Raw genomic sequence first — 284,444 nt, forward strand, 5'->3', positions numbered from 1 at the left:
AAAAGTGGTCTGAGTCACCCCTGCCTCCCCAGGCCCAGGCTGAGTGCAGGAATGAACGAATGACCTTTCTGACCGAGAGGGACCATTTCTTTCCTGAGCTAGACTTTATCTTTTGCTCCCTGCATCCCCCAGAGCTTCGTATCTTTCTCAGTCCTTCAGCACGGGGGTGATGATGGGGCTCCCTTTCTGCACCCCCCAGAGGTGGTGACGGTGTCCGAGGCGGGGAGCAGGTCTGACTTGCCTCTTCATCCCCAGAGCTGGGGACACAGCACTGGGGAACAGTGCCCAAGAGCCCTAAGGAAGGGCTTATTGAAAGACAGAATGATCAAGAGAGCAAAGAACTTGCTTCTAACCAAATTGCCTCAGGAATGTTCCTTCCTTGGAGGAGAAAGGGTTAACCTGTATGTGTGAGCCTACCCCTCCCCAGCCCAGCCCCCTCCCAGCAACCTAATCAAATTAGAAAGAGATCCAGGTCAGCAGGGCAAGCGAGGCTGAGCCTAGAGGGTAGGGCTGGGGCACGGTGGGAGCCCTGGCAGGGCAGAGGGGGTGGGTCAAATGACCGCTGTCTCCTAGGACCCTCTAGGTGACACGGAGGGGGGTGAGCACCTCCAGCTCCCCTACCTGCTCAGCAGCTCTCAGCTCACCTTGAGATGCTAGGTTCCTCAGAGGTCTGTATGTCCTTGGCCTGCCCTGGAGGTCAGCATGGTGGAGAGCAAATGATATACAGGAAGCTTTGGTTCCTTTGCTGACGTTGCTGCTCCCCCACCACCACATGCCCCCACTCCATGAAATGGGGCAGTAATAATGATGTATCCTCCATGGCGTAATTGAGATATGGAGCCCAAGGATCAATGGCATGAGCAATGTGGATTTTTATGGGCGACTGTTGGGTGACATCTTGCCCATATGGCTTCCATAAAGCCAAAAAGCGGTGTTGTGTGTGAAGCGGAAAATGGACCACATCGCGTTCTCCTGCCCTCACCACCTGGCTTTCTTCCTCTTCCCGCAGTTGATGGAAGCAGCCTGGTGCAGCACGGAGAGGGCCCTACCCATTAACAGGGGTGGTGTGAGACTCCCTTCCTGAGCACATACTCCACGCCAAGCCCTGGGCCAGTAGACACAAGCACATGCATTACTTCATTAATTTTCACAGCCAATATTCAGAGGACAGATTAACCCCATGGAAAAGATGGGAAAATTGAGACCAGAGAGACTCAAAGAGGTAAAGCCATGTGCCCCTAGTTGGTCTCGAATTTCAAGGCTGAGCCAGACTTGCAACCCAGGATTTTCTGACCCCACACTCCTGTGTTGCCTCTCCCAAACCACAGACATCCACTCTGGCTCTGTCTCAGCCACGCACTTGTTCTCTTTCATTGGACAAGTGCTTCCTGCTGTGCCTGTTGAAGTCCCACCCACCCCTCAAGGTGCTGCTTCGTTACAGTCTGCTCAGACACACGCCCACCTCTCCACGGCCCCTCCCACTGTGACTGCTATTTCTGTTTCAGTTGGAATCAAGATGGTAGCATGGACTGCAGACTGCCCTTTCTTGGAAAGGGTTGCTTGAGTGTGGGCCTCTCCTTCTAGACTGAGATCTGTGGGGAAACAGAGCCTAGAGTTTACTCATCTCCACACTCCTCTACACCACCCAGCCACACAGCCTCGTTCAGAGCCCTGTGCAAAAGAGGTATCCACTAAAATGTCCCTTCTCCAGGTCTGTCTCCTCACTAGATGGTGGGTGAGTTGGACTAAATCAATGGTCCAAAAAAGCCAGGATATAAGTCCACACAACCCGCCTGCTCCCATTGCCTTTCTAAGCTTGTCCCCTATGTCCCAGCAGCACTGGGCTCCTTGTTCTTCCTTCAAGACGTCAGTTGGCCCTGCCTCAGGGCCTTTGCATCTGCTGTTTTCTCTATCCAGGGAGATCTTTCCTCAGATGTCCCCATGGCTCTCTCCTTCACTACTTCAGGTCTTCTCTTTCTGGATCACACTATTTAAAATTAAGCCAACCCCCTGCCCTCAGCATTCTCTGTCTCCCTCTTCTGCTTTATTTTTTCCCATTGCATTTATCAGCATCTTACATTTTTGTAAAATGCTACTTCAGAATTACCTGGGGAGCTGGTTTAAAAATGTCAATTCCTGGCCCCCACCAGGGCGGCTAAATCAGGATCTCAGGGGTGGGGACCTGCTGTATGTATTTTATAAAAGCCATCCAGGTGTTTCTGATGCACCGACAGGGTTGGGAACTGCTCTTAAAAACCACTGAAACAAACTAAGCCCTCCCACCTCTACCCCCCACCCCCAGTTGGGACATCTTTTGAGTCAATGAAGCCCCAGCTTCAACTCTGGCCTCCATCCTCCTCCCACCAGGCATCCTCCCTCCACTACGCAGGAGTCTGCTGCTCTCTGACCACAGCATCCCTTTTGGATTTCTGTTCAGCTTCTGCTCATGCTCTCTCCTCTGCTCTAACTCTCCTCTCCAGTATCAACCTGTTCTCTGAGGCACTGCTGATGCTATCTTCTCTGGGACGCCTGTCTGCCCTCTTCACACCACACCCCCACCTCCCCACCAAGTCAGAGTCCTTAAGTTCTCCCTCTGTATTCAGAAGATCTTGCACACATCGTTGGTAAAGGATGGATCCACTATCTTGGCATCAATTTTTCAGATGTGTGTCCTTCTCCATAGACCACACCTCTGAAGAAGGCAAGGATGGAGTCAGATTTGTCAGTATTCCCAGGCCTTAGCATGGTACTGGGCATGTGGTTGAGTGTGTGTGAGTGAATGTACCAGTGACTGCGTGGGTGGTTGAGCGTGTGCATGCTTGGCAAAGTCAGACGTTATAAGGTTGTTATAATTTGTCCTCAGACTGACCCAACATTTTCCAGCTTCATCTCAGCCCAGCTGACCATTGTTTCCAGCTCCAGTCTGCTCCTGGGACAGACTCTGACGTGCAACCTCCCCCCACCGTCATGAGTGACACAGCTTAGCTGGAAGCACCGCCCTCCTGAGGGCCCGCTCTCTTTCAAGGGGAATCGAAGCCTTTTGCTACAAAGGTTCCAGACATCAAAGCAGCCCTCGGGGAGATCTTTTGTTCACAGGGAGGACATTCTCTTACCTCCCCCAGGTCAGGTGACAGACACGCAGCCCCCTGCACCACCGGGATAGAATGAGATTTATCCTGATGGTGCTCCAAGCAGAAAGGAAAAACAACATCACACACAGGGGCCAAAGCAACAGGACAGCTCTATAGTCCAGCATGAACTGTCAGAGATCATTGGGTGCATCCTCTTAACTCTTCAGATGGACGGAGACAGTCCAGAGAGATCCAGACACTTCCTAAGGTCCCTGAGCTCTTGCAGGACTCAACCCCCTTCAATGGGAGGTTCTTACCTACCCTGCCATCCTTCCCCACCTCCTACCCCTTGCCTGCCAGAGAACGGCTGGACCTCCTCTTAACGAGAGCCAGGATTTCTGTCTGGGCCCAATTAGCGCCAAGCTCTCTCGGGCCGCCAAGTGCCCCGCCGGCCAGCAGCTGAGGCCTGACTGGCAGGACATATTTGGATGATGAAGCCATGCTGCGTGCTAAACTCGGTGCAGGAAAGAGCAGCTCCACTTGGATGCCCACCAAAGGCTGCCAGGCCTGGCTTCTGCACACGAGTTGGGCAACAAGGCCGTCTGACAGGGGAGGAGGGCTGTGCTTCCCTGGCAAGGGGTGAGGCTGGCCTGGAAGAGCAGCACTCCGGGGCAGGGTGCCCTCCCTGGGGCTTGGAGGGCCCCAGCGAGTATAGGCAGTGAGAGAACCCAGAACAGGGAGCCGGGCGATCTGGACTCAGACCCAGCTCCTCCACCATCTCCTTTTTGGGTTCCCCAGGCACAGTGTCCTCCTCTCTATGCCTCAACTTCTCCCCTGTAAGGTGGGAAGGAGTTCCTTGCCGGCCTCAGGAAACACGAGGAACATAGGAGCTATCAGGAGAAGTGCACACTCTCTTTAAGTCTCAGTTTCATCGTCCATAGAATGGGACAAGGTGGAACCTCCCTCACAGAGCCAGCGTGAGGGTTCACACGCAGTGCCTGGCACGGAGCGAGAGCTAACTCAGCTGTTCCCTGCCCCTCAGATGACTCTATTCCATTGGGCAGTCCTTCCACCTCTTCGTTTCTTCATTTTCTCACATGCCTTCTTCGCGTGAGTTGGTGTGAAAATCAAATTTGGAAACTGAGGTTCAGAAAGTAGCTTGTGTAAGTTGGTGCAACTAAGAATTGGTAGACTTGGGTTTTGAACTGAGGTCTGTCTGACCCTGAAGTCCATATTCCGTCTACAGTCAACATCCACGCACCACCCACTGGCTTTCAGAGCCTTCTTTGAGCAGTGGGTGTGCAGCTCAGAGCCAGCCTGGAGAGGTCAGACGCACCAACAGACACAGCCCGTGGCTGCCACCCCAGATCAGCCCTGTCGTGTTGATGGTAGAACTTCTGAAAAGCTCGACTTTCCAGGAGAAGAGACTAAAATAGAAAGCAAGGACTGTGGCCTGAGCACCCAATGTGCAGGTCATAAAGAGATGGCCCCAGGCTCCAGGCTCTGTCCTGGCCTGCCCAGGTGCGTGCTCAGCCACCCCAGGCCACTCATCCTCCTTCTTAGGCTGTCCTGAGTCCTCGGCGCGGTACATGTTGGAGGCTCAGAGTGGGGAAAAGGATACATGGATTTTAGTCTCAATTCTGTTACTGACTTTCTACAAGACTTTAGACAAGTGCTTTTGAATTTTGGGGCCTGAGCATTCCTTCTGGAAAACGGAAGTGCCTTGCAAACTGACTGATTGGAGGGAGTACTCTTCCTACAAAAGGATTTTTTGCTCCCGTATACTTTCAGCAGTGGGATGCCCGACTCCTCTTGGCTTTGTGCTTTATTCAGTTTCTTCAACATCTTTTTTTGTTTTTTTAAAAAAGCAAACAATCCCCCCTTCATTTATTCACGTCTCTGGGACACCCAGCTGGAGGTTAAAGAATGCATGGAAGATGGCTGTGGAGCCCAGATAAGTCTGCAGCTCTTCATCTCCACTCAGAAGAGGACAGACCAAGGCCCTCGCCAAGCCCTGTGAACATGCAACTCCCGGAGAAATAAGCACGCTTCAGAGTGAGATGGGAGCCAATGGAAGTCAACAAGCTCAGAGGGACTTGAGAGATTTTTGGATCTTTAGACAGAGTATTAATTCACTTGGCGGAAGTTATGGGTTGCTAGATCCCAATCCGGTCTAGATAAATAAAAAGCTGCCCTTCAAATGCCTTCAGTTTCTGTCCCAAACCTGCCACCATCCCCTGTTCTCTTCTTTCCTTCTGAGGAGCTAGGACCCAGATCTCCTGATTTATTCTGATTCTACCATACACTACCCCCACCCCAGTACTGAGCATGCAGAAGGTGCTCAATAGAAGCTCCATCTATGAGCCTCAGCTCTAGCTGATTGGGGCCCCAAACGGACTCTGCAAAGATGTGACCACCTGGAGCCAGTCTTGTTCTGAGTGGGTGGCAGGTGTCTGCTTCGGCTAAACTCACGTACATTGCAGCCCTTGGATTCCAGGAAGGACAGTCAGCTCAGATGTGATTCATGCCCGCACAGAGCCTCTGGGTGTGACCTTAGATAAGTGAGTATGTGGTGGAATGTAAGCACATTCAGAACAGGGACATCCAGAGACACCCTGATTCAATCAACTTATAAACGAATACTTCTGTTTACTAATCAGCAGATGGTGTCCTTCTGATCTCCCCACTGCTGGGCGTGGGGAACCCAGAGGAGCTGAGACAGAAGGAAGAGATATGTGAGAATGGAATGAACACTAGTTTACAGAAAAGTTAGTCACTGGATGGGGAGAAAAAGGTCAAAGACAGAAAACAGATTTAACCCTTGGTATTATCATAAAGAATGCTAACACCAAGATTTCCTAATTCTATAGAAGTGTATTACTTTCATAGCATCAAATTTCACGTTCAACATAGCCTCAGCAAATAAGCCTTATTATGCCCACTTTATAGATGGGGAAACTAAGGTCACAAACAATAAGGAGGCTTGCTCCAATATCTTGTTAACAAAATCATTAAAAGTCAGTGCTATACTACTGAAATCATAGAAGGTCATCAATTTGACCAGTTTCATTCTAGAGTGTGGCTGATGTAAAAAGGATTCTAAAAGATTGATCGTGAATCATTAATTAAAGTTCCTTTCCAGTAAAGTACCTTCATAGGAGGTTGGAAATCTTTGCCTCATAAAACTAAACCTCTGGAAGATCTTTTCCTCTATAATTTTACTTCAAATGGCTCAGTCCTTGGGATCTATTCTTTTTTATTTTTTTCACTGAGGAAGATTAGCCCTGAACTAACATCTGTGCCAATCTTCCTCTATTCTTTTGTATGTGGGACACCGCCACGGCACGGCTGGTGAGTGGAGTAGTTCCGCGCCTGGGATCCAAACCCAGGAACCCAGGTCACCTAAGTAGAGCATGTGGAACTTTGCTCAGACATGGGGCCGGCCCCCAGGTTCTGTTCTTCGTCCTCCTTTTTTCTTATGTTATACACTCTTTCTAAGTGGTCTCATTCACACTGTGACGTAAGGAGGACCTCTCACCTGCACATCTTTAGCAGGGATTCCTGTCATTCACACCCACATGTTCTAATGCGGGCATTTGGCCTGAGCATCCCAACAGCACTGAAAAGGAGACATGCGCTTTCTCTTTCCCAGGTGATTCTGTTCTTTCTTTCACACCCAATCATGCAAGAAAGAAGGAAAGATGGAGGGAGGGAGGGAGAAGGGGAGGGAGATAGATGGTGCGGGAAGAGTCCTGAAGGATTGTCTAGTCCAGCCCTTCATTCTAAATATGAACAAACTGGCAGGATGGAATCAGATCTGGAACTGGAAATCTCGGTTTCCTGACATCTGGCTGGGATCTTTGTGACGGCAGTGACACAGCACTGAGAAATGACACAGGGAAGGCAGAGGGCCAGGGTGGAAAGCTGGGCCCTTGCTTCAGCACTCTCTTCACAATGTGTGGTCATAGATTGCTCTGTTTACACGGGTGACGTGTGTCTTTGCAACGCCAGCTCCACGAGATCAGGGACCATGTCATGTTCTCTAACATACCCCTGGCACCCAACACAGGGCTTGCACAGAGAGGGCTTTACTAAATACTTGCACCATGCATAGTAGCCACAACATAGAAAGTATCTGCGAATTAATCTAACCAAGAATACAACAGACCTCTATGTAAAAAGAGTATGTACAACACTAATATAGGACATAGAAAATTATCTGAGTAAGTAGAGACACATTGCTGCTCATGGACAGGCTGACTTAATGCTAAAAGCATGTCTCTTCTCTTAAGTCAATATAAATATTTAATACAAGGCCAATCAAAATTCCAGTTGATTTTTTTGAGAACTCAATACACTTACACTAGAACACACACGGAAGAATACAAACGCACTCAACCTAAAAACTTTAAACACTAAAAAAGAAAAATGAAGAGAGAAGAATTCACCTTTCCAGATATTGACATGCCACAAAACCATGGTAATAAACACATTGCAGTTCTGACAGCAGAACAGATAGACCAACACACCATTGGTGTGGAGCAGAGAGCTCGGAGACGTGCACTCACACTTTTACTGTGTGGTGCTGCGTATTCTGTTTGCCCGTCCAGATCCCTTCTCCACTTTCTGTGCTCTACTCTTGCTCTGAGAGGCTAGCCTCTCTGCATTCATTAACATGTACTTGCCTGCCCTCATGATTCCCAGTTGAGTTTGGCCATTGAGAGGCACTGGAGGGAGGTTGGAGGGAAAAAGAGAGAGCGTCGTTACACCTTAGCTCTCTCCCCTGCCAGGCTGCAGGTAAGCCCAGGCCGCATTCCTCTTCCAGAGACTAGAACACCAGCAACAGTTTTCTCTGGGTTTTGAGAGTCACTCCTTTTCCTTGCCCCTTCATACCTGGAGGCAGCTGGGGACTGAGGATAAGAGCTTCCCCACTTAAGTGGCCCACCTACCCTTGCTGGTGTCCTTAACTTGCTAGTCCTCCATTAAGCTCTTCTCAGTTACTCCACTGGGGCTTGCATTTCCTGCTAGGACCCTTGCAGGGTAGATAGATAGATAGTTAAAGTAGATCAGTTCAATATAGACAGAGTAGTAAGTCAGTCCTGTCGAGAAAACTAGCCCCTTACACGTGGAAGGAAAACTAGATCCCTTATAAATATCACATACAGACGTTGTATTATGTGGGTTAAAAAGACAAATGTGAAAGATACAAATACAAAGTTAATAAAATAATAATAAAATTAATAGAAGAATGCAAAGCTATAAAGTTAATAGATTATGTAGAAGAATATCTTTTTGTTGGTGGTGGTGAGGAAAATTGGCCCTGAGCTAACATCTGTGCCAATGTTCCTCTATTTTGTATGTGGGATGCTGCCACAGCATGGCTTGATGAGTGATGTAGGCCCATGCCCAGGATCCAAAGCCGTGAACCCCAGGCCACTGAAGGAGGGTATGCAAACTTAACCGCCATGCCACCAAGTGAACCCGAGATTATGTAGAAGAATATCTTTATGACCTAGATTTCAGGAAGAATTTCTCACACAAAATGTTAAAAAATAAGGAAACAAGAAGTAAGGAAAAAATATGAATTTGATTCTGTTATTAAAAAAAGTTTCTATTAAGTGAAGTGCACTATGGAAAAAAAATAAATATAAAAGAGAGGATAGAAGATATTCACAAGGTCTAAAACTGACAGGAGATTAACATGTAGAAGATACAATGAATTCCTGCAAATCAACAAGCAAAAGAGAAAACTCAAGAGAAAGGTGAGCAAAGGATACAGACATACACATAGGCAATTTTCAGAAGAAGGAACCCAAAAAGGGCAAAAAGTAGATGGAGAGTTGCTCAACATCATTAGTAATCAGAGAGATTCAAGCTAAACCACAAGGATATATCGCTCTATGTAATTTACGCCAATAAAAATTAGAAAGCTGGATAACGGCAAGATTTGCAAAGATACAGGATTGCTTATATCCCTTGGGCTGGCAGGATTATGAAGTGGTGGAGCCATTCTGGAGAACATTCCCCATAATTTAGTCAAATTAAGTATTTGCATATTTTATATTTCAGCTATTGAGCTCCTGCGTATACATCCCCTAAAAGGCTAATCCAGGCTTCCAAGAGAATATGTACAAGCATGTGTACTGCAGCAATATTTGTGGGGCCAAGTAGCATCAGGCAACCTGGAAGATCATCAGCCAGAGAGGGGATGGCTAAGACGTATGGGAGACCCTCAGTGAGTATCATGCAACAGCCAGAAGAAGAAATATGAACTGATTATAGGAGCATCATCTTTGGTGCAAAAAATAAGAATAGAATCAGATAAACAACACAATTTCATTTATACAAATTAAAAATATGCATACAAAATAGCAATATATATTTGCAAGAATATATGCAAACAAAACATAAACAATAATGTTGCACTTGTTGCCTATGGGGTGGGAAGGAGAAGAGAAAGAGATATGAGAATAAAAGAGTAAAGATAGATAGATAGATGATAGATAGAGATAGGTAGACAGACTTCTACCACTAACCTGGGCATGAATACTGTAGAAATATAGCAACAATTTATTTACAAAGAGGAGAAGCAGGCAGAGGAACAGGAGAAGAGCTAATCAAGTAACAAATGAAATAAAATGGAACCATAAAAAACAGTAAATACAAAAGGAGATAGGAACAAATGGAAAAAATAGGAAACAGACAGCAAAATGGTAAATCTAAGCTCAAACAGATCCAAAAATCCCATAAAATTGTAAAAAAGTATCAAATTGGAACAAAAAAGCAAAACCAGCTACATAGTGTCTACAAGACATCCACTTTAAATATAAAGACACAAACAGGTTACATGTAGAGTATAGAAAAGATATACCGTGCTAACACTAACCTAAAGAAAGTGGGAGTGGGCTATCAGACAAAGGAGAGTTTAGAGCAAGAAGTGTTACTGTGGATAAAGAAGATAACTTCATAGTGATAAAAGGGTTGATTAATCAAGACGACATGCACCTAACAACAGAGTTTCTAAATTCATGAAGCAAAAGCTGACAGAAATGAAAGGAAAAATAGACTACTCCAAAATTATACTTGGAGACCACAGCACTTCTTTCACGATAACTGATAGAACAAGTAGACAAAAGTGAGTAAAGATAAAGAGGACTGGAAAAATATCATAATCTACTTGATACAATTGACGTAGGCCACTCCACTAAACAATAACAAGCATACTTTTCCAGGGTCCCCAGAACGTTTACTAAGATAAATTGTATTCTGTGCCACAAGACAAGTCTTAATAAATGTAAACAGATTGAAATCACACAAAGTATGGTCTCTGACCATAAGATAATTAAATTAGAAATCCATAACAGAAAGATATCTGGAAAAATCTCCAATAATTTGGAAATTAGACAACACACTTCTAAATAAACCATGGATCAAAGAAGAAATCACAAGGGAAGTTACAAATTTAATTGAATGAAAATGAAAACACAACGTGCCAAAATTTGTGAAAGCAAAAATATATTTAATTGTATGCTTATATTAGGAAAAAAAAGTTTTAAAATCAATGACCTGAGCTTACCTCTTAGTAAATGAGAACAAAAGGGGAAAACTAAAGCCAAAAGAAGCAGAAGAGAAAGGGAATCACAAAAATAAGAACAGAAAACAAGGAGATAGAAAGCAGAGCAACTATGGAGAACACCAATAAAACCTAAAGCTGGTTATTTGAGAAGATCAATAAAATTGATAAATGTCAAACTAGACTGATCAGGAAAAACAAGAAAGACTCAAATTACTAATAACAAGAATGAGAGAAGGGAAATCATTACAGATTCATATACTCATCTCGATAGATACAGAAAATGCAAGGTTGCAGGAACAAGAATAATATACAAAATTCAGGTGTGCTCTATGTTCTTGCAATGAACAGTCATAAACTGAAAATTTTTAAATGCTATGTATAAAAGCATCGAAAATTATGAAATACTTCAGGAAAAATTTTACAAAAGACCTGTAGGTATATACACTGCAAACCTCAAAATATTGCTGAGAGGAGTTATAAAAAATCTAAAGACAGATAAACCAAGCTTATGGATCATAACACAGTATAATTAAGACGTAAATTCTCCCCTGATTGACCTAGAGATTCATAGCAATCTCAATCAAAATCTCAGAAGGCTTTTTTGCAGAAATTGACACTGATTCTAAAATTTGTAGAAGTTGAAGGAGCTTCTGCCCCTTTAGAAGCTGACTGATTCCAAAGCCACTGTTTCTTTTTTTTTCGTGAGGAAGATTGGCCCTAGCTAACATATGTTGCCAATTTTCCTCTTTTTTTTTTTTTCCTCTCCAAAGCCCCAGTACATAGTTGTTTATCCTAGTCATGGGTCATTCTGGTTCTTCTACGGGATGAGCAGCACGTAGGTCTGTGCCCAGGATGGGACCCGATGAGCCCCTGGCCACCCAAGCAGAGTGCAGGAACTTAACCACTCCGCCATGGAGCCGGCCCCCCACTATTTCTATATATAGGCAGCAACAGTGCAGTGAAAGAACATTATCAAGTCAGAGAAAAGCTTAGCAGCTGTAAAATCCTGAACAAATTGCTTCATCTCTCTTAGCCTCCAGTCCCTAGGGCACATAGATGTTGGATGAATGAGTTAGTGAATCAGTGAATGAAAAAGCTGTAGAGAGGCCAGTTGGTGGAATAGTGGCTAAGTTCACGCACTCTGCTTCGGCAGTCCAGGGTTTGCAGGTTCAGATCCTGGGTGTGGACCTAGCACTGCTCATCAAGCCATGCTGTGGTGGCGTCCCACATAAAATAGAGGAAGATTGGCATGGATGTTAGCTCAGTGACAATCTTCCTCAAGCAAAAGAGGAAGATTGACACAGATGTTAACTTAGGGCCAATCTTCCTCACACACACAGAAAAGAAAAAGCTGTAGAATGTTGGTACCATTTCTGAACACAAGGAATTTTAAAAAGGATGATCTGAGGAGTGCAAAGAAGCAAAACTTTTAATGTAAGGAATGGAAGAAAGCACAATAAGACACGCGGTGACCCTGCCCCTGTGAATCTATGAATAGCTGTCATGAAGAAAACAGAGACTTGCTCCATGGGATCCAGGGATGGCAACCAGTGACCAGTGGGTATAAGGTACAGGTAGGCAGATGCAGGCTCAGTATATAGAATTTTCTAGATGTTAAGAGTTGCCTAAAAGTAGAGCTTTTAGCTGGCTACCTCAGAAGGTAGTGAGCTGCAGGTCACCAAATTTCGTAAGCAGCATCCCGATAAGATTGATGAAAAGAGGTCTCAAACATAAAACACGAGAAACAGGGAACCCAGCCCAAACTCTTAAGTGAGAAAAATGGAAGTTTGAATTTGGTAAGATGAGTCTGAGAGGAACGCAGGGCACTCAAATGGAGGAGAGACCAGGCTGGAGATTCCAGATTGGAAAATCATCAAGAAAAGGTCAATAGCTGAAGACAAAAAGCCAACAAATGCCCCATTACTGGATTTACTTAATGGCAAAGCAGCGGAAATATTTGAGGACGTGTGCCTTGGGTGGCCTCAGAGCCACTGCCAGCCTGGATGGTGCCTTGTAGAATCAAACAATAAACAAGCCAGAAAACACAGCTTGAAAAGGTGGCGTGCTGGCAGGATCCCGCTGCCCACTCACCTCCTCACAGAGCATCCTGTGTAAGGAGCAACCTACCCATTGCTCAACGCAGCGGCCCTAGGTGCCACCACGCCACAGACCCCCCCATGACTTCTTCCACCAGGCATCCACGTTCAGATGACTCATGCCCTTTCATAACGTTTTAGAAGAGCATGAAAGTATTTACGCTATGAAAGGAGATACTTTTGAGGCCTCATCTTATTAATAATATCACTAATGATGATCACAGAAGTAATAGTCATGGCCCTTTATGATACACAAAGTACCTTCACATCCATTGTCTCACTTTTATTCCCACGACAAGCCTGTGACCTATGCGTTCCTGTCATTATCACTTCTCAGAGAGGAAACCGAGGCCTGGGAACTAAGGCAGGAAGTTGTGAAGCATTCTCTTATACAGCATGTATTTACGGTTATAAACTCTTAATCACCACATCAATGTATAAAACTGTTGCACAGATCACACTGGCCTTGCAAGGGCCCATGTAAAAGGAAAAAGCTGAAGAGCACTCAGCATTCCCAGACTGAGTTGAACCACCAATGGCCCCATTTATCCCACCTCACTTCACTTAGCTCTGCTTGAGTCCGTATTGACAATCTCAGTCATTTCTTCATCTTACCTCAGCCTGAGCCTCTCACTCTATTGAATCCCAACATTTGGTCCATGTTGATGGCCCATTTTGATAGGTCCTGTTCTTGGCTCTCTCATATTAAGACACTCTCCACAAATGGCTCTACTCTTAACAACCCTTCTTCTGACAGGTCCTGGGAACTCCCCTTCTTGATCATGTCTTGAAGGCAGCCCTCATCTGTCGACGGATCCTAGTGCTGCTGAACCTCCGTTGGCCTCAGGTTTTCTTCTGAGCGTAGAGATAAGTTATATTGAGTCATCCATGGTCTTCCCAGGGGTCTCCCTTGTGAACAAAGGGAGACGGGTGGAAGAGATTAGATAGGGCAGAGCACAGTCTGGATCAGTGGTCCGGGATATAGGTTCAGTCTGGATCAGTGGTCAAGACTAGGGGTTGACCAGTGGCCCAGGTCAGGGCGCTGATGTTTCTCTCTGAGAAGGTAGAAATAATTATTTCAGAAGAGCTTTATCAATGGCCTACGTTGTTCACATACTTGCTGCCTTCCCTCCCGTAACAACAGATGAAATGTCCTAACGAGGCTTGGTCCCCTCCACTGTCTCTGGATCTCAAGCCTCTGCTTTCCCCAGGACTTCTCAAGGACTTCTCCAGCGAACCCCTCTCTCCCGGATGGTCAGTTCCTTCCTCTCTGCTGGATCCCTCACACCAGCATACAAACACGCTGTATGACCCATGGTTCAAAAAGTCTCTCCATTGACCCAATTTCTTTCACTTTGCCGATGAAACTTTGAGGAAGAGTTGCCCTAACTGGCTGTTTCTACTTCCTCTTCTCCCTCTCTATTCTCAACCCCTTGCATGGCCTTCCATCCCCAACAGCCCACTGGAACGGCTCCTGTCAAACTTCCTGTGGTCACATCTGATGGTCACTTCCCTGAATTATTTTATTGGATATCTTGACCCTTCTCTCCCCTGGTTTTTCTCCTACTTCTGTCACTTTTGATGGATGCTTCTCTCTCAGCTTGAAATGATGAGGTCCCCTGGGCTTATACCTAAGCCTTCCTCTATTCTCTCTCTCTTTCAGATAGGCCCTTGGCTTTGAATATCAACTCTGTGCAACGGAGCCTAAATGTATTCTTCCAGCCCTGACGGCTGCCCTGAGCCCCAGGCTCATTTGTAAGCTGTTCCCGTGGTGCCTCCACTTGCACCCTAGTGGGCAGTTCACGTAACATGACCTATCACTGGACTCTCGGCGCCTCCCTGCCACTCCCTCAAAACTGCTGCTTTCTCAACCTCCGCAGCCCTGTGAAGGGAGCCAGCTGCTCGAGATGGAAATCTCAGCATTATGCCTGACTTCTCTCTCACCCTCCCCTGACATCATATCTGCCACAAAATGCTCATTACAGGCTCTCACTCCGTATGAACCAAATCTGCTCACTTTCCTCCAGTTTCATCACAACCACCCTGGACAGAGCCACTGCCATCCTCACCCCGACTACAGCCCTACTGCCCGCACTGGGATCCTGGAATTCCTCACCTGCCACCTCACAGACCTCCACACTGAAGTCGGAGCCATCTTTTAAAAGTATCAATCAGATCTTGTTTCTCTTCTAAAACCCTCCTACAGCTGCTCATTAAAGCTGAAATTCCAACCCCTTGCTGTCTTTTTTTAAATTTTTTATTGAGTTAATGATAGGTTACAATCTTCTGAAATTTCAGTTGTACATTAATGTTTGTCATTTGTGTTGTAGGTGCACCACTTCACCCTTTGTGCCCACCCCCCACCCCACCTTTCCCCTGATAGCCACTAAACTGTTCTCTTAGTCCACATTTTTAAATCCCTCATATGAGTGGAGTCATACACAGATTATCCTTCTCTAGCTGGCTTATTTCACTTAACATAATTCCCTCAAGATCCATCCATGTTATTGCAAATGGAATGATTTTGTTCTGTTTTACAGCTGAGTAGTATTCCATTGTATATATGTACCACATCTTCTTTATCCATGCATCTGTTGATGGGCACTTAGGTTGCTTCCATGTCTTGGCTATTGTAAATAATGCTGCAATGAACATTGGGGTGCACAGGACTTTTGGGATTGCTGACTTCAAGCTCTTTGGATAGATACCCAGTAGTGGAATGGCTGGATGGTATGGTAGTTCTATTTTTAATTTTTTGAGGAATCTCCATACTGTTTTCCATAGTGGCTGCACTAGTTTGCATTCCCACCAGCAGTGTATGAGGGTTCCTTTTTCTCCACAACCTCTCCAACATTTGTTACTATTAGTTTTAGATACTTTTGTCATTCTAATGGGTGTAAGGTGATATCTTAGTCTAGTTTTGATTTGCATTTCCCTGATGATCAGCGATGATGAGCATCTTTTCATGTGCCTATTGGCCATCTGTATATCTTCTTTGGAGAAATGTCCGTTCATGTCCCCTGCCCATTTTTCGATCGGGTTGTATGATTTTTTGTTGTCCAACCCCTTGCTTTGACCTTCAAAATCTTACTTCACCTGCCCCTCACAGCTCTCTAATGGGATCTCATCGAATTTTCTCCCGTATGCCCCATGAGTCCATGCGGCTTTGATGGACTTCTCTCTGTTTTCTGAACACGCCAAGGTGCTCACACCAGCTCCCTCGGGGCTTTGCTTAGGCTGACCCCTCTGCTGGGACTGTTCAGTCCTTCTCCTGGCAACTCCTTCTCGTCTTTCACCAGACACTCTCTATCACTTCCATTACGTCCATCGGTATTGGTCACTTCTTTATTACTTCTCTTCATTAACTAGAAAGCAAGGTCTGTGTGAGCAAAGACTCTGTTACCTACCTTGTTCACCAATCCATCAGCACCAGGCATTGATCGGACTCTCAATACATCCGTGTTGCGTCAATGAGTGAATGACTCCTCCCACCATCTACAGAAGCCACTGTCACTGTCGCGTGCCAGGCACTGAAGCAGACACCTGCCGTGCACGAGCTCCATCTAGCATGGGGCACATGGTCTTGGTTCAAACCCTGGCTCCACCACTAACTGGCTGTGTGACTCTGGGCAAGTTTTGGGGCCTCGGTTTCCTCATGTATAAAATGAGGATAATAAATAGTACCTTTCTCATTGATTTACCACGAACAGGTAAGAGGTAACACATTTGAATAAAGTGATAGAACAGTACACAGTAAGTGCTCAATAAAAGTCAGTAATGATTATATCCTTGAAATGACAATTCTATAAGCCAGGATTTTTCAAGCTCAGTACAACTGGTATCGGGGTGGGACAATTCTGAATTGTGGGAACTGTCCTATGCCTTGTAGGATGTTTAAGAGCACCCACACCTTTACCCTCTACATGCCAGTAGAACCTTTCCAGATAACAAAAATGTCTTTAGATATTGCCAAATGTCCCGCTGGGGACATGAAGGGCAAAAGCATTTGCTACAAGGCATATACTTTTACTCCTATTGACAGACACGAAATTGAAAGCTCACGGAGTTTAAATAAGTTGCCCAAGATCTTAGGGCTACAAAGCCGGGGAGCAAGGATTCCAACTCCCGTCTCCCTGGCCCCACAGCACGTGCTCTTTCCTCCACGGCTCGCTGTGCAGAGGCCCGAGCCCCCCTTCCCTTGCCCTGGTTGGCTCGCTCACGCACAGATCCGTGCTAATTGCACAGCAGTGTAAAGCGTTATATGTGGTTTCTTATTTCATATCCAGGATCATGGTCCGCAGCCTTCATTACATAAAGCAGCTGTGTGTACACTCGGGGTCTAAGTGCTATTTAGTGGTCAGCTCGATGGGGATTTCGTTTCAAGCATCACATTTCTTCTTTCCCTTTCCATCCTTCTATCGAATCCCAGAGAGAGGAATAGAGCCTGGCACAGCCGGGGCTAAAGGGAAAGGTCGAAGTCTGCTACGTGGCAATCATGCCACTGTCCTAATCACATTGGGAGAGACAGCTCAGGACGTGCCATATGTGGTGCGAAGGTGCCTCCAGTGATTGCATGCATGTGTTTGTGTGTGTGTGCACGTGTGTGTTCACAAGCCACAGGCAGTCTGGCCTCGCTCCCTGCACCACCTTCACATTCTAGCTCTCCCCCGTCATGGTTTACAATCTCCCGCCCCCAACGCCAAACACACTTCCACGCCTTTGCACATGCTCACCCCCACTGTCTGAAATGACCTTCCTTTCCTCATCCTCCCTGTCCAAATCCTGCTTATCCTTAGAGATCAACTCAAACATCACCTCTTGGGCAAAGAACTTTGTTGATCTCCTCTCTCCCAAGTCTGACTTTCTTCTCTCCAAACGTTGCTCCTCCTTGTCCTCCCTCTATTTGTTTCTAAAGCACCCTATTTGTTTGCATCTCTTCTCCCTCACTGGTCTGCAAGCTCCCTGAGGACAAAACCCCGGGCTGGGGGCTGACCCAGAGGTGTAGTGGTTAAATTTGTGCATACTGCTTTGGCAGCCTAGTGTTCTTGGGTTTGGATCCCAGACATGGACCTATGCAACACTCATCAAGCCATGCTGCAGTGGTGTCCCACATACAAAAGAGAGGAAGACTGGCACAGATGTGAGTTCAGGGATAATCTTCCTAAGGCAAAAAGAAGAAGATTGGCGCAGATGTTAGCTCAGGGCCAATCGTCCTCACCAAAAAACAAAACAAAATAAAATCCTCGGCTGATTTCTTTGTGCCCTCCACTCCCTTGCTGGGCTGGACCACAGTAGAGTTTTTTGTTTTTAATGAATGCCAGCTTGTATGGCAATTCTAATCCTTTATTGTGCTTCAATGATCGTGTGTTTATTTCCCCATGCCGTGAGGGAATGCCCTTTTCTGAATCATCTCAGCGTCTGCCCTTTTTTCTGTTTTTTTCCATCACTCTAGACTGTCTTAAGCACTGCTGACCTCTGCGTGGTCCTAGAATCTTCTTCCCTCCTCTCCCAGCCCCCAAGGCAATCTGTCCTTCAATCGCCAAGGATTAGCTTCCAACAGGCTAACGCTGGGAAGGAGAGGACGGAGCCGTCGGGCACACTGGGATAGGAATTGGGGCTGGAAGTCGGGCCAGGCCAGGTCCACTTGAAAACACCAGTGTGGCAATCGCCCAGGCAATGGCTAGCCAAGAGGGCAGCCCTCAGGCCCAGAGCGAAGCTTCTCCTTTGGGGCGGCAGAGCAGGCGAGCCCCTCACCTCCCTCCCCCAGAGATGCCGTTTGGCAGGACCCGGGGCTCCCGGATCCGCTCAAGAGGCAAGCTTTGTTGGTTTAGTTACGCTACAAGGCCTCTGTCCTGCCCGGGCTGTTCCGGCCTACAGATTCCTGGTACCCATCTGATTGAACAACTTCATTAAAATCCAATAAAAGGAAAGCAGGCCGGATGCACCCCGGGAGGGGAGGCAGGCGCCTGAGTTGGCCGCTGCTGTCTGAGCCCTGTGCCCCTTCCCGTCCTGCCTGAAGGCCCCTGGGCGGGCGGTGGCCCCGGAACTGGGAACTCTAGTGTTGGATACAGAAGAGCTTTAAAGGTTGTCTGCTCCACCAGCTTGTCCTCACTGACGATAGGGACATGGATCTACCCAAAGCCACCCACTGAGACGTCGGCAGAAGCACAATGAATCTCTAGGACTTCAGAGCCGTCATCCAGGGCTTCCCTCACCACAAGGAGCATGGAAAAACTGTTCAAGAACACGAGGACCCTTGTTCTTGGAGAGGGCTCCCTCCTGAGGTCCCAACTTTGTTGGTTTTTTTTTGGTAATAGCTTTATGAAAATAGAATTTGCATCCCATACAATTCACCCATTTAAAGTGTACAATTTGATGGTTTTTAATATATTTACAGAGTTGTGCAACCATCACCACACTTTAGAATATTTTCATTACTCCCCAAAGAAACCCGGTGTCCTTCAGCTATGGTCCCCCAACCTCCCCATTCCTCCTAGCCGTAAAGAAACACTAATCTACTCTCTGCCTCTATATATTTGCTGATTCTGGACATTTCATATAAATGGAAGCATGTTATATGTGTCCTCTTGTGACTGACTTCTCTTATTTAGCATAATGTTTTCAAGATTGATCCATATGGTAGCATGTATAGGTACTCCATTCCTTTTTTATGGCTAAGTAATATTCCATCATAATATAAACCACATTTTATATATGCATCAGTTGATGAACATTTGGGTTGTTTTTTTTTCCTCTTAGCCACTTTGAATAATGCTGCTATCAATAAGATTTTGTGTGGACATTTGTTTTCAATTCTCTTGGGTGGAAAAACCTGTTTGTTCTTGCATCTCATTAACAATATCAGTAACAGTACCAGTGGAGATCCTAAAGCATTATTGCTCACATTGACTCAGAAAAATAGGGAGGACGGGAAGCTGGATGAAGAAAGAGAGGCACAGAGAGGTTATTTGAGCTTTGGTCACACAACCATAGGATAGGGCCATGGAGGAGAAAATCATAGTGGGTACTCATGACAATTAGCCAACAAAACTTTCACAATTTTAGGGAAAACAACCTGGAACATTTAAAAAATCACACACATATATTGACGTGTACCATCACTTTAATTATACGGATCAATTTTTAACTTGATCAGGTCCTTTCTTGTCTACTGTCTGCCTCGTCTCTTCCAATTCCCCTCCCTCTCGGGGGAATTAGTCCTCTTCTAACTTCCAGCTGTCTCGCCTCCTCCTTACCGAGTGGAGTGGTGGCTCTGTGGGGCGTTTTGGAGCCGTGGTAGTCAAATCTCTTTGAAGGACTTCTCTTTTGTCACAGCAGCAGCTCTCAGAGCTCTGTGTGTGGGAAACATGGAGCCCACTGTTCTCTCACACTGTCTGGGCACCCTGGCCCAGTCTGCATCTGTCACCAGATGTGTGCATGGCAAAGAGACTGAAGTTGCTCTGGATACCTAGTAGGTTGGACCATATGAAATTGCCAACATCTATTCGCTTTTGATTTACAAAAATGGCAACCTCCTGTGGTTCAGCTTGCCAGGTTCAACTTGCCTCCTTTCTGTGTTTCTCCTCAAAACCTGGATCTTGTGCCTGGAAGCCTTTCTGCCCCTCCTGCCCTGCTGGTCTTCCTCTCCAACCTTCTCTGGTGGCCACCCTCCAGCTGCCCAGTCTCGTTCCTGGAGGTAGGGAGGTGGGGGGGGGGTGGGAAGAGCACTGGGCTGGCAGTTACACTCCCCACTGGTCTCCCTTCCTCCAACCTGCCCCCTCCAATCCCTGCCTCCTAAAAGCACAAATCTGCTCCAGCCACGCTCGACTTCAAATTTGGCAACGACTCCCCATCACCTAGTACAGAAAAGTTCAAGCTCTCCAGCCTGGCCAGGAGACACACCCTCCGCTCCTACCATGGTGTTCCGTTCTGTTCGAGGCACGCCTAACCACTTGCAGGCCCCTGTGCTCTCCCACCTCTGCGCCTCGGCACATGCTCTTCCCCCGTCTGGAAGAATTGTGCACCTCTTCCACTCGGCAACCAGTGACTGACCCTTCAAGACCACTCCCAGGAGTCTTCCCTGAGCCTCCTGGTCGTTAGGAGCCTCTCCTCTCTGTTCCCGTGGCTTGGTGCTCCTGTCTCTCCCGGCACTCACCTGTGTTTGAGTCACCTCCTTGCATGTCTGTCCCTGTCTATCTTCCTCTCCAGGCTGTGGACTCCTGACAAGTCCACCCAATTCACAGTTCAGTCTCCGTGGTCAGGATAGGAAGAGTCAGTGAACTCCCCTTTAACTGAACTAAGCAGTGGTGCTTGCGACTCAGTTTCCCCATTTGCTGGAAACGATCCAGAAGTGTGGGCCTTGCCCCTCGGCCTTCTCTAAGTTTCGTTTGCCTCTCAGGAACATAAGGAGGCTGATTTCAAGGACTCTTTCAATTCTCATGGTCCAAGGGACGACTATAAATCCTCACCCTGCCAGGGCCCCTCCCAGGGGTCCTGTGTGGGTCCAAGGAGCTTGATGGGAGAGGACTGTTTAAATGGAAAGTTCCAAGGAATTTTGAAGAAGGTAATTTTGTTGTTTTGTTTTAATTCAACTAGTGTTGGCAGGACACCTACTAAGCACACGCCAGTATCAGAACAGTGCGTGATACAAAGTTGTAAATACCAGCTTCCCTGGATTCTTTTGGGTGCTGTCTTCCCAGCCAGTCTGGGAGTGCCTGCCCTCTCCTGACCCTCTCGCTGTTCACTCCCGCCAGGACCTGCACATCAGATGCATTGGGCGAGGTTGGTCCCTGTCCCCAAATTTGTCGCTGCCCTGCCAGTCCGCGTCCACCGCAGAGCGGACAGAGGTTGGCCGAGCGGGGCCTCGGCCTGGGCGCCCTCTGGCGGCCGCGCGCGGAAGCTCCGGGCCGGCGGGGAGCTGGTGAGGGGAAGGGGGAGGGCTGGTGGAGGAGGAGGCGCGGGCAGGGGAGGAGAGGAAAAAGTTGCGCTGGGAAGTTTGGAAAGTTGGGAAGTGGCTGCTGCGGGCTTCGCCTCCCTCCGCGCGTGTGTGAGGGAGCGAGCGAGCGATTGAGCGAGGAGCGAGCGCCTGCCATGCCCATCAGACCCCGCCTCGCCGCGCCCGGGCGCGGAGCTCGCCCCGACTCCCTGCGGCCCGGCCCGGCCCGGCGCGGCCCGGCGCGGCCCCGGCCTCCCGCCCCCCGCGCCGGGTCCTCCCCTCCCCCCGCCCCGGCGGCCCCAGCCCCCCGCCCGGCCCGGCTCCGCGCCGCTCTCCCGCCCTCCTCTCTCCCTCCCTCCCGGCCGCGGAGCAGCATGGCGGAGCCCGGGCAGCGGCCGCGCGGCCGCCCGCCGCCCCTCTGAGCCCGGCTCAGGGGCAGCCGGGCGCCCCAGACCCGACCCCCGCCCCTGCCGCGCCCGCCGCCGCACTTGTCCCACCGCGCGCCCCCTGGAGCGCCACGCACCCCTGGGACCCTTGCGCGCCCCAGGTCCCCAGCATAACCCCGAGATCCCCGTGCGACCGGGAATCCCGGTACTGCCCCGGGAACCCCGCGCGCCCCTGGACCGAGACGCAGCTCCGGGACCTCAGCGCGCCCCGGGACGCGCGCTCTCAGAACCCCGGGGCTCGGCCAAAGGAGCTGCGCGCCCTGGTGAGGGGGCCCCGCCCCAGAGGGACCCCCCTCTTCCAACAGACGGAGCCCCGCCCCAGAGGGACCCCCAGGTTTGGCAGGGACATCCAGCCACGCCCCAGAGGGCTCCCAGCATCCCGCGGCTGGAGCCCGGCGCTCCCGAGGAACCTCCGTGCTCAGCTGGGGGCTCCTCGCCCCGCTGAGGGGGCGCCGCCCAGGAGGGTCCCCCGCGCCCCGCGGGCCCCGGCAGGATGCACGCCGCCCTGGCGGGGCCGCTGCTCGCTGCCCTCCTCGCCACCGCCCGCGCCCGCCCGCAGCCCCCGGACGGAGGACAGTGCCGGCCGCCCGGATCGGTGAGCGAGCGCCTGCCCAGCCCCTCTCTCGGCCGCCCGGGCACTCCAGCCCCGCGGGGACCGTGGGTTTGGGGTCCTGCCTTCCGCGCCCACCTCTGCCCATCTGCGCCACCTCCGCCCGCCGGGCGCTCCACGGGCGCCTTCCCTGGCTTCTGCTGCTGGGCGCCGGCTCGCGCCGGGAGCAGGGTGGGCGACCCCCGCCGCTCCTGCCCCCACGCCGGCCGGCGCTCTCGGCTCTCCTCGGCTCGGCGTCCTGCGTGGACGTGTCCTCTCTGTGCCCTCTTTGGCTCACTTCGTTTTTACTTTCTTCCTGTCTTCACCTCTCTGTTTCCCTCTGCCCTCTCCTGACTGTTCCTGTCCTTCCTCGCCCTTCTCCTCTGCCTCCCTCAGACCCTTCCTCTGGTTCACCCTCTGCACGCTCGCAGGCGCCCCGCACTCCCCTGCCCTCCCCCTCGGACCTGAAGCAAACTTTCTCCCCGAGGTTCGTCCCCACTTCCCTCCTCTTCTTCAGCCCGGGCCCCAGCACCCGCTCTCCCAAGTGCCCCCATTTCGCCAAGAGGGGGCAGATTCCAGAGGACACGAAAGGAAGTGCCGGGGCTTGCTGGCCTCACAGTTCCTCGGGGGTTGAGTATTTACTGGTTCTCCTAATTTTTCTTCCGAACCAGGGAGTGCCTTGATTTCCCCCAGAATCCCTCCCTCCAAGTATAAATTAATGCTTGAGAATAACCCTGAATTGGAGGCCAGGGGAGTGGAAAACGTTTTTGGAGGGTCCTGCCTCACTGCCCAGTCAGCAGGGCAAGGTGCACTCGGGACTCCCAACTTGTGCGAGTCAGGGAGCTGGGGCCAGCCGGCACTCAGAACTAGTCTGTCCCCAGTATGCTGGGATCCACAATGTTTAGTTGTTAGTGAAGTAAGGTGCTGTTACCTCCACCCACCCCCACACTTACTTTTCATTCCTGCTAGAATCAAGCAGGAAAATTTTACAAGTTGACCCAAAGCTTGCAGGTGGTCACTGGGCAGTCCAGGGGTTTTTCTGGATGGAAGATGACTTTGCCTGAGAGAAATGATGGTCCCTTTCTCATAGCCCCTTAACTCCTGGCCCTAAACGGATCTGGAGAAGTGACCCCTGTCTCGGTGCCCCTCCTCTGCCCCTACACTGCCCCCCCATCAGAGCTTAGGTCATAGAAGATGAAGAGAATTGGGGTTGGAGAGCAAGCACACCTTTCTAGGGGGGAGCCAGGAAAGCACCCGGAGTATGTGCGTTCCTTGGGACTAATTCCGTGGAATCTTCCCCTCCCAAACCAGGGCCTTGAGACTCCCCTTAGGCTGCAGGTCCTAAAGCACTTTCTCATCTGCGGTTTCAGCCGGTGGAGCAGAGTAGCTGACACCCCAGACCTGCCCTCCAAAAAGAAAACTGTATCCCCCTGATGAATGGGAAGTAGCTGTTTCAATAGGCGTGCTATTTTTAATAGGCGTTCTGCTTTCGAACCGCTCTTGGCACGGATCTTCTCATGGTCGGGTTTAAAAGTTATATGACTTCCTCTCTTCTTGCCAGAGCAGGACTCTTGGTCCCCTTCTCCCCACCCTCCCCGTGAAACACCACGGGTGAAGGTTTGGCTTGGCCAGGCATGAATGTTCTCAGGTGGTGTGGCAGTCCCTGGCTTCCTTCGCTGCCTCCTTCCTCTGTGCCTGGCGCTACTCTTAGGGCTGATATACGTACATTGTGTCTTTTCAACCTCCCAACAACCCGTGAGGTAGTGGCTCTCACCCCCCATTGTACAGGTGGGGAAATTGAGTCTGTAGGAAGTGTAACAATGTGCTTAAGATCGTACAGTGAAGATAGGGCAAAGCCAGGATTTGAACGTGGGTCTTGCAGCTTTCAAAGCCCTTTCTCTTTCCCGTGGCCCCGCGCAGGTCTCTGTCTTCCATCCCCTCTTCCTCTGTGCCATCCCTGGTTTACTCTGCTGCCTTCAGCCTCACTGCCTTCCTTCTTGTCTTTTGCTGCAGCAGAGGGACCTGAACTCCTTCCTGTGGACTATTAGGCGCGACCCGCCAGCCTACCTGTTTGGCACCATCCACGTCCCCTACACCCGCGTCTGGGACTTCATCCCTGACAACTCCAAGGCGGCTTTCCAGGCCAGCGCCCGCGTCTACTTCGAGCTGGACCTGACGGACCCCTACACCATCTCGGCGCTGGCCAGCTGCCAGCTGCTGCCGCACGGGGAGAACCTGCAGGACGTGCTGCCCCGCGAGCTCTACTGGCGCCTGAAGCGCCACCTGGACTACGTGAAGCTGATGATGCCCTCATGGATGACGCCCGCGCAGCGGGGTAAGGGGCTGTACGCCGACTACCTATTCAACGCCATCGCGGGCAACTGGGAGCGCAAGAGGCCCGTGTGGGTGATGCTCATGGTGAACTCGCTCACGGAGACCGACGTGCGCTCCCGAGGCGTGCCCGTGCTGGACCTCTACCTGGCCCAGCAGGCCGAGAAGATGAGGAAGAGCACCGGGGCCGTGGAGCGGGTGGAGGAGCAGTGCCATCCACTCAACGGGCTCAACTTCTCCCAGGTAGGCTCAGCCGCTGTGCGCCTCTGTCCTCGTCCGATTGCCTTCCTCCTTCGGCAGCCAGAGCCCTGTCCTTCCCCGCAAGGAGAGGGTCTTTAGGGCTGGGCGGCAGTTCTGGCTGCTTTTGTGGTGGTCCGAGGGCTAACTGGTGTATGCTAGAATTGGAGGTAAGAGTTTGAGCGTTTGTTTCTATCCCCATGAGCTTACCTCTTGGGAATATACACTCCCACCTGCCGTGCTTGCCTGAGCAGAAAGAATTTCCCTGGGAGCATCAGAGTGATGGAAAACAAAAGAGGGAGTTGCGAGTTTGTGTCCCGCTTCCCGAGGCCCTGGGGTCTCAAGAGCTGGTCCCGAGGCCCTGGGGTCTCAAGAGCTGGAGGCGGTCCTCGGGCTGGTGTCTGTACGGAGGATGCACAATGGGGGATGTGGGATGTGCGTCCTGGGGCCCGCAGGCAGGGAGGTGTAGTGGGCCTGGCGTCTGGTAGCCCTGGGGTGCTGTTTGAGGTTAAGCACTGCCAAATTTCCCAGGCCCTTGCAAAGCTCCAGGCGACCCTCGGACTGCCTCTCTAGGCTGCGAGAAAGTCAGCAAGGATCGTTTGGGGTTAATAATTTCAGAGAAATGTGTTCACTTAAAGGTTGACAGTTCTGATTTCTGAACCTCAGGAGTGGGGGCAGGGAGATGGGAGGAGCTCCGGAGGTTTAAAGTCTGGCTGCCAGAGACCTGATCCAGCAAAATGTCATTAAAAGCCCTGTCTCCATGGGCAGAGGTCACTCACAACTCACTGGCCCCAAACCCAATTCCGAGGCCCTGGGAACAATGAGTTCACATCTGTGCCTTGAGAACGGGCTGTCAGTCCCGGGATGGGGGCTCCGCATCAGGGCTGGTGGCTCCTGCAAGGAGGCCCCGAGACGGGACTCGGCCCGATGCCCCGAGTGAGGCATGGTCCCCGAGATGTGCTCCTCCATTAAGGAAACGGCCCCATAAGTTGGCTGGGCTAGAAACTCTACCGCTGGGACCAGACCTGCTGGCTCTCCCAAGATGTTGCAAGCTCTTCACCAGGGAAACAGCGGCAGAAACTGATCCCCTTTCCGAGATCTCTGGCCTTTGTTTTTCCAGGGGAAATGCAATATTGTCCCTGGGGAGGTAAGAAGCCAGACTGATTTGCCGGCCAAATGAAAGGCGGGTTTGTCGGTTCTCCTGCTGGCTCTCCCATAATTGTGGAGTCCTTACCCAGAGGGCTCCGGTGGCAGGAATATTGGGGCAGTTAGTCACGCCCCGCAGGGTTCTGCCTATGCCTGACTCCTTCTCCACAGGGGAAAATCCTGTGCATTCTCTGGCCCAGCGCTGATTCCTCTGAACATACCGGCTTTCTCCCTCTGAAGTGACTTTTCCCTTGCCAGCCTCTGGAGCCGATAGCATCTGTGCTGGGTTCCCCAGCGCTCACCGCCCATCTCATTTTGCAGGCAGGTTTGTGGGAGGCCTCTCTGTTCAGGTCTGGCCTCGATGTCTTTTTTAGGCTGGGGAGGTAAGGGACCCATCGTCCCTCTCAACATCCTCTTTGTACCAACCACGGAGGAATCCGACAGAGCTAAGGGGAGCACACAGGCCCTCTGGGGAAAGAGCCCCTGGTTTTAATCTGTCTCTCTTAAAACAACAAAACTATCTTTCTTCGGGGTCTGGAAACACTGCTGTTCAACTAAATGACGGCTTTGGTAGGTTGAAAACATTTGCTGGAAAGTGTGTGAGGTTATGTTTGAGGAAAAGTTCCTGAGAGCCATTCATCGGCCCGCAAGGAGCCCGCTGACAGTCTCCAAAGCCCGTGTTTGAAGATCAAACAGACTCAAATCTCTGGGTTCAAAAACGCGCCCACCCCATCACCAGCCTGGGCCCGCTCTGAAAATTGTTCTTGGGTCCAGCTCCTCCAGAGGGCTGCAGGAAGCGCGTCCTGAACAAAGGAAAACAGGACTCCTCTTGGTTGCCTAATCTGCACAGCCTTCACCACCTGCCAGAGCGTCCGACCCCGCCAATTTGTCCTGTTATCATTTTGGAGTGAGGTGATGAAATCTCTCTTCCATCCCCGTGGGCAGCTGTGGGCGAACTGGAAAGAGAGGAGTTTTAGAGTCCGGGCAGATGGGGTTGTTAGGGATCCCCAACCCCAAAGTCAGAAATGCAGCAGCCTTCTCAGTAAAATTATATGCGCGCGTGCACGGTTTGATATGAACATCTGTGATGCATTATTGTACCGAAATATCTGTTAAGTGCATCAGATTTTTATTTTTTCTTTCCTCTCAGCATTACTGTTATTGCAAAATATTTGGGGGGGGGGCTGGCGTGCAACGAGAGAGGAAGGCGGGAAAAAGAAGTCTTAAATGAGAGTGCCTTTTTGTTAAGACCTGGCACTTTAGTTTTAATTTTAGTATTTCTCAGATTTTTACGTTTTCTTCTGAGCAGAAATACCATGTTTTTCCTTGCTAAGTGGAGAAAGAAAGCTTACGTTTGAGGACTCCACGGGCTGGAGGAACCACTGAAAAAGTTTCTTTCGCCTTTGCACACTTTGGAAGCTCAGGCTTCTTGGGCCTGGTCTCCGATTTCAATATAAGCTGAGAGTGTGAGACCCGACGTCACCGTGAGTTTGCTATGTGACCTTGGGCGAGTCAGTTTCCCTCTCTGGGCCTTGTTTTTCCCATCTGTGAAATGAGACACGGGATTAGGTCCTCCCTTGAGCCCCTTCCGGCGCTGATGTTCCCTGGGGCGGTTATAATCAATTCCACATGCTAGGCACCATGCAGGAGGCTTCAAGTGCTTTTCCATTCTGTTGGATTCTCACAACCTGATGGCTGTCTAAGGTGGGCACTCAGAAAGACTGGATGACTTGCCCGAGGTCACATGGCTAATAAGGAACAGAGCCAGTCAGCCTGACGCTCAATAAATGGTGCACCCTTCCTGCCCCGCCATGCTCACCCTCGAGATTTCCCCCGTCTAGGTAATTCATGTCTTCCTTCAGTCCTTTCTTCTGTTTCTTTCTCCCCTTTAGCACTTGAGGGCTTAGAAATATTATTTCTTGGAGAATTTATACTTAGAGAGAAATGATTTCCTTTGGCTGTGGCCTGGATTGGGCATGGTGAAGGCGGGTCCTCTGAAGAGCTCCCTGCTGTGTTCCAGACAGCTCAGCATGGTGGGCTGGGAGAGAGGAGACTTAGGGTTCCAGCTTGTTTCTAGGTCCCAGGTCTGGCTCTAAAGCCAATGACTTGTATCTGACTTTGGTGTTCCCATCTGTCAAGTGGGGCAGTAGTGACTAGCCGTTTGCGATGGGGCTGGTTATATGAGGACACGAGGAGACACCTGTGGGAGGTTTTTGAGAGGGTACCTAGATGGAGGTCCTGTGTCTGGAAGTCCGGGTGGCTCCAGGACAGGGAGAGAGGAAGGCCACATGGAATGTCTCATCTTGCCCTGCTGGCACCTTCTCCCAGCAGCCACACCCACTGCCCACCCTTTGTGAACAAGGTAAAGCTAGAGTCATAAGGGGTGGTGGCGGCCCCTGCCCTCAGGAGCCTGGGGATGTCTGAGCCTCGAGTCCAGATCTTGTGACATTCTTGGGACCTGCAGATTTCGATCAGCTCTGTCGGCCGCCTGCAGGGACTGGTACCAGCTGCCACTGACTTGTGGGGCTGATTAGGAGACCTTCTCCCTCTCGGGGCCCTGCCCTCCCCCCTCAGGCCAGTGGAGGCACCGGACCAGAGGCCCTCTAAGTATGTGGTTCTCCGAGGAAACGAGGACCCTGCCATTCTGCACTGCGCTGTCTTTTAACAAACATGCTGATGTTCCCCATCCACTGAGGAGCCTGCACACGCCGGCCTGGCCGCCAAGCCTGTCCAAAACGTTTGTAAAATTCTACAGCCCCCCCGCCAGGGAGTTGGAAACCACACAGTTGTCATTTCTGAGCTCTGTCTCTGTGCAGGGTGCTGCAGTAGACCCTGGAAGTACCTCATCTCTAGTCCTCACGGAGGGCCGACCAGGCGTAGCATCATGTCTCTTTAACAGACAACAAAGTGAGGCTTACAAAGGTTGAGTCGTTTGGCTGGGGTTACATAGCCAGGCCAGGCAGACTCAGGGTTCAAACTCGGATGTGTCTGATGCCACAGGCCATGCTTTTCAGGCTTCTGAGAGATGAGCTGGTTTTCGTTTTTATAGTGAGATGGCATTATCTGGTGACGTGTGTGTGTGGTGGAGTGGAAGGAGACCATCATGTCTTGCCAAAATAATTAAACACGTTAGAGAGAGGTAAATGAAAAGTGCTGAGACAGATTTTCTCCCTGGCTTATAAATTGGATCTGAAGGTGATTCGAAGATGGGAGTTCACGAGGGCATCCCCAGCTTCCCACGGACCATTGTGAAGACAGCACCCCCAACACCAGCTCGGAAGGCACGACTGAGTGGAGAAGGGTCTCTGTGGTTTGTAGTCAGAGCTCCTGTGTCTACCCCTGAGAACATATTATTAGGTGCTCAATAAGTGAATGAATGAATGGCCGGAAACCCTGATATGACCATCCCTGCTTCCCCTCCTCCTGCCATCCAGCCCTGTTGAATGAATGAATGAATGAATGAATGAAGAGAGAGGCCTAAGCCACAGTGAAGAGCCCCTTCCTGGAACTCTGATAGTTCCTCGCCTTCCGACACGGACGCAAAATGTGGAAATCACCAAGTGGCTAGTTCAAATACAAAGCAGACTCGAGCCCTGACCCCATTCCCACCTTGCCTATAACTCTGGGCTAGTCCTTTCCCTCTCTGGGCCTCGGTTGCCCCCGCTCTCCCCTGGGAGTGTGGGCTAGACGATTTTCAGGGCCAGTTCAGTTTTGACGTCTGAGGTGCCCATGCTTAGCCCCCGCATCTTGGAGGCACTGGGCCACCCCGAGATTTTGAGATTTTTTGAGCCTGAGTTCTCGGCATTGGGAGGGGCTGCAGGCTTGTCTCTGGCGGGCTGCTGCTCATACCTCCTTGTCTGGAAGCCTGCTGGTTCCGGTGGGTGATCCTGCTGCCTCACGCTGCCAGTCTGCCTAGCAGAGAGAGCCATAGCCTGTCGCGGCACGGTCCGCTGGCCACCTGCCCAGCCCTGAAGCCTCTCCTCCATCAGGACTCCCCTCTCTCACTGGCTTCCTCCCATTCAGCCAGAGCACCATGTGTCGGCACAGTGCTGGGAGCAGGGACCTGGGAACTGCCTGGTGTCATCCTGCAGAGGGTTCACTCCCCAGCCGGGGAGAGTGATGTTATTACTCCTTTTTGACAGCTGTGGAAGCCAAGGCATGGAGCATCTGGACGCTAGTCCCTCCTGTGTCCTGGTTCCCACACTTCACATGGAGACCCTGCTCTTGCTTCCTCTTCCATCATTCGTTCGCATCTTTCAGAACCCATCTCTCATTTCCCATCCTCCAGAATGGCCATTCCTGAGTCCTCCTGCCCTCCTGGAGCCTCCGTGGCAGCCACAGCAGCACTGACCAATGGTCCCTCAAGTCCACAGTACGAGTCCGTACTTATGGCACAGATCTGTGTGCCCTCCCCCCTTGCCCGCCAAGGCAGCTGGGCACCCCCAAGGACCTCAGACCACGGAATGAGAGCCCCTCCGTCAGCTCTGGATCAGGACACAGGCTGGCCTAGTCTGCACCGTGGAACTCCAGGTCCTGGACTGGGGGATCTTGTTCTGGCGCCACCTTCACCCCGTGCCTCTGCAGCCTGCCACACCCAGCCCTGTGGTTGGGAGCTGTTCAGCAAATGTCTGTCACGTGGTGTGGAAGTCCCTTGGGGGACCCCTTAGCAGTGACCCCTAGCCATGTGTAGTCTCAGATCCTTTCTGTGCCCAGAGAGCTGTTTGCGTAGAGCCTCTGCTGGCACAGCAGGCTCTGCCCACTGCCTCTGACCCCGTTCACTCAGCCTTTAGCATTTAATATATTATCCCAACATAGAGGGCAGGAGCAAACGCAGAAGCAGATGCACAGGATGGCTTAGGTGCCTCCATCAAAGGAGAGTGGGGCCATAAAGCCAGAGGTGACCAAGATGTCACGAAATATTCTCATCTCGGAGTCAGAAGCGCACAGCATGAAGTCTTCCAGATTTACGGAATCTCCGAATCCTCAGCCGGGACTCGGAGGCTCAGGAATCTAAGAATGGTGAAATCTTAGAACCTTAGGCTCGCAGGCATTTTTGGACTCGAAGAATCTTCACGTCGTGAAATCCTAGCCTCTTCACTTTGAAGCATTTTCAGCTCCTAGACACAGACTTCTACAATCTTAGAGTTGGAAGGGCTCGTTCTCAAGAATTCCAAGAAGCCCCATCCGCAAACACATTGATCTCCTTCCCGCAACACCCCCGCCAGCCAATCCCAGGCCAGAGAGACAGGCTGAGCGGCAAAGCGCTTTGTGACGGAGATAAAAATGGGAGCGTGCCTTTGTTAATAGTTCCCATTTGGACATCTCTCAAAGCCAGGCAGAGGTCGCCTGGTAATGCAGCTTTCCAAGGGAGGAAACTGAAGAATGCGACCAGCGCCGCCAACTGCCAGGCGGGCTGCTGACGTTCTCCCCTCAAGTTTGCTTCTAAATATTATCCACTTCACTCCCTTTTATCTCCCATCACTGGCTCTCTGTCCGCCCACTTAATCCGCAGGCAGCCGGTGGCCCAGCCTTCAGCTCTGCTCAGTGGCTGCCAAGCCGGCTCTCCGAGCAGCTCCTCCAGGATCCGCAGGCTTTTAAATCTGCGCAGTATATCCGCTGGAACACAAAGCTGTTGCCCCAAGCCTGGAAACGCTGTTGCTTGTGCCGGGCCCCCTCCCTCTGCAGGAATTTCCTTTTTCTCTTCTACTTCTGAATCCTATGAGATTTCCACGGCTCAACTCAAAGCTGCGCCTCCTCCAGGAAGTCTTCCCAGAATGCTCCTAAACCTAATCTGCTTGGGAAGACTTGGTCCATAGCTTTCTTTGATGACCCAGCCACATATATTCTTTCCCTCCATGGTGTTGTATGGCATTTTATGATATTCTTTCAGCACTTATATATTTTATTTTATATATAATTATTACTGAGGCAGTCTTTTCTTTCCTAACAGATCCAGATTCAAAACCTCGCTCAAAATAGGCTCACAACAAAAGGAGACTGAATGTGTCCCAGTTATGAAGTTGAGGCTTTGTGGTGTATTCTGTGGTTGAGGTGTTGGCAGCTTGGATGCTGAAAGGGGCTGTGTCTTTGCCTCTGTGTTCACAGAGAGCCCTCGGACTCCCCACCTGAGGCCCCAGATGAGTTCAGGACTGTTGCTGGCCCATTTGGTCAGGCCGTTGTAACATCCTCGTCCCTGTGGGATTCTTTCTCTCCATCCAGGAACACTTCCTTGTTTTCTCTTCCTCGTCTGTTACCTGCAAACAAAGCCCTCTGTTTTTCTCTTTACTGCCCAGAGCACACGTGAGCCTCTCTGGACTCACCCCATCCACCCCACCTTATTTTCATTTAAAAATGTTTAATTTTATCCGTTACTTGCTACTTTGGTTTTGGGCTCCAGCGATGCTGACCTGTTCTAGTTCTCTCTCCCACACACAATCCTTGGTCAGCCTCCATGCATTTCCTTATGCTGTTCCCTCCATCTGAGAGCCCTTCCCAGTTTTTATCGTCTGGCTAACTCTTACACCTCTGCAGTGGTTGGCGTTCCTGAGGGCAGTCATTCTAAAAGCCTGGACTTTTCAAGCAAACGATCCTTTATAGCCAGACTTTTATCCACGATCACCAGATTGTGGTCCTCTCTGGGCTGATGCCACTGTGTCATAACTCAGAAGTTTGAGTTTAGGTGCAGTGATGTCATTGGCTTTTAGCACTGTGGGGTTTTTTTTCCTTTTCTTAATTTCTTTGTTGAGGTATAATTTACATAACATTATATTAGTTTAAGATGTCCAACGTAATGATTCGATATTTGTATATATTGCAGAATAGCATGTGTTTTAAAAGGTTTGGTGGGCGTCTTAGTCTGCTCGACTGCCGTAACAACCGATCATAGACCCAGTGGCTTCAACAGCAGCAATTTCCCCCTGCTCTGGAGGCTGGAAGGCCGAGTCAGGGGGCCAGCACGGCTGGGTTCTGGTGAGAGCTCTCTTCCTGGCTTGCAGACAGCTGCCTTCTTGCTGTGACTTCTCACTGCAGGGGTAGGAAGGGCACAAGGGTAGGAAGGGCAGAAAGAGAGAGGGAGGAAGGGAGGGAGGGAAGGAGAGAGGAGTCGAGACTGAGAGGGCTAGCTCTCTGGTCTCTCTTCTTATAAGGTATGCCTCCCATCACAAGGACCCCACCTTCATGACATCTTCTAAACCCAGTTACCACACAGTCTCCATCTCCAAATACGGTCATATTGGGGGTTAGGGCTTCAACATCTAAATGGGGGGGGGGGCACACAAACATTCAGTCCATAACAGTGGGTGAGTTGTAACTGGGCACCCTGAATGCCCGACTACCCTTGAAAAGAGCCGGAAGGTCATCAGACTAGGCCCATGCACGTCAGAGCCCAGGGGCCATCTCTGAGGCACAGCCTGGGGCCTTAGGACCTGTGCAGCCCCTTCAGTGGCACCTGCTGCTGGAGCCTGTGTTCCTCCACAGTGAGGAGGCCAGGTGGTTTCCTTGTGGGAGCCTGCAGGCTTTCAGATCAGTGACCACCATGGCCCCCCCCCGCAGGGGGCACACATATTCCTCTGCTCTGAGGGTAAGACAGTCACCGGTCACCTTTTATTCTTGGAGTTCTCCCTTTTGTTCCCATTGGGTCAGGAAGGGCAGGGAAAAGCATTAAAATTGATTTCTCCTTTGCCCCTCCCTGTGAGCCTGTGTTCTCTGCATGAAGCTTCCCCCCACCTCCCTGATTCGGATCTGATTACACCTTCAGGACCAGGAGTGTCTTTATGTACACTGCATGGGGCAGACTCAGCTCAGGAGCTCCCCATGGAAAGCCTCGGGCATGGCCTCCTCCAGGGCCCAGAATCATCGCACTTACCGCAAGTGTAACCTGGGTTGGTTATATAACCTCTCTGTGCCTCAGCTTCTTCATCTGCCAGTCTCATGGGATCGCTGTGAGGGTTGGTTGAATGACAAGTGCTGTAGCACAGGGCCAGACACGACGAGCACTCAGGAAACACTAACTCAGGGTTATTACTGTATTTTTAGATTAGCATCATTATACAATTTTTCAAGAAATGCTTTTTACTTCCTACTGTGTGCCAGGCATTGGGATATGTGCTGGAGATAGAAAAGTGAGCACCAACGATGATGCTGTTTCTGGGGTGCTCCCTTTCAGGGTGGGGAGGGGACCGGGCACAGGTGTCTTACACTGCGGGCCGGGGGCGTGGGGGTGAGGCGGGTGGTGTGTTGTGGGCGCACAGAAGACGCACACTTGCCAGCCTGGGAAGAACTGGGGAGTGAAGCGGAGATCTGAAGGAGTAAGAGCGGCAAACGCTGCGGGTTCTAGGCCGGAGGGTGGGGGGGTTGGGGGGTGGGGGTAGGGTGGCTGGCGCTGCCCACCCCGGAGCCGAGAATTGGGCGGCGCGCCTGCGGCGGTGCGCGGGCTGTGGCGAGACCTGGTGAGCGAGGCCGCCTGTCTGGGCTGTGCCCTCCGGCCAGGCCGTCTCGGGGCCCGGGCGCCCCTCTGGCCCGCGTTCCGCGGCGCGGGGCGCGTTTCCTAGAGGAGCAGCGAGCTGACGGCTGCGCGGGGCCACAGCACCGGCCACCGCCCAGGGAGTTGGCGCCTGGCGGGCAGCCCTGCCCGGGGAAGCCCCAGCGAAGACCAATGGCAAGGCCTTTCTTCTTTCCTCTTTCTCTGTTTAAAGGACTCACCTGCTTCTTCCCCAGGTTATTTAAAGTTTCCTGGCCGGTTTTATCTCCCGGGGCCTTAGTGGGCCTTGGGTCCCATTTAAAAGACCTTTTTAGAAAGGAAGATGCGGGTGGCGGAGAAAGCCTTTTGGAAATCTTTCCGGCTCCTCTTTTAGCCTTAGTTCACACGGTTTCCCTCTCTCGAGCAGCTCAGCCTTGAGTTTGAGAAGAGACAAAAAGCTCAATGGGCAATGATAATTCCAGCCATTTGCATCGCGGTTTGCAATTTCCAGAGTCTTTCACATGCGCTCCCGCCCTTCCTCCCGTCCCCCGAGGACACCTGGAAGGGGGCTAGACCAGTTTCCTGCAAACCCCCTCCCCCAGCACCCTCCCAGTGTTAGGACTCGCAGTGGCCCCCTGGATTTCTCCAGCTGGGGAGCTGTAGCACCCACTGGATTCTGGGACATTTTTGAGCACCAGACCCTCTACTGGGGCTGAGATATAGCTTGAGGAGCTGTGGATTGGTCAAGGGATGGGTAAACTGAGGCACTTTGGGACCTCAGTAGTAATAATGCTTGGTCATTGTGCTTGACCTTGACTGGGATGTCTGGTTGACCCAGCACTGCCTAACCCCTATGGACAGGCCTGCTAGTGGTCTTGCAGGTGATTTTATAGTATTCCGCTTCCATCAGTATAGTTTCGTGGGGAGGATGGGAAGAAAGGAATGTGGGAATCTGGGTGGAGACCTTGCAGGTTGGACAGGACTGGGTGCGTGGAGATGGGAGTGGAAAAGGCCACGCCAAGAGGAGGAGACCGTTAAGAACTGGGTTAAGTAATAGTTAAGCAAAAGTACCAGGCCTAGTAAATGCAGAGGCTATGGAGAGAAAAGTGTTTCTACCCCTCCCTCCGTTGGCTTTATTCTTTCCTTTCCCTACCCGGCTCCCAAGAGAGCCATTGTCATTTAGTGCCTATGGTGTGCTAGGCCTCGGGTTTATCACAATAAATTCTTAAAACAATCCTGAAAGGTAAGTATGCTTTTCCCCATTTTGAGGTCATTGGGGCTAAGTACTGTGTGCAAAATGATGGAGCCAGGAGTTTTACTTAGATATTTTGATGCCCTAAGAGAGATTGGACGAGAGTTGAAATTCCAGCTCCACCGCTTTGGCTGGGTGACTGAGACTCTGCCTCCACGTCTGCTCAAATAGGGCTCACGATAGTGTTTACCCCTGGTGTGTTGTGAGGGGTACACGAGGTGATGCCTGTCAACCACACAGCACATGCCAGAGGCGATCACTGTTGACTGTGCTGGTTTAAGTTGTGGTCACTTCAGTTATTGTTATGGGCCCTTCACACTGTCTTGAGGTGAAGCCCCTCCCATAGAGAAGAGAGCTCCTTATCCTTCAGTCTCACATCCCAAGTGTCGTCCGGAGCAGGGACAGTGGTTGGTTGGCCAGATTGGAACCACGTGGCCTGACCACCCGGAGCGTGGTCATTTTTTCCGACCATCTGCGGTGTGTAATGTCTGACCATATTCCTTCTGGTTTGGCTTCCCTGTGATCTCCCACTGCCCCCTGGAGTGAGGACACATCAAAAGGAAGGCTTGGAAAGTGTGGGCTGGAGACCTCGGCTGGAGGCCCAGATCTGCCGTGGGTTAGATCCTCGGCCTGGCTCCCCTTCCTCTGCTGCGCAGGTGGGCTGCCTGTGAACAGCAGCCACTCGGAGTTATGGGGAGAATCAGGCGTAAAGCCTGGGGCGGGCGGGGTTCGCCTCGGGTGCGCTGTGCTGTGGGGAGCTTCGGGGAGCAGGTGTGTTTCCTCTCCCCGTTCTCCCAGGGAGAAACACCCTGCAAATACTTTGTGAGTTGAATTAGTTGTTATGAAACTGTGTCTCCATCCATTCTTTCCTTCGTTTGTTTAACAAGCACTCCTGGGAGCTACACTGTGCCAGGCTTAATTCCAGGTCATGAAAATGGGGCTGATGAGCAAGGGAGGGGTGGAAGGGACCCCAGAGAGAGGTGCTTCACAGCAGAGTGCCAGGAATGGGTCTGAGTCCTCTATATGATTGCCCCACTTAATCCTCACCACAACCTCTCAGGTACGCACTATTATTCAGCCCCATTTTACAGGTGAGGAGATTGAGGCACAGATAGGTTAATTCACTTACCAGAGGTCACACAGCCAGTGAGTGGAGGATCTAGAAATCATTCAGAAAGTCTGTCTGCAGGGCCTGTGCTTTCAACCTCTCTGCATCTAATGAAAAGGGACTGGCATCTGATGCAGGGGGCCAGCTCTTCTTCTGAGACTAGAAGTGCGAAAGATTGGGAAGGGCAAGGAGTTGATAGACTTCTGATGTTCCCTCCTGAGGAAGGCTGCACTCTGGGAAGGAGAGAGTGAGGTGGTCTGTTTGCCAGGACCTGCAGTGAGGAGGGCCTGAGCAGAGGCTGTGGCAAGGACTGAGAGCAGAAGCTGGCGTTGGCCGGTGAAGGGATGGCAGGGCAGGCAGAGGGCCCAGCAGAAGTGGAGGGTCTAAATTTGGAACTTCTCCAGTCTGCATGGCTGGGATCTTCTCGGCAGAGCTCTCCAGTGCAGGTCCGAGAGAGGCGCAGTGTGACAGAGGGCTGCCCCCAGCCCCTCAACCCTGAGGAGTCCCTGTTCACTTTGCCACGGTAGCTGGACATGATATCAGTTCCCACCTGTCTGTCACTGTTGAGCACTGACCCTGAGCCCCCACCCCTGGCCACTGGGCCTTTGCAGGGACTGGGGTCCTCTGGAGGCCTTCTGGATGCTCCCAAGATGGATGAGACGGCATCCTTACTGTCCAGGAGTTCTCTTTGCTGATGAAGATGCTCAATGTCTTTCTTTTTTTTTCTTTTGAGGAAGATTAGCCCTGAGCTAACTCCTGCCAATCCTCCTCTTTTTGCTGAGGAAGACTGGCCCTGAGCTAACATCCGTGCCCATCTTCCTCTACTTTGTATGTTGGGGAAGAAATCCCTTTTTTTTTAGGAAAAGATGGTCAATTTCTATACCATAGACTTCCCTTCCTTCTGAGGACCTAGCTCATACTCATAGTGTACTTGGCAGTATAATGCCACCTGAGCTTAGTACCGAAGGACAGATGGGTGTTCCCTGGGCTCAGGAGGAGCACCATGCGTGGGGGCACAGACCGATGGTGATCTTGACCCAGACTGAGAGAACCTCCTTCCTGACATGTGAAGAATGCTTGCAGGAGGCGTGGCAGACTGGGGAATTGGCCACAGAGGCTCACTGGCAACATGGTGTAGGCCTCAGAATCTGTGTTGAGAAGCTTGGGCTTCATCCTGGGCGCACTGGGGGGCTCCTGTCCCCCATTCCTGTGTTCTGAAATTTATTCCTTCCTCAAACTAGAGCGTCTCACCCAGGCTCCAGAATTTCCAGGCTTGAGGAAGGAGCTGCTGGATGAGCATCTTTTCCCTCATCGGATCCGGGATGCTCTGACTCCCGGGCCAGAGGAGAAGCACTCTCAGCTTCGGGAACTTGGTGGTGTTTTCTCTTAGAAACTGGATCGTAAAAGAGGTCTGGTAGCTGAATGAGATCAGCGTGATTAAATACATTATGGGGGCTTTTGTGAGGATGCCTGAGACCCTTATCACCATTTCTAAAATAGCTACTGTAGGATAGCATGTCCCTGCATCTCCTGTGACCCATTTGATGGCAGATTTGGGGGATTCCACCTGTTCAAAATAGGGATGGGGTGAGGCAGCCTGTTCCTGAATGCTCCCCAAGCAGAAGTGCAGGCTGGGAGGATCTGTGATCTGTAAATGGTCTGCAAATCGTGAGAGCACTGGATTGGGAGTCCAGTGGCATGCGCCCAGGCAGGCCCCTCCCCTCGCGGAGCTCCCTTAGCGGGGGCGAGTGCTTGGTAAACCATAAACCGCATCCCGCTGCTGCAAAGCCGCTCTCTAAGCTGCCTCTGACCTCACTGGGAAATGGCGTTTTTTATTTTATTGTCTTTTATGTGTTTACATGTCTGTCTCCTCCATAGATTAAGTTCTTTGAGGGCAGAAAACTCATCTAACGAATCTGGGTTGGCCCAGGGCCTGGCGCCAAAGACACACTGAGGGACGCTGCGGCTAGCTGTCAAATTACCGGCCGTATCTACACATCATTGCCTGAATATCGGGTGGAAAACAGAAAGTCCCCAGCCGCACCCCTGCCTCATTCCCAGATTTCCAGATGTTTGTTTCTAGGAGGTCAGACGTCCAGGCAGCCGCCTGCGTTTCCCACTGTGGCACCAGGTGTTTGGGCTTTGGTGGCTGTGACCACTTGACCACTGAGCGCCTTCTCGCCCTAGTGCTCCGGCCGTCTCCTTATAGGGCTGCGGTTTCCCGCTGATCCTTCGTTCCTCCGGGGCCCTGAGGGCTTGCACTGGGCCACCCTGTGGGTGGGAGTCGCTTCTCCTGGAATTGGAGGCATCTTTCCCGCCCTCCCCTCCACCCTGCTTCCTCAAGCGTCTGTGTTTTTTCCCCGGACACTGATCGGAGCTTCTGTTTGCTGGTCATTCCGTGATCCTCACACAATATAAATGAAAGCTGCTAAAACCAATAAATTCAAACCATGTGTGGGCACCGGGGAAGAGCAGGGACGTCAGAGGCTGCAGTGCGAGGTGGCGTCAGCTCTGACGGCACCCGAGCTGATTTGTATATGAGGGAAGTAAATATCCGAAGTGGTAAACAGCCTTGGGTCTCTCATCAGCACCGGGATTCAAAGGCATTTAATAGGAACACACACTCCCGGTCTCTTATAAACAAGGCGAGATTCTCTGTGTGTGCTGACCTAAGTTCTGCATTTTTATCTTTGGGAAAGCCAGCAGTCCTCGCCGGGAGACGGCAGGCGGTCTGGGCCATGGGGCTGGGTTGCATTCTTTCTGATTTTGGCTGTTGGCCTAGTGCTTCTGCTTTGCAAAGGGCTACCTTTTCATCTCCCCTTGGCCTGGGAACAAATGGGATGGGTGGCCATTCTCATCCCTGTCCCGATGAGGAACATGAAGCCCAGAGATGTAAATTGACTTGCCCAAGATCATGTACCAGATGCAGTCTTAGCCGGGACGTCTCCCTTGTCTTCTTTAGAACCCTCTCGCTCTCCATTCCTTTTTCTGTGAATTGTACTTCTGTTCTCCAACTCAGAATCCCAGAGACATCCTCATCAGCCCCTCTCTCCCTTTCCCTCCCTTCCCCTCCCTTCCACTGTCTCCTGGAGCCTGGCCTTCTGCTGGTCTCTGCTTCCTCTGCTTTTTTATTCAGGCCATCCTGTTCAGGGAAGAGCCCCAGGGAAGGAACGAGACAGTCCTGGGATTGGGGTTGTGGTTTCTCTCCCTGTCAACTGCGTGGCTTCCCACAGGTTCCTTCGTGATCCCTCAGCTCTCACGTCTGTAGAATGGGGACAAGAATACCTGCCTTCTTAGGATGGGTGTGCGGACGGGAGGGAGCCCACGTGTGGGAGAATGCCCAACCTGCTCCGTGACGGGGGGTTCGCTTCACACACTTTCCTTCAGTTCTGGTCTCTTCAGGTGGCCTTCTAATTGCACTTAAAAATGGATTAATCCTTAAAATTGCATAAAACTGAATATACCACACACACATACACAAATGGGTAGATGTAAAACTGGGAAAACCTGAGTCACATCAGGGGGTTCTGTCAATGTCACTTTCCTGCCTTTGCTGTTGTACTGTGGTTACGGGGGATGTCACCGCTGGGGGAAGCTGGGGGAAGGGTGTTTTTTCTTACAACTGCCTGTGAATCTATAATTAGCCCAAAATAAAAAGTTTAATTAAAAAAATGATTAACTCACCCAGCACCCCCATCCCCTTGCTCGTTTGGCTGTGCTCGCTGCACACCACGTACTGGTCTAGGTACTAGGCATGTATCAGAGCACAAAAGAAAATACTCCCACTCCACCTCCTTCCGGTCTTTGCTCGAAGGTGGTCTCCCCGCGTGACTGCCCTGTTTAAACTCACTACCCACTCCCTTCCTGTCCTTCCTCCAGAGCACCTGCCACCAATGGGCACCCATATATTTTACTTACTTATTTTGTCTGTTGCCCTTCACCCCCTCACCAGACTGTCAGCTCCTTGAGAGGAGAGATTTGGCTGTGTGTTATCTGTATCTTTAGCACCTAGACCATGCCTGGCACATAGTAGGCACTCAGCTAATTTTTATTGAATGACTGAGAGGTGACAGATGAGAAACAAGTCACGCTGTTACAAAAGATGTCACCACTGGGGGAAACTGGGTGAAGGGTATTATTTCTTACAACTGCCTGTGAATCTACAATTATCTCAAAATAAAAAGTTTAATTAAAAAAATGAGTTAACCTACCCAGCCCAGGGGGTGCTGGGCTGAAACGAAGCTGAGGAAGGTGTCGATGAGATGGTGGGGAAAATGTCGTTCTGATGGTGGGTTTTTCTGCAAACCTTGCAGGGCTCCCTGTCATGGGAGGGGTCAAGTCCTGGCTTCTTAGATTATAACCCACTCATTGATTCTCTTGTATTTGTTCCCTGGATGTTTCTCTGAGCCATTACTATGTGTGGGGACCCGACAGAGCGGGCTGAGATGAGGCAGAAAAGGATCTTGGCCCCAGGAGGCTTACAGGTGCGTAGGAGAGATGGAAGGGGAATGCAAACAGCACAGGAAAAGGAAGAATGAGCCGCTAGTGAGCCAGTCAGACTGCTGGAGTAGGGGCGCTGAGGAGGGCGGCTCGCTCTGGCCAAGGCCTTTGGGGAGGGCTCCATGGAGGAGCTGTCGATTCCTGACCTTAAAAGTCTGGGAGGATTTCAAAGCCTTTTCTGGTCTGGCCAGGCTCAGCCTACCAACCTCCTGTTCCATGGCTCCCTGCGAGTTCTGGACACCCTGGCCCTGCTCGTGCGGTGGCCTCTGCCGGGGGTGTCCTCTCTCCCTCCCTTTGTCTCTCCAAGTCTTCTTCCTCTTCCAGATCCAGCGTGGTCCTTCCTATGGGAAGGCTTCCTTGATTGTCCTAATTCCCACAGTCAGTCTTCTCTGAACATCTCTGCCATCTGTAGTCTGTGCGGCACCATTCGACCCCTTGGAAGAGAGTCTTGTGCTGGACCAGCTTCACTGTGGGTGGGACTTGACCCCCATCTTGGACAGGAGCTGGTGCTCAGCCCAGCTTTGGCTTGGGCGCACAGTAGGCCCCGAGCAGTGCTTGTGGCTGGATGGACTTGAGAGCAGTGGGAACACAGGATTCATCCTCAAAGAGGACAGAATTTGTTATTTTTGTCATTGACCCAATTCTGCTAACCTTGAACCACTGGACGTTCAGGTGAGGGAGGGCTGAAGTCTGCCTGTATAGTGTTTCGGAGTGTGTTGTTCACAAAGTAAGGCTGCAGACGGAGGGAGCCCCCAGTGCTTAACAGACTGCAGGAATTCGTGGGTGTTCTAGCATCGTGCTGGCGTCTGTGCTCGGGACATTCGTACAAAAAGACGTGCATGTGTCCTTGCGTTGTTTACAGCTGTACATTCATTCACCTACCAAATGTGTTTTTTAAAGAAATTTGTTGTTTCAGAACAATTTTTGGTTTACATAATTATTGAGAAGATGGGCCAGAGAATCCCCATACCCAGTTCCCTCTATTTCGGCATCTTATGTCACCATGGGACATTTGCCACAATGAAGGCACCGATGTTAAGCCGATACTATTAACTGAAGTCCCTACTGATTCAGCTTTCCTCATTTTCCCCTGGCATACTTCTTCTGTCCCAGGGCCCCATCCAAGACACCGTCTTACCTTTAGTTGTCATCTCTCCTTTGACTCCTCTCGGCTGTGACAGTTTTTCAGACTTTCCTTGGATTTGATCCCCTTGACATTGAGTACTGATCAGCTATTTATCCCTCCATTGGGATTTGTCTGAGGTTTTCCTTATGATGAGACTGGGGTTGTGTGTTTGGGGAGGAAGACCAGAGATAAAATGCCATTGTCATCATATCGAGGGCTGTGCTATCCTCCTGACTTGTCACTGTTGACATTGAGCTTGATCACCTGCCTGCGGCATTGTTTGTCAGGTTTCTCTACAATAAAGTTACTCTTTTTCCCCCATCTTTCCATACTGTACACTTTGGAAAGAAGTCACTATGAGCATCCCACGCCTAAGGAGTGGGGCTCCCCCTCAGAGTGCCCAGTGTGTGCTGGGCACTGTTACAGATGCTGAGAATACAGCAGTGAACGAGACATAAAAGATTCCTTTTCCTGCATGGAACTTTCATTTGAGTGAGGGCTGAACAATGAATAAATAAGTAAATAATTTTAGGTAATCAGGGATCTAAAGAAAAAAGGGCAATAGGCGAGAGAGGGACCAGGGTGCTGGGGGTAGGGTGGGAGAGGAGCAGCTGCTTCGTCTCCTTGGGTTTGCCGGAGAAGGTACCTTTCGAGCTGAATCCAGAGGAGTGAGGAGGAACCTACCATGAACACCTGGAGAAAGCATGTTCTGGGCAGAAGAACAGCAGATGCCAAGGCCCTGAGGCCCATTTAAGAAACAGGATGTTGTGACTAGAGCCCTGTGTGCACAGGGGACAGTGTCAGGAGACAGAGTAGAGAGGAGGTGGGGTGAGGTCTTGCTGCATCTACAGATCACAGGAAGGCATTTGGGTTTTAGTCCAACAGTGGAAACCATTGGTTTGAAGTGGGGGAGATCTGATTTGCTTTTTTATATAAAAGATGGCTTTGGCTGTGGTGCGCAGAGTGGGCTGTCTTGGGGGCAGGAGTGGAGGAAGCTGGAAGACCAGCTTGGATGCAGCTGGACTAGTCCCGGTGAGGGATGATGGTGGCTGCACCTGGGGGAGCAGGTGGAGGTGGGTTCGGCTCCTTTTTGGAGGTGGCGCTGACAGTGCATCTGATGAGTTGCTTGTGGAGAGATCAAGAGACCAGTGCATGCTTGCACATTTTGGTCCATGGAGGTGCCATAACTGAAATTAGGGCAGCCTGGGGAGGAGCAAGTTTAGAAAGTATGAGTATAAATACCAGGGGTTCATTCTAGGAGCTCCACCAGAATCCGTTTATCAGCACCATTGTGACCAGCACCTCTGGGCTGCATCACATACCTGGAAGGATAAATAGTGTTCTGTTTGTTGATTCAGATGCTGCCTGTCTCCTCGGTAGTCCACACTGTTGAAGTATGAGATGCAAACGCAGATGTCCATGGCAAGCAATCTGCATGTGAAGAGCACCTCGGTTACCCTGGGGCCTGGCCACCCACTGTTCCCTGCTGAACATGTGCCAGCCACTGAGCAGGAAACTTATGTGCCTCTCCCAGTGCCCAGCCCATAGGAATTTATTTGTCCTGTCCCACCTGCCACTAAGTAAGCATATATTGATTTGTGTTGAATTATGTCCACAGTAAAGTCAATCAACAAATATTTACCTAATGGCAGCTACTATGTAATGCTGTCTTAGTTGTGGGCCGTGGTCCCTGTCTAGGTGGGTGGATAAGGCCTAAGTGTAGTAAGGGGGCAGAGTGTGGGTACCATATCCAGCAAAAACGCACAGCCATACATGCACAGTTGGCCACAAGAGAGGAAGTGCACGTCCCTGGGCACACCTGGAGGCATCAGGGACGCCTCCCTGGAGGAGATGGAAAGAGAGCTGTAAATTTGAAGGGCTTTGAGGGGGCTGGGCCCTGTGGCCAGGGTTTTTATTAGGGAATTGGAGGGAGAAAGGCTTGGAGAGGTAAAATTATGGCCCATCTAGCAGCATGGGGTCAGAATAGGTGCTCAGAAACTCTCTGTTAGATGAGTGGGTGATTGGAAAGTGGGTTGGTACCACTGCCTGGAGGGCCTCGGATGCAAGGCTGAGTTGTCCAGCGTCTGCTGTGGGCCGTGGGCCGTGGGGAACCACTGCCGGATATAATCAATGTCTCAGAAGACTGGAAGGAACCGGAACCTCAAGAAAGGCTTTTGAATTTCTAGCCAGTATTTAATTTATTATAATAATAATGATACTGCTAATAATAACAATAATTTTTATAACTACTTAATTAGCATTGTTTTTGCCGGAGAGGCACAGAGAGTTGCATGCTCGGCCCCGTCTGTGTGTGATTAGGGGTTACTGACTGAGGCCAAGAGGGAGTTTTTATCTTGATGTTTCGCTGTGTTCTTTCCTCCTTGCTCTCTGCGATAGTCACTCTCTGCTGGCTCTTTAACCTGTCTGTGTTCCATGAGATACCACAAAGCACCGTCTTTGACAATGTACATGTGCCAAATCCTCATTAGAACATTTACTCACTTAGGGAGGTGGGGGTGGAGGGCCAGCGGGAATGGAAAGAAAAGGCCAGATTGCTTTGATTAACTGCATTTTTCTTTCTGGGTGAATGGGAAGGCTTCGGTGGGAATCTCAGTTATTGAGGCTTTTTCTAGGAAAGAGTAAGAAAAGCCGTTGCGGAGGTTCTGGAGTCTTGGTGAGCAGTAGGTGTTGAGCACCTCTTGTGGACATGGCGCTGGGCTGGATGCTGTCAGGGAACCCTGGAAGAAGGCACCTGTCTTCCCCTGGAGAAGGTAGTGTGTGTGAGGCAGGGAATTGGGGCCAGGCAGGTCTACCTGGCACCAGGTGGACCTCAGTAAATTCTCGTTGATTGGATAGGCCTTCAACCACATGGTAATTGGTTGTTTTAAGGATTCAGGTTGGTAAGAGGTCACTTCCCACAAGCTTCGCTCACCTGGGCATCATGGAAGGAATGGTGTTAGATATAGGCCTTTCTGCGCTCGTAGCTGTCCCCAGGTGTCCAGCTTCTCATGGTTTTCTCCTGAATTTTGAGGTTGTTTCTCTCCACTCTGTGCATAAGAGACCTGACACTCTTCAGAGGTTAAGAGCTTCATCAATGCCACCAGGAGAGCAGGGACAGCTTCACTGGGCTGGCTCGGGGCCTGGCAAGCAGTTCCTACACAGAGCAGATTCTCAGTGCACAGGTACTGGATGAATGAAATATTTTGGGAATAAACTGTGTTGGAGGTCTTCTTCAAGTAGGATGTATAACTATGATACAAACCCAGGCCTTCCATTTCCAACGCCTGATTTCTTTTACCATACTGTCCAATTTCATTAGGCAGAGATGGGGTGTTAGATTAGATCACTGTTCAAAAATATTCACTCCCTGCCCTGCCTTCCCTCAGCCTCCAGAGATGTGGGGTTTGGCCATGTGGCTTGCTTTGGCTTCATGTCGGGCAAAGTGTACTTCCTGGCTCCTTGACTTTGGGCTCTGTCATGTGACTTGCTTTGGCCAACGAGATGTTAGCAGACATGAAGGGAGCAGAACCTCAATGTGCTTGCTTAGTTGGGCTCACCCTGTTGTGCTTCTGTTCACCACCATGAGAAGAGATTGTCCCATGTAGTTGTCGCCGCTCCAGCCTGGGTCCCAGAATAAACGCAGCAGACCTAAGCCCAACCCACAATGAAGAGCGAGGCCCAGATGGACACACAGCTTGAACTCAGCCATCCCAGATCAGCCAACCCTTTGCTGACCCACAGGAAAAAGAAGTGATTATTGCTTTAAGCCACAAATCCTTGGGGTGGTCTGTAACACCCCAGTAGCTGGCTTGTACAGATAAGAAGGGCACCACAGGCAGGGGCTGGCCCATAACACGTGTACTGGAGGGAAAGAGGGAATGAGAGATGGCAGCTGAGCCTGGAGGTATAGGTTTCAGTGAATCTCAGAAGGTCTTGAATGTCAGTGTAAGGAATTCGATTATTTTCCAGTAGGCAGTGGGACCATTGAAGGTTGTTGAGCACAGAGGGATGAGATCCAAACCAGCTATAGACGAGTAAATTTGAAAATAAGTGCAGAACCATTAAAATGAGAGGAGAGGAGACTAAGGTCAGTGGACCTGAAAAGCTGCTGCTATTTGCTCTTGAGTGTATCCCAGAGCCTAGCACTGTGCCTCTTATGTAGTAGGTACTTATACGATGTTTGTTGAATGAATAAATGTATAACAAAATTGTCTAGGGCTGTGATAATGAGGACTCAGACAATAGAAGTCTCTGATAATTCAACTATTTCCCTATTCATTCATTCACCAATATTTGTTGAAGTCTCAAAATGTACAAGTACTTTACTCTGGATCAGGGCTGGGGAGAGCCTGAGGAGAGATCTGCGGGGTCCTTCACTGTACATTCTGGAAAGAGAGTCTGGCTGACAAGGACGAAGGGCTGGAATGTGAGAGTGAGAAAGGGTTTGGGATGTGGGAGTGGGCATGGGAAAGGGGAAGGCACGCGCCCCTCTCTCAGTCATGAGGACACAGTGGGATGAGCATCAGTTCCTCTGGCCTCACCTGGGACCTGGACAATGTCATGTGTCTTGCGCTAAAACCCACGGCTGTCTCTGCAGCGGCCACCAGGCTTGTGGATTCCACTTGTATTTGACTTTTCCTTTTAGACCAGGCTGTCCAATCTTTTTAGACTTTGTGTCCATATCTTCCTTTGTTCATCTGCTCTGGACCAGGCCCCAGGCTGGGCGATGGGGAGACAATGATGGCTGAGAGGCGGTCTCTTGCTTAGAGGAGCACATAGTTTAGTCATTCTTAAATCCCTACAGTGTGACTTTCGGTAAATCTTGGACCTCTCCCAGCCTATTTCCTCCTCTGTCAAATGGCCACGGAGAGGACTAGGTTCAGATCCTAAGTCTGTTCTTGCCGGTGTGTGACCTTGAGCAAGTCATCACTTGACTGAGTCTCGAAAGGTGGTCTAGTTCCTTTCCTGCAAGGTGTGAGGATCCTCTGGGATGGCATGTGGGAGAGGCTGAGCGTGGATGTCAGCTCTCTCGAAAGTGCCCAAGGCTGGTGGAGATGAAGATAAACCCTAAGTCCAGGCTCTGTCTGGTCAGGGCTGCATCCCGGGGTCCCTGCTTATGTGAGCAGACTCCCCCAGTGAGTATTTATTTGCACCTGACACAGGTCAGGAGACATCAACCCCACCCTCCTACCTTAGCACCACTCCAGGAAAGAAAAACAAAGAAGCAGACAACACCTCCAGGCTTCAATGGCAGCAGCCTGGGCTTAATAGTAAGCAGAGCCCATTTCCTATGTGAATAAGGAGCTAATGGTAGTGGCTGCCTGAAATCTTGGGTTGAGAATGATTCTGAGGCTCCTTTGGATGCATGGGACACAGGGCTCTGATGCATTGATGGTGGGCGCAGGAGAAACTGCAGGTGGCGTGTGTACCAAGTGCTTGCCAGAGCTGATCTCTTTCTTTAGCCTGCAGGATCAGCTGCCCATTCATTTATCATTCATTTGACAACTTATTACCAAGCACGTGCTCTGTGTCGGGGAGTGTCCTGGGTGCTGAGAGCACAACTCCAAAACAAAATCATGTTCAGGCGCCTTGTGCATCTGACATTCTAAGGGGGACAGACAGGCAGCAAATAATAAACATAATAAGTAAATACAATAGTAGGCTAGAAGGTGATGTGTGCTATGAAAATAGGGTTAAGACAGGGTAAGGAGGCTCTGAAGTACTCCCGCCTGACCCCCAGAGACCGTCTTGGCTGTTCAGAGCAGCATCTGACCCCCAGCTGTTGCTGCTGCTTCTGCCCCTGGGCTCACGCATGCTGAGTGGCTGAGGGGATTCCAAGGGCTGGTGTTGTCTTGGAGTGTGTGAGCACATGTGCACACCTGGGTGGGATCCTGTGTTCCTGAACCCAAGATGCATGACTTTGGATTGATCATTGTTTGGCATTAGCTGTCCTTCCTCCAGATGCCCAGACAACTAAGAGTCATCGTCCCTTCATGGCTGCTCAGGCCTAAGGTCCTGGCCTTCCTGCGGCTGGCTTGGGGGCTCGGGGCCTGGGTGGAGGGGGGAGTAAAGCCACAGCTGTTGTCATAGGAGTAGTTGACAGTTTCCGTTCTTGGGCTCCCTAGGAAAAGGAGTTACTGAGCAAATTAGAACTGAAAGTAAATATTTATGAGGGAATGTGCATCTGGGTCGTGAACACATGGTTATCACAAGACAGGGATGTTATTTATTTTGAATCAAATAGTAATATGCTAATTTTGACTGTTCTTATCTCTATGAAAGCAGGTAATGTAAGTATCTCTACTAGGCAGGACTTTCTTGTCTAGTTCCAGTTACCCTGGGAGTCAGTCAACCAGGGAGGTGCCTACCACATGCCTGTCGCTGCACCGTGCATTATAATCATCACTGTCATTTGTCCCTGGAACCCATATTGTACGCTGTGAGATAACACACAGCAACACTTCATTTAGGCAACATCAGTTTAGAGTGAGCTCTTCCACCAAAAATGAATTATCTAGATAATAACATCGTAACCCTTAGGCATCTTGATGTTAGCTGACCTGACATAACCACTTTGGGTGGGAAGCTTTTAAAAATCTGTTTGTCACACGCCACAGCAGACTCTTCAGTCAGAGACTCAGGGTCATCTGCGGTGACCCTGGACGTCCAGTGATGAGGTGTGTGACAGTGGACGACCCTCGGCTGCTGCCAGTCCTGGGAGTTCCTGGGAGTCTTGCTGACCATTTCTCCATCTCCCCCATCGGTCAGTCTGAACGTTTTGACTTTTTACTGGAGCCAGCATCCTTTGCAACTTATTGGCTGCTTTTAATCTTTGTGAACTAGGAAGCTAGAGAACCAGATTTATTAAAAGTGAGTCAGCTGCTAAACTAAATCATTTCAGATGAAGATGCTGAGGCATTCTAGGAGTCAAGTGCACGAATGCAGTGTGGTGTCAATTTTGTTGTTTGAACATGTCTTCTGGACACGGGAAATTATTAGATAGGGGCCTTCTAGAGACATGAAGCATCACTGCGTGTGTCTGTGTGTGTCTGTGTGTGTTGGTGTTTGTTCACATATACTTGTGAGCTATGGGGGGGGGGATGTTAATCCAGTTAATTCAGTTTCTGAAGGGCGCTCTCTCAGCACAGGGTTCCAGTATGTTCTTTACAGCCATGATTAGAGGATGAAAGCTTCCAGGAGTTCAATTTCAGCTCAGTAAAGGGAGAATTTGCTAATAGTCGAGAAGTCCAGTCACGGAATGGACGGCTACCTTGGTGGGCCGTGGGCTCCTGTCACAGGAGCTGTTCTAATGAAGGGCAGGTACCTACTCATCTGAGCACGTGGTTGAGGGAATTTAAACAACCGTCAAGTGACTGACGTGGGTTTTCAATTTAAAAAGTTTTCTCAACTTTATTAAAGTATAATTAGTGTATACTATTGATGTATAGTATACGTAAACTAAATTGATGTAAGCTAACTGAAGGCTTCACGTGATTGATTTTAAAATTTGTTTTTAAGATTGGGCAAAGCTCTGTTATCGAAATATAAATCTGTGTATCCACTGCAGCCTGCCATTCAAGTTAGCGACTGCTTTGGACTGTTTGTGTCTCCCCAGAATTCGTATGCTATGGCCCTCACCCGCACTGTGATGATATTGGAGATGAGGCCTTGGGAAGGCAATTAGGGTTAGACCAGGTCGTGAAGGTGAAACCCTCGTGATGGGATTAGCGCCCTTATAAGAAGAGACCTCAGAGAGCTCGCTCGCTCCCTGCCACGTGAGGACACAGCCAGAAGGTGGCCATCTGAAAGCCAGGAAGAGAGCGCTCGCCAGAACTCGCCTGTGCTGGCCACAGTGATCTTGGACTTGCAGCCTCCGACTCTGTGAGCAAAGGTATTTCTGTTAAGCCACCTAGGCTGTGGTATTTTGTTCTGGTAGCCGAAGCTAGCTAAGACAGCGGCCCTCTCCCAGGTGGGTCTGAATTACCGAGGTTTCTGTTGTGTTCATCGGGCAGTCCAGGAAGCACCTTGTTTGGTTGTTGTGTTGAAAGCTGAGTGTGGATGTGTCCCTTCCTGGCTCCTAAGGTGAGACCTTCCTCTTAAGCAACTAGAAATAGGTGACATTTCTTCTGGTGCCAAGTGACAGCTGGGCAAATCAAGAACCCTGCTGTAAGGCCATAAATACTGACAAGCACAGGACAGCTGCCTTCCAGAAGGCGTGTGGAAGGCTCTGGGCTGCATGTGTCTGTGCTGGGGAGCAGCCGCCTGGGTTCCCATGACCTGGCTGGTGCCTCCAGATGTCATGAGGTGCATCCCTGCCACCTCCCTGCTACTTATGGCAAAGTCACCACGTGGGACTCAAAACCTGGACCCTGTGCTGATATTCAGAACCATCTAAATAGGTCTCTTTGTAAACAGCGCCAAACAGCTGTTCAGGCAGCATGTATGGCTTCGCGTGGCCATGATGCTGGGTGTGGCTCGGGCTTTTTGTTCGTTTGGGTTCTTTCCCTGCTTTGTGAACAGTGAGGAGTGTCTGCCTGCAAACTCTTCTTCTCGGTGGGCCGGGGAGAGTAGAGAGAGGGGAATTCCTGCTTCCCTGCTCTGTTCCTCTCATGCAGGGGCTGCTGCGAGTTTCAAAAACCTTTTCTGGGTACCCCAGCTCTCTGTGACCTTGAATCTAGAGCGTTAGAAGTGGGTGGGGCTCCGGCTGACTCAGGCCAACCCCAGATTACTGGTCAAGAAGGAAGGTGGAAGCCCATTTCCTCATGTACATTTAGAGACCAGGTACCTTGTCAGAGACCCTGGTGAAACAGACTCCTCCAGAGGTCAGCTTCTTCCTGGGTGGGGGAGGGAGCAGGGCCAGGGTCAGCTGGGCAGCTGATCAGGACACAGGAGGGAGGGGGCAGTCAGGTGCCAGATGTTACTGCAGTGAGCCAGGGAGCATCCGGCTGGCCCCCTCTGCCGGGGTGTCCTCCTCAGGAGTTCACCAGAACCTCTGGCTCCAAAGGGGATTTTGTGTGAGGAGGGGGATGCTTCATTGCAAGTCTGGGTCTGTCACCTGGGCCTGGACCCTGCCAGGTGTGCCTGTCACTTTGTAATGTGGAGACGCAGCCCCGAGTTCCCAGGAAAGTCAGGCTTATGCCCTCGCTGGTACGCTCCACTCTCCCATCTGACGGGGGGGGTCCCCCCCTTTGCAGGGACTTAGGACTGAAACTGCAGTTCGACTCAAGCATCAAGAGCATGATGCTTGAGTCGAACCCACTTGATCAAGTCCTGGAGGAAGAATCAAAGGGGACCAAGGAAGCATCACATGCAGTTCCTTAAGTCCCCGAGAACATCTCTGAACCAGAGAGACCGATTCTTTGAAGACCAAGTCCGATGGCTCAGTGCCCTGAATGGAGGGGACAAGGCTCTAAAGAGATAGGCAGAGCCTGGGGTGGGGAGCAGCGTCCTCCCGGGGCAGGGCCTCCCAGGGCCAAGGCCTGTGCAGCCTGATGGGCACGTTGTCTTCCTTCCTTGTGATCCCGTCGCCTCACCTGTGTCATCAGAGAAGCCGGATGAAGTGCTGGTTCCAGCCTGCGCCCCAAGTTCCCTAGCCGTGGAGAAGGTAGTAGCTGAAACCCCAAGGCTGCTCAATATTAAATAAACAGCTAAAGGACTATTATATTTATTGGAGGCAAAACTGCAAAGATAACTCAAATGCCAAATTTTTACCCCCAAAATATATCAATACCCGTGGCTTAAATTCTCTTTCCTGATCAGAAGCCTGGCCTGGCATATTGACACAATCATTTGGGACAGGGATGCGTTTTATTTCGTAGGGGAAATATTTCAAAACATGATGCTCATCAGGCCAAGAGTGGGAAGGTCTTTCCTTGGTAAAGAGTTTGGAAACCATGTTACTAGCATTTCAGAATTCTTTTTTGTTTTGTTTTGGGTTTTTTATTTTGGTGGGGAAGGTTGGACCTGAGCTATCATCTGTTGCCAATCTTCCTCTTTTTGCTTGAGGAAGAGTGTCGCTGAGCTAACATCTGTGCCAGTCTTCCTCTATCTTGTATGTGAGATGCCTCCACAGTGTGGCTTGATGAGTGGTGTGTAGGTCCACACCCGGGATCTGAACACTCGAACCCAGGGCTGCCGAAGTGGAGTGTGAACTTAACCACTATGCCACCAGGCTGGCCCCATTTCAGCATTGTTTGTTTGTTTATGTTTTTTTAAAGATTGGCACCTGAGCTAACATCCGTTGCCAATCTTTTCTTTTCTTTTTTTTTTTTTACTTCTCCTTAAAGCCTCCAGTACCTAATTGTAGATTCTAGTTGTCTTTCTAGCTGTGGCATGTGGGATGCCGCCTCAGGATGGCCTAAGGAGTGGTGCCATGTCCACGCCCAGGATCCGAACCAGCGAAACCCTGGGCCGCCAAAGTGGAGCACGCGAACTTAACCACTCGGCCATGGGGCTGGCCCCCCATTTCAGCATTCTTAATGAAGACTATGGGCGATCTTTCCCAGCCCTTCCTATCCTCAAATTGCAGAGTGGCCCAGGTTCTGTGCCTGGAAAGTGCTGAGCCACCGGCAGGAAGTGGCAGTGTACCTTGGGACCCTGTGCTCACTCAGGTGAGTGATTCTGTGTGTAATGTAACCAGAACACTCCCTTTTCATCTCCGTTAATTTCCAAATTGGCTCGTTAAATCTATACATTCCAGAGGCTTGGTCCAACATTCCAGGGAACCTTTCCACGGACAATCAGAGCGGGAGTCCTTTTCAGCAGGGTTTGTTTAAGCAGAGGGAATGTGAAAAAAAAAAAAATCTCCAGAACAAATTATCTTCATCTCGCAGAGGGGAGCTGAGAGGGCAGCCCCACGGTTGCCACAGCCCGCGCCTCTCTCCACCTCTCCCTCGTCCACTTCCACTCCACACAGGGTCTCGGTGAGTCCTGCTTTGGGCCCAGCCCGGGTTCGCTTCCCCATGTGTCTGTTGAACTTCTGCATTGTTAACCAGCAGCCCTGCCAGGGAGAGAGTCCATGCAGTCGACGCCGGGTGTTCTTTTCTGTGTTGTGTGGTTGGGACACAACCATGTAAGTGTGTTTGAAACTCCGGAGCACAGTTGCCAGGGGAGGTGTCTGTCTTGCTGCCAGATGGGTACATAATGTACCACACATGTGAGCAGGGCGCTGGGGAATTTTAGCTGGAATTAACAACCGCACAAGAACTGGAAGCAAATAAATAAATAACCCGAGTGTTCAAAGGCCATTTATCAGCTCAGTTTATCTCCGCTGCTCGATGCCAACTTTTTTTCTCGACTTACCTTTTCCGTTCCTCTGACCTTCAGAATTCTTCCCACATTCGGGATTAATTGAAGTTGCTCTTTTGGCTCCGACTCTTCATGCCCTTGTTTAAAGGAACGGCCTGCTCTTTTTCTCTGAAAGGCTTTGGTGGGGAGATAACTTTTCTTGCCCCCAAGAAGCAGCTCCAGGTGCTGGAGAGTCAGGAGGGCTGGGTTCTGGTCCCCAGCCTTCTGGTCTTGTCACCTGGGGGTGGAGGCAGTACAGGACTTCCAGGGCTCCCCCGGATGTCGCCTGCTATCTGTCGCTGTCTTGAACTAGCACGTCTTGAGTGCTTGGAATGTGTGTTGCCAGGCCCTGTCTGTGGGGAGGGCCCTGCTCTCAGGAGCCTGTAGCCCCCGTCTGGGAGGAGGGCTGTCGCATGTGTGTGTTTCCATCGGTTTATGCTCACTGCTCCAGAGAGAACACAGCTGATACTTAGCAACAGCAAGCATGTCATCAGTATTTATTGAGTGACTGAATAAATTCTGGAATTATAGAAATTCAATTCCAATTCATAGGTAAGTCAGCAGCCGGGTGTACCTTGTTTCCCGGCTGGGCAGCAGGCCCCCTGCCTGGCGCCTCTGCGTGGTGTGGAAGAGTAGACGCCCTTCCTCTGAGTGCAGGCAGCCCCGTGCTGGATGCCGGGCGCGTGCAGGCCGGGAGCCCTGGGGCAGGGGTCAGACTGCACCAGTGCGTGTGGTGGCCCTACTGGGTGGTATGAGATACGGGGAGAAACAGAGGGGCAAAGAGCACACACTCTGAGGCTAGAAAGCCTTGAGGCACATGCTGATGTCACCGCTTAGTGCCGCTGCTTCGGTCTCCTGTCACATGGCGGTGTGATGGTACCTACTTCAGAGGGTCGTCATGAGGCCTGAATGACTTAATATCTGTCAAGTGCTTAGAACAGTGCCTGGCACCGAGGAAGTAATAATTATTAGCTCTTTTTCATGTTATTATGGGAAGAGGGGGCAAGTGTCAGGATCTGAGGGTCGAGGGAAAATAGAGTACAGCTCACTTTCTAGAAGGATGAAGTGAGGAGGAGTGGGAGCTGCAGTGGGAAATAGATTGTTCGGCAGGCTGTGGTCAGTCTAAGCTGGGTTTCTGAAGCTGTACCTCTCTGTTGCCCTGGTATGACCAGGCGAGTGGGTTTCCACAGTGGTGGAGGCAGGAAGTCATAGGCGAAATTGAGTAGCCAGCAGCTTCCGCCTGGTTCTGAGCAACAAAGACCTCCCCCCCACAAGACACACACACACACACACACACTCACTCACATACACACTCACACACTCTTACTGAATGGTGGGGAGTTTAGCAAATAGCATCCAGGAAACCGGCAAGATCAGGGAGAGCAGTCCAAAGTCAACTAGGTAGCCAGAGTTCAGGGATTTGTCTGAATGCCTAGGAAGGAAACTGAGGCAGAAGCCTAGCAGATACATGTTGCCCAGAGTTCCTTGCAGGCTTAACTGAAATCAGTCTATGGCAGCCAGACCACAAGCCCCTGCTGCTGGCATTGCTGGTCAGTGGACTCCCGTCCTGGTGGGTCTTAGCCTAAGGACCACAGGAGCAGAGGCAGCAGTGACCCCCATCCCAAATAGGAAGGAGGTGGAGAAGGGGGCCTGGAGACATCAGAGGCTGAGCCGGGGTGGGAGGGGCTTCCTGAAGGCCTTGAGTTGCGGTGGGGCCTGGGAGGATGGGCAGGACGTGGATGACCAGAGCATCCCAGGCAGAGGCAGGGAAGTGAGTGAACACTGAGTGGGCCTGTGCCTGGTGAGATCCAGGAGTTTGAGTAGAATCATGTGCCTGGAACAGAGGGATGACCCGTGCGTGGAGGGGAGAAGCCTGGGATTAGACTGAGGAGATGAGGCCAGGCCGAGGGAACCTTGGAAACAAAGCTGGTGATGAGCAGCCCTGGCTGCTGTTTGAGCCGACTGTTACAATGGATCAGAGGGTGACAGAGTCTCTACTGTTCTATCCGTCTATGCTGTAGACAGTTGGGTCGTAAAGGAGAGGCAGGACACAGGACAGGTGGTGGGGGAGCAGGAGACTGGGGGAGGAGATGACTAGAGGCGGTCGGAGCAGTTTCTCACTCCTTGTAATCAATAGTCTGGAAAGTGCAAAGGCCTCGGTGGAGGCCGTGGAACGGTGAGGAAAGGTGAGATGGGAGAAACATCGTGAAGGAAAAAGCCCTAGAGCCTAGTGGCTGATGAGATACAGAACACACGTGTATGGGGGTGGGGCCTGTGTCGGAGGGGAGGCCAGCTGTGGGGAGAAATGAATTCCATTTCCATCTAGTAGGACTCGAGGTGAACGTGAAGGGCCCCACTGGACAGGCTGTCAGGCAGCGGGGCCTCAGGGAGTGGGGTCTGGGCTGGAGATGAGGATTCAGGAGGCCTCGGGGCAGAGCGGAAGCCACGGGCGGTGAAGGGATGGAGCACAGAGAGAAAGAGAGGAGACCAACGACAGAAGTTGGGACAACAGCCATCCTCAGGGCCAAGAGGAGGGAGAGGAGATGTAGCGGCCCCAAACGGCGGGGTTAGACGTCAGAGGAGACGGCAGCTTGCCCTGTGCCCAGCCTCCGAGAGCTTCTGCGACTTTGCCCAGGCTGGCCCCTCTGCTGAAATCCACGTCTCCTAACACACGCATGCACGTGCATGCACACATGCACACACAAGCACCACGGCTCAACCTCATGACCTCTGCCAAATGTCAGCTCAAGTATTCTCTCCCCTGGAAAGCTCTTGGCAGCTCCCTATCCCAAGCACCATTTTCGTTATTCCCTCCCCTGCATTCCCACTGCCCCTCCCCCGCCTCCCCACAGCACTTAGCAGACGATATTGCAATTACCCTCAGTATGGAAGGGGCTCCCACCAGGCTGGGAGCTCTGCAGGTCTGCTCCCTTGGTGGGTAGTGCTCCGTGCAGGCAGGACCACTGAGCAGGTGCCAGCCGATGGAGGAGAGTTTCTATGAGAAGGGAGGTGGGGCCTTCGAGGCCTGACCAGGCACTCGGGTGTCCAGCGTGGCCTTTGTGACTGCGACCTCTGTGAGGTAGTAGGAAGAACATGCCCCAGGGTTCCACTGCCAGGAATCACTCACTCGTCTTCAAGTTTCCCGTCACCTACTGTCCACCTGTCCACTCTCCCGTGTTCCTTGTAACTTGGTATCTCTTGTTTCTGCAATCCTTTGAAGCTGGGAGCTGAACTTCTCCTGTAACTGGGCACACAGTAGGCCCTGGGAAATGCTTGTTTGAATGAATCGTAACCCTCTGCAGAATGAGGTCTGCCGAGAGAGGAGGAACTGGCCGCCGCGCCGAGGGAGAGGGGAGCTCAGATTGTCTGCTTCTCTGCAGTCAATTGAATGCCTAAGAGGGAGGCCGAGCCATTTCTTAGGAAGAGCAGTGGAGGAAGAGCCCTGGGTAGGGCGTTCTCCCCCCACCAGCCGCCACCCCTAGGCCACGTAAGGGAACAGGAAACATGTTTTCTAAGTGTCTTCTGAAGCCGAGTGTCGAGCTCGGCACTGTCACCAACAGCAGTGCATCTCATTCATCCTCAGAGCAACCTTGGGGTGCGAGCTCATGGTCTTCATGTTACTTAAGAATATGGGGCAGCAGGTCACAGACTGCTAGGTTCTGGGTGGCCTGATGGTGTCTTTCTTGTATGTCACTCAGACTGATTCTCTGCCCTGTGCAGAGCTGCGCTGGACGTGTGGCCATGCCACAGCCCTGGAGGCCTCTGGAAGTAGGAGAGGTTTTCTTTTGTGTGAGGAGAGGCAAGAGGGAGCTTGAGGAAGGTCCAGAGTGGGAGGGAGTGTGCTGGGTCCTGTCGAGCCCTCTGATTCTAAGAGCAAAGGACCCTGTGCCTGGAACATGCAGTATTTAGGGCCAAACTCTGCCTTGGATGCCTGGAAACGTTTGACATGATGTCATGAAATGCTTTGAAAGTGTCTCTCGAAAGCTCCGAGGGAGGACTGAGGATGTTGCACGTACGTATGTGTTCGGTTTTCGGCTGTCCTGATTTCTCTCAAAAAGCCGCTGGTTTTTCCTCGGAGTTGGCCCAGCCCCCTCTGTGCTTCGTCTGCACTGGGACGAGTCCTGCCTGCCCAGCTCCTCCTGTCCCATTTTTCTGGGCCATGTGGACAGTCCTCCCAGGCACTCTTCAGTCACGCGCTGTCAGGAGCTAGGAAATTTAAAACAAAGCAAGCATTTCCCGAACCTTGAGTGATAGCCAGCATTGCTGGGTCGCCTGTGGATTGAGCTGGAACCTGGGCCAGGGGGTGTGGGCCAGGCAGGGTCCCTCTTGTGCCACAGCAGAATGAGACTGTGAGAAGAGATTCAGGCCTCCCCGGGCAAGCTAACAGTAGCAAAGACCCAGAAGAGAATGGTGGCACCTGCCCTGGGGGAGGTCATGGTGCCCCCGGACAGGAGATAAGTGCGGTGGGAGAGCGGCTGTCTGGGAGCAGGGTGGTTCCCCTCCCTCACTGGGAGCTCAGCACGTACTGAGTGGAGACAGGCGCGGATTGCAGGAGCCCTGGCGCTGACTCTGCTCTCTGCACGGTGCATCCTGCCCTTGCGGGGCTCCCCGTGTGGTGGGAGAGACAGGCATGTGAGCCCAGGAGTGGGTGACGAGTGCTGAGATAGAGGGGTGTGTGCGAGGGCCTTGGGTATAGGGGAAGGAATCCTAGCAAAAGATGAGTTTGACTTCAGGAGGAAAGAAGAAAGTGCCTTAGATACAGGGAACACCAACCAGGGGGTGGGACCTGAGGGCTGAAGCAGCCTGGCATGCTCTCAGTGTGGGCTGAGTATAGGTTGGCTGCCCTCTGCACCCTACCTAGGGGCCGCAGGATGTCTCTGCCCAGAGTCTCAGTGGAGCCCGGGTGTCAGGATGTGCAGCAGAGGCTATAAGGAGGGCTAGGTGAGTGGGGGCAGGAGTGAGCTGGGAGGCTTCCCGGAGGAGGAGGTATACCCAAGGCCTCAGTGAAGGAAGGGGATTAGACAAGTAGGACGGAAAACAGCAGGAGCCGGATAACAAGCATAGCACCAAGGGTTGGATGGGAAGATGATGTGGTGGGGGCCTCAGACTGAGGGGTGCCTTGCAGTGGCACAGGCACAACATTCAGCACCTTCAGCTGAGGCTGCAGCTCACTCCTCTGAGGGGCCACACATGCCGGGGAGGAATCCTTGGGTCAAGAGAAGGCTCCTCCTTGGTCAGTCGCTGAGGATGCTGGGTATTTGAGTCAGGATGTCAGAAGATCAGGCTCCTATGGCAGCAGGCAGAGTCCTTTCCTGCTCCATGCCTCAGTTTGACCCCCTGGAAAACAAGGACGCTGGGGGGACCGTTGGTGTTCTATGATGACCTTGGCTTGTAGCCTAGAGCACGGTGCGTCACCTCTGGGACTCCACCACCTAGTTTACACAGAGGGAGAATGGAGCACCCTGCTCTGTCACCTCACTGAGCATTTGGGGGGACTGTGCAGATGGTGCCAGTGAAATCCCTCCGGAGCCAACCTCCAGACAAACCTGAGGGGTCAGGAGACACAGGGACCTTTTCTGACTTGGTGCCCATCGGGGACCACCAGCCTGCTTTCCTGCAGCCAGGCCCCGTCTCCTCCTCTGATGTCCTTCCCCACCCTCTCCACTACTTGTCCCCTCGGGTTTGAGGACAGCACAGCCCACCAGCTGCGCCCCACATCTGCAGGGACCTCCTCCGGCCGCAGGGCCTCTCCCACGCGCCTGGCAGCGGGACTGCGGGCAGGCCACCTGGCACGGGAGCCCGCCCGCCCTGGGAGGACGGTGTCCAGTCTGCTCTGAGCCCAGGATCCTGGCCCTGGTGCTCTCAGCTCCCCGAGCTTTATTTATTTATCATTTGTTTGGGGGTGAAATAGGAGAGAATCAAATCCAGTGGGCTGTTTTAGCAGCAGTTGGTGGAAAGAAAGGCATGTCTGTTTCTCCTGAAAGAATCCCCTACATTGTGGCCCTGGCCCCTTGGTTGGGTTTCGGCAGACAATGCCCTCCTTTCTCCCTGTGCCCGACAGCTCGCCCCCGCCTGCCCGCCCGCCTGTCTGCCCTCGGTCCAGTGGGCCTGCCGCTGCCCGCTTGTCTTGGCTGCCGGGAAGGAAGGGAGGGAGACGCCTCTGGCCTCGGCCGATCAGTCCAGCCCAGCCGGCCAGGCCCTGCAGGCCTTCTGGGGCCGCCACGCCCCGACCCCCCAGCTCTCTCTGTTTGGAGCCCTAGTCCGTGGAATGTGTTGGGGCCTGCCGTGTGCCAGGCCCTGTGGCCACAGAGGTGAAGCCCTCCTCCATCCTGGAGCGAGGCCCGAGTTCAGGTCTCAGGTGAGCCCCAGTGCTGCTCCCACCGCTGCCAGCTGTTTCCATTGCCATTTTGCAGATGAAGAAATGGAGGCCCTAAGGGGAGGGGCCACCTGCTAGGTTCACACAGCGAGGTGTTGGTGGCTGAGGTTTGGGGGCCCATCTTTCTGCCACTCTGATCTTTGTGATCAGTGGGCCAGCAGAGGGTGAGGGTGAGCAAGGCAGCCTCTACAGGCATTCTCAGTTCCCTGCCTGCTTCTCTGCAGCCTTCGTTCTCTCTCCCTTCATTACCTGGCCTTAGCCTCTCATCACATGCAGGACAGAATCAGAGTCTAGCCTGGCCCCTCCGTGATCTGCTCCCTGTCTGCCTCTCTGGCTTCACCAAGTACTTCTCCCTTTGCTTTCCCCTCTCTGGTCTCATTCCATTTTTGCCATTTCTTCAGCTCACCAAACTCCTCTCTGCCTCGGGGCCTTTGCACTTGCAGCTCATCTGCCTGGACCTCTCATCTCTGATGTTGGTGTGGCTGGTCCTTGACAGATCAGGGGGCCACTCGATTTAAATGGTCTCCCCGCACCCACACTCCTTAACTCCTTACCTTCCTCTGCTTTTCTTTATATCATTTGTCACTTCCTGAAATCACAGTATTTATGTGCTTGCTTGTTGTATTTCTGTCTCCCCCACTAGGATGAAAGCTCCATGTCAGCCCATTCTAGGAGCTTGGCAAATATATGTATTTTTTGAATGAATAAATGAAATCTGAAATGTTGTGTCTTGATTTTCAGGGACTTTCTCTCAGAATATTTTATGGTTCCTCTAGTAAGTCTCTGGGACCCTGGGGACACAGATCTGAAGAACCATGGCCCACCAAGGTGTGGTCATAAGGTGGACCGATGGGCAGGGGCCAGCAGAGTTGGGCAGAGAAGTTAGGTGACCAGGCTGCAGAGCCAAACAGACTGTGGGACCTTGGGCAATTTACATAGCTCTCTGTGCCTCAGTTTCCTCATCTGTAAAATGGGAATAATAGTAGTACTGCCGTCAAGGATTGTTCTGAGGAATAAGTGAGTTAATTTATAAAAAGTACTTAGACTAATGGCTGGCCCATAGGAAGCGTTATATTAGTATTATCTATGATTAGTGTTATTATTTATTAGCTGTTTTTACTATTATTTTTAGTAGTGGTACAGTTATTATTTGAACTCAACTCTGACATTTACAACCATGCATCCTTGTGTTACTCACATAACCTCTCTGCGCCCCAGCTTTCTCACTTGTAAAATGAGGTTCATCATCGTGTGCTCGTCTGACAGATTTGTCGCGAGGATGCAGTGAAACGATGCACGTCAAGTGCTTAGCAAAGTCATGGGAGCTGGAGACTTGTGGACGGAAGGAGGGCGACTCAGGGTGAGAGAGCGGGTCAGGAGGCTCGGCTGAGGCTGGGTGGGGCCCATGAGAGGAGAGGATTTCGAGGCAGAGCAATGGGGAGTGTAAGTCACCCAGAGGAAGGGAACTTGGAATTTCGAGGGAGGAATATAGAGATTAAGGTGCCAAAAAGGAGGGAAGGGAGAGAGGCCATCCTATTCTGTCACTTGGGAACGGTCTTGGAACCTTTTCGGGGGGTAAGATTTGGCATTCCTCTTCTCAGCAAACCGAGTGCCAAGAAAAGAATTTGGGTGAGGTCTTTGAGCTGGGCTTCCTCTCCATCGCCCTCCTGAAAATCCAAATATGGTCCTGTTTTTCAAATCCTAGGAGTAGGAGGAGGCAGGGAGGTCTGCACATTTGGCGTTTAAATCTGAAGGCTGTCCTCTGTGTCTTGCCCTTTGGTCAGGGGCCTCAGGAGGGCGACGTTGAGGGCCTGAGAGAGCTGCTCTTACCCCCAGGTTCTGCAGGGACCACAGGTCAGCTGGTGTGACAAATTTGGAAGTTTCACGTTGGACTTGACCCCTTTGACCTTTTACGATGCCATTTTGCTTATGGACCTTTAGCCGGTCTATCCGCTTCCCCTAGAGGATGTCCCGGGCAGGCCATCCCTCAGGGAATGCCCTTAGAATGACAGCCCCTTTGCCCCGGATGCCAGAGTCCTCGTCCCCACTGTCCCAGAGCGCATCCCCACTATTTCACAGTCTTTGGCCCCAGGATTGTAGAACCTCTGTCATCAAGATTGCAGAACTTTCAACTCAAATTCCAGAATTTTGGCCTCAAGTTTTAGAGCCTGGGTCACCAAAGTCGCAGAGGCTTTTCAGGTGCTTATCTGACTTCGCATGCATGCTATTGGGATGCTCTGCTCATGCCTGTCTGCCCCTGCAGAATCCTGGACCAGGAATCAGGTGTGGTCCTGGGGCTTCTGGTAGGTTGCGTTTAATCACCGGGAAGCCGTTCACGCGGCTTAGCCTTAGTGCCCTTGCCTGTAAAACATGGACCAAGAACGACCTCCGAGGGCGCTTGTGGGAATCGAGAAGATAACGTGTTGGAAAGGAAAGTGCGTTGCAGATGTGAGCTGTTCCTATTTTAGTGTCTGTCAGCCCTGCTCAGCGTCAGCATCGTCACACTGGAAAATCCAGCTACGTGCCCTGCTTGTCTTGGCTTTCATTTGCTCCGTGGGCCGTGTCCACCCTTTGCTGTTTACCCAGATTTTTAACTCAGTCCGCTCTCTGGCTCTTCCAGCCTCTCGTCTCGTTTCACTGTTTCTCTGCTTTCCTGTGCATTTTCCAGGGGTGTCTGGGTCACGGTGAATGCCTCCCCGGCTCCCGCCCCCTCTATTTATGCCTCTATTACAGCCTTCTACAAAGCTGCTTTGTGTACGAGTTATATATGTATGTGTTAATTATGGTATTATGTTAATCACCTCCTGCCCCCTGTCACTTGTGGTCTTTGGTGTTTCCCAGCATTGACTGGCCTTGGGCGAGCGCCCTGGCCTTTCTGAATCTTAACTTCCTCACTGTTAACATGGGGAAGTTGGCACCTACCTCGTAAAGTTGCGCTGAATAACAATGAGCAGAATACTAGCCTTAAAGCATTTAAAATAGCTAGCACTTAGTAAGTACTAACAAATATTAGGAGAGAGGACAAAATAAGGTTGGAAGAGCATAAGCTTTGGACCTGGCTTTAAACCGTACCTCTGCGCCATGAGAGCTGTACAACTTTAGGCAGGCCTCTGCGTGACTCGCCAAGGCCTCGATGTTCTCATCCTTCAGACTGGCTTACCAGGATTGCAGTAAGGTTTGGTACTAATTGTAGTAAAATACATGGAAAAGAGCAGGTGCTCAATAAATGGTTCCTCTTATTGTTGTTTCTCTTTACCTCCTTAGGGAAGAAACCTAGTCTTATTTTCCTTTTTTCGCATCCCCTTGGGCTGTTGTGTATAGCACAACGTAGTCTCTGAAGTCAATTGATTTAGCAAAATTGAATACTTAGATGGAAGAGACTACAAAGAGGAATGAAAGGGAAAATATAAAGCTTTGAGAGATTAGGGGAGGGAACACTTGCCAACCTACTTCCCAACTTTGTGAGGCCGGCATAACCCTGATAGCAACGCCAGACAAAGACATTACGAGAAAAGAAAACTACAGACCCACACTCCTCATGTCGCGAATGTGGATGGATGCAAAAATTCTAAACAAAATATTAGACAGTCAGATCCAGCACTATTTAAAAGGGTAATACGTCGTGACGAAATGGGGAATATCCTGGGAAGCCAAGGCTGGTTTAATGTTCAAAAATCAATCAATGTAATTTACCATATCAACGCTTTAAAGAAGAAAAACTCACATGATCGTAGTAGATGCAGAAAAAGCCTTTGACAAAATTCAACACTGTTCATGATAAAAACTCTCAGTAGACTAGGATCAGAAGGAAACTTACTTGATCTGAAAAAGGACTTCTACAGAAAACCTACAGCTAACATCAAACATAGTGGCAAAATTTGAATACTTTTCCCTAAAATTAGGCACAAGGCAAATCACATGTCTGATAAAGGACTTTTATCCAGAAAATATAAAGAACTCTCAAATCTCAACAATAAGTAAAAAAACACAATGAAAAAAAATGAGCAGAATATTTGAAGACTTCTCAAAAGGAGGTATATGGATTATGAATAAGCACATGGAAAAATGCTTACCGTCTTTAGTCTTTAGGAAAATGCAGATTAAAACTATAATGAGATGCTACTACATACTTATTCGAATGGCTACAGTTAAAACTGACAGAACCAAGTGTTGGCAAGATGATGGAGCAACTGCAGCTCTTGTGCCTTGCTGCTGGGAATGCAGAATGGAACCACCACTCTAAAACAGTTTTGCAGTTTCTTATAAAGTTAAATATACAATTACCACTCCTGGAAATTCCACTCTTAGATATTTACCCAAGTGAAATCAAAACCCATATCCACGCGGAAACTGCACACAAATGTTTATAGTGGCTTTATTTATAATCACCCCAAATTGGAAATAATCCAGTTGCCCCTAAACTGGGGAATTGATAAAGCAACTGCGATATGTCTATCCAGTAGAGTACTGCCCAGCAATGAAGAGGAACGCACTACTGATGCAGACAACAGCATGAGGAGTCTCAGACACATCATGCTGAGGGAGAGAAGCCAGACTGGAAAGGCCACCTTGTGTGTGGTTCATTTCTATGACATTCTGGAAAAGGCAAAACTAGAGAGACAGAAAACAGCAGGAGGGGAGGGGTGGGTTTACTACAGAGGGACGCAGGGTAATTCTTTGCGGTGTTGGAACTGTTTACATCTCAATATGAATGGTTATGTGACTATGGTTTTGTCAAAACTCACACTAAAAGGGTGCATTTTACTGTTTGGAAAGTATGTCTTAATAATGAACAATGAACAAAATGAATGAATAATGAACAAAATGAAAGCTCTGAGAGCAGGTGGTGACACTTTAAGGTCTCAGGAGCAGCAAATGCCATGCAGATCTCTTAGGTTTGGTACAGTCCTGGTAGTCAAGCACTGGACCTTTCCTGACTCCCTCTTTCTCTCACACGAGTTTTGGAGCGTCTGCTGCGTCCCTGTCCAGTCCAAGGCTGGCTCTGGAGGCTCCTCATCTTCCTGGAACGGGCCAGCAGCTTGCTCCTTTGCTCGCTCTGGCTTCCCACCTTCCGCCCACCACATAGGCTGCCCCAGGGATCTGAAACAGAAATGTCCTTCCAAAGGCTCCCCACTGCCTGTACTGTGAGGTCTGAATCCATCCCATAGCCCACAGGCCCTCCACAATCTGCTCCCCACCTTCCCCAGCCCTTCCGAAGCTCCAGGAACACTGAACCACTTTGTATCTGCTGCCCAAGTCAGGCTCCATCCCACCTCAGTGCCTTTGGGGGCTGTTCCCTATTCTGAGAATTCCAGCCCCCTTTTCTTATCTTCTCCACTTCCAAGACTCCCCTGAGATGATCGCTCCTGGGAAGTCCCCCCAGGGCATAGCTGCTTCCTTCCTCCTTGGTGTTCCTGAATCAGTCTACTTGTCACATTTCTGACTGTGGTGGCCATGGCCGTGCGCCACTCACATCTCCCTTCAAGGGCAAGCCCACTGCCCGGGAGTGCAGGGACCTGACGCCTCCAGGCCTCCAGCTGCAGTGCCTTCGCCAGCAGCCCCAGACCGCAGCTGAGCGCAGCGTTTCTGCTCAGACTCCTCTCTGCACAGTCTGTCTTGGGCCACCGAGATTTCCTCAGCTGCGCTTCCATCTGCAGCTCTTCTACCCCAACATTCCTTCCTCCTTCCACCCTCTCTCTTCTCCGTGCCACCAGCATCACAGTCTGAAAGCTTTCCCTTCTCTGCTGCCCCTCCCCTTGGCCCTTCCTGAGCATTAGCCCCAGGAAATCGCTTGCACATCTAACTCGGTCTTGGCTTCTGCTTCCAGAAGGGCTTCTCGTCAGTGATTTCTTTTTCTCCTGTTGATCTTTACTTCTTTCTCCACTGGCTCTTCATCCATGCATTCATTCATTCATTCATTCAACAGATGTTTCTTGAGACCCACCATCCACAGTTCAATGCCAAGGTTGCTCTCTTTCCACTGTACCCAGCTGTATCTAACTTTCTCCCCCCACTCACGGGAATTCCATGCCCCGTGGCCCCTCCGTCCCTGGGCTCATGCATTCCTTGGTCTTGCAATGCCATCTCTTATTCCCTAGGTTGCTTCTTCCTTTCAGGCCTTCTGCAAGTCTCAGGTGATGATCCCTGGCCCCGGTGACTGCTCACGACAGTGTGCAGCATATATTAGGGTGCAGGAGTTACTAGCTGAGTGTCCGAGTGACCCTCAAGTAACTGTTGTCAGGACTGATTAGAAGAGATGTGTGTAAAGCAAGAAGCATGCAGTCTGGCAGGCAGTAGGTGCATGGTAAATGCACATGGTTGATTCTCAGTAAATTCCATTTGATGGCATATCTCACAAACGGGAGCTGATGTTTCCTTCTATTGTATTCTGTGTTTCCTTTTTTTTCCTTGATGCATCTCGTGTACATTTGGGAAAGAGACAGATGGTGAAACCTTCTACGTTGTGTCATTTCTTTCCGGAGACACAGGACACAAATGTGCATGCCTCATGGAGTGGACACATCCCAGGCTGGATTCAGGAGACCCACGTGCCAATATGGGACATGTGATCCTGTCCTTCTCCAAGCCTCAGTTTCACCATCTGTAATAAAGAATCAGATTCTGACTTCCACAACTCTACAGGACTAAGATTCTGCGATACGGTCCAGAACCAATGGAAAAGAGCTCGGATTTGTTTTGGTTGAGATTATTTGTGCTTTTTCCTCTTCCTAGCTCTTTTCTCCATACAGGCTGAGAGTTCATCAGATTGACCTGTAATAACAGAAACTAGATGCTCAATAAACACTTTATAACAATATTAATTACCTTTTACAATTCACCTGTGGGGGAACATACGGATCTTTCACCTACATTTGAAATTTCTTGCCGAAAGTGGGGGAAGAAAACCAGCATTTACTAAACATTAGCTGTGTGCCAGTGTCCTGGTGTAGAGGTTTTGTGTGCCTGTCATTGAACCTTCAGAACTGCGTTCTGGGGCAGCCAATGTTACCCTCCTGTTTTGACTGGGAAACCAAGACTCAGAGAGAGGGCGAAACTTTCCTGAAGGCTCGGAACAACCAGATGGTTGGGTTTTGAATCTGCTGCTCCTTGGCTCCAAAGATGGTGCTCTTCTGTCAAGGTCAAGTGCTCTTGCCTTCAGGCTTTCAAAAAATAAAACAATAACCCAATAAAAACTCTAAACTGTTTAGAAATGACACATCGGTGAATGCTGGGGACGCAGAAAGTAAGCAGCACACACTCTCAAGTAGCCAGCTCTGCCCCTGCTAGCCTTCCGGTCCTGGGTGAGTGCCTTCACCTGCTGGCTTCTGTCTCTTCATTTGTGAAATGGCTATGATAATAGTAACTACCTCCTAGGTTGTCATGAGTATTAAGTGAGTTAATACGCATGGAGAGCTCAAAGTAGTGCCTGCCTGGCACCTAGTAAATACGCAGTAGGTGTTAGGAATGATTATCGTTAACATTGTTATTATTGTTGTCATAGTCATCATTATTTTGTTCCAAGCCTGAGGTCTGGCACATTTTTGCTGGCTCTTCTCTTCTGGAGGCCACTAGGTGGGTGGCGAGGGATGTCTTTCCGGGGAGTGTCATCGAAGCTGCCAGGCTGCCGTCCAGCCCCTTTGGCTCCCGAAGAGGAGCGACCCAGCACCCGAGCCTGCTTGGCCTGGGAGATGATGTTTCCTGGACTGACACTTGCTGGTTGCTGGAGCAGGACCCTAAAAATGTGTAAACACCCCAGCTGTGGAGACACTGCCTGCCCGCTCCTGCCCCTTCGCCCACCCCACCGGCTCCCAGCTCTGGCCCTGCTCTGTCTTAAGTGCTTAAGTGCTCTGGGCTGGTGAGCCCACGAACTGCTCTGCTTATTCTCCAGGAGAGCAGGGGCTTTTGCTCACCCATAGGTGCAGAATGTGACATCAGTGGTGTACCAGGAGCTCTTGACATCCCCAGTGAATCAGGGGGTCCGAGAACAAAAGGGACTAGAAGAAGTCATTCCAGACCAGTTCTCCAATGCCAGGTGGGAATAAACCTGACTGCATCACCCCTGCCCCCAGGAGAGTTCATTCATTCATTGGACAAACGTTTCCTGAGCTCCGTCCGGCGTTGCACCAGGTAAAACAAAGTTAATGAGTATTCGTTTGACAATAGTATACTACTGACTCACATTGATTGAACACTTAGAATATTCCAGGCATCGTTTGAAGAATCTCACAGCTGTGAATTCATTTCATCCTCATACTGAAACCTGGTGGGCAAGTTCCATGATGATTCCTATTTGGTTGATGAGGAAACTAAGGCACAGAGAGGTGAAGTAACCTGTCCAGGGTCACACAGATGGTGTGTGGCAGAGAAGAGACTCAAATCCAAGTAGCTGGGCTTCAGAGCTGCCAAGCTATCAGCTTCTCAAGAGGTGAAGGTGGGTCAGCATGGTTCCTCAGCACCTTCTCGTGCCACCTTTCAGCCTCACAAAAGCCCTGAGAGGTGGGCAAGGATTGTTAGCCTGGTTTAGAAGTGGGAGAACCAGAGCTGTGAAATGGCGTGGCCAGGTTCACACAGCTGGTCAGTGGCCAGATTAAATTGGAACTCAGGTTTCCTTAAGGTAGTTTAGTTTTTCCTGCACCGGGCTACACATCTGTGTCTCTCCCATGTGTTGGTGTGCACAGATGTCTGCATGCATGTACATGTGTGTTCATGCACATGTGTGCACAGGCACGCGTGCATGCAGCTGTGTGTGTATGTCAGGCTGGGCTTGGGGAGTTGGGGAGAGTAACAGGACACGATGCGGCTGATGGGAGCTCTGAGGATTCTAACCTGAAGACCTCAGCATGCAGCCTGGCCCTGCCGCTGAGGTCCTGGGCCTTTCTCTAGGTCCCTTCCCCTGCCGTCAGTCTCTGTGCAAGGATGAGGGATGGGCAGGGAGAGTCTTGGAGGTCCTGCCCTTCGCTGGTGCTCTCTGTTGCTGAGGGGCTGCAGGGAGCTGGGAGCGGTGGCCTGGAGAGGCTGTGCAGAGGAGGTGCGCCCAGAACAAGATGTTTGGGACCGAGACAGACAGCCGGGTGGGTAAGTGTGGGCGAGGAGTGTCACTCATACGCCCCGACTGCTCTTCTGGGCTCCTGTCCAGGAATAGCTGTGGTGAGAACTACATTTTTAAAGTGGGTCTTAATGTTTTTTACTGCTGGAAAATATGCCATTATGGGCATTTTCCCCTCCAAATTCCTGGACCGCCATGCCCCCCAAGCTCCCCTCCCACACTGCTGACTTTATTTGCTCTCTGACTGCAGCCCGTCTATTTTTATTCACGCATGCCACCTCTGTCCCTTGACTGCACACAGAAGAGCCGGCTCAGGTCCTGTTGCTGTCTGTGTCAGGGACATGTGACTGGGGAGGTGTGACTGGGTTCACAGCTGGGCGGGAAGCCAGCCTGGCAGATGAGGACAGGGCACAGGAACAGGGCGTAGGAGGCCTCCGGGGCTGGCACCGCTGGTCTTCAGTTCACTGGAGGGAACGTGTAGTGACTGTCACTTGGAAACAGCGGTGACACAGCGGTGAGCGTGTGGCCTCTGCATCAGATAGACACCAGCCCCAGCTCGGTCCTTCCCAAAGTGTGCCAACTTGGCAGGCACCTCTGTCTCTCTGTGCCTCTGTTTTTTTGTGAATGGGAAATGAGATTATAATAGCAAGTTAATAAATGAGATAATGATAGTACCATCCGTAGTAACCCCCAACAAATGCCATCATCCTTTTTGTCGTCTTTGACATACTCACAGTCTGATAGTGGAGACAGGTAAGTACCTGACTACCCAGAGACAAGGAGAAGGGGATCCTGCTGCATGAGGGTCCGCGGGGTGCTGGGTGCTGGCAAGCATCGTTCATTCCACCTGGGAGCCAGAGGAGTTTGTTCAAGGTTGCTCCCTGAAGAGTCAGAGGTGACAGGACAGAGAGCAGAGAGCTCGAGCAGAGTCATCCCGGGAACAGTGCGTAGTTCTTGGGGCCAGAGAGAAGTCTGCTGTGGTGGGATAAAGGGGGCGTCAGGGATGGTGTGGGACAAAGGGCTGGACAATTAGGTTGGGACCACATTGTGAGGGGCCTCTAATGACAGAGTTTTTCCTGGGCCATCGAAGCCCTGCAAGGCTTTTCACTTTGCTTGGATCTCAGAAGGACCACTCTGGAAGATGGACCAGAGAGGAGAGGCTGGAGGCAGGAAGGTGAGGGAAGAGGCTGTGGAATAGTCCAGAAGAGGGTTCCAGAAGGCCTGGGCTAGGCCCGGCCCTGATGCGTAGGAAGCTCTGAATAGGTGTTTGAATGAATGACTTGGAAAGGAGGAGACAGACTCGCTGTGTGGCCTTGGCTAAGTGACTTGTCCTCTTGGGACTTCAATTTTTCCGTTATAACAATGACACTGAAATAGTCTCATGATTAATATCGGACTTAGACTCCTGGCTCAGCTTCTCACTAGCTGGTGACTTTGGGCAAGTTGCTTGACTTCTCAAACCACACGATTTTTATCCACAAAAGGAGATAACAGTAGCACCTGTCTCAAAGGATGTTGAGAGGGTTAAAGAGAATCCAAACAGAACACAGAGCGCAGTGCCTGGCAGATAGCAACCTGCGTAACTGTTACCTCTCATCGTTATTGTTTATTGCCAACTTATATTATTATTACTGTCACTTAAAATCTGTCCTTACCATTCCAAGCTAACAAGATGTTGACTAGAACTTCCCTAAGTTAATCACAGTATCCGTGCCCGCGTCCTTGTCTGCTGTGCGTGAGCTGCTCATCGAGTGTCTTCTCTTCATTGTCATATTGGCTTTTATTGGACTTTGACTTGTAAAACTTTTACAACACCCTGCCTGTTCAGTCCCATCCTCCCATGCCAAGCCTTGTTCAAGTGGAACTGATTAATTAGCGGTAATGACAGGATCTTGGGGGCGTTAGGAATTCAAAGCTCTCAGTGTGATCTCAGGGGTCTTGGTTCTTGTTCTCTTCCTCAGTGCTGTTACCCCAGACGCCAAAGGCTGGAAAACTTTTTCCTGCCTCCAGATCTCTCCCTAAGCGGTTTCTTCCTCCTGACACCCTGTGTCTGTCTGCCCGTCTCTCTCTCTCTCTCACATGTGCACACACACACACATGCACAAAGCCACATGCTCTTCTCTGTCTGTGGGATTCTGAACCCGTGAAAGTCAACCTCTTATCCTATTTCTTCTAAGAAGCCCTCTCAGATCTCTCTTCCAGAAGGAGTGACTCTTGTCCCTGGCACTCTCACAGAGCACTGTTTATCTGTTGCAGATACTATGTAGGGTAGCCAGGGCCTTCTGTCCCTCTGCGTGTGTTGCCTCCACCCTACGCGTCTCAAGGACTCCGTGCTTCATGCTTGAGTTGACTTGAATCTAGCCCAACTCCATTGTTTTACAGAGAGGGGCACAGGACTCCACTGAAAGGAAGGTGGGAGACCCCTCTTCTCCCTTCCCTAATCCCAACCCCAACCCCAACCCAGAGGGGAGAACCCTTCTGGGATCCCTCCGGCTGTTAGTAAGCTAACGTCACCGAAAACACACTGTTTCTCAAGGCAGAAGAGAGAAGCGTCTTTTCCCTGTGCCTCCAGAAAGAAGACAGAGCATGTGTCTTCATGCACCCCCTACCCCTGCCTGCCATTATGTTTATGCAGGACTCGAGACAGAAAGGACCATAGATTTTGGATAAACCGATGGAAGGGGAAAAGGTTTGTGGAAGACCATATTTCAGAGAGAGATACCGTTGGGACCAGAATAGCCCAGAGGTTTTGTGACTGTTTCATCCTGAGTCCTCTCTTGCTTGTCCCCGCTGCCCTCTCCTCCACCTGCCCTGGCCTCTCCACACCTGTAGTCTGAACCCCACTCACGTGCGTAACACACCAAAGAGAGAAGGGTCCCGTGAGGGGACTGTACTTCCCTTTCTGTTTGGCATCCAGTCTCTTCCAAGCCTGAATTCCCTTTGGCCTCACCTAATTTCCCTCAAGCCTTGCTCTATGAGACTGTGCCCGAGGTTTGGTGGCTATGATATATAATTTTGGCCCCGTTTGTGGCTGGCAAAATGTATAATGAGTGGTAGGACTGGAGAACGATAATGTTGTTGGAGACCGCTGTGGGATTGGGGTGGGAGCGGGGGGTTTCCCGTTTCCTCTTGGAACAAGGAAGTCATGACAGATGTGTGCCAACAGTCCTTCGCAGAGTCTGGGGCGTTTGCTTCCTCTCCCTGGTGTCTGGGTTTGGGATGTTGCTCTCTGTCGTCGACTGCAGATGGTGAGAGCTAAGCTGAAGGACATTCGGCACCAGCAGGGCGGGAGGCAGAAAGGTTGACCTTAAGACAAAATGCCTTTGTGTAAATACTGGGTGGCTTAGTCTCCAGGACCCCTGACTGCTTGTCAGGACTCTCTGGGCTTCCACTTGTCACAGGAAGCTTGCTTTTAAAAATCCTGTCCTTGTTAGAAAACAAAAGTGCCAGGGCCTGCCTCTAACTCTCTGAATCACCCTGGACAAATCTCTTCTCTCTTCTGGGCCTCAGTTTCTTTGTCTGGAATAATGATGACCATGATGGTGGTGATGACAGTAGTGATGATGATGCTGATGCTGATCCTTGTTTATTGATCAGTATGTTCTAAATGGTTTCCACATAGAACATTTCAAGGTGATAGGTACTGTTATCAACCCTGTTCTACAGGTGAGGAAACCGAGGTATTGAGTAATTCACTTGGCATGGTCACACAGCTCAGAAGTGGGAGAAGCAGGAGACCTTTGCCAACAAGGTGAGCGCAGTGGATTTTTAAAGCTCCATTCCAAGCCTAAAATATAACGGCAATCTAATTTTTAAATTTTCTTACTTTTTTTTTGCGCCTTCTCCTTGGTCTGCGTGCTGTTCCTCTGAAACTGGAGACAGCCCTTCATACAAGTTCTACCCATTCTTGAAGACTCAGCTCTCCCACGATCCTCGCCCGACTTCTCCAGGGCTGGTAGAGCTCCTCAAGGGCATATGGGTCCCCGCATTGTCTGTCTGTCCTTCACCCTCACACCTGCGGGGTGCCCTGTTGCTTTCCCAGCCAGCACTGAGCACGTAGCTGGGAGGGGAAGATTTTGCCTATCGCTCTCTCTCCCTCTGCCCTGGTGTAGGGCTCGTCTTAGGGTAGACTGTCATTTGATCCACGGTCTTTGTGAGTCTGTAAATGACGAAGCGTCCAGTTCATGACCTCAGCCCTGGGTGAGCCAATCTCTCTCTGATCCTTGGTCTGCAAGAGCATCGCACCCTCTGCATCTGGCCGAGCCTGTTGCTCAGAAGGACCCTCTCCTCCCTGACCTCATTGAGAGAGAGGGAGAGAGACCTCATCATTCCTGAGCCGCTCCTGGGTGCCAGGCACCATCCTGGGTGCGTTCTCCTATGTTCTCCTGTTTAGCCCTCCTTCCAGCCCTGCACGGCAGCTTCCTCTGAGCCCGGTTTTTGCATTTGAGGCTCAGAGAAGGGAAGTCGTTTGTCTGAGATTGCATACTAACAAGCGGCACAAGTGGGATTTGGGCATGGGTCTGCCTGCCTTTGAGGCAATGTTCTCTCCTTCTGTGACTTTATTTCCCAAACCAACAATCACAAGACACAGTGGGAGCTTTAGGCTGCCTCTTCTGGGCATGAGAAATCGTTTGGGAGATGCAGTTTAGATACCTAAAGATTGGGATTTCTAGGCCATTTGAGTGACGTAAGTGGCCAGTGGGATGTGATATTTGAAATTAGGATAATCCAGAACACTCAGGTCTTTCCGTCCCTGTTGAGATGTAGGATGTCTCTGCAGGCATGTCTTGCTCACTAAGCATTTGCCTACTGCTTTTTCGAGTCTACTTAGGTATCCTGCCAGGAATAAGCAACCACCCTAATTTTATTACCTACTTGCTACAGCAGGGCTTTCTTTACGTGAAAGTCACTCAGCTGTCAATTCCTGAGCGCCCACCTTGTTTGAGCTCAGGCCTACCCCTGCCCCCTGAAGCTCTCTTCCAGCAAAGGGAGAGATGAAACAGCTCTTCGCAGTATCAGTATCGTGATGACAGGTGTGAAAGCCCATGCTGTGAGTTTAAAATTTTGAGTTGGAATCTTCTGAATTCAAGCCTGACTCCATTAGTTGACAGCTGTTAACCTTAGGCAAGTCGTTTAACCTCTCTGAGCTTTTGTTTCCTGGTCTGTAAAAATGTGAATAAAGATAGTGCCTCCCCAGGGGTGGGGTGAGGATTAGATGAGATAAGGTACATACTGCCCCCAGCACAGCCTCATAAATAGCAGGTGTAATTATTACTGTTGTGGGCTGTGCTAGAGGGGGCTCCTAGAGCAGAGAGTAACTAAGTGCCTGCTGCTGGGATGGGGTGTCCGAGGAGGGTGACACCAAAGCTGCCTCCTGAAGGATGAGCAGGAATTTACCAGATGGATGAGGTGGAGAAAGTGGCTCAGGTGCCGGGTGGGGAAGGGCGTTGGCAGGGTGGGGCCCCTGTCGCTGTGAGCTGTGTCATCGCTGCTTCTGACTCAGACTGCCTTCTATTTTGAGAGGAGGGGAGCAGGCTCATCCAAGCCACTTCAAAGCTTCTTCAGGAGGCTGGAGATGCCTTGTTGGGACTCTTATTGGACATCCAGGCCGCCAGATTCGTCCTCTTGCAACCCCACTCCAAGCCCTGTGCTGGCCCTGGACTCCCCCAACCCCACCCACCTTAGAAATGTGGCCGATGACGAAACGGAGACATGAGTCCTGTTTGTGGCTCCATCAACTTTGGAAACACATCATGGGAATTTTCTGAATCTGGGCCCCCGGCCAGAAGGCGTTTATAATCAGACATGGAGCAATCATTAGAGCAGAAACAATAAATTACAACAGCACCGAGAGAACTCCCCAAAGCTGCTCACGCGAGCGCGAATCCAGGGAGCAGAGCGTCCGCAGGCTCAAGGCCGGGCCTGCCCCTCTTCCAGGCAGCCAGGGGCCCACCTGTCCCGCCACACTCAGGCTGTGTTCCCAGCCATCTGCGAGAGGGCTGCGGCAGTGCTGCCTGGCCCGTGTCATTGCAGGGGCTGTGGGAGGGAGACATCAGATTGTGGAGGGGTCTTCCAGTAAGACGCCTTCGGGACCAGGCTCTGGAGAGGGGTGGGGTCAGCCTCGTGTGGTGGGAAGAATTGGAGATTTGGAAATCAGAGGACTCGCTGTTTGATCTTCAAGCTGAGGGACCACGGCAAGTCACTGCCTCTCTCTAAGACTCAATTTCTTGGTCTGTAAAGTGGGTGATAAAAGCATTTCCCACCTCACAGGACCAGTGTGAAGATTAACACGTTAGACAGAGTCAAAAGCCGGGCTCATGCAAAGTGCTTCATAACCTCGGCCCTCACCCTCCCCTTCCTTCCGCCCTCTCTCTGTGCTCTCCAATCGAGCAGTCTTTAGCCATCTGTGACTATTTACATTTAATTTAAATTCAAATTAAAAATTCACTTTCTCAGTTGTGCCAGCACACTTCAGGGGCTCCATAACTGCACACAGGTGTTGAAAGCGCTTGCTCTGTCCGACAGCATAGGACAGAACATTTGCATCATTGCAGAAAGTTCTGTGGGACAGCGCTGCCCCCTAACTCATCAGCTACCTAGGAAGAGTGTGGTCCAGCAGACACTCGCTGGGCCAGGCCCTGGGGTTACAAAGATGATTGACACTGTTCTGTCCATCAGGGAGCACACAGTCTGCCAACAGAGATGGGCGAATTGGTGAGAAATGCCAAGATGCTAGGCCCAAAGGAAGGGCCTAGAGGCAATCAGAGAAGGCTCCCTGGAGGGAGAGCGCCTATGCTGATATGTAGAGGATGTAAGGTAGAGAATGACCTTCTGGGCAGAGCGGCAGAGGGGACAGCATTTCCAAAGATACAAAGCTGAAAACCTGAGTGTGTGTCTGGGCACTTGAGACCTCCGGTAGCTCGTTACTGCCAAAGCGTGAAGTGCGAGGTGAGGGGTGACAGGAGACAGGGGCCACACCGGGGATGCCCAGGAGGTTGGAGATGGGGCTTGGCATTCCTGGTCTGCTAATCGCCCGGTCCCCCCACCTCCGTGATAGAGCTGAACCACAATGCTCAGACCCAGGGAGGTTTGTTGCACAACCCAGGCCCAAACTGCTCAAGCCACCAGCCTCTGAGCTAGTCACTTGACCGCTGATAGCTTGTGTCATCCTCCCAACAGCCCTGTAGACAGGGGTAACTAATCCCCTTGTGAAGATAAGGAACAATGACTTTCCCAGAGTCAGCTAGCCATCCAGTTGTGGGGCTGGGACTGGCCGCCTGCAGTCTCTCCTCTCTCAGCATCGGAAGCTCTGCCACGCTATGGCTGTCACAGTGGATAAATTACATCTGCTTGCTTATTTTGTTCCTGGTTCACAAATTCCTTCCCCTGCCAGGTGGTTTTTGCTCCTACGCTCATCTCTTCTCGTCGCTGCGTTGATCTCCCCTCTCCACTGACCGTTCAGCTTGCACACGTGCTGTAGCATCTCCCGTCTAGAGACCACTCCCTTGACTCAGCATCCCCCAGCCCCTGCCCCATTTCTCAGCTTCTCTTTGTAGCTAAGCTCCTCTAGTGACTTGTCTGTCCTCACTGTCCCCTTCCTTGCTGCCCATTCTCTTCCAACCCAGTTGTGTCACTAGTTCATCCTCACTACACCTCTGACACTGCTTTTGTTAAAGTCACGACATGACTTCCATTTTGCCAAATCCCGCTGTCCATCGTTTTAGTCCTCTCTTTGATGGACCTTCCTTGTCTAGGCTCCAGGTGGTCCCATCCAAGTCCACGGTCTTGAACACCGTGTTTGCCCTCCACTTACGTTGGCCATTTATATCATGGACACATGTAGAGCCGGGGCCAGGATTTGTAAGGACTCAGTAGGTTTGAGCTAGCCGGCACCGGGCTGGTTACTCTTGGATTTGTATCTCTAGCCCAGTATCTTCAGCTGTTTACTCGGCAGCTCCTCTTGAATGTCTGTCAGGCATCTTAGATTTAATATGTCAGTAAAAGGACTCTTGATGTTGAGTACCCGTCCTTTACCTCCCAATCTGCTCCTTCCTAAGGTCTCCTCTCAGTGAATGGATCAAGTCAGAAACCCAGGAGCCGTCTATGATTCCTTTCTTTTCCTCTCCACCGCAGACCCAGGCCGTCAGAAAGCCTGGCAGCTCATCCTCCCTCTGAATGGTTCTTCTTGCCCTGTCCTCTTCTTGCGGAGTCCTGGAGTGTTCGAGAGCAGGAAGGGCTTTAGAGAGCTTACAGCTCAGCCCCGCAAAGGTATGGCCAGGCCTTTCCCTTCCCCTGTCGGACAGCCGCTCCCCACCTTACGTTTCCTCCACTGGACAGGTGTGCTAAGATTTCCCTTGCGGTGTGGTCCTTGGGAGTACCTGAGTCAACAGATGCGGGATCTGGTCACAGTTCTGCTCACAGGCAGCTGTGGGAGCCTGGGTCAGTCCCTTTCCCTCTCTGGGCCTCACTTTTCCTGTTTGTAAGATGAGGGACTTCTAACCACTGCGGGCCCTGGAGATGCAGGCTGCTAGAGGGGAGATAGGGCTTGTGCGACTTGAGATATTTTTTCTCAGAATAAAGGACCCTGGAAGGGGGGACCAGGGGATGCAGGGACATGAGTGTCCAGCTGTATGCTGCCAACTTACTAGCAAAGACTCGTGTGTGTCTCCTGGCACACAGCTGTCCCCCAGAAGCCTCTGAGAGGCAGCGGGGGAGGAGGGCAGGACAAAGCAGGCTGGCTCACCACCCCGGAGACCAGGCTGCCTTCTCCCCCACCTCCCCAACTGCTGGGGGCCTGTTCTGTCTCGGGATGCAGAGCCGGGGAGTTGCTGGAGTCAGCCAGGAGCTGAGTGCTGATCCAGAGGGATCAAGGTCAGATACCCAGAGAAATCCACCCCCACCCCAGGAAGGGGCCGCGCACCGTGCTCCCACCGCCCTAATCTCTTGGGCTCAAACTTTGTCAGAGCCAACGCTTCCCTCATCAATCAGCTGGCCTCCTGGTCTTTCTCTTCTTTGGCGTCTTCCATGAGACACCAGAAGGTGTTCAGGACATTGAACCCTAACCCTCATCTGACCGTGGCTCAGGATCCACCTTCCGGGAGGGAGGAGAGCATGTGCAGCTCAGCCAGCCTCCACTCCCACCTGAGCACCTACCCGGCTGGGTGCTGGGGAGTCGGAGATGAGGGAAAGTCGGTTCCATGGAACATGGCGGTGTAAGAGAGTCGGTGAATACGTGGAGGGACGGAGGTGGGGGCGGTGGGGAGCAAGGTCTGCACAGTAACCAGCTGTTTTCCTGCTGGAGTCTGCGCTGGGATCCTGGGAGAGGCCTTTTGGCTCAGGGAAGCTGAAGGAGAACGAGAAGCAATTAGACAGGTGAAAAGCTCCAGGAAGAGTATACACATAGAGGGAACAGCATATGCAAAAGCCCAGAGGCAAAAGAGGGGTGCCAGGAAGGCTCCCTGGAAAAGAAGGTACCCACTTGGAGTCTGAAGGGAAGGCCTGGGGAGAGGGCATTCCAGCCAGAAAGTTTACAGTGGGCGAGGGCACAGGTGTGTGAAATGCCACACGTGTGTGTGTGGGGGGGGTCGGGGAGGGGAGAGCAAGGTGGGGGATGGAGCAGAAAGGGCAAGCAATTTAGGGTTGGCAAGCCAACAGTGAGGGAGCCTGGCAGGAAGGGGCAGAGCTGAGTGTGGGGCGGTGGGCCTCACGGAGGGCCTGCAATGCCTTGCTTGAGGAGTTTGGACTCAAACAACTGGAAGTTTGGTGCAAAAGTTTAAGCAACAGGGAGCGTCAGACAGATATGTGTTTCTGACGGGCCCCTTGGCCAGGGAGAGACTGGAGGTGGGGAGGCGGGGGAGGACACGTGGGTCTTGTGCAGGCCCCGTCTAGCCCCAGCTGCCAACAGTGCCCTGAGTGCCACCATTAGAGGTCATAACAAGGGCACCATCCCTTCAGCCAACATTTATGAGCACCTGTCTGTGGCAGACCCTGTGCTGGGTCCTGGGCATATGGAGGAGAAGGCCAGTCCCCAAGGGGCGCAGTCCAGCAAGACGCGGGCAGCTTTCTGGGGCAGAAGGCGAGCGTGGCGGATGCTGTGCCTCCAGCAGGATTTGAGAGGACAGGAGGTAGACCAAACTTTCATGTCCACCCAGCAAGCATCGGTGCAGTTCTGCTCTGTGCCAGGCGCTGTGAATAAATGCGGAGCACATCAGAAGTGGCCCTGGCTCTGGAGCTCACAGCTCAGGGGGCGCCGGCGGCTCCCAGGCAGGGACAGTGCTCTTCAGTAGAGGGTGCAACGATAGGTCATCATAGAGCAGGGCGCTCGGAAATTGCTGAGGACTTCAGGGAAACAGTGAGGACACCAGGGTGAGGCAAGGGAGGCACCTAGCACTCAACATAAGGAGATTCCTTCTCTCAGCGTTGTGCAAGTGCAGGGTCGGCGCCCAAGAGCCAGGGCCTTCATGAATTTTGTGCTCTAGGAGAGTCACTTGCCTCACCCTAGTCCTGGCCCTACTGGAAAAAAATTTTGTCTAAACTAACATATAGGCTGAGACATAACAGTTGAGTAGGAATTAGATGAAGAGGGGGTTTTGTGGGAAGAGCATTCCTGGGAATGGGAACAGCATGTGCAAAGGCCCTGAGGCAAGAGGTACCTGCACTCGGGGACCTACAAGTCTTCTGGTCTAGACAAAGAGGGTCAAAATGTGAGGCTGAGAGGTGGAAAGAGCCATGTAAGTTAGGTTAAAGCAGTTAGGGTTTTACTGGGGCGATCACTCCACAGCAAGGATCAGTCTGGACTTCCTCGAGCTGGGAGGATTGGGCTGGGCCCTGAAGGGGGGAGTAGAATCCAGCCACGTGGAAGTGGGGGAGGTGAGAGTGCCCAGGTGCAGAGTGGGGGCCTGGGGCATGGTTCTGTGACACATTCACCAGACTGACTGAGTGAGCACTGGGCACTGGGCACGCTGAATAGGTAACAGTTTGCAGACTGGCTTTTCGCTGGGGGATTTCCTTGGGAACTTTTCAGAATTTAAGGGCTAATGGGATCTAAACCTCAGGGGCCCTGCTGCCCACTGCCTGTCCTTCCCGCTCTCCTCAGGTCAGCACCTGTGTCTGTATCTCTGGAGTCAGAAAAGCCATCTTTCCCCGGACTCCCAGGCCCGGTTGTCGTGGGGCTGGGACCAAGAAGTCGTGGAGCGTAGGAAAGGCATGGGAGGCCAGGCGTGTGGGGGACGCTGCGCAGGGCGCCCCATATGTCCTCTAGGTTTAATCCTCACCATAATCATAAAAGGTAGCTGCTATTATGCCCGTTTTACAGATGGCAAAACAAGAGCTCAGAGAAATTAGCTCACTCTCTGCAGGTCACAGAGCGTGTTACGGCAGGGGCAGGACGTGGACCAGGGTTGCCCGGATTTCAGGCCCTGGAATCATTCCTTGGCCCCACACTGCTCCCAGGGCCCACACTGACCACTTAACTGTGGGCCTCCTGCGAGGGGCTTATCCCACTGAGCCTCAGTTTCTTCACTGGTAACGTGAAGCGGTTGGACTCGATGGACTAGGACTACGCAGCGCAAGCTTTACAGTTCCTGTGGATCACGGGGGATCTTGTTAAAATGCGGATTCTAATTCAGAAGGTCTGAGGTGGGGCCCGGGAGTCAGCCTTTCTGACGAGCTCCAAGGGGATGCTGAGGCTTCCCATCTGTGGACCACACTTGGAACAGCAAGGACTGGACCGTCTCCAAGGGCCCACCTGTCCACGAAGACTGACTCTTGCTGGGGACAGGAGTAGAGGTGCTTCCCAAACCAAGATCGTTCTTGTAATTCCTTTCCATTCCATTCAGCTTCTGTGCAGAGATCAGGGCAGGGAGAATGTCTCCCCTTTACAAAGGAAGAACCAGAGGCTCAGAGAGGGCACTGGGCTTGCCCACTCCTGCCGATGCCTGGCCAGTGTTCTTCCCTGTACTCCCCAGCTCTCTTTGGGGGATTTCTCCCTCTAGCAGCCTCTTCTTGGCACCCTGGGGGTCAGCATCTTCAATAGGCACTTCCCATCACAGGTGATCCCACATTTCTCCTGATGGAGAGGTCCCCCCTGACAAAGGAGCAACATCCTTTGTGGCTGCTGTGGCATCAGCCTGCTCCTGCCCTGCAGCCGGCTGGGCCTGAGAAGGGTGTGGGCTTTCTGGAGGGAGGGGCTCCAGAGGAAGCAGTGGCTCCTAGTGCTTGGCACTGCCCTGTTCCCACTCCCTGGGACGGCTTTGGGCTTGTTGACTTGGAAGGGAGAAGGCGGCGGAAGAGTGGATGTTTGCGAATGGATTTACAGGCCTCATATTTACCCGGATTGTCAGGGAAACGGGGCTGCAGGACTGAGTCACCCAGAGCGGGAAGGCTGCAGCTGGCACCTCTGGTGGTCTGAGCCCACCTAGCCCTCGGGGCCACTGTCCTCGTGCACCAGGCCTCCACTAAGGGCCGCCTTGGCCTCTGCCCATGCTGGTCCCCCTTCCAGGAGCTCCCTCTCATCTTGTGGTTCCCCATCATAGTCCTTCCAGGCCCTCCAAGGCCCTTCAGGGGGCTTTCCCACCCTCCTCCACCTCTGCTTTCTCTGGACTCGGCCTGCGTCATAGGATCCAGCACTCGTCCGCCGGTGAGCCGTGTGCACACGTGGGCTGCACGGACTTGTTTGTGGATGGCTCTTGGTTTCCATCTACTTCTTGAACCTGGGAACTGGTATTTTACTCCATCTGCATCTCTTAGCCGAATATGAAGCATCTAGAAAAGCCTGTTAGGATGGGCTCTCTGAAGCCAGGGGGCTGGAGGAGGGAGGGAGGGGGCTGAGAGGTTGGCGCCAGCCTGTGGTGCTGCACACCCCAGGGAAGTCACCTTGGCCCCTTCCTCTATAAAAATGTTTGGAAGCTGTGCCCCGCCCTCCACCCTCCCTCTCTCCCCAGTCTCTCTGTACGCATGGCCACTGGGTTGCAATGGCTGTGCCTCTCAACAGGAAGGTGACCTGCCATCCAGCTCTTAGCATCACCGGCGGCTTCTTAGCCCAGTGGCAGGGACTGAGGCGGTCGGGGTGGGGTGCCAGGGGCGGGGGCACAGAGGGGGCAGGCCAGCCTTGGGCTGCCAGGACCAACAGTCCCGCTAAGCGGGAGAGCCTGGCAGGTCAGGCGGGGTCCAGGCATGAGTGATCCTCATGGGAGCCAGAGATGGGAGCACTTGCCCCGGCTCCAGCAGCCCTGTGCGCCACAACTCAGCTGGGGCAGCATCGCAGAGGGAGAGCGAAAGTGCTCTGGGTGCCATGCTGCTGTGGTGTCAGATGCTGCTCCCCCAGTGCCACCCTGGGCCTGGGTGCCTTGTCCTCTGTAACACAGCGAGGAGCCACAGGGCAGGGACCGTCCTCCTCGTTAGTCCCCCTTCTGCGGCACCATGGCAGGCTCCGACTTCGGAGGCACTTGCTTCTCCTCTCCGTAGGAAAGGGCAACACTTGTATCGTGACTTGATCCACAAATTAGACAAAATAGGGCTTGTGAACAGCTTAGCATGTGCTTGGCACGTAGTAAATGCTCAAGCAAATATCCCCTCCATCTTGCACCCCAGAGAGGACTTCCCTCCGTACAGCAACCGAATGGCTCCGAGGCTTTCTGTGCCCTCTGAGACCTCCTCCGGACCACGCCAGGCATGCGACCCTGGCCCTGCGCTACCTGAGGACACGAGACAGTGTGGGGACCGCCTCTCTGGGCTGCTCAGAGGGGCTTACGTGGAAGAATTCACAAAAAACAGGACCTGGGAAGTCCTTAGCTCTCGGTGAGTGTATGGTACAGATGTGTGTCCCGCTCACTCAGAGATCCGTTCTTGAATCTCGTGAAGGGAAATACCAACCAGAATTATTCTCAAGAGAAAATATAAAAAGTCTTCTTTCACACCGCTGTTCTTTCTCATTCTTATTTCAATTTCATTCCCCGATGCTTTTTCAATTCTTCTCTGTTTAAAAAGGAAAAAAGGCTCTGTGAAGTGCTGACGGGTCTCCAAAGTCTGCTCAGTACCGTCTCCTGACACGCGTAGGAGAGCGTGGGAGCCGGCAGGGATTTTTAGAGGGAAAGTAACGAGAAGGAAGTGCAGGTAGGACCGATCAGAACTGGACTCATGAGAGGCTTCTGTCCTGTTTTATGATGTAGAGAAGCTAAATCTTCTGGACTGAGTTTCCAAAAGGTGTGGTCGGGGTGCTGGAAATATTAGGGAATGAGTCAGTTACTTGCTGGGCTCGGTGACTTGTCAGGAATCAGAGCTGACTGCAGCCACAGCCTGACACTTGACCCTGGCCTCAGATGGAGCCCAAGTCCTCCCCCTGGTCACTTCACCACTGCAGGTGCTCGGTCACTAAAGGGCCACGACTCACAGAGGGTGGGGATGGCTCCCTGCTCCTTTCCCACCGCCAGGCAGCGCGGCGCCGGTCCTCTGCCACGGCCCAGAAGAACCTTCTCTCACTGGAAGAAGCAACTGTGCGAGCAGAGCAGCGGGAGGAGGGTTGAATTTGCGTACTCTATACTTGGTTACTTCCCTTCCTCTTTCTGGCTAAGACCAGGCAAAATTACTGCTTTGAAGTGCTGCCCCATTTGTCCGATAGTCCATCTTGGGTTCCCATAGCACCCACCTCAGCCGGGGGCCACGTCGGGGAAGGTGGGGAGTAGACAGAGGATGGAAGGGCCGCGGGCGTCTGTCCTGGCGGATGGGACCATCTTTGTCGTTAGGTGGTACCTGATTGCTGATCTTCTTGTGCTCAGAGAGAGCTGGCTTGGCTTGAGCTCCTTCATGGGGTGTGTTCCAGCGTGGGAGTCCACGTTCTGAACGTTGCTGTCAGCTGGAATGAAGAGCTTCTCGGCACACAAATTACTGCTGTGTCGTCTTCTGCTTTGATCCTGGGCCACAGTCACTGTAGGGAGCGATTAAGCAGGACAGGTGTCACCGGGTCCTCTGTCACCTGTGGGAACCTAGATGGGGCTCTGGTGCAGGGGAGGCCACCCGCATATTCAGTGGTACAGTCGTAACTCACCTTGAGTCCTCAGACCCAAGTCTCTGCAGCTGCCCCTCTGAGTGGGAGTCTGAGGACTGAATAAAGTTCAGGAACATTCTAGATGTAATCCTAGGTGCCATTTGCATTAATCAGGGTTCTCCTGAGAAATAGAACCTTATTGATGTTTCTCTGGAAAAACAGAACCAATCGGTTCTTTTTCTCTGAAGAAACACATCCATCCATGCACGTCTATAGAGGGAAAGAAAGAAAGGAATTGGCTCATACGATTGTGGAGGTGCAAGTCCAAAATCTGCAGCATAGGCCAGCAGGCTGGAGACCCAGGGGAGAGGTAGAGCTTGAGTCTGAAGGCAGTTGGCTGGGAGAATTCCTTCTCCCTCCAGGGAGGTCAGTCTTTTTTTAAATTCAGGCCTCAACTGATTGGATGAGGTCCACCCACATTATGGAATGTAATCTGCTTTATTCAAAGTCTACTGATTTAAGTGTTAATCTCATCTAAAAAACACCTCCATAGAAACATCTAAAATAACGTTTGATGAAATATCCCAGCCAGAATTAACACATAAAATTAACCATCACACCACTTCACGTCTGAAGATCCAGTGATAATGAAAAAACCCTTTCTCAGCCATCCTTTCACTTGATCCTCTGACAGCCTTGTGCAGCAGTCAGGAATGGCCGGGATTGATTGATTCATCCTGTAAATACACTGCGTTGAACCCCGACTTTGCACCAGGCACTGGGTTAGGTCCAACAAGTCATCTTCAGTCCTTTCCCTCTTGGGAATCCAGTGGTGAAGACAGTCATTGAATGAATAATCACCCACACCTATCATTATTTAGTTTCCAGGGTGCTGAGTCTCATAGAGGAGATGTGGGACAGGGTGTGGGGGATGACTGGCCCAGGGCCTGGCCTAGGGTCAGAGCTGGAGGGGGCTCCTCTGAGAAAGTGATGTTCAAGCTGAGACCTGAAGGATGAGCAAGTGGGCGGGGGAAGGGGGTTGGGGACAGGCTTTCTGGCCAAGAAGCCACGTGTGCAAAGACTATGAAGTGGGAAGGGGTTTGGCACATTTGAGACTCCAAGAGAAACTGGCAGTGTCCGCAGGTTGTGCACTGTGCAAGGGAAGGCAGTCCTGTCTGAGGCTGGGGAGGAAGCGGAGGCTGGACCCGGAGCTTCCTAGGCCCATTCAGGATCTTTAACTGTAGTCTAAGGGCACTAGGGAGCCCCTGAAAGGTTTGAAGGAAGGGATTCACATGAGCAGATTTGTCCTTTTGAAAACATCACCATCAGTGGCCTACAGAGAATGGACTGGAGGGAGTCAGAGGAGATGTAGGGAGACCTTAGGAGATGATTATAGACTTCCAGGGGAGAGACCACAGTGACCTAAGCCAAGGAAGGGCCATGGGGATGGACGGAAGAGAATCAATTCGAGGAGAAGCTAGGAGAGAGAATCAACAGAACCTGGTGTTTGTTTGGACCTGGGAGGGGAAGAAAAGGAAGGAATCAGAGATGCACATTATTATCTCTCATATATACCTAGGGGCCTGAGGCTCAGAGAGCCGGTGGTTTGCCTGAGCAGACCCAGCCAATAGTGTGCAAAGCTGGTTGCAGCCCAGGCCTGCTGGACTCCACCTTACATGTTTCTGGCTGGTTCTCTTTAATTCAGCTCTGAGTTCTGTTGGGTGCTAACAAAGCCAAGTTTTAGGTGCCACCCTGAGTCTTTGTCCATATGCTGCAGCCCTGGCCCCAGCCAAGGACTGAGCCATTCCCACTTGACTCCAGAGGGCCCTGACCCTGGTCCCCTGCTGAGTCCCACCCTTGGCCTCTGCTGGGGTCCCACCCAAGGCCTCTTGATTCTGTCATCCTGCACGTCGATAGCAAGCAGCTGCTCTGTGCCCAGCACTAGGCTAGGCACACACCGGCTGCAACCTGGGCCCTGAGCCCAGTGCTCTGGCCAGCTCACGCTGTGGTTTACCCAGGGCACCAGAGGAGAGAGTGTAGATGGTAATCATCCCACTGGCTGAACAGAGACTAGGGGGCTGCAGAAGCATAGGCAGCGGAAAGCATGTGGCTTGCAGATGGACAGCCCTGAATCTGAACCCCAGGTCTGCTGCCTATTAGCTGTGTGGCGATGGGCAGCTTACCTGCCTCTCGGAACCTGCCTTACTTTCAACTAGGGATCACAGGACGCCATTTTCTAGGTGAGGTGTGGATTAGAGATATTGTTTGTATAGAATCTAGCTTATATTAGGTACCCAATAAATGTCAGCTCCTTTAACTTTCTGTACAGTCATTCATTGAGCAACTGCTATGTCTATGGATGTGGGGTCCTTTACTAGATACTGGGGTAAGAGGTGACAGTGAGAGCCTCCTGGCATTGTGTCAGAATTCCTAGTGTGCTCCCTGGCACATAGTAGGTGCTTTGCATAGAAAGGGTCACTGAGCCCCAAACTATCAAGTTCTCAGAAGCATCTTTGCAACATACAACAAAAATCCAGTCAGATCTAAAATGGAGCGGAGACCCCGCTGCACAAGTGTGTGGGGGAGAGAGAGCCCCCGCACCGAGAGGTCGGTCTGGGATGCCTGGAGGATCACTGGAGGGAGACAGTGACACTGTGTTCCCTCTCTCGTGATTGATGCTGTGCATGTCACAGTCCAGAGGCTCCTTGGAAGTCTGGGGAGTGCCGGGGAGTCAGGAAGAGCTCAGGAAGCTCTGCTCGCCCCCAGCCCCACTGCTTGTCTTCCAGACTGCCCACCCTGGTGGCCGAGGGAACTTGCATTTTTGCACCTTCAGCAACCATCACCTCCAGCCCGGAGATGCCTCCACTTCTGGAAATTCACAGGTCAGCCTGACCCAGCCATCTGTCCACGCTGATCTGTCGTAGCTGGGGGGTCTGAAGATGGGGAGAGACACCACCCAGGGAGGGGTTTCGCAAGCTCCAAGCATAGTTGAAACGCTGAGGTCCAGTTCGACACGTGCTGAGTGAGCATGTGGCTGGCTGAGTGTGGTGCAGTGTGCCGAGGATGCACACCTCGAAGGCCTGGCCAGATTCCTCTAATCAAATGAGTGGTCTCCATAGTCAGGCGCGTTGTGCTGTGGAAGGAGCACTGTACTTGGAGTCCCAGAGGGTGGATTGTGGTTCTGGATGCATAGTGACTCTGTTTGACTTTGGGAAAGCTCATTCCCCCTGCTGGGCCATCATAAAATAAAAGAGAGAGATAGGTGACGTCTAAGAGGAGAGGTGCCCCAGGTCCTCCGCAGTGTCATTCGTTTGTTCATTCATTCATTCATTCCAAAGTGCGTGATACACAGAGCCCTGCACTCGGCACTGCAGAACACAGGGTCCCTCTCCTCCAGGGAGTTACAGCCCAGGACAGGCGCCGCCCAGGACCTCGCACGGGGTGCAGTGTGGCTAAATTCTGTTTCTCTCTGAGCTTTGACACAGAAGTCATGGCTGCTTCCAGAAACCAGCCTGGAAGACCGAGGCTTCCCCTCCTCAGAGCCGTCCTGAGGATGCTTTTCAGCTTCCCAAGTGGCTTCTGAAGAGGCCGCAGCACCAGAGCAGGGCGGGCGGAGTGGCCTCTGAGGGGAATCAGCCGGCTTCCCGGGGGCGCCTTCAGCAGGCTGCTCTCTGTGTGGGCAGACGTGCTGCATCCCACGGTCGAGGATATGTATCATTCCGGGGACAGAGGAGGCTGGTGTCTTACACCCACAGCACTCGTGACCTCTGATTTTCTGGGGAGTGGGCAGGGGCAGGAGGTCCAGAGACCTAGGGTTGGCTTGCTGTGTGGCCTTGGGCACATCACTCCCCTCTCTGATTCTGCCTGCCTGTACAAGTGATAATGACAGCTGCCTCTCCCTGCCTCCTGCAGACGCTGAGCTCTGACTGTGTGCCAGGTCCTGGGCACGGCTCACCTCACTTCGTCCTCAGCAAGACCCTCTAGTACAGGTACCATGGTCATTCCCATTTTACTGTAAAAGCATCAAGTCTCCCACACAGCTAGAAAGCAGCAGACCAGGATCTGAAAGGCATTTGCGCTTTCTGTGAAAGGGCTGTTCAGCAGCCGAGGCCCATCTGTTTGTCCCAAGACCCCTTTCCATCCCTTCCTCTCCTGTTATCTGAGGATGGCTTCCTCTCCCAGACGTTGCTCATGCTCTTTGCCACATCCACCTTCCTACACCTTCTCAGTACCTCTTCACCTGTTTAAATTATCTCGGCCTTCCTGGCCCAGCAGCAGCACCCCCTCCTCCAGGAAGCCCTCCTTGATATCCTGTCTTCTGAGCTCCCACAGTTGCTGAGAGTCACTTGGACACAGTGACCCGTGCTGTGCACTCAGTGTGCCATGCTGGAAGGACTGATTGCAGGAACTGGTTGGAGAAGTGGCCCAGCACAGGAGTGACGTGTTGATGTGAGTTCGCTTCCCTTGGGTGGCGTCCTCCCCAGGACTCCTGTGCATTGTTCCACTTGAAGGCCCTTAGGCCCTGTCCAGTCCAGTCTCATCCTCTCATTTCACAGATGGGGAGACTGAGGCCCATGGAAGCACTGATTTCCCCGAGGTCACCTAGCAGGTAACGGTGGAGCCACCCACCCTATGGCCCAGCTGCTTTCCCTCTCCCACTTCCTTGGGAGTGATTTTAGGAAGCTCCCTGTGCCTCCTGCCCTCCCTGGATGGGACGGCAGCCTCAGGCAGCCCTCAGAAGGCCCAGCCGTCCGCTCCCGTGGGTTTCTGGAGCTCCCTGTGGCGGGGAAGTTTCCCACCTCCTTGGACAGCCCACCGTGGGAGGGCCGAGTGCACACGGTCACTCACTCGCCCAGCCAGCCAGCTGCTCACTCCTTCACTTGCTCTTTCGTTCTATCATTCATCTCTTTATTTACTTCATTTTTCACTTGTTCGTTTAATTGTTGATTCACCCACTTACTGGCCCACGTATTCGTTTTTGACCCATTCATATAACAAGCAAACACAGAGCACTAAGCCTGTGCCCACTGGGGAGACGATGGTCACAGAGACCACCCCACAAAGCGATTGCTTTAGACAGCGGGCAGCCCAAGGGAGGGACTGGCTCCGGGACGGTGGGCCCTGAGGAGACATCCCAGCCCAGGTGACAGCTAATCAGGCCTCCAAGGATGAGCAGGAGTTCTCCAGGTGAGAGGAGGAAGGACTGTCCCTTAGCTCCAGATGAGGCTCTCTGGGGCCCCTTGGCCTGAGCTACGCCAGCCTGGCTGCCCCGCTGACCCGCCAGCCTGGGTGAGGGGAGTAGGCAAGCTGCTGCCAGCTCCAGCCCTGGGTCTGCTCGCTTCTGGCCCTGACCCTGTGGCCATGGTCACAGTTCCCCCAGGCTGTGTGGGGGTGCTGGAGGCCGTGTGGGGGTGCTGGAGGCTGTGTGGGGGTGTAGGAGGCTGTGTGGGGTGCAGGAGGCTGTGGGGGTGCAGGAGGCGGTGTCGGGGTGCAGGAGGTGGTGTCGGGGTGCAGGAGGCTGTGTGGGGTGGAGGAGGCTGTGGGGGTGCAGGAGGTGGTGTGGGGGTACAAGAGGCCGTGTAGGGGGCAGGAGGCCATGTGGGGTGCAGGAGGCAGTGTAGGGGTGCAGGAGGCAGTGGGAGTGCAGGAGGCAGTGTCAGGGTGCAGGCGGCAGTATGGGGGTGCAGGAGGCGATGTGGGGTTCTGGAGGCGGTGTGGGAGTGCAGAAGGCAGTGGGAGTGCAGGAGGTGGTGGGGGTGCAGGAGGCGGTGTGGGGTGCAGGAGGCACTGTGGGGATGCAGGAGGTGGTGGGGGGTGCAGAAGGCGGTGTCAGAGTGCAGGAGGCGGTGAGTCTGGTTGGGTGCGAAGAGCTTGATCTTTCTCTCCAGCCCGTCTTGGCTCACGGCCAGTCTTCCAGATGATTATCTGGGGTGCATACTTCCACGTGGCCTCCTCCACCACTGCTTGTCTGCCTCTAAGGAAAGGAAGAAAGGGAGAGAGGGAGGGAAGATTAGTAAAGTCAACAAAAATGTCTTTATCCGATGGGATACCAGTTAAGGCCACTGTGTTTGGAATCAGACAGACCTGGACTGAAATTCTGCTCTGCCACTTAACTAGCTATGCGACCTTGAACGGACCTCTCTGAGCCCGTTTCCTCCTCTGTGAAACCTAATAGCATCTGACTGGCAGGACTGGTTGCATTATCTATGTGCCCTTTCGGACACACCGTAGGTTCTCAAAATACAGTGACTGATGTTTTGTTAGGCATCCACTTGCTACACCGTTGTCGAGCCTTCCTGTGCATTCGACGGCCTGAAGGGGCTGGGATCCAGACAGACACAGCACTCATGGCCCAGCATGGAGATAGCCAGGTGGCCCTGTGCCGCCCGGGCAGCATGCGTCTGAGGTCCACTCAGGACACTCCGAGAAGCCACGGAAGGCTCTAGAGAGAAGGTGACGTTCTCAGTGGCCCTTGAGAGCTGGGGAAGCAGGAGATGTTTTCCTGAGTCCAAGCAGCGCTTCTGGCTGCTGAGTTACTTTATTCTGACTCTCGGTTCTTCCAACAGCACAATGTGGGTAATAATAAATACATGAGAACAGGGCAGGGCAGGGCAGTGCCCGTTAATAGGCCCTGTAATGAGAAAGGGCTGCTCTGCACAAACCAAACCAAACCAAACCAGGCGTCCTGACTCTAAGCTCTTCCCCTGCAGCACACACACACATCCCAGCACGCGTGTCACAGATCCTAATGGGAATTCGGGAGGATTTGCCTGGGCAAAGGCCAGGAGGGAGGCAGTGACACTGGTTTCTAACCCACTTGAGTTTGGGAAGAATGTTCCATGAGTGGTGAGGGCAGCAGCTTCTCTCACCTGCTGCACCCCACCCGCCCCCAGACGTGAGGGGTGGTTTTCACTGTGGTAGGAAAGAGAGGCCAGAAGCTCAGAGGAACAGCCTGGACAGGTGCATCTAGCATCTCAGGCTTACCATCCAGTGGATTCTGGAATTCCTGCCCTATCTGGACACCCACCTGGGCCCTGCGGAGTCCAGTACCAGTACCCCTGCCTCCCGGAAGCCCTCCCTTTGCTTCCCCAGCCCCCTTGCGGAGCTCCTACCTGGGGCTCATACTGTGACCTGGGCCCCCAGGCTGTCTCACCCTGTGCCGTGCATGGTGTTAGACCTCTGCTCCTTTCCAGTCAATGGCTGTGCTTGGGGAGCCCTGGCACTGGGTCTCCTCTCCTGTGGCCCAGAGTGTGCTCATCACAGGATTGGACCCAGGGAACTCTCTCTTCTCACGTCTGTGGCCCCTGATCTTCCAGGAGAGTCTTTGGGGTTGGTTCTCTGGGTGCTGGACTCAGTCTGCGATGCATGAGCTGGTGGCTCGGGGTGCAGACCCTGGCTCTGCCCTGCAGGAGCCGCGGGGTGATCTTGGTCAAATGCCTTAGCCTCCTAGAGCCTGTCTCAGCATCTGTAGAATTGGGAAATAATACCCACTTGTAAAATGGCTTTAAGTGCGAGCGTTACGCCATGGGAAGAGCTTCCGCCAGCGCCTCAGATGGGGTCGGAGCTGTCAAAGTGTGACTCTTGTCACGGCTGCCTGGGGGCACGGAGGGAGTGGAAAGGGACACTGGAGAGAGGAAAAGGGGAATGGCTTTGACCAGGAGAAGAGAAGGGGACAGATGGGAGGGCATTAAAGGAGGGGGAAAGGCCTCAACCTGCCCCGCCTCCCTCCAGCCTGAGTCCTGCTATTGCCCCAACATGCTCTTTGCCAGCCGTGTGGAACTTCTTGCCGTTCGTGCCACCTTTTCCGCCACTTCCATTCCCTTGGCCATTGCTCCTCACCCTGTGTGAGACGTCATTTTCCCCCTTCCCCCTGTACTTTGGCCTTCCAGACTGTAAAATGCCCCCTCCTCCTGAAAGCCCTCCATGACTGGCCCTGTTCCTCGTAGTTCCGGCGCCCTCTGCTGCTGCCCTCTTTCACAGCACTCGTCCCACAGGGGGTCTGTTTGCTTCGCTGCTCCCCGCCCCAAGACAGACCAGGAGCCCCTTGGGGCTGGAGCATGTGGGATTCATCTTTGTGACTCAGGGCTCCGAACAGTAGTGGGCGCCTTGTAGATGCTCAGTGAATGTTCGAATGTTGACTGAATGAGTGAAGGGATGCACGACTGCAAGGGCTCGCGGTGAAGCAGGGGAGGCTTCTTGGGGGCGGTCCTCAGCCCCTCGGTGGGTGAGGGCTGGTGGGGCGGGAGGGCCCTGCTGCCCCAGGATGCCCTCCCACTCTCCGCTCCCCCCAGGGCCATCTGCGGCCTGCTCAGTGACCCCTGGTCCTTGCAGACCTGCAGAAATGGCTCCCCCCACCCTCACCCCCCAAAACAAACACAGCCACTGCCAGAGAGCCACAGGGGCTTGCAATGAAAAACAGGTGTCTCCTGGAGACCTGTCAGCCTGGGCTGCGCGGCAGCTTGGGGTCACCGCCTGGGGGGCGGGGGAGCACGGCAGGGCTGCCCCTCAATGTTCGGCTCCCAGGGCCCGGCACAGGGTGCAGCCGCCTCATGCCCCTGTCACAGGAGACTGCGGCTGATGGATTGCCACCTGCCCCCCCGTCCCCTTTCCCAGGCCAGAGGAGCCCAGAGCTCTGGTTCTAGCTGGGCCCTCTTTCCCGCCCCACCGTCTCAGACTTCAGCTGCACTCTGCGCAGTTGAAGGGCCCATGCCCTGAAAGGACACCCATTGTCCTAATCACCTATCTTTGAATCCCTGCTTAGCCCCTTCTGAGCTGTGTGAGCCCGGGCACCTTCTCTCTGCACTTGGAGTCTTACCTTACTCATCTGTGAAATGGATCCATGCAGATTCTGTCTGTGGGCGAGGGATGGGGCTGGGTGAGGTGGCTTGTACCTGCACACATGGAAAATGGCCAGTGGGGGCTGGGGTATAATATGCATTTATTAAGTGTAAGCCTCTGGCCCTTGAGAAGACCCCTGCCCCCACCCCTTTCCCAACTTCCTGAGGCCCAGTTCTAGGGAGTAGCTTCTAGTCTCCGGCACAGGTCACCCTGTCTCTTGCATCCCCAACTTCTGTGTGTGATGTTCCCTCTGCCTGGAACTCCTTTCCTCAGTTGTCCCCTTCAGTCACAAGACGAGCTCACAGAGCCCCTGCTGTGTGCCAGGCCCTGTTCTGAGTCTGTAGAATCCACGCGTGGACAAGCCCTGTCTCCCTTCCTTACGCTCTGGCTCAAGGCATTCATCTCCCTGTCCTGGGGCCAGCTGTTCACACATCCGTTCTCCCATGGCTGGGCTTCTGGAGGACAGGGACCACATCTACCCAGGTCTGTACCCACAGAACTGGGCACAGAGGGCCACGTCTGTCTGATTCGCCATGGACCGCCCCCCCGCCCCCAGCATCCAGCCGAGAGCCTGGTAGCTCAGGGCACAGCCCGTGACTGCTGGCTGCCTAAGTGAAGGGTCCTGGCAAGCTCGGCTCCGGAGGCCGCTGCTGGAGGGGTAGCTTCGTCTCCACGCTCCCCCCAAGGCCAGCTACTCATTCTGCTGACTTGGCCTCCTCAACAGGGCCAATGCCCGAGCTCTTTCTGTCTCGGAGGGGACCAGCTCCAGACACCCTGGAGGGTTTGGCAATGGAGGGGAGACGCCCATTGGGTGTCGGAGTGGGCTTCTCTGTTTGTATTGGACGCCGGCTCCTTGCATGCCAGCATTCACCCCTGACTTCAATTATCCAATTGTGCACTGCTGCTGAGGTCGCCCGTGGGCAAGCAAGCTGGCTCCGGGCCCCTTCCTTCGTCGATTCCAACAGTCCGTCACATTGTGCCCAGCTCCCTCTCCAGCCCCGAGGAGGCCTGCTACCCTCCCGCGGCAGGCTCCACAGACTGTCCAGGTCACCAGGACGGGAACCTGAGAGGCAGGGCTGACGGGGAGGAAATTCCCTAAGAAAAACATTGTGTTTGTGAGAGCTGCGGGGTCACATCCCTCCCTCTGCCCGAGGCTCTGGGGTCTGCCTCACGCTTGCATTCGTGGGGCTGCTTCTGGCCTTCGGAGGGCCGGGAGTCGTTTTGCCACAGCGACTGAGAAGGAAGGCGTATGCCATCTTTGTCTGGCCTTCGGGGACACCGCAGGGGGCGGGGCTCACAGCCTCACCTGCCAGGTGCCGGAAGTTCTTCAAAGGTGGATGATCTCCCCCATTTCCAGTTATCTGGGCCCTGCCGTAGGCTGTCTGGGAACAGTGGAAATCTACAAAGCATCTAGAAGCCTTGAAACAGTCACAAGTTCCGGCGCTTTCCCCGTGGCGGGAGGCCACGTGGGGCTGAGGCCGTGACACAGGATGTGGAGACAGGCAGGGCTGGGTTCCAGCCTGGCTCTTCCGTTCACTCAGTTGCTGAACTTGGGCAAATTGATTGACCTCAGTTTTCTCATCTATAAGATGGCAGCAGGAATATCCCTCATTAGAGTTGACGTGAGGATTAAAAAGAGACGTTTGGCTGTGTGCGCACATAGGAGTGTCTTTCCCCTCTTCTCCTTAAGTTCTTTTATTTACTTGCTCATCGCTCTTCTCCTGAGGTTTTCCATCAGAAAGGACATGTCTGCTTCTCTCTCGAAGCCGGGTGATAGGGCAGCGAGACAGGTGGGAAAGGAAGCAACAGGGAAGATGGAAGCCCTGCGCTGCCCCAGGTGCTCTAGATGGGTTCACAGTCATGGGTGCCGGCCACCCCACCTGGTCCCATCCTCGGTCTGTGCTGGGGCTCAGGGGACAAAAAAGCAGCCACCTAGAGTGTCATCTGTTAAAGTTAGGTGGGGAAGGGTGGACACCTGATGGAAGGAGGAAGGGCAGACTAGACACCAGGTAAGCCACCGGCTAGATCTGCTGAACCAAAGGGTTCTTATTGGTTGTCTCTCTACCATTAAAAAATGGTGTCGTTTCAGTCACTCCCAAGCATCCCTCTTCTGCCAAGATAACCACTGGAAACCATATTGGCTTATTCCAGTCAAATCCTGTTTCCAGCCCCCCGGGCAGTTGGAGAAGAGGCTGTCCCCTCCCCGGGGCTCAAGGATGCTGAGGAGAGGGCGGGTCTGTGTCCAGAGGAGGTGGTGGGAGTGAAGCAGGGAAGCGGCAAGGAGTGGAAAGAACCGGGCTCAGCGTGGGCTTAGACGCTTGAGGAGGACGAAGTCGTTCTCCCCAGATATCCGCGGGGCGGTCCTGGAGCAGAGGGAAAAGACCGGCTAACAGAAGACGGAACTGGGCCTGGTGGGGAAACAAAATGAATGAGGAAGAGCTGTCCAGCCACTCGGGGCTCAGTCAGCAACCTGCCCTGTGCGGGGTGTGCCAGTGGGCGGCCACCTGGCCTCTGCTGGGGGGGTGGGGGTTCTGGCACTGGGAGTGCTGACTGTCGGCCTGTGCTCTTCCCAGCTTTGCGGCCACAGAGATCATCTCCTCCCTCCGAACCCCGTCTTCTCCACTCCCCATGGGAGAGTGATGGTTCGGCAGTGTGAAATGTGTCCTTGCCAGCCCCCAGGACACAGCAGGCCTGGGAACAGGGAGTTCCCCTGTCGGACAGGGCCGGGCACACAGAGGGGCCAGCTAGCAGGGTCCCTGGCAGGAAGTGACCGGAACGAGACCCAGTGTCCATCTCCCCAGCCCTTGGGCTGCCCTGTCAGCCCTCCCAGCGTATGGTAAATACCCTCCCGATGGATTGGAACTCAGCTGTTCCAGGAAATGTTGTTACAAATTGTTTTTCCACCAGAGCACATACTGGATTTTCCATGCCACCTCCAGCACATTTTCAGGAAATCCCAGGTGGTGGTGATGGGGGCTGAGACCCTCCAGAAAGGCCGTGGCCCCAGCAAACCAGAAGACGGCTGGGTTTTATTTACTCATAAGTACATATACGTCTCAACCCTCGAATACTGGAAAGAAAAAAAAAAGCCCAGCAAACCAAAAAAACACACACATCGCTTTGCTTCGGAGGGTAATTACTCTGAATTCAGTTAAACCAACTTGCTCTAGCTAACTAGATTAGTTTACATCTTGTGGTAGAAAAAGAAATACAAATTACTTAGATTGCAATAAACCATGTTTTTCTAACTAAATAGATTAGTTTATATCTTGTGGCAAGAAACAAGCAGGAGATGGCTCAGAAATGCCTGTTGCTCGCTCCTGCCCACTGGCTCAGCCAGGAAAGCGTGTTTTCTGCGTGACCTCTAGCCCCCGAACCCCTGCCTCCCTCAGCCCCCTCCTCCAAGAGATGTAAAGAATTGAGACTAGGAAAAAGAAAAACAAAAAAAACAAAACCAGCTCCAGCCCAGCTCCTTTGATGAGGAGGCCAGAGTGCCCTGGGGTTGTGGGATCCACACAGATTCCAGGCACTTCCGTGAACATTTGCTTGCTGACTGCCTACTATGTGCAGGGCAGGGGGCTGGGTGCTGAGTAGGACAGGCCAGCTCCACAGGCGTGAGACCCAGCTGGTGGCATGGGGCCCCATGCTCTGCTGTCACCATTTGGAAATTCTTCATAATTTATCACTGGGGAGCTCTACACTTTCCTTTTGCACTGGGTCTTGCAAGTTACACAGCCGCTCCTGGAGGAGAGACAAGGGATCGAGGAGGCGAGGGCCAGTCCTCGGGAAGCTTGCGGCCTTGAGGGGGACACAGGGCTCTCACAAGAGCTCCTGAGCTCTTCCTGGGGCAGGGGCCATGTTGGACCCACGTCCAGGGTCTGAGCCATGTCCAGGCCCACGTGGGGGTGGTGTTCGGTGAATGGATATTTGCCGGTGGAGAACTGATGGTGCATTGTCCTGAGTGATTCCAGAAGCTTCAATGATTTGGGATTCTTTGGCTTTTTTTCCCCGCTAAGAATAAAAGACACTTGCTCCTTAATGGTTGTGCCTTTCTGTCCGAGGATGACCCGGGGAAGGAACGGTAACTGGTACCAGCAGCTTCTGAGGAGGCTTGTCTTTGTGGGTGTCTCCCCCAGGCCTGTCCAGAGGGTGTCTTCAAGGGCCACTCCAGAGGAGAAAATTCATTTTAACCATCAGAATGTGACCACGTAGCCGCCCGCTGAGGTGTCCCTTGACATGCATTGTCTGGTTGCGGCATCACAATGACCATATAGGGCTGCAGAAGGACTGTGGATTCTGCTCAGGGGCAGAGTGGCTCTCAGGAGCCGGCTCCACCCTCTGTGCCAGCGTCCCAGCTGGGCAGGCGCTCTGCTCTGGGAAGCGGCGCCGGGTCCAGCCTGCTGCTGCTGCTTCTTCGCCAGCATGAGGCACTGCCTTCCATCCAAGGTAGCTCAACGCTCCTGCCAGCCTTCCAGAACCTTCCAGGCAAGAGAAGGGCAGGGCCTGGAATTAGACCCGTCAGTGCTGTCACATCCCATCAGCTGTGACTTGGAACCTTGGCCACACCTCACTGCAAGGGAGTCTGGGAAATGGGGTCTTTTCTGGGTGGCTGTGAGCCCAGCTAAAAATGAGGAGTCTTATTACTATTGAAAAAAGGAGAGAATGGATATTGGGTGTGAAAGAGCCGTCTATGCCATATGAGACAGGTGTTCTTATTTCCATTTTGTGCATGAGGATGAGGATGCGGGCTCAGAGAGAAGAAGGATTGTCCCAGGGCACACAGCCCGCTCATCTGGGCCTTCTCTGTGTACCTTACTACTTTCCTGCCCAGGGGGTTTGGGCTTCAGGAAGAAGGCTCCTGGACCCCGGAGGGGAGGTGCGTCCACCCTGTGCGCTTCCACCACGAGGCTCTGTAACCGAGAGTTGCTAGCTCCTTGTACTGTCTGAGTGAGAGGAGGCTCTCTCCCTCCAATGGCCATCCTAGAACATTTCTGGGTGATTACCGCTATTTCGGTTCAGCAAATAATGACCCGACAGTCCAGGACAGACAGAGCTGTGGGAGCTCAAAGGGGAGGGGTCCCTGATCCAGGCTCGGGAGTCAGGAAAGGCCTTCTGAGGAGGCCACACCCTCGGGAAGTGAGTCTTGGACGATGAATTGGAGTTGTTCCTAGCCCTTTAAGCTCTTCAAATCTCAGTTTCCTCATCGTAAAATGGGGCCAGTAAGAACCACCTCATACAGTTAAAGTGAGAATTACACCGTGTATCAGTAAGTGTTTAATAGATGTCAATCATTGTTAAGAGCATCCCCAGCAGAAGGAATGGCAGGGGCAAAGACAAAGTGGTGACCAGCCCACAGGCTGCTCAGGAGGCTTGGTGGGAAGACGTGGAATGTGGGGCAGCAGGAGATGTGGCAGAGGGCTTCGGGAGGCCTCCCTCACTGCCGGCCCTGCTCTTCCGGCCTCAAGTTGTGCCCTGCAGCTCTGTCGAGTGTCTGCTCCTGTCTGGACGCTGCGGTTCAGATGGAGCTGAATGCGGATTGGCCTCCTTGTGGAGCAGGCGCAGAGAAGGGCAGCAAGGGGCAGATGTCCCAGGATGCTGGGACTGCCCTCCCCAAAACTGCGTTGGTACCGCGCGGGGCCTGCTGCTCCTGGACTGGAAACTGGGTGGCTGTGGGCAGCTGAGCTGGTCCTCGGCCAGCATGGTTGGAGCAAAGGCCAGAGAGGCTTACAGGAGAGAGAGCGGCAGACGGGACGGAGGAGGGAAGCAGGATGGAGGAGGCAGTGAGAGACTAGACATGGGAGAGAGGGAGAGGCCAGGGGCCGGAGAGGAGGAGACAGGACTGACTGAGCCCTCCTTAGCTTATCTACGGGTGCCCAACAACCCTGGGGGTGGGGCACAGGAGCCCCATTTACAGATGAGGAAACTGAGGCTCACAGGATTTTGTGACTTGCCTAAGTTCACCCAGTTAGTGATCTGATTCCAAAGTTTCCTCTTTCTCTTTTTCTCCTCTTAAAAAAAGTCATTCTAATATGTATTATTATCGAATATGTAATCTTTATAAAAGGCATAAACAAGAAACTTATAAAATTCCACCATCTGGTGGGGTAACCACTGTTAACATTTGATGAATATCCTTGCAGACATTTGTCCATGCAAATCTCTTTCTCTATGTGCACGTAGATGAATGCACATTTATAAAAATGGGATCATCCCTATACATACTCTCCTTTATTCAGTTCATCATGTATCACGAACATCTTTCCACTGCAATAAAAACTATCCGTGATATCATTTCTTGTGGTCACAGGGTACATTGAAATCAGTCCTGAGTTTCCATAGTCATGTAGGAGAGACACTTATCAAGGTGACTTTCTAATGAGAAAGGAAAAGTGATCCAGAAAATTCGAGGTGAGAGAAGAGGCAGAATCACTGAACAATCTTCCTCAGCCCGCACGCACCTGGGTACCTTTCACCTGGTGACTGAGCAGGCAGGCTCGGAGACGTCGTGTCTCCAGGGAATCCTGCAATTACGTCATTTTATTGCCGGCTGGACCCTTAAAGCACATTTCTTTCAATCAGTTATTACACAGAAAGGAAACAGTTCAAATAAAACATCGTGAGAGTTCCTACTAACTTGCTTTCTGGAACAAAGACTCTTTCCTCTGCTTTTCCCATGGCGTCCAGAGGCCTGGAATCCTCCTCCTTTAGCTGGATAAAGAGTGAGAACAAACATGGCTGCGTCAGGGCACCAGCTTCTTGCTCCCAGACGTGGTGTAATGGAAAAAGCACTAGGCCCGAGAGTCAGACAAACCAGGTTCAAACCCCGGCTTCCCTCTGTGTTTCTAGGATCACCTCCAGCCTTGATTCATGTCTGAGCCTCAGTTTCCTCGTCTGTTCCGTGGAAGGGATACAGAGAATGTGAAGATGGTTGGTGGGTATATGGCACAGAATAGAGTGATGCTCAACCAATAGTTTCTATTCTCAGAGAATTTTCTTTAAGAGAGGTGGGCCCACCTGTTTTTGGTGAAATATCCTCTTTGTTCAGTGGCCGAGGAGAGCTTAGAAATCAGAATCCAGTGATCATAGACTCCCTTGGAAAAGGCTGTGTTAGTGGCCCAGCCCAATGAGCAAATCCTCGCTCATGAATGAAAGGGTTTCCAATAAGCGTGAGAGTGTGTCTGCCAAGGCGGCCTGGGCCCTGCAGCGCCACTGCTGGAGGTCACGGCATCCCGGCCTGAACCGCCACACTTTTGATCCTGGAACGCGTGTGTTATTGGAGCCAGACTCCCCCCATCTCCAGCATCGGCCAGTGCTCACATGGCCGGCTGTCGTTTGCAAGCAGGGGACTTCCAAGTCTATTCCGGGGGACAGGCCCTACTTGTCTGTGGAAGGGGCCGGAAGTGGGCGGGCACTGTGTGTTCCTAGGGCACATGGTGCCTGTTGCCAGAGGAGAACCGAGAGCGTGAAAGATTGGCACTGGCAGGACCCCTGCTAAGCTCCTGGCTGCCCTCAAGAGCCAGGCCAAGGGACCTGTGTTTTCTTTGCCGCGTTATTAAGCTGTCCTTTGCTTTTTGGGTTCCTGGATCTGTCAGAATACAGGCCATCCTAGCCAAGATTCTGGGCCCCTGTTCCTTTGAACTGGAGGGGCAGCTGTGGAGAAATCCCGCTTTCCCTGCGGGGTGGTTGACAGCGGCTGACAGCCCCCAGCCAGGCTGCTACTGAGCGGGGTTGCCGCAAAGCAGGTCCAGACTGGGGGAATTGGTCCTGCCCCCATGCGGAGGCTCAACCGAGTCCTGCCACAGTCAGGCCCCCTCAGGGGAGGATACAGCTGAGAGCAGGGGCAGAAGGCCATGCTCAAGACCGCGACCAGCATGCCTGGGTTCTCAGAAGGGCGTTGGTGCACCATGGCAAAGGGCGTGGAACACGGCACTGGGTGCCTGGCCTGAATCCAGCTCCGCCATGTGCTTGCTGTTGACCTTTAGCGAGTTCCTTCACCTCCCTGAGCTAAGTCCCCTCATCTATAAAATGGGGTGCCTAATAGTGGCCACCTCATAGGGTGGTATTCAAGATGAAATGAGTCATGAGTTTCTTCAGGGCAAAGCACCGAGCCCGGTGCCAGGTGCATGGCAGGCACCACACGGATGTAGCTGTTAGTGTTCTTCTGTGCCATTCTGAACCATTGTTAACTCTGTTCTGGGCACAGGAAACTGAGGGATGGCAGGAGTGCTTTGAAGGCTCTGAGGCCAGGAGTGACTTGGAGTACCTGGGTCTGAGTGGCACGTATAGAGGCAGGGGGCTGGCGGGATTCCTGGTCGGATTTGACAGCCAGTCGGTGGTCCTGCCATAGAGTTAGAGCCTTTCCTTGACCCACTCTCTTCCCCTCTGAAATCGGTTCAGTGTTGGAGACGGGACATGACACTTCCCAAGTGCGTCTGAAGCTCCCTCACACACATGCTAGAGAGACTAGGGGCTGGGCGGGGGAGATGGAGAGAGGGGGAAAAGGAGAGAAGGAGCGGGAGAGAGGGGATGAAGAGACAGACGTGCAGAGAGAGAAGAAGAGAAAGATGAGGGTTTATTTGGAACAACAGAGCTGGAAACGTATGGGGCCACCCCTGGAGGACGTGAAGGCTGGGGGGCCATGTCGATGCAGGGTACGTGTTCATTTCTGCAGCCTGGGATGGGGAGGCGGTAGCACTTGCTCCCCAGAGAACTCCAACCAGAAACAGGCCCCAAGAGGGAAACTGAGTTGGGGGAATCTTCAGACGTCTTCCTGTTCAGATATCTAGCTGGCACCCCTCCCCATCCCCAGCTGCCAGTGCCTTGGCCAGGCCTGCTCCTCCTCCTCCAGGAAGTTGGTTCTGATTGCTCCCCACTCCCCCATAGTGTTCCACAAGACTTGGATCCTTGGAGAAAATGAGGAGTGGCGTTTAAACTTAATAACCATTTATGGAGGACCTACTGCCCTCCAAGTGTGAGTCAGCCACTTATACATGTGTTGCCTCTTAATTTGATCTTTTGAGCTCCCCTTGCCGATGAATCTGTTCTGGCACTCACGATTTCTCCCTAGGGCCACAGTTATATGCACCACCACCCCCGCCCCCCCGCCCCCATGAGCTCCTCCAGGGAAGGCTCAGCCTTTGGTCTACCTTTGTGTCCTCCAGGCCCCAGGCTCCAGCTTCAGCATGTTGACTGGTTTCTGTTGAATTAAATTATGTTGAATTAAATCTGATTAATCTGAAGGGGGTCTAAATGAATTTCCTTCATGTGATTTGCAGCATTGGGAGTCACAGTATCTTGGGAGAGAGGAGGGAGGAAATTACAGTTGGGAAGCAGAGTCTGCAAGGTATGGGGGCAATGCTTAACTCCAGTGGGAGAACGGCACTATTGGTCGGTGTCGGGCCTGGAGGCAGGGATGGTGGGGAGGTACTGGGGGCAATGTGGAGGAGGGGGCAGGGATGAGCATTGAGAGAGGTTCCTCCACTGGGCTGTGGGTGGACATGGCTTTCTGGGACCCTTCTCCCTATGTGCCAGGTTGTTCTGGAGGAGACAGAGGTGACGACACACCCTAGCACTTGGTTAGGGGACTTTTTGCACAGCAGCATTTTCCTGCCCCACTGCTGTCACTATAGTAACGGCATTGCCTGCAAGGCGAGGGGTTTGCTCCAGTAAGAGTTCGCCCTGGGTTGGGAAAGCACCCATCCTGTAGGTGTCTTCACCTACGGAATAAAGTCTCAGCTCCTCTGCCTGGTGTCCCCAATGTGGACCCTGCCGACCTCTCCACCCTCATTTCCTCCTGCCCCTTCCCTCCCCACCTGCTGCATCCATTCTTCACTGCTTCCCCCACATCCTTTGCTTTCCCCATTCCAGCCTTCGGTCACCCCATTCCCATCTCTTTTCATAGCCTGCCCCCTTACCACATCCTTCCTCCCATCCTTCAAGGTCAGGCTCAGATCCCTCCTCTTCCGGCTCAGATCCCTCCTCTTCCGGGAAGACTTCCCTCATTTCCCCACTGCAAACGTCCCTCTCCCTTCAGTGCCCCGTTACAGGTTCTTCCGCATGCCTCATGCTCTTTTATGCTCCAGTTAGGTTTGGGGGGAATGTATCCATCTTTCTCCTTCCCCAGAGTGAGCTCCTTGAGGGAGCTCTGAGGCGTGGGTTCATCCCCCCAGGCCTGGCCCAGAGGGTGTGCTCAGTGAGTGTGGGCAGGGGAGAGCCACCTGAGGAGGCGGGCAGACCCTGTGGCCTGGCCTGCTGGAGCCTCTGGCGCAGCAGGGGTTAAGGAGGGGTACGTGTGATCAATAAATATTTACTGGGTGTTAAGTTTTTAGCCTAATACAGGATTTAACAGCCATTCTCATTTATGGTAATGGGAGGCATGTGCAACCCTGTGGGATTTGGGGAGGGAAGTCCCTCCACTTGCCTTCAGACCAGTTTCAGAGCCCCACCCCCCACCAGACTCTAAGTGCCCTGGCCAGGAAGCCCAAGGAAACCCCACAAAGGAGGGAGCTTCAGCTTCTAATTATTTTCTTGAGTTCTCAGGTCCAGACTCCACTCTAGGCAGCTCCTGGTCCCACCCTCTCTCCCTCCCTCCTCACAGAATCCTCACCCATCACTGCCTGGCTCTGTGCTGGGCCCTAGGCACACGTCTGAGGCAGATACAGCTCCTTCCTCCAAGGAGACCCCTCCTGTCTCATTTCTGCCCCGAAAAATGCTTCCCAGCCCGTTTCTTGACCATCACTTCAGAGCTGGGGAGAAAGAGGCTTAGCTGGGTCTCTGGGGAGGAGCACAGCATAGGAATGTGCAGGAGCCCCCGGTGTTGGTGTATAGAAGCCCCCAGGCGATTTGATGCACGCCCTCAGAGGGCGCCATCCCACAGACATCCCCAGGCTCGAAGCTGGGATGGACAAATAAGTAGGCAGCGCCTCACACAGTGGTCACTGTGACCAGAGGAAGCCCAGGGGCAATGGGAATAGAAGGGGCATCTTGCTCAGTCTGGGGCGGCTTCTCCAAGAAGGTGATCTCCAGCTACACTGTGAAACCAGACAGAGAAGAGGGAAATGACACTTTAGGCAGAGGGAGCGATGTATGCTGAGGCCCAGAGGCGTGGAAAAAATCTGGCGTGTTTGAGAGACCGCGATGGATTTGTGACTAGACCTGTGCTATCTAATATGGCAGCCTCTAGCAACTTGTGGCTACTTAAATCTAGATTCGTTAAGATTAGCCAAAATTAAAATTTAGTTCTTCAGTCAACACTAGTCATATTTCAAGTGCTCAGCAGCTCAATGTGTGGTTAGAGGTGCAGACATATAGAATTTCCATCCCCACAGGAAGTTGGATTGTCCAGCACTGGCCCTAGAGGATAGGGACTGGGGATCCACAGGCAAGAGGCTGTAGGGTCCCTGGGGTCAGACCCCAAAGGGTGACCTTCGAAGGACTCTGGGCTCCTTTCCTGGGGGAGGGAGGGTGTCACCCCTTCCCCGGACCTTTGTTTGTTGGAACACAGGCTGCTTTCTCATTCCACAGTTGTTGAACTCTTGCTCTGTGCCCCGCATCCCTGGTTTACGAGAGAGGCATATACCTGAGAACGTGGCCTCTGGAGAAGGATCAGAGGCTTCCTCAGTCATGTCAGGGCTGTGAGATTACAAGGGTCCTGTGAGAAAGCAGCAAGCACAGAGCTGCCCATCACACTGCCCTGCCAATAAACTCTCAGTAAAGGCCGGTCGGGGCCAACACGGGAAGATGTCATTGGCAGCTCATGAACAACCAAGACCAGGGCACCCGTGGCGAGCTGGCCAAGTGAAGGGTGTGCTGGGGGTGTGGGAGTGGGTGGAGGCGGTCAAGAGGAGAAGGCTCAGCATGGGAGAGTAGCTGCCTGTCCTGGGGTGGCCTCCGCCCCCTTGCAGATCAGTTTCTCCCTCTTCCATGCTCAGCTTGTGTCACGTTCTCTTTGAATCCTTCCCTGGTTGGTCAAGGCATCCCAACTGTGCCTCCTCCTGGATTTTCACATGGTACTTGCCCCTCAGGCTGCTGACATGTCCCACTCCCTAACTCAACCCTGGGGGCTTTGGGCGACCATACTCTTCCGCTGGCCTGAACCATGCTTCCCCGTCAGTCTGCCCCACTGTTATCCTTCTGCATCAGAATTACCTGTTTGTACCTCTGTCTCCACAATGGTATCCTTGAGCACAGGGGCTGCCTTGTTCAGCTTCTCAAATACCTGGAGGAATGAGTGAAGGAAGGAGGATGGAGGTTGTTCTGTGTTGCTTGGAGGCAGAGGACTTGTGGCCAGACAGAACCAGGAAGGGGCTCCGGAGGGCTAGGGGAGGTGAGAGAGGCTGGCCGGGTGGCCCGGGCCCTGCTCCCTGCAGCCGAGCCGTGCTCTGGATCCGACCTGAGCAGAATCCCCTGGGAGGGGACACCCTGTCTGCTCCTTGTGGGCTCCAGCTTTCCTCTATGAAATGGGCCCTCTCCTCCCAGCCGATGGGCTGCTGCAGAGAAGATGATGGCAAGTCCTTTTATTTCTTGGGCCAGCCTCTGGGCAGAAGGGCTTGTTCAAAGTGCCACTTGGTGCCTCGTGCAAATTGTTTCTGACAGCCCCACAGAAGGCCAGGCCATCTGCCTTGCCCTTTCTCAGGGCGGAAGGGGCCGGGAGGGGAGATATTAGGTTTCCACTTCAGTCAATGCTTTGATGTTCGAAGCTGTTTAATATTCATTAAACCAGCCCTTCGGTTGTAATTGCAGTCATTACCCTCCCTTTTATGATTGTCTGTAAATGTTATGGGACAGACGACACAGCTATCCTAATGATGGGGGTTTGATGATGGATAAAAGGTTAAATAGAACCCCTTCAAATCTCTCTCCTTACTCTTTGGTGTCCACTCCAGCCCTTTCTGCTTTCTTTCACTCTTAAAAGAGGGTGTTTGGGATGAGAGACCAGGATGGCTCCAGGAGGGTCATGGTTAGTTAATTTTACAGAGACAGAAATGCTGTCCTATAGTCTCAGACTGAACGCAAACTCCCACACACACCTGGGCGCAGCCCTAGGTAGGCAGTGAGCCCTGACCCTAGCCACAGACTCAGCCTTGACCCGGCCGTAGTCTGAGCGCTTAGCCAGCACCAGGAGAAGACAGCTAGGTTCTCACTTCCTCCGTTTAGAGAACACAGACGATTAGAACAGGTTCGCACCCTAGAGAGGTGCTTCTGCTCTGCAGAGGGGTGGGGCCCCCTGTGGGGATATACTCAGGCTTTGGAACCAGACTTGGGTTCAGTTCCAGGCTCTGCCACTTTCTGGCTGTGTGATCTGGGCAGTCACTGAGCCTCTCTGGTGTTTGGTTTCTTCATCTATTAAGAATCAGGAGATGTGAGACCTACCCTGAGAGCTTTTGTGAAGATCCCATGAAATGACAGGTGTGCCGTGCTTGGCGCATAGCACATGCTCAGCTAATACCAAGTCACAGCGTTAGCCCTGGCCCCTTGAGTTGCCGTGAGAGCTGGCTGGCCCTATGCTAAGAACCCTAAGCCTGTTGGGAGGTGGGCATTGTGGGCTGGCCAGGTCCTGTAATTTGAAAGGCAGGTGGCTTTTGCCTGCCTCTCCAGCCTGGTGTTCCAACAGTCCCCCCATGCACCCTCTTTTGAGCTTCCTGGTGTCAGAGGTTGAGGTCTCTGGGAAGCCAGCTCTGAGATAGTCTCATGTGCCCACTGTTTCCTAAGGAGGCCCTTGGGATCAGCACCTTTGTCTGGGAAAGGGGTCAGGGAGGAGGCAACTGGCAGAGGAGACGTGGGTCTGCACGCTTTGCCATGGGGAAGATTGGATCTGAACCAGCTGGCCGGGTCTTTATACTCCTGCCTGGATCCATCGTTGAGTGTGGTGCTCCTGGAAGGGCAGGACCTTGGGGGCGGCGGCTCCGTGGCTGAGGCCAGCCCTGAAGGGGCTGACAGTTGAAGGCTGCATTCCCACAGCCCTGCCAGCAGCTGAGGCAGCAAGTCCTCCACTGAGGCGGGATCTGGGGGCTGTGTCACCCTGTCCTCCACAGCCAGGACTCATGATTATTCCCAAGTGATTCCCTCAGAATCCTGTATCTACCCACCACATACACACATATACACGGCACACACATGATCACCACTACACAAACACACAAGGCTTATCAAAATTCTTTCTTTCTTCAAAATGTTCTGTTATTACCTCCTCCAGAAAGCCTTCCTTGGTTCCCCCCCATTGGAACAATTGCATTCCTCACTGCTCCTGAGATTCACGGATAGAATGCCAGGAGGGGGGGTTTCCTTTTACCAGACAGCAGAGTAGCTGGCGTTGTGTGTCATGGAGTGCGTCTCATCAGCGTCCGGGTGACCTTGGCACGGCTTTGGTTGAGGGGACCAAAGCACTGGAAGGGGCTGAACCAGAGGCATTGCACGTCTTTCCTGTCCTGCTGGTCCCACTCTGGGTGACCTGCTCCTCCAGGTGTGCACGAGCACCTTAGAGAGCCGGGCCTGGGCCTTCCCTGAGTCTTTAGGAGGTCTTTGTGGGCCCAGGATTTGCTGAGATCCATGTGCACGCCGCTCTGTTGGACACAGTCAGCCCTGTGTGCATAGGAACACGGGCCTGGAGTGGCGGCCACATGGAAGCAGGACCACAGCTCAGTGGGACAAGTTCAGTGACAGAGCAATGTGCAAGATGAGTCCCTCTAGGCCCTTCTCAGGGGCTCACCTCCAACATGGTTCAGTGGGTGCTTGCCAACGAGAAAGTGGATGACAACGTTCCTCGTCTTCAACAGCTGAGGGAGAAATGTGCTTGGTGAAGGCAGCGAAGACTTGCTGAATGAATGAGCGAATGAATGAGCAAATGAATGAGCAAGGAGTTAAAGAAATCTGCAGCTGAGTAGAACAGATTTCCAATCCCTTATCCAAAACCCTAGAAAACACATTTGTTTCAGAATTCAGTATTTTTTGGATTTTAGAGGGCAAAATATGGTACATATCCACCTATCATTTAACACCCCATCGGGGCCTGGAGTAGTGCCCAGAAGCAAACACACTAATAGTTGTGCAGCAAAATATGAATATTCCCCCAAAGTGGGATAGATCAAAACCATATAGCCTCGCATAGGACCAGGTCAGGTTACCAAGACCCCTGGTTCTTCCGAGCTTTTGGGATTCCAGAACTGCCAGTGAGGGAGCGCGGCCCTCTTAACAGCAAGGTGCTCTCCGGTTTCAGAAAAGTCCCTTTGAAGAGGCAGAGCAGCTACCTGGCCCCTGACCGCACTGCCCGGGCCTCCCGCTCCCTCGGACCCCGAGCTGGCCCTCAGCTCCCTGCGCTCTCCTCTCCCTGCGTGTTTTTCTTTCTCTGCCTCCAGGGCAAAGCTCTGCCATCCTGAGGTCAGGGAGACAGGAGTCTCAGACCAGGTCTAATCACACATCATTAGTGTTCTAACGGCACCTGCTAAGGGAAAGAGGGCCAAGGGGACGGCCTTTATCAGAGGGAGGGCCAAGCAGCCTGGGCTCGGGAGTGGGGATGGGGATGGGGGTGTGGGCGGGGGCGGCCACCTCGGCGAGCAGGGAGGCTGTGCCTGTTTCTCCAGCCATCATTAGGGCCCCAGGCTCCAGCACTGTCTTGGCTCCCTGACTGACAAGTTGCCCCTCCACATCCCTCGCCAGGACGACCTGCCCAGGCGAAGGGACTGCCCACTTTTATGCATGGATTCTTTCTCTCCTTTATTTACCCATTCATTCATTCAACAAAAATGTCTGAGCATGCACTGTGTGCCAACGCGACTGGGTGGTGTGGTTATTCAGCAAACTGGGGCAGTGCAGATGCTGAAAGAAAACCATTTTAGGATAAAATAGATTTCAGTTATTTTTTCTTGTATCAGATCAGCATCGAACACTTGTGTTTGTGAGGGATGCTGTGGTTTGCAAGGCCTTTTTGCTAGTGTTATTTTAATCCTCACCAACAATGCTGTGAAGAAGGTGGGTGCAGGTGTGTTCTTGGAAAGAAAAGCAGGAAATCTAGGATCTGAGATCTGACGGGCCCACCTGATGCAATTTGCCGTTTAACAAAACATACATGAAAAGCCTTCCATCTCGCCAACCTCCCCCCAGAGGGACTTCTACCTGTGGAAGAGTCTGTTCTTTAGCCACAGCTCTGAGCCTTCCTACTTTCTGGCTCAGTGAACTCCTCATCCATCAGAGGCCATTCTGCAGCCTTCACTGGGGAGGTCAGCAATAGCTGTACAGTGGCCCACAAGGCCCGAATGCTCAGCTTCCTCCACCTCCCTGTTCCTCTCTGACCGTCTCCCACTGCTGGCCCCACCCCAGCAGCTCTAGCTTCCCTGCCATCTCTGACTTACCGTCTTGCCTCAGGGCCTTTGCTCTGGCTGTTCCCTATGCCTCAAATGCCCTGCCCTCAGAAAGTGGCATGGCCAATTCCCTCATCTCCTGCGTGTCTTTCTCACATGCCACCTTCTCAGCAACCGCCCTGTTTAAAATGGCAGCTCCAGGGCTCTGACCCACTGCTCCTGCTCCACTTTTCCCTTTTTCCATAGGACTTCCCCTGTCTAACGTGACGTAATTTACTTATGTCTTTTGTTTACTCTCTGTCTCACTCCTGACACACAATAGACTGTAAGATTCACTAGACCAAGGATTTGGTCTGTGGTATGCTCGATATTCCAATACCTAGGACAGTGCTCAGCACATGGGAGGGGCTCAGGAGATGATTGTTGAACTAATATGTGATGCCTCTCCTGATGTCTCATAAACTTTACTTAGTGCCTTCCCTTCTGTGTTTGTTGTGCTGTGTGTGTGTTGGGCTCTCTATCCTGTTCTGTTGATCTATTTGTCTGTTTTTGTGCCAGTGCCGTCCTGTTTCGATTACTATAGCTTTGCAGTATAGTTTGTAATCAGGGAGCATGCTGCCTCCAGCTTCATTCTTCTTTTTCAAGATTGCTCTGGCTATTTGGGATCCTTTGCAGTTCTATGCAAATTTTAGGATTCTTTGTTTTAGTTCAATGAAAAATGCCATTGGTATTTTAATAGAGATTGCATTGAATCTGTAGATTGCTTTGGGTAATATGGACATTTTAACAATATTAATTCTTCCAGTCCATGAGCATGGAATATCTTTCCACTTATTTGTGTCTTCTTCCATTTCTTTCATCAATGTCTTATAGTTTTCAGAGTACAGATCTTTCACCTCCTAGGTTAAATTTATTCCTAAGTATTTTATTCTTCTTGATGCAATTGCAAATGGGATTTTCTTAATTTCTCTTTCTGATAGCTTGTTATTAGTGTCATGAAACACAATCAATTTATTTACATTAATTTTGTATCCTGGAAGTTTACTGAATTCATTTATTAGTTCTGATAGATTTTGGGGCGAGTCTTTAGGGTTTTCTATATATAGAAAACCTAATCTTGCCTAATTGCTGTGGCTAGGACTTCCAGTACTATATTGAATAAAAGTGGGTATAGTGGGCATCCTTGTCTTGTTCTAGACCTTAGAGGAAAAGCTTTCAGCTTTTCACCGTTAAGTATGATGTTAGCTGTGGGTTTGTTACATATGGTTGCTATATGCTGAGGTATATTCCCTGTATGCCCACTCTGTTGAGAAGTTTTCTACCGTGAATCCTTGTTGAATTTCATCAAATGCTTTTTCTGCATCTGTTGAGATGATCATATGATTTTTATCCTTTGTTTGGTTAATGTGGTGTATTGTGTTGATTGATTTGCAGATATTGAACCATCCTTGCATCCCTGAGATAAAAATCTCACTTGAACATGATGTATGGTCCTTTTGATGTATTGTTGAATTCAGTTTGCTAATATTTTGTTGAGGATTTTTGCATTATGTTCATCAGGGATATTGGCCTGTAATTCTCTTTTTTTGAGGTGTCTTTGTCTGGTTTTTGTATCAGGGCAATGCTGGCCTCGTAAAATTAGTTTGGAAGCATTCCTTCCTTTTCAAGATTTTGGAATAATTTGAGAAGAATAGGTATTAACTCTTCTTTAAATATTTGGTAGAATTCACCTGTGAAGCTGTCTAGTCCTGGACTTTTGTTTTTTGGGATTTTTTTTTTTAAATTACTGGTTCAATTTTGTTACTAGTGATTGGTCTGTTCAGATTTTCCATTTCTTCATGATTCATTCTTAGAAGATTGTGTGTTTCTATCATATCCTTGTATTCTAGGCTGTCCAATTTGTTAGCATATAATTGTTCGTAGTAGTTTTTTATGATTTTTTTGTATTTCTGTGGTATCAGTTGTAATAACACAACTGAGGAAGTTCAGAAATTAACTTTTTTCGTTTCTGATTTTATTTATTTGGGGCCTCTCCCTTTTTTTCTTAGTGAGTCTAGCTAGAAGTTTATCAATTTTGTTTATCTTTTCAAAGAATCAGCTCTTAGTTCCATTGGTTTTTTTCTATTGTTTTTTTCTTAGTCTCTGTTTCATTTATTTTCCAGTCTGATCTTTGTTATTGCCTTCCTTCTACTAACTTTGGGCTCTGTTTGTTCTTTGTTTTTTAATTCCTTTAGATGTAAGTTTGGATTATTTATTTGAGATTCTTCTTTTTTCTTGAAGTAGACCTGTATCACTATGAAATTCCCTGTTAGTACCACTTTTGCTGCAGCCCGTAGATTTTGGAAAGTTGTGTTTTCATTTTTGTTGTCTCAAGGTTTTTTAATTTCCTCTTTGATGTCTTCATTGACCCATTGGTTGTTTAGCAACATGTTGTTTAGTCTCCAGGTATTTGTGGTTTTTTCCAGCTTTCTTCTTGTAATTGATTTTCAGTTTCATACCATCGTGGTTGGAAAAAATGCTCGATATGATTTCAATCTTCTTAAATTTATCGAGACTTGTTTTGTGTCCTAACATGGGATCTGTCCTCAAGAACGTTTCCTGTGCACTTAAGAAGAATGCGTATTCTGCTGTTTTTGGATAGAATGTTCTTTATATATCTATTAAGTCCATCTAGTCTAGTGTGTCATTTAATGTCAATGTTTCCTTGTTGATTTTCTGTCTGGATGATCTGTCCTTTGATATTAGTGAGGTATTAAAGTCCCCTAGTATTATTATATTACTGTCAATTTCTTCTTTTATGTCTGTTAATATTTGCTTTGTATATTTAGATGTTCCTATGTGTGTCTTAAATTTTCTTTTCATCCCTGCTCTCTAGGTCCAGGCTGGGAGCTCTGGGAGGTGGGTTAAATATCTCTTTTTTTTTTTTAAATATCTCCTCTTTTAAAATCCTGATACATGGTGGAGCATAAGGAAAGAAAACCAGCACTGAATGCCTACTATATGCAGTACTTTTACTGACTCTTCCTGTTTAACCTTCATGACAGATCTTTTGAATTAGTTTCTATGATCTCTGCTTTCCGGATGAGGAAACTGATGCCAAGGAAGGTGGAATTTCTTGCCCAAGAGAAGGCAGTACCAGGATCAAAACCCAGATCAATCTGAATCTAGAGCTGCATTCCCCAGGCTGAGATGCCTCAGAGAGAGCAGACTCAGCCTGTGGGCGGGATGCAGACAGGCTGGCTAGCCCAGGCTCCCTAAGCCCGCGTGAGTCTTGTGGACCCACAGGCTGGGCCTCTGTGCCCACTTTTGCTGCAGCATCTTTGGGAAGCAATTCCTGGCATCTGTCTTCTACCCATTTCCCTGTGAGGGTCCCTGATTACATTCCAGGGGAGAATTTAGGCAGTGCAGACCATGGCATTAGGGACCAAGCTGGAAACAGGCCTAGCCTGCCCCATCATCTCAGAGTAGACTGCACCCCCTGGTTGAACCCAGAATTTCTTTGTTAGCCTTGACTCTCCACAACTCCCTTCCCCACCTCCCCTTAACCCTCCCTCCTGTCTGTAACCTCAGAGCCCCGAGCTCCCCATCCTCTCTTCCCTCTGGGCCCCAGGCCAAGCCTCCACCGGCTTCCCTCTGCCAGCCTGTGAATGTCCCTTTGTGCGGCAGCCCTGACGCGAGGTCCTTCCTGGGGAGGTGTTATTTTAATATATGAAGGGCAGTCATTTTATTTCATAAAGATAGCTTGTTTGGAGGGGCCGGCAGTGGCCCAGGACAGATCGCACTTGACAGATGCAAGGATGGCCTGTGGTTTGGGGCTGGAGATCACAATGTGAGCTTCTGCAGCCCAGTGCTAGGCACCGTGCCCTGACAGCATCGCTGGAATGAGCCCTGCCTCCTGGGACCAAGGCACCAGGTCTGTTTTCTCCTCTGCAGGTGGGGCAAGTCCCAGTGATGGAGAATATGGGCAGGCCCTGGAGAAAGGCAGACACTGGGACGAGGAGGCGGGGCTAGAGGGTGGGGAGAGCACATGTTCTTGTCCATCTCTGCTCTTCCCACTCCAGCAGTGGGACCTGAGGAAGTTCTGTCCTCTGGGTCCCCATCAGCAGAGAGATCACCCAAGGGCTTTCTGGCACTGTCATTCCAAGAGACTTTGACTCCAGCCTCCCCAGAGGGGAACGCTGAAAATAAATGAGGAGTGAACTCCATCTCTTGCCACCTTGAGCCCTGCAGCCAAGCCAGGGTGATGGACGGGGTGACAAAGTCCGAACAAGGCTGCTTCCAGGACAGCTCTGGTTTGCTGCCGAGCAAAACACCTGGTCTTTGGGGAGCAAGACGTGCAGGCGGCCTTCCCAGCTCCTCTCCTCAACAAGGAGCCTTTCTCTGACTGTGGCGGGAGGGGGTGGTGGGGTCCAGGGCCGGGCAGTCCCAGGGCACCCACTGCCAGGCAGCAAGGTTGTTGAACTTGGAAATGTGTGTGCTTCCTTCTGCTCAGCGGAGCAACCCACAGCTCGCTGCAGCGCTCACACGGAGACCAGACACAGGCAGTGCTTTATGGTCACCTGAGTGAGAAGCGGTCGTTGGGCCGGGCCTCCAAGCTAGGGGTGGGGTGAGTGGCTGCATGAGACCACCCGCTCTCCCTGGGCTCATCCTCTGTGTCTGGGTGTGGGGCTCAAGCTGCGATGAGGATTGTCCATTGAAATGCAGGTCTCCCTCTCCTGGGAATTCCCTGGAGAGTGTCAAATCTGCATCCTTGGGATGGGGCAGGGGCTACAGGACCTGATTTTGTCCTGAGAGCTCTTTGAGTATCTGCCTTTAAGATGCACTTTTAGATGCCTCTTAAGACAAGAAGAACCTAGAAGGGGATGGTGGATGAGAAGGCAGGAGGCCAGGAACCTCGTTCCTGTCCTTCCATTGACTCAGCTTTTCCCCTGAAATCTTCCTCCCTGGTGTTCTGGTTCTCTGTGGTCACGTCTGGCTGTCGCCCTGAGCTCAAAAGTCTCATCTGAACCCTGTCTGTGTCCTAGCGCACGTCGCAGGGCATGCATCGAGGCGGTGCCCCAGGTTCTTTGCTGGATGAGTGACATGCCATGCTCACTTCCACAGCCAAATACTTTGCTCCTGTCTTGTTCTTTCTCCTACTGGAAATATCCTCCTTCATAACTGGAACTCTCATATCCTGCGGGTGGGTGCAAATTGATACAACTGCTTTGGAAAACTGGCAAGATCTACTGGAGCCGAGCATAAGCATTCCTGCAACGTGAGATTTCCACTCTCCAGTGGGAAAAAACCTTACGTATATCCACCAAAAGGTCGTACAAGAATGTTCTTAACATCACCATCCATAATCACTGAAAATGGAAACTACCCAAATGCCCATCTTTAGTAGAAAGGATAAATGAGTGATGGTACATCCTCACAATGGATATGATGCGCAATGAGAATGAACTACAGTTACATGCAGTAATATGAACGAATCACAAACGTAATGTTGAGGGGTTTTTTTTAAGAAAAGAAGCAAAATACAAAAGAATACAGACTGTACAATTCCATTCACATAAAGTTTAGAAGCAGGAAAAATTAATCAATGGCCTTAGAAGTCAGGATAGTGGTTACGCTTATGGAAACTTGCTTCTGGGTGGCTAATAATCTTCTGTCTCTTGATCTGGGTACTGGTTTAATATCGTCATCCAGCTGTAACTTATGATTTCTGCATATTTCTGTGTATGTTCTGTGTCAACAAAAATGTTTTAAAAAGTGACCAATCTAAGAGGGAAACCACAAATCATGAGTAAATGGAATCTGAGTTTGCCCTCACCCTGCATGACACTGGGTTCCTCAGGCACAGTGGACTTGCGTGGTCACTGCACGGCCGTCTTCCGTCACTGGCTCTATTTCGCTGCATCCTTACCCATTAGTGCATTCTGGCCTGATGTCCAGCTGCTCCTGCATTTCTTTGCTTGAGAGCTTTTACTGCCACTGGAGTCTGCTTTGCTGAAGGCTGCTGCAGGCGGGGGATGCCAGGGGAGCAAGGCCCCGGAGAGCAGCACCCTCCCACAGTGATGGGGGTGCTGGCAAGTGCGTACCCCCGCTCCATGGCCCCAAGAGTGAGTACCTCCCAGGCTTGTTTTGTTCACCAGCTCCCCGAGTTCCCCGTGGAACTAAACTGCTCCCCACACGGGTTCTTGCTTCATAATGGACACTTTATTGGCTCTTTCCTTTCTGGGTCTCAGTTTTGCTGCCAGCCTCCCTGCCATCATCTCCCAAATGAGCAGTCTGAGTTGGAGTCCTTATCTCAGGGTCTGTTTGGGGGAACCCAAAGTAAGGCAGACAAGCCTCCATCTATGTCATTCACATTGCCTCCTCTTAGCAGCTACCAAGAAATATCCGTGACCAACTAGAAAGACACACTCCTTTTTCTCATTCAGCACGTCCTACCTTCCCTTCCTGCAAAAGCTGCTTGTATGAGAAGGGGGCCGGCGTGCCTCAGTGCTCCTTCTGCATGCCATGGTGCTCCTTGGTCACATGTCTCGGGCAAAGCCAACATGACACAGAACTTCAAATCTTCCCAGTGCCAGGTCCCTCCACTGGAGCCTAATTCCTAAATGAGGGAATTTCCCACATCCCACAGGCGCTGTGCTGTGTGGGTAGAACCTCGGGGTCCCAGCGTCCATCCCGGGGCTGTGTGGAAGGCCAACTGCAAGTGACATGCCTTTCATGGAATCCACTAATTGAGCTTGAGATTCAGTCTGTGCCTGCTTCCAGGACCACCCCGGAGATCACAGAACCACGAGTCCTCACGCTGCCAGGACACAACTCCCTCACTTCACAGATGGGAAAAATAAGGCAGCAGAAGCCCAAGGGCCTGGACTCCTGGCCCTCCACCCCTCTGCCCTGCCCCAGCCACGCCGAGAACACCCCTAGCTTGGGAGTGGGAGCTGGAGGATGGGACAAGATAGGCTGGAATGACAGGCCTTCTGAAATTCCCCATCTGCGCCAGTGCTGGCAGAGCTGGAGAAAGGGGAATGTGGAGGAAGTAAAAGAAGGGCCTGCTGGCCCTGAGCAGGCTCCCAGGGCCTGGGGCCCAGCCTCCGCACCTGCTCTTCCCTCTGCCCGCAGCCCTTGTTCCCTGACAGCCTTCCTGACCGCCGTGTCCCCAACAGCATGCACTGGTCATGTCTGTCCCCCTGTCCTGCCCTAGTGCTCTCAGTGGCACTTGTTGCTGCCGGCTATGATTTAGCTCTGTGTCTGTCCCCCTGGAATGTGAGCACTGTGGGAACTGGGACTTTGTCGTATTTGCTGCTGAGAATGGCCAGCCCTTTGAGCATGTGCTACATGGCAGGCCCTGTTCAGAGCATGTTACGTGACTGATGCATTTAATCCTCCCAAACACAGTGAGGTTGGTACTATTCTATCTCTATTATACAGATGTGGAAATTGAGGTACAGAGAAGGTAAGTAACTTGCCAAGGTTACCCCACTAAGTGTCAGAGCCGGGATGTGAACCCAGGCAGTTAGGTTAGGGACCTAAGCAGCCTGGGGGAAGGGCGGCTATGAGTCGGGCTTTCCTAAAAAGACGACAGCCAGGAAACTGACCTTCAGTGGGACTCAGGTGTTCGTCCAACATCCCCAGCTAGTGCATGATGGAGCGAGGACGTGCCCTCAGGTCTGACTTCACATGCTGGCCCCTCCCTGTGGCCGGCCCCCGCCCTGGGAAAGCACTCTGTCCCATGGAAAGCCGGGAGTAGGGATGAGGAGGAGAAGTCCCAGAACACAAACCATTTTTTAGGTATTGAAAATTGCATGTATAATCAGCTGAATCAAATTGTGGAAAAGAAAATAATAAAGACGTCAGTAACTGTCTCCACTCCTCCTGGGAACCCTGGGGGGATGAGACGTGTCTCCTGGCTGGGGAGCCGTCTGGCCAGACGACAGTCGGTATGGACTCCATGGACGGTTGCCCCGCTGACCTCACGGTGCCTTTTGCGGGGTGCCTGGAACCCTCGCACCTTTCAGGTAGTTCCACAGTGAGCAGAATCGGTCCCCACCAGCTCACTCTTCCCCTTCCTGTTCTTCTGAATGTCCTCATAAAATTGTAAAAGGTTTGCACGTCACACTGCACTTCTGGGGCCCTAAAACGGGAGACTCAGTTCGCACCTGCTGTCTCTGTGCACCGGCCTTCCCGGAGCCACCGAGCCCGCCTGCCTTCCGGTTCCGGCTTCTATTTCCTCCAGATTGCGTGACACCTCCTCCAGCTGTTATCACCTCCGCCCATTCGTCCACATGGATAAATCCGGTGGTCAGTTTTCAGTCCTTATCTTCCTAAACCTATCAGCACACCTTCCTTCTTGAAATGCTTTCTTCACTTGCTTCCCAGAACATCTCCTCCTCTCGGCTCTCTTCCGGCCTCGCTGGACGCTCTGTCTCAGTCTCCACTGCGGATTCCTCCTGGTCTCTCTGACTGCTGTCCGTCGGGGGGCCCGGGGCTCCGTCCTCAGCCTCTTCTCTTCTTTATCTTATTTCTGTGCCGAGGAGGTCCACATTTGCATCTTCAGCCTGAATTCTCCCTTCACGGGAGCTCCCTGGATTCGTATATCCAGCTCTCCGGTAGAATCTCCACTTGGGTGGGGAATACACATCTCAGACGTAACAACTTTCAAACCAGGTGGTCGATCCTGCACCCTGGTACTGACTTTCATCCGGGCCTCTCGGCTCAGCACGTGGCAGCTCCGCTCTGCCAGTCGTTCAGGCCGGCAGCCTTGGAGTCTTCCTTGCACGCGCTCTTTCTTTCACACCCTGCATCTATTCAACCGGCAGGTTCTGTCGTCTGCAGTCTAAATATGTCTGGGTCCCTCTGCTTCACGCCCCGTCTCCCGCTTAGCACCATGGCTCCGGCCACCATCCACGGCTGCGTGTAGTGAGCAGCTGCCTAACTGGCCCCTTCCTGTTGCCCCTCTCCAGCCCGAGTCCGTGCCTCACACAGCAGCCAGAACAGTCCTTCGAAACATTTTCTGAGCGATTCATGCTTCTTGGTTCAAAGCTCTCCACAGGCTCCTGATTTTACCCCTGATAAAAGCCAAATCCTTACTGTAGCCTGAAAGCTGCGTAATCTTATCCCAGCTACATCACCTCCTACCACTGACCCCCTCACTCACGCTAGCCACACTGGTCCCTGCTCTTCCTTGAACACACAAACCATGTTCCTGCCTCAGGACATTTGCGCTTGCCATTCCCTCTGTCCAGAACCCTTTTTCCCCAGGCAGTCATGTGGTTTACACCTCGTTTTATCCCAGCCTCTGTTCAAATGTCACATCTTCAGGGGACCCCTCCCTCTCTACATAGTAGTAGCCCCGATTCCTTTCTGTCTTTACACCGTGCTTTTCTGCTTGCAGCTGCGTTTACTACCTGATGTATGTATTTATGTGTTTCTTACCCAGTCCCCCACTAAAATGTAAACTCCATGAGAGCTGGGACTTGGTTTTGCTCATTGCTGTGTGACCGTGCCACAGCATGGTCCCTGGGACATTTTTATAGCCCACACTTCTGTAGTATTACTGTGTGCACTAAGCACTATTCCAAATACTTTACTTGTAATAATAACTCATTTAGTCCTCATAACAAACTTGTAAAATAGGTACTATTATGATCCCCATTTTGCAGTTGAAGAAACTGAGGCAGAGGTTACAAAGACTTACCCACAGTCATACAGAGCCAGGATTGGGACCCAGAAGTAGCTCTTAACCACTGCACTTTACGTCTCTCTATGGTAGCTGCTCCAAAATATCTGTTGGATGAAAAAAGTCCAGCCACGGGGCGACTGTCTTGTACCAGGCTCCAAGGTTACAGAGGACAGCCCTGTAAGCATCTCTGACACAGCAGCCCGCTTCCTGGAACGAAGGTGCACCTGAGATTCCTCGCTAGTCTGTAGCCTTTGTAAAGCCGGCTACACCCATTTTGTTCTTCTCCAGAGCCCATGGGAGGTCCCCAGTGAATAAGGATTGAATGAACCCATGAGAGTTAAGGCACAATGGAGGAAAGAACATCTGAAATTGCGTAGGAGGTTCTCAGAGGCTCCTGGAGGAGGTCCCTTTTGGGTAAACATTTGAGGCATTTGGCAGACCAGCATCCTGGAGTGTCAGGCCCATGGATCCTTTGGGTCACCTGTTGATGCTCGTCACCTGTGGCCAGCCCTCTGCCCCAGCAGCAGGAGCCTGAAGGAACACTCTCCTACCACCTGGCCACGCTGTAGAATGTTGACCGTCCGGGAGGGCCGCAGTGTCCTGGGCATCTCCCAGGAGAGCACAGTGACCACCTCTGCCACCAGCCCATCATTGCTGCCACTCCTGCTGTAACTGCCACCTCCATGGTCCCCATGTCACGAAGGCCGGCACTGTCGCCCACTGCACACCGCCCACGGCCGCTTTGGGGCTTTCCTTGCTCTAATCTCTTTCTGTCACCTTCACTGCTGTTCCCTCCATCACAACCACTGCTGTTGGTGCCACCCTGACTTCTGATCCTGTGACCCAACGCGGGGACAATTACTCCTATCATTTTCAACCACAGCTACTGGTATTATTATTACTACGACGACTGGTTGTTGTTCTTGTTATTGTTAACAACTGACATAGGTAGCATGCTGTGCGCTTTCTGAACGCGACCCCATGCTGGCTTTGGCGGTCACGGCAGGTTGGGGGGGCAGCAGGGCATCTGGGACAGACGAGGAGGAGGAGACTCAGGCGGACATTCAGCAGCGTAGACGATGCCGTCCAGGCAGTAAAGAGCTCGGAGAACAGAAGGAGCTGAGATCGAGTTTGTGGAGTTTGTCTCCAGATCAGACGCTGCACTGGGCGCAGTCACAGATCTTAACCCATTTAATCCACACGGCAACTTGAAGACGTGCCTGTCATCTCCCCATTTCTAACATGGGGAAACTGAGGCTCAGGGAGGGTAAAGGTCATCCCCAAGTTGCCCAGCTGGTCGGTGGCAGGGCGCTGCCTGGCTCCAGAGCTCGTGCCTCGGGTCGGGGAAGGCGTGCTGAGGTGGAAGCGTCCTGGTCCGGGGTTCTGGAGACCTCCATAGGAATCCTCCCACTGAGTGCTTGGTCACCGATTCTCAGCAGCTGTGGATCTTTGACCTAGTAGCTAAACCTCTCTGGGCCTTATTATGACTGTCTCCTGATAACACTTGCCTTCCCTCCTGCAGTTTATCAGGAGCACCTACACTGGAGCAGGCCACCCCTAAGGTCCCATCTACCCCAGCATTCTGAGATCCAGGTGCCTGGCTGCTGGTGTAACTTGAGCCGCACGCTATGCTTGGAGGGTCCACACAATTTCTGTCCTTTATTCTCTCCCAAACCCCATGAGGTGGGAATCTTGCCTGTTCCCAGCTAACAGTTAAGGAAAACTGAGGCTTAGAGAAGTGACGTGAAATGACCAAGGATGCTCAGCTCCTGCGTAACAGGGCTCCTGGCTTCACATTCTAGTACTTCACTCCCATACCAAGGAGTGCTTGGGGTCTCCACAGGATTACCATCAGTCAGTCAGTCAGTCGTCCTGGGGCTGCTCCCTGGGTTCTTGCTGTGTGCCAGGGCTGCGTTAGGCCTACGTCTTCAGTGGTGAGAGGAGGGACAGACATCACCCAGACTGCTCCACAGAATGAAATGATGTCAGGATGCTGAGCACAACCGGGAAGCACGGGGGGCTGAGGGGTCACCACAGGGACAAAACCTAGGGCGACACTAACGGTTGTGACAACGAACTCCAAATTTCAGTGGCTTCACAGCCCCAGTGTGGGTATTCATGGTGGGCCAAGGGAAAACTCGGGGGGCCCAGGTGGACAGAGGCTCTGCCCTGGGCGGGGACACACAGGCAGCCATTCATGGGAGGGGACGACACAGATCACAGGGGAGGGCTTCAGCGCTAGGCCTGCAAGAGGCCTCCAGTTCCACTGCCCAGAACCAGTCACACGGCCTTGCCCACCTGCAGGGGAGGCTGGAAAGGCAGTTTAGCTGGGTGCCAGGGGGCAGGGGACACAGGTTTGTTGGGTGGTGGCATTTCAGAGATCAGGGGACCGCAGTCTCGGCATCTCTCCAGGCAGCACCCAGCCTACGTGAGAGAGCAGCCCAGTCTCCTCCCGGGGTCCCCAGGGGCTCAACGCCTGCAGATGAGAATTTCAGGCCCAAAGCAGGGCTTTTTCTGGACAGAAAGGCCCCTCGCCCTATTTTTAGCCTGTCCTGGGGAGTCCCATGGGGCGCTCTCTGGAGAGAACCCAGACAATCTTCTCTGAGGGTTTTAAGGCTCCTTTGCCGCTAGAAGCTGCCTTTCAGACCCATCAGGCTAAAGATTTTAACCCGAGATTTAAAAAGACCAGAGATCAAAAGCAGATGCTCCTGGAAGACACTTCAGGCTGCCCAGCCGTCTGGGGACGCGGCTGCGGAGGAGAAGACAATTCATCACGGAACCATGCAAGCCCCCGTTCAATAATAAACAGATGTATTACGGGGGAAAGAAAGGGATGGGTGTCAGCTCCTTGATTCATTTGTCTCCCTCTCAAAATCACCTCCATCCCGGGCTCCAGAGGGCAGGCGCGGGCGCTTTGAAGCGGAGACATCATGTCAGGGAAATGGAAACATTTCACGTTGTAAATCCTCGGGGTTGTCAGAGAAATCCTAAGGAGAGAGGAAGCTGCCGGGCGTGGCGGGAGCACCCAGCACTCGCGTGGGGGGAGGGGCCAAAAGGCGATCCTGGGAGACAGGAGGCTGCCCGCTTCTGCACAGCTCTGCAGCGCATTTCCCTACGGTGCTCCATCTGCAGTGTGGCTCTTCTGCCCTTGGCTGGATCCACAGGCTTTGCTCAGGTTGAGGCTGTTATATTGGCTTTATCATGTAGTCACCCCTCAGGGCTTTCACACTTTTCACTTACTGTGAGGAATCTGAAAATACTTTGACAAGTCATAGATTTAAGTGTGATTACCTCCCAAGACAGGGTATCTGGTTCTCCATTTTGGGGAAACCGAGTCATGACTCCCCAGCCCCACTCCACTCAAAGCCACAGATAAAGCTGTTAGCCATAACAAGGACATCCTCGCAGACTGAAAGAGCTAGTAAAGTGTCAAGGTTAAGATCTGGGGATCTGGGTCAGTCCTGTGTGTGGAGTCTCAGTTCCACCACTTAGAGCTGTGTCACCTGGAGCAGGCCACTGAACCTCTCTCAGCCAGTTTCTATGTCACAAAATGGGAATAGAAGTTACAGGCACTGCTGCCCACTCCTGATTGTTGGGAGGATGTGCGATGTGCAGTAAATAGTTCCTATTATTTCTTCCAGATCTGCCGCCAAGGGAGACGCACACTAAGGTGTAGGTTATTAGCCCACTTGACATGTGAAGAAACTGAAGCTTAGAGAGGGGAGGACTTCTCCAAGTTCACTTGGGGAGCTCGAAGCCAGCCCCCCTGAGCCCTTGCTCAGTGCTCTCTCCACCCCACCCGCCTCCCACGTTCTCACTCGCAAAACTGTTGACCAGGTGTGATGGTCCAGAAGGCCGGAGGTGGGAGGCAGGGTACCAGCTGGAAGCCTGTTAGGGCTGAAGAGGCCCAGACTGTGGCAGTGGCCTAGAGCGTGTGAAGGAGGGAAACGACTGAGGAGGTATAATCCCCACTAGACCATCTCTGGCTGGCTCCCCACTGTTTGTCCCCTGGCACACGGCCTGGCAGAGAGTAAGCAGATCATGCTTTTTGTTGTTGCTGTTGAAGGAATAAAAGAATGAATGAATGGATGAATGAATGAATGAATAATTCAAAGAGGCAGAAGGAAGACTCACAGATGACTTCCAGGTGTCTGGCTTGGCATGTTCACTGAAATAGGGAGCACAGGGAAAAGAGCAAAATTCGGAGAGTGATTTATAATAGAATCAGATAACTTTTAAACTTGCTTTGCGTGTAAGGTCCAGAGGCTGTAAATTCAATTCTGTCCAATCTGGTGGACTTTTGCTAGCTCCAGGAGGTGTCCAACAGGAGGAGAGGTGGAGAGGGACAACAAGCAAACCCGTGTGCCCCAGGGGAGCCCACAGTCTAGTGGGATGGCCGGGACTTCCAGGGGTAAAGTTCGTCCATGGGGCAGAACACTGCACGTGCCTGTGCGGTGGGCAGTCAGCCAGCAGAGCTTAGAAGACGCGAGCTCCTTGGGGGCTGGGTTGTCACGGAGGACTCTCCGGGGGAGATGGGACTTGAGCTGATGGATTAGATGATGAATCGGGTTTGGGGGAGGAGGGAAGCACCTAAGGGCAAAGCTCTGGACCTGAGGATGGGTCTGGGCATGAAGGAACCAGTGTCTCCGTCCCGGCATCTCTGACATCCAGTAGAGGACCTGGCACTGGGGCAGGCAGCACTGAACCTAAGAGCTCCTTTACCTCGCTTCCTATATTCTTGACCAGTAGCTACAAAACAGTGATTCTCTTCGGCTGTATGCCTGCAGGTTGAAGGCATTCCAGATCCATAAATATTATTTCCAAAGCCAACTGATGCGTGAAACTAGACTTTGATTAAATATTACAAGCAGCATTTGGTAATGGAGCATGAGACTGCTATTTATCAGCAAGAAATGTGGACATAATAATTCATTAAGCCCCTTTGAGCGCTCTCTGAGCTGAGCTCTCAGGACACAGGAGGCCCAAGAGGTTGTGTTGTGTTTTGGCTGTTGGTGGAACTCGTTTCCAAAGTGCTCCTGAAAACCATCAGCTCCCCAGGAGGCTGCAGGCTGCTGCCCTCCAAGCATCCCGGCCACTGAGCCACTTAGAAGGTGTCCATTTATCACCATGGATGCCACGCCTTCTCCCTTCAAGCCAGAGACTTGCCTCTGGAATCTTCCCCTGCTTCCTGAAACCACTGCCCCCTCCCACGGCGGAGGACCTGTGCGTGGCGGGATCTAGCATCCATTCATTCAGTATGCTTGATGGTTACCAAGTGGCCAACACTGGGATGGGCACTGAGGATACCGTGGGGAACAAAACTAACACAGATTTTGCCTTCAACAGAGCAAAAGGGGGAACTGCCAGTAAGTAGACAGTACACAGTGACAGAAATGGTAAGAGTGGAGGCACCTAGCCTGGCCTGGAAGCAGGGAGGCCTTCCTGGGGGAGGCGGGAGCTAAGCTGAGGTCCAAAGGGTGTGTAGGAGTTGGTTAAGTGAGGGGGACAGAGAAGAGTGCTTTAAGTATAGGGAACAGCATGTGCAAAGCTCTGGAGATGAGAGAAAGCGTGCTACCTTTGAATGGCCAAAATAATTTTGGTCTGAATAGGGCTTTGAGTATGAAGAGGTGGCAAGAGCTGAAACTGGAGAGATGAGCTGGGGCCAGGTCCATGAAGTCCTTGAACCTTATCCAGTTTGGGGGTTTTGAGTGGCCTGGAGGGTAGGGGATCCCTGTTGTGATTAGAGGTTCGTGGCTTAAAAAGATAACCGTGGCTGTCTGTGAACGGACAGTAGGGCCTGAGAGTGGACACCATTGGAGGGGTTGGGATGAGCTGGATGCCTTTCACGCAGTTCCTCTGGGGACCACGAGCGGGTGGTGGGCTGTGGGAGGTTATAGTCAGGATGGTTAGGGTTCGCTGCAGGGACGAGCAACCCTAAACTCTGAGGAGCTTCAAACGACACAGGTTTATTTCTCACCTATGCTACGTGACTGTCACAAATCAGCTGGGGCCTCAGAGCGGCCTCTACGTGGAACACAGTGAGAGAAAGCTTCTGCCCAGAAGTGATGCACACCATTTCCATTCACATTTCATTGGCCACAGTAATAGCCACTTGTGTTTTCAAAGAGGGTAGGAAGGTGCCACCCGACTCTGGGAAGACTGGAGGATCAGACTGTTTATGCACGGCCCTAATGACCAGCACCGTGAGGCTGGTGGCTCTGCGGCTTTCCTGTTACATAACCATCACAGACATCGGTCCACTGCTTCAAGAATTTATTTCCACGTACCTGGTCACATTCCATCCTCCCACCAGCCCTGGGAGGTAGGCACAGTCCTCTCTTCCAGGCCACCAGGCTCAGCTTCCTAAAATCCCCAAGGAGAGAGAATTAAGGGTTCAGAACTTCAAACCTTCTGGGAAAGTTAGGGTGGGCACAGACCTCCCAAATGCTTTGTGCTATTTTTTACTTTCACTAAAATTAGCAAAACTGTGCCATAAAGAGAAAGCCAATGGCATTTGCACATCGAAGTGAGACATCTTGGGAACTGAACAATGGGTTTGCGTTGGCTGTCCCTCTGTCAGAGATTTGAGCATCTGACTCCCTGTAGTGGGAACAAAATGATTGTCAATGTGTTTGCTTTGGTGCAGATGCTGCATAGGCCCTGGGGCGTTTTATTTATTCTGGGTCTGGTTAACCAAGAAGATGTCATGATTTTGTGACACAGCTGAGGGCTTCCGGCTCCTGGTCCCTCCCGGATCTCAGAGAAGGAATCCCAAGATGCCTCCCTCTTGGGCTCTGAGATCCAGGCCACGCTTACTCCCATCACTGAGTCTCCCCAACTCCATCTTCTCTCAGCCTTCCCTTTCTGCCCCCTCTCCCTAGTTACATCTCCATCTCGTTGCCAGTAGGTCTGAGTTTCAGTGGAATTAAAATTCTCAAGATGACTAAAAATGAACATGAACACGAAACCTAGGACACTCGTATTTTGAGCTAGAGAACTGAGGTGAAGTGGGAGCAAGGGCTGTGGGAGAGGCTTGAGTTGGGGTTAAATCCCCAACTGGGCAGCGTGTGGCCTCGGCCAAGATGGTTGACATCTCTGAACCTCCGTTTCCTCGTCTGGAACCTGGGGCATGGAGGCCGAGAGCTGATAGGGATGCTGTGAGGAGTGAGTGGGACAAGACATAGAAAGCGCTGGCCCTGTGTCTCAGGAAGTGCGCTGCTGGAGTCATAATTGGCACCTGTGCATGTGGAAAGGCATGCTCACACCTGGGGGAAAGATGCCGGGTGACTGAGCGGCTTGCCCTTGGTCACCCTGTTAGCACAGTGTGCAGCAGGACTTGGGGACTCTAGGAAGGAGCAGCTTCCTCTCTGAGACTCTCTTGTGCGACCCTGCTCTTCTATACTGCACTGTTGTATTTTAGGGCTCACAGAGCTCATCCCTTGTGAAGCCAGCACTGGGCCCCAGGGCCTCTGTCTGCTTCTCCTCATGTCGGCGCTCTCTGTGTTACGCACAGGCTGATTGTCACACATGCAGACACCCCATGTGCATGTTGGAGCCAACAGACTGTTCTGTCTGAACCAAACATTTTAGAAGTTTTGTCCTTCTCCTTGGTCCCTAGGAGGAGGTTAAGCCATTGGAGGGAGCAGAGGACAGAGACCCACCCCCCCGACTTTTGCAGGGGTCCAGGCTACAGCTGGTGAGGCCTGAGCTGGGGGAGACTCCAGAGGTTGGAGAAGAGGGGGTGAGGAGATAGACTCGGGGAGCAGATCCTGGGGAGGTGCGATGGCAGAACGGACAAGATCGTCTTGGCGGGTGCTCAGGCACACATGTGCGGTCACCACAGTGACGTCCTCGAGCGGTGGCAGCTGCAGGGGGTGCGAGGCAGGACATGCTTCTGCCTTTGGAACCCAGTGTTTGCTGGTGTTTACACAGGGAGTGGAATTAATTAAATGCCGCAGGGCCTCCTCGGTTGCTTAAAATAAACCCAGCCAGGCCCCCAGCAGCGCGCCCTCCTGCCTGCCTCACTGCAGAGCCGGGCGGCTGTCAAATCTCTCGGGCTCCCCAGGGGAGGAGGTACACACCGCTCACGGCAGGACTAGTGGGACTGCCACTCTCCCCACAGGCAGCGTGTCAGAGCCAGATGTAGCGCCAAGCTCTGCCCACAGTTGTGTGCCGATATACGGGCACACACAGACACCCCAAGGCACAGAAATACGTTGATTCACACAAATGAGCACGGACCCACCAGGACGCTCACAGTTCTACACGGACCCACGGACACACAGATACCACGAGCGTGCACAGACACACGGGCGCTTACAGACAGACAGCAGAACAAGCATGGCCTGGTCACGTACAGATAAACCCGGCACATGTGCCATTCAGGACCCATGGCACACAGTCACTGGTCCACAGACTCTCAGGGGCATGCTGGGACTTGGCTGCAGAATCAGAAAGCCTCACTCTGCTCCTGGATCGCCCTTTGGCAGAAGTGTGGCCTTGGATTTGTGTCTTTTTTTTTTTTTTTTGGTCTCCTTGGTCTGACCACCCCACTGCCCACCTCCGCATGCCCTTCCTTTCTTATGTCATTGTCAGGGGTGCGGGCAGGGTAGGTGGGAACCTAGACAGGCGTATCTGTTTAGCAACTCTTCAGGTTTCTTTGTATTTAATTGAAATACAATTGACGTATAACATTGTGTAAGTTTCAGGTGTACAACATGTAGATTTGATACATTTATGTATTGCAATATGATTACTGTGGTAATCATATAGAGCTAACACCTCTAATTATCATTTCTTTTTTGTGGAGGGAATGATAAGCTCTGGTTTCTTTGCAGCCTTGCGGTTTATAGCACAGTATTGACGACTGCAATCACTCTGCTGTGCGTGAGAGCTCCAGGACTTATTTATCTCCTGGTCAAGTTCGTGCCCTTAAGCACATGCCCCAGTTCCTCCCCCCAGCCCCTGGGAACCAGCGTTGTCCTCTCTGCTTTTATGAGTTGGGCTCTTTTAGATTCCACATATGAGTGAGATCATACGGTATTTGTCCTTCTCTGTCTGACGTCTCTCACTTGGATTCCTTTCTTAACCTTTCTGTGCTTCTGTTTCCTCAACTGTAAGGTGAGAAAACAGTAGTACCAATCTCATGGTTTTGTGGTGAGGATAAAAATGAGGAAACGAGCAGAAAGTTCTTAGCAGGGGTCCTGGTGCTTACTAAGCACTCTATGAATGTTAGCTGCTATTATTCTCTCTTAACACCCTCACCAGTCACAGGCCCACGTGGAAACATGGGACATTCAAATATATTGAGACACGCAAAGACGCATATGGACAGAATGACACATGGGACCAAAGAGACACCACAGATCCATACACATAGGGGCTCCACGCCGCCTGCGTAGACCTGCACACATGTAGACCTGTGCTCCCACACACACTCTCTTCTCCCACCACCACCACTTCCCACTAAGCTGATTGCAGGCATACGACCAAGCCATGCAGAGCTGAGGCAACCCAAAGGCCTTCTTGGCCGAGGAGGCACGTGCCGTGAGGCATGGTTTCTAGCTGCTAAAGCACACAGACTCTTCTGTGGCTTGCCATGACCTCCAGGCCAAGACCCAGTCTCCCAAGCCTGAAATTCACAGATGTCCATGCTGGGCCTCTGCCTCCCTCCCCCACCCCCCTTGTACCCCTACACTGCTCCAAAGGGGGCTCCCCACAAACAGTGCCACCTGACATCTAAACATTTGAGAAATGAAAGGAAATGATGGCAATTGGGGCTAAATATAATCTTTATTGCTGAGAAAGTTCAGGTTGGGGCTCATAGCTTATTGCAAGAGGCAAAGGGACTTTCTAACTGGGTCCCAGAGTTGGACGGCCTTCACCATGCAGTTCCAGACAGTGCTGGAGGGGGACAGGCACCCCACGTGGAAGGGCCTCTCCAGGTAGGACTTAGGGTATGGAGGGACAGAGAACGTGTGCACATGCTGTCCCCCCGTCTCCCTTCCCCATGTACCTCCACCGAAAAGCCTGCCCTGATGTCCAAAAAGCTCCTGCTGCCTGCTCTGTCCTCCGTGGCCCCTATTCTGACTTTGCCTCAGTGTCCTATGCTGAGCAACAATACGACTACAACTCGGAGCCGAGAACAACACTGATCATCTGCAGTGTCTTTGTAATTATCGTTTCCCAATGTAAAAAAATAAAAATCTTAACCCAAAAGGAATTTCCTGATTAGTCGATTGGTTGATAGATCTGTTCATTTCTTGATTCCCATCTTTAAGCACCCCCCTCTTCTCTAGATGCTAAGGGGAGGGAGCGAGGTGGGATGACCTGGCAAGGAACAGATGCTGGTGCTAGAATGGGAGGTAAAAGTGCAGGACGGGGCCAGCCTGGAGGTGGCGGCCTCTTCGTAGTTCTCTGTCCATGTCTCAGTCATGGCAGTAACAGCCTCTGCCCCGCATCCACCTTCTGAACTGTGGGGTCGGTCTCCCACTCCCATGCCTGGCCCTGAGAAGAAGTTACAGATAACCTTTGAACTGGCCGTCTCTCTTTAAATCTAGTTACAAAGCACAAATTCATTATAGAAATAGAAAACTACAAATACTATAAAAATCACTCTGAAATAATTATCATTTTGATGTATTGCTTTCCTATCCATTTCTGATGAGTATATCTTTATATGTATGTGTGTGTGTGTGTGTGTATATATATATATATATATATATATTTTTTTTTTTTTTGGTGAGGGAGATTGGCCCTGAGCTGACATACCAGTCTTCCTCTATTTTGTATGTGGGATGCCTCCACAGCATGGCCTGATAAGCAGTGTGTAGGTCCATGCCCAGCATGCAAACCCATGAAACCTGGGCCACTGAAATGAAGGGTGGAACTTAACGACTACACCACTGGGCCAGCCCCTGTATGTATATTTTTAAAATAAGATTGCTATCAGGTCACAATACTGTTAATTTTTTTTATGATAATGCTTGCTATATATCACACTATCATCACTGGTGTATGTGTGACCTTATTTTGTTTTGTTTTATTTGTAAGTAGTGTAATAAACAACTATGAACCTATACCACTCAACCCAAGAACTAAAAATATGATTAGTAACTCATGTCTCTCTATGTGCTCCCTTCTCTCAAGACCCGTCGCCCCAGAGATAACTCAATCCTAAATTTTGTGTTTCTCATTCTTTTAATTTTTAAAAACGTATCTGCATATGTGCTTTTTATTGTATGACTTTGCCTGTTTTTTTTTTAACTTCATGATAAAGGAAATGATACTGTGCATAGATATCTAGGATTTCCTTTTTCTCTCAGTATCACGTCACTAAGAATCGTCCCTGCCATTGTCTATGTTGGCAGTGTGTCTGGTTCGCTGCCATGTGACACTGATTGTGTGAACATTTTCATCCCTTCTGTCTGTGCACATTGGATTGTTTCATTGTAACCTACTCACTTAAAACATTTCACAAACATATTCTTAAGAGCTGCGTAATATTTCATTCATGGAAGGCTGTGTCTTTTTCTCACTTCCCTGTTACGGACTTACAGATGATGTATCATTTTATACACTATGCTAACACAAACAGCCCCTCAGGTAATTTTTGCAGGCTCCCAAGGATTTTTCTTGGGGGGGACTCTGAGCTGTGGAACTGCTGGTTTGAAAAGTATGCACATTTTTAAGGTTTTTGATAGGGATGGCAAAATGCTTTCCTTAAGTTTCTGCTAATCCCCATTTTTGCAACACTTGCCAACACGGCCGTCGTCATTTATTAGAATTGGGGAGGGAGGGAGGAGACAAATGTATCTGTCTCTTTCAACGGGCCCAAAGCTCCTGTCGTTTGAAAGGGGATATGCTCTCAGAGTGGAGCGACAACCCAGTGACCACCGAGCCTCCTCTGCCACTTTCCTCCTGGCCTCTCTGGTTCAGCCACCCTGGCCTCCTGTGGGCTGTTTCAGCACACCAGGCTCTGTCGTCCAGGTGGCCTTCACCTGCTGTTTCCTCCCCTAGGAGCTCTCCCACCCTCACCCTTATTGCCACAACATACGTGTAGCTGAGTTCTTCCAGTCCTTTGGGCCTATACTTAAATTTCACCATCTCAAATAGTCCTATTCAGATGTCTAATTCAGTGCCCCTCGTCTGTGGCCAACAATACTCTATGCTCTCTGTCCCCAGTTCAATCCCGTTGTGGCACTTATCACAATTTGTAACATAGATTTATTTGTCTCCCCCCCACCCCCTGACTGTCATCTTCATGTGAACGGAGGCCCCGTGTAATTTATCCTCTACCAGATCCACAGCGCCAGCCTAGTGCCTGGCACATAGAACACAGAAGTCAACTGACGCTTGTTATTGAAGGAATGATAGATGAACCAATGAATGAATGAATGAATGACCTTCCATGTGGCCCACTGCGGGCACAGGGTTGGTGCTTCCTATGTGCATGTTTAATGAGTGAGTGGGACGAGGACTGAGCGCCACTGTCAGTGCTCTCGGGGTGGGAGGCAGCACTCACTGACCCCCAGGACACTCCCAGCCCTGCTGGACGCCGTGGGCCGCTGCTGGGCCAGGGGTGTTTCTGGCATGTGTGCACATGGGTTTCTGGGGAACAAGACTGTGGCCTCCTGCTGCATGAACGTGTGCTCCTTCTCCAGAGAGGTCTGAGTCCTGGGCATCCGGGCGTTTTCTACCCCACCACACCCACGCCTCCATGGTCTTAGCCCATCTCCCCGACAGAGACCTCCTGACCCGATGACTTAATGATGGGTGCTTCAGAGGTGGCCACTGGCCAAATGAGAGTCTGTGCCCTGGGCCAGGAGGCAGGCATAGTGATGGCTCCAAGCTCGCCCAGGCCCGCCTCACTGGGTCTCTGCTTTGTGCTCTCATGCTCATGGCAATAAGGACATCACATTATCCTGAGTTAGGGTGGATGCAGCTCTCCGTGAGTCATTTTATTTGATTTTTCCCAGCAGCCCTAAGATCTCAGGGCTTTTCTCCCCACTTGAGGCTTAGAGAGGGCGGCTGGCTGTTCAAGGTTACACAGCTACGAAGTGGCAACATCAGGCTTGTCTGACTGCAGACTCTTCTTTCATTACTGTCCCCGTAGGACAGTGGAGTGGATGTACTTGGTCCCTGCAGACCCCCGGGAGGCGGGGACACCTGCTGGGCAGAGGGAACACTGTTTCCCCTTGATGTTCCATCAGGTGTGGTTCTCAGCTGCGGAAAAGCCTATCCCTCTGTCTTGGATTTGACTCGTGACATTCTTCTTTCACATGTTCCTTTCGTAAATGTGTATTGAGTGTCTGTGGTGCAAAGCACGGTGGGAGGTTCTGTGGGAAACACAGATGTGAATAGACGTAAGCGTAGGGAGAGGCCCAGGCTGTGGCTGCTTGCCACTAGTCTGTGACTGGGCAGATCTCAGCTGGGGGTCAGGATCAGAACTCTCATGGGATTTGGGACGTGAAGGAAGTCTAGTGACCAGGAGTGGAATCAGGAACGCTGTCATCAGCTGAAGAGAAAGTTTGGTGGCATCTAAGCTGTAAGCTTTAGGCTTTATGGGCAGCATATTCAGAGCCACGTGTGTGCGTGTGTGTGTGCGTGCATGTGTGTGCACATGTGTGTGCACGTGTGTGCATGTGTGCGTGTGTGCGCATGTGTGTGCGTGCACGTGTGTGCGCGTGTGTGTGCACGTGTGTGTGCATGTGTGTGTGCGTGCGCGTGTGTGTATGTGTGTGTATGTGTGTGCGTGCACGTGTGTGCGCGTGTGTGTGCACGTGTGCGTGTGTGTGCACGTGTGCGTGTGTGTATGTGTGTGCGTGCACGTGTGTGCATGTGTGCATGTGTGCGTGCGTGTGTGTGTGCATGTGTGCGTGTGTGTGCACGTGTGCGTGTGTGTGCATGTGTGTGTGCGTGCACGTGTGTGTGTGCATGTGTGCGTGTGTGCGCATGTGTGTGCGTGTGTGTGCGTGTGTGCGTGCACGTGTGTGTGCATGTGTGTGTGCGTGCGCGTGTGTGTGTGCACGTGTGCGTGTGTGTGTCTGTGTGTGTGCGTGTGTGCGTGCACGTGTGTGCATGTGTGCGCATGTGTGTGTGCGTGTGTGTGTGCACGTGTGCGTGTGTGTGCGTGTGTGTGTGCATGTGTGCGCATGTGTGTGTGCACGTGTGTGCGTGTGTGTGCGTGTGTGCTTGCACGTGTGTGTGCGTGCACGTGTGTGTGTGCATGTGTGCGTGTGTGTGCACGTGTGCGTGTGTGTGCGTGTGTGTGCGCACGTGTGTGTGTGCATGTGCGTGCACGTGTGTGTGTGCGTGTGTGTTTGCACGTGTGCGTGTGTGTGCGCACGTGTGTGCGCACGTGTGTGTGTGCACGTGTGTGTGTGTGCGTGTGTGCGTGCGTGTGTGCGTGTGCATGAGAGCGAGAGAAGACTGAAGAACGTTCACTTGCACCCTCATCGTGGTAGGAAAAGGTCCAGTGTTCACTGGACTCCGGAGAAGTCTGAGTGAGTGCTAACGTGCTTGTAACAGTTCCGAGCAAACTGTTTCCTACCCGGGATGGACTGATCGCCTTTTAAAACCGAAGGTTCAGCCCACCCTGGGGAAACCTTCCAATCCTGTCTCTCGGGCTCATGAGCCCTCCAGCACCGACCTTCCATCCTGTGCGGAGCCCGGGGACGGCACTGAGCCCGGGGACAGCCCTGAGCCCATCTCCACAACCCCGCCAGGCCCTGAAAGTGGCTCTGCGCTAACGTGGGGGTACGCTGGGCTGAGGAGCTCCCGGCTCAGAGGCGGTGAGTGACGAGACGAGCAACCACCTCTCCTTTCTGGACCTCCTTCTTCTCATCTCCAAGATGGGAGGCGAGGAGATTGAGCTGCTTTGTCTCAAGGTCCCCTCCAGCCCTGGTTTTCAGTTATTCCAGGTCTCATAGGCTGAATAGCTGGTGAGTGTAAGTGTTGTCGTGATCCCATGACCCCCTGATGTTTCTATCCGCTCTCTTATTTTTTCCACAAAAGACCCTCCTGAGCTGTGTGGACTGTGTCCAGGAGATGGGATGAGGGACAGAACTTATATTCCCATTTTGTGGTTAAGGAAGCTGAGGTTCTGCGTTAGAGCACACAGCTCCTTCACCAGCAGCTGGCCCTTGCTCCTGACCCTCCCTGCACCCTCCACTCTGCCGGGACCCCTGGGTTCCAATGGGAAGCAGCCCGAAGGTGGGCACCAGCTGAGAGAAGTTGTGGTTTTGTCTCAATCCAGCCCAGCATGAGGCCCGTGAGGGTTCTCGTTCAGTTGCACGCCAACGTGTGAACAGCCGAGTCCCCTTCCACCTCACTATCTGCTGGCAAATTCCTTTCGTCTTTTAAAGTCCAGTCCACTCCCTCTGCCCTCCATTGGCCAAATGAACTGCTGAGGTGCTCACCCACTTTGCCCTTTGGGAATTCAGCCCCGCCCCCTCCCCTGGCACTAGACAGGGCTCTCTTGGTAGGTTTCGGGTTTTATAAGCTGTGCCCTCTGTCCTGGCCTCTGAGAAACAGGCCGCCTTCTTTCTCTAAGACAAGGTCACAGCCTAGCCGTGGCCTGCTCTGAGGTGTGTGACAGCAAGCTCTCCCATCACCCTTTTCCTCCTACCATCACCATCCTCTCCTAGCCATGTTAGAAATCCAACGTTTGATCTTAAGAGGGAAAAAAGCAACTTTACTTAATGTCAGAATGGCTCCCGAGCACACTGCTGGTGTTCTGCCCTTTGCATTAATTCCTGCAGGTTCTGAACTAGTGAAATAATGTGCTGGGCAGCATTCTGGTCCCCAGAGCCTGGCACACAGTGGTGTTTGGTGTGGCAGTCTCTCAGGCTCTGCTGGGCCACGGAGACCCTGCATTGCTCGAAACGTGCTCAGACCTTCTCCACAGTGGTCCACTGGGAGTGGGAAATCAGTTGCAGGGTCTAGACAGGAAAATCTGATGGTATAGACACATCTGGAAGACGATGCTGTGTTTTGAATCACAGCCCACACCGCGCTTCCCTCATCGTGCCGGCCCTGTGGGCTTGCTCCCTCAGTCCCCTCTCCCCAGCCACGTGCTGGCTGCTGCCCCTGCTCCCGTTGGTTGTAAAGGGTGTGTGTTTGCAGCTTCTCAGACAGTGAGCCAGAAATGGCTGCAGCCACCCAATAAATCTGTTGGAGTAACAAATAACGACTGTGGGCCTGCCATCAGCATCGCAGGCACTTTGGGAGAGCTCCCTTTGTGGCTTTTGGGCAAGCCACACGGGGAAGGGACTGCCCTCTTCCCCGTCCTGGAGTCTGGGCTCAAACATGGGAGGCATCGTGGTCTGGCAGGCACAGGAGCCCTGAGGACCCCCCACTCCCGGGCGGGATGCCTCACACCCCCAGTACTCCACACCACTCCCTTGCACTTCCCTCCTCCAGTCTTCAGGCTTCTCGAGGGTTTCTCTATCCCCTGAGGGAGCCAGATTCTCCCCAAACCTCATCTTTCCCTCTGGGATAAGGAAGATCACTTCTAAGGGTCGTTTTGCATGAGGCCTTTTCTGTGACGCCATCCTTCAAAACCGCGCTAAAGCACCCCCACCCTCCGCCAGGCTTGGACAGCTCTGCTGCCCTTGAACAAGCTATCTTACCTTTCAGAGCCTCAGTGTCTTCTCATGTAAAATGACATCATGTCCTGTCTGCCTCATGGAGTTGTTGAGAAGCAGATGGAGTGAAGAGTGGAAATGCCTGGGCGTCCACACAGCCAGTCGGTTGTAAACCCTTCCAGGGCTCCCGGGTTGCATGCCAGGGATGGTACACAAAGTGAGCGTGGTCCCTTCTGAGAGCAGTCCACAGGGAAGTTTCGTCGGAAAGACTGGGATGGTGGGTGGGGCCTGACCAGCTGTAGGAATAACAGCTGTGGGCTGAGATCTTATCTTTTCACCCTTTGATGCCTCTCAGAGGCACAGCGTTGGATGCTCGTAGTTAGTAACGAGGGTGAGGGCTTATATGGCATGGTGTGCCCGGCTCTGTCTTAAGTACGTTAGACTGTATCAACATATTTAACCTCCAAAAAACCCCGTAAGGTAGGCAGTGATACTGTCCTCAGTTTACAAATGAAGAAACAGGCACGAAGAGGTCAAGTAACTTGCTAATCACCAGCTAAAGTGAATCTGGGCAGGCGGTCTGGCTGCCAAGTCAGATATATATTCAGATATGGAGGTCGAATGGCTTCACCGAGAATATTCTTATCAGACGCCTCAGTCCTTCTCTGATTCTCTCCCTCTGCTTGTCCCTTAGCCTTTCTCCTTCCCTCCCCCCACCTTCCATTCTCTCACCCCAGCCATGCTGACTCCCCTTGCACCTCTGCACACCTGGGGTGGGCAGCAAGCACCTGGGCTGGGAGTCTGGACCCTTGGGTTCTGGTTCCATCTGCCCCTCCAGGGGAGTTTTGAGCCTGTCATCTCTCCATCCGTCCATCTGTTTCTCTATCTGTTATTTCCAAATCTCCCTGGGGTGGCAGGAAGGGTGGCAGCCACTGGAATCTGTGAGGCCAAGGGATGCAATGGCCTCATAGACCATTGGTCATGGTCATCTGAAACTATAGCAGCCTGAGTCATGTCCTGGAAAGGGGTAGAAAGTCATCTGGGGGACCAGGCCCAGGTCCACAGGGACTGGAGCTAGTTAGTTAGCACACGGCAAAGCAGACCTGAGCTGAGGGAGACAGGTTCCCCCAGAGAGGATGGGAACAGCATTGCCGTGACCCCTGAGGGCTGCTCTCCTCCCCATGGTGGCCTTAGCATCAGGGTGCAGGGGGCTAATACACCTGGTGTGTCTCAGTGTAACACGCATCTGAGCACAGAGCTGCCTTGCCTTCCAGGAGCCCACAGTCCAGTGGGTCATGAGTAGACACTTGTTACCTGGGGGCAGACAGGGAATAACTCATCTCCTAGATGTCCCTGGGAGCACAGCAGTGCACCTGTCGGCCCTCTTGGGCCCTTCCCCTGCTCATGGAAGCCCATGATCACTGCAGAGGCCATTGTGCCTGGTTTGTACCAAGATCCAGGGCTTCTGGTGCCCAGAGCTAATGCCTTCCAGGAGCCAGGAGGAGATGGATGAGCAAGGTACAGAAAGAGCGTGGAATGGAGGTCAGAGCACCAGGGCCCTTAAGCAGGCTCTGCCACCAGCTCTGGGCCTCGTTTTCCCATCTGTGAAGCAGTGAGCAAGCCGCCTCTGACACATCTTCCCACCTGCCCGGACCACCGCCCCCCCCCCCCCCCCGAGTGTCTGAGCAGCATGTGAGTCTTGCAGGAACTAGCCCACCAAGGGTGAAAGGGCCCCACCACCTGGAGGCCCGAGAGCTCCTGAGGGCTCCAGGTTACTCTCTCAGCAGCAGCGATGGGGCGGGGGTGCTGGTTCTTCTCTTTCCTTTAAGAACAATGTAATTTTCTTGGAAGTGAATGTATTTCCTTGCTAGCTCCAAGCCGTCTTGCCTCTTAGCAGATTTCAAACCCTGACCCAGGGCTGGTGCTGGTTAGAGCAGGAAGGGGGATGGGGAGGACCTGGAGGGGCCCTCTGATCTGCAGGTGTGCGGGGGCTTCCTGGGTCCTTTGGCTTTCACCCCACCCCACACCCCTGCTCCTGCCACCTCTCCGGCTCCAGCCCCAGCAACTCTCAGCCCGTTACTACTGATGTTTCCTTGGGCAAGCAACTGTGCCTCAGTTTCCTCAACTGTAAAATGAAATAATATCATGCACCTCATATGACTTGTTTGTAAGAATTAAAGGAGTTAACACACATGAAGCACTTAGAATCCTGCCTGGCGTATGAAAACAGTACACAAGATACGTAGCGCAGCTGTCATTATCGATAGGCTTGTGATGCTGGTTATGCTGCGGGCTCTCGCCCTAAGGGGGTCTCCCTGCTGTCCTGGCACTCGCAGTACAGTGCCTCTGCGTCTGTCGTGGCTGTTCTCGCTGCCTACATGGCCTTCCTTGTCTGACCTGCCTGGAAAATCTGTCCTCTTCCTTCCAGGCTCAGTTCGAGCTGCCCCGTGCTCTCTGACACACGTGGTAGACACGTAGACACGTTGATCGTGTCCTGATTGTGTCTCCTGCTGCACTTGGATCGCATTTAGTGTGTAGCATGCAGTCTGCTACTTCCTCTGCTCGCACATCCGTCTCTCACACTGGACTCTCAGTCGCGTGAGGGCAGGCACAGAGGCGACTCATCTGTCTCTGCGTCTCTGACATAAGCACAAGGCCCGGGGCGGGGGTGTAAGCAGTGTGTGCTGGGGGCTTGGAGGGGGACGTGTGCACAAGTGATTCCAGTGTGTGGTGACGCTGACCACAGTGGAGGGACAGACGGGGGTGGGTGCTGTCGGAGAGATTCGTTCTCATGGAGGTCAGGGAGCGGGGGCGGAGGCAGGAAACTGAGGACCGTGAGGTGAGGCTGTGAGCTCCCCGCTGTTTGTGAACGTGCTTTCAAGGGGTAAACTCTTCTGCAGATACCAGTGCAGAATTCCATCCGTGTGCCCTCTGTCACCTGTTCAGATTACTGTGTGGCTTCTGTCTTGGTGTGTTCAGGCTGCCACAACAAACGACCACAGACTGGGTGGCTTATAAACAACAGATTTATTTCTCACAGTTCTGGAGGCTGGAGGTCCAAGATCAAGGCTCCCTCAGATTCGGTGTCTGGTGGGGGCCTGCTTTCTGGTCCATAGATGACCGTCATCTCATTGTGTCCTCACATGGCTGAAGGGACAAGGGAGCTCTCTGGAGTCTCTTTTATAAGGGCCCTAATCCCATTCCTGAGGGCTCCACCTCGTGACCTCATCACCTCCCAAGGACCCCACCTCCAAATACCATCACATGGGGATTAGGTTTCTACATATGAATTTTGGGGGGACACAAGCATTCAATCTATGTGTTTCTGTCTCCTGGTTGTACCCCAACTGATGCACTAGGCTCCCAGGCTCCTGTTGGTCTGATGGTTAGGTCTGCAGGGAACCCCACCCCACTTCCCCGGCCCAGGTGCCGGGCCCCAGCTCCGGGTGCCTCCGCGGCCTCGAGTGTTCTTTGGTTGTGGTCTGCCTTGACTTCTCAAGCCGGGTGTGACTGGGAGTGAATGTGTGCCATGTGTTTCTGATTCAGCTCCCCTGTGCTCAGAGGCAGTGTGATTCTGAGCGATATCTGATGGCCTTTGGGCCTCAGAAATATGTTCCTCAAGCCTTCTTTTCCTGCCCTCTGCCTGCCTTCTCCCTTGAGAAAGAGGAAGCAACCCTGGCCAAGAGTTGGTCAACTCCACAGCCCCAAGACTTGGCAAAATGGTCCTTGCTGGATCTCTGAGACTAGGAGGCTGTGGACATCCAGGATGGAGACCAGTGTGCACACCATCGCAGCATCATTTTCAGAGACCACGGTGGCACACATCTGCTTAACCAGATGAACATGCTTGTTTTGGCTGACTGTCTGGTGGTTACGACACATTCGCTCTGCAGTGCCTGATGGCCCTATTGCTCAAAATCAGAAAATATTTTGATGTGTTTTGTATTCAACAAGTCTTGAGAGTTTTCCTTTTCTCTCTCCTGCTTATCAAAGCAGTATCTGCCCAGGAAACTTTTTGAGTAAACTTTTATTGAGAACCAACTAAGTTCTAGGCACTAGAGATATGCATATGTATAAAACAGCTGCTCTCCTCCAGGTGGGAGAAGTGGCCCTTAAAGAGACACTTTCATGACGTGGAGCTCTTCTGGAGAAGCACAAATAGAGGATGACCCTGGCTCATGTGGGAAAGGAGAGAAGGAGGGAAGAGGAAAGGGGACCAATCGGGGAATCTTCCCCGAGGCCTTGAACCTTTTCTGGCTACTGTGTCATGCTCATGGTCAGAGTCCAGAGCCGGGCCCCAGGAGAAGGGATGGTTGGGATTAAGAGTCTCTAGATTAGCAACAAATGAGGACAGACATCTTGATTTTTACAGAGATGACTGAGGACCCCTGCCAGGCTGGGGAAGGGGAGACCTCACTGTTCAGAATCGCAGTCTGTTTCTAGGCTGAGTGCAGCTGAGTGGAGTGACGTCCCCCAGTTTGCACCGTGCTTTCCAGTTTACAGAGCAGCATCCCACCCATGGTCTCAGGCACTTCTCCTTCCCTCTGCCCTTTGGTCCTTCACTCAAAAGTGTTTACTGAGCACCAGCCGTGTGTCAGAGGCTGTTAAACTCTGTGAGCACAGATGTGCAGGGTCAACAGGCTGTGGCTTCATAAAGAGTCTAGTTCAAGAATTCATGGTATTTTTTTCTTTTTTTGGTGAGGAAGATCTGCTCTGAGCTATTATCTGTGCCAATCTTCCTCTATTTTGTATGTGGGATGCCTCCATAGCATGCCTGATAATAGGTCCACACTTGGGATCCAAACCTGTGAACCCCAGGCCCCCAAAGCAGAGTGTGTGCAACTTTAACCACTCGGCCACGGGGCCGGCTCGGGAATCCATGTTCTTTTAAATAAAGAATGATACTGTCCCTCTAGATTCCAAATGCCAACGGTGCCTGGGGACTGCTGAGTTTTTTTCCACGTTGATCTTTTCTGTAAAATAGTTTCCTTTTCCCCATTTCACATGAGGAAAGAATTCAGGAGCAAGGAGCAAGGAGACAGTGTTTTCCTGGTACGTCGGCTCACCTTCCACCCCCTTCCAGGGAACGCGTTTCCTCTTCCTGCCCTTGAGGTACTGCAGGAAGTCCAAACTCCGTGTCAGCCTCCAAAATTGGAGCCTCCCAAGCCTTCTGCCCCTGATAAAGCATCGCCTTCAACGGTTCATCTCCAAAAGTTTTGTTATTGATTCCAAGCACGTTTTGCAACACTCTTGTTGCTTGCTTGTATTTAAAACAGAACATTTCACGGTGGCTTTTTTTTTTTAGTCCATTTCTCATTGTTTCCTACATATTTCCAGTGAATGAAGAGATTAGTGAGAACATCGTTTTTTGTCATGAAAGACGAAAGTTAAACATCCTGTTCTGACGGCAGAGAAATTGTAAGGTTTCTGGAATCCATTAAAACCCAAAATGTCACAGGAAAGTTATTCTGGAGTCTGCAAAAACACAATTTTACACTTCTGATGTCCATCGGGCATGTTTGCCTGTCCTTGGAAGGGATCACGATTTCCTTTCTTCACTCCCTCCGTCCTTCCCTCCTTCCTTCCAGAAAAATGGAAGGAAGCCAATGCGTGTAATGCTAAGCACTTATAAACATTATCTTATTTAATCCTCCCAACAGCACCTTCTGCAGCTCAGAGAAGCTGATGAACTTGACCCAGGTCGCCCAGCTAGGAAGCTCATGGTGCAGCCTTCATCTTGCTGTGTCTTCATCACTTTGCTCTCTTCCTGCCACCAACAGCTCCTACTTTCACACCCTGGTGCCACACCATTTTTTCCCCATTTTGTAGGAAAACATGCAGATATGGAAACCTGGATCTTGGTGCAAGCCGGAAAGGACTGACGTGTTCGCCTTCCCTCTCGACTGAAGACCGTGTTTTCTCATTTGTAAGAGGATGTGCCCCTGCAAACACTACAGCCAAGAATGATTTCAGAGCATCTGGGTCCACAATCCAGGGCAGCTCTGTAAATGCGGTTGTCATTACACATTTTGCTTCCTTGCAGGAGACAGGCAGGTGGCTCTGAAATCTGACTGTATAGCCGAGTGTAGGGAAATCTCTCACCAGCTGGTGAGGGGCAGATTGGCTGTGACAGGGCCTGAGAATGAGGGTCTAGCTGGCTGCAGCTTTGCAGTCAAGTCTGGGCCTTTGAAATCCACTAATAGCCTATTCCTGGACTTAGAGGCCCCCGGGGCCTTTCAGCCTGCCTTCATTTGGGCGCTTGTTAGAAAATCAGGGAATAACAGGCTTAGACGGGAAGGGTGGAGTGGAGAGGGGTCCACTGAACTGCATCACAGGCACAGCCAAGTTCTAAAGCGTGGGAGGAACACAGCCAAGGGGCCTCCTGGCGTACCCTTCACCCTCATCCCGGCACGTGCCTTGGGGATTTTCCAGGGCTCGCCTGGACTAGAAAGGGTTTGGGAGGTCTGTGCTGGTGATAGTGGGGTTGGCAAACACGGGGCACTGTCCTGGCTGGGCTACTTACTGGTTGGGAAGCCTCAAGGAAACAGCCAGGGTCCCTCTCCCAGAGCTTGAGCCCTAGTCTTCTGGCAGCAGACAGGATGGGCCTCCTCTTTGCCTCACAGTGCCCCCGAAGGAGAGAGCGTGTAAAGAAATGGTCCAGACTCCCAAAGTCAAATTATATCTCTTGAGCCTTCTCTGAGCTCCAAGGAGTTAAAGGCCCCCTTTTGGGGACTTACACAGAAATTTGTTCTCTTTTCTTTTGACCGCCCTAGCCAGCCATGAGCTGAGATGCTGGCCTGGAGGTCTACCTCCCTGGGACTGTGACTTCCGAGGGACGGAGCACCTCGGACACTGATGTTAGAACTTGGGAGTGCGTGGTCCTGCCTGTTCCCTGGTGTTTTGTATGTCACGGCTGATCTCCTGCAGACTGGGAGCCCCCGAGCACATGGTGGGGTTCACCTTTCTGCGTGCATGCAGCGCCGAGCTCCGGGTCATGTGAATGAGTTCTCTGACCTGTGATGATGGTGACCGATCGTCGTGGTAATGATAACCCATGCCCTGTGCTAGGCGCTTCATGTCAGCACTCATCTCACTTTAGTCTTCACGGCAGCCCTAGCATCTCCCTTTACAGTTGAGGAGACCGAAGGAAAGAGGAAACCTGCTAGGTAACAGTTAGTAAGAGGAACGTCAAGACCTGAGCCCAAGGCCTAACTGTCCAGGTCTGCTCTGCGCACAGTAACATCCTCCCACCTCGCAGAAACATCTGCCTCTCTCTAAGTTGCGTGTTTAACTCAGAGCTTTGGACTGGCCAGGATTTTGATCACCATTCCAAGGAAAGGACAGGCACCCAGGGTGCAGGGCTGGAGGGCGAGTTGAAACTAACGGGTCCAAACTCGTTACTTTACAAATGAGAAAATGAGGCTCAGAGAGAAGATGGGACCTGGAGCTGGGCAGAGAACCGGTGTCTCGACTTCTCTTCTGAACTTCCACAATCGTATTTCCTGGACTCTCTGGGACACTGCCCATGCCATGAAATTTTATTCTTTTCCATAAAGTGAACCATTAAATAGCTAGCAAAGTTCCTTTTAATTGTTAAACCTTGGGTGAAATTTTGTCATGCGCCTTAGTTGACCGGGTAAATAGTCATCCGCAGGCCTTACGTGCGAAAGTTAGGGTGGCAGTTCAGCCCCTGCGAACCTGTGCTTTGGGGGACCTCACAGAAGGAGTGTTGCTTAAGAGATGTGCTTCCCGAGAAGGGAGCATATTGCTAGGCCTTGTGCCCAGGACCCCCTGCAGCCTCCTCTCCCACCAGCAGTCGGGCCTTCCCGCACCCCTGCCTGCCCACCATAATGGAGAGCAGCGGAGGCCGAGGTCTGGCGTCCAGCCTGAGGTGGGATGCCGGGGCAGAAGGCAGTCAGGGCCTGCGCACCCAGCGTGGGCTTCAGGCATGGCTATTGGACAGGAAAGGGGAGGGCTGGAGGCTGCTGGGAAACTGAGCCCCACTTATCTGGCCAACCCTTAGAGAGGAAGAAGGGCAGGGGTTCCAGGCAGGTGACATGGACACACTCCTCCCACAGCAACAGGCCCCACTCCAGCAAAGGCCCCCCTGGAACAAGTCCGTGGCATCCTCCACCTGGGGTTGGCAGACCTGCCACTCTGGGGGATGGCTAGTGAGGTGGGAAGGACAGCTTCCTTTGACCCTCAGTGCCACCTGGTGTGTCACCCTGGGCACATGTCTTTCCCTCTCTGAGCCTCAGTTTCTTTATTTGTAAGATGGAGACAGTAATACCCGCTTTCCAGGACCATGATAAGGATCATTGAGGTGATGCGGGTGCCTGGCTCAGAGGAAGTGGGCTTCTGCTGGCTGTTGCTGCAATTAGCTAGACGAGGCCAGCCTAGTGCCCACCACAGCCTCCTGGATGGCCTAGCTTGAGAGCTCTTTTTGATATGAAAAAGCAACGTCACTTCCAATCGATGGGAACAGTTCCTGGCTCTTCCCCTTGGTGTTGTCTCTGTAACAAACGCCCCTCACGCCACTCTCGTGAGGGTCAACAGCGCAGATGGAAGGTTATCTCACTGCACAGTGAGGCCCGTAGCCCACCGGTTCGTGTCTTCTCTCATGCCACTCACAGGCCTTGATCCAGCCCGCCCTGTGCCACGTGCAGGATAGTTTGGGCATGCCCAAGACACAGCCCCTGCCCTGGAAAAGCTCACAGTCAGGGCCGTGAGGACCAGCGTGGTCATTGTGACGGTGATGTCTCCTGGTGGGCCTGGTGAGGATGAGAGGAGGGGCCCACAGCAACCACGACCCTGGAGCCGATGCTGTAGGACAAGCTGAGCCTGAGCACGGGGATGTGGGGCAGTGCCGATGGCAGGGGTGCTCCTGTTCGCATTGCTGGCCATCTAGGGGAGCGGCCGGGACACCCACTGTGGCTGTGCTCACGTGCATCTCAGGGCAGGGCCCGTGAGACCAGCATGAGAAAAGCAGAGCCTTCCTTCCCAGCAGAGCACCTGGACTCTATCCCGCAGGCCCTGGTGGCCCCACCAGCAAAGGCTCTAGAGCAGGGTGGGAGCTCAGTCTGGGAAAGACACATCTGCCTGCAGGGTGAAGATTCCCTAGGAGTGGGGAGGATGGCCTGTGAACCCATCAGGAGGGACTGTCCAGGACCCACAGCCGGGGACAGTGGCGGTGGGACGGGAGAGGGGAGACCAACCCCACACAGCCTTTCTCAAAACAGTAAATGGTCAGAACTTGCTGGTGAGCTGGCCAGAGCTGGGAAGGAGAGGGGAGAGGCAGAGAGGATGTCTGGTTCCTACCTTTTGCAGATTCTTTCCTCAGGGCCTGAGCTGCAGTGGGTAATGTAAAATCCAGGCAGGGGTGGGGTGCGAAGTGCTGAGTGGGGGTGAGGACAGGAGAATGGAGGTGTTAAAGATCAGTGACTTCATGAGCAACTGCACTGTGCCAGGCCCTAAGCCTAAGCCACACACACACAGCAGCATCTCACTTGACCTTTACAGTAACCCCAAGTGGCAGATATTATCAAGAGATTCTTTACAGATGAGGAAACTGAGGCTCAGAGAGGTCAATGCTTTGCTCAAGGACACACAGCTGGGAATGGAAAAGCTAAGACTTCAACATGGGTCCATGGCTCCTCACTGCCTTGGTGAGGACCCCCACCAGCACCACCAGTCCTGCCCCCACTCCAAGGCAGGAGCAGGAGCCTGGTGCCAGGTGGAAGCAGTTTGCAGGCAGCACAGCCCCCTCCCCACCACTGTGTCTCTGCCTGGGCCACCTCGCCATGTCACCAGGAGACCTCTCCTCAGAGACACTGTTATGTAGATTTTGGATGAGGCTCCTAGGAGGCCTGATGCAAGAGAGGGAAAAGTCAACCAAGAGGAAAATCGAGGGAGGCGCCATCTGTTCCTAGAAGCACGTGGAGACGGCTGCAAACCACTCTGGGACAGGCCGCAGACGCCCGAGGGAGGACGCGTCAAGGAACTCGTGTCATTTTCCTTAGGGCTTCTCAGCTCTGGCTCTGTTGATGTTTTAGGCTGCATCATTCTTTGTGATGGGAGCTGTCTTGTGCACTCTAGGATATTTTCCAGCGTTCCTGGCCTCTACCCACTCGATGCCAATAGCACTCCCTCCCCCATTTGTGGCAAAAAAAATGCCCCCAAACACTGCTGAATGTCTCCTGGGTGGGGGGGGGGGGGGATGCAAAATTGCCCCCAGATTGAGAATCTGTGCTGTAGATAATCAAAGAATTTAAACCTGCAAGCGACCTAGGCCAGACCCGGTGTAGTCCTGGTTCTGCCAGGAACCAACAAACATCTCTAGGCCTGGCCTCCTCCCCTGTAGCCCAAGAGGCTTGAAGAGACACTCACGGAGGCTAACACTCCATTGGTCTATAGACCCTCATTTTACTAATAAGATGCAGGGGCCCAGAGGAGACAAGGGAGGTACCTGCCGTCTCTCAGGAATCCAGGACTCATCCGTTCTGTGTGTCATTTGTAACAAACGTTCGGCGGCAGGGACCATTCCCTACACAGCCTCGGGTCCTTGGCTAGTCTGTGAGGCATTCTCTCTGGGAGCCCAGCCCTGTGCCAGGAAGCACGGGTTAAGAGACCTGGGGGAGGAGGAGGCAGGGCTGTTCCGGGAGGTTCAGCTCGCGTGGGTCACCAGGCTGGCTGCACGCAACCCGGTGAGCTTGTGCTGCTGGGCTGGCCTGGAGGGGGCCACGGGGCTCGGTGGGAAAGACTTCTTGGAGAAAGGAGTCTTAAACTGAGCCTGGAGAGTTTAAAGAAAGGGAAACAGCAAGAACAAAGGACTAGAAGTCGCCATCTGAGTCCGTTCGGGTCACCCAGGATTTAGCTCTCCGGGAGAATGGAAGCCGCAGGGCGTTGAGCAGCAGGGCCTGTCTTGTTGACCGTCGCGGCCCCAGCACAGAGCCAATGCGTGGCAGGCGCTCAAGGTGATGCCGTCTGACTGGGAGGACTCACATCTTTGTTCCACCACTCCCCTGCTGGGCTTCACCTCTGAGTTTCATTCCCACCTCTGTCAGCAGGCCCCACGGGGTTGGGGTGAGGCTGAGTGAGCTGAGGGCCACCTGAGGGTTTGGTCAGCGTGCAGAGTTGCCCGGTGGGAGGAACGATCGTCATCTTCTGCAGTAGGATGAGATCAGCGTGAGACAGAGGAGCCGGCGGGAAGGTGCTGAGGACTTCACTCTCTGGGGCAGCTGGGCGGAGCCTTGTCCCCTTCACGCAGGAGATGGTGGGAACGGGCCGCCCTGGGCCCATGGTGTGATCCCTGCTTCTCCCACCAGCGTGGGCAGTGGCTGAGGCCAGTCCCCCTCGGCTCCGCTGAGTGCCTGCTGGTGCATGCAGAGGCCTCCGCTGACCCCAGGGCCAGGCAGAAAGGGCCGCTGCACAAAGACTGCTGAATTCTGTGGCCAGAGCCTCACAAGCCAAAACCAAGGCAGGTAGTGCCCAGGGCTCTTTTTTTTTTTTTAGGAACATTAGCCCTGAGCTAGCTGCTGCCAAGTCTCCTCTTTTTTGCTGAGGAAGACTGGCCCTGAGCTCACATCCCTGCCCATCTTCTTCTACTTTATATGTGGGATGCCTACCACAGCATGGCGTGCCAAGCAGTGCCATGTCCGCACGCGAGATCTGAACCGGCGAACCCTGGGCCCCCGAAGCGGAATGTGTGCACTTAACCGCTGTGCCACTGGGCCGGCCCCTGCCCAGGGCTCTTGAGCCTCTTCTCAGACACACTTTTTGAGAAGACATGTAAATGGAGCTTTGGAGACAGAAGGGGCTATGGGGCTGCACCTGGATGCAGGGGCTGGGGTCCAGCTGGAGCTCACATGGGCTGGCTGGGCTGGGGGCCCCCTGGTTGGCCACATCCATTTCTCTGTCACGTGTGGCTGGCTCTGGGTAACCACTGGACCACAGTGTTGGCAGTAGGAGGGCATCCAGAGGTTAGAGGGGCAGGCCAGATGGGAAAGAGAGGGCAGGAGGAGGAAAAAGAAAGGAAGGATAGGGGCCCAAAAAGCCAGGATGTGCTGGAGTGAAGCACCGTGCCAGCCTCAGGATGGGGGGGCCTGTGTCTCGAGAATGTGCTGACTCCCCATAGGAGCCCCTCTGCTCCTCTCCAAGCTGAGCAGAGGCCATAGCACGCTTGGCTCCATTTGGTGTAGGGAGCAGAGAAGGCCACCGCCCCGACCGAGCCACCACAGTCCCCATGCCCAGGCAGGAGCTCCCTGCTGTACCCAGACCCCCGCTGCCCCCTCCAGCCACCACCAGGCCGCCACCTTGAGGCCCTCGTCTGGGGTGTCTGTAGGCTCAGCCCGTCTAGGAGGGCAGAGGTAAGCCCCTCCTGCCAGCAGTCTTCTGGAAGAGGCTGCTGCCGGCACTCGCTGTCCGCCAGTCCGGGATGAGGCAGAGTGGAAGCCTGGGGGCTGCAGGGGCAGGGCGGTCACGTCCGAGTCTGACTCTGCTTGTGAGCTGTACAAACTTGGGAAGTCACTTCCCTCTGCTCAGGCTCACCCTCACTGCCTCAAACTAGGGATGACAAATCTTACTCTCCAGGTTGTTGGGAGTATTAAATGAAATATAAAGTGCTTGGCGGAGGGCCTAGCACACAGAAACTATTAGCAGGACTTACCATTTATTAAGCATTTACTGTGTGGCCAAAACAGTGCGGAGAGAGGGAGAGGACAGCGCTGCGTACAGGGAGCTGACCACCTGGCACAGGGCCGGCATCCCAGGGAGAGTTCCCTTACCCCCTCACTCCATTCGTTCTTGGAGGCCTTCTCTGTGCCCAGCCTGTGCTGGGCTCTGGGACACTGATGTGGATCAGACTTCATGCCCCAGGAGGTCACCTGACAAGTGAACAGTCAGGGCTCAGGCAGAGTGGTCAGGAGGCATTTGGAGGGATACCAAGAGGTAGGTACTGAGGAGGGGCCCTTAAGCTTCCCAGAGGAGGGGTCTGTGGCCCTGTGTCTGGGAGGATGAGTGGGAGGGGGCCAGGTGGGTACACACAGTAGGCCAGGGCCCAAGCTGTGACTCCGATCTGGCCCTGAGCTCACCGTGCCTGAGCAGGCAGCACCTGCAGAGTCTGCCAGCTCTGAGGCTGAACATTCAAATAACAAGCTTTGAGAGTGGTTTTGAGGAGGACGCAGGCTCAGGACACAGAGGTCCCTGATTAGGGAGCACCTGCCAGGGCCCGGGTCACTTCAGGAAACTCATTGCTTTACACCAAGCCTGACCACTTAGGTGCGGAAGGTGCCACTATGACAATCGAGTCCAAGGCACAGAGGGTACAGACGAGGAAGGCAGAACCGCTGTGGTCACTCAGCAAGTTATTGAAACTTTGCCAAAATTGTCCCGACATCTCCTCTCAGGGCACCGTCTGCAGCCTTGGAGGAGCTCTGAGTGACAGCCCCTCCGTACATCCACGGCCCGGAGCCTCCGGGACTTCTGAATTTGCCTTCTCTTTTCCAGGCTCCTAGCTCCACGCCCACCCCTCTCTCTCTGCCCACAGGGCCCAGCCCTCATCATTTATCAAGATAAAATCCATCAAAGTCTGGAAGGCGGAGGATAAAGAGAGTGCATGGGAGTAATAAATCTCCTTTACCATAGGTGGTGAGCAAGGAATTCATCCCAGACCGTGTTCCTGAAAAATGAGAGGCTGTGTGTGGACAGTGTGCACCCGGGCCTGGGGGCGGGGTGTGCGGTAGCAATGAGGCGGCCCTTAGTGGCATCAGCACCTCCTACGTCACGGCTGGGCAGACTCGGGGAGCCTCTCTGGGCCCGTGCTATGCCGGGGAGCACACGCTATCAGTGGCAGAGCTGCGCCTACAACCAAGGACAGGAAACTCCGCTGGCTGCGAGCTGCCTTCCCAAGGTCAAGGGAGATGGCTCTCTAAGCCCAAAATTGAATCTGAGAAGTGATTGCATTCATCTACTTAGTCCTTTCATCATTCATACACTCATTCGTTTTTATTCCACTCCTATGCATCCATCACTAAGATTTACTGAACACCTACTGTGTGCCAAGCACCGAGCCTGCAGCAGGGCTGCAGAGGGTGCAGCCTGGGTCCCATGAGGAGCAGGGGAGGCAGAAAGACCGCAAGGCAGGGGCGGGGAGCACTCCCCAGTGTGTGTGGAGGGGGCGTGCACCGAAGCAGGCAGGGGTCCTGCGGGGTCTTCTCTTCCCACAGCAGAGAGGGCCACAGCCCTGCCTCCAAGGGGAGAAGAAATGGGACCACCTTGGCACACTCACCCAGCCAAACAGCATTTCAGGGGCCTTTCTGTGTTTGAGTCCAAGCTCACGCTCAGAAAGCGGCTCTTCCATCCTCCAGGGCAAGTGGCTTCTCTTCCCCCGTCTCTCCTCTTCATGACAGTTTAGTGAAAACAGTGCGGGCAGGGGCTGGGGAGCTGCTGGTCAGTTGAGTGAATAAAGCATGCTATATCCGTGCGGCAGAACACTAGACAGCAGTTAGAATGAATGACCTACATGTGTCGATGCGGGTAAACTCACTCACGTGAGATCGGGTGAAAAGGGCAGGTCATCGAACAGCCTGTGCAGTCTGCCACCGCTTATGCAAATTTAAAAACAGAACAATATTCCATATTGTTTATGCACACAATTGCATGTAATAAAAGAATGAAAATGCAGACGGAAAGAATACACGCCAACCTCAGAAGTGATTACCCCTGGAGGGAAGAGAGGCGGGTGGAATCCAGGAGGGGCAGGCAGGCTCCGATGCTATAATTTTATTTCTTTTAAAGAATGTGTGGGGCAAACATGGTAGGAGATCAATGCACGTTAAATCTCAGTGGTAAATACATAGGTATTTGTTAGATTGCTCTGTACTTTTCTTTTGGAAATACTTCATTTGAAATAAAGATGTTTAAACAAAACCCAGACAGTCTGACTCGAAAACCAAAATGAACCACAAGTCTGAGGGCCTCTGAAGTTCCAGCCCTGTGCAAGGTGCTCTCTTGAACCTTTTTACATTTAATCTCCCCATCATTCCAAGAAGGAGACTTGTCTCTCTTGTTTCACAAATGAGAAAACAGGCCTAGAGGCGGCAAGCAACTTGCCCAACGTCACACAGCTATTAGGTGGAAGATCTGAGCTTTGGACTCTGGTATATGTGAGCCCAAAGCTCTGTTCTCTTCTCTATCTCTCACCACCTACACAAGCTGCCTTTCTTAATAAAATGTTACGAACTCAAACAAACAAAATGAAAACCAGCTCAGGGGTGAGAGGTCAGAGCCTGATCTTGAATCTTGCCTGTTACCAACTGGCTGTGACCTTTGGTGAACTACTTTCCCTCTCTGAGCTTCACTTGGCTTCACTGCAATTTGTGATGTGGCTTCCCTAGCAGGGCCCAGGTCGCCCTTGCCCATGTCATTAATACTTGCTGAAGTGCTCTGGGCACCTTCCACTCAGAGCTGAGACCCTCGCCACGGAGTCCTAGAGAACTGCGGCTTATTGCGGGCCGTTAGCAAGGCGACTCTGTTTCACTGGCCAGAGAAAGCATTTCTGCTTCGGTTGCCTCTTGATTCCAGAACCTCAGAGAAAGGAGAGCTTAGTTCACATGCCCAAGATACCATCCCCAGTGCTTTCCTTCCCTCATCAGAACTGAACCAGAATCTCTGGAGTGGAGAGATCAGAGGAAGGAAGAGAACCCGAGCAGTGGAAGTTTCGTGAGAGACCGAGAGAAGGCAGGGCATTTGTAACGCCTTCATGTGGCCCCTTCCTGGTCCTCTGGGGAGCAGTGTGCGTGATCTTGATAGCTCTGTAGGTCGGACACCTTGTGCTGAGCATTTGGAATATATTTTCCTAGTTTCATACCCAAGAGCCCATCTCTGTTTTAGAGGCTCAGGAATTAAAATGACTTGCCCCAAAGGACGTGGCTAATAAGTGGCAGAGCGGAAAGCCGTGTCTTTCTGACTGCAAGCGCTGCTCCGAACCGGTACATCACATCATCGTATTATCGTGAAGGAAAGGTCTGAAGTGAGGCTGGAGGGAGAAGGGACAGTCACGAGATCATTAAGGTCTCTGCAAGCTATGCAAGGAGCTGGGCTCGCTCCTGCAGGTGGGGGAGCTGTCGCAGGGTTTGTGCAGTGAGAGACGCAGTCTTCTCTGTGGTCTAGAAATTCCACTCCGGCTGCAGCTTGGTAGGAGGCTGTCACAGTCCCCCAGGCAAGAGGGGCTCAGACAGGGCCAGTGACAGCTGAGAAGACAGACTTTCAGAACTATTTAGAGCTTAATAAGTATCTGGTGGATAGATGGTTGGATTGCTGGATGGATGGATGGATGGATAAATGGACCACGGGGTCTCAAAGGAGAGAAGGGGCATCAAGGATGACTCCCAGTATAACACATATTATTAACTCACATGGTCTGCAATCAGCCCTGAGCTAGGCTCCCTGAGATCCTTTTAGACTCTTCCTTGCACGACTTTCCTAGTTCTGAAATATGTGGAAAGGTTAGAGGTCAGACACTATGGGAAATCCCACAGAGTTTTCCCCATCCACTGGGCTCCAGGTCTCATGACTGCCCTCCGTGGGGACCCGCTGGGCCCAAAGTGCATTTGAAAGACATATTGGGCAGTGGGAGGCAGGGCTGTCCAAACACAGATGCCGCTGGAGGTGGGACCCAATATGGACCAGCAAATATTGATCCTGCCCCTTTGCCCAAATCGGACCACCGCCAGACAATGCCAGGGCGCATCGGTGGGTCCGGGCCCTAGGCTGCAGGCCGAGGAATGTGCACTCCACAGGAATCTGTTTGCTCATCCCCCAGAGCTTGACATTCCCCAGCTCCCCCCCACCCCAGGGAGTGGGCTGGGCCCCAGCACCAACCAAGCCCCACATTCAGGGTGTTTGCATGGGGGCCACTCTGTGTAGCCAGGATTGATTAGAAAAGGCTTTTCTCCGCTGGACGTGTTTCCAGGGTGTGAGGGGGCTTTCTTCCTTTACCTGCCCCACTGAGTTCTGCCCGCTTTGGGGAAGCCATGGAAGGGAAACTCCTAAACATCAAAGAGAATAAGAGAACTCAGCCGGGCCTTCGGAGAGGTGTCAGTCCCCATCAACCCATTCTAGAGACCACCAAGAAAAATACCCTTGGAGTCACTTGGCTTTGGGGCAGGTATTATGGTTGTTAAGAGCTTTTGAGTCAAAGACAATTGGGAAGGTAAAGTTGGAGAAATTACTTAACCTTAACAGCACCACCTCCCACCCCATCGCCTCCTCTGCAGAGTGGAGATAACAATGGGCCCTCTTGCTCTGAGGTTGAGTGAAATGATATACGAAAAGTGCCTGGAACAAAGCTGGTGCTCCGTGAGCAGAAATGGGTCGGCCCAGTGGGAGCTAAGGCAGTCACACTGTGCTTAGAGGGTTTGCTGTTTCCGCCAAGAACTGAAGTTCTGGTGAGTTCTGGCCAGACCCATCAGGCGACAGTGGCCCTGGCAGGCTGCAGGGGCGGCTCCGTTTCTTGGCGCTGTGTGGCCACACGGGGCCCATTTCTAGCTCTTTCCAGCTTGCACCATTGAAAGGGGATTGTGAAAATGAATCCTGCAGTGGGTCGGAAGGAGGGGAGGAGGTGGAGGAGAGCGAAACTCAATTCTGTTCATTCTCAGTTAGGTTACTCTGGCCTGGAATTCCACGTCCCCGACAGCAACAAAGGCGGCCTCAGAGGCCTTAGAGTGGGGCTCCTTGGGGCGGGGGGCCCTCGGGCCGCCCCAGGCAGCTCTGTCCTGAGCCCCTCCCTCATCTGCCTCTGGCCACCGTCTGGGCCCAGCGCTTGTTCCAGAGCCCCCTAGGTTTCTTGGGAGCCCAGAAGCGCCAGGGGCAACCGTGTGGCTTGTGGGTGTTTGGGTTTGGGGTTACTTTGGGGTCAGTTTCTATCTTTCTGTTTTGCTTTCCCAGCCTAGCCCTTAGCACAGGGCTCTGAAATGGCCCTTGACAGCTTCCCCCACTTTGGCTTGTGCTGGCTTCCGGCAGCTTCCGTGTCATTTCAAGGACCTAGTAAGTTAATCACATTAAGGTTAAGAGCACAGATTCTAGAGTCACATGGCCTGGGTTCGAATCCCACCTCTGGCACATATTAGCTGAGTTATCTTGGAATATTCACTTGCCTTCTCTGAGACTCAGCTTCCTCATCAATAGAACTGTGATACTCGTAGTCCCTGCCTCGTAGGGTCCGTGGCAGGATTCAGGAAAGCAATGCATGTGGAGTGATGTGCTCGTGTCTCATCCTTAGTACATCAGCCTCTGTGAGATACACACACACTCATCCACTTAACTCTCCCCGTGGCCCTGTGAAGTCGGCATTATCACTCCCATTATGGTGGGGATGCTGAGGATCTCTTGCCTAAGGTCACTCACGTGGCAAGTGATGGAGAAGGACTCCGAGAGAAGCCTCTGACCCAAGAAAGCTGACATTTCTTCAGCTGAAGTATAACTCAAAAGAAGACCTAAATTTCTTGCTGAGCATAATGTTGAAACTCAACCTTTATCTCTCTCCGTCTTTCTCGCTCGCTGTTTCTCTCTCTTCCCCTCCGTTCCTTCCCCCACCCCCGTGCCCCAATCCATGACTCTAAACTCGGCACACAGCCCTCTGCAGGCCCACATGCATCCCTGTGACTCTTCTTGGGCTGGGGGACATGATTGTCAGCTCACGAGGCCTTGATATTTAAGAGGCAAGGTTCCCCTTCTGAGGATTTATATTCATTTCTTTTTTAAGTGCCGACAAACTACTTCAGCTCTTGAGGACTCGGGTGGGTGGGGGAGTGTGATGGGGGAAGAAGGAGAGTAAAACAGGAGCCCAGGGCAGCCTGAGACAGAGCGATGGGAGCTGTCGCGCAGATCGGTCCTCCTCTGAGCTCAGACCCCTTCTGTCATTCCTGGCAGGCAGAACATCCACACAGAAGACGTGGACTGAGCCAGAGGAGACTGAGAGTGAGCAGGGTCACCCTGCAGGATTGTTTCATTCTCTCCCTCTCTTCTGCAGTTCCTCACTTAGTTGGTCAACCAACACGCAGTCACTGTTCTGAGCCAATTCCCAACTCAGGCACTGGGGCCTGGAGATGGCGGGAGGTGGCTTAGCCTGGAGGGAAGAGCACGGATGGGAGTCTGAGAGATCTGGGGTGGCATCTTAGCTCTTCTGCGTCCATGTGGTGAGCTCACAGGGTGCAGGGGGACGCAACAGAAGAGGGATAAAGTGAGAGGGGACGAGGAGGTGGCCAAGGGGGACTTCCTGGAGTGGGGAAGGGAGGCTGGGCCGAGATCCCAGTTGATGCGGGGCCGGGAATGTGTGAACAGAGGCAGAGAGAGGGGCGGGGGGAGCCTTGAGGGGCATGAGGGGTGGGGCCTATGGGTGAGGCCCAGCCTTCGTCTCCCCTGCTGTCTTCTGCACTGCCAGGTGGTTTCCATCCTCCACACACTGTTGTCCATGCCGTCATCCTTGTCCGCCTGGAAAACTCCCTCCTCCTCTGGGGAGAGCCAGCTCCAGGATTTCTCCTGGGGTTGGACCCTGGCCGCAGCCCCTCCCCTCACTTTTTAGGGGATCAGGATATCCTCCATTCATCTTAGATCGTGTTCCCCCAGAAGTAGACCCTGAGCAAAGGCTTTGAGTCAGGTCACTTTTTTGGAGACGTGAACCCAGGGGATTGGGGAGGTGAGCTTGGCAGAGGGCGCTCAGTCTGCTGGGATGTTCCAGGACTGTGGAACACGTGCCTCAGAGTGGTCCACCCACGAGGCAAGGGAGCTGAGGTACTGACCCTCCAGTTCCTGTCCCATGTTGGTCCAGAGGGCAGTGTCCATTCCCGAGCATTCATCCCCCAGCATTTGTTCCCCAGCACTGGCCCACAAGGCCTCAGGCAAAGAAACGCAGGGCCTGCCAGTTGAAAGTTTGCCAGGAGCGTTTAAGGGGAGAGGACACGGGCAGTGTCTGCCGCAGAAGCGTCCTGGATGTCCAGCTGTCACTGCACAATGAGTCTGGATGGTGATCATCCACTTCTCTCTCTCCCCACCGGCTCCTTCGGGCAGAGTCTCGTTCTCACATTGCAGGACTCACAGGCATTTGAGTGTGAATGGGTGGTCTAGATTCTTAGACTCCTACTCTTTCAAGGCTGGAAGGGGCCTTTGGGGTCATTTTGGCCAACTGTCCGTGTGATGTTTGGTCCGTTCCTCACTTACAGCAGTAGCTTTCATACCACCCCTGCCAGCCAGCTCAGCACTGTGAGGGCTAGCCCACTCCATCATGGAACAGCTGCCTGTGAGAAAGTCCTTCATCACTGTCATCTGTGTCCACTGACTCTGTGTCCAGGCTTTTGTCCCTGCCCTGGCCGAGGGGGCCTGAGGACTTGTGACTGGTGGAAGATTCCCTCGGAAGCCACACCTCCTGTCCCGTGCCCCAGTGACACAATTACCTGTGTCCTGCCACCTCCCTACTGAGGGTGGGAAATAGATTTTCTTCTACATAAACAAGTAGCTCAAAGACCCAAGGCGGGGGAATTTGATCTGGGGGGAACGCCTCGGTTTTGCAATTCTCCTGTGAGTCTGTGGGCCAGCGCTGGCCGGGCCTGCAGCTTCTTCTGGAAGGAACAGGCCTGTGAAACCCCACCTTGTGCCAAATGTCCCATCAGGGAATTCTGCTTTCAGCAGCAGGGGGTGGGGACTGAGCAAGAAGGCAGTTGTGTAACCCGGGGGCTGACCACAGCTGTCACAAAGGGAAAAGGCCCGGGGCAGGGTGGGGGGGGGCAAGTTTGCCTTCAGGGGCCAGGCGTGCCCTGTCTTCCCTCCCTCCCCTAGCTCCCAGAGCAGCCCCGTCCATCCCTCCCTCACCTAGCAAACCAGCCTCATAAGCTCACACGTGGTTCAACGAAACAGCAAAGACTCGCAATGCCCCGCTGCCCACCAGGCCCAGTGCCAGGTGTTGGAGATATCGAGGCCAAGACGGGCCTTCTGTCGTCCCAGAACTTACATTCTCGCTGTCTGGGCCTTTGAGAAGTGCTCACTAGTCAGTCAGGAAGAATAAGAACTGGAGTCAGCAGATGTGGGTTCAAGCCCATCTTGGTGAATCTTGGGTGAACTGCTGCCTTCGTCAGCTGGGGCTGCCGTAACAAATATCACGGACGGGGGCTTCAACAACAGACGTTGATTTTCGCTTGGTTCTGGAGGCTGGGAGCCCGAGAGCAGGGTGCTGGCCGAGTAGGCTTCCCCCGCAGCCTCTCCTTGGCTTGAAGATGGCCGTCCTCTTGCCGCTTCTGTCCATGGCTCTGGGCACACGTGTGGTGCCTCTTTGCAGCTCCTAATCTCATCTTCGTATGAGGACGCCAATCAGATTGGGTTAGGGCCCACCCTAAAGGGCTCACTTTAAATTAGTTATTCCTTTGAAGACCCTGTTTCCAAATACAGTCACATTCTGGGGTTCTGGGGTTAGAGCTTCAACATATGGAGTTGGGGAGGACACAGTTTGGCTCGTAACAACCATCCAACTGCTCTGCTCCTCAGACTTCTCAGGTGACCCAGGTCTGAGGGCCTGCCGGAGAGCTCACATCAGGCCTTGTGCACAAAACCTGTAACCGCCACACGCAGCTGTGAAGGGTTGCTCAGTGTGGACCCAAAGGGACAAAGCCACTGGAGCGTTTCAGGAGCTGTGGCCATAGGAGAGATGTTTGGGGACATGTGACTATCTGGGAAGACAGACAAGCTCTCCTTTTCCTTTTCTCCCAGGGCACACGGTCAAGAAGAGCCAGGAGGCGGGACCATGGGCCTGGCTGTGATGGCGCGGTTGACCATCATTCTCTGCTGCAGAGGGAGCATGGGCAGCCGGCAGTCATGCTGGCTGGGGGTGGGGGCCAGGATCACTTTCCCTGCCCCTCCAGGCCACTCTGCCGGCACTCAAGGAATATTTGTGAGCCCTTGGTTTCCTCAGTCATATCATGGGCCAGGAGAGAATTTAACCTAGAAGGTTTGGGTAACCCCGGGTGCCGACCGCAGCTGCAACAAAGGCAAACCGCGGGCTGGGAGCCAAGTCTGCTTTCAGGGCCCAAGCTTGGCGACTGTTCTCTGATATGATGACTGTGACTCTGTATTCTTGGATCCTCTAGGGGCCTGTGACCAGGGTTCAGTCCTACCCACTTGGAATAGCCTGAACCCTGGCCCTGGTCACAGCCTGAGTCCTGATCCTGGGCACAGTCTGAGCCCCGACCCTGGTCACAGGCTGAGCCTCGGCCCTGGTCACAGGCTGAGCCATAGCCCTGGTCACAGCCTGAGCCCTGACTCTGGTCATAGACTGGCTATGAGGAATGTGCATGGCAGAGATTATAGGAATCACACCCAAGACTGGGTAATTCTTCTGAGCACTCCATCTCCCATGAAGGGGCTTATTTATTTAACGTTTCAGGTGGGGCCCTCATCAGAGAAGAGAACACCCCCACCTCTGCACTGGCATCATGCTTTTGTGGTCCGAACCCTGGGAGCCTGGGGTGGGGAGGCCGTCTTCCACTGTCCTGCTTCCTTTGGCTGCGGCAGAGTCAAGGGGCAGTGGGAGCAGCACAGCCTTGAGAGATATGTCGCTCAAAAGAGTTCATCCCAAGCTCTAGGACCCTCAGGTAGCTGGAATTTATGGCGTCAGCCCCGCCCCATGTCATTAATAAAGGGAAATTAGCCCTCTCTGGGTGAGGACATTTTTCACTGGGGTCTGAGGGCTGTAATGAGGCACTATCAAAGCCCCAGCGTGCCGTATGAATTTTATATGCCGTTTCCTACAAGTTCTGAACAGCTTGGCCGATTTATAAGGTAATGATTTTTCCATCCATAATTTCTTTCGTATGAGTTTTGTAATGTGGACGTTTCCCCCTCCTGGCTGGGCTGTGCACAGCCTGGTGGAGTGGCTTAAGGCAGGGCGGGAGGGAGAACTTCCTTCTGAAGCCCAGGTCAGTGTGGGCACAGCACTGCAATGGGTGCGAGGGCGTCCTGAGTTCCGTCCTGCGTAGGCTGCTGACTCCCGGCAGCCGCCTTGGGCAAGTGATTTCTTCCCTCTGGGCCTTAGCTTCCCCATCTTTCCCCATCTAAATAGTGACAGGGCACTATTTAGATCTGTCTAGGTAATAATGTCAAGGACAATTCCATTCATTGCAACCCCACACTTATTTCGTGCATAACTGCCCAGTGCCAGACGCTGCGCTGGGCATTGCAGGATGAATCAAATGCAGGCCATCCCTCCAAGAGGAGCTCTGGGAAAGAAGGGCGTGTTCTGAGAACAGAGGCGACTGGTCCTCTCTGAGGGAACCAGGGAAGTCTTCATGGGGATGTGCTCACAAAGAGTGCCGTGAAGGAAGAATCATTTTGCCTGGCCGGGAAGGCCCCGTTTCAGAGGAGGAGCCCTTTTCTCTCTCGCTTCCCAAAGCCAATGCCCCCTCCTCTCCAGACGCTCCAGTGAGGAGGGAGTTGGAGCAGGAACACCTGGGAGGAGCCCCTGTGCGCCCATAAATCTGCTCCTCTCCGTCCTTTGATGTGGACACTCCTATCTCCCTGGGATCACTGCCTGGGAGGTAGCGGTTGAACTGAGGGTCAGAGGGCGCCCAGCCCTCATTTTTGAGTGAGTGTGTGTGCTTAAACTGAACCCGGCCTGCATCACGTTCAGCCAGAATGTCTTACGGCGTGTGCATCACTCTGGTCAAGGCGGGCATTACAACCCCATGTGGTCACCTGTTGTCCACGGACCAGCTCAGCGGTGGTTTGAGTGTGAAAAACCTAGTGAGTCCTCTCGATGTTTAGTCTGTAGGACCTCATGAGCCCCTACAGGGACTTTTTTTTTTCTTTTGTTCCCTGAAGTGACCAGATGTGCTGGCATCCCTGAGCCCCAGCCTCCATATTTCATGCACCTCACTCACTGTCTTAACCTGTCAGGCACCTCAGAGGTGGGGGCAGTAACCAGTGCCTTCAACGGGTACGGAAACCAAGCCCAGCACAGCTTCATTCCCCCTGCTGCGGTCGTGCAGTAAATTGGAGAAATAGCATCAGAACTAGACATCGTTTCCACCAGATCGGCTCCTCTTCCCACCCAGGTGCAGGCCGAGCCTGGTTCGCAGAGCGCTGGGCTGGACGGGCCGTTAGGCAAGCGTCGGCAGACCCGGAGGAGAGTGGGATGGAAATAATGATGGAGCAGCTCTTGGCATCCCTCTTTCCCACTTCTCAGAAGTTGGTACGTTTCCCTTGGAAAGAAAAGCCACTTCAACTTTCCTGTAATAAAGTTTTCTAATTAACTGGAGGGGGAGCATGCTGAATGTATTAACCACATCTTAGCTGTATATTGGTCCTGTTTTTTTTAAACTCCCGCCTTGAGAGGCTTTAGGAGTCTTTGCATAGCAGCTGTTAAAGTATTGTTATAAGGCCAGGCATGGGACGTTCCTAGACCCGGCCACTCACCCAGATTCCCTTTGCAAATGCATAAGGACAGGAGACGTCCCCAGCATGCAGGTCAGCTCTGGAGAAAGGAGGCCCACTATGAGTCTGGGAAGAAGCTCAGTTCATTCAGCAAGCATCTACTAAGCACCTACTGTGTGCCAGGCATTATTCTGGGGATTTCAAGTTGAATAAAATGTGTTCATTTCCCTTAAGAAGTCCACAGTTTAATGGGGACTAAACACATTAGGAGGAAATTACTCAGATTATAAAAATAAATTCTCCACTACAAAAAACTAATTTCTCAGCAGCCACACTGCCTCAAGCCATATACTCGTATACCTTATATCCAAAGACAGACTAAACACCCACTAGTACAATGAATTTTGCTGCACATACAACTGGGAAAGGATAATACTTTATTGTTATTATTTTCATTGTCACTAATAGTAGGCTCTGGAGTAAGACTTCTTTGGTCCAAGGCCCAGCTCCACCATTTACTAGCTGGGTGAGCATGGGCAAATTACTTTACCTCTCTGTTTCTCAGTCTCCCAGTATGAAAGAGGAGAATAATAGTGCCCATATCGTAGATTGTTTAGCACAGATCATGCCTGTAAAGTTCTTAATCCAGTGCCAGACACTCAGTAAGAGTAAAATAATTGCTCACTATTGTTGTTATTATCCTAATATGAAAGAAGAGGAAATTGTGGCTTAGGGAGGTGAAATATGTCAGGGTAGGGTCAGACCAGAGACCATGCTCCTAATCAAGACCTAGACTGTTACCGGTCACTAGCAGCTGGTGGACCTGGCCCTTCCCCTGACCCGTAGCAGAAACGCCAGCCCTGCTGGGAAGGGGAGCTTTACTCACAGCGCAGGAGGAAGGGGTGGGCAGAGGCATTGGAACAGTGGGACAAAGCTGGTCACAAGCACACACCTGGTCAGTGTCTGGAGGTTGATGGATGGGGACAAAGATGCTGAGCGGATGCCTGTGCAGGATAGAATCCTTACCTGTCTCCACCCATCTTGCAAGCGGTCACCTGTTGGTGGCTGGTGGAGGGATCTCCTGCCCTGAGGGGCAAGATCTCACCAGGTGCACAGCTGTCCTGCTCACGGAGCCGAAATTCTTGCATTCTAGGGTCCCATCGGTCTGTGACTCAGCAACCAGAGAGTAGTTGATTCTGAGTGTCTGAGTCAGGGGGTCCACGCTCCTGTGAGCGTCCCACCGTAGAAGACACCCAAGTCCCTGGGACTTTGCTCAGACTGCATCCGCCACCTGGAATCCCTTTATCTCCAAATCCATTAGATCTTATCCGCGTAGGCCTTGTAGGAACAGATGTTCCAGAATCCATCGCCCCTCCTGTGCTCCCTCTGCGTTAAGCGTTTGCCTCTTAGGAATCACCTAGTTCATTCTGCCTTGCCCTGGGAGCAGAATTTCTGCCCATCTCTTCCATTTGCCTGGAGGGTGAGGATGGACCTCGACACCCTGGGGTTCCAAGCGCTCAGCATGGGGCCATGTTTGCTGAACTGATATTGATCTCAGTTGGAGGGCTGGGTGGTGTCTGGGCAGTGGGAGAAACAAACAGCACAATGACGTGAACAGAGGACACAAAAGATGGACTTCTCTCACCTCCTGGCTGGGCTACCAGCCAGCCCTGGACTGGTCCCAAGTCAGATGGACCTTGTCTAAGAAGGTGGCCCCCAGGAGCCACCCTCCTACTCCCCCACTGCGCGGGGGTGGGCACACACGACTCCTGTGGGCTCTGGGAGAAAGAGGCCCATTCAAAGGGTGGCCTATAAAACCTCTTAGCTCGCACTCAGAAGCTTATATCACCCTTAAAAGTGTGGTCGGCACAGTGTTATTGCACTGCGGCTGCAGGGGACGGTGACATGATTTACTTGCATAATTAACTGGTTGCTGCACCCAAACTCTAAGCAAACACAGTGCACTTGGCTAAAATTACCAGCTTCCGAGCTCCCGCTTTTCCTGGTGGGGTTCAAAGACATTCCAGGAGTTAGGGCTGAAGTCGGCTTCTACTGGGGCTTTCTTTCACGGGTTCTGGGCCTGGAGCTGGGAGCCCATCTAGACAGATTCAACAGCCCGGGCCATTCGATCTCCAAAAAGACCCTTTCTGAGTTGGCATCTTGGGAGAGGGAGGTAAATGACCTTGTGTGTGGTTCCCTCTGCTCTGCAGGTGCCACACACACCACATCTGTCCTCTCCTGCCGGAACATCTAATGTCAGCAGCCTTTGACTCACTTGGTAATTTCTTCTTCTTGAAACAAAATTCTTTACTTGACTTTTGGGCCACCCCTCTCTTCACCTTGTGCCCAACTGGCTACTCTGCACGGTGTTCTAGCCAGCTCCTCCTCATGTCCCTGACCTGTAAGCATCGAGAGCTCCAGGACTCACCCTCACACCTCTTCTGTCTGTCTTCACTCATTTTGAGTCATCTCCCAAACGTCTGTCTCCAGCCTGGACTTCCCTCCTAAATCCCAGACTCGTGTGTTCAGTTGCCTCCTGACGTCTCCATCTGTTGCCTAGCAGGCGCCGCAAAGTGAGCACACCCGAAAGCAAACCAAACCAAAAGGTTTCGGGGAAGAGTCTTCCCCTACCCCCGAAGCCTGCTCCTCCCTCTCAGGAAATGGAGCCTCCATTGTGACAGGTGCTCAGGCCCAAACAGCGGGCCTCATTCTCGACCCTTCTTTGGCCCTCACATCCTATGTCCAGTTTGTCAGCACATGCTACTGGCTCAGCCTCCGTGGTGGATCCAGAGCGTTCACTGCTTGCCATCTCTCCTCTACCTCTCTGGCCCCAAACCCGCCCACCCCCAACACTGAGGGAGCCTCGTTCCCCGGCTCCCTGCTTCTGCCCTTGTCCCCTTGCATTCCATTCTCCACACAGCAGCCAGAGTCAGCATCTAAAATGCACATCAGGGCTCACCGGCCCTGGCTGAAAACCTTCCAGTGGCCCTCCATCCACTGAGGAAAAGCCAATGGCCTGAATTCCTATTTGTAATTGCCCCCCTCCGCCTGGTCCCCACCATCTTACCATGCTGACTGCATCTAACACCCTCCCCTCTGCCACCCCTTTCGCTTCACTTCAGCCACACTGGCCTCCTTGCTGTTCCTCAGACATGCCAGGCTTCCTTCCTCCTCTTGGAGACTCCCTCTGTCTAGAATGTTCTTCAGATATTCCCCATGGCTGCTCTCGCGCTCCCTTCAGATCTCTCCTCAAATGGCCCCTTCTCGGTGAAGCCTTCACTGACCACGCTTCATCAAGTAACACCCCCACCTGCACCTTCCTGGGCTCCTTACCCTGCCAGTGTCTCTCCCAGCGGTTGTCACCACCAGCGTACAATGGATTTGCTTGTCTGTTAATTCTTCTTTCCTCCGCTGGATGTAATCTCTGCATGTTAGACACTTCATTTTGTTCACTGCTGTATCCCCAGAATCTACAACCATTTCCCAATGGAGCAGACACCTTGTATGAATGAGTCATCAGTTAACCGTCTAGGAAGGGTGGGAGAGAAGGACAATGAAGCTCCGCGCTATGAAACCCTGGCCCAGGGTCGTACAGCCATACGTGGCCCTGCTGGGAACGGAATCCAGCCCTGCGTGTCCTGCCACAGAACATGCCTTTTCTTCCCTGGAGTTTGGTCTCCCAAACCACATCACCCAGAAGCTTCCGCAGGGGCTGGTGCTGAGGGAGAGGAAGGGAAGATGCCTGCAGGCTAGTCCCCTTGCTCAGGGAGGTCACAGCCCCGGGGAGACCAGGCAGAGGGAGAAACAAGAGGTTGGGAGATGCTCTGGGGAGGGTAGCCAACTTTCAGAGGCAGCCTGGGGGGCGTGAGTCTGCGCCCTGAGGCAGAGCTTCCCAACGGGGGAGCCAAACCGTGACCCCTGACCAGAGCCCTGCCTTTTATCCCAGTGTGCCCTACCAATATTGTCGTTTTCCACGTGAGTCTAGGTGGGGAAAAGCTTGGAAAGGGAAACTAATATCAAAGAGCTGCATTGTACCAGGCACTTTCTACAGGCTTTTTGTTTAAGTTTCCACAATAACCCGCTGTGTTATCAAACGAGGCAGAGGAGAAGTCTGGGTAGGCCCTGCAGGATCTATTCAGGAGGGCTGGCTCAGCTCAGGTCCCTGGCTCTGGGGAGCCTCCCTTTCCTCCTCACCCCTCCCCAGCCGAGGCAGCTGCCCCCCACCTGCGCCTCCCCTGACCCCTGTCCACACTTTCCCTCTGGGCGGTGGGCTCCCCTCCATCCCTGTGGCCGGAGCCCCTCAGGGATCCCGGGAGGCTTCAGTGATAGGGAGGGAGGGAATGACCAAGCATGTGAACACATGATGGGTTGTGCGACTTGTGCAAAGTTACCAACCAAGTAAGCGACAGTTCCGGGATTCAGACACCAGCCTGCAGCATCCAGGCCGGCAAGGCGTCTTGCCTCGTGGCTGTGGCAGCTGGTTTGTGTGTGTTGGGCTGGGGAGGGGCTGAGCCTACCTTGGGAGCTGAGATGGGTGAGGCCGACTGCTGAGGGATTCCAGCCAAAGAGCCCCCAAAGCCCACTGTCAAACCCAGCATGGTGGTTCTACTGTCACTGGAGTCCAGCAGTCCAGGGCTCAGAAGGCCCAGGAAGGCTTCCTGGATTTGGGGAGTCGGGATCAGGAGGTGATCCACAGCCTCAGAGCTTGAGGAAGATCCCCATCCTTACAGTAGCGCAGTGATTTTTTTCTCTGCTTCCTAATCCTGGGGAATGTCATCGAGTCCCGGGTGGATTCCTCCTCCGTGGGCCCCCATTCAGGCCAGAAGCTCGAGGCTGCCAACAGGGAGTTTGGAGCGCATAACTCAACTGTGGGCAGGGCCTGGGGGCCTGATTCCAATTAAAGATGTCAAATGTATTTATGGATTATGCAATCAACAGGTATGCAGCAGCCACGATAGCCGACGGGGCCACCCTGGAGATAGGGCTGTAATTAATTAATCCCAGTGGGTCTCCAAATTCTGTTTCAAACATGAGTGCTCTGGGCAATGCTGGGGACCAAGTGTGGGGCCTGCCTTAGGCCCTGTCTTGCTTCAGGGAGGCCAAGGAGCTGGACGTAAAGGGTCTGTCTGAGCAGAGAACAGAATGTTGGACTCAGGGGATCTGGGTTCAAATCATGGCTCTACCATTTACCAGCCTGACTGTTGTGACCTTGAACATGTTCCTGAAACTCTCAGAGCCTCAGTCTCTGCTTCTGAAGATGGAGAGGGTGTGTTGAGGACTGATTGAGACAGTGTTTGTGAAAGGGCTCAGCGCATGGTGAGTGCCCGTCCCATGTCCACTGAAGTGCCTCACTTCCTATTCCCCAGCTCACAGTGCCTAGACTTAGAAGAGAAAGCAAGCACTCCCTACACAGACAAAACTGTGGGAAGCACTCTGGTCCTGCAATTTTTCTGAGCCTCACTTTGGTCATCTGTGAAATGGACTTGCCAACCCCGCCCTCTGATCTCTTTGCCCCTTTTAGCTCTGTGAGCGAACAGAGACTCAGACAAGATCCCCAGATAGTTCCATCGGCAAACCTGGTTCCGGTCAGGCCCTGAGCTGCACCCCAGGGCCCAGAACTGCATCTGAGGGGGTCAGCTCCTTCCAGGAACTCAGGGGGCTGCCCACCCCAACCGGGATTTACAGAGAGAGCGATTACTGATGGCAGCCAGCTCGGCCGGCGATGGAGTGCCAGACGCCGCACTCCACACGGCCCACACTCCGGCTCGTCATCCTCACCTCAATCCTGCCAGGTGGACAGGGTCGCCGCAGAGGCTCGGAGGGTTTCAGGCATGCAACAGATGTTAAGCACGTGGCCCTTCAACTCTGCTTGGCCAGTAGTCGCGTTGCTGGCAGTTGTAGTTGGAGACGGGGGGCAGGGAGCATTGTCAGCGTTGCCAGGAGTCACCAGGTGCTTCATGCAGAGCTGGGCCTATTCCAGAGCCTTCAGCGTTGAACGTTCTTAGTCCTCTGTCTTCCCTTCCCTCAGAGGCGTGACTTCATCTCATGAACTCCCCTCTGGCTGCAGGCTGGAGCACGGCTTGTCGGGGTCCAATGAGGAGGTGGATTCTGCTAAATGCAGGTGGGGGACAACGAGCTCTGGAGGCAGGAGGTGTCAGCTTGGGAAAGAGAAGGCTATGGCATCTGGAGACATTTAAGAGGCCACTGCAGCCTGACTGAGATACTGGTTATGTGTGAGTGAGAGAGTGTGTGCACGTGTGTAAGCGTGTATGAGAGTGCATGTGAGTGTGTGCATGTGTATGCCTGAGTGTGAGTGTGTGCACATGTGTAAGCACGTGTGAGTATGCATGTATATGCCTGAGTGTGAGTTTGTGCACATGTGTAAGCATGTGGGAGAGTGCACGTGTGTATGCCTCTGCATGTGCACACATGTAAGCATGTGTGAGAGTACATGTGAGTGTGGGTGTGCGTGTGTATGCCTGAGTGTGTGTGTGCATGCATGTGCACGTGTGAGTGAGTGTCCCTGACTGCATGCGTGTGCGTGTGTGTGTGGTGGGGAGTTATGGAGCGGGATTAAAGGAGAGGCCGGGCTCCTGGCACATGGAGAGGGAACGGTCAGAGTGAAGTGGAGCCCGGTGCCCCTGCACTTGATCACAGCTTTTTTGAGAACAGACTCTGGCAGCGTTGTAGCCTCTCGGGTCACACCTGCACACTGTGCAGCATCACATCCTGGATCGCACTTAACTCCTCGCCGGCCTGTGAGCAGGTGTCCCCAGCTTATGCCGCAGGGCCTGAAGCCCGGGCGGCCTCCTCCAGGCCGAGGGGGAGCAGAAGTAACAGTCTCTGTACCCGGCCAGCCCCTTTCCCTGTGAGGCTGGCAGCGGGGCTCCGGAGCCGACAGCAGCCCGCCCTGGCAGTGGGGCGCGTCCACTCCAGCTGCAGCCCCTGGTTTGCCAGCCTCCTCGTTCCCTTTTGGGAGTCCTTGGGGGTCAGTTTTGACCCTTTGATAGAGCCGCTGGTTCCTCCCTCTCCTTCCCCATACTTGCTTGGGGCCCCAACAAGCTGAATCTGCTGTGTGGCCTCCGTTAGTTCCTTGTCCTTCTGGTCCTCTGTTCCCGTCTGCTGGCTGTGGGGCTGCACAGCTGATAGTCAAGTCCCTTCCAGCACTGATATTACGTCTCTTTAAAAGTGCCACCAAAGGGGTTTAGCCTTCCCCGGGAGATGACCAGAGGGCAAATTTCTAAACCTGTGAGCTGTAACAGACCCTCGAAAGCATCGTTCAACACTCTCATGTCAGCAAGCAGGAAGCAGGAGATTCAGAGAGGTGAATGAAGTACCCAAGGCCACCCAGCACTCAGAGGCACTCAGAGCCTCAGGGAGCCAGCAGGAACCCCAGACACGATCTGCAGACTCCGCTGACTCCCCTCCAGAGATGGGGGCTCACCTCTCGTGGAGAGCCCGTCCTGATGCTGGATAATTCCCTCAGAGGCCTCAGCCTTCCCTAAACCTGCCCCATGGTCCAAACAGGACAATGTACGTTCTTTTGTGCTAGGACGTCTCCAGGTCCCTGGGCGAATGACTTCCGGAAAGGTTAGCCTGGCTGAGAACCCAGGAGGATGTCGGACAAGGGAAACTGGCCCCTGGGGGAGGCGGGTGGGAGGGAGGCCGGTGGCTTAGTCTGAGGCAAACAAATGGCACCCTCCTCCTCTCATCCACGTGCTCCTGGGGCTGCTGCCACGGAAGCTGGGTGTTTTCCTGAAATCCAGCCCCACATTGTGACGTAGCCCTGAATCAGGCCAAGGCAGGGGCTCTGCTGCCCTCCCTGGCCTGCCCGGGCGGACGTCCTGCCTGGAGAGGCTGAGTGGGTTCTGGGTAAGAGCATGACCTTTGCCCTTGGACTGCTTAAAGGCCCGTCTCGCTCTGTGATGAGCACATTATTTAACCTCTCTGTGCCTCCGTTTCCTCGTGGGATGAATGGGAGTGGTGATCATATCTGCCTCATAGGGCCACTCGGTATTGAGGACAGCTGTGGAAAGAGCCAAGCAGAGGCCTGGCCCCTAGTGGGCGGGAGACCTCCTGCCCCTGCGCTGCAGCCCGCGGCGCCTTAGTGGGAGAGGGGGTGGGAGGTGGAGACTGTCTGGTAGGTGGGCTGGAAGGAGAGGAGGGTACAGGGCCACAGAGGGTGTGGGGGGGTCCCTTTAAGAGATTGTAAACGGGCCTGGTCACCCTCGAATCCAAAATATCTTTCAGGGCCAGGAACCCATTCTTAGCAAGATGTCCTAATGTGGGAAAAACGCAAATCCACCCCCTCTTGGTGCTGAGGTTATGACATTTCCTGCTAAGGAGTCCACTGTCCCGCCGGGCCTGGCCGTGGACTCCCAGGCCCAGCAGGGGACAGAGATGGGATCCCACCAGCGACATTTCTCTCCTAATTCCAGCCCTGACCTCTTGAGCCCCAAACCTCTCCCCTGTGGTGTGAACTTTTGCAGGATTTTAGGCTTCTGTCTGGATGACAAAAGGGACAGCAGATTTCAGTTCAGTTTAACGAACATTCCGTCTGTTGGGCAGCTGCTCTATGCCAGGCTCTGGGGACCGGAGATGGCTAAGGGGGCATCCCTCCCCTTGGATTGCTCACAGTTCAGAATGATCACCAACATACCTACTATATGCCAGGCACTCTGCTGAATAAGAACAAGGCACGTGGCCCCATTTGACTCCATATGGACTGTCATTTCCCCATTGTACAGAAGGAGAAGCTGAGGCTCTGAGAAGCTGAATAACTTGCCCAAGGTCACACAGCTAAGGCTGAGGAGTAAACTCACAGCCAGGCTGCCAGGGTGGCTTCCCATAGTCCAGCGGAAGGGATCAGTCTTTTCCTGCCAGGGTGGCTTCCCATAGTCCAGCGGAAGGGATCAGTCTTTTCCTTTCAACATGCACAGCACATTCATTACTTTCTTGGGGGTGTGGATAAACCTGTGGATTAATTACAGCCATTTGATGGGAACCTAAGACTCAAAAATAGGAAGTAGCTTCCTCATCTCGCAGTGAAATGACAGTCCTGTCGTGTGAACCCAGGTCCATGACTATTTGCATTTTGACTTATTTTCTTAGTGATTTCCCTGGGGATTATAATTAGCACCTTAATTTGTGACAATCTGGTTCAGATTAATATTGACTTAATTACAGTAGTATATTAAACTTTGTTCCTGTGCAGATCTTCCTCGACTTATGATGGAGTTACATCCCAATAAACCCATCATAAATTGAAAATATCCTAAGTCAAAAATGCATTTAATACACCTAACCTACTGACCATTATAGCTTAGTTTAGCCTATCTTGAATGTGCTCAGAACAGTCACATTAGCCTACACTTGGGCAAAGTCATCTAATACAAAGCCTATTTTATAATAAATTGTTGAATTTCTCATGTAATTTATTGAATACTGTACTTGAAAGTGAAAAACAGAATGGTCCTATGGGTACAGAATGGTTCTAAGTGTATTGGCTGTTTACCCTTGTGATCGCGTGGCTGACCAGGAGCTACACTCACTGCCTCTGCCCGCACCACGAGAGAGAATCTGACTGCATAGCGTTAGCCCAGGAAAAGAGCAAAATTCAAAATTGGAAGTACAGTTTCTACTGAATGCGTATCGCTTTCATACTGTCATGAAGTGGAAAAATCATAAGTCAGAGACTGTCTGTATGGCTTCTTTCCCTCCTCCTTCTCATTTGTGCTGTTCTTGTCTTACAAATTATATCCTTAGGTATTATAAAACCTGTCAACACAGATTTATAATTATTGCTTTATGCAGTTGCCTTTTAAACCAGACAGTAAGAAAAAGTTACCAAAAAATAATTTATACCACCTTTTGTATTTACCTCTAAAGTTACCTTTTCCATTGCTGTATTTCTTCGTGTGGATTCAGGTTACTGTCTAGTGTCCTTTCATTTCAGCCCGAAGGAGTCACTTTGCTATTTCTTGTAGGGCAGGTCTCCTGGCAGCAAAGTCTCTTAGTTTTTGTTTATCTGAGAATGTCTTAGTTTCTCCTTCACTTTTGAAGGATAGTTTTGCTGGATATAGAATTCTTCACTGACATTCTTCTCCTTTCAGTATATTGACTATGTCTTCCAACTGCCTTCTGGCCTCCGTGATTTCTGATGAGAAATCAGCTACGGATTTTGTTCAGAAGTGTGACGTCATTTCTCTCTTGCTGCTTTCAAGGTTCTCTCTTTGTCTTTGGCTTTCAACAATTTGATTATATGTTTAGTGGGAATCTCTTTGAATTTATCCTACTTGAAGTTCACTGAACTTCTTGGATGTGTAGATTAATGTTTTTCATCAAATTTGGGAAGTTTTCAGCTATTATTTCTCACTCTTCTTTCTGTTTCTTTCTCTGTCCCTTGTTCTTCTGGGACTCCCATTATGCATTTTTGGTACACTTGATGGTGTACCACACATCTCTCTTCATTTTCCTTTATTCTTTTTTTTTTTTTTCCTGTTCCTCAGGCTGAATAATCTCAATTGACTTATCTTCAAGTTGGCAGATTCTTTTTTCTGCCTGCTTAAATCTTTTGTTGAGTCCCTCTAGTGAATATTTTATTTCATTTATTGTGCTTTTCAACCAACAATATGTAAATGTCTATTTGTTTCTTTCTTCAAAATAATTTCTATCTCTTTATTGATATTTCATCTTTGGTGAGACATTATTCCCATACTTTCCTTTAGTTCTTTAGACATGACTTCTTTAATTCCTTGGACATATTTAAATAGCTGATTTAAAGTCTTTGTCTAGTAAGTACAACTTCTGGACTTCCTCAGGGATGCTTTCTATTGATTGCTTTATTTCCCCTCTTTATAGGCCATACATTCTTGTTTCTATGCCTGTCTTGTAATTTTTTGTTTAAAATTGGGCATCTAAAATAATATAATATGATAACCCTGAATGTCAGATCCTACCCTTTACTCAGGCATGTTGTTGCTGTTTGTTGTTATTGCCCTTGTTAACCCCATTTTGCAGATCAGGAAACCAAGGTTCTGAGAGATGATGTGCCTCCTCCATGGTCACAGTAAATGTCAATCTGACCAGACCCAAGACCTGGGGCTCCCAATCTCTGCTCCCACCTCCAGCCTCTTCTGTAAGAGTCTGACTCCATTGACCCCAGGACAGACGGATGCCAATGATCATAAAATGTGAGCTCCAGGGGCAGGAGTTTTTGACTACATCCCAGTGTCTAGAACAGCACCTGGCACATAGTAGGAGTTCAATAAATATTGCTCTAATTGAATGAATAAGTGCATCTTCTAAAATGTAGGTAGAGGACGAGTGATGACAGAGTCTAAAGAGGAGGCCTGGCATGAGGAGAAAGAACCATGTGTCTTGAATACCTCAATGTGCCAGGCATGTTCCAGGCTCTGCTCCCTTTGTCCCCACATTAGCCCTGTGGAGTAGAAACTACACGTGGAGGCCAAAGAAGGAACCAACTTGCCCAAAGTCACCTAACCAGTGACATGACCCACTGAGGATTTGAACCCCGGTCTCTGTAGTGCCAGGGCCAGGTTCTTGCCATCCTCCACAGCTTTGACTATCCAAGTTGGAAGTGTTCTTAGCCCAGCTAATCCACTCTCCTCACTTCATAGAGAGAGGGGTGAGTGATCGCCCAGCACACAGCAGCTCAGCTGCTGAGCTGCCATTCTTGGCACTCAGAACTTGCCCAGAGCACACAGCCTGTGAGGCTGAAATCTCCAGTGAGCTCCTTGGGAGCTGCCAGACGCCTCCAGAACCAGAGGTGTGCACACACACCCACGGACACACAAAGACGGTCATGCTGCACCCGCCACGGCCAAGGAGCCCAGGCTCCTCTGAGTGTATTTTAAATCCATTCTGACTCCCCAGAAAGTCTGTTTTTGTTATTCATGCTGACCTTTTAAACTCCACGCAGTCCTGCATTTTTCCCGAGGCCTCCGTAGGACCTATTAATAATTCCGCTCTCCCACCGAGGCTCTGGGCTGCAGCCGGCTCTCTTACGTGCTGTAAAAGCCAATCCCCCCACTGCTGGCGAGTTTGCCCTCCTCTCCAGACATTTGAGGGGAACACTCAGGCGCCCCCTCAGCCGTGGGGAACGGAGGCCGTGCGCATGGCCAGCTGGCGCCTATGCTCTTCAAAGGTGAGGACAGGTGGTCCATCGGCCACTGCGGACGTCAGGGTGCTCAGTGGCCGGGGGAGTGTGGCTGAGTCTGGCCCCCTGCCTCCGCTGCTCTCGCCACTCTCTGAGCAAACATCTCTGCAAATAAATCTCCTCTTTCTTCCTTTCTCTCTCTCTGCTGGATCACTGCTTCAGTTTCATTAAAGACTCTGGAAAGATTCTTCAGGCTCGGCTGAGATATATAATAAGGAGAACAGAGATTTGCTTCATAACCCACAAACTATTAAAAATATTAGTGGCCCCCAGAGAGTCTCTCTTAAAGATTCCTTCTCCCTCTTTGCCTCCCTCTCACCCTGGTGCACGGTGCCAACAATAATGCAGGCAGGCTGGTCTGAGCCGTTTCCCTGAAAGAAAATAAAGAAGAGATAACAGGCCTCGGAGAAACCTCTCTTTGTACCTGAGTAATATCCGTCATCCTATACGTCTGGCTAGAGCTTTGTACTTGTCAAAGCCCCTTTCGCCACCGTTATCTTGTCTGATCCTCAAGGACGAGCAAAGTGGGGTCATGTCCCTTTTGTTAGGAGAGGAACCTGAGGTCCTGGAGGAGGGAGGTGATGTGGCTTTGAGGCAGAGCTGGGGCTGGAACCCAGCTCCTTCTGACTGCCAGCCTGGACGGTCTTCTCATTCAAGTGAGTCTGTTAGGCCACTTCATTTCTTGGTAGCAAAGCAAATACCTGGTTTGCATGAACCCCCGGAACTCCCCCTGCCAAGGGAGCAGTGTTTGATGTCACTGCAGTGGTCTGCCTTTCATTTGTTCATCTTAGATGTGTTGGGGGCATCTTCTGGGCCAGGCGCATCCTCGGGGCTGGGAACGAGGCCGGGTGAGTGAGGGTGGTGAGATGCTGCCCTCAGGAGGGTCGCATCCAGTGAGAGGGCCATCCCAGGTAGGGCAGCGAGACCCCAGAGGGAGCACAGGAGGACTCCTGACCAGGCAGGAAAGGGCCTCAGGAGTGATGCTCAGCTGGGATTTCTAAGGGTAGACGGAAGTTAGGCAGAGGGAAAGGAAGACAGAAGGAAGTTCAAGGCCCAGAGGCCAGAGAGGGCCTGTGTTTTGGACGAGCAGCCGGGGGAATAACCACGGGTAAGCAGTGGCGAGAGACGAGGAGGGAGAGGCCAGGGACCCTGACGCTGGGTAACAACTTGACTTTGTCCTAAGAACAACTGGATGGAGCAGAGGACTTTTTGTTAATGTTTTTTAGAAGTGTCTCAAGTGTCATGAGTGAATTTGTCCGTGGACCATTCATTGAGGGGGCCGTGGGGGCTGGTGTGCTGATTTGGGTTTTAGGACAGAAGGAGAATGAAGTGAAGGGGACAGGGACGAGGGAGGCAGGACCAGAGCGGTGGCCTGAGCAGGAGCCAAGAGGAATGGTAGGTTGAAGAGTCAGGAGGTGGACTTGGGGATCCAGTGGGGGCGGTGACCAGGAGTGTGGAGCCAAGGCTGACCCCAGACCAGGGCATCTGCTCCTGCAGATGAGTTTGGATTATGAGCCATGTGGACAACTGAGGAAACTGAGGCACAGAAGAGGGATATGCCAGCCTTCTGCTACGAGTCTTTGCGGGAGCTGAGCTTCAACCCCAGTCCCGCAAGCCCAGCCCGAGTGCCTCCCGCTCCCTCCGCATCCTGCCCAGGGGAGAGGCTGAGTGACGCTTGGAGCTCCTCCAGGAGCTGGCTGGAGCCTTCTCCTCGAGGCCAAATAGGGCTCTGTGGGCAGCCTCGAGGTCTGAGAACCCAGTGCATTCCTCGTGTCTTGCCCCCTGGGATATTTAAAATTAGCTTCTTATAAGAATGTGAAAAGCCAAGCCAGGCCAGTCCTGATGTCTGAGCATAAGGGACTGGGCAGGCACAGGACCTCTCTGGGTCACCTTGGGCTGGTCGTTCTCTCCAGGCCTCAGTTTCCTCAGCTGTATTGACCTCCATGTCCCGCCCACATCACAGGCTTGAGGTAGGCATCCCAGGAGAGCATGGTCTTCTGACCCCAGTGCCCACCAGCACTGCTGTAGCGTCCATAGTGTGGGGCCTGACAAGCACACTACAGGCAGGCCCAGGACAGAGGCAGCCTGTTGTGGCCGAGGGACTGGTGATGAGGGGGCTGGGTTCTGGCCCCGCCTCTGCTACCCGCTTGCTGTGCAAACTCTTTAGGCTGCACCTGTCATGTGAGGGCCTGCAGCTCCCTGATCTGTTAAGGACCCCGCTTTGTAAGATGCGGGTTCTTGATGTTGAGACTCACTTTCTTAAATTCAGCCCAGCTAGAGTAGGAAAGACCACAGACAGCCACTAGGAGAGGCCTGAGGACGGAGAACTCCTCTGGGAGCCTGCATCCTGGCAGGGGCCACTTAGAAAGAGGCCTCGATGGAGGGGGCTTGTGCCTCTGGCCTCTGCCATCTCCACCACAAAAGGGCACCATTTGCCGAGTGTTCATCCTTTACCGTTTATTCTGTGAACTGGGGCCGTTTATCCCCTCAAAGGCTGTAGCAGCTGCTGGCCTAGTGTCCCTAATGCCCCTTCCCCTCACAGTGACCCTCTCATACAGCAGAAGAGGGACCGAGAGGACAGGAGCAAATGGCCGTCCCCAACCCTCCTGCCTACACTGCCCCCCCTCCTTGCTGTGGGGGCCAAATTGCAGATTGGGAGACCCCCGGCTGGACTTGGTGGGGCATTTTCAGTCTGGGGGCCTGTTTGTGAGGAAGGAGGAAGTTTGGGAGGCTTCAGAATTCCAGGGACCGACCACTGGGGTGGGGCACCAGGGGTCGGAGCTGAGCTTGGTGCCCTGGCAGGAAGGAGGGCGCACCTGCCATTTGGGGCTCCTACTGTGTGTGGTCCCCCCTGAGCTGCAGGCCTGTGAGAAAGGGCTCATTGTCCCCGAGTTAACATGAGGAAGCCGAGGTGCCCAGTCCAGGGTCCCTGGCCTGAAGTCACGGGGCCTATCTGATCCTCCTGAGACTCCACCTTCTCAAGCCCCAGCAGCCCAGCTCTCTTGCCCAAGCCTTGAAGGGGCACCTTTGAAGTGGCTGGGCCGAGGTGATAATGGCCCCAGCTAGAGTCGATCACTTCTTTAAATTCCTCCTATTAAAAAAAGGGGGACCTCCTGTGGGCCAGAGTGCTGGTGGTTGCTCCCTAATCGGCCCCTCATCAATTTGCCCTCTCATTTCTCTGGGCTGTAAGACGCCTCGACCTCCCCAACAGGATGAGTCAGGGCTGTTGGGAATCTGAGGAGAGGGAACCACTTCCTTCAGGCTCCAGACCCTCTGGGAGCATCCTTGGTGGTCTCCACTCCAATGCTTCATGTCCCGGCCGTTTAAGGGCCTAGTGTGCTGAGCAGAGGCCAAGGCACTTGCCACTGGCCACACAGACAGAGGAGGTGATGTGGGCATTCGCACCCAGGGGGTCTGGCTGTGGAGCACAGGCAGATGCTCTAAACACGCCTGTGGATTCAAGAGATCAGGCAACCTGCCTGTAGATTTCCCTGATCCTGTCACGGTTCCCGAGTCCTGAGCTGGCGGGGTAGGGGGAGTTCCCTGGCTGCATCGCCATCGCATGCCTCCCAGTTCTCAGAGGCCCGAGGCTCTTTGGGGAGTCTGGGAGATGGATGGTGTTAAAGGGGGCCGGGGAGCCTGGTGGTGCTCTCAGCAGCCCTGGCAGAGGTCCCCAGGGCACCCTGGCCCTCCCCATCCCACAGTTACACACCTACCCCGCCTGGTCTTACAGGGAGCTTGGATCCATGACAGAGCAGGATGATGAGACCGCAAGGTTTTCCCATCTTTGCCCAGGGACTCCCTGCATGTGAGGTCACTACAGAAACGGAACTCAGGGACCCTGCCCAAACACTGCTCGTGGCTCCCTGAACATCTTCTACCAGCATGTCTTCCTGGAAGCATCAATTCACTCAGGGCCGTGTTCCTCAACTTTGTATTTTGAACACCATGGCTCCTTCTAACTCAACATGAGCATCTCAGATCCTCTTTTATTTGTTCAAAATAAATATATATTATGAAATAAATTACATATGTAAAATACATTATGTATCATGAGTTAAATATATTTTATATTAAATTATATATCATGAGTTAAACCACAATCAAAAGCAATGGTAAAATTAGAAATGTCCTTTCATCTAGAAAGATAGGTATTTCTCCTTCAACCACAGTTAACTCTGTTGGCTCAGCTCCAGCCCGCCCTTCTGCCCTGGCCCCTGTGTGATGGATGGAGCCCACCATAGGCCACGTCAGGTCAAGTGGGCTGCTTGACGTTCAAAGTCCTCATGAACTTCCACCCAACACCCAGCAAGAGTCTGACTCCCTGCCCACCCCACTGAGGACCCCTGCTGGTGGGTTACCAAGTGTTTTCTGAGCATCTACCATCTGCCAGGCACTGAGCATACACTATTGAGCTCACAGACCCGGTCTCTATTCTGTTGGAGCCTCTGACCTCTTCCCCATTGGAGAGGTGAGGAAATCAAGACCCAGCAAGGGTCAGGAACTGTGTGCCCAGTGCTGCACAGCAAGTCAGTGATGCAGGCAGAACATAAACCAGGCTCCTGACTCTGGGCCCAAGGCCCCAGACACTGTTCCAGGCTCAGAGAGTTGGCTTCCACTGAAGGGGTGGAGCTGCATGCTGGGAACTCAGCAGCCTCTTCCCGCTTGGTGCCCATGCCCCCAGAGGGTCCCCTAAGTCCGTAGCACTTCTTCTCTTAGGGGCTGAGAGGGTGGGTGCCTCCTGTGAGGGTACACAGTGCTCCCTGAAATGTGGGTCCTTCTGTGCACCTACTCTGCGCCAGGCCAGGTGTTGGGAGCTGTGACCAGAGCCCTGTGCTCCTGCCTTTGCAGAGCTCAGCAGCCAATCCCGGGAATCCAGGAATTCTTCAGCACGAGCCCATAAGGAATGGATGCTCAATCCAGGTGGGCGTCAGCCAGGTGTAGGAGAGGCAGGAGAATCTTCCAGGCCAAGGGCCCAGGCTAAGCTAAAGTATGGAGGTGTGAAAGCAAACGGGGTCTTCAGGGCCTTGTGAGTGGGTAGTTGACTTTTCAGAACCATAATGTGGGGGAGTGGGAGGGAATGTAAAGAAGGTGGTATCAGGTGTGGTGGTAGAGAGGCGGTGGGGAGTCACAGTGGGCCTTGGAGCGAGGCAGCATGGGCAGACTTTGGCTGTCGGAAGGTCATTCCCGTGGCAGGGCTGGGGATGGTCTCTGACTGTCTTTCTCTGAACCTCACTTTCTGCATTTTGGAAACTGCCGTTGCAAGAATTAATGCGAACCCAGATTTGGGAGTGCTTTGGAAACCACCAGTGGGTCAGCCTTCATTCCTGCTCATGTTCTTTGAAACGAAGGCATCCAGTCCCTGTTCCACCCACTGCCGGCTCTGTGACCTTGGAAAAGTCACCCCCATCTCTGAGCCTGAGATCCCCCAGGGGAACAATTGGGCTGGCTACACATCTCCCTCATGGGGTCTTGTGACCGGGATGAAGACACAGCGAGCCAGGGGCCTGTGCTGCAGGCTGGCCTCCCCCTGTGGGCAGCGTGTGTATGTGCCTCTGTGTGTGGGGGCAGGGCTGCTGTCTGGCTCTGTGCGGTGTGAGCAGAGCTCCCTGGGCCTTTTACAGACTGTTTATGATGTGCCGCTACAGTAACTGCCCACGATTAGCCGCCCCACAGCCGCCCCAGGGCCCGGGAACAATGGAACAAAGTGGGAAGAAAGAAACCAGAAACGGTCCAGGAGCCTCCAATGTCACCCTTCATGATTCACTGGCACCTGTACTGTCCCTCAGTTTTGGGGACCTCTTGCCCACACAGCCCTTCTCCACCTGCATCCTCTGCTTCCAGCAAGTTGGAAGAGCCCAGGGAGTGGGACATGGATTGTGGAGTCAGGAAGACATGAGTTAAGTGCCACTTCCTCCACCTACCAGGTGAACTGGGTGCCTGGGCACGTGGCCACACTCCTCTGGGCCTCAGATTTCTCATCTGTGAAATGAGGGGCATCCCCCTTTATCCCTGGGATCGTGTGACGACCAGTGAGCACCTGGGATGGAGAGCGTATACTGCACAAAGTGGGCGTCAGAGGGTGGTCACCAGAGTCTAGGGCGGAATTTGCAGAGCACTGAGGGGGCACTGCTCACCCTTCTTGCTGAGATTCCCCTCCAGCCCTGCCTCTGCAGTGCTGGCAGGAATAGGACTTAGAGGTCTGGGTTCCCTAAGGAGGTGGCCTGCCTGGACTGGTGAAAAGGAGGAGGGAGGGAAGAGGATGAGGACTGGCGTCTGGCCGTGGGCCCACCCGGCTCAGAGCCCCTTCTCTCCCAGTTATAGCAAACCCTGTGGGCTGCCCCCTCCCTCACAGTCCCGGGTCTCACACCCAGTGGGGTTGAGGGGTCCTGGTCTGAGCCCCATGCATGCCTGGCCTGTGCCAGTGATTTCCTTGTGTGTCACTGACCATCCCTCTGTGCCAGCAAACACACACTTTTATCCTCAAAAACCAGGCGTGCCTACCAGAGCACAACCTTACTCAAAGCCCAGTGTTTTAGTGAGCTCCCCATCACAAGGGGAATGCAAGAAGAGGCCAGTGCTCCAGGTGAGGGAGGCCAGGAGGGGCCTGCCTCTGAGTCCTCTCCGCTCCCTTCAAATCCTCCAGCCCCAGGCAGTGACCCAGGCACGACTCTGCTGGGGCAGCAAGGCTTCATCCTCACTTGGGAGTGAAGCCGGATGACGGGATTTTGAGTGCATCTGCTCCAAGAAAGTGCCGACGCCACACCAACACAGCGGGCTTTCTGCCGCCTGTGCCCTCCACGTCGCTCCGTGTTCAGTCCTCCTGTCTCCCCAAGTGCACCAGGTGTCCAGCTAGCCGTCCCCAGGGAGGACCCCAGCATCCCGGGGGATGCGCAAGCAACACAAGCCCTGATCACACCAACAGCTCTGCCGGGCCAGCCCCGTCTAGCACGCCACTCCCTGAAAGCCCTGCCGGCCTCGTGTCTCCTCCGTCACTGTTCCCTTGGGGTGGAGGAGCCCACCCTGGGGTGAGGGGTCTTCAGGCAGATGGCACCCTGGAGATGCTCAGAAAAGGCCAAGTGTCCCAGCCCCCGCCTCTGAAATCACAGCATCCTAGGCCCTGTGCCCCAGGGGCTGGCTCCATGGGGACTGTCCCTGCTGAGATGGGGACAGCACAGCCCCTGGTGACATCGTCAGGGATGCTTGTCCACTGTCAGACCCAGCCCAGACCCTCCCGTTCCCCAGATCCCAGCATAGGGAAGTGAGGCCAGGACCCACACAGGGAAACCAGGGTCCCGGCAGGGTAGACTCCAGGGCAGAAGGGTGTGGCCAGGATGGCGCTCTTTCCGTGTGACGTGCTTGATGGGGCCATAGCATTCTGCAAGGCCACCCGGATCAGGTGTGGATAGTGCTCCCAGGTGTGTTCCTAGCCTGACCCTCAGGTGCTGGAACCAAACTGTAAAAGTATCTTGGGAAAGGTGCTGCCGCGAGTAAGGATCACAGCCACGTTTGCCACCTAACGTCTGTGCACCTCAGCTTCCTCGTCTTTAAATGGCGATTATGGTAGCACCCATCTCTAGCGTCAGGAGGGATTAAAAGAGTTAAAAGATGAAAAGTACAGTGTGTCCGTTATCTATAACTTTCACAGCAACCCCACAAGAAGACGTCCCCATTTTACAGATGAGGAAAGGCCCTGGAGAGATGAAGGGACCAGCCACAGTCCCTGAGGGAGTTGACTGCAAGTCCTCAGCCGGATTCTCTGTCTGGGCACCCCCACTCCCCCACTTTGCTGCCTGTGATGAGGAAGCTGGGGGGTCAGAGAGAGGTGGGTACTGAAAGGTGCCTATTTGCACACAGGAAAGCTGAGGGGCGATCTTCACTTCACACCAGAACCTAAAAACCAAGCAGGGGCCAAGTTTCTGGGGTTCATAGATGCCCAGAGGAGAGAGAGGGGATGATCTCTCCCCAGAGCCAGCCCCCGTGTGCGGAGGGAGGAGGAGAGCCCAGAGCCCTGTGCAGTAGATGGGCCAGGGTCTCCACCGAGGAGAGAGAGGGAGTGTGTGTGTCTTTGTGTGTGTGGTGTGTGTGTGTGTATGACTGTGTGTGTGCCTGTGTGTGTGAGTGTATGTGTGTGTGGGTACCTGGGGGTCTGTGTCCATCTAGGCATGTGTCTATACATGAGACTTTGTGCAGGGTCTCAGTGGTGCGTTTTCAGGAGTCACTGTGCATGAGAGTGCACGTGCGTGTGTCTGTGCATACTCTGAGTGAGGATCTGAGAGAGAGAGAGCATGTGTTCCCCGGTGCCCAGCTTGGGCAGTGGGGTTAATTACATTTTCTGGTTGGCTGGGAGTTAATCAGCGGCGCCTCATTGTTCCAACCCCTGTAGACTGTTTTCTTCCTCGAAGGTCTGCATCTGCTCTTGAAGAGGAATGATGACAGCCTGAAGGGTGTATGAAGAGGGTGACCAGGATTGGGGAGGGGCGTCTGGAATTCATGCTGGCCCTGAGAGAACAGGCTCCCAAGGCAGGGCGTCCACCTGAAGAAGGGCTGACCCACAAAGGGGCAGTTGCTGCCCCAAATCTCTGCAGCCTTTCCAGAATCACAGATGAGTTCTGGGGGGCTGGGGGGCTGGCCTGTTCAGTGTGAAAAGCACTTTCTAGAAGTTGGAGTGGTCTAGGGGGTTGCGGGGGAGATGGCAGGCCGCTTCAGGAACACTGACTCTTGCCACAGAGGCGTGGCCACAGACCGGAGTGCCTGCCCGGCAGGGGCATTGCCCGAGTCCCTCCCGGCCTGGGGAAACAGAAAGGTTCCCTCCAGTCCTGAGATCTGGGGCTGTGGTCCCTGCCCCAAAGCCAAGTCCTGAAGCTGAGTCAGGCTCCTCCGGGTCCCCACGCCCCCTCAGAGCACCCTGGGATTTCTTACACCCTCTTTCCAGCGGAGGACGTGGGAGACTCAGAGAGTGAATTGATTTGCCATGACCGGAACCCAGAGCCTCTGATCATTAATATGATTCCCTGCCCACCTCTCGAGACTCTGCAGCCCACAGCCCAGTGCAGAACAGCACCTGCTGGCCAGCTGCAGCCTGGCTGACTGCCTGTCGCGGGCATCGCTGTGTGAAACTGATGCCCCCCAGCCTCACACACACTGACGCCCTGGCAGCTCCCAGGGCAGGAACCTGTGCTCTTCAGGGGGACATTCTGGGGGAGCGGAGGGAATGCCAGGCAGGGCACCCCCACCACACAGCACACACAAACACCTGGGGGGGAGTGGGGTGCAAAGACCCCAGAGCAAGGAAAGAACACTCTGAGGTCAAAACTTCCCCCACTACCTGTGTGACCTTGGCAAGTTGTTCGACCTCCCTGAGCCCTAGTTTAGTTATTTTTGAAACTGAAATATCCATCATTACAGGATTTGGGGGAGGGTTAAATAGGTTTTATATGTGCGTGTGTACAAAGTTCTCTGTACGTGATAAATGGTGTCTGTTGGCTTCTTGTCATTCCTCCATGGGGTGGGAGGGCAGGAAGTGAGACTGGGAGGGTAGGGCACCCAAGAAGCAAGGTGGGGAAGAGGGCCCAGCAGACAGGCCCCAGCCTTGCCCACAGCTGCTGGCCTCTCTGAGAGCTCCCCATCCTGCCCTGTGGGGGCTCTTTCCTGGTGGAAGCAGATGGATCCACAGGCGTGTCCTAAGGTCCATCTCAACATGTGCTCCTGCACTGTGTGACCTTGGACAGGCCCCTACCCCACTCTGAGCTTTTTCTGTCAAGAGAGCAAGCAGTTGGACTTAGCGGCAGCAGCTTACACACTCCCTCCCCTTCTGCCCAGCCGCCAGCTCCCGGCTGCTGAAAGGATGGCGGCTTGGGGGCGCTGGACTTGCACAGGAGGACCGGGGAGTGGTCACTGGTAATAAAATGCCACCAGGTTTATTCATTCATTCACATTTGCTGAGCACATTTTATGTGCTGGGGCTGGAGAGAGATTAGTGAACAAAACAACAAATATCCTGGCCCTCGTGGAGTTCCTGTGGGAGGAGATGTGATAAATGCGATAAATAGAGTCGTGCATTGGAAGGCGGTGAGTGGGGAAATTAGAGCAGAATAAATGGAGATGGGAATGCGTGGGGAGGCAGGCTACCATTTTAAGTCGGGGGTCAGCGTGACCTCATTGAGAAAGTGAGGCTTCGTGGAGAAGGTGTCAGCCCCGGGCACTCCAGCCTGTGCTCCCAGGGCCCTCGGCTGCCTCCTGTAAGACCTCACCCCAGTGTCTTCAGCCCCCATCCTAGGGACAGCAGCTGTGTCCCATTCCACCTCTACTTCTGCAGAACACACCCGGGGCTCGACCCACGTGGCTATTCGGAATCCTGTGTCTAAAGGATTGATCCACGTGGGTCTGGAGCAGCAGCCTTGAACCTGGGGTCGGGGGGCCTTGTCGCCCTTGTTCCCCTGAGCGGGAAATCCTCTCTGGCACCACCCACCTTCAGAGGGACCATCAGCCCGTCCAGCCCCAGACCCTGCACAGACAAACCCCGGGGCGACAGACCCCGCTGTGGTCCTCGCCCAGCGCCAGGTCCATGCCAGGCCCAGCATTCCATCTGCTGCCAAATTCCAGGCCTGGAAATAATGAGGCAAATTGTCCCTCACCGCTGATTGACTTTCAAGTTGCTCTGCTAAACTGGGTGCAGTTGAAGTTTTAGCAAGTCTCCCGGGGACCCCAGGCGGCTTCAGTTTCAGCCTTGTAAAGAACTGTTAAGATCCAATCAAAATAAATAAAATCAGATCCAGGAAGGCGATGTGTTTGTGACTGCAGACGAAACACTCAGGATATTCATGCCGAAGCCCAGCACCCCGTGCTTCGCGAGGATTCCTTACACTAGACTGGCACAGACCCATGATCTCATGATCCTGCGTGACTGGAGAGGGGTGTGCAGGCCAGGCCAGAGCTCAGACAGCGGGACTGGGGGCTTGCAGGAGAGAGGGTCGTCCCTGCTCCCTGCACGCCTGCGGGCCTTCACCCGCCTGCTGTGTGCCTAGCCGTGAGGAGGCACAAAGAACAAGGAGAGGCAGGCCCTAGAAACACATGGTATCACCCCAGAATCGGAAATTACAAATGGTGAGCTGTCACAGCCATCGAATGCAAGTGATGGCTTCATCAACTCTCCAGGTCGCAGGGCATCAGAATGACAGGGAGTCAAGCCAGGGGCTGTTAAATCCCGACTCTGAGAACCACGCAGCCCAAGAGCCCAAAGAATCTCTTTCAGAGCGTTTTCGGCCCACCCCTGCTCTTCTGGACACACGGGTGGGGCAAATGCAGGCCAACCCCAGGTGGAAGAGACCGGCTCCCCCGTCGCCCGCCGAGGGCTGCTGCCCGCTCAGCCATGGCCCCTCGCCTTCCACGCGCCCCTCCCCTTGGCCTTAATGACATCCTCTTTTTGATGCTTCAGCTGGAATTTCTGACCCAACCCTGGAAGAAAAATCAAAGGTATTTGAGAGAAAGGTCCTGTGCAACGCCAAGACCCGCCTTCCGGGCTCAGCTTGCGAGGCACCCGTGGGAGGCCGAGGCCTTCCCGCCGGCGGCCCAGAGGGAGAACCGTGAGCATTGCCCCCTGTTGGAGATGGAGGAGCCCGTCCTTGGGAGTGGGGATCACGTGGGTCATTCCAGGGAGCCGGCCAGCCAGGCCCCCGGTGGCCCTCCTGCCCGCCGCCGCCTGGCCCTGCCGAGAGCCGTCCTCCTCGTGCCGGGGGCGCCGTGCCTCCAGGGCTGAGCTGCTGCCGGGCCTGGCCGGGTCAGCTGGGGCCACCCCCTCGGCGGCTGAAAGGCCCCTTGTGCGGGCCCTGCCACCCCTCCCGCCGGCGCGGCCGCTTCTCTTACCTCATAAACGGCTAATTTGTTACATATTTTCTGACGCTGTAAATGGGAGAACAAAGACCTTTTCTCTCTCATATTTTCGTTCAATTATGTTTGTGGGGGAACCTGATCCCCTTCAAAGCGGGGCTGGGGAGCCGGGAAGCCTCCCAGGCCTGCTGCTGGCCCAGCCCCCGGGCAGGCCGTGGGCTGCTCTGCAGGGGCCCCTCCTGTCCTCGGAAGGGACAGGGCCCTCATCCCCAGGACAGATGCCAGTCTCAGAAGCAGGTCAGCTCCTCCGGCGGGAGACGAAGCTTCCAGGAGACAGACAGCAGGACTCTCTGGGGAAGGCCCTCTCTGTGCCCTCCATGGTGTGGCCGGCGGGCAGGAGATGAGCTCCCTGCCGCCCACCAGCAGCCCCTCTCCCTGCGCTGCAGTGTGTCCCCCCCACCAAGGAGAGGTGGCAGGCCCCTGGAGCGGAGGGGACTTGGAGAAGACACCCCACAGCCAAGAAGGCCCAGACTGCGTGGTGTCTGAGCCCCCCCTAATTCCAGGCTCCCGTCTGCCTTTGGGCTCCTGCCCGGCTCTGGCTGCATATCTGGGTTCCTTGCAAGCACCTTCCAGCCTCTTTGGAAAAAGCACACTCGCTGGTTTTGAACACCAGCTCTCCCCAATTCAGGAGCCAGGGGGCAGGGAAGATGGGGCCTCCAGAGGCTGCTTCTGGAAAGCTGGCTGCCCAAGGGTGTCTTTCGAACAACTGGCAGCCCAGCCTCTCCTTCCTTCCTTTAGTGGGTGACTTCGAGTGGCAGGTCCTGACATAGGTACTGGGGATGTGGGATGAGTCCCACCCTTGTCCTGTCTGCACAGCAGTGGGCAGAAGACTTGTTTGGCACGTGACTGGAGAGGGACGTGTAGACTATCTTGATTCATCCACTGCTTACTTACTGTGTGACCTCAGGCAAGTCATTTAGCCACCCTGAGCCTCCTTTGCCTCATCTATAAAATGGGATGATAGTGGGGGCAGCCCTGGTTGTGCAGTGATTAAGTTCACGTGCTCCGCTTCAGCAGCCTGGGGTTCGTGGGCTCGGATCCTGGGTGCAGACCTACATACCACTCATCAAGTCATGCTGTGGCGGCATCCCAGATACGAAATAGAGGAAGATTGCACACATGGTAGCTCAAGGCCAATCTCCCTCACAAAAACAAAAAAGGAGGGGGATAAAAAGGTAACTACTTCACAGGGTTGTTGGGGGTTTAAGTGAAATAACTTTTGTAAAGAGCTTTGTATGTGTCTGGCATAGAACAAATGATCAATCAGTGGTAGTTAAAATTATTCTTAGGATAAATGGACATTAAACAAATGATCACAGAGATAAATATATGAAGACAGACTATTGAGCCATCTGAAGAAAGAGTACAGGGTGTGGGAGAGCTTTGAATGAGGGTCCCAGAGCTGATCTGGGGGATCAGAGAAGGAGTTTTCAGGAGGTGACACTTGAACCACTATCTGAAATATGAGTGGGAGTTAATGCAGCCAGAGGGAGGGGTGATAGGAACAGCATGCCTGGCAGAAGAAACAGCATCTGCAAAGGCCCTGAAGTAGAAAAGAAATAACATGTTCAAAAAAACCCCTGTAAAGGCAGCAAATTGAAAACACAGAGCAAGGAGGGCAGGGAGCGAGATGGATCTGAGGAAGTGGGCAGGACCCCCACCAAGCAGAGCCGAGAACCCGTGTCAAAGGAGCCAGTCGTTATTCAGAGCAGAGCCATGAAGGAGTTAAGCCTGGGAGTGCCGTGGTCTCATTTGTGTTTGTTAAAGAGCACACCAACACACAGCCTGCCCTTTCCCTGTTAGGCCCAGAAGCAGCGGGCTCTGCATCAGGTCAAGGATGCTCAGGGTACAAGACACAGCCTGGACCCCGGGCCTCAGCCTGAGCTCACCCTGTGCAGGGCCCTCTGACAGCAAGTAGAAATAGAAGTAAAAGGCAGAGAGTGGAGGAGGATGAGGTTGAAGAAACAGACATGGCGGGGGCCAGGTCACAGAGAGCCTCGGAGGGCTGTCTAAGATGGGACCCTGGAGAATGGTCAATGGGGCTCCTTGGTGTCAGGAAGGGGGAACTGAGTCACATTAATCTCAGGCTTCTCAGGACTCTTGCACAGCGCCTGGCCTCAAGGGGACGTTTGTTACACAGGTGGGTGGAAGTCCGTGGTTAGGCCTCTTACTGGTGTGGACAGCACAGAGCAGTCCACACTCCTGTCCTCAATCAGTCAGTCATCTATCTGTCATCCATCCATCTCCATCTTTCTCTCTCTCTTTCACACACATGTGTGCACACACATTCTTACACAACCTTCCGGGACTCTCCAGGGCAGAAAGACAGCCTGGTCTGCTGCTGCCCTTCCCAGCTGCAGAAGCTCACAGAAGGAGCAGGCATACGTGGACTGGAGCTGAGGGAGGCCTTCTTAGAGGAGGTAAGCTTCCAGGCCGGGCAGGATGGATGTTCGGGTGTGCACAAGTGGGCCCAGCAAGGACCCCTGCCCCTGACTTGGCAGGGCCCTGGTGGCGGGGCCTGCAGGGCAGTGAATCGCCAGCACGGCCTGGGCCCCGTGAGAGGAGGCAGAGAGGCTGGTGCACTCCTCCCTCTGCCCGCGGTGGGTCCTGGAAGGAGGTTGGCCCTTTAAGCAGCGTTTTTGGGGGGCCTTTCCCTGCCCACCTTGGCTCACACTCAGCCTGCCCTCCCAGGTCAGACCTGCCCAGGAGGCCTTGGACAGCCCTGAGGAGCTCCCCTTGGCAGTGTAAGCAGATCTTTGCTCATCCAGAATGTGTCTGACTTCTCTGTATTCTTTTCCCAAGACCCAAGGCTCAGATTTCAGTTTCACATTCTTTTGCCTCGGTTCTAAAAACATTTCCCCTTTCTGTGGTGGGGGAAAGGAAGGCGTAAGGGGGCATAGGAGAGCTGAGCTGCCCTAGCAAAGCAGACCGATGCCTCTTTCCTGCCTTAGTCTATATCCCCCAACTTGCTGTGTGGCCTTGGGCGCCTTCCTGCCCTCTCTGGGCTTCAGTGTCCTCTCTGTACAATGAGGAGCCCCACACATGATCTAAGGACCCTCCCTTGCCTGACGTTCTCTTGGTAAAGCCAAAGTCTCTGGCTCTCCCATCCCGCTGCCAGGAAGTGTCTCCTGTGACTTTAAACAGGCCAAAGGCAGGAGAAGTTGGGCCTGCATTTTAGTTTTGTCTGTGAGGCCAAGTTTGACGCGGCCGTCTCCTTTGATGTACTCTAGCAAATGTCCATCCCCTGGGCCGTCGAGGCCACAGGGCCCATGCCAGGCCCACACACTCTTCTTTCCTTCCTGCCTTTCTGGGCCTGCTCCTCCTCCGTCCAGCTGCTCCCTCAAGTGAGGCTGGAGGCTTCCTGAAGTGGAGGAGGAGAGAGTAAGGGCCCAGCAGGGGAGAGGGGGCAGGGGTGGGCAAGGGGAGAGACTCCGAGCCTTGAGTTGGGGAGTTCTAGAACATCTGAGCCAGGCAGGATTTGGAATTCCAGCCTCCTTCACTTCCTCCATGCATCCCAAGGCCCCGGGCCCAGGCGGGGCCCCCTCACCTCTCCTGGTGCAGAGGGCTGAGCCCGTGTCCTGCCTGCAATCTGTGCTCCTCTAGTCCTTTCTTCCCGCAGCAGCCAGAGGGCAGCTTCTAAATCCTCACTGAAAGTCTGGCTGGTCATTCCCTGCTTCGTAACTTCAATGGCTTCCCACGCCACCCCCCCCCCCCGCCCCCAGATAGACTCTGAGCTCAGATCCCACCTCTGCTGCCCGCCCTGGTCCCAGCTCGCGCCCTTCACCAGCCACGCAGTGCACTCCAGCCTGTGGGAATCATGGGCATGTCCCTGAACTTGCCAGCTTCTCCCAGTGGCGTTGACACTACATCGAGTTCCTGTCCTTTCTCTTCTGCATGACAAGCGCGTGCTCCCACAGGGGCATCAGAGTCGCCTCCTCTGTGAATGCCGCAAGGGGTCCTCCCCGCAGGATGAGTGCCTCCTGCTGTGCCCACAGTGCTGTGCCCGCCCCTGGGCCCAGCTTACAGATGATGCTAGCGTCTTGTTGCAAGTCTTCCTTGGCTGTCTCCTTCCTTGCTCCACCCAACCCCTGACCTTGAGCTCCTTGAAGATAGAAATGGTGCCGATTTGGTTCCGGGGCCTCAGCACCCAACGCGGGGCCTGGCGCTAATCCCCTGTTGAACACCGGGAGTGAGTGAGAATCCAGTCCACACGCCCTGCTCCTGCCCCTCCTCAGAGCCATCCCACTGCAGCTTAGGGAACAGAAGTTTCTAAAAATGCCCTCAGGAAGGACAACGATGCTCTACAAGGTGTTTAGAAGGTTAGCTCAGCAGGCAGGGAGGACAAATATTATTCTTCCCATTTGGCAGATGGGTGAACTGAGCCCCAGAGAGGAGAAGGGCCTGTCGTGCGTTCTCACAGCAGCACATCACGAAAAGAGCCAGAAGAGGAACTTCAGCCAGTCTGTGTGCAGCAGGACCGGCTTTGAATCTGGGTCAGAGCCTGCCCTTTCCGCTGCTGAGCACGGCTCGTCTCTGAAGCCCTCAGTCGCCCGTGGCTTAGCAGTCAGACGGCTTAACTCAGTGCCGAGAGCGCTCAGATCCAGCCCCTGGCCGCCCACCCCGGGCCACCTGGACGTGCCCGCTCCCACCCCATGCTCCCTGGCCACTGCCCAGGACCGAGGCAGAGCGGAGGTCTCCACGCTGCCGGAGGGCCTGCGAGACCCCCCTCCTCCCTGCAAATTGGTAATTGCTGTGTGGTCAGACCAGAAGGAATTAGACAAGCCCTCTAGGAATTTCATACTGATTTTGCAAATGGAAATGGAGACTTGCCTTTTGAAGTCTGGGCAGCTGTGTCAGCAGGCAGGTCTGAGACAGCAGGAAAAATAGAAGTTACATATTTCCAACCAATGGATGCAGCCCCTTCATCATCATAATGATGATGATGGTAACCATGGCCACCGCCAGCTGACCGCCTGCCATGTAGACCCTTGTCCCTCTGTAGGTCTCAGTCTGCCCCTCTGTGGATCCTTTTCCACAGGTCACTCGCTCACTCTCAGAAGGTCAGGCCGAGGAGGGCCGTGTTGCCAGCTGGGTAGCGCAGAGCCCGTGGCCGAGACTGAAGCCCCTTCACCGCTGGACCCCCTCCTGGCCTAACTGCTGACACGTCCGAAAGGCGCCGGGCACTTGCACGCCCCTCTCCCTTGAACGCACCTCCCTCTCGACCCCGCTTAGGCTGCACAGCCCAGCTAGAGCCTGCGCTGCCTTCGCCGACTCCCAGCCTGCGTCCCAAACCCTCTGAGGCCCCAGACGCCCTTGTCTTTGCCTCTGATCGCTTGCTTTTGTGATGACCTGTTTTTCCATCCGTCTCCTCTACCACCTGGAAGTTCCTCAAAGTTTTAGAGCTGAGAACAGGTCAGCCTGCGTGACTCTCTGCACTTTCTGATGCCTTTGTTCCTTTTTCTCCTTGTTCGCTGTGTATTCAATTTAGGAGATCAGAGGTGGTTACCAGGGAGCCAGGAAGGATTCCCAGCAGATGGTTGACCAGGGGCGGGGAGGGCTGGGCGTGTGACGCCTGGCAGAGCCGAGGCACTGGGCCACGCGGCCCCAACAGTTCGGGAGCACGGATGTCACTTACTTCTCCGAGCCTTGGTTTGTCTGTCTGTAAAATGGGGTCAATCAAGTTGGCCTCACAGGGCTGTCATGAAAAATAAATGACCTTCCTTATGGAAAGTGCCTGGAGCTGTAGACTAAGTCATGCGACAGTGGGATATCACTCTCCTAAAATGCTGGGCTTATAGAACATGACTTCTGGAGCTTAGAGGTACTCCCACATCCTGGTGTTTCAGAGGGGGACCCTGTGACCCAGAGAGTGGGTCCCACAACTGACCTGGGTCAGAGCCTGTGGCACCAGAATCTCAGTCTCCAGCCTCCCTTGGGCTTCTCTGTGCCTAAAGCTGAAAACCCTCCAACACAGCAGACCTCACCTAAACTCCTTTCCTGGAGACCCCAAGCCTCTGGGCCTGCCCATCCCACTCAGGCCCAGCCCCGCTATCAGCCTCCCGACCCGGCAGAATGCTAATCTCCTCGTGTGGGTGGCTCCGGATTTCTGAGCGTTTCCTGGCATGACTTGAAGGACGGAAGAGGAACGCTGGGATCTTTAAGGGTGGTCTTTGGGTGGAGAAACTAGGCATTCAGAGAAAAGAAGGAAAGACAGCTCGAGTGAGTCAGCCTCCACTGCCCGCCCAGGAAAGCACAGAGGGCCCAGCCAGCCCACACTGCAGGGCAGGGAGGATGTGGCCAGCCCCGCCGGGGTCCGGCCGGTGGGCGCCCACGGGCCAGCGACCGTCTGTGCTAGGAGCCAAGGCCACGGTTCTTTGTGCTGTGGCTGGGGTTTGGGATGGGCGACGGTTGGGGGGAAGGGCGTGTGCTCAGTCCCCCCACTTTAGGAGGAAGACAGAGCCGCCTTCAGCTTCTGTCTGATCGCCTCGCTCCACTCTCGCCTCCTGGGATTCTATGTCAACAGAGCTACCGCAGCATTCCTCTGCTCCCACCCTCCGGGACTTCCCAGCCCACTCAGGGGGAGGCCAGAGGCCTTCCCCACAGGCCCAATGGGATGTGCTCCCCACTGCCCACCCCACCACACCTCTGACCATGTTCTGGAAGGCCCCTGGCCTCTCCAGATGGACCCTCGTGCTCCCTGCTCTGAGCCCTGAGCTAACGCCACATCCCCTGGCCTCTCTTACCCTGATTTCGGTGGGGAGCACTGGGAGGACATGGATGGGCAGGAGGGGAAGGAAGGTGGGATATTTCTTGCCCCCAGCTGCCCCCTCCTCCCTGCCGGCTGCTGTGGACCAGGCCACGGTAGCTGTGCACCCTCCCACGGCTGTGTCTCTGGCCTTTCAGGTCCCTGACTGCTCCCCTTTCCCTTTAAGGCTTAGAGGCAGGAAAGCTTCCCACTGCTGCTCCTCCTCACTGCTCCACCATCCCCTGTCCGCAGCTTTGTGAATATTCCTGTCATTCAATGCTCTTCAATTACCCTTCCAGTTGAACTCACTTTATTGGAACTCACTTCACTGGCAGCGTGTCATCTGTTTTCTGTTGGACAGACGTCATCTGCTAGTTGCCCCTCATTCACTTCTCACAGCCACCCTGGCCTCCTTCCTGCTCCTCACATCCATCAGGCTGCTTCTGCCTCAGGGCCTTTGCACTTGCTGTTCCCTCTGCCCAGAACACTCTTCTCTCAGATATCCACATGACTACATCCCTTCTCTCCTTCAGATCTCTTCTCAAATGTCACTTCTCATTGTGCCTTTCCTGGACATCTTACCTAAAATGTCAAGCCCAACACACACGCACACACTTACTTCCTATACTCCTGGCCTTATTTCCTCCTTAGCAACTATCACTCTCTAACATAGCTATTTTACTGGTTGTTTTGTTCATTGTCAGCTTCCCCCTTCTGGGGTGAAAGCTCCATTAGGGCAGGGATCTGTATTTGTTGTGCTTACTGCTGTGCCCCCAGGGCCTGGAACAGCATCTGGTATGTAAGTGCTCAATAAATATTTGTTTGAGGAATGTGTGAATTGGTCCTTTCACGGTGGGTGAACCAAGGCCCGGGAAAGGAAAACGACTTGCCCAGGGCTTCCAAGTGGAGATGGCGGATGGCGAGTAGAGATGCGGATGACGACTGGATCCCCGGTCCTCCCTCCAGCCCGGAGCCCCGCCCCGGCTCCAGGAAACCTTGTGTTTATTTGGATGCCTGCTGCTCAGCAGCCCAGTGTCCGGAGACAGGATTCTGTGCTGGAGGCCGGGGAGCTCAGCATACTGAGCAGGAAGCAGGGAAGCAGTCAGCACTGCTTCGGAGCTGTCAATGGGGCAAGGAGAATAAATAAATAGACCTCAGCCAGAGCCTGGCGGGCTCTACCCCTTGAGGAAATGTCCCCCCGCTGGAGAAGCCTTCCCACCCCATCCCAGGGCTCTGACAGACTGATGGGCCCAGGGTCCAGGGGGCTCAGTGCTCCCAAATCTGTACCCTGGGGGTACTGGGTCCCACCTAGGAGCTGCTAGGGATGGGCTTCCTGGGATAAGTGAGTCACCCAGCTTTTCATTCATCCATTCTACAAGTTTTCCTGAAGCATTTACTCTGCAAGCCTCAGGCACTGTGCTGTCTGCTGGGGAAACAGCCGCAACCAAGTCAGACGACATGCCTGCCCACGGAGCATCGCTGTCACGCAGGAAGGACGAGCACTAAACAGTAGTGAAGCAGGGGGAGTGCAGTGGTCCAGGAAGTGGCAGGTGCTTTGGGAACTGTCAGCAGAGGACCTGCCCAGTCCGTGGCCCAGGGAAGTCCTCCTGAGGAGGGAGTCTCTGCAGCCAGAGGGAAGGGGACTATGAACCGGTGGGTGGCAAGAGGGAGGGTTCCAGGCAGAGGGAGAGCAAGGGAGGGTCCCGAGGTGGCGAGGAGGAGCTCGGCTCCAGCACAGATCTGAATGAGGAGGCTTCAGGCCGGGACAAAGCGTGAGAACAGCACCGGGAGACCGTGTTCCAGGTGGGTCACCTGGGAAAGGGTGACCTCTTTCCTTCCTCACAGGTCAGCTGCCCAGACCCCATGGCAAAGGTTCTAGACCTCTCCTCACCCAGCTGACCATTCAGAATTTTGGCATTGCATACTGGTCCCTACTTGTCTGCTTGTCCTTCCTACCCGTGACTGGGGGGGTCGGCTTGGTGAGTCGGTCCCCGGGGTATCAGAAAGAACCCAGGACCTGTCAGCTGGACCTCAGTTTGAATCCTAGCTCAGTTCTTCAGTGTGAGACCTTTTGCAAGTGACTTCACAATCCTCAAAGCCTCAGTTTCCCTATTTGTCATGTGGGAATAATAATCCCTTCTCTGGAAGGAATACGGTGCGGGGTAGTTTCTCAGCATCCTTACAATAGCCCATGGGACCTGGCATCCTAGTCAACTCTGACCTCATCTCCCATCACTCTCCTCCTTGATTCCTCAGCTCCGGTCACCCTGGCCTCTGCTCCGCCTCACCTGCTCACAGGGCTTTTGCACCTGCTGTTCCCCCTTCCCTCATTGCTCCCTGTCCCCTTTCCTGCTTCATTTTCTCTGTAACACAGACAGTATTTGTCCAGGCTCTCCAGAGAAACAGAAATAGAGTGTGTAGACACATACATACACACGTGTGCACGTGGATTGACTGATTTTGAGGAACTGACTGATATGCTGTGGAGGCCGGCAAGTCCCAAATCTGCAGGGCGGTCTGGAGACCAGGGTAGAGGAGCTGATGCTGCAGTCCAGGTCCGAAGGCAGTCAGCGTGCTGCGAATTCCCTTCACTGAGGGAGCTTCATCTTTTTCTATTAAGGCCCTCAGTTTATTGGATGAGGCCCACTCTCATCCAATTATTATGGAGCAAAATCCACTTTACTCAAAGTCTATTAATTTACGTATTAATCTTACTGAAAAATATCTTCACAGAAACATCTAGAATAATGTTCGACCAGGTTTCTGAGTACTGTGACCTAGCCAACTTGACACATGAAATTAACTGTCACAAGTCCACCCCTTGTCAACTTGACACCACGCACATCTCCTTGAGCCATACTAATCTCCAGATAAAGATGGTAACAGGGTCATGGTTCACCTAAAATGATACAACGATCCTGTGTACAACCAAAACGTGCACTGCACTCCCCAGGAGAGGATGCAGACTCCTGGGGGATGCTACTCTTCTCCTGCTAGCCCATAACTTTGGTACTGATGTAAAGTGAGCAATATGTAAATTCTATGGTGTAAAGTCAGTGTGTCTGATGTCACGTGATGGGGAGAAGAAAAAAAAAAGAAGAGAGAGAAGAAAACAGAAATTTTTGTACACACACACATTCTTAACAAAATAAGGAAGAGATACTCCTGACAACTAGAGTCCTTGTTTCTGTAACCGCTCACAGGATCACCGCTGGCATTTGTAACGACCTTCTTCTATTTCTCCCACCGTGTTCCCTGTGCCTCCTACAAGTTCCTCAGCTGGCCGTGGTTCTTGTCCTGATGGGTGACTCAAACCTTCACTCCTGAAGGGTCTGGGCAGTGGGTCCTGCCTGGGGTGGTTGTCGTCGTTTTCCATTGACAGTCCTTAGTGGCAGGGTGTGGCGATGCTGAGACGCCCTCAGGGGTCCCCTGTGCTCCGGGCGTGCTCTTCCTCACCTCCATGTGGCGTAGCAGTCTGATTTCCCCATGGAAGTCGGGGCCAGTCACCCAGCCAGCACAGGAATGCCCTTCTTTGCCTGTGGATTCAGAGGCGCCAGGAGCCCAAAGTGGCTGGGGAGCAGTGTCTGCTTCCAGTTCAATGGAACCATTGTTGTGTCTCTAACATATTATGTATTAGTATTTTACTACTTGTTTTGTTTATTCTGTTCCCTCAGCAGGTATGCTCAATGAGAGCAAGGTTAGGGCCTGTTTCGTCCCTGACTAAGTCCCCAGCACCTGGCACAGGGCCTGGCACGGGGCTCAGTAAGCCGTGATTTCCCTGTGCCTCAGGGTGGCTGGGAGGTGCCCATCCCTCCTCGGAGCCTCAGCCTGAGAGCCGGGCCTGTCCCAGGAGCCCGGGTCCCACGCTTCTTCCTGACCCAGGGGGTCCTGCTGCCTTGCCCTCACAGCCGTGTCGCTGGGCCAGCAGGTGGACACAAGCCCTTGGTGTTCACCACTCCACCCCCTCCAGGACTGTTTACCAGACTCAGCTGGAACAGTGAACCTGCCCCCACCCTCCTGGCGCCTGCCGCGCTGCCTCCTGGGCCTGTGTTTGAAGATGTGTTTAAAACCCGGCCTGCGCTCAGCAGACGCCGCGGGCCAGCTCCCGGTAGGCAAGCACCGGCGACGGGGGGGCTGTGGGGATGCTCAGGGGCTCTTGGTGGCTGGGCCTCCACATACAGCCATTCAGGGTAGCGAGGTGACTCTGGGCCTCCCCCGGTGTTTGTTATTCCATGTCAAAGCCCTATCATAAACATTATCCTAGAGTGGGCCACTGAGGCTCCAGTGAGGAGGGTTTGTTATTCTAAAACGGCCAGGAGAAGAAGGCATGGCAGCCTGGGAGTCTGCAAGCAGCGCCAGGCTTGAGAATTCAGGGGGAATGAGAAGGGAGCTGAAATGAGGGCGAGGACTTCGTCCGTGCCTGTGCGCGGGGCCTCAGAGTCCCGCTGACCACTCTCCACTGTCACGGCCAGTTGGCAAATCCGCCTCTGGAGTAAGCTCCATCTGAGTGGAAAGCAAGCCCAGTTAATCCACCAGCCCCAGATCCCCACAGAGAATCAACAGAAGAGCAATGTTTGTTGAATGAATGAATGAGCATAGCTCTCCTATGTCTGTTGGAAGCAGCAAGAATGCTCGTGGAGGAGCACATATTACTTGGAAGTTCTGGCCATGGGAACCTGGTCTGGAGCCTGACAGACGTGATTTCAAACCCCAGCTTCTGTCCTTCACAGGCCGTGTGGCCTTGGGCCCGGGCCTCCCCTCTGCCTCTTTGGTTTCCCATCTATGAGTAGGGCCACCATCCCTGCTGGCTCTCACCCAGGGAGAGCAGAAGGAGGCCCCAGTGGGCAGTGATCAACTGAGAGCCCGGGTTCCAGGGCTGGACTGCCGGATCTGAGGGCCTGTCCCACCCTCTCCACCTTTGTCACCCTCGGAGGGTTACTTCATGTCTCCTTGCTGCGGTTGTGTGTGTTTCCAATCTATTAAATGGAGCTAATACTAGACTGACTCAGAGTTGCTGTAAAGGTTAAACAAGTTAATGTGAGCTTAGCAGCCTCCTGACACTGTAAGTGCTCAACAAACGTAGTGAGCCTTGTAATAAATGGACAAGGACCACTTCGTAAAGTGAAAGGGGTGGGAGGGTACGAGGAGGCGGGAGGTGTGGGGAGAGGGCCCATGATTCCGGGTCGCCTGCTTCCTTCTGAAGGACTTCCTGCCGTCTGCTGTCCAACGGGGAACAGAGGCAGCCTCCCGGCCCTCACCGAGCTCTCGGTCCAGACGGGCAGGGACGGGAATTACCTGAAATGGACCCCTCAGGGGGATAAGTGCCAAGACCAAGAGAAGGACGGGGGTCTGTGGGAGGCACCAAACCCCACCCAGAGCTGGGGGCAGTCCAGGATGACGACAGGCTTAGGTTTCAGTCCCGACCCCGCAACACTCTGGCTGTGCCACACTGGGGCTGCCTCTTGAATGGTCTGGTCTCAGTTTTCTATCTATCTGTAACATGCTAATAGTAAATACTCCTGGCTATTTCTGGCTATTTCACAAGGCTCCAGAGAGAAAACGGGTGTGGCGAGATGTGGGGGATGAATGTGGAGCGTGCCAGTGGACATCCAGGAACCCTGCCCCAGACGTGATCCAGGGCACTGTAAAGGGTCCTGGGCTGGGGTCAGGAGACTTGGGTTTGAACCCACTTGGCCCCAGCTAACTGTGTGACCTTGGGAAAGCCCCATCCTGCCTGCTCTGGGCCCCTGTCTCCTCTTCTCTTCTATAAGGCATAGGATGAGATCAGCGGTTCTCAAACTGAGCTCCAGGACACCCATGGGTTCCACAGAGAAGCCTTGGGAGTCCCTGCTGTAGGGGGGCATTGAGCCAGCAGGACTTCAGGCTCCAGCCTGCCTCCCTTACATCAGTGAGGGAGGTTTCTGTTTTTATCTGCTCCACATTTTGAGTTCCAAGTAAGGTTCCTCTGGAAAATAATAACAACAGAAAAGGAGTCCGTGGCTAAAAAGAGCTTTGAAAAACCACAGGACCAGATGACCTCCTGGGGCCTGTCCAGCTCCAAACGGGAAGGTTCAGCTCTCACTATTTTCTTCCAAGCTTTATCCAGCAAGCACTTCTCCAGCACGTGCTACATGCCACGACTGTTCTTTGCACCATTCAAAGTGTAACGTGCCTCAGTTGCGGGACCCTCCCAGCTCCGCGAGAGCCGCATGCCGCGTGACTGTGGGAGGGACTCTGTGTGTGTAGGAAGGTCCAGGGGAGCCATTTCTCCTCCAGGCAGGTCTTCTGGGTGCCTGAGCCGATGACCTCACTACAAGCCAGGTGATGCCGGGCCGAGCCGCCTGCACTGAGAAGCCACGGGGCAGATGTGTGCAGCGATGGGTGTGGTCACAGGAAGCCTGTGCGTCCCAGCCCCCCAGAGGAGGAAAGCGGTCCAGCTCGACACGGCCGGTTTCATCCGAGGCATGTGCCGCGTAGGAGGAAATGCATGTTGCCTTAGCAGTGTCCACAGCAACAGGGCCACTGCCTCCTGTGATCCATCCCCCGCCACCAGGCTGCCATCGACACCCTGCACCAGGTGGCTGCAGATTGGATTTCAGGGGTGGCAGCCAGAGCCTGGAGAAGCCCCAGAGGTGGGGCGGTGGGATCTGACCTCATCTCCAGGCAGCTTGTTACTGGGGGCAGCGGGGGTTGCCGCATCCCAGCGCAATTCAGCTCTCCTGCCTGGCCAGAAACAAAAGCGGGCGGGGATGGGTGGAGGAGCTCGCACAAGCACGAGCTTGGCTCCATTGCCCATGACACTCTTTAGGCCAGACTTTGTATGCCTTTTGCATGAGCTTTTCTCTTCGGATTATGTGTTCTTGAACCCCATGGCTGATGTCACTGGTGGGAACTTCTGCCACGTGGTGGCGGCATGCTCCAAATGCAGACAGAGTGCCAAAGTTCCAGGGGCTAGCCTGCAGGGCTTAACGAGCCGCCTTGAACTATGAAGTGACCACAGCAAGTGTCAAAGTGCCAAGGAAAGGATAGCCTCAAACCCTTTCTTGACTGGGCCCGTGTTGAATGCTGCAAATACAAAAATGAATAAGATAAAATACCTGTCTTCAGGAAGCTCATAGCCTAATGGCAGAGACAGGTGGCTACAGAGCAGATATAAGCCAGTGTTCCCGCCATGATAGAGGGGAGCATGGTGGGTCACGTATCTGTCACCACGACTGTGCTGTGTAGTGACAGCCGGGAGAATCTGCCGGGGTGTCGGGGCGATGGCAGGTAGGCTCGGCTGGGCTGCCTCGAGTGTCTGGGAGCCCACTGGTTGTTGGCTGGTCCGGGATGGCCTCGGGGGGACAACTGAAGCAGTTTGGTCTGCCCTGGCCTGGGCTGCTCTCAGGGCCATGGTGGAGGTGCAAGGGGCAGCCACAGCCCACCGGGGCTTTTCAGGCCTCGTTTGTAATGGTTGCCAACATCCCATTGGCTATAAAGCAAGTCCAGAGGCAGAATGGGAGGGGGCTACAGAGTTCCATGGCCAAGAGCATGAATATAGGAAGGGATAAAGATTTGGGGCCGTTACTATATCAATCTACCACACAGGGAGACCATGGGACACCTGGGGAGGGGTCCCACCCAGCCCCCTGATGATCAGAGAAATCCCATGGAGAAGACGTCTGAGCAGAGCCTGGAAGGCCAAGTCTGAATTTGCAAGTGGAGAACGGAGACAAGGGCCTTTCCATGTACAGGGAACAGCATGTACGAGGCGCAGAGACAGAATGCAGCTGAGTAGTTGAGCATTTGGAGACATGAAGGCTGGGTAGGACACAAGGTCACTGACCACAGCAGGGTCCAGGTCACTGCCTTGCAGGCTCCACTGAGGAGCTAGGCCTTCATCCTGAGGGCAGGAGGCACCCAGGATATTTTTCAGCAAAAAAGAGAGAGAAACCATCCAATTCATGCTTTTAAAAAATGTGGCAGAAGAATATGGAAGAAGTGGGAGGTGAGGGGGTCTGCAGGGAGGGGGTGAGAGGGACTGTTGCAGTGGACTGAGTGAGAGATGCTCAGGCCTGAATTGGTGTGGACCAACAGGCTGGGGGGCTGCCATCCAAAACAGTGTGCCAACAGAAGGAACAGCCCGAGGACTGATGGACAGGCTGTGGCTGGGGAAACAGGAGGGACAGGTGGCCTGAACCACCTCCTGACATTTTGCACAAGAATTGCAACAAATTTTTCCCTATATCTGTGCTAAATAAGCTAAAGAATGGTCAGGTGCCTCCCTTTTGTTGGCCAAGGGAGTCTGGGGTACAGCCACATGAAGCCAGCTCCAGTCCCAGCTGTGTGGAATTGAGCAAGTCCCCTCATGGGCCTCATCTAAAAAAGAGTTTCCCCATCTAAAATGGGGCATTTGGAATCATTTCCCAGGGCCCTTGCACCTCGTGGGCAGGCCGTGGTCCTTAGAGTCTGGTCCTCAAATGACAGAAGCAATTGCTCTGTAAGGAAGTTCCCCAGAAGCCAGTGAAAAATACGGATCCTGGGCCCCACCTCAGAGAGTCCGACTCCCGGGCTGGGGCCTGGGCATCTGAGCTTTGTAGAGCGCTGCCAGTGGTCCTGATGCCTGGCAGGTCCAGCTGGGGCGCAGCTGTGTCCCCCGGCCCGACATGGTGGCCCAGAGCACAGAGGGGCTTGAGAAACGTGCTGAATACCAGCACGGGTCTGAGCCGGAGGGTCCAGGCCCCAAGCCCTTACCTGGAGTGAGGACAGCACCTGGAGCAGGTGGTGTTGGACTTGGGCCTTGGCACCTAGGTGGGCTTACTGCTTGTCTTGCTCATTTCTTTAGGCATGCTCTTGATTACAAAACGAATCTGTGCTCATTCTAGAATTTTTCTAAGCACCGGAAAAGAAAGGAATCAAAAGAAAAACTCACCCATCATTCCAAACCCAGACAGAACCAGGGTTCTTGTTCTGCCGCGTTATTAGACAAGATGTTGAGACCCGGGGCAGGAGTGGGAACTGTGTGGGCAATTGCTGGAGATGAGAACAGACTGAACATGTTCAGAAGCCAGTGAGTCCTTCTCTGTCTTAGGGCCTGGTGCCCTCAATCCAGAGAGACCTCCGCCAGGTCCCTGAGCACAGCCCTTATTCCTGTCTCTTTCCGCCCCCGCCAGGTGCTGTTTGCCCTGAACCAGACCCTGCTGCAGCATGAGAGCGTGCGGGCCGGCAGCCTGCAGGCGCCCTACACCACCGAGGACCTCATCAAGCATTACAACTGCGGGGACCTCAACGCCGTCATCTTCAACCACGACACATCCCAGGTGAGGCTCCCTCCTCCGGCCCATGCAGCCTCTAGGTCGCCAGTTCCAAAGGCCAGGCCCATAGGAACCCGCCTGGTGTTTATTAGACACCTGCTGTGTGCCAGGCGCAGGCAATCTTCTTGCCAGTCATGGTAAGCAGGAGCTATTTGTATCCCATTTTACATATGGGGAAACTGAGGCCCAGAGAGAAGAAGAGACTTGCCCAAGGCCACAGCACTTATTAGTTGTTGAGTTACCAAGTTATCAAGAGTAGCACTTGAGCCTGGTGTGCGCGGCTCTGGGGCCTCGACCCTGGAAGCTTAGCCTGGAAGAACAGGAGGCCTCTTGGAGACTCAGTTCAGCATCTGGGGAATTAGTGCCTGGAGACGGGAAGCCCACAGGTGCTCGGAGCTTGGGCCCAAGTGCAGCCAAGGGCATCTGCCATGGTTCAAGTCCTGAAGGACATGTCACCCCCCAGGCTGGGCAGACAGCCAGCAGGACCCCGAGGAGCGCAGCTCCACCAGCCTCCCCATTGCCGTCGGGGTCAGTTCCAAGACTCTTGGTCCAGCATTGAGGCCATCGTGTCCTGCCCACCACTGGCCTTGTCACAGCCTGGGTCCCCCACCACACAGACCTTGTGCCACTTGCAGCTTGCTCTTCCTTCCACTGGGCCTTTGTTCAGGCTCCTCCCGCCCTGACACCCAGGATGGAGTTAGGTGTCCTCCCAGCTCCTCTGCGCCCCCTGTGCTTTCTGTGTCATGGAGCTTGAATATCCATTCATTCAAGACGCAGATGAATTCGTCCAAACAGGCCACTTCCCTGCTCAGGACACTGCAGTGGCTCCTCATTTTCTCAGGGGAAAAGTGGGCATCCCCACAATGGCCTGTGTGGCCCCATGTCTCCCCCCAACCATGTCCTTCTGCCCTCCTCCCACACCTGCCACTCCAGCTGCATGGACCTCCTTGCTGATCCATGAGCCCACTTGGTACACTGCTCCTTTGCACTGGCTGTTCCTTTTGCCAGGATCACCCTTCCCCAGGTATCACCACGGCTATTCCTTCTCTGGCCTTTCTAGATCGGCCCTGCTACCCCATCTAGAATTGCAGCCTGACCCCACGCCCTCACTCTCTCCCCTTTGTTGTGCCCCACTTTTCCCCGGGGCCTGTATCATCGTCTTGCACTCTTATGTATCCTGATTCATTGATCAGTGATTAGTTACTGTCTGTCCTTCCCCACTGGAAGTTTTATTCATCTGTTTTCTTAAATCATTACATCCCAATTGGCTAGTGCAGTGCCTGGCACAGAGGAGGACTCAGTAAATATTTGCTGAATGAATGAACAAAATAGTTTATAAGTTCCAGGCACACTGCTATGAAAATGGATACAAGGGGGAGCAGAGAGAGCTGCCCCTGTGGGGCTGACAGTCTCGCAGGAGAGATGGGGGGCTTCCACAATCAGTTGTACCGACGTGTGATCCTTGCTGTGCGAGACAGTAGAGGATGCACTTGGAGCTGTGGCAGGAGCAGGAACTTAGATGGGCCTGGGGGCTGGGGCTGGGCCTGGGGAGAGAAGGAAAGATTCCTGCCAGATGAGAGGTCAGAGAAGATCCTGAACTGGCCATAGACGGGAGGAGGAAGAATGTTCCAGCAAAGGAAGCTGCGTGCGAATAAGCCGGAGGCAAGAGAGAGCAGGAGGAGGGTGAGAGTTTGTGCTGGAAGCAGAGCCAAGGACCAGCCGCCACCACACTAGACCCAGAGCGCCTAGAGGGCGAGCATGATGCTCATCTCTGGGTCCCGTACCCAGCTCAGCACACAGAGCGAGCATCAGCGAGCAACTGTCGCGTGAGCGAATGTAGGTGTGTGTTGTGCTCTGTGCATTGTGGACAGTGGAAGAGGAAGGCCCCTGAGACCCTGCCGCAGGAGGCTCGGGACTCTGGGAGCTGTGACTCTGGGCGGTGGAGGAGAGAGGGAGAAGAACTCTAGCACCAGGAGGCTCATAGGCGGTTCTCCTGGGATGCGCCTTGTGACAGAGCCCTGCCCTGCATCATCCTCTGGGGGACAGGCTGGTGAGCTCTGTGGCAGAGGGGGACCTGGTCACCCCTCGGGATGTCCTGACCATGATGTGGCTGGGTCGCGGGGAGGGGTGTGCAGGACGGGGCCCTGGCCAGGCTGTGGTTGACACTGAGCTGAGAGAGGGAGGGATGGGGTGACGTCAGGGCGTGGCAAGCTCAGATTTCCTGTGAGCCTGTGTCCAGAACCACTGATTTGTCTCTGGCAGGTTAACTGTATTGGGGGTCTTCTGGCAGTGGCTTTACTTGAGGTGGGATGGAGTGGATTTGTCCACCCAGATTAGAATAGCAACCCAGTCTGCACCCATGGGGGCACGGACAGAGTCGAGCCCTCAAGGTTGGGGTAGGGGGGCAGCCCTGCCTCCAGCCACAGAGAAGCCTAGAGTCAGGGTAGCAAGGCTGAATCCAGGGCCCACGTGCTGGAGAGGGGGGTCCAGGTGACGTGGGGCTGCGTCTGCAGCTGGAAGCCTCTAAGTCTGCAGGGGGCCGAGGACGAAGGGGCTGTAGGGGCACAGTTGGAAGGCCTCAGGGAGAAGGTGGCATTGGAGCTAGGCTTGACAGTGGAGTCCACCAGGAGGGGAGGAAATGAGCAGCTGGCAGGCAGAGCAAGCTGTGCTGGTGGGCGTGGGAGGACGTGGGAGGTCCCGGGGAATGATTTGCAGAGCGGCGGGCATATCATGCAGGGGTGAGAAAGCCCTGGAATGTTCAAGCCAGAGGATGATGTGTTGAGAAAGATGCCCCTGGCTGCAGCACAGAGAAGGATGAAGCAGCCTCTGGAGGCCTGGGTGGGACAGGTGCAGGGCCCAGGATGATAACACTGAGGGCCAGGTGCCGAGTGCACCTCCCCCGTGGTCTGCCTTGCCTCCACACTCCACCAGCCCACCTTCAGAAATGCCTAGGCCCGGCCTCCCGCAGCTCCCAGGTCTCTTGCACTGTCGTTGTCCCCAAATCAACAGGGTGATGCAAAGCTCCCCGCCCTGGGAAGCCTTGTCTGAGCCCCCAGCCTGGGTTAGGTGTGGAGAAGCCATGCTTATCATCCATCCGCAGACACTTGAGAGCGAGAGCTTGAATATAATTAAGAGTCAGAATAACTGCCAGGCATGGAGGAGTTCACCCTAGCCGCGACCGTGGACTGTCCTGGACAAAGCAAGACACATGGTCACCCTATTAAATGCCCACTCCCACATCGCTTGGCACCCTCTCAAAGCCTGGATCCCACGGTGCCCTGGCTCCCCTCCCCCGCCAGGCTGTGAGACTTATCCAGGGCGGCACACCCAGTCTGAGCCCCCTAGCTCTCACAGCTGGACACAGGGCCAGGCCCATGGAAGTTCTCTGAAGATGTCTGTTGGATGGACAGTGTGAAGAGGAGGGATGAAGACACTGAGATCGCTGATATCAGCAGATCTGAGTACTTGACTGCCGGGTCTGACTCGGTCGTGGTCGGGGTGCCTACACTGAAGTCATCTCCCACGGCCCCACTCCAGCTTTGCTCAGCCCATCTTTTCATCACCCCATCTCGGACCCATCACTCTAGGGCCCTGGGGACCTGATGTGTCCTCTTTAAAATGTTACCGTGCATCCTGCACTTAAGCTTATTGCAAGAGATTCAAGGCTCCCAACAAGTCTAATGACATCATTAATTTGCTTCCAGCCCAGCCCAGGCCCAGACCCAAGCCCCATCCTTGGCACGGAGCCAGGGCCCATCAGCATGAAACATGCAGAGAATGTCAGCCAGCCGCTGGGCAGCCCAGGGAACCGAGCATCTAGTCCAACTTCTTCGTGGCCTTGACATTGAATTTTCTGGTTCTTGTCCTTGTTACCTTTTTTTTTAGCTCCCTGAGGAATGAATGGAGATTAATATTTCCACAATTGCACACTCATGGTCAAGGAATGGAGGCGGGAGGGCTGGCCATGTCCACAGGTCTAGGGAGAAGGCCTCTGCTTGGACCCTCGGCAGAAGGGGAGGGAAGCAGAATTTGGCCTTCTTGGCTGACGGTTCTGAAGGCCATCTCTTTGTCATCTGTGTCTCTACGCCCTGCCCAATGTCAACTTGTACTGTAGCCTCTGCCATCATAGAGGAGAGGTGACAAAGACAGCTCCACCCTACAGACTAGTTGGACAAAACTGACATTTAGTCAAGGCTTGCTTTGTGCCACACACTGTGCTAAGACCTGTCCCAAACTCATCTTGTTCAATTCCTTCAACAACATGTATTACCCCCGTATTACCCATTTGGAAACTGAGGCTCAGAGAGGCCAGGTAACTTGCTGGTTATAGAGACACTCAGCTGGCAAGCGGAAACGCGGGACTCAGGCTGTGCTGGCGGCCTGCCTGCGGGACTCGCGTTCATGGCCAGCACAGCTTTCCTGCCCCCCAGCCCGTCCATTCATCCACCGTTCACGGATGGAACAAATATTTATTTGTTGGTACAGCATTGTCCCACGACCTCTTCCATATGCAGGCGCTGGAAAGAGCCTATGAGGGCCATGTTTGCAGAAATAAGCCTTCTGAGTCACAGCCTCCCTTGTGCTCCTCCCTCACTCAGAAGCCTGTGGGTTTTCCTACAGTTGCCTCAAGTCCTGTTTCTTGGCCTGCTTTGTCAGGGCTGCCCATCATCCCTTCCACAGTTGGGGAGGGAGCAAGAACTCCATTCCTGCATTTATCCATTTGCCAGACAGTCCTCAGACACCGACTCTATGCTCACCCTGTTGGGCACTGGCGTGGCTGCTGCAAACAGCTGTGCAGGTTGTGCGCTGCACAAATTTAGAGTACACCAGTCATATCATCGTCTTGTTCATCTCAGAGCGGTGAATCTGGCCTTTCTGGCAGAGAAGCCCCTCCTCCTCCCTCTGGGGAATGCACGGGCTCTTGGTCAGGAGACAGCAGTGGCAGGTGTCCCGGCCTCCCCTGAGTCCCTCAGGTTTAGCCTCCTGATGCCCCCATTTTCTCAGAAAGAATGTTGAAAACTCATCAGTAGCTCTAGAAGCCATGCGGCTGGGCTATATGACCCTTGGGAGCCAAAAGCTGTAGGAAATCAGTCTCTTATGCCAGACTCTTCCTCGAGCCAGCCCATCAGCCCCCTCGGCCTCATGTCTTGTGCTTTGTGCCTGAGTTGGTGAAGCCAGAAATAGAAGAGGCGACACCAGGTAGCGGACACCCTGTGAGCAGGAGCTTGGAGGTCGGAATGACACTGACAGGTTGTAGGGAAAGAGAGGGCCTGTCCTGACTCCGCCTCAGGCTCCTCAGTGGCCCATGGCTTCCTCTCAGGCCCCACCCACATGTTGGAGGCCGTGGTACTGGAACACCTGGACCCACCGGCCAGGTTGGTAAGACCTGTTGGGACTAGAAGAACAGGAGGCCATGTGGCAAGGAAGGACAGCACCACTTTATGCTCCAGGTTCCAGAAGCCTTTACTGGGCACCTACTTTGTACCAGGCATTGGGGGCCCAGGAGTCAAAAGGCTCTGACCCTGAACTCAGGGAGCTGTCTGCCTAGTTCAAGAATGTGTCAGTGATTTTAGTCCCAGGCCACACGGCTGAGTAGGGACAGTGGGTCCAGAGCTGAGAAATCTGGGCAGTTCCATGCCAGGTTGTTGAAGAAGCCACATTATGGGAAGAAGCCAAGTTTTTAAGGAGGGACGGAGGGGTTTGGGTGTGTCCTGGGAAGTGGTGGAGCTGGGGATGGGGAGATAGTGGTGGCAACAGAAGGTAGCCAACCAGGGCTCATACCTTGGGAAGGCCAAAGGCTATGGCCCCTTCTTTCATGATGTAGGATAGGTGGGCTGACTGCAGCCCGTGACAGCGCCCGTCATCACATGCAATCCCACACGGTATTGTCAGCCCCAGCTTACAAATGAGGAAACTGGGACCCAGAAAAGTTAAGTAACTTGGCCAGAGTCCCCCAGTGTCAGCACAGGGCCCGCAGCCCAGGTCTCGTACCCGTGGCCATTCTGCTACACCGGGCAGCTCAGCTGACCCTCCACACCTGCTTGCAGAACCGAATTCCTTGCACGTGTCCGTGCCAGCCTCGGTGCTGGAGTGAGATCGGGGAACGAGCTGAGCGCATTCCCCACCCCAGGACCTCAGGGGCTGGAAGCGGAGGCGCAGCGAGGCAGACACAGGAGTGGTGCACGAGGGAGTGCGGCAATCCCGGGCCCTCCTCTGGGCTCTGTCACTTCACTAGCTGTGTGACTCTGCACCTGTCTCTGGATCTTTCCACTCTTGCCCTCTTCATTTGTAAAACTGGAATAACAGCACTCGTTTCAAAGGGTTTTGGAATTGATGAAGAACATATACGAAACATCTAACCCATGGCAGGGACTCATGAAGGTAAGTTGCCCAGCCCCACACTGGGCTGTGTGTTTATTTGAAGCCCACCTTGCTCCAGAGAGAACTAAAGGCAGCCTCTGTCTTGCCTTTACAGCTGCCCAACTTTATCAACACCACCCTCCCCCCGCACGAGCAGGTGACGGCCCAGGAAATCGACAGCTACTTCCGCCAGGAGCTCATCTACAAGAGGAACGAGCGGATGGGGAAGAGGGTCATGGCGCTCCTGCAGGAGAACGAAGACAAGATCTGCTTCTTTGCCTTCGGAGCAGGTTTGGGTCAGAGTGGGGAAGGGATTACCTGCAGAATCCGGGGGCTGGGAGATGGCCTCTCCTGACCTCTGCTTCGTAAAGGGAAAAGTTGAGGCCCAGAGAGGAGCAGGAAAAGCCTCACAGCCCTCAGCAGAGCTGGATGCAAAGCAGTTCTCCTGCCTCTGGTCAAGGGCTCTTTTGTGACATTCCCTGTGGGCAAGAGGAGTGACCCTTGCCAAAACTAGGACTTCTGCGGCCCCTTTATGCCCCAGAAGCCATACCGAGAGCCCAGAACTGAAGACAATTCCCACTGCCCAGCCCATCCTTGGCCCACCCAGTGGAGCCAGGCCTAGACTCTGAGGGCCATGCGGCTCTCCTGGTGGGGCTCCGGTATCCCCCTGTCCTGGTCCAGATCCCAGCCCAGCCCCCGCCAGGCTGCATGACCTCAAAGGCTCGCATCCCTCTTCCGTGAATGGGCAGTGATAGCGATAACTATTTGATGAATTGAAAAGACCTATCTTGTAGAACAGTTGCAAAAATTAGTAATAACATTTAAATAACCTGCCATGTAGTAGGAACTCAAAATGGCAGTACCATCATCATCATCATCCTGACAATTAATATGAGTTTCATCATCCCAATGTGGCCATGAACTTGATGCTTCTTCTGGGGCTCTGGCCTCTTCATGTGAAGGAAGTCCAGATGTCCAGGTGCACAGGTGATCACTGTCTCTCTCCCTGTTCCTTCTCCTCTCTCTTTCTCTTCTCCCTCACTCTTTCCTCCTTTCTCTATGGTTGTCTCTGCTGATGACAGCCATGTCCCACTTTGGGACCAAGCTATTGCACTTGCCTCCTTTATCAGTCAGCTTTTGCTCCTGAGCTACAATGACAAACATTTATTTCTTGCTCGTGTTACTGCAATTTGGGTTGACCGAATTCATCTCCTATTTTGTGAAAATTAGACGAGGTGCTCAGCCCACACCTGGTGAGCACTCACTGCCCTCTCTCCCTCCTTTCCTTGTCCCGTTACCCACACACTGCCTGCCTGGGGTCAGGCCAAGCTGGATCAAGTCAGCAGTCAGTCTAACCTAGAAGGGTCCTATTTCCTAATGGTGCATGCCCACTGTTTGAGGTCTGCCTCCCCTGGGCATTCACTCCCCGCCATTCAACCCCAAATACCTCAAGCGCCGGAGCCGGGGTACGTCTGTCCGCACCTGCCTTCCCTCCTCTGCCGCCCTCAGCACGGGAGAAGCTCATGGAGGGCCCTCTTTAGAGCCATACCTGGGGCTGGATGGAAAGAGCTCTGGGCTCACATTGGAGCTGTGTCACGGCCTGTTGTGGCCTCTGGCAAGCCCGTTCCCCCCTCCCAGCCTCAGTTTACTCGTCTGAACAGAAGGAGCTGGAACTCACTTGGGCCATCTGTGATTCCAGGAGCTATTCACAGTTTTCAGAGAAGGGAGGGATTCCTATAGGGGGGCCTGGAGGAGCCCGCAGGACCTTCGCTGACCACATGGAGAGGGCAAGGTCACTCTCCAGCTGCAGGACACCTGCTGGGGACCTGGCACGAGTCAGGACAGCTTGTGGGGACTGTGCAGGGAAGGAAGTGCTTCCCCACACACCCTCGCCCTCTCCCTCCCCATCCAACTGCCTCCCCAGCCCTCGCTCCTGTGGGCATCTGGGCAGTGCATTGTGCCCTGGAACAGCTCCGAGCTGATACAGAAGAGGAGCCGCTCTGAGCTCAACTAGTCCCCAGGCTCCTCTCAGGCCTAGGAGGAGCCCCTGGTGAGCCCAGTCATTGAGGGAGGCCACGTGGGCCAGCCTTCCTGCCCCACCTGCCCCAGGCCGTGGGACCAGAGTCACCCAGGCTCCGGGGGTAGCTAATACCAGCTCTTTCCTGTGGGTGAGGAAGCAGGAGAGCCTGGAGATGAAAGTCACCGCTGTGTGGGCAGCCCTGGACACTGACCTCCTTTTCCTGAAACTCCAGGTCCATGGGGGCACAAAGTTCACTCAGGCCAGCACGCAGGCATCATGACCAACTCCAGTTTCTTCCCCATCTCTGAAATCCACCTGGTCCCTGGTCCATCTTATTGACAGACCACCAAAAAGACCTCACAGCTGTCTACTCTGTCCATCCCCACTGCCACTGTCCCGGTCCAAGCCTCCACCAGCTCCTGCCTCCCCATCCTCTCCCCGCCCCTGGGCTGCTTCCCACACTGTAGCCGATGAATGGTGCTGGGTCTGTCTCCCACCCCCACCCTGAGCTCTGGGAGGGCAGGAACCATTTAACCATCCCTGTGTTTTTAGTGGCATCTCATAGGTTTCAAGCTTGGTGAGTGTATGAAAGGATGAATGAGTGAAGGAGTGAACCAATGAATGAAAGTCGACCAGATCCTCCCCTCCTGGTCTCCTCCGGGTCTGGAGAGCCTAGGACAGGCCAGCAGTAAAGTCCAGGCACTGTGAGCCCCACCTCAGCTCTCAGAGACCTGCTCTCCACCAACAGGCCAGAGCCGTGTGCAGATCTTGCTGGCAGCTGCTGCTTCCAGCTGAGCCACGCCTGGAACAAACGGCCCACTCGGTGCTGTACGTCTACCCTCGACCTGAGAGTTTCACGGCTGGACGCAGCCTCCAAGCTTGAGCCTGCCCCCCTCATCATAGGCAGGGGCAGACTGACATCCACAGGGGCCAGGACACATGTGAAGCTCATGGCATGTGGGGGACAGAGCCAGGACTGGACCCCAGGCTGTGGTCCAGGGGCTCTGTTCTCATGTGCAATCAAGAAGCCAGCTGAAGGGACCTGTGACGGTCAGTGTATTAGCATAAAACACATCCTCCCACAATCCGTGGCAAGAGAAGTCCACACCTGCCTCGTTGTGTTCTTATGGCCACATCAGTCAGAGTCCACATCCTAGGGCAGGCGGAGAAGTCAGGTGTGAGTCCAGGCCAAGCGTTCTCAGGCGGCATGCGACCTGCAGACACACCCACTCCACTCCTCACACTCTTGTCTGGCTGCCTCTGCAGTTCCGTTTCAGGCCTTCCCAGACCGTCAGGTGCTGAGGGCCTGAATCGGTCTGACTCTTCTTGTCCATCCCAGTCCGGTCCTCAGAAAAGGCTCAGGGACCCCCAGGCTGTAGGAGGGAGGGAGTGTCTCTGCCACTGGAAATAGGCCTAGCCCAGCCATCCCCCAGGCACCTGTCTGCTCGTGCAGAGCCCTCTCAGATCCACTTTCAATGGGTGTTTCCAGGAAATAGCTTGGAAACAGAAACGTAATTATAAGACACTCCAGCCACCCCCAGCCTGGCCTTGCCAGGGGTCTCAGCCAGGCCCCTGCCGAGGTCCCATCGTTCTGCGTTCTATGACAGACCAGCCTCAGAGGCCAGCCTCAGCGTTCCTGGCTCTAGAGCTCTGGGGAGGGACCATGCAAGCTAAGGAGAGAGAGAGAGAGAAGGCACCTCCCCCTGCACCACTGTCAGCTAAGAGAGCCTGGCAAAGCCAGTTCACCTCCAAGGGCCTCAGTCTCTCATCTGTGAAATGGGCATAACACACTCGCCTCATTGGACTGTGCTAGATATGCTCATTTTAGATCATAGGGTTAGAAGTCTGTACATGGTGGAGGGATCCTAGTAATAAGGACCCCTCCTGTGCACCAGCCATCGTTCCAGGCACAGCTTACATTACCTTTGGTCTTCACAATAACACCATGAGATGGTTTTAATTATACTTGTTTTGCAGATGAAAACTGAGGCCCAGAGAAGAGAAATGGCTTCCTCAAGGCCATGCAGGCAGACCTTCAACTTGAATCCTGGCCTCTTGGGTCCCAGTCCTGGCCATTTCCCTTGCATGTGGTGCCCTTGCTGTATTCTTCCAGAGATGGTGGCAATTTTGTGGGCAGGGTGTCATTTTAGCTAGTACAGCCCACGGAAGAGTCCTCCCCCTCGTGGCGGTGAGGTTTCCGTAGCGAGGCGCTGCTTGACCTCTTCCGGAGCTTACTCAACAGGTTCAGGAGCAGTGGGGTGTGGACATGCGTGACAACTCTGAACAGGCCTGGGTGACATCTGGGAACCCAGATGGAAGCCCTGCCTCTCCAGGAAGTGGCTGTGGCCAGTGTGCAAACCCAGATGTTCTGGAATGAGCCAGGCCGCTGCCAGGGAGAGGCGTGCCGGCCCACGGGTTGGGAGGCCCGATTCCCGACTGCCAGGCTCATGCAGTTGGAAAGTTGAGGCTGAGGCGGCCCCAAAGATCTTATGTGGGTCCTTGGGTTTCCTCTGGTCTACAAATAACTAAGAAAAATGAGTATAAGGCGCTGAGTGTTTTATTAACTACGTTTGTTCAATTTACAGGCTTATATTCTGAAATTATCTCCTTTCTACTGTGTTTGAAGTTAAACATCTTTGGCTTTTTTAAAAAAATGATGGAGATACAGGGCAAATGGAGTTTTCAAAGCCCTTATCTGGCAAAATAAGAAGTTGGTAACTGTATTGCTCCTCTCCCCCACCCCCACCGTTTCTAAGATAGGAGAGAATGGGCGGGCTTAAGAGATGACAGAAAGAATACAGTGGGAGGGATGAGGCTGATGATACAGGAGAGAGAGTAGAAAAAAAGAACCAGCCCAGGGTTCCAGGAAGGCAGAGCTCAGGTGGAAGCTTTGGCCTTGGGTGAAGAAGGGCACTTCCTCACCTATAATGGAGGGAGGCGGCAGCAGGCAGGTGATCCAGTGTGGAAAGGTGACCTGGTGGCATCTAATCAGAGCTCCACTCTATAAAGTGGGAAGTGAAGTCATCTGCAGAGAAAGAGGGGGAAGATGGGAGGGTTCTTGGTTTGAAGAGCGGAGAACATTTGACATAAATGCAAGAGAGATTGGCCACAAGAACAGACGTGGACGGGAAGTTAAATAGATTTCACCTCATAGCCAACTGTGATTGATTGGTAGTGGCTGCCTGGAGTATAGATGGATACTAAAGAATGATAAAACCCCATCAGAGCTCAGCAGAGAAGAGGTCCTGGTTGATTAGTGATGTCTGCTGTGGACCAGGATTGGGACACATGTCTGCCACGTATCTGCTCTGACTGCCGTGAGGGCCCAGGAAGCTGCAGAGGTCCCAAGTCACAGGCTGGTAAGATCTTCTGCAGCAACACTGAACAGCTGGGGTGTGGCTGGGGGTGCTGTCCGCCAGGCTTTCTCCTGAATTTATCCTGGCACCCACTGCTCTCTGAGCATCCTACTGTGTGTGAACTACTCCAGGGCGGGGCCCACGCCTCCTCAGAACCGCCAGTACCTAGGAGATGTTCTATAACACACGCTGACCCAGCCACCCAGAACCAAGTTCATTCCACTCAGTCGCCCCGTATCCGCTGGACCCCAGGCCTCAGCAGGGTCTCAGTCCCGGGCACCAGAAGAAGATGACATTTTGTCCCCAGCTCCAGGGGACTGATGCTTTCTCAGGATGTGTTTACTTGTTCAGCCATCCTGGAAGCTGGAATGAAATGAGCGACTGGGAGCCCGCAGAGCTGGGTTGGAAACATGAGCCAGACTCAAGGGTGGGCCAGGTAACCTTTAGGGCCCGTTCATTTCAGACTCTGAAAGCCAGTGCTTATCTCAGGTTATCAAGCTTCCATAACCCTAGCGTGCTCTGTATGAATGTAATTCTAACTCCTAACATCCCCAAGTCCTTTGACTCTAACACCTTGTGGTCCTAAGATTGTGAGGCTCTGCTACCCCCACAGCCTATCATCATAGCGTGCTAACATTCCAGCATAGTCTGCTTTGACCACTTTTTGATTCCTTGGGAGGAGGATGGAGCTAAGAGCCTTCCAGGGCCTACAGATCCCTCCCCATAGGGCCATTGCCACCTGCTGCCACAGGAAGCAGAAGGCCAGGCAGCAGGCGGGATTTGCAGGGTTAAAAGGCAGGTTGTGTGGGCACTGGAGACAGAGGTGAGGTAGCTGTCACCCTGCATGCCTGCACAGCCAGCCTCCAGGCCCGTGCCACCCTCTTTCTGACCCCAGCCACAGTGCCACAAACCCAGCACCAGAAAACCGCCTGCCAGGCTGGGACACAGAAGCAGGTCAGTGGTGAAAACCCAGCCCTGAGAGAAGGGAGAGAGAAAAGCCAACATACCAAATGCCATTAACCTTTTTTTTTTTTTTTAGCTTAAACCAACAACTATTTTATTTATTTGCTCGTGAATCTGTAACATGGGCAGGGCTCAAAGGGGCACCACTGGCGTCAGCTGGGACAGTGTGGCTGGGCTGGCAGACCTACTTCCTGGGAACAGCTTCTTTATTAGTAACAGCAGCCATTGCTCCCTGGAGAGTGGGCCCTCCTGCTTGAAGAACACCCATATACATCAGCTCATAAGACCTCTAGGTCCTCGATTCATCTTGAGGGAGACAGGATGGTATTTATCATTCTATTTGGTAGACGGGTAATCGAGGTGCTGGTGGGAAGTGAAAGAATCTTAGAACTACAGAGAAATGATGGTCATCACTGACTGGGCCATTCTTCCCGAGGGCCAGCCTGCCTAGCAGACCTGCCAGCTGCCGTTCGGGCCCTCTCTCCTACAGAGAACACCCTCTCCCTCTGCTGCCTGTGCCTTCCTCGACCTCCTGTCTGGGCTGCCACAGTCCTGCAGGACTCCCCTGTCACAGCCCGGCGCATGCTGAGCACATTTGCCATCTCCCAGTGCCGGCTGGCCACTCCCTGAGCCCTGGGGTTGTCAGTACACACTTGTTGAATGAATGAATGAATGAGTGGGCCCCCGCGCTGAGGCCTGTGAGCAGAAGTGCCCCTTGCCCCTACATTACCCCACAGCAAAACCTGCACCAGCACCCACATCTGCTGCCAGACAGTGGGAGACCCAGGGGTTCAACAACATTCTGCCTGCCCTTTGGAAGGGGAGATTGGGCTGGCAAATGAAAAGATCTCAGAACCAACCAGAAACAGAGCCCCAGGTACTGTTGTTGGCCCAGCCGTGCAGGCAGAGGCTGGAGGAGGGCGCTGAGGCTAAGCAGGAGGGCATTTAGGAAGGGGAGGCAGCAAGATGGCTCAGAGGGAGTCAGTGAGAAAGGAGAGAAAGGGCAAGGTGAGAGTTAAGTCAAGGACCAGAGGGTGGAAAAGGGAAACGGCCTGGTGTTGTGGACACTCTTCTGTTCTGAGACCTTCCACTTGGCCTTCCCAGAGCCTTTCCTCCCTCAGCTGCACAGTGAGGGGCCTAGCCCGGGTGAAGATGAAGGTCCCTTCTAGCCCCAACATTCAGCAATTGCATGCATGCCTGACAGGCTTTGTTAGCGTTGAGCTCCCTCCCAACCTTAGAAGGTTCTTTCCGCGTTCAGTGTCGCAGCTTTGAAAGGAGACCAAAGCTGAGCATTGAATAGCACAAGCTTTACCAAAGAATGGAGAAGGGGGAACAAAGTTTGGAGAGCCCCTGGGGGCAGGGTGGAGCGGAGGACAGCCACAACCGTATGGGGAAGGGACAGGCCTTCTGGGAAGCAGGGGTGCCACTCTTTCTTTCCTTCTGTGGTTCTGTCTGCCATCACCTGGCAGCTGTAAGCTGTCATGGCCTCGGTGGGTGTATTACGGAGCATGGTAACATGTTACAATGAACGTGTGATGAGCTGTGGGGTCTATGTCAGGTCAGATCTGTTCACCATGTTCTCTCCAGCTGGTTTCAACTGGTTCTGGAGCTGTCTTCTCCTTCCTCTGTTTGTGGTTTCCTGTAAGCGAACGATAACCTGTTTTGAGTAGGGTTGTGGCTAACGTCTTCTGGGGTGGGTAGGCTGGGTAACGGTTCGAGTGAATGGCACTAAAAGGTGGCATGGTAAGTCAGAGAAGGCTTCCTGGAGGAGGTGAGACTGGTTGAAATTTCCCTGATGCAAGTCCAGCTGCTTCTGATTCCTCTCATCATCCCCGTAGTCCTCAGGAAGGGATTCACCTCGTTCTCACCTTGCTTCTCCACTCAGCCTCAGGAACAGAAGCCCCTCGGAGCTCATGGTGGGACACAGAAGAGCAGTAATGGCCCAGAAGAGCAGTCATGGCCCATGTACGACCTTTGTAACCTTAGAAAGAGGGGGCCAGCACATAGGCAGCACAAGCCCAGCCACTCTCTCCCCTCCCAGGCAAACGCCCATGGCCTGCCATGCTCCCCACACTGGAGCAGGAGGCCAATGTCCGGAAGCGTTTCAGAATTTCCCAAGGTGCTTCAAAGGACCCTGGTGCCCCCCTGCATGGCAGCCAGCACGCCTCCCATGGGCAGCAGTGCTTGGCCAGAGCCGCCGTTCCTGTTTCAGCCCAGAGCATCCAGCTGGCCCGAGGAACGTCCCCTCAGCTAGCTTGTCCCTGAAACAGGGAATGTTGAGAAGGACAGGGCACCATGTCCCAGGCTGCATCTCCAAGGCCTCTCCATCGGTGAGCAAGGATTTGTGGACCGTCAGCCACAGGCTTCGAGCTCCTGCTGGGCAGTGTGGCGAGTGCGGGAGGAGAGGACAGTGCCCTAGATTAAGAGCGTGGCTTCGGAGCCGGGCCGCCTGAGTGAGAAACCCAGCGCTGCTCCTTACAGCACGCAGCCTGGGCACACGGGGTGCTCAGCTTCTCCGCCCTCAGATGTCCCCGCTCAGATGTGCCCTGAGAGTCAGTGGGCTGACACTTGCACAGTCAGCGCCTGTGCAGCACCATCCATCGATGAATGTGAGCTCCTGCATGGTCATTATTATTTCAGAGTCCCTGCCCCCTCAGAGCCCGCAGTCCTCCAAAGACGGGATTCCCACACAGGCGAGCACAGTACCGTCCAGCAGAGGAGGCAGAAGTGCTCTGCGGCCTCTGAGGACCCGGCTGGGACACTGCAGGGGAACCCCAAGAGCTGGGCATCAGCTCCAAGTGCCAGGAGGCTCAGGAGCCAGTGGGCCCCATCCCTGCCCGCATGGCTGGCTTCCAGGCAGCTCTCGTGGGGTCCTGGGTGCATCATTCCAGGGAAGGAGCGTCTGGGGGTTGTGGAGTGATTGCCATGGCCACCGTGAGCCCTAGGCCCGGCCCTGCCCCCTGTAGTTCACAGACCCCACAGGCTCCTTCTCTGGGGTTCTCCCCACAGTGCCCAGTGCTGCCCTCCAGTCCCCCTGCACGGTCATTGCCTGGATCCGGAGCGGTCTCCGACCCCAGGAGGAAAGGGCATCCCACCCATCTCAGAGTCCCCAGGGCCGGGCACATGCCTGGCACGTAGGGGTCCTCAAGAAAGGCTTGTGGAGAAGGACTGCTGGCTCCAGGCCCTCAGGGCACAGACCTGTCAAAACCCCCAGGGCTCATGTCCTCACCAATGGGACCAGGCTGGGACCACGGTGCAGGCTCCCTAATCTCTCTGCTGAATATTGTTGAAAGAGGATCTGGTCCAAAGGAGATGAAAGACTCAAGCCTGGGGATGTGAGAAGACCTGGGAGGGTTGCCTCGGAGGGACGGGCCTGGCGGAGGATGGGGGGTGCCTTGTAAGAGGAAGTACACAACTGGGCGAGGCCCTGAAGGGGACCCCCCCAACCTGAGCAACCGTTTGACAGGCACCAGAGACCCAGAAGCAGCTCCAGCCCCCAGAGGGAGCCTGCCCTGCGCCCAAGGAGCCCCAGCCTCAGCAGCTGCCTCCACAAAGTGCCCTTTAAACGGACACACTCTGCAGTGTGTGGGCTCAGACAAACTCCAGCTCTGCCGCTCTCTGCCCGTGTGACACCGGGGAGTCCTGCTGGCCTCAGCAGGATTGTTGTGAGGCGAGGGCAGGGGAGAACATGAATCCAAGCGTTCGGTACAATCTAAGTGCTGGGGGAACGGCAAGCGGGGTGGCTGTTCTCATTATTTGTAGCTGTCTTTGCATGATTAATGGCAGGGCTGAGCTGACCCGCTGAGATGAGCTGAAGTCTCAGGGCTCTTTCGTTCCTCACGTCCTGAGTTCTAGCAGCCTCCAGAGAGGAGCAGATGGTCAAGGGGGCAGAATCAGGCTTCACTCAGACACGCCCAACTTCCCAGAGGCTGTCTGAATCCCCTCTGCGCAGGCTGGACATGTGGTCATCGAACCTCTGCTTACATACCTCCAGGGATGGGGCACTCACTCCCTTACAGAGCTGGACAGTGGCTTGGGAGAGTGTTAGTAGACCACATACCCCATGCTCTTTTTCCCTTTTGTGCCCATGTATGTGCTATGCCCTCTTTCTCTGACTCACCTGAGGCCCCTCCTCACTGACCCCTCTGGTCTGAGTCCCACTCTTTTCCCTTCAGCCTCATAGGCCCTGACGTCCCTCCCTCACTACAGGGCTCACATGGTTCGTGTGCCCGTCTCCCCTCCACACCATGATCTCTTCCGGGGTGGGGACCATATGTCTCAGCTCCTGGCACGAGGCCGGGTGCAGGGGAGGCATGCTCTCAGTTCTTGCTGAGCTGGAAAGGCCCCTGCCCTAGGCTGGCACGCCGAGCAGAAGGAAAGCGCAGCTCTGCTGGTTCCCACACAGACCCTCCCTGGAAGATGAGAAGCCCCCTGGCCCCAAGTGTCCGTCCTTCCTCTGGTCCGTCTGCCCAGCCCTCCTGTCACACTTCCTCAGGAACACAAAAACGGCCGTCGCTTGCTGTCCAGCGGCCGACCCTAGCAGCTAGATTAGCATTTGAAAGTTTCCCTTGCATTAATTTCAGACAGAACATAAATACGGGTTTGGGATCCCACTTCCAGGAGGAGAAACTGGAACCCCGGTGGCCTCGCTGGAGAGAAAACACATGCGCCAGCCGCGGGCACCACTGTGACTGGAGCCTCTGTGGGATCATCTGGTTCTCCCCTCTGCCCGGCCCCCAACACTATCTTGAAGTTACCCTGTTAATTGGCATATTGTTCTTGCTGAGCACTCACACAGTTCTCTTCCATCTGGTGAGCCTTAGACGGGACACCTGTTTCTGACAATTTCCTCCCCCAAAATGTGAATTCAGGACCCCTCACAGCGGCCAGGACTTCAGAGCGGGTGTCCTGGACCAGGCAGCAAAGCAGCACATCTCTAGGTAGAAGTCTAAGCTTTATCTTTCACCAGCAGTGCGACCCTGGCAAGTCACATCCCCTGCCTGAGCTTCAGCGTCTCCTTTTCCTTCTCTCCCTCCCATTGTCTCTGTTTCTGTGTGTCTCTTACTGCCTGTCTCCGGGCCCCTCTCCTCCTGTCTTTCTCCTCTCCGTTTCCTTGTGTCCTGGAGCTCTTCTCCTCTCCCTGTCTCTCTCTGTGTATCTCTTTTCCCCGACTCTCTGTGTCTGTGCCTCTGTGTGCCCCACCCCCACCGTCCACTCTTTCCTCCTCTCCTCTCCTCGTCCACGCGGCCTCAGCAGATGAAATGGAACGTGCCTTCCTGCAGAGAGCTGGCCAGAGAACAGCTGTCGGTGCTGGAAGGAGCTGTTGAGCGGTGGCCAGGAGACCCCAGGGGCCTGGGCAAGCCACGCAGGCTGAGCCCAACACCGCGGGGCCCCGTTGGAAATTTTCCACACCTTTCCCGCAGGTTCCAGGATAGGCGTGGTGCCTTTTTTAGGATTTCTGACCTTGGAGGCAAGCCTCAGCCTTGTCTGCCAGCCTCTGGGGACAGCATGCGCTGGGCCTGGGCTCAGAGACTGATCCAAGGGCCAAGCTCCCAGGATTGGTGGAATGTGGAGGATCATCACCCAGGGGCCGGGCCGGGGCTACAAAGGGAGGGAATCTGTGAGCTCAGGTCTCCTGGGGATAGGATGAGATCATGGAAAGGATGTGGAGTAACAGGTTTTGTCATTCATTCATTCAACAAGCATTCATGAAGCCACCACTCTGTGCCAGACTTGGGCTTAGCCCTGGGGACAAAGATGAATCAGACGTGGCCCCTGCCCTCGAAAAGCTCACGGTCTCCCCTCAAGTGGGTTGTTGGGAACACGTTCTGACAGAGGCCGCTCTGGGCTGTGGGAAGCTCATTCCAGCTGCGGGGAGGAGGGAGAGCTGGAGAGAACAAGGAGGACGGTGTCTGCAGTGATTCAGGCTGAGGGCAGGGTGCCCGGGCCAGCACGGTTGGAGGTAAAAGCCCAGGGACTCTGGTGACTGACCAGATGAGGATGAGGAGGGAGAAGAAAGAGTCAAGATGGGGCCCATCCGACTTGGATGGCAAAGCTCAGCTGAGACACATCCCAGGAGGGGAGGGCGAGTCGGCTGTGCCCCTCTGGAGACTGTTAGGTGGAGATGTCCGAGAGGCTGATGGACACGTGGGCCTGGGCGAGGGCAGCAGTTCCAGAGTGGCCCGCATTGTACGGTAATTTAAACCATGAGGGTGGATGATTTGTCCACCGATCGTGAGTAGAGTGAAAAGAAAAGAAGGCTGTGGGCAGGGTTCCCAGGGGCCCCCACATTTATTGGGCAGGAGAAAGAGGAACCCGCCAAGAATGCAGACGGGAGCAGGGAGAGGAGTGTGAACCGGGACAGGTGGTGCCATGGGCTCCAAGGACGGTGCAGCTTCCACCATCCTGACTGTGGGGTCCTGTGGAACTAAGCCCCAAACAGGGCAATGGGGGTGGGCGAGGGGGACATGGGCTCAGGCGCGAATGGCTTGCACCGTGCAGCCCTGGAGCAAGGACTGCATGGAGAAGGCACCCCCTGGAGTCGTGCAAGGAGCAGCCTCGTGCAGACGAGGGACAGGAGGGACCTGGTTCTCCCTGGCCTGGCGCGAAGGAGGTGATGGCTGCTGGGGCTTGGAGAAGATGGGGCTAGGAATTTGAAAAGATCATTCCTGATTGCTTCCAACTTCCCAAACTATCTGAGGTCTTTCATTTAGGTCTAAAGATGCACAATGAGGGCCTGGAACCACTGAGGTTGAGGGAATGGACGGGGCACCGACTGGCCACTGAAGCTTGCCAGGCGGTGCTCAGGCTCCAGCCAGCATCCTACAAGGCCTGGGCCCTCCACAAGCTCCAGGAATGCTCCTTTTGGAGCGGCCACTCCGCCCATCAGTAAATATTTACCACTGCTCCTGTGCAGCCTGAGGAGAGCTGTTTTCCCTGGTGGCTCTTGAAACCCTCTGGGCAGCCTCCTGCTGGGCCTGGAGGCCCTCGTCTTTAAACGGGTCTCCATGGAGGCAGAAAAGGAATTGCCTTTGCTGCCAGGAGTAGATTCCAAGAGCCGCTGGCAGAGTTCCTGCAGCCTGTGCACAGAGGCCGCCATGGCCGGTCCCTTCCAGTCCCATTGCGCTCCAGGGGCAAGCAAGAGTGGGGACGCCTCTATGGCCCCAGCCAGGGACCGGCTTAGCCCATCACTCAAGAGTGCACTGTGGGCTTTTCCAAAGGACGTTCACCCCACCTGCCTCATTAGGGCTTTACAGCTGCCCACAGAGTCAGCTGAAGGGACATGTACCCATTTGACACACAGGAAAACTGAGGCTGGGGGCAGGGAAGCTGCTTGCTCAGGATCATGTAGTGGATTCTCACAGCCTTGACAGGAGCCCGAGTCTTCTGTCCTCGACAGCTCTGGGTCAGGGCCGGAGCTCTGGGAGGCCTGTTCAGGCCTGCGTTGTCTAAGCCTCTTCTGCTTTAGCTTCCCAGATGAGCGTCACTCACCTCCTAGTCTTTGCACGTGCCCTTCCCCCTACCTGGAACAGCCTCCTCTCAGTGCCACCCCACTCCCATCCTCACCTAGCTAACTCTTATCCCATCCTTCAGCTGGCAATGCCTCCTCCAGGAAGGCTGCCCTGAGCCCAAGTTGGATTAGATGCCTCCCGTGTGCTGTGACAACCCCATGTGCTTCCTTCCATATAGAGCGTAGTGCCCGGGGTCTAAAGAGCCTGATTCTCGAGACTGTGAGTGCCTGACAGGAGCCTGCCTGGTCACCCCTGCCGGGCACTAGATACGCATTCAGCCGTGGCTGTCAGACGAATGAGAAAGGGTGGGGGGAGGGAGAACACGTCTTCATAAGGGCCTCTGGAGTCAAACCAAAGCCTTCCCCATAGAACTGGAGAGCTGGAGGAGCCCACAGGTGTCACGCAGCCCCCTCCCTCCCTTGTGCATAGAGAGGAGCTGAGAGCATTCAAGCATGATGGTTTGCCCAAGGTCTCAGGGTGGGCGTGGTGGGTCCTGGTCTAGACCCCAAGTCTCGAATTCCCGATCCAGTGATCTTCCACGGGGATCCACAGGTGGGATTCCAGGGACTGGGAGGCCAGCAAGGGAGAGTTTCTTGGGGTCGGGGGATACCAGCCCAGAGGTGTGCGAGGCTGGCTCACCCGCCTGCTCCAGCCGCTGTGCAGTCCCAGCCTCGCTCCCTCTGTGCCAGCAGCCTCTCCGTTCCCCAACAGCTTGTCCACTTTCTGTTCTCCTCAGACCTCCCTGGGGCTGTCAACATGCTGACCTTCCGGCTTCCCACCTGTCACCACCCGTCACAGGCAATTAGAGTAATAGTTCAGAGATTTCCCCCCAGGTTCTGAGATGAATGGTGAGCAGGAGGGGAGCACGCTGCCAATGTGAGGGGGCCGCAGGGCAGGCACACAGGCAGGGAGGGCCCGAGGGGCCCAAGGCAAGCACCTGGCCACCCCCACTCTGCCCACATCGAACAGGTGAGGACACTGAGGCCCGGGGAGGAGGAGGGGCTTGCCAGCGTGCTGACTCCCCGCAGTTATTGCCTCCACAGTCACGTGGCCTCCCGAGCGTTCTTCTGACCAGAGCCTGGAGAGCCTTCCCTGTGTTCTCCCCGCTCAAGCCTGCATCCCACCAAAGGTGGGCAATTCCCACTCTCCTCCGGGGCTGTGGACTAAACGATTCACTCCTACGTTCTCAGTGTCTAACAGGGATGACCACAGAGCAAGCACGTCACAAATGTCTGTTTAGTGAATGAATGATGAATGATTGATGAATGACTGATAGTGAATGAAATGAATGATTAGTGGGTGGGGAGTGAGATGAAGCCCAGCCCCCTCCCCCACCACGCAATGAGGCCACCTCTGCGGGGTTCAGTTCTGCGTTTGTACCTCCTCTGTGCCACGCCACTTGTCTGCTGGACCCTGCAGTCAGTGGGGTTCTGTTGCTCTCTCCAACCCCAGAATCTTACATCTCAATGAGTGCTCAGGGGCCATCTCAGGGTCTGTGCTCTTGTGTGTGGTCCACAATGTTGGATAGATGGTGAATAAATTAATCCGCTAGGGCTCGGATCCAGCCAACATGGACTGAACATGTGCAGGGCAGTGGCCACGTGGTCTCTGGCCTGTGGAGCCTGGCAAGGAGAGAGACATGAAGCCACAGAATGCCCCCGCCTGCTGAGGGAGGGGGACTTGAGTTGCTGGTGGAACTTATAAAGATGAGCCATGGACCTGTTGGGGGCTTGAGGGCTTGTTGGAGGAGGTTTCCTCCGAGGTGGGTCTTGCATGACTGCTGGAGGCTGTCCCTGCCTGGACATCTGGGGCTGGAGTCAGCTTAAAAGTATGAAGCACAGTGCTGCAACAGGAAACACGCCTGAGCCTTCACTATATGCCAGACACTGTTCCCTAGTCATCACAACAACCCTGGAGGTTACTATTACAGTCATTCCCACTTTACAGATGGGGAAACTAAGGCACGGGGAGGTACAAGCAGTAAGCAGCGAGTCAGGATTTGGACCCAGGAAGGCTGGCACCAGGACATCTTCCCACTACACCGTACTGCCTCTCAGGGAGTCTGGGGCCTCAACTTTGGTGTCAGTCACTGGCCTGAGGCTATCCCCAGTTGCTAGTGACCTGGCATATGGCTGAGCCACATGAGCTTTCTCTTGTGTTCCAGGTCACTTTCTGGGGAACAACACAGTCATCGACGTCCTCCGGCAGGCAGGGCTGGAAGTGGAGCACACACCCGCGGGGCAGACCATCCACAGGTGAGCAGCCGGGGCATCGGGGGATGGGCTATTGCTGCCAATCTACCGCCAGACCTGACCATGTGCTGCATGGCCGGCTGCACCCTGCCTTCCTGCTCAGCCTGCAGGGGAGAGCTGTGAAAAGGCTTTTGGTGAGATGGGGCTTCGCAGAGGTCAGCCTTGACTGGGCACCCAAGAGCGGAGGGGCTGGGCTGGAGGTGGGGAGGCTGGAAGGAGGCTGGCACACAACTTCGTGGAGGCGCAGGTGGCAAGGCGGGGCAGTGGCAGTGGGAATGGGAGGAGGGTAGGTTTGAGAGGTGTTCACAAGTTAGAGACTGGAGGCTGAGTGGGGTGGAAGGACTCTATAGGACTCCCAGGCTGCTGCCTAGAAGAATTGGGGATGCCCAGGCCCTGAATCGAGATGGGGCCGTGGGTGGGATGAGCAGTGGCCTGGCTTCTTCCCTGTGTCCCAGCCCCACCCCCACCTGTCCTCACCTTCCTCTCACCACCCCTGCTCCATGGCTGCCTCTTGGCCGTACCCTCCACCCCTGACTCTCCTGCTAGGGCACCCACTGCACTCAAAGAGCCCTGTGGTGGCCATCCTCTCCTCCTGTGGGGGTTTCCTGTCCCACCGCCCCAGGCTGGGAGCTGCCCAAGAGCAGGAGCCAGCTGGGTCCAACAGTGGTCCCAGCGCCAGCGCCAGGCTGGGCACGGCGGGCATCAGCGCATGCTGGGCAGCTCCGGAGTCAACAACACAATCCTCAAGCTCAGATTCCAAGCCGCTCATGCTCCCACCTTTATGCAGGAACCTTCTTCACCCACCCGCCAGGGTGACCACAGTGTGATTTTGGCCCCTGTCTCTGACATTACAAAACCCAGAGTCCAAAAGAAACTTGAATCATCATAGCTAATACTTACTGACTGCTCACTGGGTACCCAGCTCGACAGACTTTGGCTCACTGAGTCCTCACAATAACCCCATGATGTAGGAACTCTGAGTATCCTCATCTTCAAATTGAGAACTCTGAGGCCCAGAGAGGTGAAGTCACTCACAGAAGGACACACCGTTCACATAAATGGCAGGCTGGCTCTAGGGCCTCCCTGAGCTCCTAACCACTCCCTGTACCCTGTCTGGAGTTAGGGATGCAGTTCAGGATGGGAGTACTCAGACGCAACAGAGGCCTGGCTCTTCATGCAGCACACCTGAGTCCCCGGGGTCACCAGAGCTGGGAGCTCCAGACTCCTGGCTCCCGGCCAGCGCTCTCCCTGTCTCCGTGGCGCTTCTAGAGGAACCTCTAAACTCTCTCACGCCGGCCCCTCCTGTCCTCGTCTTGGTCATTTGCGCACAGCACAGATCAGTGTGTGCTGGGCCGGGCCAAGCGTGTGTGTGAGGGGTGAGGGACCCGAGGTAGCCTCGGGGACAAGGCCCTTCTCAAGCTCCCTGTCACAGCCCCAAGGACCTTCCCGTTGAAGCTCATTGTGTCTGTCAGGCCACAAGGCTGCCTCCTTCCTATTCATCTCCGAGCCGGCACTCAGGAGGGTCCCCCCTCCACCCGCACAGGCCCGCTCCGGGGCTCTCAGCCCGAGCACAGGCTGGAATCCTGCGGGCGGGGATGCAAGGAGGCTCCGACAATAAAAGCGGCATCGGCCACAGGTGCTTCCTGGATCCATCTTTTTGTCTGCCTGTTTTGAATTATCTCCCCAGCAGCTGCGGCATCTCCCGGACCCCGGGAATCCGGGGCTGCGGTGGGGCTGGGGGTGGACAGGCCGAGCTGATGGCCTTCTCTCCTTCAAGGAGAGAGCACCCCTCCCCTACGGAGCGTGCGGGAAGGAAGTGCGGGCCGGGCTGCTCGCAGCCTGGGGTGCCACCAGACCCTTAGTGTTCCCGAAACCCTGCCCAACCTCTCCCAGGGTCAGATGTCCCCAGTAGGAATTCTGTTGGGGCCACAGAGAGGAAAGAAGAAAGGGAAGAGGAGCAGAGGATGTTCCCAGGCTGAGGGGTGTCTGTGTACACCTCTGTATGGAAAGTGAATGCCACACACACGTAGCCCCACGTTAGTGCCCATGACAGCCGGGCCCGTTGGCTTGGGCCGCACCACAGAGAGGCCTGTGTGTGGCAGGCACGGTGCGAAGACCTCCTCTTTCGTCCTCATGACGACCTTGTGGAGTAAGCAGTAATGCTATGCCCATTTCACAGCTGGCTGCTGCTTGGGACGATTGTGTCCCCTGCCCGCAGTCACATGGGCTGTAAGTCGCAGAGCGGGGACATAAGCCCACATCCCTCCCTCCAGCCAGAGCTCTAACCAGCTTACACTGTCCTGCCTCCTTTGAAAGGTGCTCAGGAAGTATGTGTGGGATGCGTGAACGGACGGTTGGACGGACGACACAAGCAACAATGCTAATATTTAATCATATTTAGTAATTAATAATGTTCATCACTAAAATGCCTCAGTTGCTTGCTGTTTGCCAGGCACTGTTCTAAGTGCTGTACCTGTGTTCACTTATATCAGCCTCCTGATTCCGGGGAGGTACAGGCTGGAATATCCCCATTTCACAGAGCAGGAGACCGAGCACAGCGACGTTAGGTCACTCTCCTCATGTCCCCCAGCCAGAGCTTTCTGAGTGAAGGCGACCCCTGCCAAGATCAGACATGTCCCAGAGACCCGCCGTGCGTGGCTCACTCCCTGACCTCCTGCTAGTCTGGACTCAAATGTACCCGGGCAGTGACCAGCCTGCCTCCCGGCCCAGCGCCCCTGCCCCCGGCCTGTCTCTCCTGTCTCTGCTTTGTCTTCCTCCCCAGCAGTTGTCAGCACCTGACATCCTGCAGGTCTTACTCTCCATCTTCCGCTTCGGAATGTGAGCTCTCAGGGGGCGGTGTTTCCCTCACTGCTTTTGCCCAGGTCTCAGCAAAGTGCCTCGTGCAGTGTAGATGCTCAGTAAATATTGATTGACTTCACTATTGGAAGAATGTGTCAGATCTCCATCTGTCCACACCAGACAGTGGTTCTCCTGGGGTACTCTCCCCTGCCCAGCGGGGGCATGTGGCATCTGGTCCTGTCGGGACAACTTCCCCACTGAATTGCACTCCCCGTCGCTCCAACACGTGTGCCTCACGTGCTGTTACCCTTTCCAGCCCTGCCGCCCAGAGCCCAGAGCCCCCTCCCGAGGGGACCTCGGCGAGCCCGGCCCCAGTGACCCCAGCTGCTGCCATCCCCACGGCACCCTCGGCAACCCCTACCACCCCGCCCGAGGAGGAGGACCCGGCACTGTCCCCACACCTCCTGCTCCCCGACAGCCTCAGCCAGCTGGAGGAGTTTGGGCGGCAGAAGAAGTGGCGCAAGAGGCAGAACAAACACCAGCGGCCGCGGCAGTTCAACGACCTCTGGGTCCGCATCGAGGACAGGTGAGCTGGGGAGGGCAGGTCTGCCCAGGGCCCGGCCTCGCTCCCGCTCAGCCCGCCTCTGTTATCTGCAAGCCGGACTCTAAGGAAGCGTGGCAGGTGGGCAGCTGAGTGGCAACTTCAGGGCTGGCTTGTCCCCCAGTCGCAAAGGATCCACCTGTTCATCCTTCAGGTTTAGAGAGACACTCACATCTGATTTCTCATTTTTATCTCAAAACGAAAGCTGGTATAGTTTTCTCCACTTTAAAGGTGAGGGAATCGAAGCTTCCTTAAGGTGCAGTGCACAAAAGTCTGCTGTGCCCTTAGCTTTCCTGGATGCACCTGGGGTGCAGAGACGAATCCAGGAGAAAGTGGAGCAGGGCGCTACATCAAAGGCAGTGAGCTCCCTGCGCCTGGAAGGTCTGAGCGGCCAACACCCTGGCACAGAGGCTGCAGAAGGGATCCCGCTGTGCAGGAGAAAGATGGCAGATGGTGCCTGACACCCTAGTGCTGTGGGCTGTGTCTCGGGAAGGGACGGGGACTTTGTGATAAACCTGGTTGAAAATGGGCAGGTGCAGAAATCAGCTGACTGTGCTGATGTCTCCCCATCCTCTGCCTGTGCCATCCCCTCGGACCACTCCCCAGCCTATCTGTCACCAAAGCTCCTGCTGTGACCAGGATGCTGTCTTCCAACCTCCGCCCACAGGCTCAGTACAGAGCAGTCTCCCTAGATTCCGCTTTGGGGTAGGAATCTCCCTATTTGGTGAGCAGTGTCGCCACAGCCCCCAGGATGTCCCAGGGGATGACCATCAGTGAAGGTCAGAGTCCTACCCTCTGCTGTAGCCCAGGCCTGGACATTGTGCCCTGGTTGTTGGCCCTCGGAGATACAGTCTCCATCAGACCCTAAAGATCATCATCCAGGATTTCCTCAGCATCCCCAGATGCTGGGGTACTTGTAAACACAAATTCCCAGTCACCCCCACAGACCTCATCACTCAGAGCCTGCACTGCAGGGGCCTGGGAAGCCGCGGGTTGCGTGTGCAATAGAGTCTTCTGAGCAGTTTTGGGAAACTCGGACCCAGCTTTGCGTTCACTGATGGTGAGCCAAGGCAAGGCCTGGGGGCAGGGGACCTGTCCAGAGTCACCCAGGGAATCAGGGGCTGCCTCCTGCGCTGTCCACTTCATGATCCTCCTGCAGCCGGGTCTCTGAGTCATGGACAAAAGGTTGGCGTAGTCCAGACCATTGTCTCAAAGTGAGGGGCGTGCACTATTTTTAAAAGACTTCCAGCAAATAAGAGCCGAGCCCATTGCTCCTTTGGGCATTGGTTTCCAGGCGCCTGGCTAGGGTTACTGGGAAATGTCCTTCTGCAGAGCCCTGGCTGGCCCGCCTGCCCGAACACTGAGCACTGCTGCAGCTCTATTAGCTGTGACACATTTGGCTCACGTGCCCAGCATGGGCCGCCCCCTTCAAACCGGGAGCCACTTCCGTCAGCCCCGGGGAGGGCTCGCAGGCTGCCAGGGAGGCGTGGGGCAGACGCAGGCGCTGGCGGCTCACACAGAGCTCCAATCAGGAGGGTCACTCAGGGCCCCGATCAGCCTGCCGGGGCGACCAGGAGACCTGGCCAGTGGTGGGTCCAGCCTACGGGATGACAGGAGGCTGGCTGTCAGCTCCAGCCACAGGCCCCCAGCCCATAACCACGTCTGAAAGGTAAATTTCGGCCAATGGCTCCAAACGGCTTCCTTTTCACAACACGTAGCTCTGAGACACAGAGCCTGGTTTCAGGAGAAGAAAACGGCTTTTCTTTGGCAAGGGGAAGCCCCTTCTAGGTCCCGACAGGTAAACTGTGGTCGGATAACGTTCCTCCATCTGGTTGGGTTGGAGAAGGAAGTTTCCACCGACCAGCCGCCAGTTTGTTGAGTTTCTTGCGGCTTCTAAGGGAAGCGGGCCCTGAGCCCCCCTGAGAGGCCTGGGTGCAGAGCACAGCTTCCTCACTCCAAGGCACTCACCCCATCCTCCTAGGGTGCCCAAGCTTCCAGTTCTCCAAGAGGGAGCAGAGGAGAGCTCCCTGGGGGAAACTCGGGCCCGTTTGTAGTCATTCTAACACAACCATTTTCCTTGGAGATTTAATTTCATTCAGAGTTTTCTCATTTTCTTCCCCCGAAACCCCACTGGAGCCATCCCCTCCTCTCCATCGCCTCTCCCCAGCTCACCTTCCACCTGTGATCCTGCAGCAGGGTCCTCCTAACAGGTCTCTTGGCCCTGCATCTTGCCAGCACATCAAGCACCCCCCCACCCTCCACCAGGTAGACTCCTTGCCTTCGCCTCCCTTCCTGCCTGATCCCCCTGCTGGGGGTGGGTGCGTGTGGTCATTTGCCAAGCTCCCACTCTGTGCTGAGCACTATGTCCCCCAGTCCTGTCAACAGTACTGCGAGTGAGCCTTGTTCGACAAACGAGGAAACTGAGGCTCAGCGAGGTCAGCTGACTTGCCCAAGACCACGCAGCAAGTTAGGTGTGGAGTCAGAACCCACGCCCAGGTCTGTGTAATGCTAAGGGTCACCCTGGTCCATGGCCACACAAACGTCCCTCCCGCCCTCCCCAGGCATGCATCTCCTCCATCCTTGCCCAGCTGAGGTCTCCCTTCCTCCCGCAGCTTTCCCTGCGCTCCCCTCCCCCACATTCCCACAGCCCCTGGGGTGCCACACACTGCAACTCCTCACCTCAGTTTCTAGGCCAGGAGGCTCTGGGGACCAAGTCTGGGTTGGACTTCTCTGGGTCACTGGAGGCCTCTCTGAGGGTTTGTTGACCGCATGCGTGAGTGAGAGAAGGAAGGAGACAGCCGGGGTAGGGACTGCAAGTGCCTGGCCAGGACACCACCTAGAGCAGGCCGGCCTCCCCGCTCCCCTCATTACCCAAAATGTAAACACACCGGAGGAAGTTTAGAGAAGCAGCAGCCCATGGCAGGATGATTTATGGGGACCCGCAGAAAGGGCCAAGCGCGTGTCCGCAGATGGCTGCACCCCACTGGCAGAGCACTCTTAGGGAACCCTCACATCAGAGAGCCAGGAGCGGGCAGCAGGGCGGGGCCGTTCCCACGCCGGCTGTGTGCAGGGCTCCGCCCCAGTGCAGTATGGGATTTGTGACAACCCTGTTTCTCCTTTTGTGCAGTTAGGCTTTGACTGGCCTCTGGAGGTCATGCCGACTCTGTTGTCCTCCCAGTCTGCAGCCGGGGTGTGTGTGTGTGTGTGTGTGTGTGGAGTAGTGCGCTGGGCCATCAAGATGGAAGGGCAGTCCTGAGGGAGCAGGTGCAGGGAAGAGAGCACCTTCCTATGCTGGGCACGGCCCAAAGCAAGACACAGAGGTGAGCATCAGTGTGTGATGGACCCATGGTGTGGGTGCCACCGTGCAGGGGCAGGAGGTACAGGACACCTACATGCAGGGGGTCATTGCCCTTCTGGGCCTCAGTTTCCCCTAAGGTGTGAGCAGATGGCCCAATCCCCCTCGGAGGGAAAGAGACACAGTGTTCCACCCCCTGGGCCCCTGGGAGGGCTCTGCACACCTCCTGCTGGCCTGCCCATCCTGCCCCAAGGTTCTATAGCTCCAGTTTCTCCTGGCACAGCTGGGCCTTCTTCTGGGACAGGGTGATGGGCGTCTTTGCATGAGGCAAGAGCCCCATCTGATTAGAGGTGGAAGATGCCCCCGTGAGAAACAAGAAGCAGGATCACTCAGTGGATAACAATGCAGATGGATTCAGGCAGAACTGGCTTCAAATCCCAGCCCCTCCTCGTACCTGCTTTGAGGCTTCGTGAGTAAGCGCCATGATACTTGTAGAGTGGTAGCTGGCACCAGAACACGTGACACTCAGTAACAGCTGTCTCCAGAGTTGGTGGCCAGGCTCTCAGTGTCGTCTAAGATGCCCCACTCGCCCGTCCCCAGTAAGAGCTGCTCGAGGTCCTTTAAATGAGCTACTGGGTGGATGTTGCACATCCCCCCACCCTAGTTTAACAGAAGCACAAGGGCCACACACCGGGTACCCAGCCCCACATTGAGTGCTGATGGGGACAAGGGCAGGAAGAGTCTTGGGTGCCAGGCAGGCAGGGACAGCTGAAAGAGCCCCGGAGCCACAGTCCGTCTGCCGGTGCCTCTGAGGGGTCCGGTCAGCGGGGGCTGAAGGATTGGGGCCCTGGAGGTCAGAAGTGGTGAGGATGGCTGAGGGTAGGGTGCAGGCGTTCCCAGCAGAGAACACCATGTGCCCATAGGCGTGGCGGCTGGCGTGGACCTCAGTAGCAGGAGGTCACGCAACAGGCAAACCCATCACTGTAGATCTGTGCCTGCGTCTGACCTGGTGGCCCCAAGAGGCTGAGGCCAGACCGGAGTCACACTGAGATCTCCTCCAGCCGGACCACACTGAGAGCTCTGCCCCCAGGTGGCAGGACCACAGTCACCAGGCCCTGCACGCCCAAGCTCCATGGCCCCTGGTCTCCTCGGAACCCTCCAAGGAGGTCACCCAGGGCATAGCCCCCCTGTGTTGGCACAAAAGCCATGGCCCCCAGACTCCCAGAACCCAGCCCTGGATGGCTCCTAGGAACCCTCTAGTGCCGAACTTGGCCCTCTGCTCCAGGAAGCCCTACGGGGGGGTGGGACAACAGACGCCATCTCAGGCACTGACCTCAATTTTCTGTGCTTCGTACCTTGGGCTTCTGCCTAAACTCTCCCTTCTGGCTTCTGCTGCCAGAAAACATTTCAAGTCGATGGGTCTGCTCCTGCTCCTTCATTGAACACTTGGGAAACTGAGGCCTTAGAGGTCAGGACTTGCCCACAGTCATGCAGCAAGCAGGAACATGGGCTAGAACGAGGCCTCTGCCTTCTGCCGGGCAGAGGGGCCCTTCCCCACGCGTGGGGCCCTGCGGGCTGGGAGCAGACTCAGCCCCCTCGTGCCAGCCGTCTGCAGAGCCTGGGAACACTCAGTGTGTTTGGTTTGGCTTCGAGGCCCTCTTGCCATTTTCCCAGCATGAGCCTGGGGGTGTCGGGGGGTCTGGACTGGGGACTGAGTTTTGTGAGCAGAATGGGTTAGGGAGGCAGGGGCACGTGGAGGGGCCTTTCCTCCCCACCCCAGCCTCACCCCATTTCCCTGGGACTCCTTCCAAGCAATAAAAGCCCCCTCAGCTCCAAGGGGGTGTTTGCATCCTTGGTTTCAAAGTATGAAAGCAAATGCCTTTGGGCGCCTCCAGACGCAATTTTCCTGCCTCCTGATGGGCAGCCTGGGCCGCTCTGGGCACCCTGGTGGCGCACAGCCTCCTCTCCCGAGGCCAGCCCTCGGGCCGCCCAGCTCGGGCTGAGAGGACCGGGCAGCAGCTAGGAAGGTACTTTCCAGGGACCCTCTGTGTTGTGTGGTGAAGAGCTTCTTTTCAGTAGAAAAAGAAGAGAGGGAGGGGGCTGGGGGAATGACTCCCCAGGGCAGGCATGATCCCTCCAGGGACTGAGGCCACATGAGGCCTTATCTGCCACCCTGGCAGCCTCCCCCATGGGCCTCAGCGGAAGCACCGCACTTCTCTCCTGGCTCTCCTTCCCACGTTGGCTCATCCCTCAGCTGGGGACAGCACCGAGGCCCAGCTCGGGCTGGGGAGCCAGAGTGCTCGGCGCACAGCGTGTCCTTCCTCATCTTGGAAATGGGAATAACAGTACACATGCGTAGCATCAAGCACAGAGTCTGCCGGCACATAGGAAGTGCTCCATAAGTGGAGGATGCTGTTAGTGGGAGAGACACAAACACAAACATCTTAATAATGGTGCTAAAAGTAGCCAACACCAGGAACACTTCCCACATGCAAGTACGTTACGTACGGAAACCCATTCAAACCTCGTCTGCATAAACAGGTGCCTATGACACAGTGTGACCAGTGAGAAATGCACGGGGTTCTGTGGGAGCCTTAACTCTCCCAGGTGGCACTGGGGGATAGAGGACAGATCAAAGAGGCCTCCAGTCGAGGGGACGTTGAGTCAGGCCTTCAAAAGTGAGTTGGGAGATGACAGCAGGGCATTATATGTGTCTGGAGAGGGTGGTGCGTGCCGGGAGAGCCGGGGAGCCGAGGTCAGCCAGCACCCGGTCCTATGAGAGGTCTTGGACGCTCTGAAAGCTGGCACGGGGTGAGAGGCGTAATGTGCAGACTTCATGGGCTCTAAGGGGAATTTGAAGCCACCTGGTCCACCCGCCCCCACCCAGTTCCACATGCACACTCTCTATTCAGGAACATCTTCCCTCTGTCGGTGGCTCGTGACAGGCATTTGCTCCCTTCTCTCCTGGCCGCATCTCTGGGAGTTTCTGAAGACAGAGGAGCACAGTACATCACAGCTGTCCGCTACAGGTGGAGAAGAACCTCACCCAAGGACACAGCAGGTTCTTGTGGCTGGAGCACGACCAAGAGTAGGGAGGGAGGGAGGGCCGGGTCAGGGAGCAAGGACCCGTTCCTCTGCTGAAGGCATCTGGACACCCCCTCCCCGAGCAGAGGCCCCAGCCCTTGTGGAGGCAGAGGTGTGTTGGTGTCCCCCACGCTCCCCTGCCCGCCTGCCTCGGCTGAAGCTGAGCCAGGCTGTGAGAGAGCCAGGGCTGGGCTGTGGTGGTAAAATTACAGAGCTCACCATGGTGGAACAGCCCGTTGTTGGGGCCTCATGCCTGGCATGTGGACACTCAAGCCAGGGTAGGGTGGGGGACCAGACGACTGGGGAGCGAGCAGCCTGTCGGGGAGGGCCAGTAAGCTCTGGAAATCGGGGCAGTGTCCCACAAGGAGGAGGCTGCCCACACTATAGATGGCCAGGGTGGGCCAAGCTTCCTGCCTGTCCATCAGCTGCTGGTGAGCACCTACTGTGTGCGAGGTTCAGATCCTGGCCCTGCCGTGGGTCCTGGAGCAAGTTCCTTACTTCTCTGTGCCTCAGTTTCTTGATAAATAAACCGGGATGATAGACACACCTGCCTCATAGTATTGTCAGGAGGATTAGAGGTTAGTGGACAATAAGGGCCAAGCTCTGTAAGCACTTCCCTGGTCCCCCAGGGGCACCCTCAGCATGCACAGGCTAGACTCGCTGCCGTCCCTGCCGACTGTGGCGTCGCCTCTTCCGTGAGGCCTTCCTGGCCCCACACTGGATCGGGGCCCTCTGTGTGCCCCTGCCCCTGGGCTTCCCCTCTCTTCCTTGCTCCTCTGGTGTGGGGTGGCCTGTGGACCCACCGCCTCCATCTGCCTCCAGCCACCTGGGGCTCCACAGGGCAGACCTGGGCCCATCACTTCTTCAGCCCCCACCCTTTTCTTCATCTCAGGGCCTCCCACCCCCTACCGAACCCCCAACCTGGTGACCTCTCTTTGTCCTTGTCCCCTTTCTTCCCCAGTCCCCGACTTGCCCTCTGTGCCTCTCTTTGTTCATCATTTCCTATCTCTTTCCAGGACTTGAGCCGGTAACCTGCTGCTCCTGCACCCACCTGACCCCTGCCCCCCCCCCATGCTCCCCAGGGCTGACCTCAGCCTGCTCGTGCGTTCTGACCTTAATCTGTCTTTATTTCTCTCCACCTCCCTCTCTCTCTCCTTCCCTCTTTCACCTCGGCTTTCTTGAGCTAAGAACCTTATCCATTATCTCCAAAACCAGATTCTGTTTTTATAGGTTCCTGAAGAACCACACCTTTTGCTAAAACTCCCTGCAGTTATCAAAGCGAGGCTGACCCCAGGGCTCTCTCCACCTGTGGAGGGGCGGCCCGCAGCCATGACCTGGCCTCTCTGAGGCTCTGTTTGCCCATCTGGCGAAGGGGGGTGATGAGACCCATAAAGGTTTGTTTTGAGGACCATCAACACTCTCAGTAGATGACGGCTGTGAGAACAAGGGCGGTGAGGGGGTGGGCTTATTTGCGTGTTCCGTCTTCTGTTCATTTCCGATGGGCGAGGGGAGGGCAGTGGCGGCCTGGCACCTGTGTGCTGGCTGTGGCGGCCCACTGCCCCAGATCCCGCTCCTCCCTAACACATCAATTCTTTCTGCCTGGGTGGTCTTGAGTGGTCACACTTGAAGCCTGTGTTCTGGAGCCTGGCATAGGAAGGCAACTGTGGCCTCAGGAGCCCAGCGGCTGTGTTGCCCAGGGCTACTCACTTTCCCTGTCTGAGCCCCTTGTTTCCTTCTCCATTTTATGAGAAAAAAATAGACCCGATTAAAGTTGGATCTGAACCCTCGGGCCACAGCCCAGGACAAGGCAACTGAGCAGTCACTCCGGGTCTCCTGTGTTTTCTCCTTCCAGCACCACAGCCTCGCCACCCCTGCTGCCCCTGCAGCCCACGCCCAGCCCTGGGACCGCCAAGCCCCCCTTACAGCTCTCCGACCAGCTCCAACAGCAGGAAGAGCCGGGGCCCACCAGCAGCTCCTCGCCCAGCCGCTCCCGGCCCGCCCTGGGCCTCCTCCCGGCCGTGGCTGCCAGCATCGCAGCGCCGCTCCTGCTGCCCACCCTCAGGTCCTCCTGACCTCGGCCGACCCCTGCCGAGAAGCCAGAGAAACCATCGGAGGGTCTGTGGCCGCACCCCACTGCCCCGCCACCACCTGTCGGGCAGTCCAGACGGGATCCGTTAGAAAACTAGAGCTTTATTGTATGTGAGTTACATCTTCTTTTTTGTAGAAGGATCTTAATTTCCCATAGTGCTATGGGGCTTTTTTGTAAAATACGTGTCCATATTAAAAAAGAAAAATGTATTTATTCTACCGATAAAACTATTTTTATGTGGCCTATGTTAATAACCCCTTAATTAGCCCCAACTGCAACCCAGGAGGTGGACCCAGGTTGCCAGGACATCTGCGACCTCACGCGGACTGTGGCTTTGAACTGGCTTGCTTGGGGCTCAGCGGCAGCCTCCGGTGTCTGGGTTTGGCTTCTGCCAACTTGGGGACCTCAGAGGGAGGGGGAGGCAGACAGGCTTAGCTTTTGTGAAGCTGGATTCGGGAGCCAGAGATGTGAACGCTGACAGTCCTTCCCTCGACTGGATGCTTCTGAGGTCTGGGAAGATGCTTTAGGAAAGAGAATGCTGCTATTTTAAAAACCCTGAGTGTCTATGAACTGGCCCTCCAGAGCTCTTGGTAAGTGTTTGACCAAAGCCCCTGGGTGGGGGAGGGACTGGATGCTGATGGAGGTGGTCCCCGGCCCATGTGACAGATGGTTACACTGAGATCCGAAGAGAGGAAGGTGATTGCCCAAGGTCACACAGCAAGTGTGGGATCCAGGATGTGAGCCTCTCTGTTCTGGCGTTAATCCAGCTCACCTTACAGGAGAGGCTGCTGAAGCCACGGCCAAAGGGAGCAAGCTGAGCCAAAGGACAGGAGTGGTCACAGAAGGGCAGTTGGAGGGCCAGGGAGGGGCTCTAGGAGTCACGTGGTAATAATAATCGTTTGAGAGCTGCCGCTCATCCGGGACCTGCAGCCTGGCAGGCACTTTGCACACTTACTTTATCACTGATTCTCACACCCGTTCTGTGAGATATGTATCCCATTCCACAGAGGAGGAGACTGAGCTCCCATAAGGGATAAGGGGACTTGCTGAAGGTCACCCGGCCGGGACGTGGCCCCAGATCAGTGTGATTCAGAAGCGATGCTTGTCTCCTGGACCGTGTTCTGCCGTGTTCTCCCTGCACAAGGAGGCTCCCAGGGAGGCGGGTCTCATCTTTATTGGGCCCGCAACCTTCTTACTCCAGCCAAGGAGGCTGTTGGGCACACTTACTCTTGTTTATCCCTCTGGCCAAAGGGCTGTGGCAACAGTGTGTGCCACGTGTCTCATGCCCCAACGTGTCTTATCTTAAAGCCAATGAGAGGCTTTCCTGCCAAGTCAGAGGCTGGGAGGCTGGGGGGACAGCTGTGGGGGGCCTGGGGAGGCAGAGCAGCCAAATAGGGGCAGGCAGGCAACTGAGACTCAGAGAGACTAACCTAGCTCCTCTTTCCCCAAACCGGCAGCTGAGGAGGCAGAGGACCCAGGTTGGCTGCCTCCCAGCACAAACCCTCACTGGGCTGGAGGCTCATCAGTTGCAGAGTCCTGGAACCCAAGAGCAGAAGGACACCCCCCCCCCCATTTACAGGTCACAACAGGGAGAGTCATAGTAAGGCCGAGAGGAGAGGCACTTCCCCAAGGCTGCACGCTGGCCAGTCTGCTGATTCCCAGCCAGTGCCCCGAGCATCATGGCACCATGACTTTCCCTGGCAGGCCTGGTAGTGGCTGATTAGCCCCAGGACCATTGTCCCCGGCTTGGCAGCTGTCTCCCTTCTGAGATGGTAGAATTCTGGGCAGCTTGTTGGATGGTCAGAGGCCCCAGGGGCATCTTAGTGGGCAGCTGAATTCTTTGCAGCTCGGCCCCAGATGGATGTGTTTGAGCTTGAGACCTGGCAGGAGTCCTGTGAGGGTCCAGCCAGCCCCGTGGGCACCACACTGTAAACTGAGCTTGACCCCAGCCAGGGCTGGAATCCGTCTATCCTTGGCAGAAATGTGACTTCCTGGTTCTGAGCGGGAAGAGGCTTAGCTGACTTATAAAGCAGGCTCAGAAGGCCTGTTGGACATCAAACAGATCGTGCAAAGCGCTATTAGGATGAGATAAGTGTAAAGGAATTAGAAACACACAGGCCAGATTTCCCTCTGTTCCGGGCAGAGTGTGGCGTGAGATGTATTGAGATGGAGCTTGAGGTTAATTAAAGATGAAGCATTTGGGCAAACGGTCCAGGCACCTGACCGCATGCCCAGATCTGTGCCAGGCACGGCGCCAAAGAGGTAAATTAACGCAGTGTGCGATTATCAAGCACATGCAGTGCCGGGCTCTATGTTGGAGCCAAATCCAGCCACCTTTCCGAGCCTGGAGGAACTCATCATTGAGATGGAACAAGCAGCCCGATCCTATGTTCCTAGAAGGCACTTTAGATATTATCCTCCGGGCCCCGACCACAGGCACATTCAGCCCTAGTCTTCCCCAGATCCCTCCTCTGGGCAGACGGGGGGATTCCAAACTCTCGTTCAACCCAGCACCCAAGTGTTTAAAGAAGGATGGACAGGCAGCAGATGGATGGGCTGACTTATTAGGTAGACATGTGCCGACGGGACAGCCAGAGCCAGTGTGGGTCAGACATCTGCAGCCTAAGTTCGCTGATCCCCGAGGACCACCCGCTGGCCAGGGTTTGAGATGAACTGAACTTGCTCATTTATGTCCCTGAAGACCCGAAGCACATATGAAGGGATCTGCATGGCTGGGGCTCTTGAATTCCCTCACCCTGGGCCAGGGAACCACCATTCCATCAGCAGCCACTTATGCACTTGGAGTCATCTATCCACTCCTGCTGACTTTTTTCCAGCACATTCTATGTGCCCAGCCTTACGAAATGCCCCTGTTCCCTGAGAGTATTGTGTACATTTCTTAGGACGTTCACATTTGACCTTGAGACAGGCAGGGAAGATGAGAGGAGAGGTCCAGCAGGTGAAGTGGCCTGCCTATGTTAGCCCCAGTCCCTGGTCTCTCAGAAAGCTGACTGAATGACCTGGGGGCCTTGTAGGGCCGGTGAGCACAGCCCTGTCTTCCAGTCTTCTTCCAGATTAGTCTGAAGCTCTAGACGTCAGCCGGATAAAGGCAGGGACAGTGGAGGTGTATGAGTCAGGCTGCGGGGAGATGCAAAGGGCCACCGAGGGCCCCTCTAGCTCTGAGATTCAAAGATCTGGAGTCTAGAGAGCGTGGGAACTTGTACTGATTGGCAAATTTGCCTTTGCACTGAAAGACCATGGACAGATTTTTCCTGCGCTGAATGTTCTGTCATCTGCTTCCTGGCCTCAACTAGGCTTAGGCAAGCCTTGGGGCTCAGGACCCTTATCCCACCGGCCTAGTCTCCAGTCCGGTGCCGTTGTCACAACAGATCGCAAAGAAAGGTCCTCCAAGAGGAAAGTTTATGAAAAACACCATGAAGGACAAGAGAAGTTCCCCCCGGGAATTGCAGCTTTGATGGTATCCTGGGGGGCAGAGAACTGAACTGGGGCTGGTGATAGTGTTCCAATGACCTGGGGTAGGAGCCAAAGTCCTCAGCCTGGCATTCTAGACCCTCCACGATCTGGCGTTGCTGACCTTGCCAGCCACATCTCTCATCTCTCCCACTCTGTGCCTGGCCAGACTGAATCGTATTTGTCATTTCGAGAATAAACAGACTGTTTCACACATGCCACTCCCTAGGCCTGGATACTCCCTTCTCTTACCCATGACTGCTCATCCTTTGAGGATCCACTCAGACAGCTTCTCCACCAGGAAGCCCCCTGCGATTCCTTTGTGCTCTCTTAGCATCTGTCACAACACCCACTCTTCAGTGTTGAGACTGTCTAATTGTGTATCTGCTCTCCCGTCAGACTGTGAGCTTCCTCGATGGCAGGGGTCATGTAAATTCATCTTTGTATCCTTATCTGACACAAAGATGGCACTCAGTAGATGTGTGGAGAGGGAAAGAGGAAGGAAGAAAGGAAAGGGAAGGAGAGAGGCAGCTCGTAGCTCTGCTGGTGGAAAGTTACAAAGCCAAGGCCGTCTGAGGATGGACAGGTGCCCCTGCAGGTGGTGAGTTTCCTGTCAGGAGAGGTGAGGTGGGCAGCAGGCCCACTGGCTGGAGATGTGGCAGGAGAGTCAAAGTCCTGGCAAGGGATGGGGTAAATGACATCAAGGGTCCCTCCTGGCTCTGTAATGCTCAGGTTCTTTGAACATTGTTATTTTTCCAGAAATTCGTCTAGGCAGCCAAAAACATCACCCGGGCTGGCTGTCTAAACCAGTGAGGCTCAGGCGCCGGGCCAGCCCCCGCCCCCCCCTCCGTGCTTCAACAGCCCAGGCGGGCCAACGTGAACTGGCAGGTCTGCCTGCTGCCGTGAGGCAGCGGGACTCCTGGCCGGGGAGCGGGGAAGGGCTGGACTGGAACCCAGGCCCCTGGCCCCAGCCCGGAGCTCCTTCCCTCCCCGTCCCTCGACCTGGGGGAGGGAAGAGGGAGTCATGATAAGTGAGTGAGCCCTACCTGGCCCATTCCCAGGACCATCAGCACACCCTCAGTTCTGCCCACCCTTTCTCCGAATGTGGGCTCTTCCTTTCCGGAGATTCCCTGGGAACTTCTTCACTTTGCTGGGTGACCTTGGGCAAGGCCCTCCTCTCTCTGAGCCTCCATTTCCTCGTCTGTCCAATGGAGACCTTGTTTCCTGCCTAGGCTGTCCTAGGGGGACCAGGGGATGCCATGTGCAATCTCAGGGCTCCATGAAGGTGAGGTGCCACCTGTCCCCAGGCGCAGTGCGTGGCTCTCCTCCCAGGACCTGCAGGCTGCCATGGGATTGGGAGGATGTGGCAGGCAGGAAAGATGACAGAGTAGCTCACCTTGGAGGGCTCCTCCATCCCCCGTCCCGCTGCAGGGAAAGTGGGCTTTGAATGGGCCCCAAGTCTAGGAAGTTTCTGGCAGGGTTCTCAGACACCTTGGGCCCCTGTGGCTGGGGTGGCAGGGGCTGACTCTTGGCCAAGGGCGGTTCTAGCCAGGAGCAGGGGAAGCCAGAGCCACTGCCCCATTCCTGGGCTTCGAAGAGGTTGCAGAAGGTCCCCACCAGACTCTCACTGTGGGACACAAGCTTCAGATCTTATGTGTTTGAAAGGTATTCATGATGTTCTTTTAATCACCTCTCCCCCTCACCTCTGTGAATTGCCATGAAGAGCTCTTTAAGAATATAATAGAAGACAAAGAAAGATGCTATTAATGTTATTTTGCCAAAAATATTTTTGTAGCATAATATATTAATAAAAGACATTATGAATTCCACAGACGGTGTCTCTGCGTCACACAGGGAGCATGCGGGAAATCGCCTTTCCTGGGAGGGCCTGAGGCAGTGGTGTGGGCAACTGGAATGGGCCCATTTTCCCTGCAAAGACTCGGCAGGTTCTGGGAGGGTGGTTTGGGCAGGAATCTGGTGGCTGGAGAGACCTCATTCCAACTGGGGTCTGGATAGCCCTCTCCGGCCAGAATGAGCTGCCCCCAGGCCTAGAGAAGGAGTCGCTCGCCTCAGCAGCAAACCTAGAACCTGGGGGTCAGCCTCGGGGCCCCCGTTTCTCTGACTCTCTCACTCACCAAGAATCTCACTAGTGATTCTTCCTCATTAATCCTTCCGCCCCTCCACCCCCTTACTCGACCCTACTCCAGGCCTCCTCGTCTTCCTCGGAACCACTGCCCAGACGCTGTGTCCCCTCCAGGCCACTCTCCCCTCTGCAGCCAAAGCGAGCTCTACAAACCACAAAAGTGACCGCACTTCTCCCCTGCTTTTAAAACTCTTCCATGTCTCCCCACTGTTCCCAGGACAGAGGTCAAGGTCACATGCGGCCCTCTGAGAACCTGGCCCTGCCCATGTCCCAGCGTGAGAATCACATCTTGCCAGTTCCTTTCCCGATCTTCATCACCCAGAGTCACTGCCTGCCTCAGTGTTTCCAAAATTCGTCCTGCTCTTCACCAGCCTCTGCCTTTGCACGCGCTGTTCTCCTGGCACTGACTGTCTTTGCTCATCTCCACCCCTCACTCATGAGCTCCTATATGTCCTACATGACCCAGCTCCGGGGGCGTCTACTCCACAAAGCCTTCCCCTACTCCTCAAGCCAAGTTAGCTGCTCCTCCCCTCCGCTCCCCAGCTCCCTGTTCACTGCACACCTGGGTTGCGCGGAAATGATCTGCAATGGGCCCGCCCCTCCGCTTGGCTTCCCGGGGCCAGGACCATGGTTGTTCATCTCAGAATTGTCACCCCAAGCGTAGGATTTGACATCTAGTGGGTACTCATGGAAAAGTGATGGAGTCAATGAGAAGGAAAGGAAGAACAGGAGAGAAGACTTCAGGTAAAAAATATATCTTTTATATCATATCATGTCATATTTCAAACGTTAGCTGGCTGGGACCTACACAAGGGGTCTGTGCTACAAGTCCCACCAAGGAAGAGACTTAGCCCCTGGGACCTGGGGGGATGGGAGCAGGTCACTGAGAATTTTGGAGTAGGAGAGGTCTCCATTCTGACAGCCCAGAGCCTTCACCAGAGGAGGTGCCTTGGCCATGGGTAATGAGTTCTTGCTGGCTCCGACCGAGAGTCACGTGGACCGCACGTGGTGGGCCCGCCTCCAGATGAAGGTAATAGTGCAGCTGGGAGCTAACGTTCATTGAGCGTCTCCTGTGTATCAGACGATGCCCTAAGTGTTCATAAGTCTTGCATCATTTCATTCTCACAACTTCCCTTCCTTCTCTCTCTTTTACAAATAGAGTGACTGAGGCACAAGAGGTTGAGTAACTTGACCACAGTCACAGGGCTGGTAAATGCTGGAGCCAGGATTGGAACCCAAGTAGTCAAGCTCCAAGACGATGCTCTGGACTTCCACTCAGCTGTGCTGTGCTGTCAGGTGGGGGCTGTGGCCTGTGAGGGGGGCAAGGAGGCATCTGCACCCCCATTTCAAAGCCAGGTGGGTGAGCTCAGGACCCATCTGAGGCCCAGTGCAGTGAGCATCTCTTTGTCCTAGAGCCCACCCAGACGTTTGTTCCACCTCCTGACTCTGGACGGAGCTCCAGAGAAGCCTCGCCTTGCTCCCCCCACACCCCACCCAACCCCCCCACTCCAGCCATGATGGTCCTTAGGGTTGGCATGAGAGGGGTGAGGATTCCTGCTGTGACCCGTGCCTGCTGTGTTCTCTGCCCCTCACATACCAGCTGCTCTCAGGAAAGGAGGCTCCTGTCACCTGCTCACCTGGCAGCTCAGTGGGAGAGTGAGTCTTCAATTCAAGTGCCCCCTGGAGAAGAAGCTGTGGCCCGGGGACGGGGCTCCGACAAATGGAATGGGTGACTGAGGGCACCAGGGACTCCTCAGAGTCCTGACACGCTGCTCTCCCTGTGGCAGCTGGTGGCAGGAGGGGAGACCAGGTGTTTGCACACAGTGCACTCAACTGTCAACTGTCGGCACCTCCTGATGGGAGCCCTGGCCCCCCCACCCACCGCCTCGCCCCCCGCCCCACCCCCACCCCTTGCTCTGAGCTGGCTCCTGCTGAAGTGCTCTGTGGGGAGGAACTGGATGCCCCATCTGAGAGTAAATCATTAGATTTAGGGGGACCCCATCTCAGCCCCAAATCTCTGCGAGTGACCTAGACAGGCGCCCTCTCTATATAACTGCAAACTCAGAGCTGGGCCCATGCGGGGAGCGACCAGGAGGTGAGGAAGAGCTTCCCAGAGCCAAACCTGCTGCCAAGGAGGGAGTGAGACATGGGAGGCGTGAGATAGGAGAGCTCTCGATGGAGACAGGAACCCCACCCCAGGGCGAAGGCTCCAGCCCCAGCTCTGCCCTGCCTGCTGTGTGGCCTTGGGCAAGCTCTGCCCCTCTCTGGACCTCAGTCTCCTTATTTGCATGAAAGGAGCAAATTGTATTCACTAAAATTCCTTTGAGAAAGAGCAACATCTTTGTTTGGAAGACTGCCTCCATGGAGGCGAAGGTAGGAAGGAAACCCCCTTCTCCCACCTCAGAGGAGTGGAGGGAAGATATTCTCTACGCCCAGGGAGAGAAATGTTGTCCTTTTGTTCCTGAAAAGGAGGCAAGAGAAAGAAGGAATCAAGAGAAGGAAGGAAGAGAAGTGAGGAGCCAGGAAGGACGGAAAGAAAATGAGGGAAGTGGGAACAATGCCCCCCCCCCCCGGTGGGGAGAAGAGCTGCAGACGCCATCTTCCTGGATGCCGGGAGCACCCTGCCTCCGTCTGCTCTGCCCGTCTCCAGTAAATTCTCCCTCGCTTGTGAAGATTTGGGACAAGCAGGAACACGGAAGGGGCTGACTTTCACTGCCAAATTGACATGGGGTGAAACAGAGCCTTCAAGGTCAATGACAGGGAGCTGGAGGTCAACGAGACCACAAGAGTGTGAGCCCCAGGGGCCAGGGAATTCACAAACTCTGGGAGGGCTTGGACTCCTGCCACGGAGCTGGGCATCCAGAATGATCTCACCCAGGTATATTGGAGCAGGATTGCCCTGGCCACGTCTGCATTACAGGTGGACAGAACTAACAAGCTTAGACCTGCCAGCCTTGGGCTCCATGAGCTGAGGAGTATGGGAGCTCCAGGGCTCCTGGAGCTGAGCAGCAGAGCCTTGCACCTCCTCCCTACCTCCAGGGCTGCCAGGCAGAGGAAGCACCCAGGCGGGCGGATGCAGGCTGGGCCGGGCTGGGTGGGGCGAGAGTGGGGGTACTCCAGCTGTGTACGCACTGCAGCCAGCAAGCCAAGCGAGCCAGGCCAGCCACTGTTACGGCATCGTAAAAAGAAATTATTTTCAGAAAATATTTATAAAACCCTGTTTTATGTAGGTTCTGGGCTTGCAAAACAGTTCCTGTGTTTTCTTTTTTCATATTTTCCATTTCTTCCTCCCTGATCAGTCACAAAAAAGGCCGGATAAAATTTCCAGCCTGAAGACACAAGTCCCCAGGCAAGGAGTTGAGACTCACAGGCTTCTCAGAGGTCCCTTCCTAGTTCTCACCACCTCCTCTTCCCCAAGACTCGGGAAAGGTGGAAAGGGAGCTACGCGGATGGAAAAAGGATGGGGGAGAGGATGCAGGAGGCGATGGGCGAATGAGAGAGATAAACACACAGAAAGACGGAGTGAGGATCCAGAGAGAGTGAAGGACCAGCAGAGAGAGAGACAGGAGGGAGAGACAGACAGACAGACCAGAGACAGACAGACAGACCGTCCTGGAGAGAGAGAAAGAGGAGAATGAAAGAGAGTGGCAGGTGGAGACAAAGAGAAGCACAGCTGAGTGAGCACCGAGGTGGAGGGACAGCACCGACTGGAGTCGGACCACAGCAGGGTGTCGGCAGAGCAAGGAGGCCGCAGCGTGGATTCGCAGCCCCGGCTGCCACGAGGGATGGCTCCTGGGAGCAAACGGTCTCCTCCTCCCAGGGAAACCTGAAAACACGAATTGCTTCCAGGGCCCACCTGGCTCCCCCAGCTCAGTGGAGCAGCCCCTCACCCTTCATGCCCCCTGTGAAGTTCTCCAGGCTCAGCCAGGGGGGTGGGCCGGTCACCAGGGGAGTCCCTTCCTTCGCAGCCTTGTTCTCCTCATCTCTAGAATGGGGATAATAGAAATGCTCTGACACAGGTTGCAATAAGCTTTTAATGAGATGGTGGATGTATAAATGCTTTGAAAACCAAGGCCCAGCACACTTGTCAGCTGTACTGCTGGTTCTGCCAGCAGCGGAGACCAGCAGCACAGGTGGAGGGCAGTGAAACAGCCCACTCAGCCGGGGCCTGAGAGCAGGTCAGCGTGGCCGAGCACAGGGCTCCAGGCCGCAGCCAAGGGCCATTGCTGGAGGGGTGAGTGAGAGCGGGTCTGGACTGCTTGGCTGTGCACTTTAGAAGTTGGTCCTTTATCAAGAAGCCTGTGGGAGCCACTGATGTCAGCTGTGTGCCCCTGAGCACGTGACTCAAGTTCCGTAGGATTAAGTGTCTGCGACCTAGTGGTCAGTGCACGCTGGCGTGATGGTGTTGGATGGAGCTGTGATTTTGCAAACCTCCCTGGCTGCCCTCTGGAGGAGCATTAGGGGTGGGTGGGCCCTGGATAGGTCAGGGAGGGAGGGGGATCAGAGGAGGGGCGAGGCTGGCTCTCAGCCACTGGATCTCAGTTTTCCCATCAGCAAAATGGGAGAGGATCAGCGCAAGCCCACAGAGGTACTGCGAGGACTTAGGATAAAGTGGATGTGCCTGGGCTTTGTGGAACCTAAGGCTGGAGTCCTTTGTGGTGGTGATGATGATGAAGATGAGGGAGGAGGGTATTAACTGAGCCCCTCTCCCCCTCACGCCCCCTCCCCCTCACGCCCCCTCCCACGGACACAAAGACACAGGAATTCACGTGGTCCCAGGGCCTTTCCTCTGTGATGATGGGGTGGGGGGCGGGGCAGCACCACTGGGAGCGAGTGCCCTGACAACCACCAACTGCAGGGTGCTCCGTTCTCAGCCCTCTGGAGCGAGCGGCCCACCTGAGTCAGATCCCGAGCCACAAACACCAGACTTGGAGGGTCCAGGGCTCGCCTGCCTTTTGGCAGCTGCCACCAGGGGGCAGTGCTGCTTGGGCTGTGACCTCAGGTTCCCAGCAGGTGACCTGAAGGAGCCAGGCTTGAATGGGGGCCAGAGAGGACCTGGCTCCCTCTTTGGGTTCAGGCCCCTCATGCAATGGATACAAGGACCCCAAGGGGAGACTTGCCCAAGGCCTCTTGGCACGTGTGAGGTGGAGGGAGAGCCCAGTGGCCGGACTCGCAGCCATCCTTCTGGCCACCTGAATACTGGGCATTAGGCCGAAAAGGCGAGTTCACCTGGGCCTCAAAGGCCTTCTGCTCCCCATACCTGAGCCTGCAGGGGCCCAGGCTCTATGCTCAGATCCGGGTGTGTGTAAATTTGTTTAAAAAAATTCATTCACTCAACAAAGGGTTGTCGAGAGCCCACACTGGTGTGCGCTGGGCCCCCACCTAGAGCACTGTGTCCCCCTGCTCTCCCAGAGCCTACAGCTTAGTGGGGGCAGACACCAAGGAGCCACAGCACAGTACGGGATGGTTCCCGCAGGGCAGGCCCTTCCCCGAGGGCAGGGTTGATGCGGGTGCACATCTGCTCCCTCTCTCCACTCCTCCCTTCCCTCCTCCTTTCCAGGCCTCTGCAGTTCACCCAGCAATCTCTGCAGCCACCCGTCCACTTCCCTCCCTCCAAACCCCTGCTCCAGCCACATGGAACTACTCAGGGTTCCCTGAACAGACCCCCAATTTCCTGACTCCAGCTATCAGCCTCCACCGTCCCCTCCACAGCTAAGCGCCCATTCTCCCTATTTGTACCTGAAAATTTTCTTCCTGTTCTCCAAGCCCTTGTTTAATTCCACCTCCTAGTGGAAGTCGCCCTGGGCCCCCAGCCTCCCGCTTCACGCCTCTTCTGAAGTCCCAGGCCCTGCTTCAAATGTTTGCAGCCTACTTATCTTTTCTTCCCTCTTATCACCCTTAAAAAAAAAGAGAGAGAGAAAGCCCATGTCCACAGAGAGCAGCCTTACTCGTCCTCGCTTGCCCTGAGTGAACAGTCTTTAAAACGGGGGACCTGTAGCTAGTATCGAGTTCATTCACTTTATGTCTGAAGATGAAGCACTGTGCAGGATTAGTATCACATTTTGTTCATCAAAAGCAAAACTGAAAGAAATGCCAACCTCTAGGTACAACACAGGTCTGCGCCTTCCCTCTCACATGCGTGGTTTCCAAGAGAAAACCTCCAAATCAGTGTTTTTCAACCGGGGTAGTGTCACCACCCGCAGGTGTTTTGGAAATCGGTGGGGAGAACTTGGCTTCATCCATTTCTTGGGATGGAGGTGTGACCACGGGCCAGGATGGTTGGTGTCCTGCAAAGAGTCCCCGACAAAGAATTATCCCCTATCCTGCATGATTTTCGCATGTGTTGCCAGACGTTCACTAAGGGAGAATAAAATCATTTGTAATTATCTGAGCCTAGAACCATTTTATGTCAACACAAAGTATTTTGTTTTTGCAAAGTTTTCATGCTCACTGCATCTTACGGGAATGCAATACATGGTCATCGAGAGAAGCATGTACCTTGTTTTGTGCCAAACTTTACCAAGAGTTGTTCACCACTTCTGAAAGCCACCTTCCAGATAGCCCTGCTTGTGTATTTAGAGCGTCAGAGCAACACATCTGTGCCCCCGTGCTGCAGCTTCGCAGTCCTGGTGATTGACAGACAAGACAAGCTCTCAACCATTGCAACACGGCCGCAAGTATTGTTACACCCACGCATCGACATCCCGAATTACATATTGTCTTGTTATCAACTATTTTCCTTGTATTTCTCTTTTTACTTACAGTTAGGGCATTAAATTAATTTTTAAAGTCAGATGTGTGGGTGTGTTATATTATCGATAAATTTCATTTCAAAACAGAAAGGAGCATTATAAAATATTTGTAATAAAATGGGACCACGGACCTGAAAGTGTTGAGAGCCCCTGCTCTGGATGTTTCTCTCAACACAGAAAAATGAAGAGGCCTGAGCCTCTGTACCAGCCCCTGGGACCTGGAGCAAAAGTCCTTTTCTCCTGTTTTCTGCCCCAGCCTTTTCTGCGTGATTTTCCAAGAGTAGCGCCTCTCGAGGGGCAGCGAGGCCGCGTGGTGTGTTGCAAAGAGCAACAGGCCTGGGCCTGAGACTCTTTGGCTGCTTCTGATTATCTTTCCTTGGGCTTGCCACTTACCCCTCAGTCTTATCTGCCTCATCTGGGAAATGGGGGGAAGGATAACTTACATCATAGGCTGATTGAGACAAGGGATCAAAGTGGTTCATATCTGTCAAGTCAACGTCAACACAAATTACTATGGTTGTTGAAAGAGGATAAGCACGTGCCCTGAATTTGCACAATCCCCCAACCTTCACTAAGGGACCCCAAGTGGGGTTAGTGGAAGATTACGGCTAACTCAAGCCCAAACTGGGCCCCAGTCCTGCTTTGCCCCTGACTTCATGAATAACACAAGACCAAGGACATCCCTTTCTGAGGCTCAGTTTCCCTATTTGAAAAACTCAGGAATGAGAGCTGATGATCTTTAAAAAGCCTCCTAGCTTTGACAGACTACACTGTCAAGATCTTTCTCCACCCTCCCATCTTTAACTCAGTTCCCAGGCTTTGAAACCACCCACTTCAAAAAAGTTGGTTTGTACCAAATGCTAAAGCTCACCAACTTGCTGCTGCTTCTAGCAGCTTCCAGTCCAGAAGCTTGGCTGTCATTTAAAGGGGCCACTGGACTTCTCCAGGACACGGTGAGAAGCTCCAGCTGCATGTTAGAAGTGCTCCAAACACAGCCAAGCAGAGCCCATCTTTAAACAGAGGCCCAAGGCCACACCAGGGTACGTGGTTGGTGGTGGCATGGCAACAGGGGGCGTTTGGAGCAGGAGTCAGGGAGAGCAGCCATGGGGTGTAGGGTGTGGACAGGATGGGTAAAAGGGAGCCACCCAGGAGGATTTTCCGAAGAGGTGGATACGAACCTCTGGAGGCTGTGTAAATGTCAGGGAAGGAGGGCCCAGGGGAACATGCTAGAAGAGGCGTCTGGGGCCAGCAAAGATGTGAGCTAGGAGGGAGTCTTAGGGGACGTGAGGATGAGGGAAGTAAGGGGTCTGGAGCAGGACTTGGAAGTCCAGACTGTGGATTTTGGATTTGATCAATGGCTGTCACTAAAAGTCTTTTATTAGAGAAGATGGAAAGAAATCTTGTCTCTCTCTGGGATACTGAGGCTCCTGAGGAGGGCAGGGCTGGTGGCCAGGCCAGGGAACTCAGGAGGCACGGAGGGCTGAGCCAGCTCTCACAGCGGGCCCGGGCCCGTCTGCCAGATCAGGAAAGAGAAACAAACACAGGCCGGCCGGATCCGGCTCAGGCACGCAGCCCTGCTGAAGGACCCCTGGATCTCCACGCCTGGCCCGGTACCTTCATGGGCCGCCTGCTGGAGGGCTCACGGGTTGCCGTGTCAGACCCGTGCGGGAAGTTCCTCCAGGGAACTAATCATCTGCCACCCCTTCAAGCCCTCCTGGTTCCATGCTTCACTGGGACTCAGGCCAACAAGAAGAGGTGTTTGCCTGCTGTGGTTTCTGCTGCATGAGGCCGCTCCCTCCTCAGAGACAGCTGCCCAGCCCCTGCTCTGGCTCCAGGATAGCACTTTCCTTTCAGCTTTTGAATTTCAAAGCAAACCTGAGGCTGACTGCAAACAGAGGGATGGGGTCGTAAAAACCTCCAAGCCAGGAGCAAAGAGGCTCCTTTGGCAAAACACGTCCCTGTACCCACGCTGGGCTCCTGCCTCTCCCGGCCCCTGCTCACTCTTTGCTGCAAACACACCACACGTCTTCCTCACCTTCACCTGTCCCAATGCTACCCCGCCTTCGAGGCTCAGCACCAGCCTGAGGTTTTCCAGGCAGCCTCTGTGACTTCCTCTCCCAGATCCCACACCTCCCCACCCGCCCGCCCGCCCGCCTGCCAGACTGCTCTCACCTTTGAGCTCCTGGGGTACTAACTCCCTGTACCCTTCCTTCCCTGGGTATCCACCACATCTGGTATTGCTGGCAACTTTTTTGCATTATCTCATCTCTCGTATAGATTCTAGGCTTAAGAGCAGAAAACAACTTCCCCTTTGTGGCTAATCCAGTGCTGGACACCAGGTAGAGGCTGAATCACTGCTAACTGGGTGCTTTCATGAAAATGTAACTATACGGCTTAAATAAAAGTAGACAGGAAGTGGATGGAGTCAATATTACCTCTAAGCAGCTGCTGTGGGGATTTGTTATTATGCAACACAGGAAGTGTCGGTCTACTGGGCAGTGGGGGATCCATTTCCATGTTGCACTCGAAGCAGGAAATGACTTCACTGAAAAGGATGCCCTGTCATGTCCACAGAGTGAAGAAGATCTCCTGGCAGAGGGAACAAAGAGACAGGACAAAGAGCAGGAAGGTTAGGGCGGTGGCCTGGTGGAATCCCCGCTCTGCTCTTTACAAGCTATTCGACCCCTGTCGAATAGTGACTCAGCTTCGCTGAGCCTCAGCTTTGTTATCGGTAAATGGGAATGAGAATAATATCTGCCCTGCAGGATCGTTGTGATACTGGTGCTCAAGATGCGCTGAGCGTTATCATCAAAGACAGGCCTGCAGGCCAGGCAATGGCAGGAGGGAGCCACCCCTGGTCATCCCGGCTGGCAAGAAGAACAGACACCCAGTCGGGGTTGGAGGAAGCGAGAATTGCTTCCACTTATCAAGGGCTTGCTCTGTGCCACCTGACATGTAAAGGCCATTTCAATCTTCACAACATCCTTGAGAGTAAAGACCACTGTCCCCGCTTGACAGATGAGGAAACCAAGTTCCAAGAGGTCAGACGATTTGCTCGTGGTCACCATCCAATGTCAAGCTCCAAAACCTGCACACTTAGCCACTCTCCTACACTGCCGACAAAAGCCGGACATTTGAGGCAAAGGAGCTAATACAGAGCGGGATGTTACTTGGAACTTTTCCTGGGGTCTGCAAGTCACGGCCAAGGCCCCAAAGCTGAAGACAAGGCTTTCCAATTCAGAGGAAGGCAGTCAGACCACCCGTGCGGGACTTGCTGAGGGGCAGCAAAACTGGCTCAGCACCCCACACACCGCCCTGCCCCAACCAACCAACCCTGGGGTGGGATTGAGGCCCGAGCATCCTCAGGGGAGTGCAGCAATGAGAGCGGACATCAGAGCACGAGCTGAGGGAGTGGTGGAAGATGCCAGCCAGGGAGGGCTTTGTCCATGTCAGGAAAGAGCACAGTGGCTCTGAAGACCCCACATAAGTCTCCAGCCAGAGAAAGTGCCAGTATTTGGACATGTACACACAGTGGACACTGATGTCCTCTTTTCCTTCATCTCACCTCCCCGCCCAGCCTCGCAGGAGCCGGAAGCAGCCTCCAGCCGGGGAAGAGGTTACAGGGCCTACCCTGAGCTGAGCGGAAATGAACACTTAGAATTTTACGAGAAATTTAGATTGATTCTGATCAGATGAGAGTTTTTAATACATCCCTGATAGTGATGGGGAAAGCTATCATCTACGCAAGAGGTCATCCAGGGGTGAGGAAGGACCATACAACCAGTTGAAAGGAGTGATGGTTGGGGGGATTAAAGTTGTTTCCTCTTTGCATCCCACCGAGTCCAACAGATGGATTGGCAGGTTACCTTTGGAAACCAGGCCAGTGGAGTGGCCACACGAGCAGCAGCCGGAGGACAAGGTGAGAGAGAATCCAAACCAGACCAGCACTGGGGTCCTGCCCTCCACTGCCTGGGGAACCGTCCTCGCCGGCTCGTCTGCAAGGGGGCTTAGGAGGCCCATACAGAATTGCTGATGTGGCTCTCCAGAACCATCGAATACAGTCACAACTGTGTGAACTACCCAGGAAGCTGTATACAATTTTCACTCCTCCATATAGCTCAAGCACACCCAAAATGAAAGTCCAAGTTATTCATAAAAGGCTGCAGGGTTTGTTGTGTGGATGTGTCTGAACTGGGGAGACCATTAGAGTCCAGATTCTGAGCCCAAGGAGAACCAAGTCAGCATCCAGCAGGTTCCGCTGCATGGTGAAACATTTGGTCAGAGGACTCTACATATGAGACCCTTGAAAATGGCGTCTCTTTGGCTTAAAGTAAGGTCTTGATTCACAAACTCAGCACTCAAGCTCATGCCTCTCATGGAAAAGGCCAGTATCCAACATCCACTGACACCCACTCTTCTCTTGGGGCCCCGTGTTCCTGGTGTTCCCGGGCAGCGTGCCAGGTGTGATTCTTCTCAGGCGCTCTGCCATGGCCCTGAGAAGTCGGTGCTGCTGGCCCTGTTCTGTAGACATGGACGCTGAGATTTGGAAAGATGAAGAGCCTTTCCCTGGACCTCACAGTAGGAAGGGGCTGTAAGGATGAGAATTAAGGCCCACGAGACTCTAATCTGTGCTTTTTCAACTGCCCTAAGCCAGTCACTGGCCCAGCCCCAGCCCCTGCCTTTTGGAGCCTGGAACTCTGCCCTGTCCAGACCTTACCCACTCTCGGCCCCCAGCTCAACTCCATCCTTCAGAGAACCCACTGCCCTGGACTACCAGGCGGGATCCTCCTTCGCCTGGGACCCCATCACACTGCACTACTTGCCCTCATATGGCTCATGTCAGTCTGACTTGTGTAACCACATTTATAGGTAGCCAGATATTTTTTAAATGGCTCCCTCAGTCCGGGGCCTTTTCTCTGTCCACACTTTCTCCTTTGGTGACCTTGGCCAGTCCCAAGGCTCCAAATACTCTGTGATGAGTCCCAAAGCTACACCCAGCCCAGCCTCTGCCCTGACATCCAGATGCTGTGTCCTCTGCACTTGGATGTTAGAAAGCATCTCCCCATATTCAAAACCAAACCTGTGCTTTCTGCCCCCAAATCTGCCCCTCCCCCAGCATGCCAGCTCAGTAAATGGTGCCACCATTTACCTGGTCCCTCAGAGCAGATACTGTGGAGTCGATCTCAATTGCTGTTCTCATCTTCTGCATCCTTTCCATCCTGTTACTTCTACCATCGGACCGTATACATAAATGGACCAGTCTCTCCGTCTGCTGCTACCCCTGCGGCTGAGCTACCCCTTTCTCTCCAGCCTCCCAGCTGGTTTCCCTGTTGCCATCAACCCCAGTCTACACTCCACAAGGTCACATGATCCTTTTAAATGTAAATTAGATCATGGCATCCCCTGCTCAGAACCCCCAGTGCTTTCCCATCAGACTTAGAATGAAATAACCGTTGCTTGCCCAGCCTGTCAGGCCCTCCTGGACCCAGGTGTCTCTCTGACATCACTCCCTACCCTTCTCCTTGCTCACTCTATACCAACCAGTTCTTGAAGGAAATTAAAAGTGCTACTCCAGTGAACACGAATGATAATCAGAAGGCAAAACAGCCTTATTGCTGATATGGAGAAAGCTGCAGTGTCTGGATAGAAGATCAGACCACCACAACATTCCCTTAAGCCAAAGCCTAATCCAGAGTAAGGCCCTGACTCTCTTCAGTTCTAGGAAGGCTCAGAGAGGTGAGAGGCCACAGAAGATAAGTTTGAAGCTGGCAGAGGTTGGTTCATGAAGTCTAAGGAAAGAAGCTGTCTCCAAAACATAAAAGGGCAAAATGAAGCAGCAAGTGCTGATGGAGAAGCTGCAGCATGTCATCCAGAAGATCTAGCTGAGGTAATTAATGAAGGTGCTACACTAAACAACAGGTTTTCAGGGTAGACAAAACAGCCTCACGTTGGAAGAAGATGCCATCTAGGACTTTCATAGCTAGAGAGGAGAAGTCAGTGCCTGGCTTCAAAGCTTCAAAGGAGAGGCTGACTCTCTTGTTAGGGGCTCAAGCAGCCAGTGACTTTAAGTTGAAGCCAATGCTCATTTACCATTCTGAAAATCTAGGGCCTTTAAGAATGATGCCGAATCTATTCTGACTGTGCTCTAGAAATGGAACAACAAAGCCTGGATGACAGCACATCTGTTTACAACATGGTTCACTAAGTATCTTAAGCCCACTGTTGAGACGTATTGCTGAGAAAAAAGATTTCTTTCAAAACATTAGTGCTCATTGACAATGCACTTGGTCACCTAAGAGCTCTGATGGAGATGCACAGCGAAATGAATGTTGTTTTCATGCCTGCTAACACCACATCCATTCTGCAGCCCACGGATCAAGGAGTAATTTCAACTTTCAAGTTGTATTATTTAAGAGATACATTTTGTAAGGCTATAGCTGCCATAGACAGTGATTCCTCTGATGACCTGGGCAAGGTCAACTGAAAACCTTCTGGAAAGGATTCACTACTCTAGATGCCATTAAGAACATGGCATGGTTCATGGGAAGAGGTCAAAATATCAGCATTAGCAGGAGTTTGGAAGAAGTTGATTCCAACCCTCATGGATGACTTTGAGGGGTTCAAGGCTTCAGTGGAGGAAGCAACTGCAGATGTGGTGGAAACAGCAAGAGAACTAGAATTGGAAGTGGAGCCTGCCAATGTGACTGAATTGCAGCAATCTCACGATAAAACTGTGATGGATGAGGAGTTGCTTCTTATGGATGAGCAAAGAAAGTTGTTTTGAGATGGAGTCTACTCCTGGTGAAGATGCGGTGAAGACTGTTGAAGTGACAACAAAGGATTTAGAATATTACAGGAACTTAGTTGATAAAAGGAGCAGCAGGGTTTGAGAGGACTGACTCTGAATTGAAAGAAGTTCTACTGTGGGTAAAATGCTATCAAACACCATCACACGCTACAGAGAAATCATTCATGAAAGGAGGAGTCAATTGATGTGGCGAACTTCTTTGCTGTCTTATTTTAAGAAATTGCCACAGCCGTCCTGCCTTCAGCACCCACCACCCTGATCGGTCAGCAGCCATCAACATCAAGCACAACCCTCCACCAGCAAAAAGATTACATCTCACTGAAGACTCAGATGATAATTAGCATTTTTTTAGCAATAAGGTATTTTTTTTTTTAAAAGATTTTATTTTTTCCTTTTTCTCCCCAAAGCCCCCCGGTACATAGTTGTGTATTCTTCGTTGTGGGTTCCTCTAGTTGTGGCATGTGGGACGCTGCCTCAGCGTGGTCTGACGAGCAGTGCCATGTCCGCGCCCAGGATTCGAACCGACGAAACACTGGGCCGCCTGCAGCGGAGCGCGCGAACGTAACCACTCGGCCACGGGGCCAGCCCAGCAATAAGGTATTTTTAAATCAAGGTGTGTACATTTTTTTATACATAGTGCTATTGCACACTTAATAGACTACAGCGTAGTGTAAATATAACTTTTATATGCACCGGGAAACAAAAAAATTCTTGTGACTCACTTTATTACGATACTAGTTTTATTGCAAGTGGCCTGGAACCGAACCTGCAATATCTCCAAGGTATGCCTGTAATAAAAGATAAAAATGGCTGAATCACTAACAATCATGTTTTCATACCACTCTAGGCTCAAGAGTCAAGTTAACCTCATCCATTAAACCAGTTGTTTGTCTTTGAGCTCATTAAATGTGCTGTTGGATGGTGTCATTCAATAAAGGCACCTTCTCAAATTGGAAGCCTCTTGTGATCACGAATTAGATTCTTCCATTTGTACACTGTATAGATTCAGCAAGTGTTTTTCTAATTTGTTGGTTTCATCTTCTAAGTATATCCTAAGGCTACCCTTAAAAGAAGCATTGAGGGACCAGCCTCGTGGCCGAGTGGTTGGGTTTGCGCACTCTGCTTCAGCGGCCCAGGGTTTTGCTGGTTTGGATCCTAGGTGTGGACATGGCACTCATCAGGCCACGCTGAGGCGGCATCCCACATGCCACAACTAGAAGGACCCACAACTAAAATATACAACTATGTACTGGTGGGCTTTGGGGAGAGAAGGGGGAAAAAAAGAAGCAGTGAGAAAATTTGTATTTGCCTCTTTATTTAGATGTGAATTTTAGAAATTAAAATTTAGTTAAAAAATTATCTCGAGAGTCAGCCCTGATAGCCAAGTTCACAATGGCCAAAAGGTGGTAGCAACCCAAGCGTTCATCAAGGGATGAATGGATAAACAAAATTTGATATATTTTAGAGTCACGTTGTATCACATTGTGATACAATGGACTATTACTCAGCCTTGAAAAGGAAGGAAACCCTGACACATGGGACAACATGGATGAACTTTGAGGACACTATGTGAGGTGAAATAAATCAGCCACAAAAAGACAAATATTACATGATTCTATTTATATAAGGTAGCAGAGTAGTCAAATTCTTAGAGACAGAAAGTAGAATGTCGGTTGCCAAGGACTGGGGTGGGGGGATGGGAAGTTACTGTTTGATGGGGACAGGGTTTCAGTTTTGCAAGACAAAAAGAGTTCTGGAGACGCCCGTGGTGATGGTTACACAACAGTGTGAATGTACTTAAAGCTACTACACTGGACACTTAAAAACGGTTAAGATGGTAAATTTTAGGTTATATTATCTAACCACAATAAAAATAAATAGATAACATTGAAAAGTACATGCAAAGAGTGTGGGTGTGTAATCCTACTACAAGGGAGTGAAGAATTGGGTCCAAGAATTTGATCTACTCAAATACCCAACAAATACTGACCACGTGAAGGAACATGTGACGTCCGTGCTCCACCTGTTCCCAGCTGTGTAGTCCAACACGTATGGGTTAACGTCTCTGAGGGTCCCCATCTATAAAATGGAGGAAATGAGGCTTTCCAGAATGGAAGTGACTTGCCCAAAGTCATACAGCAAGCCAGTGGCAAAGAGGATTTGAACGCAGACCTTTGTCCATTCAGTGGACAGTGGCTGAAGCAGTAGTGGAAAGAGCCCTGGACTTGAGGTCAGACTGACCTGAGGTCAGATCCCCTTTCTGCCACTGGCTTGCTGTGTGACCTTGGCTAAGTCCCTTCCTTTCTCTGTACTTCAGGTTTTTCCTCTATACAATGAGACGGTTATGCCAGATTAGAAATGCTAAGCTCTAATTTCTCATGCCCTCTAAACTCATTCACCCATTCAACAAATATTTACCTTGCCATATGCAGGGCCTGTGTTAGATCCTGGGGTAGGGCGAGGTTTTCAGTGCAGCCACCTAGCTTCATCAGTCCCTTCCCCAGTCTTGCCTCTGAGCACCCACGCTTAGCTGGGGGTGGGGGCAGGGGTCACCAGTGGGCGTGGTTGGTATCACTCTAATATCACTGTCACTAGTCTCAACCGGGCTTCTCAGTGCTGCCCTGCATTTCTGCTTCATTTCTCTGGTCGCTGCTCTCTTACCCTCCTTGCAATGACCATTTCATATTTCCCCCATTCCCAAGCCTCTGACGCCCTGTGTCCTCCCTCACTCCTGGTGTGTAACCTTGCCTCCTAGTTCACCGTAAATTTGAAGCCCTCGAATGAAAGCTCCCACAACTTGTAGCTGCCACACTTACATACCCACCTACACCCCACCCGGCACCCCTGTCAGGACTCCCTCCTGCTCCGCTGGAGGCTCTGCCCCCCTCCCATCCAAGCCATTCCTGCTGGCGGACTTCAGAGCCTCTCCCCTCCCACCTTCGCAGAAACTCACATGATCACTTTCTTTCCTCTCAGTAATTGCCCTTCAACCAGATCATGAGCATCAATATGTTTAAGTCTTAAAAATAAAATCCTCTCCTTGACTCAACCTCCCCTTCTAGATGCCAGCTAGTTTCCCTTCTCCCCTCCTGTTGCAGTCAGATTTCTTAAGCTACAAGTTACAGAAACCAGCTCTTGCTGATTTAAACAAAAATGGAACTGATTAAGTGGATGTTGAAACGCAGGTCCACAAAAAGACTAGTATACAAATGTTCACAGTAGCCTTACTTAAAATAGCAGAAAACCAGACACAGCTTTCATATTAACCACCAGGTGAGTGGATGAACACATTGTGGCATCTTAAGCAGAACAGAACACTACTCAGTAACAAAAAGGGGTGAACTACGATAAACTTACACCATGTGGACGAATAGGAACAACATTAAGCTGGTGGAAAGAGCCACACACAAAAATATTGATTGGATTTATATAAAACTCTAGAACAGGTAAAACTAATCTACAGATGGAGAAACAAATAAGTGGTTCTCTGGGACCAGGGGTTGGGGGATCAAAGGGACATAAGGAAACTTTTAGGGGTGACGACAGGGCTCAATAACTTAATTAGAGTAGTGGTTACACAGGCATATCCATTTTTCAAAACTCATTGAACTCTGCCTCACGTTCATTTTGAGTACCTAAACTAATATACCCAAAGTTAATTTTAAAAGTCCTAGATAGTCGATTGATGATAGATAGGTAGATTGATAGATGATAGATAGATAGGTAGATGATAGGCACGTAGATATGTGATTGGTTTACAGAATTGCCAGGAGGATGGAGAGACCAGCTTGGGTCTGCTTCTAGAACCACCACCACTGCCCTTCCTTTGGCGCCACAGCAAGTCCCCTCATACCAGTATCACCATGTCCTTCCTCTCACACTTCACTAACTCAAGTGATGCTTCTGATTGGCAAGCCCTGTCCTGTGCTCATCCCAGCTCAAGGCTGGCTGGGGAGACAAGTATCCGGCACCTCCCTCATGTCTAGTGGGAGGCAGGCTCTGTTTCTCAGCAAGATTCATGGGTAGGGAATTCTGCAAACATAGGGAGAAGAGGCAGTTATTGGGCAACCAAAAGGAATGACAGGTGTCTATGCCTACACCTCATACAAACTTCTCAAGCCAGTTAGCCACACCAGCTGCCTGGTTCCACCTCCCACTTGCTCTTCCTCCCCTGCAACCTGGCTTAGACAGCTCCCATCACCCTCCCAAACGTGGTTTGCTAGGGTCACCAATGGCCTCCTTGTCTCTTAAAATAACAGACATGCGCCCCTGTTGGCCACTCCTTCCTTCTTGAAACGCCCTCTTCTGCAGGCTTCAGCATAGAACTGAGCCCCCTTCTCACTCCTGCTCGTCCTGTTTTGTCTGCTTTGCAAGATCAGCCCCCTCGACCCAGCCTTTAAATGCTGGTGTTCCTCAAGGCCCAGTCTAAGGGCCTCGTCTCTTCTCCATTCGGATCTCTTCCCTGGTGACCCACATTCCTCTCTCTGGCCCAGACCTCTCCTCCGAGCTTCAGGTCTATTTGACATCTGCTCTTAGAGGGCTCTAAGGCAATAAGTCACACCTCTCTCTACCATTCGGAACTAATGGAGAGAAAGACACAAAAGCAGTGGCTTTAGTGCTGTGAATCTGCGTTGGAAATGCTGCTTGGACAAGTAACCACAATCCTGCTTCCTGAAACTCACCCCAACTCCAGTCCTTGGGGTGATCCACCGGGGAGGATGGGGTCAGCGGAGCAAACACAATTCTGCAGAATCACATCTTTACAGCCACTGAGCCGCAATAAGGGGAGCAAAGAGGCTCTGACCTCTGGATAACCTCTAGAAGCAGGCGGTCCCCTGCTCCCCTGGGCTTTCCTCATGAAGAGGGAGCAGAGTGGAACATACCATTCCTGTAGGCAGACAGACCCCGAGAAAGAGAAGGTGGCAGGGTTACCCCTGGTCACTGCGGTCTCCCTAACAGATAAGCCACTTCCCTTCCTTATGAGGGAGGAGGCGGAACAGCAGGCAGCTTCTCTTCCTTTCTCTTCTGAAGGGTGGGAGTGCCTCTTCCAGCAGCCGAGGTAGGAACTCCAGGAAGAGAGAATGGTTGTCCCTTGGATGTGTCCAAAATCCAACTCATGATCCTCTTCCCCAAACGTGGTCATCCTCCAAGAGTGGCTGTCTCAGTGACGCCACCCATGTCCCACCAGGTGCCGACGGCAGGAGTCGAGCAGGAGGGTTGCATCATCTTACTCACTGACAATGTTTTGTGAGCTCCACCCTCAGTGTTCTGGACACATCCATTCCCCTCCACTTCCACAGTGGCCGTTTAGCTGGTTACTGCACAGACTCTCAACTCGCCTCCCTGTATCTACTCGAGCCCTCCCTCCATTCCCACACTTGGACGGGAGTGGTCTTCAGAAACGACTCTGAGCATGTCACTTGCCTTTCCTAGCACCCTTCAGGCCCCTCTTATGCTCTCAGGATAAAGACCAAAATCTCTGGAGTGAGTGAGGAGCTGAGGACTGGACCCGCCCCCTCCAGCCTCCCCGTGCACCCTCTCTCCCTCACTCGGGTTTGGCCTGGATTCTCCTTTCAGTTCCTCAGATACGCCCCGTCTCCTCTCCCCACAGACCTTTGCACATGGTCTCTCTGCCCGGAAACCCCCTCTCCCCTCATTTGCTCTTGGCTGTCTTCACATCTCACCTCAAGTAACTCCCGCTGTGCAATCTCCTCTCACAGTCCTCTTCCCCTCCAAAACCAGGTCCCTTCCTTCATCACAGGTCTTCCTAGGTCCTCATCCCCTTCTTCCCATCTGGGGAGTGCTGCTGTTTACCGGTATGCCGGTTGATCAATGTTGGTCACCCTGGCTTTTCACAGTGATGTGACCTCAGGATGAAGGTACTCACCCACCATTTTACATCCCCATTATCCACCACAGTAACACGCACAGGGTGGGCCTTGATAAGTGCTTGTTGAATAAATGAATGAGCCTTCAGCTTATTGCTTCTCTTCTGGACCAGGCACGTGTTGGGGCATCTCTTCCTCTCTTTCTCTCTGTGTTATTGGTTCCCTCTCCCTCCGTCCTGTCTTCAACCCCTCTTCTCTCCCCACTCCTTCTTTGCAGGTCGCTATTCCTCTCTCTTTGCTTCTCTCTCCTTCTCCTTCCCGGAGTCCTGACAATTTTGCCAAAATTCTTCAGCCCAAAACTTTTGCAGCCACAGCGCCACCTAGAGTCCATCCCTGAGATGGGCCAACCTCGAGCAGCTGACCGCTGTCCAGCCCAGTCCGACTCTCCCTTGGCCGGCTCTCCCTGTGTTCTGGGCGCGTCTCTGTGTCTTCAGACCTCATTTTTCTGGCTTTGAGACTTCACCATTTCTCCATCCCCCTAAGTGCCTAGTGGAGACTTTAAGACAGAAAACTACAGCTACAGGGAGGGCTATGGAGGTGGTTCAAAGCGGTGTCTTCCTCTAACGTTGATCTCACCCTTTCCTTCCCTCTCTCCAGCGCTGTTCCTCTCTATTCAACATTAGCTATAATTTCAACTGATATTATGATATGCCAAGTAGTTCATGAGCAACAACAAAATTGAAGGGCCCACGCCGGGTTCCTCTACAAGAGGAACTTCAGAGCTACTAGGAAACAATGTGAACGGAAGCAAGTCGTCCCCTTATTCTCAGCTACCATTGCTCCTCCTCTAAAAACAGGCTTTATTCTGGAAGTCTGGACCAAGCGCCTTAAAATCGATCTGGTAATTCCATCATGTGTACAGAGCTTTATGTATGAGAATTCTCAGCGGGTCATTGTATGTAATGGCAAATATGTAGAAACGACCTACCTCCCCAACAATAGGAAATGACTGAGCAGATATGGCACATCCTCTTGTTTGAATAGTATGCAGCCACTAAAAATAATGCTCATCAATGCTTTATCGTAATGTGTGGACACGCTTTTGAGCTATTTTGGGGTAGAGAAACAGGTTACAGTGTGTATGGGAAGTATCATCTCAATTATGTAAAATAAAAATACAAGTGGAGGAAGATTATGAGAGAAAACTCTCTAAGATTCTTTGTGGTTGTTCTAGGAGATTCCTTTTCCCTATTTCCTAATATCTTTGTAAAGAGCTTGGCTTTTTATTTATAATTAAGTATTAGTATAAGACCCAAAATTACCAGAAGAATGTGAGAGAAAAGAAAAAATTTTAAAAAATAGAATAAATCTGGATAAAAATGGTTCTCTGAATACTCTATAAAACCCTTCAACACAGACAGAGGAGTGTCTGGACTGTTTCTTCTCCGCAGACACAGAGTTCTGAGGTCCTCTAAGACCCATCGGATTTAAGGTCAAGAAACACGAGTCGGTCTGCCCATCGCAACAGGCTCAGCCAGCATCTCCTGGGAACTTAGTTGCAGGGAGCGTACCCTGGCTGTTTGGATCTTAGCAGGGAAACTATCTCAGCCACTGTGCCTGCCACAGAGCGCCACGGTCTATTTAGAGGAGCAGGGCAGACATGGGAGACAACAGTCTGCAAGCTGTTACCCCAGGACAATTCCAAATGGATCAAAGATTTGAGTGTAAAAACTAAAAGTACTGTAAGAAGCAAACAAGGACAATAATGTTATCATCTCAGAACAGGGATGGCTTTTCTAAATATGATAACACAGAGAAGGCACAAAGGAAGGAAACTGATAAATTTGACTACACAAAAATATAAGTTTTATTCATGGCAAAAACACTCAATAGATGTACAATAGGATTTTGGGGCAATGTGGAACTACACAAACTCTAAAATTCATATGGAAAAGTAAACAAACAAAGATATTCATGATATAATATTGAAGGGCAAATAATGAACTGGGCAAAATACTTTCAACTCATATCACAGGCAAAAGCAAATTTCCTTTAAAATATAAGCTTGAAAAACCGATGAAAGAGCTCAACGCTCCATCCCACCCTCCAAAATGAGCAAAGGATGTAAAACAAATAATTCAGAGGAAAGAAAATACGGACAGTTCTTAAACATATGAAAGGATGCTCACAATTGTAATAAAAGAAATGCAAATTAAGGCTTCACTAAAGTCTTTTTTTAACCTAGTGGATTGGTCATGATAACACACTCTGTTGGCAGGGACACACGCGAGCCAACAGCCCACGTGCTGGGGGTTGGGGTGGGGCTGTGAACGGGTTCAACGCCTTAGACAGCAGTCTGGCGAAGTCAAAGGACATCTACATAGACCCTGGTCCCAGCAACTCCACCTCTGCGAGTTTATCCTGCAGATGCAATTACACACATGCTAAGTGATACACGTACAGAAATTGTTCACTGTAGCGTCGTTTGTAACAGTAAAGAATCAGAAACAAATTAAATGTGAATCAATAGAGGATGGTTAAATATATTGAGGTATATCCATCACTGTCATCCTCTGGCATGGAAAAGACTAAGAATGTTCTCTCTGACATTCTATGGGATGATCTGCAAGATACACTGTTATCGGGGGAAAAATGAGGTACAGAACACAGTGTACAGTATGCTCTCATTCGTGTTTTTGGAAAGACCTCGGGGAAGACCGTGTATGCACACTCATTTTCAAATTCAGAAAATACTTCCAGAAAAGGACATAGGAAACTGGTGACACTGGGTCCTCGGGGGTGGGTTGGCTGGGTGGCTGGAGACAGGTGGAATGGAGACTCTTCTCTGTATATCTTTTGTAACTTCTAAAGTTGGAGTCATAGAAATGCATTATTTTTTTTAACGTTGGATACGTCTATTATCTGGACTATGGCGATGATATAATAAGTATTTGCATACATCCAAACTCATCAAATAGTACACATCACATACATAAAGCTCTTTGTATATCGATTGCACATCAGTAAAGCTCTTTTAAAAAATGAACCTTGACACAGACTTTACACTTCTCATAAAAAGTTTTAAAAATGGATCAGAGACCTGATGGAAATGCAAAATTATAAAACTTCTGAGAAAGAATATACAACAAAAGCTAGGTGGCCTTGAGTTTTGGAATTATGTTTTTAGATACAAAACTAAAAACATGATCTATGAAAGGAAAAATTAATAATTTAGACTTTATTAAATTAAAAACTTTTCTGTGAAAGACAAAAATGGATATAGCCAAAATACAAATCACAAACCGGCAGGAGATATTTGCAAACCATATTTCTGATGAAGGATTTGTATCCAAAATATACAAAGAATTCTTAAAAGTCAACAGTAAAAAATGAAACCGACAAACCTATTGAAAAATGAGCAGGAGATCTGAACGCACACTTCACCAAAAAAGATACACAGATGGAAAAGGAGCATAAGAAAAGATTATCATTATCATAGATCATTTGGGAATTTCAAAATAAAACCATAATGAGCTACTTCTGTACACCTATTAGAATTGATAAATCCACAAAACTGCCAATATCAATTGCAGGTGAGGATGTGGGGCAATGCAAATTCTCATTCATTGTTAGTGGAAAGGAAATGCATTACTTTTTTAACATTTACATATGATGTTTTGGGGGGAAGAAGATCCATTTATTATGAGAAAACACAAGAACAGGCCATTTAGTAATGTCTTGTGAAGCAAATCCTCTCCAGTTCCTTTGTGGGGGATGTCTAAGTGTCTTGAAGTTGGTATTTGGTCACATAAATTGTCACATGTGGTTGTGGCGAGTGCTGCATTTCTGTAGATCCTGTCCTTTTTTAAAAAAACAAAAAGAAAAAGTGATAAATATTTCTTTGCTCTGCATGAGTTAGACTTGTTTGTGCCTGCGTGTGTGCACAGTTTTTATTTAATCCTAGTTTACCAGGTAGTCTAAGCTGAGAGAACCGAGGAAGATGTCCAAGCGTGATACTTGAAGAACCAACATTAACAATTAACTGGGCTGGTCTGGACACAGCCCAAACTGAAGTCACTTATGGATGTCCTCCACAAGCTCCTTAAGCTAAATGACCTGCACTCTGGGAAATGTAGTGATGGATGTTCAGTTGTTGCTTTCTGATGCGATTATCATTGGGGCACTCAGGACAAGGTCCCATCCTTGTGAGTAATGAAGGGGACATTCCTATTGTCCAGCATCCAGGCAGCCATTGCTTCTGATACTGGCAAGAGTGGACCCTACACTGGGAATGCCAGAAAACTCCTTCTTCCCATCAGGCTTTCGACAGTTGGTCCAAACTTCTAACGTAAACATCCTCAGTGGATTCCTTCTTAGGGGCAGAGGTGGGTGGGATGTGATCCAGCCACTCCCCTACCAGACAGACTGTAGGGAGGAAGGCAAGGAAGGCTTTGAAAGGATGTTAGAATGGATTTAGACTTGAGGGCTCTAAGAAAAGGCACAAATAGTACAGATTATGCTGTTCTCTACTGAATGTCCCCTCCATGGTTCCTGATCCTTCCACTCAAAAGATATTGACTACCTCTGCTCTTCTTGAGAAATTGAGGGACGGTTAGGGCACAGTGGTGGAGAGGAGGGCAGTGTCTATAGCTTCCCAAGGCCACCAGCACATCCTAGCAGAACACTGGGGTCTGAAGCACAACCACATCTGATCCCCATGTGGCAGCATCACGTGAGACCCAAACAGAAGAGCTGGAGTCACAGCACCAAGACTACATTGTCCCCCTTCATGCCCACGGCTTGGTCTCTAACACCATTCTCCATGAAACAGAATCAGTATGTTTTAGAGGACAAGTGGTTCTATGTCCTGGAGAAAAAAGGAAAAGTATGGATGGATATAGGGCATCCTGCCCTTGCCAGAAAACAAGGTCACCTTAAAGGCTGTCAGTGTAGTATTAAAAAGACCAGGGGCCAGCTTTAAGCGCTTTCCACTGGCAGAGTTGTGACCATCTGAACAACAGAAAGAGGAAAGACAAGGAGGAGGAAAGGAAGAAATATGGTTTATTAAAACACGGTAAGTTAGTGAAAGGTTGTGAATTCAGAGCACTTAAAAAAAGTCAACATAAAGTATACAAAAAGGTGGCTATAATTAAAGGGTGAATATAATAAGATCTATTCATTTTTATTATTTCAATAGGTTGGGGGATGTTTACATACCGATATTTTATTTTTTCTTGTAAACATATGTCTTTATAAAGGATTGTCCTGAGTCTGTTTCTAGCTACACAAACAGAAAAGAAAAATCACAGGGAACCACAAGTAAGTCAGGAAGTCGCAGAAAAGGTAGGAACCACGTCGATAGCCTAACACCTGGTCTTGCTAACAGCCAGGTAGAAGCCAAGCCCCACAGCGAGCCAGCTCCAGGGGCACATGGACCCGATAACCAAGCAAAGAGGACATTCGGCCTGGGGACCCGCAGTGATAGATCAGCCGAATGTCTGAGGGAGGACACCCAATCCCTCATCTCTTATGGAACCTCTAGCTGACCTCACTAATTATAAGAAAATAAAAGGTATCTAGGAGCCTTAAACAACGCTCACAGATCAGATCTGTACATCACAAAGACAGGACAATGGGTTATGTAACGCCGACCAAGTAAGACTTGCAACATATAAAATTCGGACGAGAGACACTAGGTTGCAATAAAACTGAATACTGTGTGAAAAGCCTGACTCAAGTTTTACTGATGTAACAAGTGAAGGTTAAGCCAAAAACAGGCAGCCCAGTCTGTAGACCAGAGGTTCTTGTTTGAAGCCCTTGGGAGAAGCAACTGTGTTCCACACCCAATCAAGAATCTAATGGGGGGTAACTCAGATCCTAGTCTGAGTCAACATTGCTTTTCTTTCCAATTTGGAAAGTTATTGCAACCCTAGCTAGGGATCAGAATAAATATCTAAGAAACTAAGAAGGTACAAAATTAAATATAGAAATAATGAAGAAATAAATTAACCCCGTATGGAACTGATGCTTTTAGGGTAAGTATATATGTCAACGCAGTCATAAGTTTTAACAATTCTGTTTTATGTATATTATCTGTTTCATGAGTTTGGAGGACTCAAAAGTATAAAATTTGTAACTGCAGTTTAAACTACAGCAAGCAGTGTGCTTAAGTTTATAATATGTTTAAATATTTAAGAAAACTTTGTTTCAACATCTTATTATTAGATGTCTAATAAGATATTTTTTAAAGTTCCAATAGTACTGGGTCTTTCTCTGAAAGCTCAGACACCCCATGCTCATTATTTCAGTTTTCTGATGCTGTGTACAAATATCCCCAAACTTAGTGGCTTGAACCAACAATCATTTTATTTTCTCTCTCAATTTCGCAGATCAGGTGTTCAGGCAGGGCTCGGCAGGGCGATTCTTCTGCTCCATACAATGTCGACTGGGATCATTCAGTGGTTTTCAGCTAGCAACTGGGCTGAGCTGGAGGATCCAAGCCACATTCACGGCGTCTTGGTGGGGCTGGCTTGAGAGCTGGGCTGAGCTAGGCCCGGTCCAAGAGGTCTCAGGGTCTCTCTGTGTGATTTCTCCAGGAGGACAAGTCCAACTTATCACATGGCAGCTCAAGTCTCCCAAAGATCAAAGCAGAACCTGTCTGCTCTTTTAAAGGCAGGCCTGGCACTGGCATCATGTCACTTCTGCCATACTCTATAGGTCAAAGCAGTCAAGGGCAGCCCACGTTTAAGGAGAGGGACATAGACTGTGTCTCTTTAAAGAAGTAGGACCAAAGAATTCGTAACCACTTTGAATCTACCTTGATCATCAAATAACCTCTCCCAGAAGATTGTAGAACAGCTGAATGAGTCAGGAGAATGCATGCAGCTTGACATAGGAGGACTGTAGCGTCAGTTGATGACGATGATGACAATGATGATGATGGTGCTGATACTGAACCCTGAGTATCTTCCTGAGGGCTCACTATGTGCCAGGCAATGCTATAAGTACTTTACATTTTTTTGGTTATTGAATCTGCACAGCAACCCCCTGAAGGGTCTCTTATTGTCCCCAGCTCATAGGTTGACAGGTTGACTCACTACTTGTCCAGGATCATTCTGCCCATAGCAGTGAGGCTGAGACTCTAATCCAGGCTGCACGCTGGATACAAAAGAGCCAGGAGAGGGGAGGGGAAAGAGGTCAATAGATGGGGAGGATGAGGAGAATTTAACCCCAAAGGACGGTGTCCTGAGGGCAATGGGAGGGCTCTCCGCTGGGCAGTGCCCACATTTGTGTGTGGAGAGTAAAACAGGCAACAGTGAAGGGACGCGTGCCCTATTCTAGTATGAAATAATGAGGCCTGAGTGAAGGCTAAGACTTAGGGGATGGGGCAGGGGTGGGAGAGGAGGAGGACTGGGGAGTAACAAGGAGGAAGGGGGGCAGGAAACGGTGCCCTTTGGGTGTCAGGGAGAGAGTGGACAGGAGCAGCCTCAGGAGCAGAAGCCCCCGCAGCGCAGGCAGAGCTTGTAGCAGACACTGTCAGGGAGACGGTGACATAGCCCTGGCACGTGCTCCTGGTGGAGGGGCAACAGGGCCCTGTCCTGGGCTCTCATATAGCTTTATTGGCCTCGGGGAGAGTGGGGAGTGGGCGGGAGAGAAGGGAGGCAGCAGGGGACGACCTCCTGGCACGGAGGGCTAGAACAGGGACAGGCGTATTCCCCTGAGAGACAGCTCTCAGGGGCCTGGACTGCCCAGGCCCAGACAAGACAGCCTGAGGATGGAGCTGACTCTGGGTTGCCAGGCCTAGGAGAGGACCTGTGTTCTTGATCAACTCAGGGGCCCTGGAGCTGAGAGAGAGCCTCAGGTGAGTGGGGTGAGCCTGCCTGGAGGGGGCGCTGTCTCCTAAGCTCAGCCAACCTTCTTCCTGCCTTCCGGCCTGGCAGGCCTACAAGCCCCACATGGCCTCCATTCTTAAAATAACCACTGGGGTCATTTAAGGCCCAACTCCAAAGCAGTGTGACACGGGGATTAAAAGCAGAGACTTTGAAATCAGATAGACTGAAGTCCACATCATAGAACCAGAATTTACTAGCTATGTAACTTTGGGTAAACACTTAACCTCTCTGAGCCTCGGTTCGCCCCTACATCAACCTCATAAAATGACTGTGAGGGTTCTTTGTGATAATATACATCACACACTTAGCACAGGGTCTAGGGCATAGTAATTAATTAGTAGCAAAAAAAAAAACCCAGTCCCACCTCTGCTTTCACAGCCCACCCTGGCCTCGCCTGTATCCTCTGCCTCATTCCGTATTCAACCATGGAAGAACATCCCCTGTGACTCCACGTTTCTGGATTGACTCCGCATCTCTGCACTCCTCCCCAGAGGAGAGCTCAGCAGCTCAGGGTCTGGGACTGAGGTTTCTGCACCCACATCCTCCCTGTGGGGCACAGGCTTGTACTGGTTCGGTGCCTGTAGGAGCCAATAAAGACTGATTGGGCTAAGTGGCCAATTTATGACTTCTCTTTGAACAGGCCTTAGATGATTACCTTTTATGAGGCTTACACTTTAGACTTAAGATGTAAAACAGAAGCTCAGGTTAAGAGGCAAATAATGGGATATTTTATGTGCTGTTCTGGAGCAAAAGTCCACAGCTTTATTGCAGTGGCTATAAAAGAGCATGATTGGAAAAGGCTTGATTGAGAAACCCCCAGTGGGAAGAGCACTGGCTCGGGAGACAGGAAGCCCGCACTTCCCACCTGTCCTGCCCCATGCAGCCAGGTGCATGCCCTGTCCGACCCCGTGTGCGAAATGAGGGCCCCCCCCCCCCGGCTCTAACTGTCCCCGGTTCCTGAGGCTGCAGGTCTAAGACATCCTCTTCTCAGCATTTCACGATTCCAAAATCTCAAGATTCTCCAGTTCTAAGATTCTAATACCCTATGATTCTACGATACTAAAACGACGTTTTAGATTCTATCTTAAGATTCTGCGGTCAAGTCTGGAGTCTGGAGGCCTGGGACTGACATTTCAACCCACTGCTTACCACAGTGTGATTTTGCACAAATTGCTTAGCAAGAATCTCAGTTTTCTCACCTATAAAATTGGATAAAACAGGCGCCATGTGATGATATTTTGGAGAGGATTAAAAGAAACAGCTGGGGTAAAACGCCCACTGTAGTTTCTGGCACAGAGAAAGCGCTCAAGGAATGGTGGTTATTACTGCTATAATGTTCCATGCACACAGTGTCTCAAGAATCTAAAATTCTCCAATCCTGAGAGCTACTATCTTGGGATTCAAAGAGTCTGAGACTCCTCAGACGTCACGTAGGCGTCTAAGATCCCAGGGACAGACTCCTGGGTCCCCTTGTGGGAGCAGGCCTGTCAGCACAGCCGTGGCCACCAGATGGCGGGCGCGGGTTACCGGTCCCTCCTAACGTCGCCGGGCCCGCAGCTCAACCGCGGAACCAGCCCTACAGTCTCCTCTGGGGCTCTCCTTTAAAAGTTCCTTTCTCTGATGGGAACAGAGTGAAGGAAGAGAAAGAGGAAATTGCTATTACTATGTTTTTCTTATCAATCCGAAGATCAACAATGCAGGAATGAAAGGGCACCCGAGCAGGAGCCGGCTTTATTGTCAAATGAGTTTAATATGATGCCATATAAACGTTTAATGGCTGCAGCCTGGAAAGGCGTGACCGGAGCCGGAGCCATACTCCCCGGCGTCAGCACACCCAGCTTCTCAGGCGGCTGCCCCTGACTGCCCCGCTGTCCGGGCCTCAGCGTCCCGGGCCCAGATACCCATCCGTCTGCGAGAGCAGGAATTATTGCCACGTTCCCAGACGAGAAAGCAGAGGGGCTAAAGGGTCAAGGATTTGTCTCAGGTTCTTCCATGGTGAGGCCAGGATTCAGATGGAGAACCTTCCAGAGTGCGTTGTCTCATAAGCTGAGACAGCCACAGGAGGGGGACACGGGAGGAAGCGGACACCTCCCTACCTCACGTCAGAGCAGCCACTCACCACAGCGCCCTGCGTGTCAGGTTCTGCGCTGGGCACCTGCCCTGCTCCGTCTCTAGTGTGATCTTTTCAACAAGCCTTTGGGGAAAGCGCTAAAAAATGCCAGCCCTGAGGGCCAGCGAGGCGAAGGGCCCTGTCCGAACTGACACAGAGACACGGAGCCAGGAGCCAGCCTGAGAGGTCCCCAGGCCAAACCTCCTGCTCTCCTTCCCATCGCAGGAGTTGCGCGGGGGTCCAGCGCCCAGCCTCGGGCCCTGGGCGACCTGGGGGAGGCCAGCCCGAGTCTGGCCCGCAGGCTCGCCCTGGGGGCGGGGGCCAGTAGGGACGCCAAGGACAAGGCCCTGGTGGCCCGGATGCGGCCCTGGGCCGGGGCGGCCAATATTGACTTTGGTAAACACCATTCCGCGCGGCGCGGGGCGCGGGCGGGGCGCCTGACCCGCGGGGCGGAGGCAGCGGCTCCGCATTTAGACGAGGCCATTAGCCGCGATCGATGGCCGCGCCGCGCGCTCCGGCCGCCGGGCGCTCCCAAATGAAGGTTAAGTTTGCTCTGCGCCCTGGCGCGGCCGGCCATGCGCCCGCATAATGGCCCGGGCCCCGCCGGCCGCGCCCGGGTTGCCCCGAGGCCGAGGCCGGGGGCCGCGCTGGCGGGCGGGCGGCGCCGCCGAGAGCGCGGGGAGGGCCGGGGGCTGGGGCCCCGGGTGTGGTGTCCTGGTCTGTCTCACTCCGTGGTCCCCTGCTGGGCTCCCGCGCGCTCTGGGCTGGGTTGTGTGGCATGTGCTGTGCCGCTGCTCGAGTGCATGGACTGCTTGCCGGTGTGGAGAGGTCTTGGGTGTGCACCCTCCCCGCTTGGACAGCTGACCGGCCGCGGCAGGCACCTGGTACCCTGAAGCTGCCGGTCTGGGAAGCAGGATCCCCGAGCAGTTCTGGTTCTGCCATTGCCCCGTCTCCTGGGGCAAATCCATTCCCCGCTCCCAGCCTCAGAGTCATCCCTAAAACGGGGGCGGGGACAGGGGAAGCCCGGTCAGGACAGGCAGGGGCGTGTCCACACTGTGTGTGGGTAGCTAGGCTGTGTGAGGACCCACGTGGGCTGTGTGCACGGACACAGCGTGGCTGTGCCCCAGCTGTGACTGTGACCTGTGCCCAGGTGCCAGGGCAGCAGAGGGGCTGGGCAGGGCTGTGTGGTTCCCTGCTGGGAAGGCCTCGGGGCATCTCCCTGTTGAGAGCTGGCAGACCAGGCAGCCTCACGCCTGGCACCACCCGCAGACAGCACCTCCTGGCTGTTTTCATCCATCAGCTCCACCCTCCCGGTGAGGACTCATATCTGACAAGTGCGGAAGAGCCCTGCGATGATGCCCCAGTCATCCTCACATCTATTCCTTCCTCTGCTTTTTGCAAATGAGGAGACTGAGGCACAGAGAGGGGACACGAGTTGGCCAGGCCCACAAAAGTCAGCAGGTGGAGGAACAGGGATTCAGACCGTGCTCTCCCGACAGCACCCTGCCACTGCCCCAGGTCACTCTGGGGACAGGTCACTTAAAATGCCAGGTTCTCGGCAGGTAGGGGGTAAGAGGGTGCTGTGTGCGCCCACTCCGGAAGTTCGGTAATGTCCTCTGGTCTCTTTCAAGATTTTGTTTATCTCCCACGTTGCCAGCTGAGCAACCTGAGCCTCAGAGAGGGAAAGGCAGTTCCTCAGCCCGTTCAGCACGTTAGCATCAGAGCAGGGATTAAACTCCTGATAGACTGGGTCCCAGTGATACGCTGCTCGCCCAGGTTCTGGCTGCCTGTGGTTGTGCGCTACAGGAGGGGGCTCTGGTTCTGGATGGCGGCCATCAGGGTGTGTGACAGGTCACAAGGAGAAAGAAACCAGGTCAGTCTCCCCACTGGGAAATATGTGCCTTGCTCTCCCTTCAGACAAGACCCGGGCCCAGTTGCCAGTGAGTACACTGAGGCAGAGGGACTTCTAAGCTCTGAGCAGAAGAGGAGACGAGAAGGCCAGAAAGGTTTCCATACTACCTCCAGGGCGCGTTTGGGGATGTTTGGGGACGCTTTGTCACAGTGGGCAGCCCCTGGATACTAATGACCAGCATGAAAGACTGCTTGCCTCAAATGTCAGCTGTGCCCAGGAGGACCTGACCAGAGGTTCTGAGGAGCCAGGGAAGTGGCCGGTGGCTGCCCTCCTTCCATGCCTCCCCCAGCTCCGGCAGCCGCTATCCTGATCAGTCCTGATTAGACAAAATCTAAGAGGCCCAGTCCTCTTCCCCTGCCTCCGCCCTGGTAAATGAGTGACAAAGGAGTGATCGCATAGGAAAGGGGCTTGGCCTCAAGCCCTGAGCCCGTAGGGTAACCGTGACAAGGCCGTGCCACGCACAGGGCCCACCACGCCCTCTCGGAGCTCTGGGAGCCGAGAGACCACCACCAATGCTCTCTGCCCTGCCGTGCCATCTTGTCCTGATCCTTTGCTCTTCTCCCATAAGAGGCCAGAGAAGCACGGTGACTTGCCCAGGTCACAACACTGAGTCAGAGGATCTAGGACCTGGGTTCCTGGCTCCCTGCCTGGGGTGCTGTCCAGTGCACCTTAACCCCTGGGCACAGCCAAGCCTGAGTTGCCAACCAGCATCTTCCCAAGCAATGACCTCAGAGGGCTGGTTCTGGTCCCAGCTCTGTCACTTGTCACCTAGCTGTGTGACCCTAGAAGAACAATTCCCACTCTCTGGGCTTCGGTTTACCCAACTATAAAACAGAGGGGAGAAGGCAGGTCCCTGAGATAAGGAAGAACAGCATAGTACTGGCAGTGCTCACCTCTCTGGGAGGCCAGGGTCTCCATCCATCACTGCGGCTAACCTTTTAATGCAAGATGTGACATTCTCTGCCCTAAAGTGACCTTGGAGATGTCGGGGCTGCTCCCCCAAGGTGAGTGCCCCAGTCACAGGGGAGCAGAGGGTGGAAGGTGAGACTTATTGGTGGTTGCCTCCCCATGTGCAGTGGCAGCAGGGAAAGGAGCCCCATGGACCCTGAGCCCCCAAATCTCCCTTTTCCACAGCCTCAGACTCCCTCTGCTCTCTCCAGAGAGAGTGAAAATGGGCACTTGGCACCACGAACCCCTTTTCCACCAAGACCAGGTTGCTTAACAGTGTGAAATCTTAGACTGAGATATAAGGTCATGAGCCCCATCCCCTGAGTAATTTAAAGCCCAGAGAAGTACAAAATTTTGCCCCAAGTCACATAGTAAGCCAGTGGTGCAGCCTGAGCTCATCTCTCCCCGAGATATAACGGGTCAGTCAGAGATGCAGTGCTGCTCTCAGAGGCCCTTCCGCACCACACCTCCCCACCAGGCTCAGCCTCAGCCTGCACCCACGGCTGCCACCCCCAAACCATATCAGCCCCTGGGGGTCTGCCCCAGCAGACGCTGGCTGAGGGCCTGGGCTGGGCCGAGTGCTGTGGGTGGGCAGAGATGAACCAGACTGGGCCTGCCCCCCACAGCCTGATGGGGGAGAAGATGACCAAAAGGAAAGGGGGCTCCACCAAAGAAATATTTATCGTGCTAGGTGCTGGGGATAGATGCAGTGTGAGCAAAACACGTGGTCCTGCCCTCATGGAGAAACAGCATCCTTTTTAACCTAATACGTAATTACAAGCAGAAAGCGCTCTGAAGAAGAGGGAACGAGGAGAGCACTGACAGGCGGGAGTGATCTGCCCTGAGGATCAGGGAAGGCTTCCTGAGGAGGTGACATTGGAGGTGACATCTGACAGAAACAGGAATAGATGGGGCCGGCCTATGCTGGGGAGGAGAGCTGCTGGCAGTGGAATCTGTGCGTTCAGAGGCTCTTGGATGGGAGGCAGGCTGCGACATTCAAAGAACTAGAAAGAGTCCCTGTGGTTGGTGTGATGGTTCCGTGGGTACCATGGTGAAAGATCAACCTGGAGAAGTCGGCAGGTCCCTGGGAGCCATGGGAAGCAACTAGAATCCTATCCTAAAGCATCCGCAGGCCATGGAGGTAAGCGCCTGAATGGACTGTGTTTTCAAGAGGATGAATCCGACCATGAGCGACAGTGGAGAGGGGAGCCCGGTGAGGAGGCTGCCGGCACAGTCCATGCACAGACAACAGTTCAAACGAGGCAGAGCGGTGTGCATGCACAACATGGATGGAGGCAGAGTCAACAGGCCTTGGTGACGGCCCAGCTGGGCAGGTAAGGGGAGGCGGAGGTATCAGGCTGGCTCTGTCCTGGGGACAGGCCACTGGCTGGCTGCTGGGGTCAGGCACAGAGACTGGAGCCTGTTTGTGTTTCAAGTCCCTTTAACACCTTGAAACTGAGAGGAGATAGGCATGTCACTGGCAGGGAGATGGCAGCTAAGGGCACGGTGAGGTCGTGTAGGGAAAGAGGATTGAGTGGGATGAGAAGCAAGATGAAGTTAAGGGCCTGGGAGAAGAGGATGAGCCAGCAAAAGACCCAGGAGGAAGGAGCCAGAACGACAAAGCGTGGCCCCAAGGAGAAGACAGGCATTACCTCTGCTGGCCTTGGCACAAACTCCTCTCCCCGTCCGAAATCCATCGTCCTCCACCAGCCCGTGCCTCCTCTTTCAAAGCAGAGCCCAGGAACCGTCTCCCCCAGGAAGCGTCCCTAACCCCCTCCCCTGAGCCAAACAAGTTCCCAGGCTTCCCAGAGCCCACCGGGCAGGAGCGAAGGGTGGAGGAGAAAACTCTGGAGCTGGACAGGCTGGGTTCTTCCATGTGACAAGGGCAGGCTGCCTTCTGGAAGCCTGTCTCCCCAGCCATCACATGGAATAATAATGACCGTGTAGGGACTGTACTTCTCGTGAAGATCGAATGATACAAGGCCTCTAAAACCCGTGGCTCATAGTAAGCACTCAGTAAATAGAAGCTACCATGACCTTAGCTCTTGTCACGTGGTACTGGCCTTATCTGGTTTTGTCCATTTCTCCTGCCCGCCCGTGAGCTCCTCTACCTGTCGGGTGTTCTCCGTCTCAGCATCACCAGGGCCTGGCATATACTAAGTGCTCGTGGAATTTAGAGTGCAGGGCTGAAGAGCTCGGTGAGGGCAGGAGTGTTCAGGGAAGACTTCCTGCAGGAGGAGGGGCTGGAGCCAGGCCCTGGGAGTCCCTGAGTGCCCCCTCCCCCACAGGGCAGTGGGAGGCACAAGGGGAGCGGACGGGGAACAACCTGAACACGCTGTTCCCAGCTGAGGGCGCTGGAAAGGACTTCTCAGCTGAACTGCGACCTCTGAGCCACGTAGCCTCTCTGAACTTCAGGCAGCCCCCAGCCCTGTCACTCCCCATCTGAGCTGGGCAAAAAGTGGCCCAGGCCTGCCCTCCTGCCCTGCCCCCGGGAGCTGCCTCCCCCAGCCTGAGGCCTCTGATGGCTTCTCTTGCAGCCCGGGCAGGGGCCCCACACTGTGGACAGAACTCAGACTCCAGAACTGGGCTGGAAAATAAGACAGAGGACCAAGATGGAGCAGATAGCCTGGTGCTTGGCACAGAGAAGGCTCCTTCTAAATGTGATTATTATGAGCGCTAATTTTGTTGTTGAAGTATTACTATGAAAACAGTAATTTTGTTATCAACACTTCCTCTTTCCTTTGGTGTCTAGTGAGCTAAAGAAAAAAAAGGGAAAAAGGAAAAGGAAAAGTCCTTTAGAGGGTAGCTCAGGCAGCCCGAATTTGACTAAGGTGGAGCCTGAGGCCCAGAGAGGGGCGGGAATACCACCGGCCCAGTCCAGCAGAGCTGTGGTGGTGAACGTTAACGCCGCCCTCAGGACTGGATAAAGCCTGATTTGCAGCCTTGGCCTATTCCTATGGTGTGAAGACTCTCACCAGGACCACCTTCAAGCTGCCCCAGCGAGGTCACCGGGCAGTGGAGCTGGACAGAAATACTTGCGCCAGCTCTCAAGAGTGGGTGCACACAGCGCCAGCACCCCGTGGCTGCAGCCCAGCCTCTCAGAGCCCAGGACACGGTCCACGTCCCCAGGACATGGGGTGGGGATAGAGGCTGTGGGCAGAGGAAGAGAGGAGAATGGACAAAATGTGGAACCCCGAGACCTCTCAGGGATTAAACAGGTCTTTCCTCTCCAGGTGCGCAGGCAGCCATAGTCCTTCCCAAGCACAGCCGGGCTTTGGTGTCGGCCTGCAGGTCCTTCTCTGGAGCACAGTTGTTCTTTTGTGCACTACCCGCTGACCTGGAGGGGCGGGGAGGCAAACAGGGGGCTCCTAACAACCTCCTGATCATTGGCGGGACACGGCCCGTGGGCAGAGCTGTGCCTGCCCCCCAGGTCCTGAGGGAGAAGGCCGTGCAGGCTCGGCTCTTCCCTCTGTCTGGACAGGGAGAACAGACGGGCTCATTTCGCGAGCACTGCCTTCATTTATTTATTAACACTTGGTCCTTCCCGCCACATGTTTCCTTCCTCTTGGGGCCTGGCCTCCTAGTGCTTCCAGTCGACGGACCCAGACCCAGACTCAAACCCAGGCAGAGCTGCCATCTCACCAGGGCCCCCTCTCCGTCCGAGGGCCCTGAAGTCCACTCTTAGCTCTTCCTCTGGGTTAAGTCGGTGGCCTGCTTTTAAAATTGTCCTACCACTAGTGATGGTAGTGGAAAATAACAGTATCACTTACTCAAATATCTCTGAACTGATGAGTTAATATTAGCTCGTTGCTATCCTAAACAAAGAAAAGAAATAGTTAAGCCCCCACTATGTGTCAGGCATGTAATGTGTATTATATTTAATCTTCCAAGCAAACCGACCAGGAAAGTTATCTTCATATTTTACTGATGAATGAAGTTCTGCTTAGAAGGGTTACATAATGTGACTGAAATCACAAGGCTGGTAGGTGACGAACCAGGGTTGGAACCCAGGTGTATGTGTGTCTAATACTCTATTCTCGCCATCCTACAATTATTAATTCCTCAGCTCGATTAGGAAAAAAATCAAGGTAATTCTGAGAGAGTGGACATAGGATGGGCATATTCATTTCGTACTGCTATGTCACAAATTACCACAAATTTAGCTACTTAAAGCAACACCCATTCGTTATCCCACACTCTGCAGACCAGAAATCCAGGCGGGCTCATCTGGGTCTTCTGCTCAGGGTCTCACAAGGCAGACCAAGGGGTCAGCTGGCTGGGGCCTCTTGGCGAGGCTCTGGAAGCATGCTCTTCCAAGTTCATTCAGGTTGTTGGCAAAATCCAGTCCCTGGCGGCTCTAGCCGGAGGTCCCTGTCTTCTTGCTGACTGTCAGCTCCTTAAGATCAAACACCTTCCTTTTCAGGTGGTCTCCTCCATTTTCTAGGCCAGCAACTGCGAGGCGAGGCCTTCCCACTTCCCCTTCTGCCCCCAGTGGAGAAAGCTCACGATTTTTGAGGGCTCCTGTGATTATAGTGGGTCACCCAGCTAAGCAGGACAACTTCACTACCTTAAGGTCAACTGGACCCCACCACACGGCTTAATCACGGGGGAGCAACGTCTTGTCACAGTCACAGTTCCAGGATTATGACAGCACCTCTCTGGGAGGCCATTTTAGACAGTCTTCCTCCTGCAACGGGCAGGCTTCATAGAGGTGGAAGTTTGGGGGCACCCTCCAGGAAGGTAGGACTGTGACGGAGAAGGGGCTCCCTCTGGAGGCCTCGAACACCCAGAAAGCACTGCGGGGGCACTGAGCGGCCAAAGGGAGCGGACATAGACAAGGAGGCAGGGTCTATGGTGCAGGAGGGGAAGGGGGAGAAACAGAAAAAAGGGAGGCAGAAAAGGAATGCCAACAAAAGAATGCAGCTTCACATCTGTAGAGAAGTTCCAGTTCACTCTGCTCCCTTGTGGTGGCTCCTAAAAGATATTCAGTAAATAAACACGCGCAGAAGGGAACGTGCTCCCCAGTTCACACAGAACGGTCTGAGCTGAGAGCCAGTGAGTAGGTTGGGATTAGCACTGGGAGAGACTGAGTTGGGATGCGTTAGATGGGATCATACAGGCTGAGTTGGGAATAGATGGCTTGTTTAGACTGTGAGCTGGCATGGGCTGGGTTGGGCTGGGTTGCATGGAGTTTAGATGGGCTGAGGTGCAATGAGGTGGGGCCGAGTTCGGCAGGGCCACGTTGATTGAGTTGAGGATGGGTTGGGTTGGGGATTGGTTTGATTTAGCTGCAGAGACAGAATGCACTCTGGATAGTGTAAGCAGAAATAAATGGATGAATGAGTGTTTAATGGCTTACAGAAATATTTGGAGAGCTGAAGAAACAGATTCTAGGCTGCATCTTCAGGACCAGCTCCCAAAGCTGCACTGCAGAACTGGACCACCAAGGCAGCTGCTTGCTCCTTTTGCAAGCATTGGGAAGCCATCTGCCAAATCAGGAAGCCGCCAGCTGAGCTTCTGGATCCAGAACCACGCTCTTCTGGATGTCCACACCAGCTAAATGCACCCCTCCGTATGAAATCACAGATGGGCTCTGTCTTCAGAGAAAAACGTGGTGAGGAAATTCTTCGGACAGATAACACAAAAGTGGGAAACGTTCATAATGGTCGAAGCCGGGTGACGGGACATCAGAGGACATCACACTGTTCTCTCTACTTTTGCATATGTTTGTTTTTGCAAATATTATTTTGAATGGATATCTCCTTCCCTGCCTTTCTATCCATCTGATTTACTTCTGAATGAATCACCTTGCATTTGGTAAAACCTATGTAACATCCTAAACTCTCACTACAGGGCAGTCTGGAAATGTGGCTTTAAGCTTTTCAGCCTCTGCAGGATAAAAGGCACACCGGAAGGAGAGAGGCATAGAGGCTGAATGAGCCAGTCCACAGTATCTACCACCACTGAGCTAGGTGGAGAGGGTTCGGAATGAGCAGGGATGGGTGAGGTTGGCCTGGGTTGGGCAAAGAGGGGTTGGGATGGGTCAGACTGGGTTGAATTGGCAGGTCTGGGATGTGTGTGGTTGAGCCGGACTGCGCTGGGCTGGGCGGTATGGGGAGGAGTTGGCTGGGGATGGGTGATTGGTGCTGGGAGCCACTGTGTAGTCTGTGCTTGGACACTGGCATCAAGCTCTTTGTGTCCAGTGGAGCATGAGTTCTACTCAGCCCGGGCTAGGAAAGGAGGCCCGGGAGGATGACAGTGTTGCTGAGAGCCTCACCTCTGTCAGTGCTCCCTCCTTGGGCCTCTTCTCCACTGCGTGGGACCCAGCCTCTGTTCCCTTCCCAGCAGCCAGCCCTATCCCCAGGCCTAGCGCTCCCAGCGCTCCCAGCGCTCAGCTCACCCTCCTCTGCCCTCCTTAAAATGAAATCTATTAGGGCCAGAGGCTTGGGAAGTAAGTTCCAAGCAGAGAAACTTGTACGATGTGTTGTCTTGAGGCAAAACCAGACCCAAAGTCAGGATATCAGAGCCATATGGTTCCCTCCCTGCATTTGTGGTGGGAGGAGTTGCGGATTTTATGGAATTTGAGACCATTTCTGGAGTCCCACAGGTGCTGTGCTCACTGAGCCAAGGAAACCGGGTGCTGGGAAGCACACGCATTTGCACACACCCAGAGTGAGGCACACGAGCACCGGCCTTTCCAGTTGGCAATACATTTTCAGTTTATATATATTATTTCAGAAATCGTACTTTGAGGCAGGGGTCGTTACGTAATATCCCAAATAGAGACATGCATGCTCAGGGAGGCCAAGTTGCTTGCCCAAAGACACAGAGCAGAGCTACATTTCATATTTTTTTGTCTATATATTTTTTGTCTGCCTATCTCCTTGACTAGAATCCAGACCCTACATGGTCTGTAATTTTGCCCATCTCGTTCATTGTTGTAGCCTCAGCAGCTAGAACAGTCCTAGCACACAGTAGGTGTTCAATAAACATGTAGTCGATCCACATATACCTTTACTAAATAAATGAGGAAAGAAACCCAAGCCTCAGAAACTCATGTTCTTTCCACAATGATAGATACACACAAGGCCCTTGTGACATGGCCCCCTTGTCCTCAGTCTTTGAAGTCATCCCATCTGTGCTCCCTGGGTTGCCTGGATCAGGTCACAGATTCATGCAATTCCTGACCCACTGAAGAGAGGCCTCTGCTCTCAGACCTCCAGCGTGCCTGGCACATCCTAGCGGGACAGGTGCACAACCAGGTCAGCCCCCTCCTCCTCGGCCACACAGAGACTCTCATTTGGCACATAGAGCAGAGGAGACACCAGGCAATTCCATCTGGAAATCGGGCTTGTCCTTCCAAGAGGGGACAGGATAGGGATCCAAGACTAGGTCTCAGCTCAGATCAACCAGCCTGCAAGTCTTCCTGCTCACCCGGGGCTCAGAACAGGTCCCATTCAGTTTGCACAGACAACCCTGCGACGGAGGGGTCATTGTCCCCATTTTGCACACAAGAAAACTGAGGTTCCTAGAGAAGTACCGGAACTTCCCAAGGTCACTTAGCTAGAAAGTGCAAAGCCTGCATCAGGACCTAAGTCTGTGTGACTCTAAGGTCCGTGGGCTTTAGTGACAGTAACCGCCAGGCCACCCTGAGGGGCACATCTCTCCTGCGTCCGGGGCTTTGGGAAGGGCAGGGCTATGTCCCCTCGTCCCTGCATCCTGCCTCTGCACTCAGCCCAGGTCAGCACAGGCTGGGGGTGGGGGACGTTTCCTGCAGCCTCCGACTGGTATTGATGGATGGAGTGACTATTGTAAATGCTACGGTGTTGTGTAATCAGTAGGAAAATGTGACTCTGTCCCCAGAGATGCCAATGGCATTTTAGAGAAAATCCTATCCTTGATTTTCTAGGCCTGTTCAGCTGAAATGTCTGGGTGACAGGGCCAGGCTGGGGGCTCTGATACGCCGGGCCTGGGCGGGTGGCTTGCTGCTCCAGCCCCAGCCTAGGAGAGCAGGGGCTGGAAGAGTGGGTACGGCAGCACACAGGCAGAGGCGTGTGTGTGCTTCTGGATGTAAGCATGCGTGGGAGCAAGAGAGCACAGGGGCCAGAGTTCTCGAGTCACACTGTGGGCTCCAGTCTCAACTCTGTCACTTAGTCCCTCTGTCCTCATTTCCGCTGCTGTAAAATGGGGCTAGGAGAAGTGCCCAACTCATTAGTCTGTCATGAAGATTAGGTGAGAAGATGCAGTAAGAGAGCACCTGGCACAGAGCATGGCCCATGGCTGATGCACAATAAATATTTGTTGAGTGAACAAATGAACGAGTGAACAAATGAATGTGCATGAACGCATGGAGGAAGGAGCATGGGACGACAGAAAGAGGACAGCATTTGGAATCAGGAGACCCAAAGTGGAGGCATGCCTATTACTTACTCGCTGAGTGACATTGGGCAAGTCACTTAACCTCTCTGAGCCTCAGTTAATAATAGTAATAATCCCTGCCTCTCGGGTTGTTGTGAGGATTAAAGGAAAGTGCAGGGTGGAACTGCTCTGTCAACGGCAGAGCACTGTGCAAATGTTAGTTCTAATTATTCTCCACAATTATGACTGCTCCGCGGGAGACGTGTGTGTGAGTGAGAGCAGTGCGTGAGGGTGGGCCTGTGACCAGGCTATGTGTGCGTGTGTATTGTGTGTGGATGTGTTTGGAGAACCGCAGCCATTAGAAAAACCATCATCTCTCTAAGTTGTTCTTTCTTTTGCTAAACTCAACCTGCCAGGCTGACATCGGAAGCAGGAATTAGCGGGAAGTCTGGGGGGACGGGATTAGCGGCTGAACTTTCTATTCCTGGAGACCCTCTTTTCTCAGGAGGTCAAAGCAATTTCCATATATTATCCTGCTGGCAGCTTGGGAAGGTCAGGGAAACAGCAAACACATGACACGCATTCCTCGGATGGAGAAACCAAGGCAGGAAGGGCGGCCGCCGAGGCCACTCCTGGCCTGCCCCTGTTGGAGCCACCATCTGAGGACTCCACAGCTCCCCAGGCCTGCCCCAGCCAGACCAGCTGGCGACGGTTCGTGCATTTGGACGCTTACCACCGCCCCCCTCTCCCTGTTCCTAGCCCTAGGCTGTGTGTGTTTCAGGGGAAGGATTAGAACAGGACCCCAGGTCCCTACCATATTACACACGCAACCAGTGGATGGTCTTACTCTGACTCAGTTTCCACCTTTCAGACTCTGGCCAGCTGTTGCCCTAAGTCCCCTCTAGCAGCCATTCAAGTGCAGTCCACGTCTTCCAGGAAGCCTGCCTGACCGCCCCGGTTGATACATAGAGAAGTTCTTCTTCTTTGCACCATTGGAGTGAAGGGACCAGGGAGAAGGGCCTTGGAGGCCCACCACACTGAGGGCAAGGCCAGGAAATGTTCTCCGAAACTGTTCAGAATAAGAGCTACTCAGACAGATGTGCCGTGAAGATGGCCCCACTGAGCCTCAGCGCCTCAGGGGACGTTCTCTGAAGGGCCAGAGGGATGATTCTCAAAGTGTGGTCCCCGGAACCAGCAGTAGCAGCGTCACCTGGGAACTTAGAGATGCCAAATCTAAAGCCAGACCTGCATCAGAAACCCCAGGGGCAGGGACAGCCACCTGTGGTTTAGCAAGTCCTCCAGGTGATTTCCATGTTCCAGAAGTCTGACAACTACTGGGCTCAAACTGCTCTCCCTCCGTGCACCTGCCCCCAGGCCCCTGTCTTCCCAGCTAGGTTTCAGGAAGCTCCACCTCCCCTGACCCCATACTGGCTTGGTTCACCCTGAGGAGGGCTCCTGCTCCAGACACTGCGCCCCCCCCCTCCCTTGCAGAGGGAGAGCCCCAAAAACATCTCCTGCCCTCAGCCCTTCCACTGTGTCACCACTAGGTACCCTTGAGATCCTGGCCCCCTGCAAGCTCCTTGGGTCTCATCTCCATAGAACAAGGACCCTCCCTGCCACCTCCTCCTTTGCTCCTTTGCCCACCAGGACCTGGCCCTCGCTCCGCCAGCTTCCTTGCCCTCCATGTCTCTGGGCAAGCCTCAAATCTTTCCTTGTCTGGCTCCAGAAAAGTGGCTTCTGTCTCAGCGCCTGTGTGTCCTCACCTAGGAGGAGGAGGCCTCCCAGAACCTGCCCAAGGGGCTGGACAAGGTCGCTGGATTGCAGGGCTGTGAGCCGTAAACAGGCAGTTCCAGCAGTGGCAAGACCCCTGAGGTGCCAGGCTCACGGGTGGCCCCAGGTGAGGGACATCCCCTTCATCCCCCACTCTCTCCCGGCCAGCGTAGTCACAGCAGCGGCACCGACCCTGATGGGAGCACCCACTGTGCAGGTATGGGGTGCTGCACTGGATGCTCTGTGCCCCCGCCCTCTCATTAATCCACCCCTCCCCCAATGACCCCGACGGGTGCCATCACCCCAGTCTTACAGATTCAGAGCCGAGGCCCGAGATGTGCCGTGGTTCGCCTGAGATCTCGCAGCCCGCACACGACTGAAATTCGAACTGGAGTCTGTCTGACTCCAAAGTCCTTGACCTCTGAAAGATGCAGCACTCCCACCAGAACGAGGCGCAACGCACGGAGGGGAAGCGGACCCAGTCTGGGTGGGCGCTCCACTGTTTGCCAGGGAGCGGCCTTGGACCTGCCTCAGTTGCCCATCTATATACTGGGAATAATAATTCCTGCCCTGTCGGCCTCACTGGACCCCTGTAAAGATCAAGGACAGAGGTGGAAGTACACGGAAAACTGCAGTGGTTTCCAAACGGTGGGGCGGGCCGAGTGCGCACTGCGCTTTACAGTTTAAGAAGTACACAGTATATAAAGCGCATCCCTGTGTCACCTCCCGTCACCCTATCCGCAGCTAATCAACCCTCTCCTGCACAGTCGCAAACTGAGGCAGGGGAGTCAGACGCCTCGCCCAAGTCAGACAAGACGGCGGTAGGGGGGCCGGGCCGGGCCAGGAGCCGGTGCGCCGCTGGCCACCAGCGCAAGGGGGCGCCATGGGCCCACAGCGAGCGCCCGCGGCGAGACGCGCAGACAGCGACAACTCTTCGAGATGCGCGCTCCTGGTCGCCGCTCCCAGGCTTCGCAGAGCGCCCGCGCTGCCAGGGGTTACAGGGGCCTAAGGAAGGAGTGGGGGAGAGCGGCGCAGAGTTTGAACTTGACATTTGAAGTCCGGAAAACCGTTGCCTCTCCCGCTGTGTGACCTCTAGTGAGACTTTTGACCTCTCGGAGCTTCATCGATAAATATAGAAATATAATTCTTTCCCCCGCCGCCACTCCAACCTGGCTCGCCAAAGGCTCCTGAAGCCACAAAATGAGATCACTGACTCAGGCTAGTAGTGCCCCATTCACACGTGAGGAATTTGCGCCTTTCTCCCGCCCCTTGGACTCGGCATCTGAAGCCCCTCCGATGAGGCATGCATGGTCCCTGCATTCCCATTTTATGGACACGCAAACGAAAGCTCAGAGAGGTCGCTTTTTGTGGGGTCGTGTGGCTCCTCGGGGCAGAGACGGACTGCCCTCCCGACGCCAGCACCAGATTCTGTCCCTTCCTCATCTCGCGGCCTCAGCTCCAGGCGGGCACTCCCTGGGAGCACAGACTTCGGGTGACAGGGTTCGGGGAGAGTCGCCTGGGATCTTCTGCAAAGACGGGGATGCTCCGGGAGGCCGAGTCAGTAGGAGAAGCCGAAAGGCCCAAATGTTCGGGCCCACCCCGCCCGGGCCCACTCTGCACCAGGCCAGTGGGTGTTCGGACCCCATTTC

The 284,444-nt window shown here is 53.2% G+C and overlaps 1 protein-coding gene across 1 annotated transcript; it reads left to right on the plus strand.

Annotated features, from left to right (window-relative positions):
• The first annotated feature begins 22,038 nt into the window (after nucleotides 1–22,038).
• On the plus strand, nucleotides 22,039–240,102 carry TRABD2B (TraB domain containing 2B). The gene is made up of 7 exons (XM_014845226.3): nucleotides 22,039–22,719; nucleotides 24,727–25,287; nucleotides 200,333–200,479; nucleotides 206,949–207,123; nucleotides 222,848–222,938; nucleotides 226,051–226,320; nucleotides 234,567–240,102. The coding sequence occupies exons 1-7, from the start codon at nucleotides 22,618–22,620 to the stop codon at nucleotides 234,784–234,786; spliced, it is 1,566 nt and encodes a 521-aa protein (XP_014700712.3). The 5' UTR covers nucleotides 22,039–22,617; the 3' UTR covers nucleotides 234,787–240,102.
• The last annotated feature ends 44,342 nt before the right edge of the window (nucleotides 240,103–284,444 follow it).

This window comes from Equus asinus, chromosome 5 (genome assembly GCF_041296235.1).
Source record: "Equus asinus isolate D_3611 breed Donkey chromosome 5, EquAss-T2T_v2, whole genome shotgun sequence".
Lineage (NCBI taxonomy): Eukaryota > Metazoa > Chordata > Mammalia > Perissodactyla > Equidae > Equus > Equus asinus.

Bases quoted from the DNA above. Each gene is read 5' to 3' on its own strand.
- TRABD2B (XM_014845226.3), top strand. From the start codon at position 22,618: ATGCACGCCGCCCTGGCGGGGCCGCTGCTCGCTGCCCTCCTCGCCACC. The intron at 200,480-206,948 runs GTGAGGCTCCCT...TTGCCTTTACAG, and splicing joins TCAACCACGACACATCCCAG to CTGCCCAACTTTATCAACAC. The intron at 207,124-222,847 runs GTTTGGGTCAGA...CTTGTGTTCCAG, and splicing joins CTTCTTTGCCTTCGGAGCAG to GTCACTTTCTGGGGAACAAC.